Source organism: Xyrauchen texanus, chromosome 14 (genome assembly GCF_025860055.1).
Source record: "Xyrauchen texanus isolate HMW12.3.18 chromosome 14, RBS_HiC_50CHRs, whole genome shotgun sequence".
Lineage (NCBI taxonomy): Eukaryota > Metazoa > Chordata > Actinopteri > Cypriniformes > Catostomidae > Xyrauchen > Xyrauchen texanus.
This window is the reverse complement of record NC_068289.1, coordinates 14,935,989-15,196,788: the sequence shown is the minus strand read 5'-3', so window position 1 is coordinate 15,196,788 and position 260,800 is coordinate 14,935,989. Positions and strand designations below refer to the sequence as shown.

The 260,800-nt window shown below is 38.5% G+C and overlaps 4 protein-coding genes across 4 annotated transcripts in view; 2 read left to right on the top strand and 2 right to left on the bottom strand.

The window, feature by feature from the left end:
* Window positions 1-17,306: 17,306 nt before the first annotated feature.
* epsti1 (epithelial stromal interaction 1) lies at window positions 17,307-44,445 on the bottom strand. Its single transcript, XM_052142819.1, has 11 exons — window positions 44,130-44,445; window positions 37,597-37,655; window positions 36,867-36,950; window positions 36,687-36,760; window positions 36,518-36,601; window positions 31,979-32,052; window positions 31,141-31,222; window positions 26,597-26,680; window positions 24,383-24,456; window positions 24,053-24,237; window positions 17,307-19,899 (listed from the first exon to the last, which is right to left on the bottom strand). Exons 1-11 carry the CDS (start codon window positions 44,276-44,278, stop codon window positions 19,769-19,771), a joined length of 1,080 nt encoding a protein of 359 aa, XP_051998779.1. The 5' UTR covers window positions 44,279-44,445; the 3' UTR covers window positions 17,307-19,768.
* A 127-nt stretch (window positions 44,446-44,572) lies between these two features.
* On the top strand, window positions 44,573-72,508 carry dnajc15 (DnaJ (Hsp40) homolog, subfamily C, member 15). The gene is made up of 6 exons (XM_052142820.1): window positions 44,573-44,701; window positions 45,705-45,756; window positions 52,586-52,659; window positions 54,729-54,805; window positions 58,402-58,472; window positions 70,525-72,508. Exons 1-6 carry the CDS (start codon window positions 44,597-44,599, stop codon window positions 70,593-70,595), a joined length of 450 nt encoding a protein of 149 aa, XP_051998780.1. The 5' UTR covers window positions 44,573-44,596; the 3' UTR covers window positions 70,596-72,508.
* Window positions 72,509-89,420: 16,912 nt separating this feature from the next.
* On the bottom strand, window positions 89,421-253,028 carry enox1 (ecto-NOX disulfide-thiol exchanger 1). The gene is made up of 15 exons (XM_052142133.1): window positions 252,877-253,028; window positions 161,983-162,110; window positions 160,537-160,674; window positions 148,439-148,606; window positions 145,704-145,910; window positions 145,062-145,295; window positions 135,855-136,067; window positions 133,415-133,521; window positions 125,394-125,511; window positions 120,502-120,686; window positions 117,588-117,695; window positions 105,894-105,953; window positions 96,317-96,416; window positions 92,581-92,666; window positions 89,421-90,065 (listed from the first exon to the last, which is right to left on the bottom strand). The coding sequence occupies exons 2-15, from the start codon at window positions 161,990-161,992 to the stop codon at window positions 89,934-89,936; spliced, it is 1,866 nt and encodes a 621-aa protein (XP_051998093.1). The 5' UTR covers window positions 161,993-162,110; window positions 252,877-253,028; the 3' UTR covers window positions 89,421-89,933.
* A 4,169-nt stretch (window positions 253,029-257,197) lies between these two features.
* The window catches only part of lacc1 (laccase (multicopper oxidoreductase) domain containing 1), an 11,956-nt gene continuing 8,353 nt past the window's right edge, over window positions 257,198-260,800 (top strand). The window contains exons 1-3 of the mRNA XM_052142134.1: window positions 257,198-257,881; window positions 259,777-259,955; window positions 260,138-260,303. Coding sequence (XP_051998094.1) covers window positions 257,350-257,881; window positions 259,777-259,955; window positions 260,138-260,303 — 877 coding nt within the window. The 5' untranslated portion in view covers window positions 257,198-257,349. The remainder of the gene's footprint in view (window positions 257,882-259,776; window positions 259,956-260,137; window positions 260,304-260,800) is intronic.

Sequence of the window (260,800 nt, the reverse complement as noted above, 5' to 3'; positions counted from 1 at the left end):
ATATTTACACGTTATGTTTGCTGAATATAAAAGCAGTTGAAAATGAGAGGCTGTTTCTTTTTTTGCTGAGATTATAAAGTCTTATTGCACAAAACTTTCAAAGTAAAAAAAGTAAGAAACAAGAAAAGCTTCAATAAAGAGTGCACATTCAGCACATTCCAGACACAGAATGACGTGATTCAATGTAACCCAGAGCTCTTGGAATCCCAGGACAATCCTTGCTCCGCATTCAAGTGCATAGCTGTTAGATTGTAAATATTGCGGGGACACAACATGTTGTTCGCAGCATCCAACAGTTTGACAAGCCTTTTCTATTGCAAAAATATTTATTCAGAGTCCTGAAAATTATCTATACCACCTCACAAATAAACCTGTGGATTATGCATAATAACAGGAACATTACCAACAACAGAGGATATTTGACACTGAACAAGCAGCAATTTGATGGCTGAAGCAGCGGTGCATTAAAGAGAAAACTGTTTGTGTGGAACTCTGCACAAATATAGCTTCCCTTTTTAAATCTTAACTAGGACGAAAACCCCTGTTTGCTTTGGAACAAGTAAAATAGGTTGAGCAAAAGCCATCCCTTTGGATGTGAACTTTATCTATTGCTCTCTTCATCAGCAAGGAACAAACTTCTTGAGAGAGAGCCACCGAACCACCACAGTCGGGATGAGTCCCAAAAATGTTAATGGGTAATTTGAACCCTTTGGATAGAACCGCAAGAAGTGATTGCTTAATATGTAAAGGCAGCACTACATCCGGATGAACCACGAGGAGCAGAATAGTGGGAGAATAACAGTGCACTGGCCCAATAACACCCACAAGAACCTACCCTAATGGAGAAAAACAGAAAACATGGTTGCAAACCTAGACCAAAGTCACGATGAAGAAAAAATAAATCCAATCCAATGGAAAAACAGCACCTCTGGTGGTCATGAGGAATGATACAGAACCACTAATAATCTATAAAACCTCAGAATATGGAGTGGCAGAAACTGTATCCGTTTACATACCACCAATGTCTTCACCCAATTATTGTAATTCTTGTCAGTGTAGTACAGTGTTTGGGCAGATTTGTGGGTGATCTGTTTGACTGAATAAAATAAAGTAAAATGTATTTAGATTGCCTGATACTGGGAACCTCTCACTGTCCAACACACAACCCAGATAGCAAGCAACCACTGACACAACGCTAAGTCAATGTTTATGCATCAACATTAATGCCATTGAATTAACGTTACAAGATGATGTTGGTTCAGCATCACATTTGCACCCTCAGTTAATGTTGAAACGAGGTTGAAGTTTCAACAAAGATTCAAGACATTTGGTGAAAAACCATTCTATTTCACATAATTTGTAGTGTTTATTTATCTTCATCACAAAAGTGATAAAAGTGATTAAAAAAGGAAAGAAAATGATTGTTGCTGGAGGCACCAGAGGAAATGGTCCCACACTCAATTTGCTGAATCAAGGCATCTAAAACAGAATAGATCAAATAGAAAACAAATCAATGGAACAGAATGATTATCTTATTGTTCACAAGTGGAAATTTGGTTTTGACAAATCAATTATGTACTAGTCCAGTCCTGGGAACCCAAGATCCTGCACATTTTGGATACCTCCATTAGTTAAAGGGCACCTATTATGGAATTTTGAAAATTACCTTTCATGTAGTGTGTAACATAGATTTAAGTGAACAAAAACATCCTGCAAAGTTTTATATATGAAAGTTCACTGTAAAAGTTATTGTCTCTCAAAAGTAGGACTCTGAGTCAATTTAATGAATCGTTTTTCCAATGAGTTGTGACGTCAAGACGAAAAATTATCAAATTGGCCGCGCCCACTCATTGCGCTGCGCAGACACCAGGGAAAACTTGAAAACATCATGTCGACAACAAGACGCTGTGTTCTGAAGTGCATATCAAAAGCGACCTTTTTTTCACTGCCCAGGGACGAGCATGTGAAGAATCAGTGGCTAGAGTTTATATTTACAACTATACCACACAAGTATAGCCCGAACCTTGTGCTGTGTTCGCGTCATTTTAATGACGGTTGCTTTACGAACATGAATGCTTTCAAGTGTGGATTCGCGAGCCGGTTGATACTGAAGGAAGGTTCAGTACCAAGTTTATTTGGATCAGCTTCCTCCTCCGAATCACAACCTGTAAGTATTATTAATAATTGTTGCTTTTATGTGTTTTTTAGCATGCTTAATAAGTATTTGTGTGTGTTGTGTAAGTTACACTCAGCGCAGCTTCTAGGTCTCCAATGTCAATTTTTTTGAAATATGTGAAATGTTTGTCGATGTTATTGGAGTTGTCATAAAGAATAGAGCAATAACTTGTAGTAATGCAGCTCTTTATCAATATGTTTATGCGTTGGGCTAACGCAAACAATAACTGATTGGGTGTTTACCACCGAACTTTGGGCTATGATCGCTAGCATAAATCAACTCAAATTCCTTCTCTGATTTTGATTTTTTACTACAAAGCGGTGATGGGCGTTCTGTTTCCGACAATCTCTGCACAGAGTATACCAATCACAACTGACTGGGTCATCTGACCAATCACCGCAGATTAGCGTCACGCAAAGAAGGGGTTTGGAAAAATGAGTCGTTGAACAAATCATTTGGGAGTCGGTGAGCAAATCAGGTAAACATAAATGCATATTATTAGACAACAAAAGTGTTTTTTGTCATTGCATGCATGTAAAACTGTTGTTGGGGACTCCCAAAACAATATTAGGAACATTTTAAATGCCATAATAGGTGCCCTTTAACACACCTGATTCCACTCATCTCGCCTTGTAAAGGCTGCATGTGTTGTAGATAAAAAAAAAACACCAATGTGCAGTCTGTGGCAACAGTGAATTTCGACAAAAATCTTTAAGAAATCTATATATTGTCTGCCTCATTCTAGATTAACATTGCCAAAATAATCATTAGTTGCAGCTATACATGAAGATCAGGTGGTTAAATATTATGGGGATAAAAATAATGAGCAAAATGAAAATTAACTTAAAGTTGCAACTGGTCACCACGTAATGTTAGTATTTAATGTTAATTCACAAAATGCACTTATAATCAGTTTGCAACAATTCATCATTGAAAATTTGTAATAAAAATGAAATCCTTTCCATGTCTAATATGACTGCAGGGATATGAGGTATAGGCTGGACCTTTCCAGATCCGTAAACAACACATCAGTGTATTTTTTTAAATCGCTCCATCATGGGATGCTTCTCGTATCTTTAAATGTGTATCTTTATGTTTTTTCCTCCCTGGTAGGACAAAAGGAAAGAATGCAAAGATGCTGTTGCATGCATTTCAAAGAACTTAAATATATGAAGATAATTTAAAATGTTAAAGTAAAAGTTAATTAGATAAAAAAATATCTAGAGGTATTTTGGCCACATGGTCACATAAAGAAAGTGGAAGCGTGTGCGAAATTGTCCCCAAAATTATCCATGGGTTATAGAAATCCCCAATCAGCCCCAGCTAGATAAATCTGTAATTATAGAATACTTGAAGAGCCTCGATTTTCAGCATAGTTGCAAGTGCAACAGAAGCTATGCAAGTGCAAAATGAAATCACATAATGAAAACATGTGTACAATGGAATATCCTTGCTTTCTCAAGTGTCAATTCTAAGTGACATCAATCAGTGATGGTTTTGCACAGTATCTATTACCACTGCATTTTAAGGGATCTACCATAATGTTGTCTGAACATTTTTAAAGAAGACATTCCTGATAAATATTGATAAAACACGATACACTTTTGAAGTAGCCTATATGGAAATGTTACTGTCAGTTAAAGAATCCAACTCCCTGACAAAAAAAAAAAAAAGACAAAAAAATATATATATATTTTGCCAAGTAGAAAATCCTATTGCTCTAATTTAAACCCCACACACTGTCAAAAGCTGCAACTCATTGATGCAGATGAGTGAGTGATGATTTAAAAGTGAGTATGAGTGTGAGTGTGTGTGTTTTTTTTTATATGGCAGCAGCTCTTGTTCCTCCAGTTTGGGCCCTTTGTTATAGGTGCCTTGTGTGTAAATGATAAAATACTGTCACAACAACCACTTCAGTGACATTAACCATAATACAGTCTATTATAAAGTCTGCAATAATTAATTATAATATGGAGAATTTGGTGTATGTTGGCATTGATCATGTAATGAATTATGCAAATGGACATGTCTCATGATGTTATCACTGATACCCCATTGCGATAATTCCCTATGATCCAGAATTCCTTGATATCCCTTGGTAAAACAAAGGGATAGAATTATAATTTTTTTTAATTGTACCAGAGAATTAATGTGAGTACATCAGGTGGTTCAACAAACAAGACTTCTGTATAGGATGCACTGCATCTGTGTTTTTTTCACTTACGAAAATGCAACAATTAGAGTATTGAGATGTGCACGTGGCCTTGTGGTCAGCAACTACAAATCCAACCCAGTCTTCATGAAAAAGTTGGCTATTTCTTATGATTTTGTACGTGTTAGTTTGCATAAATTTGTATGACTGCAGTCATTCGATATCATACAAATTTAGAAAAGTCATATGAATCCTTACGATTTCATCGTGAGAGTGCTTATGTTAGTTCAATGTCACTGCCATCATCCGTGTTTGCTGTTGGCTTTCATCAAAATTTCAGTGTTGAATTAATATACTTTAAAATTTGAAATTTTAACTAAAATGGAAAATCAACATAACATCTTGCTATCTGGGTAAGACTTCTGGATAGGATGTACCTGTGTTTTTTCACTTACAAGGAAGCAACAATTACCCTTACAAATTATCTAAACTAGCCGCAAACTTGCCGCAAATTCGCAGCAACTTTGCCTCTCGTTATTTTCACATGCAAATTAGCTTTTGATTCACCACAAACTTCACTGACAGAAGTTTCCAGCTCTTCGCCAGTAGGGGTGAACCTCCAGCAAACCTTTGTCAACAATGGATAATTTGCCACAAGTTTCCTGCATAGCTTATTTGCATGAAAAAATTGTCAGTGGCGAGTTTGCAGCAAATTTGCAATGAACTCGTAAGTGTAGAGTATGGAGAAGCACATGTGGCCTTGTGGTCAGCAATTACAAATCAAAGTTAGTTCACTGTCACTTTCCCAAACCCCATGTGCTATTGGCTTTCATCCAAACATACTTAAAACATTTCAATCTCAATTCTCAACACTGTATCAGTCACCTTGCTATCTGGGAATGCCTCTGTTTAAAACCTCTGTGATGAAAAAAATTAAATTTCAAGTTAATGCTGGAATTTCTGCAACGCCAGTGTCAACAAACGGAATTGCAAAAATAATGACTGTTTTCAAGCAGGTTTCCAGAAACTCCCCCCATCTGCCATTGGTCGGAAAACAGATAGGCCCCATCTATACATTGTGTTAACATGCGTTTCAGTTGGATTGCATTTACACCTTGCAGTCAAATGCATCTCCAATATGACCGGATAGCGATCCGATCAAATTTAGCTGTGCAAAATTAAAACGCTACTTACATATTACATAAGAGGATGTGGTAACTGAAAATTCTCCATCTTTAAGTGAATTTTCTAAATACTGATGCACTGTATAATTCAAATGCTTGCCATTACATTGACAGTTAGGGTTTTTCTTCATTGAAAACATTTGCTGAATAATGTTAATCTCGCATTCGAGGCTTTGTAAATGCCAAATATGCTTCTTATCTGAAATGCGTGAGTGAAGCCTGGATGACGAAAACACATTTGCATTTACGCCTTCTTTGAATGTGGTCAGACTCCATCCCTGATCACATCTGAATGTGGTTTTAGTAAACCGTTTACAATGCGTCTTAGGTGCATTTACACCAGTGCCATCTGATAGCGATCCGATCACCAAACAAACGCATGTATTTTGATACAGAAAACTTATATACTTTTTGTAGTTTTGTAGTTAGATAAGACAGCAGTATAAGTATTGTTGTGCTGTTAAAATATATTTGTATATTTTGTTATACTGTTGAGTTATATAAAATTAATGGTGGCTGTTTAGTGGAATTGTTTTTCCTTATACAGTAGAGAGACCATTTTGGTCTTCAGAGACTTTCACTGGTAAAATACCACAATTGCTTCAAATTGGGTTTTAAGCATAGCTATACCAATATGGCAACACTGGAGTGTTGTGAAAGAGGCCTGACTGTCTGCTGGTCAAAGGCCTCCTCTCGGCTCTTCAACTGATTAAACTCTGAATAAACTGGGATACTGTTGGGATTTTAGATGCATCATTGAGGATATTACTGAGACAGAAGACCACAACATGGTCAGGGCTTTGTCCTATGCAACTTCTAAATTAAGTCTGAGTCTGACAGTGTTTAGTTTGTGGAATGTTTTTGGAAAACCGAAGAGACCTCTGTTTTCTGGTTAAATCTACTGTATTATGTGTATTATTCTCAACTCAGCTGCAACAATACAAGTAACCTACATGTTTTGGTGCAATATAGATTGTTTTAATTTAGTTATTATCGTTTTATAATCTACACAAATCTCATAATGTTAATTGCCATTTTTCATTACAGAGAATACGAATACGACTACATTTTACTTGCTTGTGTGATGCTATACCCTGCTGATAACAAAAAAACAGCATAGCTGGTCACCACCCACCAGCATTGTGTTTTAAATTCTGGTCCACAACTAGCAAGACTTCCTTGGTTTACTAATATTACTAGAAAAATATGACGGTGGATCAGTTTCACCAAACAGGAACAACATGGCTATGCCAGTCCACCTGCTAGACCAGCACTAAACCAAGGTTCCTCTGCAGCTGCTAAGGTCTTCTGAGTCGTGGTTAGAATGTTACCATGTGGTTGCTGGTCACAATGGTGGTGACAAAATTTTTATAATCTAGACGGTTGCTATGGTGTTGCTAGGTGGTTGTTTACTGTGACACGGTTTTGTCCTTTTCTCTCCCTCATGTCACTCATGCATGATTGTTCCAGGGGAACGCTGATCATGCCACTGATTCTCGTGCTGAGCAACACCTATTCTCCTCTAATTTACTCCCTTCTTAAGCCGATCGTGTACTCAGTATCTTTGCTAGATTGTTGTTTGTTGTTGAGATCTAGCCTCACTCTCTCTGCCTAGTTGGTCCTGTCTCATGTGTATATGTGTTGGTTGCCCGCATGTTGGGTGTGATTGCTTTCCAGTATTGCTATGTGTCAGCTGGTTTTCCACGGAGGATACCTCGTTCCTGCCCATGTGTCGGTAGTTAAGTTCGCTCTTCTCTGCTGGGCATTGTTCTGCATCTCACTAAGATTCAATGGAGAATTCTATAGTACTAATCTGTTCCTGACTTCCACAATGCACACACACATCCTACGAACACACTCTGCACAGATTGCCCCTTGCGCAACTAAGACGCGTATGCCATTGGAGATCGCTTCACGCTGCTGCAGCAGGTGTCAGGATTTTCTACATTCCTCAACTCAGTGACAGCTCATTATTACTGTTTATAAGTCCTTTGAACTGTTCCTCTACTCTTGGGTCTGTTTGTCCCACTATCATTTGTTACAACTGGCCCATTTACTGGCTTTTTTATGTTTCATTATGTTTCAAAACACTTAAAACAACAGTACAACCCATTGAAAACCTTATCTATCCATCACAGCCTCATTTAAATATGTTCCCTTTAAAAATGATATTTTGTGATACAGTGATTGAGGTCCATAAAGAAAGAAGAAAGGAACCAGTCCAATTTGGGTACCATTTCAAAAAAGGTACAGTTTGGATATGATTAAGAAACCGGTCAACTTTGTGTACTTTTAAAAATGGTCCAGTTTAGGTACTATTATGAAACTGGTCCACTTTGGTTAGGGTACAAGGGGGCTAAAGGTCCCCCTGGGGTAGAAGGCCATTTTGATTAATTTTTTTTTCCCAAAACACTAAACATCAAAAACTACCACAGTACTTTCCTTAACACCTGTTTGTCAGTATAAACTGCCAAATGTTCCTGATCAATGAGATCATTGCATGCCATGTCTAAAATACACCTCTTCACACCTCTTGAAGTTGAGGTAATTTGATGTGATATATATATATTATCTTTTAACATTTTGCAAATTTATGTAGCTAATGAAAATCCCTGAAACTATCATATTTATTTTGAGACTAAATACTTATTTATCATTTTCACTTTTGTTTAAGGTTATTCAATCAATAGTTTTTTCCAATAAGTTAAAGGATAGTATTTGGGGTAAAAAGCCCCCTTGTTGCAGGGGCTAAAGGCCCCCATTTTTTCCTTAAGTGGGACGAATAGATTAGTGGGCTCAAATTGACTGGTCCAATCACAATTGAGATTAATTTGTTTATATTTTATGAAATTCCAAATGTGAATGAATTGAATATTAATTTATAAAATATTATTTAATTGGTTAATTGTTGCTCCATTCTTATTTTATAAAAATACATACATTTTTGAAATCTTGATAGACTTTGTGACTAGAAAATTAATTTTCCTTAAGGTGTGCCTTTAGCCCCATTGTACCCTACTATTTAAATATACTATTAAAGCATCAATCCAAAACTGGCCATATTTATTTTTTTAATGCATGTAACAGGTCTTATTGTGAATGATTCATGCATATTTGTTTTTCTAAAAAAATGTCTTGACCTTGTAATTTTAGATAAAAATGTCATAACTTGCTCTTCTGCTAATATTACTGACTCTTCCCTGATGACGTATGTGAGACCACTCAGCAGTTCAGCTAATAGTCAAAAGTTGTAACCCTGACCCTTCAAGAGCCTGTCATTATGTTTACAAACCTGGCGTCGATAAAAACACTAAACGCAGAGATGATGAAGAGGTGTATTTTTAGCGGTGGTGAATTCTCAGGGTTAGCAAGGCCTTCTCTGCTGGCATAACATGCCTAACAAATAAATATTTTTCATTCTTTCATTCTCATTAACCTTTTTGCCTATGTATTTTTAATCGCTTTCCACTCCTAATTCATATACAAACGAATAGCAAAAAACAAAAAGAATCTGAGCTCCACCCAGTCAAGCCTTCAGAATTTCCACAGAATCCCTCAACACTGCAGTGAATAGGCATCTAAAGTCAGATTGTCAGATTCATCAGCCTATCAGATTGACTTATTTGTTCTTGGTGGATGTGGTCTTTAGAATACTTCCCAGTCCAGGCCTTCTAGCTGGCCTTGAGTGACGCAATCACACTTTAAGTGATGTATGTAATTTGAAAGCGAAGAGTGCAAGATCTTGCTGATGAGCTGTAATCGGCTGTAATCCTGCCACATCACCACTGAGAAAGAAATCCTTATGGATTTAAAAACATGAGATGTTCTGGATGATCATGCGATTGATTAATTAAACAGGAAAGCAGGGCTGATTTTCACTTTAAGCACATTGGTAAGTGCTTTTTGCATTGTTCTACAACATCAGGAGTATTCTAAGTGTAAATTATACTGCTTGAGCATTCAGTGTTGGATCAAGCTTTGAAAAGTGATTGTGTACCCTAACGAAACAAAATTTATTGCAAGTAAAATTTAAATCGCAAATATTATTAGAGAGATTTTTCTTGGTATTAGACCTCCTTGGTTCTGGCTTTCATGCATGGATGTGTTTTTAAAATGTCAGTTGGTATTATTAGTTGGCTGCGATGTTATGTATGATAGGCATATGGTGTCTTATTCATTGTGAGTTTTCTTAATGATATGAATCGCACTGAAGGCCTAGACTTAAAATGCATGGGCCGTGGCTGATATTTAGCCAAAACCCTGTATCGTACCCCAAACTACCTTGGTTATGGGGCCCACTGGCTTGAATTTGTGTATTTAGAAAAAGGAGGAATAACAGTGAATTCAAGTATGTGTTCAAGGCTGTAAAGCGTATAGTTGTAAATATAAACTCTAGCCACTGATTCTTCACATGCTCGTCCCTGGGCAGTGGAAAAAAAAAGGTCGCTTTTGATATGCACTTCAGAACACAGCGTCTTGTTGTCGACATGATGTTTTCAAGTTTTCCCTGGTGTCTGCGCGCGCAATGAGTGGGCGCGGCCAGTTTGATAATTTTTCGTCTTGACGTCACAACGAAATGGAAAATGACTCGTTGGACAAACGATTCATTACACTGACTCAGAGTCGACTCCTACTTTTGAGAGACAATAACTTTTTTTACGGTGAACTTTCATATATAAAACTTTGCAGGATGTTTTTGTTCACTTAAATCTATGTTACACACTACATGAAAGGTAATTTTCAAAATTCCATAATAGGTGCCCTTTAAAAGATGGTTCATTTTGGATACTACTAATAAACTGGGCCATGTGATGTGATTTAAATGTTTATGGCAGTAAGCTCCACTAGGAGGCGCTACTGGCTTTTGTATTCTTTAGCTCTGCTTGTTTTACAGCAGTTGGAAAGTTGTAATGTGGTTGACAAATACATGAACGACACTGTTCTCTGTTCTTGACAATATCCTGTTAATAAACCGTTGAAGACTACTTTCAGGAATCCGTGAATTCATGACATGGTGTCAGAAGTGAGATCTTTCGCCCTGTGAACAAGATTGAAGCAACGAGATGGCTAAGTTTCAGTCTCCCGAATCGTTTGACTTCACCCAGCCTTCGGCGTGGCCGATCTGGAGACAGCGTTTTTCCCGCTTTCGGATAGCAACTAAACTAAACTAAGAAGACGACGATATACAAGTGAATATGCTGTTATATGCAATGGGTAAAGAATCGGAACCTATCTTTAGCACCTTTACATTTCCGGACGATGTTCAACACTATTATGAAGAGGTTTTAAAAAAGTTTGATGAACATTTTGTGCAAAAGCGGAATATGACACATGAACGTGCCTGTTTTCATAGACGCTCACAGCTGCATGGGGAGAGCTTGGAGGCGTTTGTCAGAGAGCTTTATAAGCTTGCAGAGCACTGTGATTTTGGAGCAACTAAAGACGAACAGATAAGGGACCGCATTGTAATCGGCATCGCAGATGGAGAAGTGTCGCAAAAGTTACAACTCGAACCGGACTTGACATTGGAAAAGGCAATCAGTATTGCGCGACAGTCGGAGCTTATTAAAGCACAAAACGCCAGCGCCAGAGCAACAAATGTTGAGGTGAGTGCCGTTAATGCACGCAAGTACAAGCAGCCTAGGCAGTATGACAAAAGGTATGCCAAAAACAAAGATGAACATTACAAGAATGTGACACATCAAACAAGGAAAATGTGCACAAGATGTGGGAGACAGCATGATTACGGTGCATGTCCGGCTACAGGTAAACGCTGCCGCAAATGCAATAAAACGGGACATTTTGAAGCACTGCGTAAAACTAAGAATGTAAATGCAATTAAAACTACTGACGGTGACAGTGATGAGGGCAGTGCATGGTTTCTCGGGGCTGTTGCTGATGGCAGTGAAGGTGATGAGGACAAATGGTATGAAGACCTACAAATCAATGGCACAACTGTTATGTTCCGAATTGATACAGGTGCGGATGTAACGGTGATTCCCGAGGAAACATATTCATCCCTGCAACAGCGCCCTCTCCTGGTGATGACAAAATCAACCTTCACAAGCCCAGGTTGAAAGCTTGTGTGTAAAGGCAAGTTTATGACATTGTGAAAAACATGGACAGATTTTCCCATTTTGGATTTATGTAATGTCAGGCCCCTTCACAACAAACTTACTTGGACGGAAAACTGCAATCAAAATGGGACTAGTGCGCAGAGTAAATGGACTCGAGTCATACGATGATGTATTTGGGAACATTGGACTGTTAAATTGTGAGCCAGTCAAAATAGAGCTTAGGCCGGACACCAAGCCATACAGTATTGTAACCCCATGGCGCGTCCCATTTCCAATCCTACCTCAAGTGGAATAGGAACTGAAGCGAATGCAGTCTCTTGGCATCATAGAAGAAGTAAAGGAAGCCACAGACTGGTGTGCTCCTATGGTGCCAGTGATTAAAAAGAACAAGAAACCTCGGATCTGTGTGGATCTTACCAAACTGAATAAAGCTGTGAAAAGAGAAAGGTTCATCTTGCCCACGCTTGAGGATATTGCACCAAAACTGTCAGGCGCAACAGTGTTCTCTACAGTGGACACATCAAGTGGGTTTTGGCAGATCCCACTCGATGAGAGCAGCAGGAAACTTACAAACTTTATTACTCCAGTGGGCCACTTCTGTTTCCGTCACCTTCCTTTCGGCATTACATCTGCACCGGAAATATTTCAGCAGAAAATGAGCTCACTTCTGAGGGATCACACCGGCACAGAAGTTGTCATGGATGACATTCTGATCTTTGGCAAGGACAAGGAAGACCACGGCCAGAACATACAAGCTGTGATGAAAACAATTAAAGCTTCAGGACTGAAACTAAACAAGGACAAATGTCAATTCAGGAAACCTGAGATTCACTATTTTGGACACATCATTGGGAAGAATGGCATTAAACCAGACACCGAGAAAGTCAGAGCCATTGCTGAACTCCCCAGCCCAACGAACATAACGGAATTGCGTCAAAGGATTGGAATGATAAACTACTTGGGAAAATTCCTTCCTGATCTCTCCACTGTCATGCACCCTATAAACAGCCTATTGAAGAGCGACACAGTGTGGACATGGGGAGAAGCACAAGAGGAAGCCTTCAAAAAAGTAAAAGGCATGCTAACCTCAGCACCTGTACTGGCATATTACGACACAACAAAGTCAACAGTGGTAAGTGCAGATGCAAGTAGTTATGGCCTAGGCGGCGCACTTTACCAAGAACACAGTGATGGACTCCGACCGGTTGCCTTTTGTTCGAGGACACTGACAGAGACTGAGCGTAGGTACTCCCAGATTGAAAAGCAATGCCTTGCCAGTGTGTGGGCATGCAAGCGTTTCAGGAGGTACTTACAAGGTATGGACAGGTTTGTGCTTGAGACCGACCACAAACCTCTGGTTCCACTTATCAACAGCTACGACCTGGATAAAGCACCTGTTAGGTGTCAGAGGTTATTGATGCGTCTAATGAAGTTTAACGCAGAAGCTGTTCACGTACCAGGAAAACAGCTCGTTGTTGCTGACACCCTATCTCGCAACCCCCTGCTGGGCGGTACTGTGTCAGACACAGAGCATGATGTCAAAGCTGATGCATGATGCATGATGTTCAGGCAGTGATTGGAACTAGATCAATCACCAAAGATAGACTAAATGCAATAAGAGAAGCTACAAGCAATGACAACACTCTTCAAACGGTGATTCGTTACACAAGTAATGGCTGGCCCTCAGATTTATCCTGCCTGCCACACAACCTGCTCAAGTACCACGCCGCCAGAGCTCACCTGTCTGAAGTCAATGGACTCTTGCACGATGACCGCATTGTTGTTCCTCTTTCAATGCAAAAGACTGTGCTGTCACAAATACATGCGGGTCACCAGGGACTCACGAAGTGCCGGAAAAGGGCTAACATTTCAGTGTGGTGGCCAGGTGTCGGGAGAGACATTGCTGAGCTTATAAAAGCATGTGAGTTTTGCATCAAGAATAAAACAACTCAAAGAAAAGAGCCACTGATCACCACACCACTGCCAAGTCCGGTTCGCTACATTGAGATTTCTCATTTACCTTCCACAAGCAGCAATCAAGTCATCACTCGCCTGAAATGCATGTTCGCCAGGTGGGGGATCCCGTTTGAGCTAGTTACAGATAATGGCCCTCAGTTCGCTTCAGCGGAGTTTCGCCAATTCAGTGAGGACTACAACTTTGAGCACACAACGTCAAGCCCTCACTACCCTCAAGCGAATGGAGCTGCTGAGTAGAGTGTAGCCATTGCAAAGAGAATCCTTCAACAACCGGATCCACAACTAGCCTTGCTGAGTTACAGAGCCACAACTATCACCGCAACAGGCCAGAGCCCAGTTCAACTGATGATCGGACGAGAAATCAGAACCACAGTTCCTGTGTTGCCACAGCAGCTGAGCCCGACTGCAGTTGACCATCAGGCGGTAAGATCTAAGGACCAACAATCCAAAGCAGCCTACCGCTAATTCTACAACAAGCGCCACTCAACCCGACCTCTGCCTACACTGCAGCTTGGCCAGAGGGTTAATGTCAAATTGGATGGGGAGAAGGGCTGGAAAACCCCAGCAAAAGTTATCGCAAAAGCTCAAGAGCCCAGGTCCTATCTAATTCAAACCGACCATTGCAGGAACAGGAGGCATTTGCAAGAAGTGCCTGAGCCAGTATCTGAAAGTGCTGGACAAGAGACTAATAATGACTGTGACTTTGCCACCCAAGGTGACACAGCCATCCCTTTCACTGCTACTGAGTCACCTGTGTCCTGTGTTCCAACTATTTCCCTGAGTTTGGGCGCCTCTCCAAAGAGAACCTTAGCTGGGAGAGCTATTAGACCACCCGCCAGGTTTAAGGACTATGTTTAAGATGGAAATGTCCTTTTCTGGTCGTGTAGTGTGTTACAGTACTGACTTCTTGTTCTTATATTATTACGGAAGTTACAGTGACAGTTAAATTGCTAAAAATTTTATGTTCAAGACTTTGCTGATCTGAATATATTGATATACAGCTATGATAAAGGTACTTACAATATTTGGTATAAAGGCTTAATTGATTGTTAAAACAAAATTAATAGAAATGTAATACTGCTAATTGGAATTTACTTAAGAGGGGAGATGTGATGTGATTTAAATGTTTATGGCAGTAAGCTCCACTAGGAGGCGCTACTGGCTTTTGTATTCTTTAGCTCTGCTTGTTTTACGGCAGTTGGAAAGTTGTAGTGTGGTTGACAAATACATGAGCGACACTGTTCTCTGTTCTTGACAATATCCCGTTAATAAACCATTGAAGACTACTTTCAGGAATCCGTGAATTCATGACAGGCCAGTTTGGGTACTATTATATCGAAACAACTTTATGTACTTAAGCAAATGGGTTTTGGTATCCATTTCTTAAATTTGGATTGATTGAATTAGTGGAGAAATGTCCACAACAAATGAGTAAACATGTTCAGTTCATTTTGAATGAATATTCCCTGACATTCTACCATGACCTGGATGTTATTTTCCCAACCAAAACAAATATTCTCAAATACGTCATCCACCAAATCACAAACGACCACTGAATACTACTTATATCTAAAGTTTTTTGTTGATTCTCCATCTCCAGCTTTGTTGTGGCCTTTAATTAGGCAGCAAGCAGTTTATTCTGCCCCCAACAGTGTTGCCGCAAAACAGAGTGTTGGTGGTTTTCAGCATAGGGTGCTGCTCTATGGGCGGGAGGAGCGAATGTTGCCTCAAATCTCCTGGCAAAGGAGGTCAGACGAGATCAAGTGACACAAAGACCTGGGGCAGAGGAAGTTCATCTTGTGTTACCCGTCAGAAACCAGAGAGAGTTAGAGGAGCAAATATTTATAGAGTGGGCTGTTAGAACGCAAATTTGTGTGTATTAGCAGAGTTTGTAAGCTGACTTTTGCTTTATAGTCTTGGGTTTTGTGCCAGTGCCAGACCAGAGAAAACAAATATTTTGCAAGTTTTGCAGCTGTGCAGGTTCCATGTAGATTGACTTAAGTTTGGACAAGAGCCAAGCCTCAGCAGGGAAACAGTCAAGATAAAAACGCTTCAGCAAAACAGCATTGGCCATAATTAGTGTTAAATCAAACAGACTGTGAGGACTGTAATGTACTAAAGAGAAGTCATCACTGCTCAGTGTTTAATCAATTTCAGGGCAGGTAAACTAGCTTGGTGACAAATTTCGTACAAGTATGTATTTTGGTTTCACACCCCCAAGACATCTTAACCATGTGGAATAGATTCTGTCACATTATTACTACTAATGATGCTAATAAGCTTTTTTGCATATTAACTGGTTTGGCAGTTTTGATGCTCAGAGGTTGGTCATAGCTTAGGTGACTTAAAGAAGTTTTCAATGTGAATGCTGGTCCATCAGAAAGATCAGCACCATTTTATATATACTTGCTATGCAAAGCTAGCAAAAACCAGCCTGATCCTCCATGCAAATTCATGATGTTCTAGCTGATTTCTCCTAAATGTACAATTGAAATGTTTCCATATGGTATGAGTATAGAAATACATTTAATGTGGATGGCATAGCTCTGATGATTTGGTCTTGGAAGAACTAGATGAGAAAGGTTTAGGTTCATATTGATATATCTGACTTTTAAATGTAGACTTTGATATCTTGGTAAATCTGAGCACAGTTTATGTTGACAACTTCTGACAACTCTAGAAGAGGCACGTGAAAGATTACTGGGGTCTTTTTTCTCAGGAAAGAAATCTGAGATGGAGAAGATGCTCCATTTAATCTCAATACTGTCTAGGAAAAACTATTTAGATATTAATGAGATCTCATCTAACATGATTAAAAATGTTGATGCTGTAGCAAGTTTATTTGTTATTTGTTTGTTTGCATGTGTAAAAGTAAATGAGGATGGTCGGCCAAGGCAGTAAAGGCGTGCCTCAATATCCCGTCTCGTGGAGCCGATTTTCCCCAGGAAGCCCAGTGACTCAGTTGTTGTCGCCTGTTGAGATCTCTATATGTTACAGTCTGTGGCATGTTTTCCTAGTTCACTTTGAGGTCCTCTGCTGTCCTGAAGTATACTTCCCTTCCAACCAACAAGTTGGCTAATATTTCAATCAACACACAAACAAATGTTACACCCTGTATGTATTCTTTTCTATACAGCTAGGCTGCATTATGACTCATTCTCTCAGACAAGACTTTGAAAAAATAAAACTGTGAAAGGGTAACTCATTTGAGTCTTGAACTAAAACCTTTCTACTCATGCTCACAATGTTTGGAAAATGGTCAAACAGAAAAAAAAAGAGGGTAATTTAATCGAGAAACAATATATATGTCTTTTCGACACCATTGGATAATAGACCCCAGATCTGTTGGGTGTATGCTGTGGTTTATTGCTGTCTGTAGATTTTATTATTTTCTCCCCAGAATTCTTCAATGATATGGGTAATGCTGTGACCTAATTCAGAGGGGGAACCACCCACAGAAAATCCCCCTGACTGTTGCTGAGGTAATCGGGGTCTTGTGGGCCTATCAACGAATCGGATTTGTGGGTCGCCAGGGTTCTGTGATATGACGCTCTAGAATGATCCCCCTAGTTTCAATGAACAACACCTCTTAGAAAAATGTCTTTGTATCATCTGTCTGAAAAAGCACCATTTCCTTTGAGTTTGGGTTACCCTGGGAACCACTCTTTCTACAACTATCTCTCTGCTCAACACAAAGGAAATCACACATATGCACAAAAAACTCAGCAAAATACAGGGAAGCTGTCAAAGGAAACGGCATGTTTAATGCAGTGAACACTTTTACATGAGAAACGTTTCCTGTGAAGTAGCACGACTGATCATAGTTCAACAAAAACACAAGGTGGGTATGTTATTGCTAATCACACATGGGAGCCAGCAGGATATAATGCATTATTTTGTTCAGTGAACAGCATAAAACCTTTGAAGATCAAGAAAACTCCAGTACCACAATGTAATAATAGCTGATTTTCAGCTATATTTTTGGCCACACTCAAATCTACCTGAACTCACTGACAAAGTCAAAGTCATCAGCTCTTTCCATTACTTCATTACAGTAGGTAATCTGCTAAATTTCACATTACATCATTAAAGAAGGTAATCTGCTTAATTTCACATAAATAGATTTTTAAATTCATAAAAAGCTTTAGCAGGAACCTATACAGCATTCTGAAACCTAATGATCAGTATGCTGGTTTGGTTTTTCACTGTCTCCCCCAATGGAGGATGCAGTATTCTGCCAGTCATTTACCTCATTATAAATTAGCCTTTGGATTTTGTTAACACACATCATTTACCCTGTGAATTGTGCTTGTGGGATCCATAAACTTTCCTCACAGCAGACTCAACTCTTGATTTATTGTTTTGATTTCTTTTCTCTGTGGCTAAGTGTCAATCCATTTAGTGTCAGAATAAAAATAACTGACCAAGCAAAACAAGATAAATAGTTTCTGTTCAAAAAACACATTCTAAGCACATTACAAAACGTATTATTAATTAATTACAAGAACAGTTCACCCAAAAATGAAATTTCTGTTGTTATTTACTTGCGGTTTGCGCTGGCATGAAAATTGCACATAAAATTAGCGCACTCTCTCTCTCAAATAAAAATGGTTAAGACGTAACGCATGGTGCTTGAGCCCTAAAGCCCATTGTATACACTGGTCAGATGCGAACGCTGAGTGTCTGCATACAGGATGCGTGACACAAAATTCATCATCAGCAGAGTGCTCGAGCACTGAACACAAATAATTTACTCTGTGAACTGTGCTCGTGGGATCCATAAACTTTCTCCACAGCAGAATCAACACTTGATTTATTGTTTTGATTTCTTTTCTCTATGGATTAGTGTCAAATCATTTGGTGTCAGAAAATAACTGATCAAACAAAACAGGATAAAAAGTTTCAGCTCAAAAAACACATTCTAAGCACACTTCCTAATTCAATAATTACAAAAATAGTTCACCCAAAAATGAAAATTCTGTTGTTTTTTACTCAAAAAGTGAATTTCTGAAGAATATGCCAACTGCTCTTTTACAAAAAAAGTAACTGAATGGTTCAGAATTGTATTGCAGAATAAAAAAATGACAAGTTTGTGCTCTGTTCCTCACGAAATTGTTGTATGACTTCAGGAAACTGGAATGTAGCACACAAGTCATATGCACTTTTAGTTTTCTTCATTTTGGACCTTAAAAGACCCAGGGGGCTATTTTAAGAGCGCTATGCCTTAAGTGCAGTGTTAGGTGATACATCGTTTGTGCAAATTCAGTGGGCATGGCCATGAAGTTTTGATATTTTAGTGCAAGCATGCAAGTCTAGGCACAAGTGGGTTGGCGAAACAGCACGTGCAAAGTGCTAATGGGCTGGGTCAAGGGCAATTTAATTAGGAGGTTATTCTCCGGTTGTTGCACCGGCTACATCCTATTATATATTCCTTTTCATGTCAAGCAAAGACGATATAAATGAAGACAGCCCATTCAAGAATTTGGTAGTGTAAATCGCCTGTTTACAATGCATCCACTGCTCTGTGACTGTAATGTATGTATGTGTTGTATGTTCTCTATCGGCCTTTCTGGGACTGTTGGCCCTCATCCTGTTCGCCCGCGTCTCCCCTACTTTAAATATGTTTTTCTTCTCTCTTATTGTTAGTTTTTTTGTAATGTATTTTTGTTATATGTTTCATACTTAATTTCTGTACAGTGTCTTTGAGTTTTGGAAAGACGTTATACGAAATAAACATATTATTTATTTTATTATTATTATTAATCCATCATCAGCTGGTGAAACCTCCAAACTGCAAATGCAGGAACTGATTTTAGACATTGCACTGAGATTAGATGTGCTTCTCAGAAGTCTTAGCACAATGACCTATTTCTCTGGAAAATAGTAAATCAGCTTTGTACCACTTCATTAACATACAAAACACCCACAGTTTCTGCACATTCGCCCACAGGAAACTGAGTTTCAAAAATTGGGTAAGGCCTAGTGCATGATCGTAGAGCCCTAATTCCCCTTTCATTTTCATTATATTGAAAAGAGCAGCATGGCTATTCTTAAAAAAAATTACCTTTTGTGTTCTTCAGAAGAACTAGAAGTCATTTCAATTTCGAATGACATGATGGCGAGTAAATGATTACGGAATTGTCACTTTTGGGTAAACCTTTAATCCTTCATTACACAGGAAGATCACAATAATAAGGTGTGTTCACACATTTAGTAGCTCGAACGCTTCCAGGTAGTTGCCATTACACTGTTTGACGATGTCTTCCAGCATATCTCGCTCATAGTATGGAAAGTTGTGCTGCAGTTTCATCACGGCCCACATATGGTCACAATCTACAAGAAAAACACAAAGAAATTGTAAATGTTCAGTATTTTAGCTAATGTCTACATTACAATACAGCACAATCATTCTGCATTAGTGTTTCCATGCTCAAAACACTAAGAACATGTGGGAGGCTGTCAAAAAAATTATGAGGACTGTGGTAATTTCTTCCTAGAGAGGTATGTGGTAATTCGTTCCTAGAGACTTAAAATCCTGTGTAGTTATCCAGTGCTACAGTGCAGGATTGACCTCCCTACTGGTTCATCTGGTTCATGGAGCAGGACAGACAGGGTGGAAGAAGTCGTCTCCACCGCAGCGCATCTGCCAGCCTGTTCCGCAAGCAGCACCATCCTAATCCCACACTAAACCACACACTAATGGAAAGATGTCCCATATACACATATCCCAGGAATGCTAGATTGATGGGAAGGCCGTCCTTGTATACAAAAACCCCAAGAAGTGCCATAGAAAATACATTTCATTTGACAAAGAGTAAAGGATAGTAGGATACTCATGAAGGTAATTGCAATGGACAGAATGTGTGTCTTTTTATGTGTGTGTGTGTGTGTGTGTGTGTGTGTGTATATATATATATATATATATATATATATATATATATATTTTAGCAATATCACACAAGCAAGAGTGCCATATGGCCCTACATCAGCACTGCTTGTAATTACAGAAGTGCTGATGTATGGCAATATAGCACGATTGCGAGTGTGATATTGCTTATATACAACAGTTCAATGAACAACTACATTTTAATAAATTCGGAAAAACAGAGTACGGTCATAAAAATGCATTTTGTGCATGGAACTACTTTCTTACACGACGAATCAGAATCTGCCGTTGCTGGTTCAAAACAAATTATGCGTCCAAGACTCCATTAGTAATTAAAAAATGTCACTTCAGAAATAATATCACGGCTTGTGCTGTTTCTAACAAGTTATTGGATAAACAGGGAGAGACGGCTGGATGTGCGTGTTTGTGTGTGTGTGTCTGTCTGTCTGTGTGTGTGTGAGAGAGAGAGAGAGAGAGAGAGAGAGAGAGAGAGAGAGAGAGAGAGAGAGAGAGATTGAGTGAGAGAGATGGAGCATGTGCAATCACCTGTTGCAACACCCAATCAGAGATGCTGTCAGTTTTCTCAGTGGAAAATAGATGTCCAAGCGGGGGTATTCCTCTCTATTTTGTGGTAGCCGGTGCACAAGTGTCATTCACTATAGAAACAGCGATGTCCTCCGCCATTTTAAACAGTATGTATCCAATGTGGAAACTCCGATAAAAGGTAAGTACTTGAGTTCTGTAATAAATCAGTCTGTTGTGTCTCTCAGCATGAGCCTTAATCCTGAAGTTGTCCGTTTAAAGCTGTTTAAAGCTATTTCCTAGCTTTGGTAATGTATTAGTAATACAGCGATCATGGAGCGCAGTTCTAAGTAAACAATAACTAACAGATTAACTTTATGTCACCAACTGGCTCATATTACACTGCTGGCTAACATCATTTCAAAAATAAAGCCAGTAACTCCTAACAGATAGACTTTTGTTTAGAACAGCATGAAGGTGGAGTGATACACACACAAGTCCAAGTGCTGATGGTGTCACACCATCAGTGCTCATGGAACATCTCTTGTCCAATCAGATTCGAGGACCGGAACTAACTGTGGTATATATAGTATATACTGTATATTGCTTGAATCTCATATTGCCAGATTTGATGGTTTAGTTAAACAGTGATCCCTTCCAGTAACTCAAAGTAAGACTAAGTACTGACTTTGTGTTCATACAAGTCAAGTCAAGTCAAGTCAAGTTTATTTATAAAGCACACTTAAAAACAACAAATGTTGTAACCAAAGTGCTGTACAGCATCATTAGTCAGAGCAGGTCCTATCACTTTCATGAATAAGTTGAACCACAGCTGGGCAAGGGGCATTCTGAGACTCTTTTGATTTGGAAACATACACGTTTAGCATTTGTGGTAACCTGGCTGACCCCAAACTTCAGTGGAGGATAAAACACTTGCAGTGATTCAGATTCAAATTATGCTGAACATGCAAACATAATGTGTCATTAGGCATCTGAGAAGATATGTAGATGCTTTCGAGGTGAATGGCACATTAGTCCCACACCATCAACCAACAGTTCACAGGCTCTGCCCGCAGATGGAAAAAATAGACGTTACAGCCACACCTTGGCAAAAAAATGTGAAGAACTCCACATATGTACCATTCAGTCTGAATCGAACTACACCTAATTTACAAATCCCATTAAGGAGGCTATAACAATAGAGTATGTGTGTATCATGCTACTGTAGTTTTATGCCTGTTTGTCAGAATAAAATAATGGTTAATGATACATTGGCAGTACTTGGAATGGAACACTAACCCACTACTTACTGAATACTGTGCAGTATATACTTTATACTGCCTAATATTTTTTAGAAATAGAATTTGAATGTTTTATTTATGCAGCAAAAATGATTTTAAACTGTAGTACACTGCAATGTTGTCACATGACCACAAGACATGCATGTTTAATTCAGTGTAGTATCCTCTCTGAAATAAATATGGCTATTTAACAAGCTATTTTTTAAAATCCAGTTTTGTCTAAAAATGTCTTAAAGGAATATTCCGGGTCCAACAAAAGTTAAGCCTAATCGGCATCAATTGTGGCATGATGTTGATTACCACAAAAAATTATTTAGACCCGGCCATTCTTTTCTTTAAAAAAAAGCAAAAATCTGGGTTACAGTGAGACACTTACAATGGAAGTGAATGGGGCACATTTTTGGAGGGATTAAAGGCAGAAATGTGAAGCTTATCATTTTATAATAGCACTTACATTAGTATTTCTGTTAAAACTTGTGTATTATGTGAGCTGTAAAGTTGTTTAAATAGTAATTTTACAATATAACTTAGGTTAGTAAGTGATTTTGTCACACTAAAATCATGTTAACATGCATATTGTTTATGTCTTGAGGCTATACTTTTGAAAAAGTGAGAATTTTTATGTTTATTTTAAAGTTTATGTATGTGCCTCACTGTAACCATGATTTTTGCTTTTTTATTTGTCTAAATAAATGTTTGTGCTAATCAACAGTATGACACAAATGCAGTTAATTAAGCTTAACTTGTTTTGTACCAGGAATATTCCTTAAATATTTGGTAGCCTGATAAAATAATGAGTCAAGAAAAAATGCTAAAAACATGGGTCAATATCTCTTTTCGTTAATTTGTCACATGACTACCATAGTACTTTTACTATTTCTGTCATATAGTATAGAATTTTGTGCCATGCAGTATGTTAGTATGCCATTTTGAACTCAGCCATGGAAAGTAAAGTACAGTATTACACACAATGTGCTCTGTTGCATACTGTAAAATTTGGCAAAAGTAGCAGGAGGAAATCTGAATAATGTGCACAGGACATACTGGATATACAGGACATACAGACTGCATACTTCAGAAATACTAGCATCGTAGCATGCTATATCTGGACATAATTCTGAAATATTAAGTGCATTTAGTGAAGGACTACATTACTTTCATGTTTATTTTTGAAATTACAGTCAATTTATCGTGTCCATCATTAATCCACACTAAAGCAGTGTAATTTTAAAGACAGCATGGCATGGATCCAAGTAATGACAATGAAGCCAGACTGGATCTCAAAGTGGTAACCAATGTTTTTGTAGCAGTGACTCCTAGAAACATTCAGACATGAGATTAATCAGTTGTCAGAGAGGCATGCCAATAATTTAAACTTCTCTAGACCACAGGAGTTTACTCTTCAGCAGGCAATTTGAACCTCAAAACAATCTAGAGTTGAAAACATATCAAGCACGCAGCTCGCTGCTAGTGAATTTGTCTCTAAATGGCACATAATCGATGTTAACTTCTTAGCACAGGCAGTTTGTATATACAAGGGCATCTAAGCGCATCTCATGTCTGGCATGCCGGTACGGTTTTATTTACACAATGTGCTATGCTGTCCGACAATGGAAAGATGCATGAATGAGAGATCTGTGCAATTTCATACACACATGGAAGCTTTGTGACTCAAGACGTTGGCGTAATGGAGACATTTCGGGAGGTGTTTTGAAATAAAACAGACCTAAACACACAGTGTCGTGGCTGATGCATATAAATCTTGGTTAAGACTCACCATTCTCCTCCTCCTCTGCACTGTCTGTATTGAGCTGCGCTGGGTTGGGTACTGGTGATGAGTCTGGACTGTGAGGTTCTTGATAATCTAGCCAGATGTTACTGCTCTCTGGGGTTTGGGCCACAGGATTAGACACTCTGCCTGAGCTACTCGCCTCCAGACGATCTAGGAAAGCCATATTCACCCTGAAGAGAGCAATACCACATCAGAAATTTCATGACTTGTTTTCATACCAAGCAATGGAATACTTAGCACATATTTCTCTGGGCATCTGATTAACTCTGACAGTCATGGATTTATAAGTGGTCAATCAGGATTAGGTATCCATACCGCTGATGGTCACCTTCAGTCCTCCTCTTTCTGTCCTCCACCTGTTGTTTTTGTTTCGCCTCCAAAATTTCGGACTGGAAATAATGAGTTAATAAAGAATTAAACTCTAAAATAAATGACTCTTCTACTTTCAGTGTGGATCAAAAGTCCACCAAAACTCTGCTATTAAAAACCAGGTGGCAGGATTTTAAAAATATTCAAAGAAAGAAACATAATTTACATAATTTTCGGTTTGACAGGTGACTTTTTTCATGGCTGATATTTAAACACACTGACAGTGCTATTTGTAATCTCATTACAAATAATTTTGTCAATCTGTAATCTAATTCCTTTTTTTAGTCACATGCATTACATTAAAACATTTGTTTGTCAGATTACAGTTATTGACTTTCAATTAAGTGTTAATTACACTTAATTGAAAGTCAATAACTGTAATCTGACTAAAAAAAACATAACATTTAAAACAATTAAATGTTCAAACAGGCTAATTTAATCATACATGTTTTCAACATTTACTTGATGCATTTTTGTCCTGAAGATGTGTGTTCCATGTCATAATTCAAGTTCATTGAGTTCACACTATCTGTCTTGTTTGTTTAGGTTATGTTTAGGTTAAACTAATCCGTTTTAGTTTGAAAACTCTGTTTTCAGTTTCCTAACGTCACCGTTTTAAAATGTATGGGTACTGGAGAGCTTTTTTGAAATGGTGAAATAGAGGTGAAAAAGCTAAATTAATGCGTTTTAAATTATAACATATTAGTGGGGACATGGCATAACTAAACGTTAATTAATGATAAGTACATGGGTTACACAACACTGTGTTGTACTGTTATTTAAAACATAAATTATGTTGCGTTTCTGTAACAGCTGAAGGCTGTGCGCCCTATAATATGTCATTGTAAGAAAGAAATGCGTTGTGCTGAGTGTACAACATGCCTATGTTAATGGACGAAGAAGAAATAGACATTATTTTGAATTTGTTGAGCGGAAAACCAAAAACTTTTCTGTGAAAGGTGTTTTAGAAAGTAAATGAAAAGTCAAATAAATACTAATGTGATTACTTTTCTGATGAAGTAATCTGTAAAGTCAGTAATCTGATTACAATTTACAGAAGTAATTAGTTATTTGTAGTTAATTACTTTTTTAAAAAGTAATTTACCCAACACTGTTCACTGTGAATTACATTTTCAGATGCAGGAAAATATCGATCAAATGAAATATGTACAGACATGATCAAAGGATCAAAATATCACATTGATTATTGATCAAATTAGTAGAGTCATTCTAAATATTTGAGAATAATTAATAAATTAAGATAAAAAAGTTAAGCCTTCGCGATCCTTTAGTAAATCAGGAGCTAAACAAGTGCAGACTCAGATAATTCATCCTACAGTATCAGAGACAATCAATCAATGCTTTGCTTCTTTTTCAATTCTCTCCAAACTCACGAGGAAACTCCTCATCCTCTCTGTCAAGTTTAAACTAGGTTACTATACAAAACCCGTGGTGGGGGGCCCCTGGTGGTTGCGCGGGCCTATGCTTATGTTGCTTATTATATAGGGCTGGCAGAGCATGCACCAATTCTCAGAGCATGCTGGGATAACATGGATCATCAGGTTTTGCACAAAGCCATGTCAGCTCAATTTCATGCTGTCATTAAAGAAAAAGAGGGACATATAGTACCAAATACTGAGACATTTGGAAATTCATGTTTTCAGTTAAACTATTTAATAAAATTGCTTTGCTGATAATATATTTTGAAATGAAAGTAGTGTATTAAATTAGAAAAATGCTAAATAGAAGCATTTCCAAAAGTGGACTTTTGAACCCCACTGCATTTGATGTGATTTAAGGTCTGTTGTTTTAATAATTGAATTACACATTAACATAAATAAACAACAAAATCAACATAATAGGACACACTGACCTCTCTGTCCTTGATTATTATCAATGAGTTAAGTTCATGTTTGACAGAGAGAGAAGCATTCAAAGCCACAAAAATACCACTATAAGGCCAGCTGGAAAACACCTACAATATTCCATCCATGACTACCTCCTATAACCTAGAACATGGTAATGAAGAGCATATGCTAGGGTGAGTTAGTTCTTTTTCTTGGCAAAGCCCAGATATTTAGCTCTTGTGTTGCTATGAACCGAAAGTAGAGGTGATGTTCAAAAGTTCAGGCGATGTGTTTCACTTCACTTGTTCTCTACCTTTCTCCTCTGGTCCTCTTTGTTCTTCATCAGAGCTGTGTTCTCCTCCTCTCGTCTGGATTCTTTGTACTCATGACATTTAGCCTGACAAGAGAAATTTGACACACTGTAACAAAATTGTTTTGCAGTGGTTCTCAACTGGTTGTGCTTTAAGACCCAGATTTTATATTCAATATCAACTGGTGACCAAACACTGTATCAAAATTGTGGTGATCATACAAAATTGTTCTGGGTTCCATACAAGTTAACCCTTAAGCTCTGAGGGTGTTTTTAACGATTTCCTGTTACAGTGGCATCCCCAAAATTAAAGGTTTATAACTCGACAAAAAAGACAAGGAGGGTGTGTTTGGTATTATTTTAAAGAAACATTTTCACATTTTGATAATGATAATTCATAATGATATAGATTATTATAAATTCTGACACTCTCTGCCTAAGAACATTTTTACATTATATATCTCAGGGTGCAAATAAGGTAGCTCCAAAAAACTGCTTTTGTTTTGTTCCCAATCATGTCACCTGTAACTGAGTAAATTTTGTTGCTCTCCAAAGCATGCAGGCATGAGTAACAAGATCTCATTCAGTTCCATTCTGTGTAATTTGAGTCATCACTGAGTCTGTGTCATGTATTTAGCAGCATATCCTGGTGGCCATATGCAATCCGAGTGAACGATCCTCTCTGCCCATATTTGGATGACTTTCTTGTCTGGAGGCAGCAATCTGAAATCTAATACGTTTGTTTCAGCTTTCCATAACGCTCGACAATGTACTATATAATATCTAATGAAGTCATCTGATCCAGGAAAGCTAATGTGTTTTTAGCCAGATAGCACATTATGTGCTGAGCACATTGTACTTTGTGTGGATTATCTAATGAACAATGCATCCGATTATGTAGGGTGTGGGCTTGTTTTAAATACAATTGACTCCTCTAAGTAATGGTATGTGCTATTTTATGTTCTGTTTATTTTTATAAGCGAAAATGTGGCTTATAAGCAACACCTGTTTACTTTTAACATGTATGTCAAAGAAATGCTCTTAGCTATTACTTGCTATATTTTGTCTGTGAGTAAAACAAATAGGCTGGTGCTATTTTACTCTATGAGAGCTTTCCAATGACACATGACACATGGCTATTTGATAAATTTGATGTTTTTACAGATTATAATAACATGTGCAGAGTAAAATTATTAATAAATTATCAAAGCTAAACACTTCTGATTTGTCGGCAAATATCAAATGCATTGAAAAGCAAAGCTTCTAAGCTTGTTACCTATTTCAATACCTATTTTGTGTTTGTCAATACTGTAGTTATTAATATTTTGATAATAATTTTTTAACTAAAATCATATTAACATGAATAATGTTTACGTCTTGTGGCTATACCTTTTGAAATGGTGTGCATTTTAACATTTATGGACTGGCCCTATTCCCTTCAATTGTAAAAGCCTTACTGTAATGGTGAATTTTGGTAATCGTCATTATGTCTCAAATGCTTTCGATTAAACTTAACTTGTTTTGAACCTGGAACATTTCTTTAAAATAAAACATTGGAATTTATTATTATTATTTATTTATTATATTTATTAAGCCAATAATTTCCCACACAAAGCACATTGTGTTCAGCAGAAACCATATTTATCTTGCAAGTAAACCTGTATTTAATGTAGTCATGGTTTTATTGCTATTTACCTTGTTTATAATTTTGTTCATTGTCTTTGAAGATAAGTAAATGTCAAACAACATTTCATCTTGGTATCTGTCTACATTAGCATCTGCCAAATTTAGCTGGATAGCTTCAACCAAGTGATAGATAAATTTGTACCAAAATACTGTCAAGTTTAATCTGGATGCAGAGCCACTGATACAAACAACAAAAGATATGGTAAGTATTTTCTCCTCCCTTTTAAAAGTTGAAAAGTTAATTTATTTTGCTATCATATATGCTTAGCTGCACTTTATTATTTGCTTTTAACATTGTTTTCCCCCCTGTTGTACTTAAACCTATCATAACAGATCTGCAAACCATTTTTGGGTGAAACCCACTAGTTGAGAACCACTTCCGTTTTGGACCCCAGACATTGACGTTACAGTTTTAGCCCCACTGAGGGTGAGCCCACCACACACTTCAGCAAAAAAACTGGACTCTAAAATTTGCATTAGCTGTACTTTTGTAATGTTTCTCTAAGATTCTCATGGTACTGTACAGAAAAGACACTGTAAGGAGGGGCATCCTTTGTGTGTTTGGCCAGACAGCCCAGGGACAGCAGACCGGGGCTGCTCTGTTTAGAATGGCCAGAGAGTAAGGGGAATAGGTGGGACGACCTGGGCCTGGCATCCTGGGAAGCCAATACAAAGGATCCTTTGGACAAACAGAGAATATGCAGGAGATTAATCTGTCTTGTGGAAGCATCGCTGAAAGCATAACAATACTCGGTGGCCACAAAACCACATCAAGAACCCGTCTTTCCACAAACGCTTTGATCGGCGGGCCTACGACATTTAGATTGGAGCATTTCAATAGTTGGCCTGGAAGCCCTCCAGCCACTTAAGTCAATACACCCAAGAAAAAGTACAATCAAACGGTCTCTTCTCCCAGTAAACTGAGAGAACCAGGGCTCTACACAGAAATGCAGTTGCTTAAGCTGTGTATCATCACAGCCCTGCAGTCTTATCGAATGACCTGTGAATTAGAGGGATTTTCCCTGTTAGTCATCCAGAGGGAAGTCCTTGGGTTCAGCATGATCGAAAGTCTCAAACACGGAACAATTGCGGAACTAACTTAGAAAGCTGTAAAACAAAACAGTCATTGCTAGAAATTGGAGATCGCCGTTATAACAATGCTGTCAAATGCACTTTTCTCAAACTTCTTATGGTCAGCCCTGGCCTCCTGTCTACATCATTAACACAAGCCAGTGTCAGAAATTAAGTAGGGCTTGTGGCAAATTGCCAAAGTGACTAAAATGCCACTGAATTCCCTGTTATCTAACATATGCTATATTTCTGAATAGTCTAATCTAAGACTGTCTAGTGATGGGTTTAGTGCCTCTGCAGACACTGTAGCAAAATGTCTTTCTTGGGAAGTAAATCTTTGTAATGCCTCAGGGCAGTCTGCGGGACGCTATTTTCTATGGATACACGTACAGCTCTTACTGTATATCTACTTGAATGGGGAAATACAGATATCTTTTAAAAAGTTGGTCAAGATTACAATAAAAAAACATCAGCAATAAATTCTGACAACAATTGCATCAAATTAATTTATTTTTTTAATGCTCAAATCAATTAAAAAATGGAATTATCAGGCTCGTCCAGCTAAAACAAATGCCCATTCTGTAAGGCGGGAACATCCATTCCTGCAGCACCCATCTTCAGCATTACAATTCCTCCAACTTATAAATATACCAGTGACCTGTCTCTTCTGACCAGTAGCTTTAATATATCTGTATTTTATTAATTGTTTTAGGCATGAGTGTAAATGAGAAAATGTGTATGATCAAATTAAAATCATCCCCACAACTCCAAAAATTCAAGCAACGAGTATTCTGTGTTTGCTGAGTACTTTTACATCTATTTTTGTTTTATTTTATTTTATTTTAGGTACCAGAAATAATTGCACCAACAGAGTATTTGTTTCAATTAATTGATTTACGCATGCCATAAATGGGTGCATGCTGTGTTTTAAATATGGTTAAAAATGCTCATGTAAAGGTCAAATGATCTCACATATTGCTCCTTAATAACAAAGTGAATTTCCAACACTGCCACCAGTAAACTGAGGCATGAGATAAAAAAAATAAAAAAGCAACCAAAATGTACACTGTAATCTAGTGATTTTTCAAGCAGACTTCCCTGACAAAGTTAGTTACAAGGTGAGAAGAAACAATGGCAAAAACTAAAAGCACAGCATGACACGCAACCACAATAGCATTCTGAGGCATACCAAAGCTGATTGAAATTCAAGAGAAACCCAGGAGGCGAGACAGTAGTTAACACCTCTACATGCATCCTGTCAGATTGCTTGTGTCATGGACTAAGACTGGCTCCTTTCCAGGTACTTTCAATCAAACAATACAGGTTATTCCACACCGCAGTCTCACAGACCCATCTGTGCTCTCTGAGAAGCGCGCTTGCTGTGAACCCTGGGAAGTTCCCTGAACTCTGCTTGCCTCACCATTCAGAAGCAAAGCTCATGTCTTTGCAGTGGCTGACCATGAAGAGAAAGACTTCAAATGTAAAAAATGTTACAACTGAGAAAGCTCCATCATGGTGTCAGATGGCTCTCTCTGGTGTGAGGGTAATGAGGAGATAATTGGGGGGACCAAGCCCAGCAGTAGGCTGACTCTGTGCTGTAGTCGAATGTGCTATGTTGATGAAAGCTCCAGAGTGATGCGTGTTTGCTTTGAAAACATGTATGAAAGACAGATCAATTGGTGTGAATTACTCCAGTGCCTTGGGCTCTAACCTCAGCACCACAGCTATGCAGAAAAGACTTGAACTCAGGCTCATGGAGCAAACAGTGCATTCTTTGGCCGCTGTCTTACCCAAGGTGATACCGGTATGGATTTGCTTGCTGCCATGGAAACTGTACTGCTCTCAATTCTTTGAAGGAACTTCTCGGTACTCCTGCAAGAAGAAGGGGAGTAACAGTAATTCAAATTAAAACTCTTTCATTGCTTATTCAAAAAGGTGTTGATCCAAACCTATATGAATATTTTCTACCGTGGAACACAAAAGGAGATGTTATGCAGAATGTGAGTCTCAGTCACCATTCACCTTCATTGTATGGAAAAAAGAAAAGCATCAACATTCTTCAAAATGTCTGGGAACCTGAATCACCACCCTATTTTATTGTTTCCCCACCTCCAAAATCCTAATTTAACCCCTGTATAATACCAGCTACAACCGACTTGCAAGAGGTGGTTCATTGTTCATGATTGTGGCATAAACTAAATACTATTGTCTAATTAAAAAGGGACATGCCCTTTGATATGTTAAACAAAAACGTACTCTTTAATTAGGAAATACGTCAACACAGGAATAAAAACTGTGCTGGGGTATTTTCACGAGGTCTTAAAGTGAACATCTTGTGACCACCATGGTGTTTATATAGAGCGCTTCTGGCCAACAGCATTAGCAAGATGGGAGTTTCACTAACACAGAGGATTGCTTGCATTTGTTTTTAATAATTTCTTGATAACAATCTCTATACAGATGCCATTCATCAGTTGTTAATATTTCTACTAAACTCGGGTCTAAGGTAAATCTGTGCTTCCAATTGTCTATTGTCTATTGTTTTTGAAAGAAGGCGCTTATAGTAACACCCAATTTCCTCAGAACGCAGCACACTTCAAATGGTGTAGGGAAAGAATGTGGACATACATTTGCTGATCATGTTGGTAGAGCTCCTTTCTCTGCTGCTCTTCTTGCTTTCTCCTCATCTCCAGTTTATTGGCCTGCAATGTAAATGTTTTTGTTATTGTGCGTGTTTCCATTTTCACTGATTCTCTTCAAGTAGCCCTTCCAACACACCCTTTTAATGTTATTCATTTCCAGTATTCCAAGCTTATCTACAATTTCAAATTCCCTAATGTTAACCATTATTACTACTAGAACAACCAAGCAATGACCGGAGCATGTTTTAGCAAATGAACTTTGCTGTCTGTGGCTGCTGGAATAATTAGTCTCATCAATCACGCAAACCTCAGTGCAGAAGCATTGATGGTTGAACTCTGATTTCTCATTTCATTTCATAGCAGCTGATGACTGGTATGTGCCTGTTGCCTGCAGTGACATCTGGAGTTATAAAGTCATAATTACAAAAGCATCATAAAAAAGGAAAGCACTGAATCTAAGCACAACTCAGATAACCATGTTTTTGCTTATGTAGCAGGGTCATGCAAACAAATTATTGGGTTGTAAACGTCTTAATTCAGGATTCCCACATCTTTTGAGCAATGATTTCTATGACTTTTCTGTTCTGTTTTTTTTTAGTCAGCCAGACTTACAGAAGAAGGAAAATCCAATCATATCAAAACATCCTTAAAAGAAGATTTTTATAGCATTTAATAATTTTATTAATAATAATTTATTTATCAAAATACTTCTGATCACTTGTTCGTTTTGATTTTATATTGTATAATTAACTAATTATAATATATACAACTTTTATGACAAAAATTGATTAATAATAAATACATATTTGTAAGTTAACATTAACCAAGATTAATAAATGGTGTAAAAGTATTGTTCATTGTTAGTTCATGTTAACTGGTGCATTAAATAATGTTAACAAATACAACCTTAAGTGTTACCAATCAATTTACTTGAGATTGAAAATTGTGTAAGATAATAAGACTTGATCATACTGTATATACATTTTTTTAATCTTATTCCACTTGAATTTGCTTTAAAAAAAACTTTTATTTATTTATTTATGATTTTATATTTATGCTTAAAAAAAGAAAAAAAAAATGATTTGCCAATTAGTTAAGAAAAAAACACTTAAAGGTGCTGTGATTATAAATTTATAATTTTCTGAATAAAGGCTTTAAATGTGTTAAGTTTTTTAAATGCGACAAACATTTGATAATTTTTGGTTTTACAAGATATGTACAAGACACTGTCTGCATTGCTAGCAATATGCCTGTTTTAGTCATCTTTTGTTTATTTTTTTATGCTGCATCAAAGAAAAGACAAATATAATTTGAATTTCTTTTCATCACTAATGTATCACAGTAGAATCTTTTCTATTTGTCCTTTTTGAAGCTTGACAGCTCCTGCTCAATATAAACTGTTATTCTATGGAATAGAGCTGCTTAAAAGTTTTTATGTTCCAAGAAAAACAGAATATGGGTTTTGAACAACATATGGGTGAGTAAATGAGTGAGTGAAAGTAAATTTCCATTTTTAGATGAACTAAAACCTGACAAGATATACTCAAAAAAAAAGAAGAGTCTTAGGAGATGCTGTACAAAATTCTGAATGAATTAAAAACATAAAGAAATGATTTAGAAAACCTTAAATTGATTTTATAATATTACCTAATAATATTTGCATTGAGACTATATCACACTATCCTTAATAGAATCCCAATAGAAGTTACAGGTCACAGGTCTTACCATGTTCTAGATCTGATCTGGGTGATAATAATGCTCTACTTTGTATAGATCATTTTCTTAGACAATGTCAAGTGAATTTTGTAAAAAGCTACTTCAAAAGCCTGCCAGATTATCACATTTATTCAATTCGTTAGCAATATACACGCATTCGCTCTTTGTCTCAAGTCTGATTCGCTGAAAACTGCTCCGTTAATTTTTTCACATTCACAGATATGAATGACACAAATCACATAAGGATATCAATTATTGGGGGGACAATCTGGCCATATCTGATTATTGGAGGGTACTTGTCCCCCTAAAAGTATATTGCAGTTACGGCCCTCTTCCAAAGATACTAAATGAGCTTTATTGAGACTGACATCGAGCAGAAGTGGTTGTCAAAAACAACAGAAGCAAAATAGCGTCCTCAACTGACAACTGTTATGGACAACATGGCATACAAATTTCATTAAAGGAATAGTTCACCCCAATATTACAATTCTCACTCATCATTTACTCACCATAATCCCAGTTTTCTGCTAAACACAAACAAAGATTTTTAGAAGAATATCTCAGCTGTGTAGATCCATACAATGCAAGTGAATGGGTACCAACATTACATAATGTCCAAAAGCAAATAAAGGCAGCATAAAAGTATACCATTACACTCCAGTGGTGAAATACATTTGAAAAGAGAAGAGATATGATAGATGTGGATGAGATCAGATTAACATTTAAGTCATTTTTACTATAACTCTCCACTTTCACATTCGTCTTCTTTTGTTTTAGGCGATTCGCATTATTCGTTCATATCACCACCTACTGGACAGGGAGGAGATTTTAAGCTAAAAATTTACTTAAAGAGGGTCATGACATGAGGAAACAAATTTCCCTTGATCTATTGACAAATAGGAGGTCATTGCACTATAAAAACATACTGTAAGTTTCAGAACTGAAAACGTCCTCCTTAATAGAAAAATAGCATTTATTTAAACCAAGCTACAAAAACGGCTTGTTTAGAATTCGTGTAACTTGTGATACATATGCAATGCCTATTTTTCAGTCATTGCACCCTTGGCCCCGCCCACTAATGCTCAGTCAGTCACACAGGTGAAGAGGAAAGATATGGGCCTGTCATGCGAGTGGACTTAGACAAGACATCTTCATGTGCTTGTCTGGATATAAATGTTTTTCTACATAAACATGCAGTAGACGAACAGCTTTGACTATTATCATACATCTTGCACCACTTTTAAAAAAGCAATGTCAAGTTATAACTATACAAAGGATCCCCCACTGTGCTTAATTCAGCTGCGCTGCCTTGCTATTGTGCTATTTGGAAACCATTTCTGCTTTGGCCTGTTGAAGCTGGTTGAAGCACACAAAATCACTTTGTCTTGTAATACGTTGTGTACTCATAAGATTTCAGTGTGAATTGCTTGTGAAATAGTCACAATATGATTCAGGCTTTGCAAAGGAACTGTTTTTGGACCAAATTGGACCAATAGATGAAAAAAACAATTTTGTTCATGAATATTTCATATGTCATGACTGTTTGATAGTTTATGCTGTGCTTGAGTGAACAGTTTGATACATTCAGATGAAATGTGTTGGGTGTAGGTAATTTGTTAACCCTGAAATGTTCATTTTCATCAGATTGTGTTTCAAATATGGCTGTATTGGAAAGGCTGCATGATGTTAGCTAGTCACAACAGTGGGCATTTACATTGATGTCTTAAAGGGCCAGGCAGCTTAAAACCAAGGGTTTAATTTACATTTACATTTACATTTATGCATTTGGCAGACGCTTTTATCCAAAGGGACTTACAGAGGCCTTATTACAGGGACAATCCCCCCAGAGCAACCTGGAGATAAGTGCCTTGCTCAAGGACACAATGGTGGTGGCTGTGGGGATCGAACCAGCGTCCTTCTGAATACCAGTTTACCAGTTATGTGGTTTAGACCACTACACCACCACCACGCCACTGAGTTTCAGACAGAGGGCCAGAGACAGGAACAATTAAGTCTGTTTGGTGCAAAAAACTTTACTAACATTCTAAGTGGACCTCAGGAAAGATACAATTATTAAAAAAAGAATATGTCATGACCCCTTTAAATATTGATCTGTTTCTCACCCACACTTATCATATCACTTCTGAAGACATGGATTAAACCACTGGAAATGTATGGATTACTTTTATGCTGCATTTATGTGCATTTTGGAGCTTTTTTTTTTTTTTTTTTTACCCATTCACTTGCAATGTATGGACCTACAGAGTGGAAATATTCTTCTAACAATCTTTTTTTTGTTTAGCAGAAGAAAAAAGTTAGTCACATCTGAGATGGCACGAGGGTGAGTAAATGATGAGATAATTTTCATTTTTGGGTGAACTATCCCTTTAAGCCTCAAATATTCACTGCAACTGCAATCCAATGAGAACACACAAATTGACTGAGAGGCAGAAAGCGTCAGAGACCGCAGCCCATGGACACATTTTTGTTTGCTAGAGTGTATAGAGACCGGTGAGATATTTCATGACACTTATTTCATTAATATCTTTTAGGGAGTAGGATTTGTTTTTTTGCATACCTTTCCATGATAAAAATAAATAATCACTTGCAGCACCTTTAAGTTATGTTATCTTGCACAAATTTGCTTCTAATGCAAATGCATTTTAATTTATGGATTTTCTTTTTGGATGGAGGGGGTTCTAGCCAATATTTTAGAGCTAAAATTGTATTAATTTCACTACCTTTTTCAGGCCTGGTAATCCCAATTTGAAAATTCCCAGATTGTTCTATGTTTTACAGTTGATTATACCTGCTCTCTCTGTTTGACCTTCATCTTCTCATATTCCTCTTCTTCTGCCTGTCTCTTCATTCGTTCCATGTCCTCTTTTCGAAGCTGTAGAGTTATTCACATTTAAGTATGCAATACACCGCATATATTTTACAAGTGAATCAGTAATGGCAAACAGGTACTTCTGAACCTTTTTTCTTAGTTTTGACTGTCTTGCTTCCTCCTGCTGTCTCTGTCTAACTTCAGCTACTGATGCTGCACCACCTGTGAGAAAGAATACATTTGCAGGTTATGAACTTCATTTACTTTTGTGACTGTTTCACATCAAGAAATACTTATACTGTATACTTATACTGTATTTACACATTACCTAGTCTTTCTGGAGCAAGTTGAATGGGGCCAGGACGATTCTCCTCCTTCCATCTCCTCAGATCTTCTTCTTCTTTCTGAGCAACTGCAGAAACAGGAGAAACAGAAATGCTTGTAATTTGTTTGTGCAAAAATGAGGTCACACAGTGACCAAAGTTTCGGGCTTGTAACTGAAAGGTTGCTGGATCAAGTTCTGCGAGAAATGAGCTATGAGTAATCACCACTGTACCCTAGAAGCAATACACTTAACCCCAGGTTGCTCCAGGGGACTGTTCCTGTAATACACCCAGGGGCGAACGTAACAATTCTCAAGAGCAATTTTTTAAGGGGACACCAAGGGGTTTTTTGTTTTTGACCTGTTTGCATTTGTAGTATTTTATATCTTAAACAATTATTTTAAGAATATATCATTATATTATTTACAATACACATATTTTAATGATATTTTAGGGGGGGACAACCCTCAGATAGTCCTGACCCTATGAATACACCACATGGTATTCTTACAGATCAAACACAAACACACACTTTTTAAAGATACAGACAAGTTAACAGACTCAGATCATAATTACTTACTTTGACAAAAAAAACAACAAAAACAAAACAGTCTGTCTTCCATGGCAGTTGTAAATAAACATGCTGAAATTGCACCTGATGGAAACAATTATGAAGAAGACACATCTGGATCACATGGAGATGGAAAACACAACAACATTCATGTCATGACTTACTCCTCTGTAGTTTGCTCCGTCTTGATTCATTTGGTGGTATCATGCTGTAGCCATCAGTACTGTGTGGGCAATGGCAAAAATTGACAAATTAGGTACATTTCAAACTCATCCATGTTGTGAACTTATCAATTAGCATGTCTCAAAACCAAGGTGGAGCAGGAGTCATCCTTTCTTACGTAAACTCAAAATATATCTTCACAGTGGGGGGCCTGGGTAGCTCAGCGAGAATTGACGCTGACTACCACCCCTGGAGTCACGAGTTCGAATCCAGGGTGTGCTGAGTAACTCCAGCCAGGTCTCCTAAGCAACCAAATTGGCCTGATTGCTAGGGAGGGTAGAGTCACATGGTGTAACCTCCTCGTGGTCGTTCTAATGTGGTTCGCTCCCAGCGGGGCACGTGGTGAGTTGTGCGTGGATGCCGCGGAGAATAGCGTGAGCCTCCATATGTGCTACATCACATTGGCTGTCCTTTTCTGCATATCACCGGCACCATTTTGTACTCTGTCTGAGACCGCCAATCCGCGTATCTTATCACCTGGCTTGCTGACGTTCAGGTGATAAGAGACGTTCAGCAAGCCAGGTGATAAGATACGCGGATTGGCGGTCTCAGACGCAGAGGCAACTCAGAGGCGAGTCACTACATCACCACGAGGAATTAGAGTGCATTGGGAATTGGGCATTCCAAATTGGGTTGAAAAATAAAATAAAAAATAAAAAAATTACAAATAAATATATATATATATATATATATATATATATATATACATATATGTATAATTTTTTCTCACAAACAACCCTTGGGAACTCTATTTCATCCATATTTGATACACATCCGCCTGCCCCAATAACACAGCTGTCATTATGCACACTCCTACAAACACATCTGTATCGCATCTGATCCCCTGACACAGGCTAACAAATGAACCCAGATGTGGTATAAATAAAAAAATAAATAAATAAAAAAAGATCAGAAATAAAGGGCCCTTGTTCTCCAACCAAAAGCATGATGATCTTTAAATAATGAGAACACCAATAGTAGAAAGTGTACTCAGGGTTTGGCAACAGTTCAGTGATTTACAGTGAATACATTGATCAGAACTGTGTAAACTAACCAATGAAATTCATGTGAATTATTGGAATTATTTTATTTCTCTCACAAAAATTTTGCCAAATATTTTCTGCCAAAATTACATAAAATCACACTTTATTTTACAGTGTTCATGTTAATGTGTATTTACATAGGTAATTACTGGTTTATACTAATCAACTACATGCAGTTGCTATGTAATTATTTTTTAGAGCTGCTTATACTCATATTATTAATGTTATTAATTTAGTAATAAATAATTGTAACATGCAATAAGTGTAACATGTAAAATAAAGTGTTACCCCAAAAACTTCACATACTGTGTAAATGAAATCACATATTCATTTTGATAGTATTAAATGTGCTGTAAGCAATTTTTCGTGGAAATGTATGCATTCTTTTTCCTACTCCCTGAAAGATATTATTGAATTAAGCATCGTGAGATATTTTAACGGTCTCTATGACAGCTCTAGACTCTGTAAACAGCAAACAAAAATGTGTCCGCGGGCTACGGTCTCTGGCGCTTTCGACCTGTCAATCTTTTTGCACGTTCTGATAGTGTTGTAGTTGCAGCAAATTATTGAGGATTACTACCATTTTTAAGCCAACTTGTTCATAATAGCTGTCAGTTGAGGGCGCTATTTTGTTGCTGTTGTTTTTAACAACCATTTCTGCATGATGTTGGCCTCAATAAAGCTCATTTGGTATCTATGGAGTGCGGGTCTTGGAGAGAGGGTGTGTGGTTAATCCAACGGCTCAGTCTTGTGTACGCAGAACAACTGAAATGGCTTCCAGTGCCTTTAATAACTATGCTATGTGATTGGAAACTTTAGCAACTTGCAATTGTATCCACCTTATTCCTATTCCCTGTAATGCTTTGCGTGACATGCGGGTGATCCGATCACATGTGGTCAGACAAGACACAACGCTGTTGGTCACAAAAATGTCCTGTGAGCACTTGTGACATATAGCATCACTATATCATAAATTAATAATTGCTATTATAAAAGACACTGAAGAAGATCCGTAAAGATCTCATACATATATATGTAAGCTATTTTTTTATTTTTCCCAATCGCACAGTTATTTCCTTTTAAAGCCATGTGTCACCAGAGCAGGGCTGGACTGGCAATCTGGCATACTGGGCATTTTCCCAGTGGGTCGATGCACTTTGGGGCCAATCAGGGGCAGACTGGCCAGTGGGAGAACCGAGCGGGCCGGTGGGTCTGCCGTGAAACGTGCCGAATGGGCCGTGATAAACAAAAATTAACCGCCACGTTATGCAGAAAGGAGCACAAAATGGTGCCGGCGATATGCAGAAAAGGAACACACAGTCAACCACCTCAGCCCCCCTCAACAACATTTGGGCCAGTTGCCATGTAAAATCCAGGGCCGATTTCTCTTCCCAATCCAGTGCTGCATCAGAGTCATGAACAGTTTAAACTCTTGATTAAGCGCAGCGGTTGATTGACAGATAAGGAGTGGCACTTTGCTGCATCACAGACGGTGTTTACAGCATTTAAAATGTGTTTTTGATTACTTCCATAAGTGTTTTTTGTGATTCGATCACAAAAGGTTTTGCACCCCATTTACACCTGTATATACAGTATTGCTTATCACATGTCATCAGATCATCTGAATAAATGGTAAAAGGTCTGCCCTAATATACTGCCTTTTCAACATTAGTGGTATTCAATGCGCTTTACACTGCGTCTCATTCGCCCATTCACACACACATTTACACACCAATGATGGCAGAGCTGCCATGCAAGGCGCTAACCTGCCATTGGGAGAAATTTGGGGTTCAGTGTCTTGTCCAAGGACACTTCGGCATGTGGGCCGGGAATTGAACCACCAACCCTGCAATTAGTGGACAACCGCTCTACCACCTGAGCCACAGCCACGCCACAATCACATCCTAATACCAGCAGAAAATGGGTCTATATCACTGCTTCCTACATTAGTGAATATTACAGAATGACTACTGGTGGAAGTTCATCCCACATACTTTTCCCCAGTAAGACCCTCAGGAATAAGGTGGATACGACTGGTTTTTGTTTAAGGGTCTGATCTCAGGGTAGCACTATTTTCAGATCCATCACATACTCTATGTACTGAGTTGTTGCCATCTAGATGGCAGTAAAGGGTGCCTGTATAGTATAAATGTTTTAATAAATACATTTATGTAAAATACTAAGTAATACGGTTTAGAGGTAGAATTCATTTGTTGTAGGGTTTACATATGGTTATTTTATTAATCTCTATAATGTCATTTTATTGTAACTGTTAGCATTTTATTAAGTCTAACTAAGCGTTTTATTGACTTAAGTTATTTTCTTTTTAAAATGTGTTAGTTATTATACAGTAATATGTGTTTCAATTTCAATTTCCATGTTATGGTTACTCAATTCTCTACATTATATTATATTCTAAAGCGGTTGACGATGGATGGATGGATGGATATTATATTCTACAGTATTTTGTCTACATTATATTTTATTCTATTCTACATTCTATTATATTTTATTTTATTCTACAGTGTATTATAATATATTATATTATACAGTATATTATATTATTGTCATGTGTATTTTGTTGGTTCATGTTTTTCATGTCTTTTTGTTTTAATTCTAGTTCCTGTTACATGTCATGTGGTTCCCTTGTCATGTGATGTCATGTTTTCCCTCCATGTTCATGTGTCTTGTTTTCATTTGTTGATTGTCTTGTTGACTTGTTTAGAGTTCTTTGTTTTCCATGGTCCATTGTCAGGTATTGATTGTTGTAACTTTGGTGGTTAGTTCAAGTTTATGTCTTGTCATGTTTAGGTTAAGCCCAGTTATTGTCAAATCGAAGCCATGTTCATGTTTTATTTATGATTGCTGTTAGGGTTTATGGATTTACACGTTGGAATAAATTTGCACTTGGGTTCTTTACACTTTCGTCATTGTCTTTGTCATTGCCAGTGCCAGCAACATCGTTACAGGACGTTAAAGAGAGAACATTACAGATACCTGACCACAATATGACCCAGTAATCAAGCTTCTCCGACTTCACCGGGGGAATCGTCCGCTGGAGGATTATGTGGAGGACTTTTGCACTCTGGAATGCCAGGTGGACTTTATTTAGGTTGCCCTCAAAGACATTTTTAGTTTTGGACTGATTGAGTCTATCTCTTTGCTGATGCCAGGCGGTCAGAGTACCCACAGCCTGGCTCAATGTATCGACCTTGTCCTGCAGATTATTGGTTCCATGTTCACTGTGCTGGAGGCAGATGCTGAGCCAGAGTTCCACATCCTGGCCGCCGATCTAGAATTCCACGTCATGGCTGCTGAGCTAGCACCATCTTTTGCCCCGGATCCTGAGTCTGCTCCATGTCATGTCACAGCAATGCCTCAGCATGCTCCATGCCACATCACAGCAATACCTCAGCCTGCTCTATGCCACGTCACAGCCATGCCTGAGTCTGTTCCATGCCACGTCACAGCCACATCTGAGCTATTGGACCTGGATTTGGTTCCCACCCTTGTACCCACCCTATGGATGCTTCCTCATGATCAGACAAGGGGAACTTCCGACCCTCCGAATTCGCCTAGACCCTTCGAGCCCTGGATTCCGACTTGGTTCTCCAAGCCCTCAGTTACACCTTGGCTCTATGTCCCTTCAGCTCCACTGTGGTCCTTCGGCCAATCAGATTCTCTGGGGTCCCTCGTCTCTCCAGCTCCGCTTTGGTCAGTCAGTCACCTGGCTCTGCCTGAGCTCTCCAATACCACGGCTACGCTTTGTCAATCCGAGCCAGCGGCTTCACCGGGGACCTCCTTCCATACAGTTGCACCTTGGTCCTCAGTCCCACCGGCTCTGCCTCTGTCCTCCAATCCCCCAGCTCCACCTCGGTCCTCCAAGCCCGTCGGCTACTCTCTGGGCACCAAGTTCCCTGGTGTTGCCCCTCAATTCAGCCTTCAATGGCTACACCCCTCGAACCTCTCAGGGCCTCACTTTCCATTGACTCTGCCAGGCCATACCCCACTTCAAGGACCCACCTCCCCACCAGCTCCATACAGAACATTGAGTTTATGCCATGTTTTTTGTGTTTTGTACATGCGTTGGAAACCGCCCCTTAGTGGGGGGGATTTGCCATGTGTATTTTGTTGGTTCATGTTTTTCATGTCTTTTATTTTGAAATTCTAGTTAATATTTCATGTCCTGTGGTTCCCTTGACATGTGATTTCATGTTTGACCTAAATGTTCATGGGTCTTGTTTTCATTGGTTGATTGTTTTTTATCTCGTTTAGAGTTCTTAGTGTTAATTGTTTTTTTTTGTCATGTGTTCTCCCTTGTTCGTGTATTTAACCCTCATGTTTTCCATGGTCCATTGTCAGGTATTGATGTTTATTGTTGTAACTTTGGTGGTTAGTTCAAGTTTATGTCAAGTCAAGCTTGTCAAGCCAAGGTCATTTTCATGTTTTATTTATTTTAGTTTATAGATTGTAGTTAGGGTTAAAGGATTTACATGTGGGCTAAATTTGCACTTTGGTTTTTAAACTTTACACTTTTGCCAGTGCCAGCAAAATCGTTACAGGATGTTACAGAGAGAATGTTACAATTATTCTACTTGATTCTATTCTACAGTATATTATATTATTCTATTTTATTCTATTCTATGGTATATTATATTATTCGGTTTTATTCTATTCTATTCTACAGTATATTATATTATTCTATTTTATTCTATTCTATTCTACAGTATATTATATTATTCTATTTTATTCTATTCTATGGTATATTATATTATTCTATTTTATTCTATTCTATTCTATTCTACAGTATATTATATTATTCTATTTTATTCTATTCTACAGTATATTCTATTATTCTATTTTATTCTATTCTATTCTACATTATATTATTTTATTCTCTTCTCTGAGAATAATATACTGAATATAATACAGTATATTATATTCTATTTTATTCTATTCTATTCTACAGTATAGTATATTATAAAATGTTATTCTATTCTACAGTATATTATATATTATTTATATTATATATTGTATTGTAGTATTCTATAATATTACATTATTACTACGTGAAATCGCAATGCTTACAGGATTCTAGAGTTTTGTTTGTGTAGGCTGGTACGCCCATGAAAAGGTTTCGCTTTGTGAGAAACGAAAGTCAAACTATAACAGATGTAAACAGGATAGACACTGTGGAAATTAAAATACAATAAAATCATCGGACTGAAATGACTGATTGTTTGTACAAAACACACTAATTACATAACTAAAAATTATTTATTTAAAATGTATTTTATATTTTATATTATTTAACATTTTATTTAAGTAAACAATTTACAAAATATATATACATTTTTAAAATATTGATCTAATGTGAACACTGGTGATCGTGAAAGCCTCTTTTTTTTCCTCTGATAAATGTTTCTACTCACTGTGTTGGCTGATCTTGAGCTTGAATATTTGGCGTGCCTGTTGAGATATTATTTTGTTCATACTGATTATTTTGATCGCTGTCAGTCATATTCCTACTTTGGTTTATTCCATTTCCCCTTTCAGAATTTATATTTTGAGATCGATTCATGGCGGTTTGTGCTGTCGTGTGTCTGCTCTGACTGCTGCTGGATCATAAGTGTGACAGCCTGTATGAGTATAGCATTTCCTTGACTAAAGTCCAGTATGCGCGTGCAACACAGTGCGCGTTTAAGCTTTTAGCTCATAATGATAAATATGATACTTTGGGTGAAAGGATTACGGTACAGTTTAGCAGTTTATGTACATAAAGCGTAGGGTCTCAGATTCTATATTGCTCTATTTTTGGAGTCGCGTGACCCCGTGCCTTTGCGAAGTATCGTACAGTTTGTCCCTCTTGACTCTCCGTAGTTTAATCTCTTGCACAAGCATGGCGCGCTCCAGTGGAGTTGTTATGAATACGGACACTATGAGACATGCCGAATATACACCGAAATCAACCATGCCGAGTGAGACAGATATAGACAAACGACTTGTGAGTAAAGCTTGTTCTGGACAGTACGGTCATTTTAACTGATTTAAATGAACTGTTTGATAAACTGAAGGGCTGAGCATGTGACAAGTGTTGTTGCATGAGACTGTCTGTGGTCATGATTGTGTTGACCTTGCTGCTCAGATCTCACACTCAAGCATTTGTCTTAAGACGTGTTACTACTGCTACTACTACTACTACTACTACTACTACTACTACTCACTCGTTACGATACAGCGGCAAGCACTGTATTAAAATTCCCCTGATGTTCTGAACACCTAACCCTAAGTATGATTATTTCATTGTATTTATTACACTCAAACTTAACGTACAGACTCCATTCAAACTTTAATTTGTAGACAGTTACATTTGATTGCATATGTACGTTCTGGGGTGTTATGTATAACCTTACACTTTTTAAGAAATGTCACATTAATGTTTTGAAAATCTCATTGATTAACAAAGCACGTTTGACATTTAAAACTAATGTGCAGTGATGATGACGTCATCAACATATTTGCAGAGTAAATTAGGAACAATGGTCTTGTGATTGTTTTTTTATTTATTGCACCTGTTTAACTAAATGAGCCTTTATACTAACTGCACAGTAGGGATACTACTTAGACCAGTATCTGAAAAATCGATAGTGCCCTAATATTATAGAGGATATTATAAATATTGCACACGTTATTATTATTGCAGTGAGCAATATATGATACACATTAGTTTTATGCTAAATAAATAATTAAATCACTAGTAAAAAAAAAAGGTATGATCAATTTAAGTGAGGATTGATACTTTCGATCAACATCAGTATTGAAAGTATCTATACTGCTCGTCCCTACTGCATAGCAGCATGTGTCGATTTTCATGGCCTGCTCAGCTGACAAAAAACAAGACAAGGGAGTGTCATGACAATTACAAAGCCAAGCAATTGGCCTTTTGTTCTTTGTCAGTCATATATGTTCCTATGATGTGATGTCTTTATTTGTCATGTGTGTTTTAGGGTGGTACTCTGATAGCAGTGGGACTGGGGGTTGCTGCTGCAGGGTTTGCAGGTGAGCACAACTACTACTTTAACCCCAGAAAATTGCAAAAAGTCTGTAATAATAAGTAAGGACACTTCCAGGCAAGTTAAAGGGCCTAAAACATACTCTATGCAAGCTCGTTCATGCATTGTTGCATTCCGAAATGTGTAAAAGTGCAAGTCAAATCACTACACATGTGCATTCTCAGGGTTGCTAAAAGGGTCGCTATAGTGGGCATTAGCATAAACTGTCTTCTACAGCAGTGTTTCCCAACTCTGTTCCTGGAGGTACATCAACAGTAGGCTACACATTTAGGATTTTTTCCTAGTCAACCTAATTTCAGGTCTTGGTGTCTCTTCTAATGAGTTGAATCAGTTTTGTGTGACTCTAGGAACAGAGTTGTGAAACACTGTTCTACAGGGAGTTTGCTTTTTTTCAGTCAACTTCTGTCATGACAGAGCAACAATTTGAAGGCCTTATGAAATTTGTTTGATTTTTTTTTTCTTCCAAATTCCATCCTTTCTGTTTTTGTTTTTCCCGAATACTGTGTTGTAAATTTTATAATCAAAAAATGTCTATTTAAATTTAATTAATATAATTTTGATTAAGGATAAACAAACAAACAAAAAAACATTATCTTTAGCAAATTAAGTGCTTTATATACTGATCCTCACAGCACAATACAAAACACAATATTGAAGTAATTTTGTATTTTTTGTCAAATAATGGTGCTGCACAGCAGAGGATAACATTATTAATGAAAGCATTGATGAAAACTTTTTAGTTCATTTCAGTTCAACATTCTTGCTTGTGAGATATTGCTTTAGTATAATGTAATAGTATTATATATTTGAGTATTAAATTTGACTATACAATAGTAGTATATTTCTGTCGCAATTTCTTCAGTTTCACACATCTAGTTAAATTAAGCTTTTATTTTTGCAGACATTTTAGTATGTTTTTGCCGGCAGCCTAACACCTCCTGAAAAGCAGTTTGCTATATGGCTTTAATGTGCTTATTAAACCGCAAAAGATTGTGATTTAAATATATAAAATCTATTGCAATGCCAGAGCGCACATGATGCTTATGTTAAGGTGTTATAAGTGTAGGCACGGCTGATTTCACACATTCCTTTTGAAAAGCGCAGCACATTCATGTACATTCATTTAATTAAATATCCGATTTATGTGGTTTAATTATCACACTGGAACATATCACTATTTTGATTAACTGAGCATTAAAGGGATAGTTCACCCAAAAGTTTAAATGTTCTTATCATTTTCTCCCTAATGCCATCCCAGATATGTATGAATTTCTTCTGCTGAACATAAATTAAGATATTTAAAATAATATTTCAGCTCTGTAGGTGAATGTGTACCAAAACTTTGAAGGTTCGGAAAGCACATAATGGCAGCATAACAGTAATCCATAAGACTCCAATGGTTAAATCCATGTCTTCAGAAGTGATATGATAGGTGTGGGTCAGAAACAGATCAATATTTAAGTCCTTTTCTCCACTTTCACTTCAAAATTCTTCTTTTGTTTTTGGCAATGCACATTCCTTCATATTGCCACCTACTGGGCAGGGAGGAGAATTTATAGTAAAAAAAATATTTTTATTTGTTTCTCACAACACCACACACACACCACCACATTATATCACTTCTGAAGGCATGGATTTAACCACTGGAGTCTTATGGTTACTTTTATGCTGCCTTAATGTGCATTTTGGACCTCCAAAGTCCTGGCCATCATTCACTTGCATTGTATGGATCTACAGAGCTGAAATATTCTTTTTAAATATATTTTTTTGTATGTTCAGCAGAAGAAAGTAAGTCATACACATCTGGGATAACATGCGTGTGAATAACTTATGAGATCATTTACATTTTTGGGTGCAATATTCCTTTAATACATAAATTGTATCCCATTCGCATTTAGTAATTAATTCATTCAGTTTCTATGACTGGATTTCGCAATTCCGTTCTTGTTTTCCGCATCGCTGAAATCATAGGGACCTAAAGGCCAGAAACATCATTCAGGTAGCTAGCTATAAACATGTCGACTTTAACTAACTTGCACAGAAAAATGATCTTCTAACTGTTGCTCTGCAATTCAGTTGTTGAACTGAAAGAGAAAACAAACCATGAGAAGACAATTCATGTTAATGTCTGCTACAGCGCCTTTGTAGCATCTTTGAGAATGCAGTTTGTTCATGCATAAAAGCAGCAATGCACAAAATCGAGCTTGTGTAGCTTGAAGCGTTTATATTCAAGCAATTCCATAGAGAATGTTTCATGTTTAAAGTTAGCTACCTGAATTGAAATACATCTGTTTAATTGCACAGATATTTGAAGGTAACTATGTCGGCCTCTTGAGGACTGAGATTTGTTACCACCACAGTAACGCAAGAATTCACTACGCCTATATATATGCGCTTGCAGTGCGTCATCCAAACATATCACTAATTTATGTTTCTGGCCTAATACAGCAGTCAGGTTGTTTGTAAGCAAAATCCCTGTTATGGTTCACAGTGGGATAGAGTAGCCATTGTATAACATTCTCATTTCTCAATTTTTTCCTAATTTGTCCTCTGAAAATATGTAGCTCAACTTTCCTTAATTATGGTAAAGCTGGCCACAAATATTTGTGATGTGACTCTTAAGGGTTGGAAGCACTTGAGTTGATGGTGCTGTTGTGGAGAGAGATGGTTAAGACCCTTTATTGTGAGTGCTTGTTCAAACCCCCAGATGATCCTCTTTCAGGTGAAAGAGGTCAACCCAGCCACTACCATCAGAAAAGAAAATCAAAGAGTAATTTAATGTGCTACATGGGGCTAAATAATTTAAGCCGACTTTGTCATCAGGCTGTTTACATTTGATTCTTTTCTGGCAGGTGTCTCTGCCCTCCTCCCCACTGCAGCTTAGCAGTTCATCATTGTTAATTGCCAAGTCTTCCACCCATAGCTGTGTGAGGTCAGGATGGAATAGCGCTTGCGGTCGCTTTGAGGAAGGGAGCAAATTCGCATTTCAGTACACAGAGGGGGCAGCTCTCCTGCCAAAAACTAAAGCAGTGTGTGGTCTGCGCTGCTCAGTGGCAGGGCTTTGGATTACAGTGGTGGGAGCCTTCAACTTTTTTTGCTGAAAAGTAAAATAAAGTGTGCCTCTCAACAATATGCCTTTCACAATTGATGAAATAAAAATCAAAAATGTTCCCATAAATTATTATGGTAACGATTTTATGAATTCTTCACCTACAATTTGGTTACTTTTAATGAGTCACTTTACAGCTTTTTATGACTTTTTGTTGAATGCTATATATTTTGAGGCATTATACAGTGGCCACACAAAGTATTTGGACACTCAAGCCATAAAAAAATGTCTGTATGTCATTTCATTAGACATAAAATATAAAGCCAAGTGCCATATGCAAACAAATGATGTTGTAGCTTTAACTATTTTCACGGATGCAAACTACTCCCCTTTCATCTAAAGTCACCTTTTCTGAAGCTAATTGTCCGAAATTGTCTGGTAGAATTTTCTACATTTTACTTGAATCATTTGAAGGGGTACTTTAAGCTTAAACACTTTAAAAAAGCTTTAAAATTCAACTAAATGCTTTAAATACAACAAACAAATAAACTTAAAAGATACATCTGGAACATCTGCTATGACTTTCTCACTTTTTTTGCCTCTCATGACTTTGCATCCGTGCATTTTTTAGTCCCAAGGTCATTTTTAGAGGATGAAAATATGAAATGTATTCCCTTCAAGTTCACACAAATGTCCAAGCACAAGTTTCATGATGTTTGACAATAAAGAGTGTCAAAAATAATTGTATTTTTAATCTGAACAATAGTTGGGTGTTGCTTAAATTTCAGGCAATTGCTCTATGGACTACTAGAAAGGTAAAATTGTAAAAATGCTTTTTACACATTTTGTTTTTTAACTAGTCTAACTAGCATTGTCCAGCAGTGTATGTACGTATATGAATCACAGGAGATTTGTGTAATTTTTTACAGAAAATTCTCACCTGTGTCATTTCAAGCACATATAACAGAAGTTCAGGCATACTCTATAGCCTACGCTGATAGGTTCTTTGAACTTGTTATTTGTTAGCCAGTCAGCTTGCTCACATGTAACATTAAGCCAGTCAGCTCACATGATGTAAGCTGTATGTCCTTTGACGTGTAATGGGGTAGTCAATTAAATTGCATACTCTCTCTTTACTAAATCTGCTCAATATGCAAGTAAGCGGATTTCCCTGCAGCAAGCACTGAGAGTTTTCTCTGAAACCCTCCACCTCCCCAGCTCCACAGTCTAGCTCTGCTACATGGGGATTGTTTTTTGCGTGCAACAAGATTTTGTTTTCCATCATGAGTGTATGTTCACATGCTCACGAAAAAGATGTAGCTTTAGCCGTTTTTTTGAAGACAGAGAGGGAGTCATTCCACCAACGAGGTACGGTGAAGCCAAAAATCCAGGAAAGTTATTTGGTGCCACTTTGTGTTGGTACTACAAGGCGCTGCTCATTTGCAGACTGCAGCCTTCTAGTGGGAATGTTGCTCTGCATGAATGATTGAAGGTAAGCTTGAGCAGATCCAGTGACTGTTCTTGATACCAGCATCAGAGCCTTGAACTTGATACGTACAACAACTGGCAGACAGCGTAGAGAGACAAGGAGGGGTGTAACATGTGCTCTCTTGGGTTAGTTGAAGACCAGTCGTGCTTATGCTTTCTGGATCATTTGCCTGATTGTGCATGCGTTAAGGCTGGCAATAAAAGCATTACAATAATCCAATTTAGATATGACAAGTGATTGAACAAGCAGTAGTGTGGCATGAACAGAGAGGAAGGGTCTTATTTTACGGATGTTGTAGTGTGCAAATCTACGTGATATGGCTGTTTTTGAGATGTGGTCGGTGATATTGAGTTGGTTGTCAATGGTTACCTCTGGATTTCTGACCGTTTTGGATGGTGTTAATGTAGATGAACCCAGCTGAATGGTGATGCTGTGCTCAACAGCAGGGTTGGCTGGAAAGACGAAGAGCTCAGTCTTCGCTAGGTTTAGTTGCAGGTGATGATCCTTCATTCAGGCTGAGATATCTGCCTAACAGGCCAAGATTCGAGCAGTCACTGTGGGGTCATTGGGGTGGAAAAATAAGTAGAGCTGTGTGTCATCGGCATAGCAGTTGGAAGAGGGACCCATATGTTTAAATGTTGGGTCCCAGTGATTTTGTATATATACAGGGCCCTATAAAATCTGTTTTATTTTTTCCCAAATTCCGTTTTAATTTTTGCGAATTCAGTTTTTTTACCCTTTACTGTTATTTCAGTCGTAAAAAGAGTGTGCTTTTAATGTTAATGATTAAAATGTACACAAATAAAAAAGGAATGACCTTAAATTTATTGAGGTAACAAACATCACATTTACTCAGTACTTTTACTGCATGATGCAACATAACACTGCACTCTAAGTACTAACAAAATATTAATGGTTATGAACCAATGGTTATAAATAATGGCTTTTGGATGACAGGTGGTCAGTGCATGTATTTTTGCGCTTCCAGTCAACAGAATGTTGACAAAACTTGCAAAACAATAGTTCACCTGACACGTAAAAGTCACGAGGGAACTGCTCGTCTCTGTACTCAGGGCTTAGCGTCGTGTTTCTCAACTTTTTTGCCGAAAGCCTTGCTGTGGAGAGCCGCTTCGCCATTTTTGACGCTGAAATGACGGAGCGGGAGGGGTTGTGTCGCCCAGATTTGCGTCCCCCGGTGTGCATTTCCCCCAGACGTACGTTCTTCTCCCACACAAAAACAGAAATTCCGCGTTTACACCAGATTCCACGATTCCGTCCACGATTCCGTGATCGCGGAAATTATAGGGCCCTATATATAGAGAAGAGAAATGGGCCAGGCACTGAGCCCTGAGGTACCCCAGAAAGTACCCCAGTGTTACAGCTTGATTGCTAAAGATGCCCAATTAGAGTTTTCCTTAAAAGTAAAATTTAACTTGAAATTTCAGTTTTCTTAAAAGATCACTTCTCTTATTTCATCCCAAGCATGCTCTTCACTGACACTGTTATCAACTTGATTAACAAGTACACTAACGTTTGAAAAAACTTTTATTAGGGATAAAATAGTTTAATGCCGCAACTGTCATTTTCACACAATAAATATTTAAATAATTTGATTATTTCACTAATAATTTATTAAATTGTCACTGTGTACATGTAATAATTAGTATTTTTGTAATGGATTTTCATAGTTTAGTATTGAAAGTCTGGGTCTGGGACAAGGCTAAAACAATAAAAGCTATAAATAAAATGAACGATGAAGGCCTAGTAAAAATCTTTTACTGTGACCTTCAAAAACAAAAAAAATTAAAATCTGTGTGTTTTAATAAAAATCAACCTGGTACATGAAATTGACAAAGTTGTTCTTTTTGTGAAATGTTTTGCTTAAAGTGTGCTATATTTTAGATCTCTGAAATACCTATTGGTTTGATATTTTGTTATATAACGCTAAGACATAAATATTTTTTTAAGTGGCTTAATACTTACTGGGTCCACTGCATGTTGATTTCTGTGAGTGCTGACTTGCAGTGTCTTGCTTCAGAGTTGAACCACAAATTCTGGCAGTACACCAACACCCTAACCAAATAAATATCAAGGGAAGTTGAAAAGAGTCCTTACCTTTAACACATATTGAATGAGACTAAATGTGGTTTTGTCTTTGGTTTCATCCTTAAACCAACTTTGTTAACCCTGGAAATTAAGTCTGTAAATTGTCAGCTGTCCAGTGTTACACTTTTCAACCTATTAACCCTTTTTTACCTTAATTTCATTCATTTTTAGGTCGGTACGCTTTCCATTTATGGAGACCTCTAGGTCAGGTTATTACGGAAGTTGCTAAGAAAATGCCGTCTGCGGTAAGTTTCACTGAAACATCAAAACAACCCTCTATAAACAACATTTTTTATGTGAATGATTTTGTGAACATTGTGATTCTGGAAAGTTCCTTTTTATCATCTTGTCCATTTATCATATGCAGGTTCTGCTTCAGAACACGATGATTTGTGGGAAAGAAGTTTGAATTTTTCCATGTTCATTTCCACATCTTGAGCAGCTTGGTTGCGTGTGGTGTTGGCATGTTAAAACCTCCATTGTAGGGTTGAAACACTGATTCATTGGCATCTTACTGGTCCTGGCCATAGTTCACTGAGTTCCTGGGATTTGTTGAAGTTTGTAAACATGTTTTGTCCAGGTTTATCCAAAGCTATGAGTGGTTTGAGAAGTTTCACTCTGAAACTTCCAGAATTTCAGCAGCTTCACCTAAACTGGATTGATGACTGAGCAATTGTGTAATATACAGTACGATGAGTTATTAATATGAATCATTCTGTCAGTCACAGTGACACGTTTTGGGCTGAGAATGAATTTAACATTCTAGTCTTCCTCAACCTCTGATTGTATACACATTTTAATTCTGTAAATGTAATCATGAGCTTTCTACTGCCGATTCTGTCCAACAATAATCTTATTTACGATTTTTGAGGGAGCCACAGACCAATATTATACTTTTTATGGCAGTTTAATTAAAGTGGTAATTCACCCGCAAATGGAAATTCTGTCATCATTTATTCACCATTATGTTATTCTAAATGCATATATGGCTTTTTTCCCCCTTTGTCCATGGAGCACATAAGGAAAAAAATCTGAAGAATTTCCTGACAGCTCTTTCCCATACAATAAAATTGCATCAATTCAAGTTTGTTTACCTTCTCATTTGGCGTAGTGGTTACATGTTACGTCAGCAGTGTACAGAGAACGTGGGTTTTGTCCCACGTTGAATCCAGGAAGTAATTATGTTCACATAACCAATAACGAGTACGATTTAGTGGTTCTGTTTCCCCTCCAACATTGTATTTTTACTCCACTCATGGTTAGGTTTAGGGTTGTGTTTGGGGGTAGATTTAACAAAATATGCATTCCTCTTCACTGTATTATAGCATGTACAACTAAAACCAACTCACTTTTGGCACCCTCTGTGGACATTTCACACAGAAACTGGAGCTCACACGTAGCCACATGTTCAAAAATACTTTCCGCTTTGGCCACCGGGGGCAGTAGTTCGGTTTTTGGTAAGCAGAAACCTAGCTTGTCTGAAGAACTGTCTACCTACTGTCCCAGAATTTGATAGTGAGATCAGCCTGTTTACCTTAATTTTATGGAAGAGCGGGCTGTATTTTCTTCAACATTTTTCCTTTGTGTACCACTTAAGAAAGAAGTCATTTTGAAATAACAGTAGTTTGGAACAACATGAGGGTGAGTAAATGATGACAGAATTTTATATGTTGAAAGATATATTCTTTTAAATCTATGTGCTGAAAATGCAGAATGTGTGTTAACGGGGAACTTGTTGAACTGAATAGGCCTTTGGAAAATTCCCAAGCATTTGACATACTGTAACCAATTGTCTTTAAAAAATTACTGTTGACTTAAGAATCCAAGCTAAACTTCCTTGAAACTCCTGAAGTTCATCTGGTACTTTCATGGTCTTTTCGAATTTGGACAATTGTCGGGTAAACGGTCAAATTTTTCACATGGAAAAGTAAAAATGCCAGTCTTGACACAACTTGGTTGCCATCGGTATTGAGGGTGTACATGTATTTTTGCACATTAGTCATCTTGTGCTGTGATGGATTGTTCTGTGTTCCAGTCAGTTAGGGTTAATGGGATTAAACTCCTTTTGTGGTTCACATAAAAATGTAATTTGTGTTTTTAGGGTGAACTATTCCTTTAAATCCTGTGTATATACTTAAATGTATTTAATCCTGTGTATATAATTAAATGTATTTTAATGTTTATGGCCAGTGCGTTATTCGAAATTGTTTTCTATGGCAATCATCATTATGCTGTTGATGGAGCTTAACTTGTATTGAACCTGGAACATTCCTTTAAATAGTTGCTAGTGTAATATGTGTGTTTTCTTTTCTAGTCATTCTCTGCATACTACAAAGGTGGATTTGAGCTGGAGATGACCAAACGGGAAGCCAGTCTTATCCTTGGGATCAGGTGATTGTGGGACGTGGGCTAAAAAAAATGCCATAAATCACAGCAATCTGTCTCTATGTGAATTCTCTCATTATGAGTTGTCCTGCAAGACATCAAATGTTTGTTTTTTACAGTATTCTGTATACACAATGCATCACTAAACTTCCCAGAAGAGCTTGCGGTTAAGTCTTGGGTTAATCCTTTTGATTTGAAGTCAGTTGTCATCTCCCGTCATCACAGCTTTGATCTGTAACATCTAATGATAGAAAGTCTCAGCTATGTCTTCAATTTTGTAATCTGGATGACCACCCTCAACCAGGGAGGGCATATTGATGTAAAAATTTCCCTTACTGTGACAGAAGTTCATAGGGTCCAACACCAGGTGTGACTCACGCCGTGCAAGCATCACATCCTGCATGGTGCAGCTCGAATTATACACAAATGTCTCATTTCTTTGTGTTGTCAATCAGAATGGACTAATGTTTTCATAGAATTAAACCAAACTATAACCAATATTCCTTGGATGTGAACAGTATGAACTTGGTCAACCACATGCATGCTCATAAAATCCTTAAAACGTAGTGATTTGGGTTAATAGTTCTCATTTGTCTTTAGCTTAACTTTGGTGTCTGTCACTCACAGATGAAATAACTGGTCTCAGCAGTGTTAATATTTGTCTTTATCTTTTAAAACCCCTTTAAAATTCACAATTAATTTAAAGGCTCATTTGTAACACTCTTAAATAAATATTTCACCATAAAATAAATATTCTGTGGAACATTTTGGAATTTTTAAAGAATCTTTACTCTTCCTTTCAATGACATTTCATAGTGAGAACATCTGTCAAGCTCCAAAAAGACTTAAAACAAAACATAAGTCATCTAAATAACTGCGGTACTAGATTTAAAGTTTTCTGAGGCCATACGATAGCTTTGTTTTATAAACAGACTGAAATTCTTTAGCTCTCAAGTGTCATTCTATGTTCTCAAACTAGTGTTTCTGTGTCCATGTATTTTTGTGCTTTTTGAAGCTTGACATGTCATCACTATGAACTGTGGTTCTTTGTAAATGTGCAGCATGAAGAATTCAAAATTCTCCTTTTGTGCTCCACAGCAAAAAAGCATACACATTTAGAACTACCTTAGGTTCAGATTTCTTTTCTCAGAACTATGTCTGTAATTTTTGTTCATATTTTGTCTCTTTCCCCCTTTTTTAATGTCTTCCTTAATCCTTTAAGCTCTGAAGGTGTTTTAAAAGATGTTTCAGTGGCATGCCCAAAATTAAAGGCTTATAACTCTACAAAAAAAATAAAAAAGATGGTCAGTTTTTTTGGTATAATTTGTAGTTTTATAGTAATTTATAAATGTTTTTTTATTTAATATTATATAGATTGTAACTCTCAGCTTAACAAACTGCTGAAAAAGTTGATTTGAAAATATATCTCACGGGGTGTAAATAAGGTAGCTCAGAAAAACTGCTTTTGCAATCAAAAGTTGTAACATTACAAAAATAATTTACCCTAGTATCCAAAAATGTCACCAAGTGTCCAAAAGCCTCTCCAAACAAATGAGACATAATAATTGTCTTATCAATGCAGGTGCGAGTAACAAGATCTCATTCAGTTCCATTCCGTGTAATTTGAGTCATCATTGAGTCTTTGTCATGTATTTAGTGGCATTTCCTGGTGGCCATATTTAATTAGTGTAAACAATTCTCTCTGCCCATATTTGGATGACTTTCACCTCTGGTTGCAGCGATCTGAATTCTAATATGATTGTTTAAGTATTCCCTTGATTCTGGAAAATGTGCTACATCATTTCTAATGAAGTCATCTGATCCATGAATGGTAAATATATATCTGTAGTTATATATCGCTTTTATTTAACCTTAGCGGTTACCAAAACATTTTACACTGCGTCTCATTCACCCATTCACACATCAATGACCAATTTGGGGTTCAGTGTCTTGCCCAAGGACACTTCGGTATGTGGTGTTATGTGGGTCGGGAATCGAACCACCAGCCCTGTGATCAGTGGCAAACCCGCTCTACCACCTGAGCCACAGCCACCCCAACATGTTTTTAGCCAGATCTATGCATCCAATTACCTTGTGTGTGGGCTCGTTTTAATGGGAATCCTCTCCAAGTAATGGTATTTTATATTTTATGTTCTGTTTATTGTTTGTGAAGTTACAAGTGAAAACGTGGCTTATAAGCAACACCTGTTTACATGTCAAATTTATGTCAAAGACATATTTTTGAATGTGAGTAAAAATAGGCTGGTTGTATACTACTCTTCCAATTATATATGACACATATGACAAACTATTCGATCAGTTTGATTTTTGTACCGATTACAATAATATTTACAGTGCAAAATTATTAATAAATTATAAAAAAAAGGGAACACTTATGATTTGTTTGCAAATTTCAAAACACTTGTTAAATTTTTGGTCATAGTGCTTCTGAGCTTTAAAACTATACATTTTGTGTCAGTCAAGATTCTAGTGATTTATATTTTGATAATTATTTTTTTTTGGCAGTCCAATCCGAGCTAAAAGGGTTAAATTCAGTGCTATTATTGCTTTAAAAGAGTCTGAGAATAGTTTAATGAAGTTTAGACTCCCAGCCAGCACACATCTGATGTAGATACTGACTCTCCAGACAAAGGCAGATTCATCATCACATTCTGGAATCATCCACACCGCACAATGTTTTAATTAGTCGCTCTGGCCCCTCTCAGACGCCCACTGTTGCAGATGGGTTGAGACTTTAGAGGGTTTTTAGGGCTGAATGGTTATGTGTGTTAGCACTATTGTGTATCTTCTAATCATCACTTCTGGCTGTTCGGCTATGACTCAGACTCAAGCCCTGCTTAAAAGAAAGCTGTAGACTGGAAAAAAATTATTAATCTTTCTATAAGAATACAGTGTGAAGGCGAGTAGCCTAAAACAACCTCAGATAGTAATTCCATGATTCATATACAATTAAATATACATTAAAATTAAAATGTCTATCTTTAACATAAACATTGAACTGACCTAAGGAAGCGGTTAATCAAAAAAAAATGTTTAATGTGCAAAATATAGTTATTTGGTCAAACCTGTCAGATTTTCTGTTAGTGGTGACAATTCAATGATAGCTAATATTCAGTTTGAAACCATCTTGGATCATTAATGCTAGTTTTCTCTAAATTTATAATAAATATTTGACAAATTGTTTTATCTGACTGTTTGGACACATTGAGTGCTAGTCAAGAGGTAGAAAAACAAAAAATCAAGAAATTGCACACAAAAGTAGGCAAATGCCTCATTAAACATTTTACAGATTACACTAAAATAATTCCTTTAGACTCTTCAGTTCTGTTGACTGTTTTGTCCCATGTCTCAAGAATCAGTGATAGACAGATATTTCAGTTTTTTTTATTTCTGGGAATTTAGAAAGAATATATTCCCAGTTGAGGTCATGATGTGTGCATGAAGATCGACAACACATGTTGATGTCTGATGCAAAATCACCAGTGTGCAGACCTGTAATTAGATGCATACGGTAGTTCACTCTATGGCCACTAGATGGTGGTGTACTCCTTTCTAAAATTCTGTTTCTCTGTTTTGCGCAGTCCGAATAGCACAAAGGCAAAGGTGCAAGAAGCCCACAGGAGGATCATGGTCCTAAATCATCCAGATAAAGGTCAGTGGTTCTGGTTGTCTTGGCTGTGTTTTAATCTGAAACTCTCTATCTCATCTCTCCATATGCAGTCAGAGCTAATGGTATTGTCTGATCAGATTACATTATTGATTTAAACAAAATTTGTCAGAACACACTCTTTAAGGCTCATACTGCAGTGCTGACTTAGTTTAATGCAAGTCTTTAGAACATTAGAGCAGCACAAAGCTGTACACTAAAGATTACAGCTATCACAGAAAGGGCTGTGTAATAGCTAAACAATATAACTCACTATTTAACAGCCATTGAAGATATTCAGTATGTATCTCTGTACAGTATTTGCTCTGAAATAGCTTAAATTAATGTTAAATGAATTGTATTTGAATCAAGTAATTGAAACTTGAGTCTGAGCTGGTTTGACTTGAAACATACCAACTGACAAAGTTTTACTACTGTTTAAATCAGAGACCCAACATCAGAGGCTAAAACATCTCACATGCTCTCATACCATTCCAAGAATGTTAAATAAAAAAGAAAATATTGGATTATATCAAATTTTTTGTTTGAGGATTTCTTTTAGGATATATTTACATTTCTTAAAGGGATAGTTCACCAAAAAAAGAAAATTCTCTCTTCATTTACTCACCCTTTTGCCTTCCCAGATGTTTCCTCATCCTGCTAGAAACAAACAAAGATTTCTAAAAGAATACTTCAGCTCTGTTGGTTCATTGCATGCAAGTGAATTTTGAAGCTCCAAAAAGCAAATAAAAGTCAGCATAAAAGTCATCCGTAAATCTCAAGTGATTTAATCCATGTCTTCAAAAGTAATCCAGTTGCTTTTGGGTGAGAACAGACCAAAATATTAAAAAAATTCACTGTACATCTTCTCATTGCAGTCTCTATGCACCATTATGCTTTCAAGCTCGATTATACTTTCTAGTGCTAGATGCATGTGCTTGATGCTACTAGAAGTGTTATCGAGCTTGAAACCTTGATCGCTAAAGATACTGTTACACCTTGTCCTAACCGGACGCGATATGATAAGATTCCAGCGACAAGTGATCTGTCATGCCACACCACGCAACACTGTGATATTAATACACTAAAATGAGGATTATTAACAATAACATGTAGAAAACAGAGCAGTTACAGATGGAACAGTCTGTTTATTGAACGCAACTAATTTTCTCACATAATCTCTGTAACGCTTTCTACAGCAAGCCCAGAGGAGGTAAATACACAATCACACACATACACAGGGCAAAGTTACATAATGAATCGCATCCTTATTTAGCCTATTAAAATGTTTTACGTTAATGCTGTACTTGTGTTGTTATTTCGCCGAGCTCCACGTGACAGGGAAGTGGAGAGAAAGTCAGAATGAGCCGGTGTGTGTGTGTGACAGAGCTTCAGCTGAAGAGAATGAGACCTCAAGCACAACATTCAGCGAATGTGTGACACCCTCAGCCAAAATCAAGTTGATGTGAACCGGCTAGTGAGAACATACTGTAATAAGAATAATTCAGACCCATTTCTTGTCTGCGCTGCCTGGTGAGACATCGCAGAAATAGAAACCTTTCCAATAATAAGTTGCTGTCACTCATCATGTGTCACAGGTGGTTAGGACAAAAATTCTGATTAACATGGAAAATATTCCTTTTATCGTGCGTTGCAACATTATGTCTGGTTAGGATATGGTGTTACATTTTGGTCTGTTCTCACCCAAAACCGATTGGATTACTTCAAAAGACATGGATTAAATCACTGGAGTTTTATGGAGTACTTTTATGCTGCCTTAATATGCTTTTTAGAGCTTCAAAGTTTTGGTCACCATTCACTTGCATTTTATGGACAGAGCTGAGATATTCTTCTAAAAATCTTAATTTGTGTTCAGCAGAAGAAAAAAGTCATTCACATTTGGGATTGCATGAGGGTGAGAAAATGATGAGAGCATTTTTGGGTGAACTATCCCTTTAAGAGTTACATCTGTATTTACAAGACTTAATGGCCATATAAAGACTATTTTGAATCATTGCGGTATTCCCGATGTTGCTTAATTTTATATCGCCATCAAAAACATTACAAATATATCATAAACATTTTAATATCGCCCAGCCCTTGTCACAATAGTGACAAAGCACAAGGTGGAAATGAATTTAGATCTGATAAGAGTTTGTTCACATGGATTTATGCGACACAGCCTATAACGCACTGTCCACAGAATTGCTTTTTGCCGTGGTCTTTTTAAGTGTGAGGTCTCACCTAATAAACTCTGAAAGCAGAAGTCTTTATTCTCCCCTGGTCACCATGCTCAACCTGTTTTTCTGCTCAAGGTTAATGGCCTCACCCAGCCTTTCTCTGTTTTTTCTTTCTTCAAATGCATTTCTCACAGTGCTGTGTGTGCGCTTGAGTGTGTGTGTGTGTGTGTGTGTGTGTGAGCCCTGTTTACTCCTCCAGACCACTATTACTCTGTGTGAAATAAGCGATGGGCTCTGTGATTGTATCTGTGGTAGAGCGATAAGGCCTCTGACTGCAGAGAGGACGTCCTGCATAGAAAGCGTGCCAGATTTGTCCCATCTAGAAATCCTTTTTTTATAATGCCTTTAATAATGGAGTGCAAGTTGTCCATTTGTTACACTAGTGGACGGGGCTGATGTGTTGAAGACCACATGAAAGGATTTGACAAGAGCCGTTTTCTTTTCTGTGTGTTCTCTCTGACATATTTCCTATTGAAACAGGATGTTTGAGGTGGGACACATCAAAAGGACTTCTGCATTTTTAATAGCCAATAGGCTTTAGTTTACATCATAGCCATGTATACACCCCAGAGTGCAAGAGGAGTCATCAATATTTTAGGTCTGTTTTCCTGGAAGAGAAAGAAGAGAGAGTGTATTTTAAATGCATTAATCTGCTAAAAGATGATTTTGTCTTCTAAGAGTACACTAGCATATACTATACTGCAGATGGCATCGTACTAATAGACATAGATTAAAAGCCAAAGTTATTTTGATTTACTAGTTTTTTTAACAATATTGTTCTATATCAGGATGGGTCTACTCTAGACAATTTACTCCTAGTGTGTCACCTTGAAGTAACGCACAGTTCAAATCAAGAAAACATGTTGTAGCCCAACAGAGATTGAGTTATTTTCTATGTATATTCCATGTAGCCCCTTTGCATGTTCAAGCCCCTGCGGCAAGGTTTCACATCAACATAAGGATTGTCGTTATTTGCTCCGAGTCACCGCTTTTGACCATAATGACATGATTAGCTTTGAGTGGTCAGAGTAATGACATGGAATGATTGTTGAATTGCCTTTTAATTAGTTTGCTAGCAAAAAGCAAATGGTTACAATGAGAAACCGTCATACATGTTTTAACTTTAAGGAAGCCAACTATATGATGTAAAGCAGTTGATGGATATTGATTAATGCCCAATAAGATGCTGCCATTTAATGCTGAAACTGTGCTTTATTCGTACTGGAGCTTGGCTAATAGGGCTGAAACGATTAGGCAATATTATCGACAATGTCAACAATAAAAAATTGGCAACACATTTATTTGTTGTTGAATAGACATTTGATGTAATTTAACATAACATGAGATCATTTGAAACTCTAATGATGATGCGTGAGAGCAGCACTGCAGTTCACGACCGTCTGAGGAGATGAAGAATTACACAGATCCCAGTCCAGATGCACTCTAAACTTTCACAGCTTCAGGTGATGTAGATCACAAAGTATGAGGAAATTATACAAAAATACCAATCAAGTAAATATGGAAGCACTCTCATTGTGTAATGTAGCGGAGCTAGAGTTGCCGTTCTGCTCAAGCAAAACACCACGTTGTTACATCTTAAATTCTATTATATTTAATGCATTATTGCTTTATTAAAGTTTAAATAATAAGGAAGCAGATCATGTAAATAACTTCAAACTCCGAAACTGGCATTTCTAAGCAATACTGCAGAAGAAAATGTGTTATCTGAGAATGTTGAATATATTATTAAAACTACAAATATTCGGGGGCCTGGGTAGCTTAGCAAGTAAAGATGCTGACTACCACACCTGAAGTCGTGAGTTCGAATCCAGGGTGTGCTGAGTGACTCCAGACAGGCTTCCTAAGCAACCAATTGGCCGGTTGCTAGGGTGGGTAGAGTCACATGGAGTAACCACCTCATGGTCGCTATAATGTGGTTCTCGCTCTTGGTGAAGAGTTGTGTGTGAATGCCGCGGGCAATAGCGTGAGCCTCCACACGAGTTAGGTCTCAGTGGTAATTTGCTCAACAAGCCACGTGATAAAATGCACGGATTGACGGTCTCAGACGCAGAGGCAACTAAGATTTGTAATCCACCACCCGGATTGAGGCGAGTCACCACAACAAAAGTACAAAGTAGCTTGTTTTGAATTCAGCTTGTTTTGGATGTTTTAGACATAGAAAAAATATTGAACTTCTCATTTCACAGACCATCGTCATTGTTATCGCATCTGCTCAAATAAATGGCTATTTGACCCACAACCGCTGTTGGTAGATTCAAATTTTAACAAACCACAAAATCGCAAACAAGCTGATCTTACTTTCCAAAGTGCAACCACTGTGACAGATTTGAGGCCAAATATGATTTAACGATTATCTCATGCAATCAAGATCACAATATGGGATTTTAAATGCAATAAGGAAGTTTAGTCTAAATCGGCTGTTCAGTTTGACTATTGAATATGTCAAGTATTATTATTTACTCTGAGGATCAATAATTTAAGCAATAAAGACACATATTGCATGTCTGACAGTAGTTTTGTTTTTTATACCACATTTTCAGGCTTTAGAAGTGTGTTAAATGTGTGAGGATGTGTATACATCAACCTGTTACATGACACGGGCATATTTACTGAAGTTAAAACTGGTTTTGTCAATAGTTCAGAAAGTACCTACATACATTTCTTCACTGTAAACTATGGATAAACTGTACCTTTTTTAATAACCTTTAGCAACATTAACAAACATTATTACAGTATGTAATGCTTAAAATAAACTGCAGCCCATAACCACCTTATGTTCTGAAGAACCTGCAAGCACGGTTGCCTGCTTAGTGACATCACAGTAATTTCATCTACTGTATTAATCGTCATTAATAATCGGGATTACAATATCAAGGGCAATAATCGACAATTATGATTTTGGTCCTAATCGTGCAGCCCTATTTTGTCCTCTTTATTGTTAGCAAACATGTTTAATACAATCTAAGATGAGCTGAATAGTCGGTTAAAAGCTAATGATTAATCGTTGCAATAATCTAGAGAATAGTCGAATAATCGTTCTAATAATTGTTATATTAACAAAATAATCCTTAGTTGCACCCCTATTGGTGATAGAGCTAAAAAGTGATATCGGAGTATTTTTCTGTCCCTTTTCATCCTTAAAACTTCACACACTTTTAGCACTGTAGAGTTCTAGGAAGGAAAGTCTCTTATTTTTATTTGTTTACTAACAATGTCCAGCAGTGTAAGTACATGCATCACTGGAGATTTGTCTTTTTTTTTATTTTATTTTTTATTTATTTTTCCTCTAAAAGTTATAAAAAATTCTCACCACAGTGTCATTTCCAGCACATCTCTAATTCTGTATTTTGTTTAGTAGAGATCTGTGTTGGAAATGACGCTTGTGTAAATAATTTTTTTTATGTTTTAAAAGTAATAATATGATCCTTTGTCTTGCTAAGGCTAATTTCATAGCTAAAATTTAATGTATCCTAAATACACACAATGAAATAATATTTTCACCCTTTTTGCGATTTTGGCAAAATTACAGTTTGATTGGAAATGATGCTGTAAATGGAGCAATGGAAAGGAGGTGAGAACCAGCTTGACAATAAAAATAATAGTTTAATGGTTAACTGAACCAAACGACAAAAACATCAACACACGACGGTCAGATGCCCGTAAACATTCTCTCTCTGTATCGCACCACCATCCGCAGTTGTCCTTTATCCCTCTCGGAGGCTTAATCAGCCTGATAAGGGACGGGGTGTGTAAAATCACAATCTCAAGCATGCTCTTTATTGACACTTTTGTGGACACTAACTTTTGAAGGAAAGAAGAATTTTTTTTTGGTTTTGGTGTGGTGAAAATTATGCCACAATTGTGGGACAGCCATAATTTTGGAAAGATTAATAAAAAAAACATTTTCACACAATCAATATTGAAATGGATTATTTAACTTGGTTTAGATTATCGTAATTTTAACCATGCAATTATTTCTATTTTTTATAATGGATTTTAAAGTCTAATACTATAAAATCTATACATGCATTTAAATATATTAGTTTAAATATAAATCAGCCCCTGGGATGTGAAATTGCTAAAAAAAAATCATAACAGATGTAGATATGTATATTTATATAATTTTAATTTAAATGCACTTTATATTATCAAAATTATATTATAAATGTAACAATAAATGGAAATTAACAGCAATATTTACCTATATAACCTTTGAGTGATGACTCAAACGTACAATTTGAACTGATTGATTACAACTTCATTTTTACTACTGAAGTTTAGATCTGTTTTGACATTTTCATACTCACAAGTCACAAGACATCATAAAACTAGTCCATTAAAACACTCTATAGGAACCTTAATAACCACATAAAAAGCACAATGTCGCAGACTAAATCATTGCAAATATGTGTAGAATTTTGGATATATTGCCCAGCCCTATTTGTGACCTGTGTTTAATTAAGTCTATAACTGCAGGCTGTGTCGAAGTGTATAGAGACAGATTAGTAGCCTCCACAGGTCCTGCAATTTGTACAATTTGTTATTGTTGTCTATTGTGATAGTCTTGTGAAAGCAGGAAGAGAGAGAGAGCGAGAGAGAGCGAGCAGCACACACACACACACACACACACACACACACACACACACACACACAATGGATGCTTTTAGGATCCTGAAAGGGGGCGGTATGTGTTTATCCTGTGAGTCCTTCAGCCAGAGCAAGGTCATTGTTGTCATAGTGTTATTAGATGACTCTTCAGAAAACATGCTAGGCCACATTAAATAGATATAAGAAATTGTATTTTTCATAAAGAAAACCAAGCCTATTTTAGAACCATTTTTATTTTTAGGACAATTTAGCACATTACACCCTCAGTTTCTTTTTACCGTAATGTGTATGGACTTATCTTTTTGTAATTCTCATTATTTTTAGTGGTGTATTCTCATTACTGTAGTACAGTAATTTCTACTTTATTACAATAATAATATAATCCAATAGATTTTTAGAATTATTTTTTTTTTATTGATTTTTTGGGGGGTTTGTTTGACTGGTGAAGTGTTCGAAAAATCTATTTGAAAATAGCGTTAATTTTTGTAATTCTATATATGTCGCTAGTTTCACGGAAATTACACACTTCAGCTTTGATGCATTGTCCTGTAATATCAAACTACACTATACCAAATCTTCATTGTTTTACAAAGATGTTGAATGTCCTTAGTTCAATAGATTTTTAGATTTTTTAAGAAGTTATAAAATATGTAAAAATATCAAAAATAGATTGACCTTTGAAAAAAAAATTATTACTGCAAGAAAATTAACATTTCCTTAACTGGCCCATTTGTAAAATCTATGATTGTGAATCAGCAGCCATATCATAGCAAAGCAGGGTTGAGCCTGCCTAGTTCCACGATGGGAGACCTCCTGGGGAAAACTAAGGTTGCTGCTGGAAGAGGTATTATGGAGGCCAGCAGGGGTGCTGACCATGTGGTCTGTGTGGGTCCTAATGCTCCAGGATGGTGATGGAGACACTATACGGTAAAAAGGCACAGTCCTTTGGTTGAGAAGTTAAACTATGGTCCTGACTCTCTGTGGTCATTAAAAATCCCTGGGCACTTCTTGAAGAGTAGGGGCATAACCCTGGTGTCATGGCCAGATTCCCCCCATTGACTCTTATCTATCATGACCTCCTAATAACGCCCATCCTTGAATTGGTTACATCACTCTCCTCTCCATCAATAGCTGGTGTGTTGTGAGTGTACTGGCGCACTATGGCTGCCGTCGCATCATCTAGGTGGATGCTGCACACTGATGGTGGTTGAGGAGAACCCTATACTATTTAAAGCACTTTGAGTGCCTAGAAAAGTGCTATATAAATGTAAGGAATTATTATTATTAATTATGTAAGGATACTGAAAGAGCTTCATTTAAAAACACAAAAACCACAAGAATAACATTTAGAAAGGATTATAATGCAATTACATTAATATAAAACTACTAGTCAAAAGTTTGGACACACTTGATTGAATTAGTTTCTCATGATCTTAAATTAGTAGTTCACCCAAAAATGAAAAGAATGTCGTAATTTATGTCGTCATTGTCTTCTCGAAACAATGGCATTTGATAGTGACTCACTTTAAAGCTTAAAAAAAGCACTCGAAAGCATTGTTTGAACACTCATGGTGCTGATGAACATGCAGCTAACATCAAGGTAAAACATTTCTTACATTTCAGGTTGTTTTTTTACCATAGAGTGCCTATAGAAAATACTCATACCCCTTTGTAATTGTCACTTTTTGTCTTACAGTCTGAAATCAAAATTTACAAATTTTTCCTTACAACTTTCAAGTATCTAAATAACAGTTCCAAAACTGTATAAAAGGTGAAAAACTAAAATAACAGGGTGTAAAAATACCAGGTGAAACTCAGAGGCAATTTTATTTGAAATAATTACTCTAACTCGGCCTGACACCCTACGGTTACAGACCTCTATTGCACATAAAGAATAACCGAATAATAAAATTTTTTTGACTAGAGGCGTGCCGAATGGTTAACAGAGTGACCAACTATCCGTCCTATTCCCTACTATCAACTGCCATTGTTTTCAGTAGATGGATTGAGGAATGGTCCATTCAAAAACCCTTATGATCAATATCTCTAGGTCCCTATTTTAAAAGTGCAAGCATTAAGCCCAACACAATGCCTTAAGTCGTAAGCGCAAAGTCAATTGGCATGGCCATGAAGTTTTGGTATTTTCGTGCAAGCATACACTAAGGCTAGGCACAGGTGGGTTGGGCAATGCTCTAAAATGCTAGACCAGTTGCAATTTAATTCTGAGGTTCTTCTCCGGTTATTCCAGCATCTGTGTCCTATTATATAGTTCACTAACGATTTAAACAAAGACAGCACATTCATAAGAAGTTGGTTGTGTAAATGGACTATGCAGTGAATGAAAAGAATAGAAATATGGACTAACTTTCTTTAGTGAATTAACGGTGTCCTTTGACAGTGATTGTCAGGGACTTCATATTAGGGTTGGGCGATGTCCCCTAAATTGGCAGTTGACGATGTTGACAGTAAAACATCGCGATGGACGATGATATCGTCGGTGGGGTGGGGTGGGGCGGGGGAATTATATAATTTCACATAATTTTCAAAAATTATATGAAAAATTATAATTTCGTTATTTTACTAACCCAACTAATGACTCGTCGGCGCTTTATCAGTAGGTTGCACGACACGTGAAGCATTTTTTTAGCTTTCACTTAAGAAGAGTTGTGCACTTTTTATTTTAATATATCTCTTTACATAAATACTATTTTCCACTTAAAAACTATAATTTCGTTATTTTACTCACTGATGAGCAAAAGGTCGAGGCAGAAATGACCATGTACCTGCAGGAAATGGCCATTGATGGGGAAGAGGACCCACTGACTTGGTGAAAACGAACGACAAAAGGTTTCCCGTTCATGGCAAGATTAGCACGGAAATATCTGTGCATATGTGCTACCAGTACTCCATCAGAGCGGGTCTTCAGCACAGCGAGTAGTGTAGTTACTCCAATCCGCAGCTTATTAAAACCAGATAAAGTGAATATGTTGGTATTTCTGGCCAGAAACATCGAAATTTAAACATGGTCTATGGTGAAAGATATTAGACTTCTTTACGCATATTTCGCCATCCGTTGTGGAGCTATTCGATTTTGCATATAATTTTTTAAACTTTCATTTGTGTAGTTCATATGACCACTTTACAATATTTCAATAACATAATTTATTTTGTAGCCTGTGCTGAAGTTAATTGTGCTGCTAATTATAAGTGAAATGTTAATGCCGAGTTTCGGTCTGAGTGTTGTTCCCGTTTTCTTGTTTTATTTGTTGTTCTTCTATGTTTTAATAAATGTGTGTTATTCATATTCACCTTGTTTCTTTCATTGGATTTGACATTATGGATTTATGGCCAAGGAAATTTTTCTTTAAAAGTATTAACCAGACAGAAGTTATTTGACGTTACGCTGGTCTGGGTTTATCTTAAACTGCCGCTTCAGTGTATACAAGAGCTATGTGACAATGAGCAAGATTTTCTGAGACACTACAACTACTAATAATTAATTAATAAAGGCTATTTTCTTGTAGCCTACAACATAACATATTTTAATCTAAATGTACAGTGTAAGACATGTAAAAAAGACAAGAAGCTAACAATGTCAAGATCAATATTTGTGTAGCCTGCCTGACACGGTATTTTCACGAGACTAACACGTCACGTCTCTGGCATATACTACAGTATTTAAAATAGCATATATGCATTAGTTATATTCTCAATTTAATTTACAGAGCAATCCCTGCAAAGTTTTTAGGTTAACTATAGAAGAGACTAGGATTAGTGAGTCACACTAGCAAGACTCGCAAAAGGGGGTGTGGCATCACGATGGTGGCTCTACATCGTGATGTTGGTCAGCCATCACGATGGACGATGATATCGTCCATCGGCACAACCCTACTTCATATTATGTTCCACTATATTTTAAGAGTTTGGACATTAACTTTATTACCACCTGATGGTGGAATCTCCAAACTGCAAATGCAAGAACTGAATTTGGACTTCGCATTGAGACAGGAGGTGGCATTGAAACGCCTTGGCATTTCAAAATGACCAAATTCTTAGGAAAATAGCAAATTACACTTTGCACCACTTCATTAACATACAGTACACCCACAGCTTGTGCGAATACACCCACAGTAGTGTAGACACTCCCACCCATGCATGCGCTGGCACGAAAATTGCGCATAGAATGAACCCTCTCATGAAAATTGGATAAGACTTTGCGCAAGGTCATAGCGCTGCACTTTGCACACTCACAAAAATAGAGCCCTATTCTATATCGCCCTCAGTGTCTGGCGGTTATGGCCCTGTTGTAAATACATAAAATATTAAACATTGTAAGATAAATATTCTAAGATAATATACATCCACCACTGTCTATGAGTGAAGTATAATGAATAGTAAAATTAAATAAACAATTAAAATTAATAAAAAATTCTTAATATTATATTAAGTTTATAATAATAATATGAATATTATATTAATTAGAAGTTTAATATATAATATATAGGGGATAAGGGGTTGTAAAAAAATCTAGGGTATGCAGAATGGGCCATGGTATCATTGGGCAATGAGTGTGGGAATGGTAAGTACAGATAAAGGGTGTCTAGCTTTCATCAGGTAAAAGCTGACATTGCTTTGTTACTGTGTTCTGACGTCCAAAACACCTTGCGCATGGATTAATGGAACGTGATTCACTGAAGTAAAGCATGCAACGGAAATGTATGGCAGTGTGACTAGGCTCAACAGGCACCAGGTGTGCCTCATCACACTCTGCCATCAATAAGTGTTTGCCCCCTCTCAGTCACACATTTCCATTATATGCCTGTACATGGGCTGGAAGATAAGGAATTGTCAAAATCCGTTTTGCCACCATCAGACTGAATGATAACAGTTGCTGAATCATGCCCTTCAGTACTGATCCGTACGTACTCCACGTCACTAAAGCTGTTCCACCATTATGGTTCTCTGTCCTGAGTATGGTTAACTAACTTCACTAAGAAAACCCGTGCAGGGAACAGTTTGTAATTTATTAAACCAAACCGTGTTGAAGTGGAAATGCTACTACAGTTACTCACCATGTTCAGATCCATTCAGCCTGATGTTGGAAAAGTGTTTCTAGTTTTTCAGATTCTAAATAGTGAGAATAGAACAAATCATGAATGTACTTATGTAAACTGCTATTTCTCCTTCAGGTGGATCCCCGTATTTGGCAGCAAAGATCAATGAAGCAAAAGATTTGCTTGACTCTGGCTCTCGGCGCTGACCCAGCTGCCTGTGCTACCCAAACACACAGTTACATCTTCCATGCCGCCAACTCACCCAAGAACCTCCTCAAGTCACTGATCTTCTTATGTTTTTCTGCTATAAATCAGCAAACTCTCAGCATATTGCACTCTGTGTTATCTGTCATTGATTCTTACCTCCACTTTAATGCAACTCGGCAAAGGTAGATCATTCATGTTAAAAGGTATTTGCACTGTAGATGCAGAATATCTTACAATAGTCTTTATTATTTATTGAGGTGACTTGTTATATGGTGGACGTATGCTGAAAAACAACATGGTAGACATCATTTTCTATAGTGTAATGGCTTGATGTAGAGGAAAAGCAATTATATAATGCTAAATTTCTTTTTGATGGCAGTTACTCATTTTATCTAAAAATGGTTTTGAATAATTTAACCTTGTGAGAAATTGTAAACCAGAAACTATTTGTGGTGTGAAAGCGTTTTTTGTTGTTGTTTAGTTTTTTTATTTTATTTTGCTATCTAAAGTTTTAATGCCTGTGAATTTAACTTCTATCTATTTTATCTCTGGGTTGTTGGTTAAAAGTTATCATGAATTATATGATAGATGCAACACTTTTACGCTACTGTGTAAGATTGTGTAGTTGCTGTGATGTTGTGGGCAATTATAACACCTGTTAACTTACAATACATTTTTATTTGTAATATTTACATTTGAATGAACATTATTCAATTAAATTGACTGTAGGTTATTATTGACACCTTGGCTTGTCAATATATTGTATGGTATATAATATATATCATATGTATAGCATTTAAAGATTTAATTAATTTTGAAATAATTGAAATGTTATTTCAAATTGCTTTCCAAGGAAAAAAACTATTCAAATATAAAATAAATATAACAACATTGGCATAATAATGGAATTCCTTTGAGGTGTGCACTTAAATAGAGAGGGTAAAAATGACTTGCCCCCAGTTACTATCGCCATAAGGGGGGCAATTGTAATACTCTTTTTGTATTAAAGGTATAGTTCACCCAAAAATTTAAATTCTGTCATCATTCACTGACCCTTGTGTTGTTCTAAACGTACGGTTTATGACTTTCTTTCATAGAAAGCAATATATTATCCTCACCATTCACTTTTATTGCATCATTCACTTTCATTGTATGGAAAAAAGGTGATTGATAAGGTGATTGTTCTGCCTAACATCTCCTTTTGTTTTCCATGAAAGAAAGTCATATATGTTTGGAACAACATTAGGGTCAGTTATTAAAAACAGACTTCTTGGATTTAATTCAACATTATAGCCTAGTCTTTATCAATATAAATATATTAATGGTACTGCTACACTAGACAAATATGTTCCTTATTTCAAAAGATGGCATTTAGATTTGTAGTAGTTATTAGGGCAAATGTAAAAAATTGCTCCCCAACTTCCCACAGGGACCAGTCCATGTAAATGGTAAGCTGTTTTAGTCTGCTAAACAAACTGTTTTACAAATCTGGAATGACTAACTCATTAAAAGCATTTCAGTGTTTGTATGCATGCTACCATTTCCCCCCTGCCGTTGTGCTATTGCTTATGTGTGCAGTACAGATGTCTGTATGGTCTCCAGAATTATCCATGCAGCTGTGGAGCAGTTGGGATTTGGTAGAGGGGTGTTCTGTACGCCTTACATCAGGCACCTAAAAGATAGCCATTTACTGTTTGTCAGACCTCTGGAGATTTTTGTGAAGGTCAGGGTACTACAACACAAGCTGTTCAAACCAGTAACACATTACTGCAAAAGAAAAAGACATGAAATGGGAAAAAACTTGCTTCTGGGTTGCATTTTTTATATCTGAGAAACAGGCTGTGTTCAGAATAAAATACTTCTAACTGAATATGGTGCAGTTTTTTTATTAACTAAAACAGTAGGCCCATTTTGGGGTCACATCCTACCAGCTGGGAACCACTGACCTAAATAAAACCAAACATGCAATTATGTGTGGAAGTTTTCAAGTTGTTGCCTACCAGACTCCGCAAGTGATTTTGTGCTTCAAAAAAGGACGTCATTTTGGATCATTTGATATACCAGATGGAACAAAATGAAAATGAATCCAAACCATCACAGAATGAACGAGGGAACGATGTCATGGATATTCATTTTCCAAATGTTCCACTTATTATTGCAGCCATGAGATCTTTGTAGGTGAAAGTTTGAGTCTACAAATATAATCCAATTGAGTGTTTGGCATGCTTTTAAAATGCCACAGTGATAGTTGCCTGCTTGGTCTCACTAGTTTTGCTTTATTAAGTGCTGCAGCTTCCTTGATGCCTGACCCCATTAAGGTGCTGTAGTTGATATGGATTGCGTGTGAACGGTATAACAAAGGCAAAAGCTAAGCCCCGATTCTGGCTAAAGTTGCATTGCGGTCAGGCTACTCTCTTGTTATACTGTGTAGTTCTGACCCCCCTTGTGACTGTGGCTATTTTAGGCCTCCACGCTCACTGTGAAACCGGCATGTAGTTCCTGAGCAAGTCTGTTCTCTGCAGGTTTCTCTCCATAAGGGTGGATTTCCATTTCACAGTGTTTAATTATTTATTTATAAATAGCGGTGTACACAAAAAGAAATCTAAACTTTGCAAAAATAATTTGCCTAACCAGTATTTGTCATGTTTTCTAGTAAAAATAAAACATCCTTAAAACAAGATACATTTACTTCTGCATAACATATTAAGGGGTGAATTCAGCTTAAAGGAATAGTTCACCCAAATATTGATGGCAAATTTTATGAAAAATTATAATTCTGTCATAATTTACTCAATGTCATCCCAAACCTGTTTGACTTTCTTTAAGCGGAACTCAAAAGGTCAGACTTTTCAATACAATGGCAGTGGATAGTAGTAGCACTTTAAAGCTAAAAAGCACCTTTTTTCAGTGAAAATCTTCACATCTGATGTGATTCATGAGCGCTATGAGAGACGTTTGTTCATGTGAGAATTTGCCCTGTTTAGTTTTAAAACGACTTAAGTTCACATGAATGTGTGCCACTGTGAAAAGGCTTCTCTCATGCACTTATGAATTGCATCATACAAATTTATTGTGGCATGCAAACCTTGTGGCTTGTTACGTCAAACAACAATGCTGACAGTGTGTGTAAATAAACAAAGTTAGCATCGCCCAATTTACCATCCCCTCTCTAAGACTTGTTTTCAGTCACTCTTTTGGGGTTTTCTAACCCAATCTTTGTGTTTAGCAAAAGTCTTACAACATTTTTTAAAGTTTATCCTTTAAACAAGACAAATTTGCTAAAGAGGAGAGAAAAGGATAGTTAATTAGTTAATTCAAGATATTCTCAAGATATAAGCTTATTATCTCCCACATTCTTGCTTTTTCTTGTTTATCTATTTCGTTTTAAGGATGTGCAGATTTTTTTACTGGAAAACATGACATAAATACTGCAATAAAAGGATTTTCAGCAGTGCAGGGCTTCATTCCAGCCATATGTAATGCACTGGCCAGAGAAGCCATTTCCTTCAGAAAGTTTGATGCAAGCAACAAATAAATACCTCATAAAACTCATATAAACAGCTTGTACGTTTGACATACTGTATGTAAAGAGACCCATAGTCTCCTAAACCTTCAGTTTAACTTTTTTAGACATTTCAGACATTTTTTAAATATGTTACATTCATGGATAATAGGATGTCAAAAGTAATACAAAAGTGTTCTTTCCTGGCATGAGGTCTGCTGGAGTCAGTCTTCAAGCTATATATAATTGTTATGAAAGCCCATAGCTGCCATCCATATTCTTTGGTGGCTCTTTGATGCTTTGATTCTATTCCTGTTATCAGAACTCTTTTTTATTATTATTATTCTGTTCATTTGAAGAAAAGAAAGTCATTTCAGCAATTTGTTCTCAGTTACTTCAATGATTGAATCCCACCTCCCACTTCTTGAATTATATAGATTTTGGAACAAATTCTTTAGCTTGATGTATGCAATAAATAGCATCACACAAAGATAAGCATGTAGCATTACCTCACTATGTGTGAACTATTCTTTTGAGACCACACATTTTTAAATAGTTAATCCTCCTTTAAAGCTACGGCAACCAAACTCTGCACAGACCTTCAGCCTGTTCTGATTCTTCAGTCTAGTTCCTTTTCTCAACGATTCGACTAACGGTTTTCCCATGTAGCAGACAATCAATAATCCCCAATATGATCACACCAGAAATCAAAATGCTGCTTCCAAATGTTCATGTATCCTGAAATTGATGCCATTCTGCTGAATTACTGACAAGCACCATCCCCCATTAGGCATTTTTACATAAATTCAAAAGTGTTCACCTTTCCTGTGTCACTACTGATAGAATGTTGTGCGAGAAAACTCCAAGATAGATTCTGGTCCCGTGGAAACCAGGAAGTAAGCGTGTTCACATGACCAATAGTAAGCTTGATTTGGAGGTTGCAGTAAACAGTAAATCTTAGATCTTTTCAAGCCAAACTCCGTTTGACTGTTTAGCAACCAAGCAGAGCACCTTATCAATAACTTAGCAGAATCTTTGTCACGTGTAGCCAGACCTATGACTGCAGCATAGGTCTGGGGTCTATAGCCGCTTCAATAGGTCATGAACCGGCCATTTAGTCAGGAAATAACATCTAACTGACATGTAAAGCAACCAATCACAGTCAGTTTTAGAGGGTTATCAGAGAAGAACCATACCATAATTAAAGACAGATATATTTAATTGACATAATGGCAGATGTGTCTCAATGAAGGATTGCACAGAAAACCCACAGGAGAAGAGCAGAAAATGTGTAAAGAGTCTCAGCATAGAAATCCTCATTATAGAGAATTTCACAGACATAACTAATGCAGCTCTGCTCGTGGATATCCACTTCACTTTCTGCAACGTGCCTCAAACGAAACTGAATATCTTTAAAAGATTTTATGTCAGTAACCTGGCAGACTTGGGCAAATTCTTTGATTATTTTGTCCTAATAAGTGCTCATTCTCTCAGTGTGGAACCTCCAGGTGGACTAATAATGTCCTGTGTGTGTCTCCTCAAGGACGTTCCATCAAACCAGCCGATCAGATTTGCTCTGATTGTTCAAGAAAGCATTTTTCAGTTTTGTGTGCTATAAGCAACAGACATTTAGTACACAGACTGTGGGCATGCAGTCTAAGGCTGAGACTAGCAACATCTTAGCAACCACTTATCAACCTTAATAACTGCCTAGCAACGACTCAGAACACATTATTATCTGCACAGCAATTCCCTGGAAACCAGCCAGAACATCCTAGCAACTACCTAGCAGCCACCTATAAACTACCATGAACACCTTAGCAACCACTTAGCAAAGCCCAAGCAACTACCCAGAATAGCCGATCAAATGCTTAGCAACCCCTGATTTTTAATGTTGTTTTAACGTCTTATATGATAATACATCTATAAGACATTTCCTCACAGATTTCAAAAAGACATTCATCAGATATCTTTGAGACATTTATGATTTAGAATGTTTGTAAATCTGATCTTTTTAACATGTAAAGCAGTTGCTAATTAAATTTTGATGCTTTCCAGATAGATCTAAACAGATAGCACACATACATCTTATAGATGTATGTGTGCTATCTGGGACGTTGTAGTAAACGTACACAAGGTTTGTATAACTTTAAACTTAAAACAAAAATGTCTTAAAGGGTTTTACATTTTCAGGCAAGGCTTTGTCAAGGCAACATCAAAGTTTGTCTGCACGAAGCTTCCTTTTTCTAGTCTTCAAGTTACCGTAAAATGTATTATTGCACGTTCCATCACACTGTCAAGAATGAGAGATATCTAGCAGCACCAAACTGACTTTTTAACCTGTATATCCAACCATGCTCAGTGGGAGATTTTGCACAGATTGTTTGAAGTTTAGAAAGCAAGAGATGTTTTAGGCATCTCGAGGAAAGATCTACTGAAAACCAGACTTAAGAGAAAACTGCTTTCTGCTGCTCCACCTGAATGTACTATGTATAACAGCCTTACATTATTGTCAGCTCAAGTTAAGTCTAATTAGTATCACACAGAGAAGCTGCAATGTTTTCCAGTTTGGTGATTTAATAAGATCACCATGTCCCAACATCATCACAAACGATTGAAACGATTTTCATATGAAATATGAAATGTATTTCACATTTCATATGTAAAATGTCATACAGTAAAATGCATGCCATTTGGAGCTATGTAAATGACTTTAAGGTTGAAATTCTAATCATTATAAACAAAGCACATAAAGGCCGAAGCTAATTAGAGCTGCCAAGCAGCTTCATTAGCAGAAATCCACACATCTAATGCTGCTCTATTCCCACTCCTACCAGGTTTATTTATAGGCGATGTCAATAAATCTCATTAACAAAGCAAGCTATTTCACGTAGGCTTGCTTGGAGAGCCCCACTAGTTCATTTTTTGTTTTCGGCTAAAACCATTTCCTTGGTAAATCGCTCATCTTAATGCAAAAATATGCAGCTCATTGACGATAGGAATGTGTTTCTCAGTGAAATGAGGAAAACTCTTTCTAGCAAATTACGAGCTATGGAAGCCATTAAGTATGACTCTGGGCTCCTGCAATGCAGTGCAATCTCTCTGTGCTTCAGCAGTCAGACAGGTTCCCCTTGACCAATCAGAGTGAAGAGCTGCCTATATCACGTCACCTGGATTTCATTAATATGGAGACAATGGACATGTTGATGGCACCCACAGGACAAATACGACATCTCTGTCTCTTCACCGGTGATGTAAGCAGCAGACAGATGGGAACAATAGAACAAGCTCTGGCTAACGGTTTTAGAAAGGGATCCAAAATGGGAGCGAAAGACAGCCGTTCAATCTGAGCATGTAAACAGCGCACTGTGTGTGTTGCTGTCATACTGGTCATCCATCAAGGACATTCAATACATTACAGTCCTCATGGATGAGAAACACAAAGGCCCAGAAATGAAACCTAAAAAAAGGGATGTTCTTACAGGGACAGTTCACCCAAAATGAATAGTTTGTCATCATTTATTCACCCCATGTATGTCTTTTTTTCCATCTGTGGATCACAAAATGTAATTTTAAAAGAATATCCTTGCCACACATTTCCATATAATGAAAGTAAATGGGAACTGAAGCTTATGGGGAAGATTATCAGTGATTAAGAATTTAAATGTTGATTTGTTCCTCACATAAATATATTATATGTCTTCAGAAGACTTGGAACATAGTCTACAAGTTGTTTGGTCTACTTTAATGATACTTTTGTGGTACTTTTTTGTTTCTTTCAATATATGGAAATGAGCAGCCTGGATATTCATAATAAATTCAACTTAAGTGTTCCATGGAAAAAAAGAATGAGTAAACGATGAGAGAATTTTCATTGTAGTGAATAATATGAACACATTTAGTGAACTCACAGGTGAGCTGTCACTTTAATGTATTCATTGATTGATACCAAAACAAGAGGGCCTCATTCATTCTTATTAGCTACGGGAGCAATGAAAACAAAGAAACACGCCAAATAGGCGGCATTAAAAAGTGCTGTTTTGGCAGACCTTAGTGGCCTGCATTATTGCAGCAGCACTATTTTTGCTCATTCCCTTGGTCAGTAAAAATATCTTGGCCAGGCAATATATCTGTCTCTTGGAGCTGTCAACATCAACGACAACAAAATACTTTTATAATTTTCGTGCAGGCACAAAATAAATCATCTCTGGAGAGTTAATTTTTTTAAACGGTCTTGCTTGGCAATTCAGAGTGCTGATATGCTCACACGTTTACTTTCATGCATTAATACATCTTTTCTTTTTCCTTTGTTATTAATTGCAATGTTGGCTATGTTTTGTTCATTAGAGATGATTAATTATAATCAGCTAGGTCCAGTTTCTTAACAGAACCCAAAGATATCATAAATTATATTCATTATTTAATATTTCTTCATATCACTTTTTTTTTTTATAAATACTTTGAGTAAATTAGCCACTGGACTACCTGTATGATCATGTTGGCCACTACAATTGTGGAGAAAAGAATGCATGGCACTGAAATCATCCAAAATTATATTTTTCATAGCGCAATCCTCCTAATATTAATCTTTCAATGATTCTTGAGACATGGGAGAACCTTTTTTCTGCAATTAATTTGGAAATTAACATTTCCACTTTGAAATGAATCAGAGATGATCACTAGAATGTTCTGAACATAAATGTAAACAACCCAATACTTCATATACAAGGTAACATAAACAAAATACAAATATGGTAGATTATAGCTTGTTGTCACACAGGGAAGTTGTCATTAGTGCTAAATCTGCTCAAATTGCACAAATGCATGTTTTCTCTAGCTAGGTTATGCATTTTTGTTTTTAGAAGAGTTCACAACCCTTTTAAATTTTAATTGTAAATTTAAATTTCATAAATATAGACAATTTATCACAATGTTTTAATATTTTGCTACATTATCATTATCATTATCATTTTCCTTTTTTGTTTTTGTTTCATGAATCCTCTCTGTTATGTGAAGTGTAACCCTGGTTCCCTGAGTGGAAACGAAACACTGCGTAATCACATCGGGACACGGCCTTAATGTCACGTGGTCTGAAGCCTCGCTTCATGCCATCAAGTCAGATTTTCAGCATGAAGGCACGAGCCTGTGCAGCTGAACTGGGGTTATGCTTAACGTAACCGAGACGTTCCCTTTAGTTGGAACTCGAGATGCTTGATCACATTGAAAACAATATACATTCACGCCATGCGAACAGTAGTTTCCAACTGTCTATGCCCATGTGGGAAGCATATAGCGACACACAAGGGAGCTAAAGCGTCTGAATAAAACAGAGGGATTTACGAGTTTATTCCTGTTCTAACAGAGAGAACCTGAGAAGCAGGAGTCAAACCCTTATCCAGATTAAAAAAATCTAACAAATGTATGCTAAAGACCATTCTGCTGCCATGCAAAAGTCCTCCAAGGATGCACCTCTAGCCAAAGCCCATGAGGATGCCATGCTTTTCGTAGAATGAATTTGAATACCTTAAGGCAAAGGTAAACACGCACGCTTCATAAGCACTGGAAATTGCATCAACTAAGGGGCACCTGGGTAGCTCAGCAAGTTAAGACGCTGACTACCACCCCTGGAGTCACGAGTTCGACTTCAGCCAGGTCTCCTAAGCAACCAAATTGGCCTGGTTGCTAGGGAGGGTAGAGTCACATGGGGTAACCTCCTCGTAGTTGCTATAATGTGGTTCGCTCTCAGTGGGGGACATGGTAAGTTGTGCGTGGATGCCGAGGAGAATAGCGTGAAGCCTCCACACACACTAGGTATCCATGGTAACACTCTATTGGGGAATGTTCTCTTATTCCAGCGTCTTCATTCTGCAGCCAGGCTCATTCATGATCCCTTCTGCTGCGAGCAGTTTGCTTTGAATGGGGAGGGGAGAGAGGGAAAGGTAGAGGCCTCTCCTCCACTGCCTTATTTATATGTGACACAGAAAAAGACAATATGGACAAAGGGGCTAATTTGTTTCCTTACCTCCAAATGACAAATTCTCTCATCCAGAATTTCCAATTTTTTTATTTTTTTCAAGATGCGCATGGTAACTCCTTCACATGCTTGTTCATCAGAAAATGGCCACCGAGCTAGGCTTCAAAGCATGTCTGATGAGACTCATGCTTTTGCTCAAGGGGAGGGCAGCAAACACGAGGAAGAATCCGATGTCCGTTCACGCTGCAATCTTCTCAGACACAAAGCCGAAATCCCAAACTGCCCCCGCATATGGAGCTCCAATCTGGAATCTGGAACTGGAAAAAGTGGGGATAAAGCCTCATGGTGAGAAATTGCGAGCCTCAAACAGTGCTGCTGTCCCCATCGGACACTTGAAATGTTTGGAAAAAAAACACATTAAAATTGCTCCGAAATTACACTGTATAAAATGATGTGAGTTGCTTCTTAAACTGTGTAAACACTCAAAAGGAAGAATAATAATGATCATCACTTCGGCGTGAGTCATTGGTACAACACTGGCCAGATGAGATTGTGCAATGAAGAACAGAGAATCTGACTCAACGACGCGAAGCAAGTGCCTTTATGGAGCCCATGTTGTAGCTTCCTAAGGGTGTCGCTTAAGCACCATCAGCCAATAAACTGGATATTGTCTTCAGACCACGTGACACTCAGGGCATGTCCCAATGTGATTAAGCATCTCGAGCTCCTACGAAAGAGAAACTGATCAGAAACTGATGAATATAACTCTGCTGTGCTTCCTATGTCACCATCTAGTGCTCTGCACATACGTCAAGCACTAGGAAGTGTAATTGAGCTTGAAATCATGATCGTGCATAGAGTCTGCAATGACAAGTTGTACAGTGAATATGGAGTTATATTTTGGTTTGTTCTCACCCAAAACCCAAAAGTGGATCACTTCAGAAGACATGGATTAAACAACTGGAGTCTGATTGATTATTTTTATGTTGACTTTATCTACTTTTTGGAGGGTTTGGAGTTCTGGTCACCATTCACTTGCATTGTAAGGACCTATAGAGCTGAGATATTCTTTTAAAATATTTGTGTTCTGCAGAAGAATATTTTTTTTTTACTATAAATATAATTTGTCAAGTTCTTGTACACAAATTGTAAAGAAATGGTTATATTTTCCCTAATTTTAAGCAGGTTCCATTAATGGTGACACCAGTCAAACAAAATGGTCTCTGCATTTACATGTGTAATAATAATCTAACATGATGTTTTTATTATTATTTATTTTATTTTGTTACACTGTTAGCTGTCAACACAGGAAGATTATCTTTGGTAACAATTAACTGAGCTAACAATCCAACCTGTATTCTACATTGAACTGAATGCTAAATTTGCCATTTAATAAACATTTCACTTTTCTTTTGTATCTTTTGTATTTTGTGAGAAAATGGAAGAAGCAGGAGGTTGCTCCAAAACAAATGTTAATACATCTGAACATGTTTAATACAGTAGATTATTCATAATTCTTCCTTGATATGTAAACTTGTATTTTTCTGAACAGTTATGAAGCCTGTTTTTCCTCCAGAATTTAAGAATCAGTGCTCTAAAAGTCCATGTAATGGTGCTTTCAGTATACAGTAAAGTGGTGAGTTAATAAAAACTATAGAGCGAGTTGGGTGCCATTTGTTTTCTCTCATATTTGTATCCATTCAGATGTGGACTAATTTCTAAAGTGAAATTATATGGGCAAGATCTCCACAGTGTAGTATACATTCCCTCTTCTGAAACAGCACTTTTCAGCATACCATGAAATACTACCTGCTGTGAGGAATCTACAATCTGTAATTCATGGCATATTCATGACATATTGCTTAAAAATAAGTGGTTTCGATTCAGAAGAGAAATGTTCAAAATCTGTTTTGAGAGCTCAACTGGGCCTCATTCTTAGTTTGATCTGATACAGGAATTTTAAACATACTCCAGGAGGTAATACTGTCTTGTTTGTTTGTTGTCTGTATAGTTCTGATTTCACTTCATTCCACTGCGCTCTTGAAAACAACTGCACTATGTCTCAGAGTTGGATTAAATAGGCCCTGTTTCAAAACTGAATATTGAACTCTGCTGCTTTCCCTCAAAGCTTATTAACATTTCTTTGCACTTCTAAGACTGTTTGATCTTTTTCTCAGAGAAAAGTGCAGTAAATGCAGATATCCTGTGCATCAAATGGGATCTCTTCAGGTACAACCTACATTCTGAATGCTAAATTCTTAAGATTAAGTTCAGAACAAAAACAGCACCATTAAACAGAGCAGAGTAAACCAGTTCTAATACCTTTTAAATTACAGAGCACAACAGTCTGGTTCTGTAAGTAAAAAATATATATATATATTTTCTCCATAGGAAACTGATTTTCAACAATAATTTTTTTAACCTTTAAAGATTGACCTACTGTGATCTCGGAGTTTGAATTTTTTTACCTCACTGTAAAAAGTTGTTAAAAACCCAGCATCTGTGGTTGCCAGAAATGGTTGTGTCATATTCCCTGTTGTCTTTTGGTTTTGGGCTTTTATTTTGGAATTCTTGTTTAGTTTCCTGTTTCCTGTGTTAGTTTTTTAGTCCTTGTAGTTTTATTCCTTGATTGATTCTCCCTGATTGTTTTCTCATTCCCTGATTGTTTCCCCAGGTGTTCCTTGTTTTCCCTTATGCATTTAAGCCCTTGTTTTCCCAGTTTTTGCATGTTTTGTCATGTTCTGTGTCTAGTTTCCTGAGTTACTTTGTTCATCTTTTGTTTGCATTAAAGCTGCACTTAGATCCTCATTCTTTGCCTGCCTCGTCACAGAAAAACTGACCAAAGATGGACCTAGCAGCCATCAGAATTCTCCTCCTCAAGCAAGGGGACCAGTTGAGGATCACGTCCATGAGTTTTTAGATCTGGCAAATTTAGTGCACTATCCAGACTACTCTTTGGTGGTTTTCTTCAGGGTGGGTCTTAGTAGTGCACTAAAGGAGCTATTGCCTCCAGCGGATCCTCACTGGACGCTCCTTGAGTTCGTGGAGGAGGCTCTGCGAGTTAGCGGCTTGCCTTTCACTGTAAGTGTAGAGGAAGAGGGCTTTAAATCTCCTCCCATAGTGGTCGCCCCCCACCCTTCCATGGCTCGTCCCGCCACGGCCAACGAGACAACGCCCACGCCTGCCACGGCCAATGAGCTGGAAGTCTCGTCCGTCCCAGAGCCAGCGTTGCCAACTTGGACTATCCGGAGGAGGAAAAGAAGAAAGGATTCTGTTCCCCAGTTTCTGCCTGTGCTCTCTTCCGTGGCTCCGCCCTCCGAGTCTTCCGCGGCTCCGCCCTTCTCGGTTCCGCCCTCAGATCCTTCCATGGCTCCGCCTTCCACGGCTCTGCCCCCAGAGACTATTCATCCCGCTGCTCCGCCCGCTCCCCCAGAGACTATTTCCCCCAAAGCTCCGCCCACTCTCCCAGAGACTATTCCTCCCGTGGCAGTTTTTCTGCGACTATTCCTCCCCAGAGACTCCTCCCTCAGCTGTTACGTCTGCCTTATTAGCGGCGACTCCTACAGCTGCTCCACCTCCTGACCCAATGGAATTCTTGTTTAGTTTCCTATGTTAGTTTTGTAGTCCTTGTAGTTTTATTCCTTGATTGATTCTCCATGATTGTTTTCTCATTCCCTGACTGTTTCCCCAGGTGTTCCTTGTTTTCCCTTGTATATTTAAGCCCTTGTTTTCCCTGTTGCCTTTGTCAGTTTTGTCATGTTCTGTGCCTGGTTTCTTGCGTTTCGTTATATTCTGAGTTACTTTGTTCATCTTTTGTTTGCATTAAAGCTGCACTTTGATCCTCATTCTTTTCCTGCCTCGTCACAGCTTGACCATATTTAAGGCTTTATGGTATGTAAGTTTGATGCCAGTATATTTTATGATTCACTACCATTTATATTATTAAATTAGAACTTTATATACTAACCTCCTGTAAGGCCCCATAATGATTTAAAATTCCATTAACAAAAATTTAGAGACAGTGCACAGTGTTATTCACACAAAACACCATCATGGTAACGCATATGACACTAAAATGTAATAAACATTACATACTAAACTACATACAATGTAATGTACATAACAAATATTAAAGGTGCGCTCAGTATTTTTTTTTAATATGTCAAATTATGGCTTACACTGACACCTAGTGGCCTGGATGCTGCATCATTCAAATACAGTAGTTTTCAGTTACCATTGTCATTGTAGAAATTCACTATGCTCAGTAAACCAGGATTAATTTAATCCATGAGTAGAAGTGTCCAGTAACAGAGCAGTGACTGAGATTAAGTAAATAGTATTCAGCTGGTCATGTAATGCTAACAGGGCTGACCCCATGAGGCATCCCTGCCCCATGTAGTATAAAAGAGCTTTTATAAGGTTACTGATGTAACTGAACTCTTCATCTCACATGAGTGGTCATGCTTTTATAAACACAGCAAAAAAAGAAACATCCTCTCACATTCAACTGCTTTTATTTTCAGCAAACTTAACATGTGCAAATATATATATATATATATATATATATATATATATATATATATATATATATATATATATATAAAATAGGGCATTAACACATTAATTCAGTGCGATTAGTTTTATAAAAAATAATGCGTTACACAAATTTACACAATTAATCGCAATGCCCCTGGACCATAATAAGGAAGATTCCTGAGAAATGCAAGCTTTTTTATTATGAGGGCAGTAAGTGAAACTTCAGCTCAAGGGATCTCAAGATGTGATCTAAGCACTGATCTATATATATATATATATATAGATCTGTACATATAGATCAGTGGAACTAATTATTAAACTATATTTAACTTTACACAGTGACCTAAAAATGTATGTTTATGACCCAAAGCACCCAAGACACTACACAAGCATATCTGACGCAGGTGCAAATTTACAGGTCCTTAAACAAGCCCTCATAATAAATCTCGAACTGATTGACAAATTCATTTGTGAAATAGATTGCTGTGAACTGTATGCCAATGATTGGCTTATGTTCAATATTATGGTAGTAAACAATACATTGTATTCTAAAGCCGCTTTTTGTAATGTCTTAACAATGATTAACTCTTCTGGACTCCACAAGAATGTAATGCACTTTAATTATCTGAATATTTTCTATTTATATATATATATATATATATATATATATATATATATATATATATATATATATATATATATATATATATAAAATTGGCAAATATTTAAAGATAACTATGTATAATTATTTCATCATTATATATTGTATTATTGTTATATGAGGGGCTTTCTCAGCAAATATTTGTATATGCGATTAAATGCAATTAATTTGGATTAATTAATCAGGACACCATGTTATTAATTTGATTACAAATTAATTGATTTTAATTTAGTTTGATTTGATTGACAGCCCTAGTACAGTATAAACATAAAAAGACTCAACATCTAAGACATAAATGGGGGGGGGGGTTAAAAGTAACAGTGTGGATCTGGTGTGGCCACCATCTGCATTAAGTACTGCAGTGCATCTCCTCCTCATGGACTGCACCAGATTTCTCAGTTCTTGCTTTGAAATGTTACCCCAATCTTCCACCAAGACATTTGCAAGTTCCTGGACATTTCTGGGGGGAATGGCCCTCACCCTCACCCTCCAATCCAACAGGTCCCGGATGTGCTCAATGGGATTGAGATCTGGACTCTTTGCTAGCCATGGCAGAACACTGACATTCCTGTCTTGCAGGAAATCATGCACAGAACAAGCAGTATGGCTGGTGGCATTGTCATGCTGGAGGATCATGTCAGGATGAGCCTGCAGGAAGGGTACCACATGAGGGAGGAGGATGTCTTCCCTGTAACGCACAGTGTTGAGATTGCCAGCAATGACAACAAACTCAGTCCGATGATGATGTGACACACCGCCCCAGACCATGACGGACCCTCCACCTCCAAAATCGATCCCGCTCCAGAGTACAGGCCTCTGTGTAACGCTCATTCCTTCGATGATAAACGCGAGTCCATAAACCTTCACCCCTGGTGAGACAAAACCACGACTCGTCAGTGAAGAGCCCTTTTTGCCAGTCCTGTCTGATCCAGCAAAGGTGGGTTTGTGCCCATAGGTGACTTTGTTGCTGGTGATGTCTGATAAGGACCTGCCTTACAACAGGCCAACAAGCCCTCAGTCCAGCCTCTCTGAGCCTATTGCGGACAGTCTGAACACCGATGTAGTGATTGTGTGTTCCTGGTGTAACTCGGGCAGTTGTTGTTTCCATCCTGTACCTGTCCCGCAGGTGTGATATTCGGATGTACTGATTCTGTACAGGTGTTGTTACACGTGGTCTGCCACTGCAAGGATGATCAGCTGCCCTTCCTGTCTCCCTGTAGTGCTGTCTTAGACGTCTCACAGTACGGACATTGCATTTTATTGCCCTGGCCACATCTGCAGTCCTCATGCCTCCATGCGGCATGCCAAAGGCACGTTCACGCTGATGTGAACTCCCCTGTGTTAGCCTCACCAGTTTTTCTATGAACTGTTCTGGATATACATCACAAGTTACTGAGAATACGCCGTTTCTACTCACCTGTGCTTGTCCTTCCTTTTTGTCTATGATCTGCTCCAGCCGTGAAAGATAAGTGACTTTGTGAAAACCGTGTTTACTGCACATCTGCTTGCCTGTTTGAAATGTACCTGTTATACCTCGAGCCGATCTGAACGCTCAGGAAACGTGACTTTGAAAACTCTGAAAATACTTTGTGTTTTGATATACTAACCTACTCTGTTCATGCACGTGACTTACCTGTGATCCCGTCTGATGTTTAAGTTACCTGTTTGAGCACATGTTGTTCTGGAAATGTACTTTTATGGATTTGTACCTTCTGCCTTGGCTCTCTGATTGAATATACTGTAGACTGTCTCTAAAAACTGTGTACCACACCTGAATACTAACCTTGCTTGCTTACCTGCTTTTCCAGTGTCCTGTGTAATAAACTCCCGCATTTGGGTTCATCTCAAGATTCTAGAGTCAGCATGTCATTACATTAGTGTCTTAACGACCGTTCCACAGGTGCATGTTCATTAATTGTTTATGGTTCATTGAACAAGCATGATAAACATTGTTTGAACCCTTTAAAATAAAGATCTGTAAAGTTATTTGGATTCTTACAAAATTATCTTTAAAATACAGTGTCCTGAAAAAGAGACGTTTCTTTTTTTGCCGAGTTTAAATATGTTTCAAAATTACTATTCATTTCTTTAGAACTAAAACTTTTTAAATGAGAAAAAATATTACTGAGTGCACCTTTAAAAATTAGAACATAACTTTTCTAATAAAATATAATGAAATGTAATGGATCATATGGGAACATCTTGGAATGCCTGATTATTGTTTTTCACCATATTGTAACAATAGTTTATCGTAAAAAGATCATGCATTCTATTGTTAAACATAAAATACATTTTTACCTTTAATTTTACTTTAAATTCATACTTTTTATATAACAAAAACAAAATTACATAAACTATATGCAAATTTCTTACCATATATGTTATGTAACTACCCATTAACCAATTACCTTTTTTTACTGTAGCATTTTTATGATTTTGAAATCCTGTTTTGCTTCAAATCAAAGTTTGTAGTGTTGTGAGTCACCTCAGAGCTGGTTATTTTGTTGCATGGCTTAGACATTTTTTATGAAGGATTTTATTAAAACCCTAAAACAATGAATGGGAAAAATACGACTGAAAAAGTGGGCGGGCATTGTAGCGCTCTGTTGTTGAACTACTTATTAAAGTTTTGTAAAACTATATGGCTATAAAGTAGTTCAAGGTTGATCACATTACAGTTTCATTTCACATTGTTGAAAGTTTTAAATTAAAGGGGTCATGACATGAGAAACCAAATTTGCCTTGATCTTTTGGTATATAAGAGGTCTTTGTATCATTAAAACGTCCTGCAAGTTTAATATTTTAAGACGTCCTCCCCATTCTAAACGAATCATTTATTAAATCAAGCTCAAAATACAGCTCGTTCTGGATTCATGGTTAGAAGTGACGTGTCGGTTAGAAGTGACGTAACAGCGTTTGCATATGACCGCCTCCAGCACAAGATAACTACGCTTTAAGCGCAAGACAACTACGCTCATTTCAGTATCGCCGTGCGCCTCACAAGTGTTCAGTCGATGGACAGCGAGCTCTGACAGAGACTACTTGTGCACAGGAAAATTACGATGCCACACAGATGTGCTGTTCCTGGCTGTGGTCAAACAAAACCTCTGAATAAGCTGCCGAAAGATCCAGACGTCAGGGAAAAATGGATGCAGTTTATTTTTTGCGGACGTCCCAGTCACGGCAGTGTTAACTTAAGCGTTTGTTCTGTACATTTTAAGGATGACTGTTTTGAGAACAAATCTCAATATGATGCTGGCTTTGCCAGAAAACTGTTGCTCAAAGATAAGTCCGTGCCGACTATTCTGGGAACAACGACGACGCAAACTGTAAGTAATCTATTTTAAACTTTAAACTACTTTTTAAAGCGCAATTTCATTCATTATGAATAATCACAGTGTTTTTACTTAGTTTACTTGCATATTGTTCTGGCTGGGGGCGTCAATAATTGATACATAGGCACTGACGTTAGCCAATCATAACAGTGGGCGTTAACACTGAAGTCTTAAATGGAAACGCCCCCAAAACAGACTGTTTGAATCAGAGGATGAGAAACAGGGTGGGAAAAGGTCATAAATCACTAGATTTTAAAAGTTTTTCTTAAAAAAAATATATATTAATACTATAATTGCACCTAAGGGAACATAATAATACAATAAAAAAACCCATGTCATGACCCCTTTAACTTCAAAGAGACAAACAGTGTACCACAGCAAAAGAATCAGGAAAGGACAAAAGCATAGGACAAGCAAATTGGATGACAAACTATTTTCTTCAATATTCCTTTCTAATATTTTTTTTTTTTTTAACATAATAATATTAATATTGTAATAACTTGTTCTAATATGACAGTCATGCATGTCATCTAACTGAACTTATAATGGCAGCATTTTATAGTCATAAGAAATGCTGGGTGGCATAAGAAAGTATTTTTTACATACAAGAGCATTTTATGGACGAAACCCTGAAAAATGCTTGAAAAAACACTTCAGAACTGAATTAGAATCTCAAAGGTCTTCATAATTTAACTCTGAATGCACAACCCTGTACGGGAAAGACATTGATTTCTCAAAGAACAACATGCAGCATAAGATTTTGGATAAAAAGTTTTTTAATAGATTTTTAGAAAATCATAATTTACATATGCAGATTGTTAACAACAGTGCATCAAGACACAAAGAGCACATTACATACATCATCTACATAAATGGACGGTCTGATACACAGCCAAATGTCCTTAGAGCTTTAGCTGTGCAACTTTTGTCTATCACCCCAGCACTTTGGCCATGTATTTAATTAATTTTCAGAATAGAAATAATCTTCACACACATTGGTTTTGATGGGCGCAGAGGGCCGCTATTACACATCTGTGTGCCATATTCAACATTCCATTATTTTTAAACGAGTAGCACTTGTTTTCCTGGATATCTCCCCAGTCTTCAGGGACGCCGCCACTGACAGATAAGTTACGTAATCGGCACAGAAGTCTGGAAAGAGCTTTTTCAAGTAAATACATCTGAGTCAGAGTCTGTAATCGAGACTGGCAGAGCATTTGATCTGAAAGCAGTGTAGGGTTCTTTGTGCCTATGAGACTCGGGCCCAATTCACTGACTCTAGATCTGTCCTCCAGAGGTCCTCGGTGTCAGTGAATGTGTTTCTGTGAGTCACGCTGACTTGAGAGCCTCAAAACCACAGAACTTCCAGCGTTTCTCCAACGTTGCACCAACGCCGCTAAACTCCTGCTTGAACATATTGGGCAGCCGAAGCATAAGGCTCTCCAATTCACTGGCCGAAATCTGAGGAAAGGAACACGTGACAAGCTTACCCTCTGAAAAAACATCCTAAACTAGCCTTAGCCAGTTTAAGCTGATTTAGCTGTTCTCCCAGCCTGGCAAAGCTGGTCTAGCTCTTCTCCTAGCCTGAACAGCAGGCAAGTGCCCAAGATTTCAGAAAAACCAGAGAACTAAGACCAGTAAACCAGCATGGTGGGACAATTGCTCTCAACAAGACAGAAGTTCATCGCTAGTTCACATTTAAAGACTCACAATTTCATATAATCTGTTGTGCTAGTGTGCATATAAATAACAGAGGAAGGAGCTTGAAGTAGTGTTTAAACCTGTTCTGGAATAAAGCCTTGACGTTCCGTATTTTGGCCAAAATGTTCGAGGGTAAAACTGCTTGTTTTCTCTACTCTTATTTGAAGTAAATTAATGTTTCGATTAGGAAGAGATAAGGGGAAAAAGTGAATGTTGATGTTATAGTCTTTAAAACATTTCTTCAAACTGTATCTATAGTCAACTGTTCTTATCAAAAAGACCCCATGAAATGGCTTGACAAGCACAGTTTTCCTATTCTATTCTATGCTGATGCTTTTCCTTTTGAAACAGGAATTTGGGATGAGATAAATCAAAGGGTGTGTACCTTATTTTTAAATAGCCAATTGCCTTTAGTTTTTGTTACAGTGCAGCAAAATCGGACATGACAACTCAAATCACGTGAAAGCAAATAAGACATTTTTAAAATTAATTAATTCTACACACTTTTTATAATTCAGCTAGAGGGGACCTGTTTATTCTAGAGAGTTTTTTTTAAATACAAACCTGAGTATTCCCATGCACACAAGTAAGCAATACTTTTGGTCTGTTTTACTGGAAGAGAAAGACTTTGGTACTTTAAAAAGTACATTTGGTCAACTCATGCAAACGAGCATATACAGTGTCAAGAAAAAGTATGTAGACCCTTTGGAATTACCTGCATTTATGCATACATTTGTCTCAAAATCTGGTTTGATCTTCATCTAAGTTACAATAATGAACAAAAACAATCTGTTTTAACTAATAACACTAATTATTGTATTGTTCTTGTACATATTGAACACATAATTTAAACATTCACAGTGTAGGTTGGAAAAATATGTGAACTTCTAGGCTAATGACAAAAGCTTATTAGAGTCAGGAGTTAGCAAACCTGGCATCCAATTAATGAAACGAGATTGGAGTGTGGGTTAGAGCTACTAGAGTTGAGCTACTCTCCCTAGAAGTGGCCGTCCAGCCAAGATGACTCAAAGGGCACACCACAGAATGCTCAATGAGGTAAAAATGATCCTTAGAGTGTCAGTTAAAGACATGAAGGAACCATTGGAACTGGTTAACATCTATTTTCACTGGTCTACTATATGGCAAACATTGGCATGGTGTTAACATGAAAACATTGCTACTTGCCAAAGACCACCTTGACACTCCACAACACTACTGGGAATATGTTTTGTGGACTTATGATTAATGTTGACTTGTTTGGGAAGAACTACATATGTCGTAAAAATAGTGCCACATACCAACATGAAAAAATCATGCTGCTGCTTTGGGGCCTGGACTGCTTGCCATAGTCGAGAGAAAATTAATTTCCAAATTTATCAAGATTATCCTACAGGATAATGTCAGGGTAGCTGTGCGCCAGCTGAAGCTCAGTAGACCCTAAACATCAAAGTAAATCCACTTCAGAATGGCTTTAAAAGAAAAGAAAATCCACCTTTTGGAGTGGCCCAGTCAGAGCCCAGACCTCAACCCAATAGAGATACTGTGGAATGCCCTTAAGAGAGCCGTTCAAACCAGACATCCTAAGAATATGGTTGAGTTGAAGCAGTTATGTAAGGAAGTATTGCCCAAAATTCCTTCTGAAAGTTGTACAGGTCTTATCCGTTGTTAATGGAAATGCTTGGTTGAGGTTATTCCTGCCAAAGGAGGATCGACCAGTTATGAAATCCAAGGGTTCACTTACATTTTCCACAGCACTGTGAATATTTAATGGGATATGTTCAAGAAACACATGAAAAATTACAATTGTTTGTGTATTGTTAGCATAAGCACATTGTTTTTGTCTATACTTGTGACTTTCATGAAGATGAGATCACATTTTATGACTAATTAATGCAGAAAACCAGCTTAATCCAAAGGTTTCACATACTTTTTGTTGCCACTGCAGATGGCTTCAAAGCTAACAGAGATGGACTAAAAGCTACAAACTTCAATATTTTTTGCAGCCTAGTGTAAATAACACATACTATTGTCTATTTGCATTATGCAGTGGCTTTGTTCATGGGACTATTGAAATTAAAATAGCTACGCTGTGTGGCCACTGTTGTTTGCAAAATAGTCAAGTTTTTTCATGGGGTCAAAATGAGGTTATTTTTAATTAAAATTATGCATGACAAATACAGTATATGACAATTGTTTTAAGTCCAATTTATTTTTCATTATGACTGTAAACTCATTGTCATTACACCTCGATTCATTAAATAACACAAACAATCACCTTTGTATCAAGTCTCTGGATGTAAGACCACAGATATTCAATGTTGGCTCCAAATGGATGAACATGGAGGAAGGTGGATATAATTCCTGTGTAGAGAGACAGACAATAGAACAGGCTTGTGACTGAACATATGTGGCCACATTTGCCACTGAATAGTAGGCAAGGCAGAAGATGCAGCCTGCACAGTCATAAATATGCCGCTTGGAGCAAAAAAAGCATACCTCCCCCTCTTAAGCTGATTACTTCTGGAGAGGTCCTGCAAAGGTAAAGCACTGATGCAGAGACAGAGAAATAAGTGCCTTGCCTGAAGGGCCTGGGCCAATATTTATTTCCTTGATTTATAGGTCGTAACACTGCCAATTACGAAGGAGCCTAATTCAATTGCCTCTGCTAGAACTACTTTCACAAAGCCAAATTTGAGGAGAGAAGAGGATTTTTCAAGATGTCCACTTTGATTTTGAAATTCAGTGCATAATAGCTGAGACTGCACTGCAAGAAGGCTTGCTTTCCAGTTAAATATCGAAACATCCTTAAAGTAAGATACATTTACTCAAGAAGTAAAACTGTGTACTATAAGACTGGTATAATCTGTGTACTATAAGACTGGTGTAATATATGTTTTCAGAGAAATTAATTCTACTTTACTTACTTTTAAGCAGAAATCCAGTTTTGTGAGGTTTATTCTTTAAAATAAGGATACTGTGTGTTCTTTTATAACAAGTCTTATTGTGTATAAAAATCTTGCTTCTCAAGTAAATTTATTGTGTTTTAAGGATATGTTCTATATTTTGCCTGGCAGACAAGACAAAACTGATTAAAAATGTATGTGCACTATTACCTCTCTGTTCTGCTACAGTGCATTGCTATGATGGAGATAAACATATCTCTGTTTTTAAATACTCTCAGAAGTAAATCAACCAAACCGTTATAATGATTTTAAAGAAAACCTATTTCAATGGCATGCTCAAAAAAGTGACAAAAATATCTGGAGGCATTTGAAATGATGTTTATAAGGCAAGCTAATCCAAATAAGAAAATTAAACTTCTTTCTCAGCTCTAACAGTCTAATGTAGAAAGTTGAGAGGAGAAACTTAAACGATTTGTGTTCTACAGTCCGTCCATTCAAATCATTCTACTAAAATGAGTTTGGCTTTTCTGCTGTTCTGGTTGAGAGCCTCTGAGTTTGTCTGATGTTTCCTGTTCCACCAATGCAGCAAATTGCAGTGTTGGGGAGTAACTACCTAAAGGTAGCAATGCTACTAACTTAAATACATTTTGAGCAGAATATCAGTAGCTGTTTTCAAAATAATGAAGCTTTTCCAGCAGTCAGCTACTTTTTCCAACAAGTAGCAGTGGAACATAACAACACTACATCACTGTCCGCCTTACAATTGAGCAAGTAAACACATTCTCCAAGAATGTACCCTCTTTCTCGAGTAGCATTGAGCTGTCCAATGACTCAGATTCATTTTAGCGAACTGATATTCTGTATTGCTTAAAGGTGCTTTAAGCGATTTCAGACATTCTACTTCCACAAGACTGAGCCGTTGGATTAGCCTCGCCCCCTCTCTCCAAAATCCGAACTCCAAAGATACCCAAATGCGATTTATTAAAAGCAGTTAATGTTGTTAAAAACAACAGTAGTAATATTGCACCCTCAACTGACAACTGTTATGAACAACATGGCATAAAATTGCATAATGCCTCAATAATTTGCCGCAAATACCACACTAAGAGAACACGCAAAATAATTGACAGGCAGAAAGTTGCATTGTCCGTGGACAGTGGACACATTGTTTGCTGTTAACAGAGTCTAGATTTGTGACAGAGACCAGTGAGATATCTCAGGACAATTTTTTTATTAATATCTTTGAGGGAGTAGGAATATTTTTTGCATACCTTTCCATGAAAAAATGGCTTACAGCACCTTTAAGCTTCAATGTAGTTAGCAACTTTTTTGTCTTATTTTCTGGAAAAACATCTGATCATACTTAAACATTCAATAATTAAATAATAATAATAATTACTTGACAAGCAAATGATCTTGTTTTCAGACAAATCTAGCAAATTTTGTAGGGTTCATGCTTGGAACAAGACAAAACTATTTGCCAATAGGGTTTGAAACATAGGGTGTGTTTGAATGATGTGTTCAATGTGTACAGGAACAATACAATATTTGTTTTCCCTTTTGAATCAAGCTTTACTCGTACCCCATAGTTTTTAAATCATAAACCCCACAAAATGTTTTAAGATTTCTCTGAAAACAATATTTTCATTTTGCTTCTCAAGTAAATGTATCTTGTAGGAGTTGTTAGACTTGTTAGACATATTTTACCGGAAAATAAGACGTAATACAGTTCAGCATATAAGTAAATTCACATATTACTTGCAGCATCCGCAAGATGTTTCTCTTTTTTTTTTTTTACAAAAGGAATCATAAAAATAGCTTTCTATTTTGTATTTATTATTATTATTTACCAGCAGTACTGTAATGCCTTGATGAAGCCATTTCAAATCTTAATAGATAAATTAATTCAGAAAAAAATAAGAGCTGAATTAGCACAAATATCAATTAAACGATTGCATTCCCTTTGACAATTGACATGCACTTCTACCACAAAAACGTGTGAGCAGCCATTGATGCTTAAAGAGGTAACACACATGTTAAATATAATTGTTCACCCAAAAATGTAAACTCTCTCATCATAAGGCCCTTTCCTACTGGTGGTACTAAAGCCTATTTTAGGTACTTTTCCCAATGACTACTTTACGTCACCTTCTCACCTAAGGAACTATATAGTTCCTCGGAACCATTTAGGGGGATTTTTATCTCCTACCCCAGAGTAGATACTTTCGGGGCGTATAGGGACAGTAGAAGACTGTGGGAGGTGCTGCAGGCTGTGATTGGTCAAAAATCTTTGACACAAAGCATTGAGAAAGTAGAGGAGTCCACAGCTGCCATTTGTAAACAACTAGCTGCTAGCCTGCTACTCAGAGGATTGCACTAAAGTGTGTGTGTGTGTGAGGGGTGAGCAGAGCTGCTGCGTGATTTTAATGGGAGACACGCTTTGAGTTTTCATTGCATCTGTACTGTTGTGGGATTGTATTTCTGGGTTACTACATCGAATTATTCCTGGGATGACGGATATAATAAGTTTATTGAGATTGAGTAATTAAACTATTGAACACTAAACCATCATGAAATCTAGTTTATATGTTTTTCAGCTTCTTTGAGGAGACTAAATAAAATAATGATTTTATTTTAGGATTTTATCTCTCTAATTTCTTTAATGCTAAACAACTAACAGATTCTGCAAGGGGTTTTTAATGTTATGAGCCCAACTGCACATGCCCTCTCTGTGAGCACCAGTGTTGTGCAACCATTAGAGTGAAGGCTGTGTGGTCTTCTCTGGGTTAGAGCAAATGAAGCGCCTGGCAAAGAGAAGAACAGCTCCCCCGTGTCCTTTCCAATAGATCATCATCCTAAAACATGACAGAGAGTGTTGACTTCTTCCCCACTGCACAGCTGTCGCAGTATCCACCTTTCCCCAGTGTTATCGTACCGGTTCAAACATGGCCTGGACAGCCTTGTGTTCAACTGCTTGGCTGATCCTGCACCTCATTGCCCTCATGTGTTTTAAAGCAAGGACTCAATCCTCCAAGCACATCTGCTATTCCAACCCCTCAGCACACAGCTCAAAATGTTTTATAGATCAAGTGGAGTTGGAATAATTACCAAGCAAGAGAGCCTCTTTCTCTGATCTCAAAGGACCCCGAATGACCGCCTCATTATTCTTCTCTCGATGGTGGTAGAGTGACGTGGTGCCATTAACACCCTGTACACATGCATACAAAGAGAAAACACAACATCAGGATGCAGCACTTTTCATGAATAGGGCATAAAATAGGGCCTGAAACTTATAAAAAAATCTGTGTGAAAGTATGTTTAAAAAAGTCAAGGAAAGGAGGTGCTTTACCATCAGAAAACATTGATCATCAACTTCAGGATGTCAAGCTATATTATTTGAGCTTGACCAGCCATTTAATTGTGGCTATATTATACGAGTCGTTTTATTTTCTATAATTTTTTTTAGCAGGTTTGAAAATGTTGTTACCAACAAAGGTAACAAGTTACCGTTACCAAGATTTTGGCATACAGTTTAATAATGATATTTATAATGATAGCATCCACTTGGGAGAGCATTTTAGAAAAGCTACATTTTTGAAAAATTTTTATTTTCGAAAATTCTCTCCCAAGGGGATACATTTGAAAACACTGTCTTTGTGTTGTAGTGAGGGCACGGAAAACAGACATAAAAAAAACAAACAAAACATGACATATATGTTGTCATGTGACACAGTCATGTGATCCATTTACCCAAAACGATCAAGATGGCGGCACATGTTGTAGCGGCATTGTTGTGTCTGATATTCACTTTGATAGCATTGTAAAAGATAAATGTTACTTTGTATTAGTGTGGATGTGGCCTAAAACTAGCTACTTATCGTGCTAGGTTAATTGTACGTTAGATAATAGTTTATATAAAATATGTTTATATAAAATCTTTCAAAAAACAAAACAAAGTATTTGTGGCTATATTCATGGAAAGTGTAATCATGTCATGCAGTGTAATCTCCACAATGAAGATAAATGAGTGATGAGATCATGCAAACTGATCTTTGAGTAGGTCATACTGCTAAACTTTACTCAAAATGCACAGCTGTCTGGTGTGTTCAGAGAAATCAATGCCTATTGACATTTAACAGCCTCTCCTTCTAAGACGCTGCTCAGATGGCAAGTCATAAGTCACATAGAGGCTGAATCAAAGCATGCTTCATAGCAAATGGTCTTGCCTACACATTGTGCACTGTCAGATACCCTCAGGGATGACCTCAAAAGGACACAGTAGTGCATATAGCATGGGTCTAAAAGCTATATACAGTTGAAGTCAGAAGTGTATATACAACTTAGCCAAATACATTTAAACACAAAAATATGTTTTTCACAATTCCTGACATTTTGGGTCATCTTAGATCAGTTAGGATCACTCATTTATTTTAAGAATGTGAAATGTCATAATAATAGTAGAGAGAAATATTTATTTCAGCTTTTATTTATTTTGTCACATTCCCAGTGGCTCAGAAGTTTACATACACTTTGTTAGTATTTGGTAGCAGTACCTTTAAATTGTTTAACTTAGGTCAAATGTTTTGGGTAGCCTTCCACAAGCTTCTCACAATAAGTTGATGGAATTTTGGCCCATTCCTCCAGACAGAACTGCCCACACATCGGATTGAGGTCAGGGCTTTGTGATGGCCACTGAAATACTTTAACTTTGTTGTCCTTAAGCAATTTTCCCATAACATTGGAGGTATGCTTAGGGTCATTGTCCATTTGAAAGACCCATTTGCGACCGAGCTTTACGGTTGATGTCTTGAGGTGTTGCTTCAATATATCCACATAGTTTTCTTTCCTCATGATGCCATCTATTTTGTGAAGTGCACCAGTCCATCCTGCAGCAAAGCACCCCCACAATATGATGCTGTCACCCTCATGCTTCACGGTTGGGATGGTGTTCTTCAGCTTGCAAGACCCTTTTCCCTCCAAACATAACAATTGTCATTATGGCCAAACAGTTCAATATTTGTTTCATTAGACTAGAGGACATTCCTCCATAAAGTTAGATCTTTGTCCCCATGTGCACTTGCAAACTTTTTTATGGCAGTTTTGGAGCAATGGATTCTTCCTTGCTGAGCAGACTTACAGGTTATATCGACATAGGACTCGTTTTATTGTGGATATAGATACTCGTCTACCTGTTTCCTCCAGCATCTTCACTAGGTCCTTTGCTGTTGTTCTGGGATTAATGGCACCTTTCGCTCAAAAACACGCTCATCTCTAGGAGACAGAATGCGTCTCCTTCCTGAGCGTATGATGGCTGTGTGTTCCCATGGAATTTATACTTGCGTACTATTGTTTGTACAGATGAACGTGGTACCTTCAGGCATTTGGAAATTGATCCCAAGTATGATCCACAATTCAGCAGAGTAGGATTTTTAATTGAATTGGACACAACCCAACAGGATGTTCAATTGGAATTGGAATTTGCCATACAGCAGCACACAATGTACACTATATTGTTCATATATAACTTTATAAAAATAAGTACTTTCATCAATCTTTGGGGCCAATTCAAGCATTTTGTGAAATTAATGCTCTTTCACGATGGTCCATAAGACTTATATACTGTCAGTTGCCTTTCAAACATTTATTCCCCTTCTGTCGCTCTCTCCACGTTGTGTCAGAGAAGCGACACTAGGGGTCTCTCTTGAGCGCCGATATTCACCTCTGGACTATGAAAAAAGGCCAATGACATACGGGTATTTAAGCGGCGCAAATACTGGAGTTCATTCAGAAAATTTCTTCGGAGCCGATGGTCGTGTCTGCAACTGCTGCGTGTACACACCGAGTTCCTGTTATCCCTCTGCTGCATGCTGTTGGATTCTATGGCGCACAACAGCGGCTTTCTCCTGTTTGCACGGCTGTGCATTCCTGCCCCTAGGGCATCGACAGTGCAGATTTAAAAACTCTCACAAGTTTTTTCCCTAAAAGAGTGATTTTATTTAAAAGAGTAATTTCCTCTAAAAGAGCAAAACACAGCGGCGTTGAATGTCCTTTTAAGGACGCGTCTTTATAAAGATGCCCTTCCGCCCCTGTGTTGTTTTTGGATGCGGTAGAGTGCTCTCCGCTTCCGACGGCCACAGACGCTGTCTCGTGTGTCTGGGTAGTGATCACACCGAGGCTGCGTTTGTGGATGGTTCATGTTCTCACTGCGAGAACATGACCATGACAACGTTGCGGTCGCGGCTTGCTTACAACCGTGAGCAAGCCACTCCAGCCGCCCCGTGTCGCTCCTTCTTCCCACGGGATCGAGGACGATGCGGCTGGCGATGGAGGCGATTCGGGGATGGCAGCGGGTGCAGCTCCACCGGGTACGCCCCCTCGGACTACCCGCGCCCCGACACGCTCGTTGATTCCCGTCCGTGCTCGAGGTAGCGGTGACTCGCCTCACAGCCAGTCGGCCGACCCTCTTGCGATGGAAGCCGATGAGCTCGCCGCGGCATCGGAGAGCGGGTTATCTGATGCTGAGGACTCCCCTGGGCTGCCGCTTTCGGGCCTGCACGCCCAGGCTGAGGCCGACGCACAGATGACGAACATGCTTTCCCGGGCAGCCGACAGCGTGGGTTTGGACTGGAACCCTCCATCCTCCCCACAACCATCACGGCTCGACGACTGGTTCCTGGGGTCTGGGTGCCACTCGCAGCCTCGCCCCCGGTCCCGTTTTTCCCGGAAGTGCATTACAAGCTGATGTCTTTGTGGAGAGCACCCCTCTCCACTCGTCACATCGCCACAGGCTCGTCCGCCCTCGCCACCCTCGACTGCGGAGCGCGCCATGGGTACGAGGCGATTCCCCAGGTGGATAGGGCGGTTGCGATCCATCTATGCCCCGGTACCCCTACCACCTGGCGAGGTCGCCCCGTACTCCCTTCCCGGACCTGTAGAGCAACCTCCTCACTGACAGCGAAGGCCTACAGCGCCACCGGACGCGCCGCTTCCGCCCTGCATGCCATGGCTCTCCTGCAGGTCCACCAAGCCAAGGCACTACGCGACATGCACGGGGGTGGCCCTGATCCCGACACGCTGCAGGAACTGCGCTCAGCGACCGACCTCGCCCTGAGAGCGATGAAGGTCACAGCGCAAGCACTCGGGCAGGCAATGGCCACGCTAGTGGTCCAGGAACGTCAACTGTGGCTGAACATGGTCGAGATGCGTGAAGCTGACAAGACTCGCTTCCTCAACGCCCCTGTCTCCCAGTTCGGCCTCTTCGGCGACACCGTCGAGGACTTTTCCCAGCAGTTCTCCATGGTGAAGAAGCAGACGGAGGCCATCTCTCACATCATGCCTCGCCGCAAGCCTGCCGCCACGGCCCATGCCCCGTCTGCTCGCCGAGGGCGTCCTCCCGTGGCCAGAAGGCAAGCCCCTGCTCCGCCTCAACCCGGGCCCAGCTCTCAGCCCCAGCATCGAGCAAACCGCGGGAAGCGCACGCCCCCTGTCTCACGGACCCCCTCGAGGACCCGGAAGGCTCCCAGGCGCTCCTGAGACAACGCACCCAGAGCCCAAGACGTTAGCTCCGGAGGTGGTAAGACCGCTCCGTCCCCCGGTGGAGGGCCGGGGGGAGAATCCTTTGTTTTTTCATTTGCCACACCCCCTAACACGGGCTGCGGTACCCAAATTCTCAATAAAAGAGCTATTTCCTTTGTCTCTGGGGCACATGGCCTGCAAATGCCATTCTCACGGCACTCTGCTTTCAGGCCTCAACAGTCCCAGGTCCACGGACGCGGTGTCCCCGCCTTCAGCGCCATGACTGTTCCCCGGCCGGCCGGTTCAGACGAGTCCAGAGGACGCCAGCATCAGACCTCCTCCTCAGTCACGAACCCGCCCCCTGCCGGGTGCGCGGAGCAAGGTAAGTGCTTTGAGTTCATTCTCAGCACCAGAGCCTCGGGACACCACGTTGCCTCCCGATGCCACGTTACCTGTTCCGCACCGCTACGAAGCCCCGCCGGGTACGTCCAAAAATCCCGTCCCCTTGGTGCCCCTAGCACGGAGTTTAGAGGCGTGGCTTTCACTGCCCAACCCGTCACGCTGGCTGCACCGGACCATTCGACTCGGTTACGCAATTCAGTTTGCCAGGTCTCCGCCCCCCTTCGTGGGCGTACATTTTTCCGCAGTACACGGCCAACATGCCCTCTCCCTGCACGAAGAAATCACCTCCCTTCTATTAAAGGACGCGATAGAGCCTGTCCCTCCAACCGAAACGAAGAAGGGTTTCTACAGCCCTTACTTCGTTGTACCCAAGAAAGGTGGCGGCTTACGACCGATCTTGGACCTGCGAGTTTTCAATTGGACCTTGTCCAAACTCCCGTTCAAAATGCTCACCCAGAAACAAATTCTATCTGGCGTCCGGCATCTAGATTGGTTCACAGCAGTAGACCTGAAGGACGCGTACTTCCACGTCTCAATTCGCCCTCGACACCGCCCCTTCCTAAGGTTCGCGTTCGACGGCCAGGTGTATCAGTACAAAGTCCTCCCCTTCGGCCTGTCTCTGTCCCCTCGCGTCTTCACAAAAGTCACAGAGGCAGCTCTTGCTCCGCTCCGAGAAGCCGGCATACGCATACTCAATTACCTCGACGACTGGCTCATACTGGCCCACTCCCGAGAGTTACTATGCGCACACAGAGACCAGGTGCTCAGCCACCTCAGCCGTTTGGGGTTTCAGGTCAACTGGGAAAAGAGCAAGCTCTCCCCGGTCCAGAGCATCTCTTTTCTCGGTCTGGAGTTAGACTCAGTCCCAATGACAGCACGTCTCTCCAACGAGCGTGCTCAGTCAGTGCTGAAATGCCTCGCTTCCTTCAAGCCGGGTGCCATGGTCCCGCTAAAACGTTTCCAACAGCTCCTGGGGCATATGGCATCCTCCGCGGTGTCCGCGCCGCTGGGGTTGATGCATATGAGACCACTTCAGCACTGGCTCCGGACTCGAGTCCCGAGACGAGCATGGCGCCGCGGCACGCACAACATAAAAGTTACCTCTGCCTGCCGCCAAACCTTCAAACCCTGGACAGACCTCTGCTTCCTAAGGGCAGGAGTACCCTTGCAGCAGGTGTCCCGACGCGTTCTGGTCACAACGACGCCTCCAAATTGGGTTGGGGCGCCGTATGCAATGGGCGCGTAGCCGCAGGCCGGTGGAACCAAGGCCTGTTGCGCTGGCACATCAACTGCCTAGAGCTGCTGGCTGTTTTTCTGGCCCTGAAGAAGTTTCTCCCGTTAATTCGGAACAAACACGTCCTAGTCAGGACAGACAGCACCACGGTCGTAGCCTACATAAACCGCCAAGGCGGAGTACGCTCCCTCCACATGTCACAGCTCGCCCGTCGTCTCCTCCTTTGGAGTCAGCAGTGACTCAAGTCACTGCGCGCCACTCACATCCCCGGCAACCTCAATGTGATAGCGGACACGCTGTCAAGACAAAGCTTGCCCGGCTGAGAGTGGAGGCTCCACCCCCAGTCGGTCCAGCTGATTTGGGACCGGTTCGGCAAGGCTCAGGTAGACCTGTTTGCCTCCCAAGAAACCTCCCACTGCCCGCTCTGGTATGCCCGGACAGAGGCTCCCCTCGGGGCAGACGCGTTGGCACACAGCTGGCCTGCGGGGCTGCGCAAGTACACATTTAACCCAGTGAGCCTTCTTGCACAGGTGCTATGCAAGGTCAGGGAGGACGAGGAGCAAGTCATTCTGGTAGCCCCTTACTGGCCTACCCGGACTTGGGTAGCCCCTTACTGGCGGATTCCCCTGAGGAATGACCTTCTTTCTCAGGGACGGGGCATGCTCTGGCACCCGCACCCAGACCTCTGGAACCTCCACGTCTGGCCCTTGGACGGGATGTGGAAGATCTAGCCAGCCTACCACCACCGTCATAGATACAATCAATCAAGCCAGAGCCCCCTCTACCAGGCATCTCTACGCTCTAAAGTGGCGTCTGTTCGCGGACTGGTGTTCTTCCGAGCCGAAGACCACGCAGAAGTCGTGAGTTAGGTCAGTGCTCGTGTTTCTTCAGGAGAGGCTGGAGAGGAGGCTGTCCCCCTCCACCCTCAAGGTGTATGTCGCCTTCTCAGCGACCCACCATGACTACGGTAGATGGCAAGTCTCTTGGTAAGCACGACTTAATCGTCAGGTTCCTAAAAGGTGCCCGGAGGATAACTCCCTCCCGGCCTAACCTGTTCCCCTCCTGGGATCTCTCGATCGTCCTTACGGGCCTCCAGAGACCCCCCTTCGAGCCGCTTGACTCAGCTGGACTCAGGGCCCTCTCTCTCAAGACTGCCCTGCTGATCGCACTCGCTTCCATCAAGAGGGTCGGGGACCTGCATGCGTTCTCTGTTAGCGACGCTTGCCTGGAGTTCGGTCCGGCAGATACTTTCGTGATCCTAAGACTGCGACCGGGCTATGTGCCCAAGGTTCCTACCACGCCCTTCAGGGATCAGGTAGTGAACCTGCAAGTGCTGCCCCGGGAGGAGGCAGACCCAGCCCTTTCACTGCTGTGTCCAGTACGTGCTTTACGTATTTATCTGGACCGCACACAGAGCACTAGGCGCTCTAAGCAGCTCTTCGTCTGCTTTGGGGGACAGCAGAAAGGGAATGCTGTCTCCAAGCAGAGACTCGCCCACTGGGTTGTCGACGCCATTTCCCTGGCTTATCACACCCAGGCCGTGCCCCCCCCCCCTGCAGGTCCGAGCTCACTCCACCAGGAGTGTTGCGTCCTCATGGGCACTGGCTAGGGGCACTGCCCTAGCAGACATTTGTAGAGCAGCGGGCTGGGCAACACCTAATATTTTTGCAAAATTCTACAATCTCCGAGTTGAGTCAGTATCGTCCCGTGTTCTCTCAGGTACCGAGCCCGTAGACCTCGGTGGCACGCCCACGATCTGACCAGGTGAATCGCTTGCACCTAGCGCCCTTCCCCCTAACCAGGGGAAACAGTGCGCCTTCATTCCCAGGAGATCTCAGGTTTGGGACACTGGTCGATTCCTCCCTAGCCCTCGTGGGTCGCAGTTCAGCGGAGGAACTCGCTGACCCAAGCCACTCGCGGTACCGGAAGCTACCCTGTACTGGTATAGGTGCTCCACAGGTAAGGCCTCCTTCGGACTCCCCCTGTGTGTAACACCACGGTTCTGTCCCCTCTGGCGAGCTGACTCCCGTGTTCCCTTAGGCAGTCATGGCTGCCTCGGCTGCCATGCTGTATGTTCCCCCCTCTACAGGCTGGATCCACCACCACACCGACTTTTCCACAGAGGCCCTAAGCAGGCCTCTGATGGTTTTGCCACTTAAACTTGCCTCCCCTCTCAGGTAGGCGTGGCCTCCGCAGGGTCTTCTCCGCCCTGGATAAGGGCTAAGACCCCCTTCCCTCAATGCGTGTAAGGGCCCCGGCCTAAGTTGCTCTATGCGAGAAACATAGAGAGAAAAGAGGCCCGGCCAGGCTTGGCCCGTTCCCAGGTTGGACGGCCAGCACCTTGTTCCCCTTCAGGGTAACGATAAGGAATCCTGATGGCTTAAATGGGGCATTGGGGAAGGGTACGTGCAGCCTGATACAGTTGGTCGTCCTGCACGTAAGAATACCTGCTCGCTCCTGTATCAGCAGTTCACGTACACGGCTCAGCGCATGGCTTTTATAAGTGGACTCCTAGTGTCGCTTCTCTAACACAACGTGGAGAGAGCGACAGAAGAGGAACGTCTAGGTTACGTATGTAACCTCCGTTCCCCTGATGGAGGGAACGAGATGTTGTGTCTCCCCTGCAACGTCGCTGAGCCGAGCCTCTGTTGTGGCCGGACCATTTCCGGCTCCTCAGAAAAATCCTGAATGAACTCCCGTATTTGCGCCGCTTAAATACCCGTATGTACGGGGGCGGGACATGCAAATACTGGTTGCCAACTCTCATTGTCCTTTTTTCATAGTCCAGAGGTGAATATCGGCGCTCAAGAGAGACCCCTAGTGTCGCTTCTCTGACACAACGTCTCGTTCCCTCCATCAGGGAACGGAGGTTACATACGTAACCTAGATGTTTTTAATATAATTTTATGTTTCTGGAAATATATTGTGTGTACGTTAACATTTATGGGTGTACATTAACAATATATCTCAGGCCTAACACTGCATTTTCCATTTCTTTATGTCTTGGTTTATCAAAGAATGCTGCTCTAGAGAGCTAGAACAGAAATTGCTGTTCCAGTGTAGATGAGTGGTTACTTATTTGTGTAGACATGGGCTATTACTGAAAAATGAAATGAATTACTATATTTAAAATTACACTTACAGCAGTTATATGAATTTCATTCCATTGTAATTCTAGTTCCTTAAATTCAAATCTGAATAAAAATTATGCATCCTGTTTTATAAGGAGTTCTCAATTCATTTCTAAATGATGAACAACCTGATGGGGGCTGCTTACCCTCTCTGCTTTAGATCAACACTGAGCGGTTCTGACTTTTGCCCACTGGGAGTCTTTATACCCATGCAAAAAAGCAGGCCATGCTCTCTCTTGAACATACAGATCAGTGGGCTAAAATTAACTTCTGCCAAATAACACATGGTGTGAAGAGAAATGAAGGCTGATACAATGTTAGTGATTCACACGCCTCTTATGAAGTGTGCTGGTATTTTAGACAAATCATACTAATAATCAAACTTAACATCAGCGTGACTTACCTTTTCATGGCTGTCAGGGCTGTGGTTTGTAAAATCTACGGACTCCATGTCGTTCAAAAGCTGCCAAGAAATAACATTTATGTTTACTTTAAATTTAAATTAAGTTTTATTTAGATTCATCAATGTTTTTTGTTAGTTTGAGTTTAGCTTTTATGTCATGGCCTTTATTTGTTTGTTTTGATATTTTTTAGGTTTTAAGTAATTATAGTGAAGACATTGTTGAGGAATCAACAGAAATTTACATCCAAATTAGTTACAACTTGAACTTAACATTGTTCAAAACCTGCTAGAGGATCTTTTAATAGACCTAAAATGCAAGATAAATCAGTTGAACATACAGAAATCTTATTAGTTGACTTTTGATTTTTCAAGGCAATTGGTTTTCATGCTTTTTTGCAAGTAAATGTACTTCTTTGTCTCAAGTAAACTGAACTTAATTTTCGCTAGAGTTTCATTAATATGTGCCCAGTTATGCAGGTTGTTTTGCCTGTATTTTTCTAACACTACATGTTTGCTCATTATCAAAGTTTTAAAGTTATTGCATGGATGCTTTGTGGAGAGATATGTTGTCCCTTTATTATGCTGTGTCTGTTACGAGTGGCCCTCTATATCAATATGTCAGTCTCTTTAAATATGCAAGCCGTGTTGATAAATGATATCAATAGGAGAGAAAACAATTAAGGTATATAACCATATAAACTGATGTACAACATCTTATTTAGAGCTCTAACATACACTATGCATCTCAGCCATGGTGACCACTATTTAAATTATAAAAATGATAGTTATTGAACCTAACATCTTAATATTATCTTGAAATTCATTAACATATCGAAATTACAAATTGTAATCAATATATTGAATTATCATGTGAATGTTTGGTAGGGATCATACGTGTGTCTGACATAGTTATTCAGTTCAAATGCAGTAAATGGTTGCCAGCATTTTTCTGCCACCCCAAACTCTTTTCTCTAACCGTGATACCATCATCTTTCCCTGCATTAATGTTATTAATACATTAGTGTTGCTGAGTGCCAGTGCAGTGACATGATCAGAGTTGTAGTAATGAACATACTGTATTACAGACCAGAGACAACGTAGCAAGTTTCATAGAGAATTGAGCTGAGAAAGAAAATGAGGGAACAGTGAAACATCTCCAGCATAAAAGCTCAACTGAATCAGGTAAACAATGTTTGTGGTCATCAGGTAAACATGTGATGCCCTGTCATTTTGTAAGAAAAACCCAAGAGGAAGAAGATACCATATATCTGTGATTTAAGATCTATGATTATTAGCTGGATTAATGTTGTAACTGGGTTAAGGGGAACCCCGAGAGCTCTAACTCAATTTGAACACTGAATTTAATTATAGCACGTTTACAGTATAAGGGAAATTATGACTGGAATCAGTTACCCAAATGGTACATTGGATTTCCTCATTACTTCTTAGTGCACATAAATCTGCACATATGTAAAATACAATTGATTAAAGAGGAATGGCTTAAATGTAACAGGCTCCAAGTTCACCAGAGGAAACACTAATCACCCTAATGTTGACTTCACACAAATCACAACCATCAACCAGCAACAACAAAACAACAACAATAGTCATAATATTTTTAAATAACAACTATTATTTTTCTAAATAAGTTCCCTTGTTTTGAACAAAAACATAATTTTTTCAAGCACAAGCGCTTGATGTTATTCCACACAGCAGCAAATTTGTACTTGATAATGTTGAGTCAGTAGTACTTGAAGCCAAAGTTTAAAGAAGTATACTGTATATTTGAGTTATTTTTCCAAAATGTGACATTTAAAGTACTGTTTAATTAGGACCATTTAAATGTTTTTATTAATGACAACTTTAGGATTTAGAGATTAACCGTAACTTAAGTAATACTAGTAAGAAAACTTCAAACTTAATCTTAAATTGATTTAAGATTATTTTTAAGCTATGATTTTTACAATTTCAGATAACTATTAGAATGTTCAGTCAGTCATATTTACTCTGACATGCTATTCATGCTATATACACATACCTATGCTTGCAGTGTAGACAGTTTCATTGATAATAATGAGTTATTTCATTTAGTTTTGTCACATCGCATGGCTTGCTTGCAGTTGAGATAAGTGACTGCAACTTTGAAAACAGCTATTTTTGTTTTAGTTACTTTTAAATGAATAGTTCCATTCAATGCTGTTACCTCTAGGAAAACTCTGTATGACCTCAAGTTCACCTGGCACATAGTGCACCAAGTACATACTAAATTGTTAATGGATGCTTTTGAGAAATGGGGTTTTAGACAACCATTTTGCATTTTGATCTTTGTTTACATACATTAAACCCAGGGGGTCTCTTGAAGGTCAATGCAGTTTCATATTTATGATATGTGTAAAGAGGCCCCCTCTGATTCTAAAAATGCGCACTTCATTCATATTCATATGGGCTTTACAGGACCACCACAGCTATTGGCATTCCCATTATCTCAGTCAAATAACATTCATGCAAACCAATGTCTGCTGTTAGGAAAATTGAGTAAACAAGGCTGGTCATTATTCCCTGTACTTGGACAAACCACTGTACTGGCACAAATGATAAGGTATCATGTTGCGCTGTTCAGAAACAGAGGAGAACCTATAATCTGTATTCATATTTAATTGGACATGAATGGAAAAGATGCTGTATGCTGGTGATCGAATAATTAAATTAAAATTCCATCATTATTTACTCACCCTCACATGTATGCTTTTATTTTTTCAGCAGAACACTAAAAGAGTATTTTTGAAAAATCTTTACATGCAGTAGCTCTTTTGCAAACAAAGACATTTCATAGTGGCAGTGTGCTGTCAAGTTCCAAAAAGGACAAAATAAAGTAACAAATTATAAATAATTAGTTACTGCACTTAAGTATTTTTTTTTTAATTTGTACTTTGAGTATTTCAATTTGCAACTTTTACTTTTACTTTGCTATATTTTTTAGCCAAACAAATACTTTCCTCCGATACATAGCCTCTCGTTACACGTTACCCAAATGAAAAAAGGTTTGTTTCATAATTTGCGAAAAGAGAGCAGAGAACAGAGCGCGGTGTTCCCCTTCTGTCACTCACTCGACGTTGTGTTGATTGTAGTGACACTCTTCTTAGAGTCTCGCGTACCTCTGAACTTGAGAAAAGGCCAATGTCAAGTTGGCAGACAGAATTTGCATGCCCCACCCCCGGACATACGGGTATAAAGGGGAGCGGGTGAGTGACTGTCAGACAGATTTTTCTTCGGAGCCGAGCGGTTGTGTGATTAGCGAGCTGTGTGTCACAACTGCTTCACCCACATCTGCAAGAGAGCTTTCTGTTGGATCTGACGGCGCATTCCAGCGGCTTTCTCCTCTCTGCACGCTGTGCAGACTCTGCCCCTGGGCGCTTCGACAGCGCTTTTCTCCTAAAAGAGTTTGATTTCTTTAAAAGAGTTTATTCTCCTCTAAAAGAGTTTTTTTTTCTAGTAAAAGAGCAACAGACACAAGAGAGCGTTGAATGTCCTATTCAGGACGCGTCTTTTTAAAGATGCCCTTCTGCCGCTGTGCAGTTCCTGGATGTGGCCGGAATCTCTCCAGATCCGATGGTCATAGATGCTGCCTCGTGTGCCTGGGTAGCGATCACATCGTTTGTGGATGGTTCATGTTCTTACTGCGAAGACATGGCCATGGCAATGTTGTTTATTTCTCAAAACGAACACCACTCCAGCCACCCCCCGCGTCGCTCCTACTTCCCACAGGATTGAGGACAACCTGGCTGGCGATGGAGGCGATTTGGGGCTCGGTTTGGCCGGGCACAGCCCCACGAACCACCCGCCCCCAGCACGCTCGTTTGCTTCCGTCTGCGCTCAGGACGACAGCGGCTTTCTTCAAGGCCAGTTTGCCTCATCCCTGGAACCACGTCTGGATGATGACATCGCCGCTGCATCGGAGAGCATTCAGGCGTCTGACGCTGAAGAACTGACCGGACACCCGTCCTCGGGCCAGCCCGCCCAGTCAGAGTCTGACGCGCAGATAGCCGACATGCTTTCCCATGCTTTTCCGTCCCCTGGTGGAGGGTTCGAATTAGGTATTTACCCCGTTTTGTAGCAGTTAATTTTGCCTGTGTTCAACTTACACAGCTCAAGCGGAGAAATCCCCAATTATTAATGAGGTACATGAACCTATATCTAGTATCGTCTCATATACACAGATTCTATGGATGTTTCTTCTCCTTTTCATATTTTGCACTGTTAATATCTTGCAGTAGAATTTGTATCTCAACATATTTTCGTCATATTCTCGTCTTCATTATCATTGGCAAAATAAAAAAAAACGTTGTAAACACTGGTTAATAGCTTGTAGTAAAGTAAAAAAAAAATGTAAAGGGTGGCTTTAGCTCAAAATTGCTTAGGGACAGAATAAGTAAATATGCAACACGTTCTCACTACCAAGGCGTTACTGTGCGTTCAGACCAGAGGCGGCGAGAGCGTCAAAATTTGCTCTGGCTGCACTGCCAACAACGCTATCGAAAATTCGTGGACGCTCTGACGTATTTGAAATAGGCGGCAACTTTCGTTGAGAATGCTTGGTTTTGTGAACTATATTTAATGGGGCCACAAAACATCCAGACATGTCGATCGGTATCTTTTTGATGACATATCACAAGTAGCGTATATCCTCATGAAATATTTTAATATATTATTAGATATTATTATATAAACCATAATATCCACTTCATCAACTCACCTGGCACACCAACAATTTCAGACACCTTTGTCCACACATCATTATTTTATTTTATTTATATCCCTGTAAGCAAACAGGGACAGATCAAATATTACAGGAAAACCCGCCACGGCAATAATCAGTTTCTCCTCCATTTTGTCTTCGGAACTAATGTTTGGTGGGAACCAAAGTTTACACGGTTGTGTTCTCTAGACTTCGTTAGAGCGGAGCACTTCTATACTCCAATAGGTTGCCGCCGAACCAGATCAGAGCTCATTACCATAATGTTGGTTTCACACATACTCCGTTTGCAGTGCGGATGCGGTACAGGAGCAGCACGCGCTATAGTGCTTTCACATATGCTGCATTTGCAGTGCGCTACTGATCCCCAGTTTCTGTGTGCCACAAAATCAAAAATGTTTAAGTAATTTTGATTTTAAATCCAAACGTTAACTTTGGCATTGTTTAAGACATTGAAACAGTATGAAAATTAATTTTAATCATTGTGATTCTTTGTTTTACATGTAGTTCGAGTTGTTGACAGAAGAAAAGCTGTCGCGCTATATCTGTTGCTAAGAAGGAGAAGAATGAGACGCATTTGGGTTCACTCTGTCTTTTTAGGGTAAAAAAAATCATATATGATGGCATTTTGCAACTTTTGGGACTATAATCATACTTTTTTGTTTTTCTTGACCCTGTAATTTAGTAACTGTAGAACACATTAACTGAAATTATGCGTATATGATGAAATTATTACAGTTTCTTGTCAATCTATGTCTATTTTAATGTGAACAATGCGCTGCCACTTTAATTCAGTGCGGTGTAGCACAGCAAAAATAGACTCGGCGCGGAAACGATCGCTGCACTGCTGTATACCCACCGCAACTGGAACGGATCGATGGACTGCATCCGCGTGCAGTGTAAAAGCTCTAACCTGTTAACATGGGTACGGGAAAAAAAATACGAACCGCATACACACTGCACACGGAGTATGTGTGAAACGGGCGTGAAACGGGCGTTAGGGTTAGCTCAGTGCATCAATCTACAGATGCCAAAAGCACCCTCTGGTGTCAGTTTACAACACATCCGGCAAGTGCGTTCTTTTCAATGAGAAACCTTTGACGTCAACTGTCTGACGCAATGGGCATTCGAATTTTAGCATTTTAGTACAACTGGGGTACAAGTTTGTCATCGTGGCACATGTTGGGGGAATGATTTTCATTTCATTTGAAATCAGCAAGATTTATTCAAAGTGGTTCATATTTAATCTGTTATTTATCTTTCTATTTAATCTGTCAGTATGTTTCATTCCGGGTGTATTCCGAGTCTTACAATAATGTGAAGAACAAACCTAAATTAAGGTTTATATTCACCAATCATGTTCACCCGGCATCCACTGTAACACATCCTGCTCAAGTTTCGTTATAACACAAAATTGCCGGCTCAAGCGTAATGACATGGGTTTGATGTCAGAGACTCAGCGATTGTGTTATTGGCTCTCGTGTGGACCTCAAGTTTGGATGTACATGTATTTTTTTAATCAGACGTGCCGGTTGAATCAGGATGACAGAGGATCTGGATGCCTTCATGGAGAGGGAATATTTTTACTGATTAAAACCTTCAGTTTCACTCTGCTACTCACATAATGCCATTGTATGGTTTTGAATATTATTATAATGCATTTAAAAAAAAAATTATCGTGACTGCACCTTATCTACTTGTTATGTGTTTTCTATTGTTGAAAACTGGTTAGGTTCAGGCGTAACTGTGCAGCTGGGTGCTTAAATATATCTATAAATAATGTAATGTATATCAAATTATGTATATCAAAGTGTCTCTTTCATGTTTTCTATAGTTGATTATCGGTTAGGTTCAGAATTTTTTTTTTTTAATGAATGTATAATGTAATATCATACTAATATATTTATAAGTATAATTCAATATTCAGGATAAACACCTAAAATAATATTAAAAGTTTGATAAATGACGACAAATTTTTCTCGTTGAAAACCGTTTCTCACCACGTCAATGGGAGGACAACAGGGGCACCTTTGCCGTCATCATGCAGATGTGGACGGCTTCTGCACAAGCATCAAAATCGGATGCTTCGGGAATGAGAACCGGTTACAATGTGTTTTATTTATACATAATAAGATTATTGATATTATTGTTTGAATTAATTCAATTCTGTTCATGTTCTTTCCATGAACTATAGCTTATTTTCTGAATAAAATGCCCAATCCTTAACCACCTGCAACTTACTTTCTTTATGTGTATAGCGACAGTACGAGAACAAAATTTCAGCAAAAAAGAAAAGAAAAAAGATGCACTGTACATAGAGATTAAAGCACATGCTAATTTGCATCTTGTCCCAAGATTTTTCCCCTAGAAAAAATGTAATAAAAATAAATGTAATACATAACACTAAACAAAGCTAAACAAGCATTTGGAAATTTAAGAGAAAACATTAGTTAATATTTACTTTATCCAATATTATCTATATAAGACTGGATTATATGGCTTTAAAAATAACAGCACGAATGGGTCGGATTTGAATTTGTAGTACTTTTGCTTCTTGATAATTAAGTATTTTTAAACCAGGTACTTTTTACTTTTACTTAAGTAGTATTTTATTGGATTAATTTGACTTAAGTACTAAGTAAAAGGCTTCTTTACTTAACATTTGTGTGGTATCTGTACTTTTACTGAAGTATGTGAATAGAATACTTTTTCCACCACTGAAAATAAAGTGTTAAAAAAATACCATAAAGTAGTCCATGTGACACATGAGCTATATTTCTAAGGGGGACAAATAATGTTATTCAATGATAATCTTCCCCTCTGCCTATGTGCCAAAATCAAATTAAAGTTCAGATGCAAAAATCACGTCAGATTTTACGTCTTTGATCCCAAATGTCATTGGTTCCAGCATAGATCATAACCGAACTGTCGTTTTATGTGGCATGACATGAGAGTGAGTAAATAATGACAGTGTTTTATTTTTGGTGAACTACACCTTTAAGGTTTATTAGGTCTAATTTTCACAACTCATGCTTTCTAGGGTTTCACTGGAAATTGTTCAAAAAAAGTGGAAGTTATTTTAAATGTTTTTTTCAGCTGAATGATCGACACTCAGCAAATCTATTGAATGGATTCTCCTTCTATCACTCATAGCCTCGCCTTCATTTACATCAAATGAAAAACATAATCTACCTTGACTAAGGTCTATTAGAGCTCTGAAAGAATGTACTGTCCAGAAATACATGTTGTCTGCATGTACAGGTGTTGTGTTGCTTCTATAAACTTTTCATTTATTGTATAGACACTGTGTGTTTTTGTATGTATAGTGTAGAAATAAGAAGAACCCAGCTCTCAAGTGTCCTTGTGCAGCCTTTTACTTCTCCAGAGCAACAAATCATATTAATTTTTCATATTATTTTCCTGACAGATTTCAGGAAAAACTGTCCTGTCTCTTTAGGTGTGCTGATGTTAATGTGTCTCTGTTTGCGTGCGCACGCGCATGTGTGTGTGCTCTTGCTGCCATGTTGTGTTGTGTTTCTCGCTGCATGCACAGGGGGAGTGAGGACAGAGGGAAAGACCCCAGGCTGCAGAGCTTCCCCCACAGTAACACATGAGGAGGCAGAGACTGCCAAAATGCAGTATATCTCAAGTGAACAGTTCTCTTCTGCTCCTTTTCAAACTACCCCACAAGTTTTGGGGAGTAACTAATTACAAGGAGCAATGAAAAAAAAACTGTATTTCTGTTATCTGTCAAATTGTATCCCATGTGCATCTGACTAATCAGAGATCTAGAATATTTTCTCTCACTCTCTCTCTCTCTCTCTCTCTCTCTCTCTCTCTCTCTCAGCATGACTGTGTAACACAATGTTGCCAAAGCATCAACATATTATATATAACTAATAAAAATATAAATCATGTCACATGTAGCATTGTAAATAGATGGATAAATAAATATACACACACTGCATAAATAAATACATTATAAATATCTCTCTCTCTCTCTCTCTCTCTCTCTCTCTCTCTCTCTCTCTCTCTCATATGTAGCATTGGGAAGCCTGATAGAGTGAATTGTTCATTCAAACAGTTTATTTTAACGAGCTGGTTTAAAAAAAAAAAATCACTGATTCAATTCCCTACATAGAAACATAGATATACAGCATTTTATGTCTTCTTTTTTGTAGTGATATACAAAAAAAAAAAAACATTTATTACCACAATAAAATATACGGTAGGGGTGTAACAGTTCTCTGTAAAAAAATGAACCTTACGGTTCACCACCCACTGTTCGTCACCGCACATGAGCCGAAACTACACACACTCCCTTCCATTTTTAAGCAGGCACTCGGACAAGCATAAAACAATACTAAAGCGATTGGGGTGTTCATTGTCAACTAGGATTCGCTACTCCGCTGATGAATATGTGTGATTTCCACGCTTCCGATTATTGAATATATAGTATGTGCAGAAGAGTTTAAAATGTATTTTATGTCGATGCATGTAGCGTAATAGTGAGGGTATTAAGTTTAAATGATGATTTAGTAATTAGAGAAAAGGGGTTTTTCAACGAAAATTAACCATGGTTTTACTATAGTAATACTGTAGTAACCATGGTTTTCTTTGCAGAAATCATGGTTTTGATATTTGTAATGCTGTAGTTTCCATATAGTAACCATGATTATACTATATACAGTAAACATGACAGTAACCATGTTGATTTTGTGGTTACTATGTTTTACTACAAATACCATCCATACCATTAAACATTGATTTTTACTGAGGGCAAACCTGTTGAAGTGTTTGTTACCAAACAGAGGATTCTTACTTTGGATAATATTTTTACCGAAATGTACCAAAACCGTGACCCTAAAACCGTGATACAAAACGAATCGTGAGAAATTTTAACCGTTACACCACTATTATATAGGTATATACGAAGGTTACTTTTAAAATGTATTCCACTACAGATTACAGAATACATGCTGTAAAATGTAATTTGTAAAGTATTCCGTTGGATTCCTCAATGTCATTAATGTAATATAAATACTTTGGATTACTTCTTCAGCCCTGGTAAATTTTTTCACTTGTTTTGGCTATAAACATGTAAATAAAAAAAATACACTACACTGTAAAAATACATTCTTTTAAAAAAAAACTTAAATATCTTATGCAGTTTTGCTACTCATGTTAATTTATCTTATTTTTAGGATTTATTTCTATATTTTATTTTACATGAAAACAGTATTTAAATTTTCATTAAGAATACATTTTTTGCAGTACAGAAAACAGAAAACATCCTTTTCTGATCGTATGTGGATTCTGTTCATAGACTGAGGCAGAACATCTTTTATTTGTAGCTTTGTACACAATGTTGAAGACTACATTGGTTAGCTTTTCTTATAAAATTACCCTGACCGCATAAAAAACATTGACAGATGAAACATAAATGCAATAAATACAAGATGACATGTCTTGTCAAAGCATTTCTAACTGTTTTTTGTTAAGCTGCAGAGGCATGATGTAGCTACTCTATTAAGATCCCAAGGGAAATTTCCTCAATGACTCCTCAATCCACCTTTTCACTCATAACTGTGTAAAAGCACTCGTATGAATGTAACACATCATAAGAGAGTGTTTCACTACTGTCCAAAACCTTCTCTGATCGCATCATTTATTTAGTCTATTCAGTTTTCCAACTGAATAGACTAAATATATATATACAAAAAAAATTACAATAAAAGGCAATGTAATCTCTTCAGTACTTTTTGAATGTAACTGTATTCTGATTACAAACAATTTAAATTGTAACTGTAGTGGAATACAGTTACTCATATTTAGTATTTTAAATACGTAATCCCATTGCACTTATTCCATAACTCCCCAACCCTGTATATACAGCACATATTTAATATGATACATGAATATATAATATTGAATATTAGATATAATAATATAATATTAAATGTTGCTGTTCATCATTATGTTTTCTACTCAGTTACAGTACCTGTTTTACGATATCTGAAGATAAAATAGGTAATTTTAGCCATTTAAATTTTATATTAAAAAGCAATTTTGTATTAGTTTTTTATATATAGGTCTAAATTGCAATTGATTATGATTAACAACAACAACAGAACAATTGTGATCTTTGGTAACACTTTACAATATGGTTCTATTCATTAGCATTAGTTAATGCATTATGAACTTACATGAACTAAAAATTAACAATCATGTTTTCATAAATAAAATTAACCAAGATTAATAAATGCTTTAAAAATATACATTGTTCATTATTACGTCATAATACCAAATGCATTTACTAATGTTACAGTAACAAATACAACCTTATTGTAAAGTGTTAGCCAATCTTTTAACAGATTTTAATTTAAATACATTTATGACAAAATGAGTCATCGTGAGTGACTACTTGTGTCTTTCAGCATTTCTGTGCTTTAAAATGAGCAGAAGAAGAAATAGATCCAATCATACACAATTATTTGCTTATATTGTTCACATTTTTATTTTGAACCTATGCAATAGCAAAATATAAACTGTGTTATTTTCTAGTTTTATATGTGGTACATATTGTGTGTATATGTGATATTTCATGCAAGTAAAGGTCCCAATGCTGTTTTATACTCACTCTAATTGAGATTCTCATTGTTTAGTGTTAGATAAATACTTCTCTGATTGCAAATAATAATAATAATACATTATACCATCTATTAGATAGTTAAAAGATATTGATAAGTAGTGTAGCTACTGTAAACTACTTGTAAAAGGGTAGCTTGTCTGTAGTTTAACTGCTGTAAATAATGAATAACTTGTAACTTGACAAGTTTCTAAGTAGCTTCCAAACAATCACTGTTTATAGCCTCTAATATCACTATAACGCATTTGAATATTCACATTATTCAGCAATATGGCTAAGAAATCTGTCTAACCTTTTCCCTGAGGCTAATGACCTCTCCCTCCAGGAAGCGCTGCTCATCTTTGGCCTGCTCCAGTTCCAGCTCTTTCCCCTTCAGCTCCTCCTGCAGCCGAAGCAGTTGCTGTGGAGACAAACAGCATCATGAGTAACACGAAGCAGATGGTTTCAACAATGAACTGTGTGCGGGGCTGTGTGCTGCCCCCATAAACAAGAGAATATTATTGAACAGCATACAAGAACTCTTGGTGAAAGATAATAAACAGGTGGAGAAGACGGAGAGGGTTTGACTTAAATCAGACACTGCTGGTCTGTTATTAATTAAAATTGTCTTTTCTTGAGGAATCAAATTTTCCTTTTTATATACTTTGAGGTTGGATGGATATTTGTGCATATATATATATATATATATATATATATATATATATATATATATATATATATATATAATCCTGATAGATAAAATGAATATTTCTGCCCTACATTTTGTCTGCTTCATTTCTATTTTCATTCAGAAATAATAAATGGATTGCATCACTTCTGAAGGCATATATTAAACCACTAGAGCCATATGGATTACTATTATGCTGCCGTTATGTGCTATTTGGGCTTCAAAGTTCTGGCATTCACTGGCATTATATGGACCTACAGAGCTGAAATATTCCTCTAAAAATCGTAATTTGTGTTCATCAGAAGAAAGAAAGTCATACACATCTGGGATTGCATGTAAGTGAGTGAATGGAGAGAATGTTCATTTTTAGGAGAACTATCTCTTTTAGTTTGTATTTTCCAAGAGAAACTAAAACTTTAAGTTAGTGTCATAAAAAATTACTCACCATTTTATAATATTTTAATCAAGTAAACTACAGTCTACTGTAAACTGAATATCATATTTCTCTTTCCACAAAAGGACATATTTCTGACATCAGAAGTGATCCTGTACATACAACCCTGCATGACTGCACAATGTAAAATGAGAATAAGAGGGAGATAGAGTGAGATAACTATAACAGTGCTGCACTATTACAGTATGCGTCAAGAAGAACATTATGTCCAATCCAATCATCATTTAAGATGAAATGACAGCTCATTAATGTAGGTGTGTGTATGTATGTGTGTGTTCATACTCCAGATGGAGTGCTGACGTGTGAGCATACTGAAGACTTAAACAGAATTGTTCTATCACATACGTTTGAATGAGTGTGATTCTAGACTCTATTTAAGACCCTGTCTTTCATCTCAGTTTCCCTAAATTATGTGATTAACTCCCCAAATCTGTGATTGCAACTGCAGCTGTGTACAGTCACTGGTTCCAAAAACGCATCATTAGAGATCAAGTGGACTGTGCATGGTGTAATACTAGTTAAACTGGGACGGAGTTCAACCAAAATAGGTCTATAATACCTGGAGAGAGAGCTAACCATTAGCCTTCCCATTCATCCCAGAGGCAGTTTATCAGGTAACAAAGGCCCCCCATTTTTACTTGAACTCTGCCATCTTGGACATTCAAGGTTTTTTTGAGCAAATCACTTGAGCTTTAAATGCGTGAAAGTGTCGTCATGACAAGCTGACAATGCTGATGGCACCACAAGAATGTGAACAGTCCCAAATTTTTAAGTACACGTCTTGTACCTTTGTCTTAAAGGCTTCTATAATTCACCCAAAAATGAAAGTACTCATCATTTACTTGCCCTTATGCCATCCCAGTCCCAGATATGTGTGACTTTCTTATTCTGCTGAACACAAACAAAGATTTTATAAGAATATCTCAGCTCTGCAGGTCTATACAATGCAAGTGAATGGTGGCTGGAATTTTGAAGCTGCAAAAAGCATATAAAGGCAGCTTAAAAGTAATCAATACAACTCTAGTAGTTAAATCCATATAGTCAGAAGTGATTTTATTGATGTGTATAAGAAACAGATACATTTTTAAGTCCTTTTTTTACTATAAATTCTCCTCCTTGGCCAGTAGGTGGCAATATGTACAAAGAATGCAAATCACAAAAAAATTAAAATAGAATGTTGAAATTTGAGATTTATAGTAAAAAAGAACTATTTCTCATCATATTGCTTCTGAAGACATGGATTTAACCACTGGAGTCTTATGGATAACTTTTATGCTGCCATTATGTGCTTTTTGGAGCTTCAAAGTTCTGGTCACCATTCCCTTGCATTGTATAGACCTACAGAGCTGAGATATTCTTCTAAAAATCTTCATTTGTGTTCTGCAGAAAATAGAAAGTCATACACATCTGGGATGGCATGAACGTGAGTAAATGATGAGATAATATATGTATACGTTAAGTATATGTTACTTAACATACTTGAAAAACTAATAATTTTCTCAGAATACTTGGCTTCTGTTGTTTTGCCTTCAATGGAAAAATATGTATTTAGCCCACAGACTGGTTTAGTAACAACATTTTCCAGAGGGGCATTATTGGACCATGGTTACCTGCTAAACCAAAAGACACACTTCCTGTCCCCATGAGATCGAAGGATGTCCCATATGTAATTTTATGATTCAAAAGCTTTGTGGCTGCTATGATGCACTCTGAGCTTCATCACAGACTACTATCTGACAGTATGCAGATTTATGTCACCAAAGTATGGACAAACTATGAAAGACCACAAGGGCTGAGGGGGGCATTTGGGACCGGGCCTTAGTCATTTGCTAGAGCATCAAAGCTCTATTTTTCTATCAATTTTCTGAGACGCATTTTCAGTTCTAATGAAATAACCTAGAAAAAAATCTACAAAATACACCCCCATTCCTGTCCTACAATTTTGGGGCAGATATTGAACCCACAACTTCTCACACTCAAAGCAAAACACATCTTACCATCATACACACTACTAGACAACACATCTCGCACACTTGCTTATCCCCCATTACGCTGCAAAGGAATCAGCCCAGATGTGTGCATTACCTGCTGCATGTTCTGCATGGTCTGCTGCAGGAAATGCTGCTGTTGTTCTTGGGTGTGATCCTCCTCTGTGCGGTAGGCCTTGCCCTGCTCCTTTTTCAACAGCTCCACCTCGTTCCTATAGGCGTCCAGCTGCCAGCGCAGACTGTCATTCTCTTCCCGTAGAGCACACGACTGCGCAGATAGCACTGCTCTCAGACAAGGAGAATCATAGTGAGGAAATTAGTATGGAAGAATGTATCTTTTCTCATTAAAACAAATGTGCATTCTCTATGTAAACATGTGCATGTATTATATGCATTTTATTGTCTTCCAAAGGTTTTGGTTCAAATTCAGCTTAATAAATTAATAAACTCCAGCATAATAGGTGGTTTTACATGGTTTCTTGCTGGTTGATCAGCTGGACTACTGCTGAAGGGGTAATGGTTGATCCGGTAGACCATCTTGGTCTATCTGCTGAAAACAGCCAGATCTCATGAAAATTACATGACTGTGGCAACACGAAATGTCGTGCTGTATTACACATTTTGCTGCAGTTTCCAGTGAATTGTCCAGCGAGGGGCACCAAAAGTGAGTGAAAAGGTGTCATAATCAGACAAGATTTTTAAGGTGAATATTAGATGAATGTTTTAATGAGTAAAACATACCTCCCAAACCTAAAACTTGAACCTACTCCTCACTAAGTGTCCTAAAAACAAATGTGACATGAAAAGCAAATTTGCTGAAGCAACCACATAATTTCATTTTACTTCTATGAAAATTTTGCTTCACTTTAATTTCAAGCGTTCTTGGCTTAGATCAAGCCTCAGCCCTCTGAGTCCCAAGTCCAACACTCTATCTGGTGAGCTAATCACTTTGGAATAAGTGTGTAAATGTAGGTGGGTCTGTAATACAAGTGGTAAAATGTGTCGCTTTTCAAAAGACGTGTTAGAGTAAAAGTGTTTTGATATCATAACATAGCAGTGTGTGAGTGATAGAGCGAAAAATAAGTGTTTATAAAGTCATGATCAGCCGTTGTAGTCGTGATTTCTGTGAAAGTGAATAAAACCCACAATTGTTGTAGCCCCCTTCTGTTAATTCCACCAGAAAACATAGAATGCGGCATGTAACTCAGCGTTCATTCTATGAGACTAGGTAGGCTTAAAAATAGTAGATCAGCTTTGCTTAACTGGTGTGGATCTGACTGAATTGCCAAGTCTATAACTAAGTCTGCTGTCATGAAAATTATGTAATTGTGGGAAAGCTGTAGCTCAGGTGGTAAAGTGGGTTGTCCACTAATTACAGGGTTGGTGGTTTGATTCCTGGCCCACATGACCCCACATGCCGAAGTGTCCTTGGGCAAGACACTGAACCCCAAGTCGCTCCCAATGGCAGGCTAGCGCCTTGCATGATAGCTCTGCTGTCATTATTGTGTGAATGGGTGAATGAGTCAAAAGTGTAAAGCGCTTTGAAAACTGCTAAGGTTAAAAAAGCGCTATATAAGTGCAGACCGTTTTTGTGGTGACATTTTTGCAAAATAATATTCTGTGAGTCCTTACGGGTATCAAGGCAGTTCCAAGGTGAAATGTCCACTGTGTGGCATTAAAAGCAAGTTATATGTTCTCCTAATGTAACCAAAAGGTCATAAAAAGCAAACGTAAGATGAAAAACACCATTGCAAAAGCATCTAAGTTATCTTGTGGTGCTTCTATAACACTTTCAGCTCACATATCGACTTGCATGCTCTCCAGGACTCATACCCTGGTCCTTTACGTTACAAGGTCCAACGCTCGATCAGCTACTATGTAATGTCATCCTTGCAGGATTTTCAGTAAGTAAGTGTTTGCAATCAGAACTGAAATTAATGGTGAAGTTTGTTGAATAACTTGGTCACTGTGCTGTGTCAACAGAGAATCTCAACTATTAGATACTCCTTCCTGCCATCCAAAATACTTTTTTATTGAGCCAGAGCTAGTTTACTGTGACAGGTCATAAAATATCGCTGAGCTTAGACTCCCCTGACACTTTCTGCTGCTGTTCTCTGCTGAAGCAATATCATTCATAATCAAATTTGCTGTGGGATATGCACAAGAAGGAGAGTATAATCATTCATGTTGATATCTCAGCACAAATGTTTTCCTCAAGGTTATGTGAAGGATGCAATCACTCAGTTTGTAGTAAAACTAACAGAATATAGAAATACATACAAGTAGTGGTCATGGTTGAGCTGATATGTTTAGAATAGTAAAGTCACTATGTTTGACATTAAACCAAATGTATATCTTTCATTAAATACAGGTGAAACTCGAAAAATTAGAATATCGTGCAAAAGTTCATTAATTTCAGTAATTCAACTTAAAAGGTGAAACTAATATATTATATAGACTCATTACAAGCAAAGTAAGATATTTCAAGCCTTTATTTGATATAATTTTGATGATTATGGCTTACAGCTTATGAAAACCCCAAATTCAGAATCTCAGAAAATTCGAATATTGTGAAAAGGTTCAGTATTGTAGGCTCAAAGTGTCACACTCTAATCAGCTAAACACCTGCAAAGGGTTCCTGAGCCTTTAAATGGTCTCTCAGTCTGGTTCAGTTGAATTCACAATCATGGGGAAGACTGCTGACCTGACAGTTGTGCAGAAAACCATCATTGACATCCTCCACAAGGAGGGAAAGCCTCAAAAGGTAATTGCAAAAGAAGTTGGATGTTCTCAAAGTGCTGTATCAAAGCACATTAATAGAAAGTTAAGTGGAAGGGATAAGTGTGGAAGAAAAAGGTGCACAAGCAGCAGGGATGACCGTAGCCTGGAGAGGATTGTCAGGAAAAGGCCATTCAAATGTGTGGGGAGCTTCACAAGGAGTGGACTGAGGCTGGAGTTACTGCATCAAGAGCCACCACACACAGACGGGGTCCTGGACATGGGCTTCAAATGTCAAATGTCTTACCTGGGCTAAAGAAAAAAGAACTGGTCTGTTGCTCAGTGGTCCAAAGTCCTCTTTTCTGATGAGAGCAAATTTTGCATCTTATTTGGAAACCAAGGTCCCAGAGTCTGGAGGAAGAATGGAGAGGCACACAGTCCAAGATGCTTGAAGTCTAGTGTGAAGTTTCCACAGTCTGTGTTGGTTTGGGGAGCCATGTCATCGGCTGGTGTTGGTCCACTGTGCTTTATTAAGTCCAGAGTCAACGCAGCCGTCTACCAGGACATTTTAGAGCACTTCATGCTTCCTTCAGCAGACAAGCTTTATGGAGATGCTGACTTCATTTTCCAGCAGGACTTGGCACCTGCCCACACTGCCAAAAGTACCAAAACCTGGTTCAATGACCATGGTATTACTGTGCTTGATTGGCCAGCAAACTCGCCTGACCTGAACCCCATAGAGAATCTATGGGGCATTGCCAAGAGAAAGATGAGAGACATGAGACCAAACAATGCAGAAGAGCTGAAGGCCGCTATTGAAGCATCTTGGTCTTCCATAACACCTCAGCAGTGCCACAGGCTGATAGCATCCATGCCACGCCGCATTGAGGCAGTAATTAATGCAAAAGGGGCCCAAACCAAGTACTGAGTACATATGCATGATTATACTTTTCAGAGGGCCGACATTTCTGTATTTAAAATCCTTTTTTTTATTGATTTCATGTAATATTCTAATTTTCTGAGATTCTGAATTTGGGGTTTTCATAAGCTGTAAGCCATAATCATAAAAATTATATCAAATAAAGGCTTGAAATATCTTACTTTGCTTGTAATGAGTTTATATAATATATTAGTTTCACCTTTTAAGTTGAATTACTGAAATTAATGAACTTTTGCACGATATTCTAATTTTTCGAGTTTCACCTGTAAATGAATAATTGTGTTGGCTTGACAAAGCCAATATAGAATATTGTTTGTTTAAACTATTTATTATGTTGGCTTTCCAAAGCCTACAGAATATTTCTTTACATAATTAGGTTATTTATTGATTTATTTTTTGAATTCCTAACCTAAGGCTAGCTAGCTATCTATCTATCTATCTATCAACTACATAGCACAACTTAGCAAGCAACCTTAACAGCTTACCTTAACTGTGTTGGGTAAGTTACTTAAAAATAGTATTCCACTTCAAATAACTAATTATTTATCTAAAATTGCAATCTAATTGCTTTACTAACTGCTTTATTGAAAAAGTAATCACATTGCTAGTTACTTTACTTTTAAGTTATTTTCTAAAACACTTAGCACCTCACTTTTCTCCTTTACAATGACTTTTAACTTGGCCATAATTCATGTATTCTACATAAATTATAGATTAGAAATAATCATAACCCTATAATGTACTTAAAATTAATTGAAAGTCAGTAACTGTAATCTGATTACAATAATTTTACATGTAATGCATTACAAAACTTTTTTTAATAAAAAAAGTAATTCGATTACAGTAAATAATTACTTTGTAATTGGATTATACCCAACAATGCTTATCAATCACCCAAAATACCCTAACAACCACTAAGCAATGCCCTAGCAACCATTGAGAACACCTTAATAATGCCCAGCAACCACCTGTAATCCTTAAGCAGTCATGTAGCAAGACATAACTGTCTCCAAACTACACAAGGCCTATATAACCTTCAAACTATCATTCAACATGTTTTAAAATGTCAGCCAACCTTCAAAGTTTGTATTGACAAACTTTTCTTTACAAGTTGTCTCTTTAGCTCAAACTGCAAAAGCATGGTGCTAGAAACATGAAGGTCATGGGTTTAATTCCTAGGAAACACACATTGCCTAAAAAATTTATATCCTGAATGTAATTAGAATAAATGTAAATAGCTAATTATCATCAGCCTGCTACAAAAGAGCATCTCCCCCTGTCTCTTAATAAATAACAATTTTCATAATTATGGGCTGAGCAGAGCACAATACCAGAGTCCTCCATTCGGATCTTCTTGCAGGGGTTTTCCTCCAACTCTTCATCCGACATCTCCATCTCATCTTCTCTTCGTATTCCCATAATCTCTTCACTATGAGCATTTCTCAATTCCTAATAGAGCAAAATACAGACATAAAACACACAAAACACACAAATCACATTACTGGCCTCAGTCCAAGACCTTGACTGGTTAAAGATTACATTTTTTCACATTAAAAATTTCCTCAAGGGCATAATTTGTTAGTTCAATTTGTTGTACAAATGTGGCAATAACACATGGCAATCACAAATACCATGTAATGCATTCAGATACAGTACACTACATGGCCAAAAGTGTGTAGACCCCAGACCCCAAATATATGCAAGAACAAGAGCTTACACTCTTCTAGGAAGGAACATGGCTGTGAGGATTTGCTCCCATTCAGCCACAAAAGCAGTGAGGTCAGGCGCTGATGTTAGGCATTGGGGTCTGGTTCGTAGTCAATGTTCCAATTCATCCCAAAGGTGTTCAGTGGGGTTCAGATGTGGGCTTTGTGCTGGCCAGTCAAGTTCTTCCACACCAGACAGGACTGTGCTTTGTGTAAAGGGGTATTGTCATACTGGAACAGACAAGGTACAACCCAAGGTACTAAAACTATTGTATTTGTCTCAGGAGACTGCATGGCTGTACGCTGGATTTGATGCATCTGCTAGAAATGGGTGTAACTTCAATTGCCAAACCCATTCATTTGAAGGGGGTGTCAACATAATTTTGGCCCTGTAGAGTACAATATGTAATACAGCAGTTGAATGTGTATTCACACATACATTAATATATATATATATATATATATATATATATATATATATATATATATATATATATATATACACAGTGAGGAAAATAAGTATTTGAACACCCTGCTATTTTGCAAGTTCTCCCACTTCGAAATCATGGAGGGGTCTGAAATTGTCATCGTAGGTGCATGTCCACTGTGAGAGACATAATCTAAAAAAAAAATCCAGAAATCACAATGTATGATTTTTTAACTATTTATTTGTATGATACAGCTGCAAATAAGTATTTGAACACCTGAGAAAATCAATGTTAATATTTGGTACAGTAGCCTTTGTTTGCAATTACAGAGGTCAAACGTTTCCTGTAGTTTTTCACCAGGTTTGCACACACTGCAGGAGGGATTTTGGCCCACTCCTCCACACAGATCTTCTCTAGATCAGTAAGGTTTCTGGGCTGTCACTGAGAAACACGGAGTTTGAGCTCCCTCCAAAGATTCTCTATTGGGTTTAGGTCTGGAGACTGGCTAGGCCACGCCAGGACCTTGATATGCTTCTTACAGAGCCACTCCTTGGTTATCCTGGCTGTGTGCTTCGGGTCATTGTCATGTTGGAAGACCCAGCCTCGACCCATCTTCAATGCTCTAACTGAGGGAAGGAGGTTGTTCCCCAAAATCTCGCAATACATGGCCCCGGTCATCCTCTCCTTAATACAGTGCAGTCGCCCTGTCCCATGTGCAGAAAAACACCCCCAAAGCATGATGCTACCACCCCCATGCTTCACAGTAGGGATGGTGTTCTTGGGATGTACTCATCATTCTTCTTCCTCCAAACACGTTTAGTGGAATTATGACCAAAAAGTTCTATTTTGGTCTCATCTGACCACATGACTTTCTCCCATGACTCCTCTGGATCATCCAAATGGTCATTGGCAAACTTAAGACGGCCTTGACATGTGCTGGTTTAAGCAGGGGAACCTTCCGTGCCATGCATGATTTCAAACCATGACGTCTTAGTGTATTACCAACAGTAACCTTGGAAACGGTGGTCCCAGCTCTTTTCAGGTCATTGACCAGCTCCTCCCGTGTAGTTCTGGGCTGATTTCTCACCTTTCTTAGGATCATTGAGACCCCACGAGGTGAGATCTTGCATGGAGCCCCAGTCCGAGGGAGATTGACAGTCATGTTTAGCTTCTTCCATTTTCTAATGATTGCTCCAACAGTGGACCTTTTTTCACCAAGCTGCTTGGCAATTTCCCGTAGCCCTTTCCAGCCTTGTGGAGGTGTACAATTTTGTCTCTAGTGTCTTTGGACAGCTCTTTGGTCTTGGCCATGTTAGTAGTTGGATTCTTACTGATAGTATGGGGTGGACAGGTGTCTTTATGCAGCTAATGACCTCAAACAGGTGCATCTAATTTAGGATAATAAATGGAGTGGAGGTGGACATTTTAAAGGCAGACTAACAGGTCTTTGAGGGTCAGAATTCTAGCTGATAGACAGGTGTTCAAATACTTATTTGCAGCTGTATCATACAAATAAATTGTTAAAAAAATCATACATTGTGATTTCTGGATTTTTTTTTTTTAGATTATGTCTCTCACAGTGGACATGCACCTACGATGACAATTTCAGACCCCTCCATGATTTCCAAGTGGGAGAACTTGCAAAATAGCAGGGTGTTCAAATACTTATTTTCCTCACTGTATATATATATATTTTTAGGATCTATATTTAACATCTTCTAGAATCTAACATGGAAACGTATCTAAAAAATAAAAACAGGCAGTGATTTGGCAAGCACAAGGTCTGGTGATTGATTTTCTTACTTAAAAACACAACCCCCAGGGTAAACCAAGGCTCTGCCATCTCAGTGCTGTGCAATAGTTAAAGTTCATTTGTCTAGGTCTGAAAATGAAGTGTAAAATCACATTACACAAACTTCCAAGCCCACTGATCCTCTGATAGCCATTAGGGATGAGCACAAATGATGTTTTACGCCACGATTGTGAAATCTTGCAGATCTGACTCTATAAATGTGCTTAGTGATGCCACAGTCAAGAGAAGGGGAACACATTTGAGTTTTACTTTGCCTGTAAGTGAACACATTTTGTTCTAGCTCTGTGTTGCTTAAACTTTTATCTGTTTCTTGAAAGCTCTAGTATCAGTGGAATACACATGGAGGTCTGGATTGTTTCTGATAAATCATACATGTCTAAATTCTACAATTTATATGACAATATCATATTTACAGGGTCCCCACACCTTTGGACCAATGCATTTCCATGATTTTTCCATTTGTTTGTGATTAATGGATAAGGATTTTCAAAAATAATTTGATAAAGATTGCATTCATTAAGTGGAATTTATAGGCAACAACATTAGGAGAGATTGGGGCTAGCTGTCACACGGGGAACTTGTCACAAGGCCCATATTTAAATAACTACAAGGGTTTCAGTCTAAAGTCTAATTAAAATGATGTTAAAACATGTTTGTTTTAAATATCTAGCTCAAAACCCTCATAAATTAATATACAATTTGTGAATTATATTCTCCAAACTAAAATTCTGATACCGTTATTTTTCTGTAATAGCTGTTGGGTAACAAATGAACAATGAAACCACACTGGCATGCAAAGTTTCAACTATATCTATATATAACTATATATGAATGTAGATTTTAGGGTAATAAATGTCAAATAATTTGTCAATGAATAGTTAAAAGTCAACTAATTGTTATATACTATTTCTGCTGGCCACAGTATTTTTATATATTATTGTTTGTTAAATGAGCTGCTTTTGTGGCAACAATATTGAAAACATTCAATAGCTTTTTGTAGTCAAGAGTTTTAAAGTATATGTCGAAAATAAAACTTTCATGGCAGAGTGAAGTGAAAGTGTGCATTGGGTGGGAGTGTTTGCCCTCTCTGTGGGTGTATGCACACAAACTGTGCGTGTATTGTATGTTAATAAAGTTGCCAAAGCATAATTTGCTATTTTCCTGAGAAACAGGTAATTGAGCTAAGACGTTTCAAAAGCATGTATTATCTCAGGGCAAAGTCAAAATTCAATTCCTGCATTTGTAATTTGGAGATTTTATCAGCAGGTGTTAATAAAGCTATCTATAATTTAACGGAGCCTATGTCCATATCTTGAACAACATTTTCCATGCATACTGTATATATAAGCAGTGTGTCACATTCAACAAGGACACAGTTAATGCACAAAATAATGTAAGTCCATACATTTCTATTCATCTAATTCATTGCATACAGTCCATTAACACTACCAACTTTGTATGAATGTGCTGACTATATCACTTGTGCTTTAGGGAATGGACTATATAATTGAATGCAGATTTCTGCAATAATTTAAGAAGAACCTTAGAATTCAACTGCACTTGCCCCAGACCATTAACGCTTTGTGCGGGATTTCGCCAAACCCACTTGTGCCTAGACACAAAAATACCAAAACATGACCATGCTCACTGACTTTGTGCTTGTGAGTTATGGCATAGCATTGCACTTAGCACTGGCCCTAAAATAGGGCCTGGATTCTCAAAAATAAACCTACCTGAGCAACATTCACTGATGTAAATAGTGACATCTAGCCCCGTTTTCCCACTTTTTTCTTCTTTTTTCTTAGAGATGAGCAAATCTAGAGTACTTTACACTATAGAAATGTAAATTACTTGCCCATGCCTTTTTATGATTTTATTAATTTCCATGCCATTTTTCCATACCTGGAATTCACAATTTTTCCAGGTCCATAATGGGAACCCTGTAACTTTGATTATGGATAAAAAGATCACATCTATTTAAATCTGCAAACAGCGACACTTTATTATTATTATTATTGTTTTTGTAATTTATTTTTTGAAACGTGTTTTTATTCACTAAAATACTTTTCACAGAGGTGGTATCCCAACAGCTTGTCACTTCTCTTCCACAACAGCGATGCCTTACCTCTTGGCGACTGTGAACTGAAATGGAATCCTTTCATAGACTTGACTTATAGCAATTAATCAATATAGTCAATGTATTTCTGGGGTTAAATGAATGGTTCACCTAAGAATGAAAATGCTGTAATTATTTACTCTCCTTATGTCATTCTAATCCCACATTACTTTCTTTCTTCAGTAGAAAACAAACAGTGAATTTTTAAAGAATATCCTGGTCTCTCATTTTCATATTATAAAAGAGAAAGGGGACTTGGTCCCTTTGATTTTAAAGGTTATGAAATCTGGAAGAAGAAAAGTCATACAAGTTTGGAACGACATGAGGGTGAGAAATTATTATTTGCTTTTGGGTGAACTGTTTCTTTAAGTTTGTCCTCACATCATTGCTCACGTTATAGCCATGGAGAAAGAAAGATGGCTGTAGGAAACATTGCAGCTACATTCTATCACCAGTGTGAGATTTCAATATTTCAAGGTTCATTGATTATTCTGTTTGCACTGACAGGAATTCTGCATACTGGTGAGGTGGGGCATATATGCATATAGAAATGCAGTATTGTGCATTACAGAGAAAATAGCTATATTTGTACAGGCATATTACAGGTTAACATCCGCCTCCTCATTCCTTCCTCATAGAGACCTAATTCAAATTGGATGAGTTATTAACAAATAATTCAGGCAAATCACTGATGAGAATCTCTATAATCCTGCCAGCATTGGTTGCCATGGCAGCAATGGAGGCTTTTTCTAGGGGGCAATATCAAGGAGAATTCTGCTGCATGAATGAGCACAGGCTACGATTCAGGGATATTTGGTTTGTGAGGGTCCACAACTTTTCACAATGAAAAGCCACAAGATACACTGCAATATAAACAGCTGCCATGTCAGTGTACCATGTAGAGCAGGGGTCTCAAACTTAGATTACTTAGGGGCCACTAGCTAGGTGGTGAACAGTTACAACAAACCGGAATTGTTTTTACAACCATGAATTTTAACTATAGAGTTATTTGCGCAGTTATACCATAATGGTATAACTTAGCGCACATGTGTAACCAAAAATGTTGGACGGATAGAAGTAGGCAAGCTTGTTAGTTAATTCACCAAGGCTATAATTACGCATTTGCATTTGTGTTTTTATAGTGTTATATAAAGTGGTCCTAAAAAGTATTTTGACACTTAAGCAACGCTTCAAATGTATAGTTATTTTTGCCTTATATAACAAAATGTCAAACAAATGGCATTTATTTGAAGAAATACACTGCCAAGCAAAGGCAAAACACAATTAAAGGAATAGTTCACACAAAAATTAATATTCTCTCATCATTTACTCACCCTCATGCAATCCCAGATGTGTATGACTTTCTTTCTTCTGATGAACACTGTTCATGTAGTGAACCATTCACCATTCACCATTCTTTACAATGCAAGTGAATGGTGACCAAAACTTTGAAGCTCAAAAAGCAAATAAAGAAAGCATTAATGTAATTCATTAGACTCCAGTGGCTTAATCCATGTCTTCAGACGTGATATGATATATGTGATGTATGACTTTAATATTGATCTATTACTCACCTACACCTATAACATAACTTCTGAAGATATATATTAAACCCCTGGAGTCATATAGATTGCTTTTATGCTGCCTTTATGTGCTTTATGAAGATTCAAAGCCATTATTCACTTGCATTGTATAAACCTACAGAGCTGAGATATTCTCCTAAAAATCTTCATTTTACTTCTGAAGAAGAAAGAAAGTCATACACATCTGGGATGGCATGAGGGTAAATGATGAACTTTCATTTTTGGTTAACTATCCCTTTAAATTGAGTCCATGGTAAAAGATGACCAAAATCACTATGATCTGTAGTCATACAGATGTGACAAACAGGTTTGACACAATTATGCTCAGATTCAGAAAAAAATAGTGTGTAATTTACTGTTCCAACAAAATCTGTTTCAGTGTTGGCCTAGTTACTGCGCTTTGCCATGGTATAACAGTACATTACAGCTCAAACACACCTTCTAAGTAAACACATTTATCAAACAGCAGTTTGTAAGATTCCAAATGATAAAACAATACATATATTGTTCAAAATAAAATAAAATAAAAAAAACACTGATTTGAAAAGATTGTTGTTGTCAAACTTACTGTAGTGCCACATTTCCATTGTTAAAGGAATAGTTCACCCAAACATTAAAGTTGTCTCATAATTTACTCACCCTCATGCCATCCCAGATGTATATGTCTTTCTTTCTTCTGATGAACACTGTTCATGTTGGTCTTTACAATGCAAGTGAATGGTGACCAAAACTTTGAAGCTCAAAAAGCAAATAAAGAAAGCATTAACGTAATCATTAGACTCCAGTGGCTTAATCCATGTCTTCAGACGTGATATGATATATGTGGGTGAGAATTTTTTTTACAATCAATTCTCCTCCATGCTATATGCACAAATAATTTGAATCACCAAAAACATATATACAAGAATATGGAAGTGAAATTGGGGAGATTTATAGTAAAAAAGGACTTAAATATTGAACTTTTTCTCACCCACACCTATCAGATCACTTCTGAAGATATAGATTAAACCACTGGAGTCTTATGGATTACTTATATACTGCATTTATGTGATTTTGGAGTTTCAAAATGTTGGTACCCATTCACTTGCATTGTATGGACCTACAGAGCTGAAATATTCTTCTAAAAATTTTCATTTGAGTTTTTGGGTTCTTTGGTTTTTCTGGAGAAGAAAGAAAGGCATACGCATCTGAGATGGCATAAGTGTGAGTAAATGATGAGGGAATTTTCATTTTGGGGAATTTTTAATTTTCATTTCATTTTCAACTATCCCTTTAATGTGATGAACTACACTGTGGTTAATGACTTCATCAAGGTGTTGTTTCAAGAGTGATTTGCTCCTATAGTAGACAAATTCTTTTCATAATTAACTGTGATTTTATTTTTTATTTTTTTACTGCACTAAAATAACATGTTTCATTCAAAATCCTAATGTGTTGTGTCTAATGCAAGGACTTTTTAATGTACGACTTAAGTTTCCAAAAGTGTCAAAATAATGTTTGGGGTCACTGTATATATTAGAATACTGTTCAACAGCCAATAAATAACATTACAGGATAACATCAAGGCCAAACTGAAATGCAGAATGTTAGAATTGATTTGTGGGCCAGATTTGTATGAAGCTATTGTGCTGAATTTGCCCATGGGATCATAGTTTGAGACCTCTGATGAAGAGTCGGCATGATAAGAGGGGAGGAGAAATACCAACCTCGCACTGCTTTCGCCAAATGTCTATGTTCTTGCGCTGTGCTTTTGAGAAATGGTCCCATGCCTTTTGCCTGGTGGCAGCGGTGAACACAGCCGTAATCTGCTCAACTTTGGTGGGTAAGGAAGTCAGACAAGACAAGCCATTTATGTAGAGCTCCGCATCTGCGCCAGCTAGAGTCAGACGCATCAGGAACCTCACAACACTTCACTGAGAGGCTCCTGATAGTGTCTGGTGTACTTACATCTCATAAGCTGCTCATGCAATTCCTTACGACTGAGGAAGGCAACAGTCTACAGATGTGGATTTGCTTGATAATTACTAACAAATAGAGCATTTGATTTCAAACGCTGATTGTGGGTTTAGCTCAAAATGTATAAGTGTGCATTTTTTATTTTTGCATTAGATTGTAAGTAGTGATGGGTGATATATAGAATATTTATTACATGTGTGTATATATATATATATATATATATATATATATATATATATATATATATATGACATTTTTCAAAAGGTTGAAAAATAGAGCTATATTTTCATCTATACTTATATCGACCAGCACTAATCCATTTGTAAACTGTTGCCTGCTAGTTATTAACTGACCAAAGATGTCTTTTGTTTAGTAAAGAATCATACTACTATATTTTTTACTACAACTATGATAACTGTAGAAAAATTGTTTCTCATAGTATTTCATGCACATACTATATGCTGAAGTAAGCAATCATTAATTATTAATTTGTTTAACTTTGTTTAAAATAAAGTTGACAATTACAAATCAGATCACATTCTTTATCCAAGCAAACAGCATTTTTTGGCACTCTTGTGAAATAATTTCTTCTTGCCTTTCCTGGCAATGAAAACATGAGGGAATCTGATGTTGGCCTACCTTTAAGTTAAGTTGAACACCTCCACATCTGTTATAAGGTCAGAGTGCTTCCACTGAGACTGTACTTACCCAGGGCCCTTCTATGGGCTATGACTACAGTCACACTGACTTAGGCAGCTAGGTCTGAATACTGTTCAAGCACACATTTTATTTCCTAGTGTGCATTTATATATTGTCTTTTTTTGCATTTGATATTCATTATTTAGAGGACAAATGAAGAGCTTGTGAACAATACATGTAAAGGAAACAGTAGCTCATGATCCAAAACCTAGTGAGCTGCATTGTATTCTAGCAACATAGCATGCAACCTCATAAGTGACTGATTGGTAACACTCTACATAGACAACAACACTGTGCATAATACAAATGGTGCCCCTCAAGAGAATGAACTATAATTCATTATTAACTATATTGGTAACACTTTAATTTACAGTAATGTTCAACATTGACTTACTATATAATTACAACAACTATAGTAATTACTTGGTACTAACCCTAAACCTAACCCTAATCTTAACCTTAACCCACATTAAGTACATGTAGTTACCTAATATTACTCAGTACTTTCTTGGGTAAGTACACTGTAAGTATACTGAAAGTGCACGTACTTTAAAATAAAGTGCAACCACTATATTTATAATTGACATTTTTCATGGTTTGTCCACAAACTTGGATGGATTTTTTTTTCACTCATCACAATGTATTAGTGAAGGATTCATGAAATGCTGCTTTAGAATTCCATCAAAAGAATGCGTCAATCCACTAGGCGTCTGCGCACAGTACGTGAGACGCAAAATGTCATCATCAGCATAGTGCTGAAGCACTGGAGCGTGCGGAACGAATTTCCTAATCATGCATACGTTCAACGCATGCGCCTGGAATTATTTGCACTAATTTTGTCTCCACAAGTTGGCAACACTCACATTTGAGCCGTTACTGTAACAGAAAAATGCTAGAAGATGATATAATCGCCGCTAAACAACATATGACGGTGGAAACAACAGCAGTGGGTGTGAGGAGGCATTTGTAAAACTCCAGTCTGAAGGAATATAAAGACATCTTTATGGGTCGAAACTCTTGAAGATAAATAGTTAATTCTCTCATAGCAGTTGTAACACACATGCGCCACCCGCCTGCGTATGCACGCACAGTGAAGTATACTTTGAAAGGCTAGTGTTCAACTGTACACAGACACTAAGCATTCACGTCAAAACCAATGTATAATTTGGCTTTAGAAGGCAGCATAATTATCTTATATCATAATTACCTTTTGGAACAGCCTTTGTGTCTGAAGTGTGGCTTTGATGCCCTAAAATGGCAGCTCACTAGATTTTGAAACAGAGCATGTGTCTTCCTGTTAAATTAGGGGAAGTGCAGCATAACAATTGTCACTTTTGGACAATTGGACATTTACAAATCACTCCTACTGGCAGTACAGTCATATCAAGATGAAAATCTTTACCAAGGATGTGCTGTTGTCATGGCAACACTAGATGAAAATCTCATAATAACCAGTGGGAATAAAAACAGTGAAGGCAGGAGGAATCTTACATTGTGTGAGGATAGCGAGCAGAGAGTTTTTAAAGTGTTCTTTGGCCAGCTCCATCTCCTCCTCGTGCTGGGCTTTCTCGTTCATGAGGCGTCGCACGTGGCTGTTGGCCGACTGGATCATGGAGTAGAAATGATTGCCTGTCCGGCGGTTTACCTCACCCCTGTCAATCCACGTAAAGAGCACTGTTGTTGCTTCACTGAACTTGTTGTCATCTGCAAGAATGAATAAGGAAAACTGTCATTTTCACTTTTATAGAGTTATTGTACATTTGCTATGTTGGCTTAACAAAGCCAATACACTGTTATTGTACAAAGTTTGGTTAAGGTTTGTAAAATTTGTAAATTTGATCCTGCCCTGTATTATTCATGCCCCTGTGAATGCTGGGAAGAGGGTGAATGGGACTGAACCACATTAATCTGCTATACTTGCTGGTTTGACTTAAAAAATCAGAGTATCCACTTTATTTTGCAATGCTAAAGCAAGCAAGCCGTAGTACATACTGTGAGTTCCTTTTTTCTCAACGTTTTAAGTTACTAGAACTTTAGAATTTTAAGTTCGACCTAGAACATCTGGAACTACGAAGCTTTCAAAATTCAAATCTCTCTTCAAAGCGCCCAAGGATTCCAACAACATCAGGTCTACATACACTTCACACCTCAAAATCTCTTCAAACTGCCAAAGTTAGCCAAAGTCTCATAACGTTCAAACTTCAAATCTCTTTTCAAACTGCTCAAGTATTCAAACCCCACATGGCTTATTCTGTAACCTTCAGACTTCAAGGCTTTTTCAAACTTTTAAGGCCAGGCTTAGTCAAGCCAACATTGAAAGTTTGTCTTGACAAACCACCCATCTCTAGTTACTAAATGTCATTTTAAGAGCAGTTTTTTAGCTTTTAAAATTACATTTAATATCAAGAAACGTTTATTAATTCAATCATTATTATTATTATTTTTTTAGCTTTGCCCTTTTTTCAAAGGGCAGTATAATGTAATGACAAGGAGAGTGGGATTTGGAAATGTCAGGAGTTGGACTTAAGTCCATATTTTAACCCTTAAACGCATAACTCAAGTCTTTAGTGACCCGGGTGGATTCCACCCACTGTACCTCATCCATTTTTTGGAGTTATTCCCACACCTCTTTAGTATTCCTCAACATTTCTCTTCTGAATAATGTAACAAAAAGAAAATGGCAAAAAAAAGTTACTATAACTGCTTAATTACCAAAAGTGAATAAGGACATTAAAGACACTAGATATGTAACAGTGTCATTTTTTTCCTTCTTTTTTTGCACTTCCATAAATCAAATGTTTATGATTATTTCCTATCGATATACTGTACGTTTACTCTCACAGGATTTCTATTTGTTTGTTTATTACAAGACAAATGAGTACTATATTCATACAGATTACTACTATATCACATTGATTTTCTGTGTGACAATGAATTATCCGTATGCGTGTACACATACATATTATACATGCTATTTTTACTGAAAGTGGCGCTAATGTGCCAGTGACTGACTTGATTTACATTTGACATTGTTATTTGACGAGGCACCAACATCTAGCTTCAAGTACAACACATGAAGAGTATGATATGACTATTGTCATTTGGGTGTACTACTGAAATTATGTATGTTGTGCATCTATTTAGTATTTTACTATTCAATAAGTGTCTGAGAAAATACATATGTGTAGCTTATGTGTAGATTATGTGTTGTGTAGCCCAATATGTGTTTGTCAGCCAGTTGCGTCTCATGAAATTTTGTGTGAGAGAGTAATGAATCCTGTTCTAGATTTAGCATTATATCATTGATATATGTACAATAAAATATCAAAATATATATTAAGATTTTAAAACTTTTACACTATCAGGGCATTTTGTGATAGATATATGTGCTGGGTCTCCAAGGACCCAAATATTTAAGAGTTTTTGAAATTACCATGCATGGAATGTTTCATCCATACATGTAAATTATTTAATAATTTACTCAACCTCATGTCATTCCAAACCTGTACAACTTTCTTAAGTGGAAAATAAAATGATATATCCAGGTTTGAGTCCATTTACAGCTTAAAAAAGGACAGTAATGTATCATAAAAGCAGTCCATGCAACTTGTGCTTCATATTTCAAGTCTTCTGAAGACATACAATAGGTGAAAATCACCCTGAAAATTAAGCCACTTTTTTAGTGAAAATCTTTAAGACTGTTGTGCTTTCATGAGTGCTTTTAAAGAAGCTTGTTGGCAGTGGCATGTGTGTTCGCTCATGAAATCGCTTTGTTTTTTAGCATTAAACATGTTCTTGCATATGGTATTGAAAAGACAAATAAAAAAGAATATCATACATGAGGGTGAGGCAATTATCCCAGAATTTTCATTTGCTGGTGAACTACTTCCTAAAAGGAAGCACACTAACCGAAAGACGAGGCTGCGACATTACATAATAGCTAATTTCATGTCAAATAAAGTCTCTTTCCCTGCATTGTCTTTTTCTATTTGACAAGAACATTATCTCATCAGAGTGTTCAGTCACGGTTCGAGAATCAGTAACCTACCCTGCATTTTTCCCATCTAAACATGAAGTGTAATTCCAGGCTGAGTGGCTGAGACATGAGACATTCGGTGTGGCCTCTCCCAGGCTTTAGCAATCTGCTCCCTGTGGACGTGTGTGAAATACATTACTGAAATTGAAGAATAATTGAATTGTGCCGCAAATTCAGTGCTGTAGTGCTGGCAGTAATTTTGATCCCTTCCTAAATGAGATCCTGTACAGAGCAACAACATCATTCCCTGTATCTGTGCCCACCAGACTGTTATTTCCTTATATCACCAGAGGAATAAAACCAATTTCAAGCCAATGATATCACAAGAGATGCATCAATGCATAGTGATCTCAGTCGTATTTGTAGGTACAATAATGCAGTGTTTCCCAACCACTGTGCTGCGGCACACTAGTGTGCCGTGAAAGATTGTCAGGTGTGCTGTGGAAAATTATCAAATTCAACAAAATAAATAAATGCATGAAAAGAATGTGAATAATAATTTCAGGGATCCAAACTCCTCACCTTTTGGAGAAATTTGGCGTTTTGAAACCATAATCGGTCACTTTTGTGAGCGAAGAGCAATGATTGATGTGCAAAAGTGAGTGATATTTATAGTGTTAAGGGTCCTTCACATGACTCGTGTCAGCACTGCAGAATACATTGAAGTCTATGAAGTGATGTCACTTTACACCAAAGTGTTTTTCACAAAGAAAGACCAAAACTGTCCAAATATTTTTCATAGCCAAATTTAAAACATTACAAGTAAACACGCTACTTAGAAGCACAGAAAAAATTGACAAGTTCTTGAAAAGGAAAAATATTGACCATGGTTAGCCTGTGTGGGATAGTGGTGTGCCGTAGAATTTTTTAGCTGTAAAAAGGTTGGGAAACACTGCAATAATGTGCACATACAAGGTTGTTTGATTATGACAAAAGTTATTATTGTTTAGTTTATTTGCCTTGACTTTGTAATTTACATTAAAATGCTTATTTTGTTTGGGGCATCTGCACGCCTTATTGTTTGTGTAGGATCTTTGTCCAAAAAAAGCTAAAACTGTTTATAAATTCATTTATTGCTGTTTAATATCATGTGTTTAAGGTCAGCTTTCAATTGGTTCTATTAGCAATAAAATAAAAGTATTTCGAAAAAATTATACACAGAAATTTAACAATGGTGATTTGCTACAGTGCTCAACCTCAGGACTCTCATTTAACAGTACATATGGAGAAACTTCCAGAAAACCCTTTTTAACCACAAATTTGTCTCTACTTTTATCAGCCCCATCTGGATTTCATATGTATGCCAAAATTTAATTTGTGTTAAAGCAGAATTCGTTTCAAATATATGAAAATCAAAATGTCAAATTTGGTATATGCATTAACTGTGTTAAATAAATGTGATGGAGTTTGACATATTTCATCTCATATATTGCAAATATAATAAAATCAACCATGAATTTCATGAATTCAATATCCTATTAACCATAATAGAGGCTGCGTAAATATTTATACATCTCTAAAATTGTACACATGTAAAAGTATTAACTTTTTAGATGCTTTCAGTGTCTATTCACACATACTAGAACCAAACATTACATATGAATAACTTTGAATTTAAATGAGATCACTCTGATCAGTTATACCAAATGTCCACTTCAGGCCCTAAAAATATGTGCTTAACTCAATTCATTTAAACTATTTTAGTTCTTTTATCAGTTAAATAAATATTATTCCTATCTATGATTGGCAAAAGGCCCATGGGACTCTGGGCGTGTGACATGAAGAGTAGGTATGTTATTAAGGTGGCTTTCCAACATCCCAGCTAATTAAGGGAAATTGAATTTTCCTGGCCCTGAGGCAAAAATGCCATCTAACAAGAATAAAAAAAGAATTTCCACAGTCAAATGAGCCTGCACTGCCAATCTCACCTCTAATGAGAGAACCTCCACAAGAAATGCTAATTTGAAATCAGCACAGTCTCCCTCAAGATTCCCAGCATTCCCTCATCTGACCTCTCTTTAACTTGGACACCTGCTGAAATTTATAGTTCTCAAAGACAGGAAAAAGCCTATAAAAACTGTCAGCAGAAATCAAGACTTCAGAAAACAAGACTCTTTCGAGAAAAACAATAACCAGAAGGTTATCTAACGCAGGTTTCGTGTGTAAAAGATGTGTTAAAGAGCCAATGCTGATTCAGAGCGGTTCAGCAGAGTTCTGTGGAGTGATTAATCACTTTGAGTTGCATGGTGATACTCCAGAGAGGTGTCTTTAAACATCTGGTGAGAAATACAATAGAGAATACATCTCTACCACAGTGAAGCATGGAGGAAGAGGTGTAACGGTGTGGGGAGCCTTTTCAGCTGCTGGTACTGGTAAGCTGCTTCACTGTGAAAAGTCAATTAATGTTTTGGAATACAGGAGAATTTTGCAGAAAGTGTTGCTTCCCACAATTGAAAAGTTGTTTTCTAAATAGGAATGATCAGATGTTATTTTTCAACAAGACAATTCTCCAGCCCACAATGCAAAGACATTCAAGATGTGGCTTTAGAACAAGTCCATCACGCTCATATTTTGGCCTGGTCAGAGTCTAGGGCCTCATTTCCCAAAAGCATCGTAAGCCAAAATAGATTGTGGAATCCATCTTATGATTCATTTTAGTTTTGCGGCCCATTTCCCAAAAGCATTGTAACTTAAGTAGTACTTCAAAATGCTTGTAGATGTACGAGTGCTCTAGAGTAATCGTACAGTGCTAAGAGCATCATAATCACATAGACTCATGCAGACACCTGCAGGACAATAACCAAATTACACATCAAACTTTTTAAATACCAATAGCTACACTTTATGCAGAGACTTTAATATCAGGATAGAATATGTTTTATTTATTTTTATTTTAACAGACAAGTCTAAAAATATTATTAATAATAGTAATAATAATACTAATAATAATGGAATGCATAAAATAGATATCCTAAATAAATGGATGAATAGATTAATTATGAAACAAATAAAGTTATTTGTGTGGACTAGTTGGTAACAACAAAGAGGCAGGATTATTGATGCAGACAACTATATAAATGAAAATCGGAGAGAGAAGAAAAAGTAAATAACTGCATGAAAATCATTAGGATATTGGCTTATCCTTGTCTCCTCTTCCTCCCTGGCACCAAAGGTGCTCTCACCAGCACTAAAAGTTGTGTAGCACCGCACATGAAGCATTGCTGTCACTGTTATCACTTTTGGGAGTAAAGATCAGACCTCCACTTTATTGGTGAATTTCCCTAAAGCGCATCTTCTAAACGTCTCCTTATTTTGCGCTGCGTGTTAACACAGTGAACCTCGTAATATTTAACAAATGCTTGTAATTAGCAGGATAATACACAGGGCCTCTACTGTCTTCAAGAGTAATTTATGAAAATTAAATATTACATATGCACACCTGATTATGGAAGCAGATTGTGTAAAAGAAAAAGATAATTCTGCACATAATAATTGTACAACAATATCTAGATATGTAGTTAATTAGGTCGAATATTTAAGAAAAATTTTTCAAACAGAAGTTATTGAGGTAAATTACACTTGATAGTAAAGTTACTCACAAATATAATGAAGTTACAATGCACTATACAGTCAAATTTCAGCTCTGTCACTAGGACAGCGACTATCTTAAGTAGCACTTAAAGTGCATCCTAGTACGTTCATGTTAAGTGCAGTTTTGGGAAACGCACTTAAATAATAATGAACGTTCGTAGAATCGCTCGTAGAAAATACTCTTAACAGCTAAGATAAATAGTTATTGGGGAAAAAAGTCAGATTTGAATTAGAATTTTTTTTTAACTAGTTATCAATATTGAGTCGAACAACACTGACTCTATTAACTGGTCTAAAAAATCTTTTTATTTCTTACCAAAAGTAAGTCATAGGCAAACATGCTCTTCTGCCAATAGAAATACTATTTAAGAAAGGGTGTTCACGTTTGAGTCCAGACTAAAAATAAAACAATACAAATTAAACAAAAATACAGTGAAACACAGAGTGGATTCAAATCACCTTTACACTGTATCTCTATACTGTGTACCCATTTTTGTCCACTCTGTGATAGACCACCTTTTGGAACCAAATTATTAATAAAGTTATTATTAAGAAATGATGATGGAAATGTACACTTGCGTGCAGCATTGCTTTGCGGTCCAGTTAAACTCTTAAGCCATTATTTTGCCATAGCTTTTATTTTGAAGGAATATGAAGGAAGAAATTTGTTTGTAGTTGAATTCACAATGGCCTCTTATTACAGAAAAATGCTCTCATCCACTCTTCTGTCCAAAAACCTGGTGTTATTGGGTTGCTTTAGATTTGGACACTAACTTTTTGCAGCCAAGCATGGAAACATGGAAAATGTGCAATTATTGAATCTAGAGCGATGTAAATTTAACATGCTCAGCTCATTAGCCTCATGCGTGCTTTAAGTCTATGAACAGAGAACAGAGCTGCGCACATACAGTAATTCATATTTAATTTTTCGATTAATCATTAAGCCCTAGTCTACACTAAAAGCGAGTTGTATTTTTAGTTGTAAATTATGTAATACAGTCAACAGGAATGCATGTTTCATTAACAATGAAACATGTATTCCCTCACACTAACCCCAACACTTAACATAACCATCAAAGGGGTAAGAAAATTATTTTAGAGAGAAAACACAACTTTTTAATTGTGCTTATTAAATATACAGACACGATTACTTTCTGATATCTATGGGACCAAAACCGATGTCTCAGAGGATGCTGGATCAATGTGCTATCACTAGCGCCACAGGGGAAGATGAACACATTGCAATTCATGCAGAAATGTCTGATGGGTGATGCCGCTTGATGGGTGATGGGTAATGCCGCTTGGCAGTACATCTGCAAAATGGGATCGATGTCAGGGTACTGGAACATTCTGTAGCAAAATGTGGATTTCCTGAGTGATTATGTTGGATTTTTGCCCACAGAATGGTTACAGAATCTACCATCTGGGGCTAAGAAATCCACGTTATCCAGCCAAACCTTGACCACAACAAGGAGTTTAAACCAAGGTTTCGTTCAAGAGGCAACTGGTTGTCAAGGACAAGCAGAACTGATTTGCAGAAGATCTGCAGAATCCACAGAGTCTCAGACCTCTTATTTCACTCAGATTGCATGACTTCAATATATTTTGTTTTACCATAAAAAATATTTAACTATATATAATATAGATTCATGTGTTTCGTATGGAATACTACATTGGTAATGCCTTTTTATTTAATGTAATTGTTTTATTATTTAATTTGTATGTAATTACATATTAGCTATGTTAAAGGAATATTCTGGGTTCAATTTCAATCTGGTTCAAACCTTGACCTCAACGAGGAGTTTAAACAAAGGTTTCAGTCAAGAGGCAACTGGTTGTCAAGGACAAGCAGAACTGTGCCAGACGCTGGAATGTCTAGACCCATCAGAGATGATTTTCTGATGCCCTTTGGGCTCAATAAACTTGAGAGTGTACAAAGCTTGAGATACACCATGCAGGGAGAATAGGAAGTGCTCGAAAGTGTGCTGTGATTGCTGATGAGCTGGAGGCTGCAGTCAAGTCCCCATCATCTAAATGAAAGCAGTCTCTGCAGAGAGACGAGAGGCATGGAAATGACACCAGCCAACATTACTCGACCGGCACTACCTTCCTGGAGACACTAGCTGTAATCAAATCACATCATGGTGAAACAGCAGCTGTCAGCCAGGAAATGGTTTTGAAATTACAGTAAAATGTAAAAGGGGACATTGCTAATATGTGTGAATGTCAAATGGTGTGATGGATTGGTGGAATGCCATGACAGAAACTGAACATTCAAACCTCCTGACTCACTAGATTAAATGGATAGCAGTTGGAGACCTTTCCTTATGGCCAATTTTGCTTATTCTGGATGGCTGGGATTCTCAAACAAACAGAGTAAAGTTTTGATAGAGCCACTGTTTAACAGTTTTCAAGGAAATCAACCTAACAATGGGATACTTATAGTTGTCTCTGCACATTAAATTGCAATATGAGAAAGCATTTTTACACCAAAAAACGTACACATATCTCATTTAAATAAAACACAACTGAGAACTGCATTAAGTCTTCTGTGTTATGAAAGAGCCACTGCTGAGCAAAAAGAGCTTTCTCTGGGAATTTATCCATTTATAAACTAGAAACAAACAAATTTTAAGCCCATTGAAGCAATCTAACAGCAAATGAAAACCATTTAACCAACACAAACCCTTTGGTTTTCCAGAAGTATGGTATTGAGTTTTCACTTTATTGGCAATCTTTGGTCTCATTGAAGCTGATGAATGGAACAAGGCGATCATATAAGCACACCAGTCCCACAGAATAAACAGCAGCTGATGCTGTGAGACACAAAACTATGCAGCCGCTCATTAATGTCTGTCACATCATCAGAACAGCTGCAGAATGTCTAAAGAAAAGCAGGTCTAGCTGTGTGGGTCATCTTACCCCATTTTGCCTTTATTGCAGGCAAAAAAGTTCTGCCTTGAAGCTCTTCCAGCAAACCCAAATTTGTCTCGACACTACACTAATGATGACAAATCTGTGCTTTCAAGGAGAGATGAGATCATGGCACCACAGTCTGGGGGGAACCTTACCTTTCAATTTCTCAGCCAAAAGAGCCGCCTCATGCTCAGAGTAGTGCATTATGGGAGGAGGTGAAGGAGGTCTGAAGCGCTCCTCATGGACTTTCCGTCGGTGCCGCTCCTCGCGTGCCAGTAATCTTTGTTTGCACTCCCACTCATACAAGTCATCTCTTGCCTGGGCAAAATCCACATGTATACGGCCCGAATCCTTTTTATCTGTGCTAGAGCCAATGCGCATCCGATAGCCTAGGACAACAAACATTATTCACCAAACAGAGATTTCATTCAGGCAGCTGTGTATCCACAAAGGCATCAAACACCAGAAAACTGAGACAAAGTCAGTTCACGGGAACAAACATTCAGTAATAAATGCAAAATAGGATTTGCTTAGAGTTTTAGAGATATTTCTGCTTCTGCTATGATACGATCGAGCCAAACAATCGTAATGCATTGATTGTTGAACTTACAGCACCCACATGGAAAAGGGAATGTAATTTTTTTTGTTTGTGGGGTGAGGAATTTTGGCTAGTGGAAAGGCTGTGTGGCTAGTGACTTTGTAAAACCATTATCCACAGTGTTCAGTGAGCCAAAAATTTAATGTCACACCTTGAATTCAATCATTTTATATGTTTAAATATGAAAACAAAGGCACACCAGAGAGGTAGAGGGCCTTGTCAACCATGAACTCCTCAATGAAGCGAATGTGGCAGAAGTTTTTCTTGCTCTTCCGGATGGCCACAATCTCTCCACACTGGTCAAACACTTCTCTGATGATCTCCTCAGTTGCATTCTCTGGAAGCCCACCAACAAAGACCGTCTTGCAGCCTGGCGGCCTCTCTCTGGTCGAGGGTGGAGGAAGATCTGCAGAATCCACAAAGAATCTCAAACCTCTTATTGCACTCAGATTGCATGACTTCTATAAAAAGAAATACTATAAAAAATATTTAACTATATATAATATTGTTTCATGTGTTTCCTATGGAATATTACATTGGTAATGCCTTTTTTATTTTGTGTAATTTTTGTATTATTTAATTTGCATTTAGCTACGTTAAAGGAATTCAATACAAGTTAAGCTCAATCGACTGCATTTGTGGCATAATGTTGATTACCACACATATTTATTTCGACTCGTCCCTCCTTTTCATTAAAAAAGCAAAAATCTGGGTTACAGTGTGGCACTTGCAATGGAAGTGAATGGGGGCCAATTCGCAAACATTAAAATACTCACTGTTTAAAAAGTATAGCCATGGACGTAAACAATACTATGTGTAAACATGATTTTAGTCTGATAAAATCACTTAATAACCTTTTCTGTGTAAAGTTATGTCCAATTTGGTGATGGTTATCATGCATATTATTATTTTTATTTAATTACATAAACATTACATTACTAGTAGTAGTGACAATAGTATCTCCCCTCTGAATAACAAGTTTGCTACATGGCCCAGAGTAATTATTAAACCCCTAAAAGCTGTGATTTAATTAAATAAATATTTAGTTAGTATGTGTATGTTTTAGTCTGTCATCTACAACACACATGCATTTATATGCAAATTTATGACTGCATTCAGTGATTCTGTCTGCGTTTTTCACATTATGGAAATCATAGGGCCCTTCGTGTCGTAACCTTGGTATAAGCGGTCATTGATCTTTGAATTATTGAAAAATAATTCACATTCAGAGGTTTAAAGGCCGAATCACCACGCTACCACCTTGGGGTGTAAATCATTAAAACAAAAATCAGTGGTCCTTCATATTTTCAAGTGTGAAATCATATTTCACACTATATGAATATTTAGACACTTCATATTTATTGAAGTGGAAATAAACACTTAATATTTACCCATATGGGGGGGTACAGTGTTTTTACAGATGTGTAAACTGTGTTATGTGTAAGTCAGATGTTTATTGTAATTGTCATACTGTTATGTTGGTCGGAACTGCACCCAAGACTTTCACCCACTGTTGAACTTATATGGTTGAGTGACAATAAAGGGATTTGATTTGATTTAAACTATTTAGTTGGTCCAAAGCAGAGATAACAGAAGACTAGCAGAGAATGTACAGTACATGACAGTGCTTCGTTCATGACAGACAACTGTTGATGTTGTTTACAATGCGCAGCTGCTGGCAATGATAAAACTATACAAATTTGTGTCTATGACACCTATCCCAAGACCCGCTCATTACCATATTTTTTAAAATGTACCAAAAACCTTGTTACACTTAAAAAATATTTTATTTTAAACAATACATAATTTAACTTATTTTTAAGATTTACTAATTAAAATTTCATAAACAATTTGAATTGTTTAAGGTTTAAAAAAAATAGATTACTAAAACTTTAAATATTTAGTATTTATTTAATAACATTTTATTAAAGATTACACAATTACATCTGATGCAGTTTTGTTATGAAATTGAAAAGCGTAAATTTTAAAATTATTATTTTAAGTGTACCGACACAGTCAACACGATAACTGTTTAGATCTGCTTAAATATTTTCCAGAACAAATAATTATTTTACAGGACATTTAGGTATTTTTCTCATTTTACTTGACTATTTCATGACTGGAAAACTGCATTGCAAAATTGCAAAAAAGAAAAGGAGAAATAGTTTGTTTGTGGTAATCAACATTATGCCAAAAATGCTGTTGATTGAGCTTACAGTGACTTGTATTGAACCCGGAATATTCCTTTAAATTCCATGTTTCTGCTCAGATTTACATTTAGGAAGTACTGTAAATATCAAATTCTCATTGAGTATAGATATTTGCTGTTAACAGTTTATTACTAAGTTATTATTAAGAAACATTAAATTCCAGCTATTTCTATGTCTATGTGTGTTTGAGTGGTGGAGGTCATAGAGACATTACATCTATAACACCCAGACATTGAGATTCTATGCCACAACAGGGATTGTTGAAACTCATGTTGTGAAATAAATGATATCTCAACCAATTCAACCAATTTATGTTTATTGTCAAAACAAGTAATATTTGCATCTAATAGTAACCCACATGTGTATTCCTTAGTTAGCTAGGGTTCATTTTTATTTAAAGTATTTAAAACACAATCTCTACACAAATAACAATTCATCTTTCTAATTTCCACATTAGAGGATTTAATAAACTCTGCCATGTGGTCAATGTAATCTCTATAACCATAAAACATTTGGCATAAATTTACAGGTCTTTCAGTGGAACATATTACCAAATAATTCTCACACAACTGTAGGTCATTCAAAATAGCACAGCTTGTACTTTATATATATTTACCATTACATCACTAGAAGTAAATAAGGGTAGACTATGTTCATCGGTGTCCCTGCAGTTATGCAAAAATGTTGCTTAGGCAGGGTCTTATAAAAATGCTGTGACTCTTACTTGGGTTCTGTGGAAACAGTGTGCAGCTCTTAGAGTGAATGATTTCTTTAATAACAGGAAGCTCTGCTGCCACTGGATGGGGAGGTACCAGACTGATCCCAGCCATCATGGGGTTGATTGGGGTGATGATCCCTAGGTTGGGGTCAAATCCCTGTATACAGATGGAGTCTGGAAAGGGAACATACAGTTGAGAGAGTTGAAGGTTATGAATGCAGCCTTTGGATTTGTACTTGAACCCCTGAACCATTCGAACAGAACCACAAAAGGGCCAGAGAAATAAGGGAGCCAATCTGGTAGGAGACTTTAGGCCAGGCCACCAAGCAACCAGACAAACCACTTAAGATTAGTTTCTACATCACTGAGCTTTCATCAAACTAAGCCATAAAGTTCTTGGGATTGGAAAGCATTGGGATTATCTAAAGGAAAACAGTGTGCTTTGTTAACCAATAGGGGAAGGCAGAGCCCAGATTTTAGATTGGATATCAATTGGCGACCCAACACAACACCAGAATAGTTTATCGTATAAATGTAAACAAAAATGTCTTTAAAAAAACAAACATTGAAATAACCATGAACTGCACAGGCCAAACATTATGCAAAATTACCAACACGACATAGGCTGAATAGGCAAATTTGCCATTTTTGTTACTAAATGGCTCTTGAATTTCATAGCTAATAATACATAGTACAAAAAAACATGTTTATCCTCGCTGCCTGCAATTGAACCTGTTTTATTTGTATTTTATTTTAGTTTGGTTCATTGTGTTCATGTATGGCGAAAAGGGCACGTCATGTAACCTGTCCATGTTGGTATCTGGCAAATTTGGCTTGCTTTTATCAAGTGATGGATGAATTTGGAACAAAATATTAAGTGTTTGATTTCACCTTCTCACTTTGACATCAAGCCTATTTATTTTGCTATCCTAACTATGCACAATTATAAAGTTAGTTTAATTATATTATTTGCATTTAGCATTGCTTTGCGAAACAAACATGCAATCCACCACCAATTCAGAACCACTGTGGTAGAGTAAACTATTCCTGCATGCACACTTTATACAACCATGTATGATGACAGTGTTATATGATAAAGACTGAGCATGCGTGCTTACTGTCATTAATATTATCTTCTTAAGCTAAGACTTAAAATAGCATAACACTAAAGAGTGCAGGTGGTGACAACTTGTGCTGTCAACATCCTACACATTTTATGTTTAAAATAGAAACACTACTGAAGGCTATATACAAGTTGCTTTCCCAATGTTATGAATATCTAGAGAGTGCCAAGTGTTCTTGTTATTACAATGGTTGGGCAAAATTCTGAATTTAAGAATTGGTTCCCTTTCAGTACACGAGCTGGACACACAAAAAGGACTTTCAATAGTCCAACAGAAAAACTAAATGAGCAAGAATAGGGTGAAGTAGGGTAAAGTGGGACACTTTTTGCCTTTATTCTCAACGAAAAAAACTGTCTCACTTCTCCCTGTTTCAACCTAACTTCTGAGTTCTTCTGTTTAAAGTTTCGATTTTGTAAAACTGTTTTGCGTTTAAAGTTGTTTGGCTCCATTTTAAAGACTAGGTAAATGCAGTAAGTGCATTCTAGGAAATTCTGTGTTCTTCCACCATGGTACAATTAATGAAAGCTAATTTATTACATATAATGACATATATATATATAAATACAAGTTTATTTTGGAAGCATTTCAATCATTGATTATTCATTATCAACTAATGTTTCTGTAAATAACCCATATGTTGTATGTGCCGTTCTCAATTTAATTCAGTATGGTGCACAACCTGTCCTTGTTTATTAGGAGTTCTGGAGTGTGTTTCCTGTACAATGACATAACTCACTGCTTAACCAACATAGTATGATGCATCGTAAATGCTGTAGTAACTATGTCGCACATCCAAAACTGTAGTAACTATGTTGCACATCCATCATTCGAACCACGTTGGTTCAACAACATAGAGCTGTCGTTAATGATGTTACTCAGGGGGTGGAGTAATTCCTTCTGCGAATATTAAATTATAAAAGCTTATTTATACATACAAAAGCTGTTTAATGTGAGAACGCTGCTGAAGACGTGAAAGCTGCATGCACTATGTAAATAGGACAGATATATTGCACTGCAATATATGGGATTTCCCTTTACATCATACTTCGCGGTTCCCAGGTGTATTGAAGAAATATGTGCACATGCACACTCTTCAAAAACATATAAACACCATTTATGTTAACTTAAATACATAAAAGCTGTGTTCTCCAACAGAAACCGTTGTAATAAAGTGCTTTCTCTTAAAAGCCTTTAACCCCTAAAACAGTTAAAGTTTACTTAACGTTTCAGAACGCCGCTTTCTGCAAAACCCTGCAAGAAGCTGTTTTCTTAAGAGCATGTAAACGTGGTCAAAGTGTTGACCGAATGAAAGATATATATGGAATATAAAATATATGGAAGCCTTAGCGAAGTGAAATGATGTTCACACAGCGAACTAACAAGGAACTATGCTTCTAACCAAAGGTAAGAACACCAAATTGTTGAACTATGTTGGTATCGATGTAATTTCTGACAATAGTTGTCCAATAATGCTTTTGGGAAATGCACCCCTGGCAGATTATGGCTATGGCTGCAAATTGTTTGACCTTAATCTGAGAGCAATCCTCCTGACTCTGTCCTGTAGTGGCACAATACAATGGACAAAAACAGACCGAACACATGAATTGTGTGTTTAACTGAAAGTCTCAAAATTCCTTGCTGGGGAAGGAGAAAATTCTAATAATGACCAATAAATCCATGAGAGATCCATGCAAAACTCATCAAAATGTAAACAGGTAATTTACACACACGGATTTACATTTATCACTTTTTAATGTCGTTTTTCTTCACTCAGAATGATTCAAGGATGGAATCCTTTGGCTCACAGCTCTTGTTTCTTTTCCAGATGCCTGTTTGAGGTTTATTTGTCATTATTATCTTTTTTGAATAAAACTTGGATTCACCATGAAGACTGAAGCTTCCAAAATATTTAGTTCCTATAGGACACAGCCTCTCATCATTACAGAAGTGAGACGCCATTAATCAGAACCCATCAAAAACACCATTACCAAATCCAAAGCGCCAACCCCTCTACCAAGGAAATTTGTCTCGCCTGTTTTTTATAGTCTTCATTTTTCAGGGCTTGAAAGATTTCCAGTCACTGCTCACCACAGCAAATGTGTGATTCATAATTATCCAGCGCAGCCAACAGGACAGTGTACAAGTCTGACACTAGCACAGCCCAGAATCACACAACATACGTACATTTATATTTCTCTGCTCAGGTTCTGTTAAAAGTGATAAAGCTTTCCATGTTAACATATGAAATCTATAAATTTTTAACCTTTGTAAATAAATTCAAAGACAATGTCAGTTTATAACTTCTAACTGTATTAGGCACATTTGAAGCTGTTAAAAATGCTGATAATCACACATCTGTGAATGCACATTCTATATAAATGTATTTAGTTGCTACCTTGGCAAACTTAAACAGCCTATGGTTGAGATAATGAACTTGGTAGAAATAACTCCTTATTCTGGCAATTAATATTAGTAAAATTGAAAGTATTGAAAATGTTGTCTTATGTCTTTTATCATATTGCTTTTTCTGCTTTTAATAAATGCATAAATCTACTAGCATGCATTAAATTAATTCTACCAGGTTTAAGACTTTACTACTTAATTGGTTAGCAGTTCTCTAATATGGGTTGTGAAAGATCTCTTGCTACTTTCTTTAAAGGAGGAAGCAGGAGCTGGATAAACTATCCAATATCAGTCTTTATTTTTCCTTTTTTTTTGGTGTGACATCAACATTTGCTTTGCATCTCTCTCCCTCCTTCCGGCGGCCTGGACTGCCATCTTATATCTCTCCAGCTCTCACTGTAACAGAACAGCTGTTTGAGATCATTTCCCACAGGTGTAAATCCTTACCATTCTTCCTCTCCCGGCCTCACTCTCCACAGACGTCGCTCGGCCATGCCCACATCACCACATAATCCCACCACTCGACTCAGGTCGGTGAGCCATCCGGTCTGTCACTTACTGCCCCCTCCCATTTCTAGAGAGGAAATCTGCCACAGCCATCTGCGCTCCCGACCTGTGGACCACTTCGAACTTAAAAGGCTGGAGAGCCAGATACCAATGGGTGATCCACGCGTTGGCATCCTTCATATGATGGAGCCACTGGAGCGGGGTGTGGTAAGAACAGAGGGTGAATGCATGTCCCAACAGATAGTACTGGAGGGTGAGAACAACACACTATCACTGCTGCGTGCATCTCTCTCCCTCCCTTCCAGCGGAATCACTTGTGGTATCACTTGATGACCAAACACTCCTTTTCTATCATGGTGCACTTAGACTCTCTCAGCGAAAGCTTGCTGCTAATATACAGCACTTGGCACTCCTCCCCGTCCCCCATCTGGGACAGTACCGCTCCCAACCCCCTGTCCGATTTGTCTGTCTGCAAGACAAAAGGGAGACTGAAGTTAGTAGAGTACAATATCTGCCCACCGCAATGTGCAGCTTACACCTATGTGAACACCTGCTGACACGGCTCCATCCACTGGACCGATCTGGTGCCCCATTTTTAGTGAAACCAGTCAGTGGCTGGTGACAGTTTCGCTAATAATTAGGCACAAACCTGTTGTCCAGATAGGCAGTGACATAAGCAACGTGTAGTCTGAGGATTCTGTCCATGAGCCGCTAAAACATAGCTGGGGCCCCAAATAAACAGAACAGAAGCGTCACAAATTGGTGTAATCCTAACCGTGTGTAAAATGGCATCTTTTCACGATCTGCCAATATCCCTTCATTAAATACAGTGTCGAATAAAAGTGAGCTGCAGCTAACCGATCGAGTAGATCATCAATCCGAGGCATTGGGTACCCATCAAATTCAGACATGGCATTGACTTTTCTATAATCCACACAGAACCGGACAGAGCCGTCACTCTTCGGAACCAGCACCACCAGGCTGGACCAGTCACTGTGGGATTCTTCTATTACCCTCATATCTAGCATGGCCTTTAATTATTCCTGAACCACTTTTTTTTGTGCTCAGGTAATCGGTAGGGATGACTACGTACCACAACCCTTGGTGTTGTTTTGACATGGTGCTTCATGAGATTTGTATGGCAGGGAAGAGGTGAGAACATGTCGGAAATTTCTCCTTGCAACCTGGAAACATCCGTGAGTTGTGCTGGTGAGAGGTAGTCTCCGCAAGTGACCGTGGCGACACGATCGGTAGCTTTTCAGTTCACCCACCGGACCGAGCTCCTCCCTCTCCGAAACTACCATCGCCAAAGACACGGGGACCACCTTTCTCCACAGTTTTAGGAGATTGTGTTGGTAAATCTGACGTGCTCCGCCTCTATCCATTTGTTTAACCTCATAATCGACTTCCCCAACTTGCCGTGTGACTTCAAATAGTCCTTGCTACTTGGCGAGTAATTTAGAGCTCAATGTGGGGAGCAATACAAGGACTTTATCTCCCGGTGTAAATTCCTGTAGCCGAGTACCCCTATTATAGAGCTGGCTTTGACGTTCTTGAGCCTGAAGCAAATTCTCATGTGTTAATTTCCCCAGTGTGTGGAGTTTTACTCTCAGGTCAAGAACATATTGAATTTAGTTTTTAACTGTTTGAAGGTCCCTCTTCCCAATTTTCCTTTAGGACATTGAGCACAGTGCGCGGTCAATGCCCATACGATAATTAAAATGGGGAGAACACTGTGGAGGCTTGTGGGAGGCTCGTCTCATACTGCAAATAATAGGGGCTCGAGTCACTTATCACAATTTCAAGCATTTACGTGCACAAACTTACAAATCATATTCTTTAGGGTCTGATTAAATCACTCAACCAAGCCGTCTGTTTGGGGGTGGTAAACACTGGTCTGAATCAATTTAATCCCCAATAATTTGTACACTTTGCATAGTGTATGTGAAATAAATGTAGTGCCATGGTTTGTGAGGAATTCTTCTGAATCGTGCTGAAATGTTGCACAGAGGCACTGCTTCCGGATATCGTGTTGCGTAGTCCACCAGAACCAACAGAAAGCGATGTCTGCATTCCGTCCGCTCTAATGGCCCGACAAGGTCAATGCGAATTCTTTCAAAGGGGACCTCAATCAATGGAAGGGGGTGCAATGGTGCTTTTTGGGGTGGCCTCCAGATTCCCCAACTGACATTCAAGTAATGACGCACACCACTCGCAAAGATCCCCGCGAATGCCCGACCAATAGAAATGGGCCATCAGATGGTTTAGTGTTTTTTCCAGCACTAAGTGACTGACGGCTCTTCTGTATTAACAATTGTGTGTATCCAGCAGACCAGCCCAGACTTCACGCCCACACCCGCGGCAGAGGATTCACCAGCCTGAGGGGGAGAGTGGATCTTGCGGCCCCATTTTCATGAGCATGATGTGGGGTATGGCCGTGGCTGCAGTTGGTGTCACTGATGGAGCACTCCCCTGAGCCATCAGGCCCCGTAATACCTGTCAGTCCTCTGCCTGGGCTTGCAGCAGGACATGGAAACGCTGTTCCTGCACTGCACTTAGGTCCAGGAGCACTTGATGCCACATCTGGTGGATGCGGCAAGAGTCTTGATGACTTGCTAATGGTGAGGACTCCATGATGATGTTATCTTCCTACTAATCGTGGTTTTGGCACCACTATGACAGATCTCTTGCAGGTATCTTTAAAGAAAGAAGTGGGAGCCAGATAAATGATCCAACGTGAATCTTTATTCTTTCCACTTTTCAGTGTGACATCATTATTTTCTTTTCAGAATAACATAAATAATGGCACACACACAATCACTGCTGTGATGTAAACTCTCTCCCTCCCCTCAAAAATATAATCAGTTAAATACATTTTTTTAAGTTAATACAAACTGAATTCAGTAGAACTTTCAGATTTTGATTTTGTACTACACATACTTATTAATTGCTCTTAACTTGAAAAAATTTATAAGATAACACATTTTGATGGCAGTTAATTTTAAATGTAACTCTTTGGTTGAACATTAAACTTTAACTTTTAATCATGGACAGTGGTTCCTCATGTTTGAAATTAGTTTTATTAAATTAAAGTTAACATGTAATCTCAATTAAAATACTTTAAGTATAGTGAACCTTGTTCAATTGAATAAACCCCACTAAATTAGACATGTTAAATTAGCTTAAATTAATTTATTTTCATTATTAACTAGCTAGTACAGTGAATGCTAGCATGCTGAATCGATGTTAATGGGAAACACTATGCTTTGATTAGCATAGCAATTGCTCAAAGTGTAAATCAATGTAAAGCATTATTGACTTGTACCTGTCCTCATCATTAGCGCAGGCTTCACCATAATGGTGACCCCCCTAAAGCTCCAACATAACAGAAACTCTTTTAAATCTCAACACAACAAAAAATTAAACACTAACAAGTATCCCCCTTTACATTCATCTTGCACAAAAACACTATATAACACTTAATTTTAACAATTACTCTCCCTATAAAAAAAACATTAATGTTGTCCCAAAACAAATAGATTAAGTAAAGCTTTAAAGCATTGAATTTAAGGTCAACTTTAAGCTGAATTTTAAGATCACTTGTGCAAAGGTTCATGTTAATTTAAAGAGAAAGGTTTATTAAACTCAAAACAATAAAACAAAGTTCTAAATATTCATCAATGTAAATTTATTTGAACTAATTTGTATAATTTATCTTTCATTACTCAATACAATTAATTCATTCAAGCAATAGGATTTGCAGTGTAGCTTTAAAATAAATGCACAATCAAATTAAAACAGGTAGATTGTCTGTTCAGTGATATGTTAATGGGGTGAAGTTTTATATTCACATCTTTTTTTTTGGTTCTGTTGCTTCCATAAACAGCATTCAGAAGATTTTTCTTTGTAAAAATAGAGCAGTGTTTAAAGATGCACTCAGTACATTTTTTTCTCATGAATAGCTTAACCCCTAAAGACATGAAATATAATTCTGCAATACATTTAGGAAATCATGAGCACTCACATTAAAATGAAGACTCCAGTCATATCAGTAACCTTATAAAAGCTGCTTTGTTCTACATGGAGAGGGTCCGCTCATGGGTGGTGCCATGTTAGAATCACATGACCAGCTGACTATTACTCAGTCTCAGTACTTTCACTCATTGATTAAAGTAATCATGGCTGACTGTGAATACTGAATTTCTTCAATGACATCTGAAACTGAAAACTACTGATTTTAAATTGTGCTGCATCCAAGCTGCTATGTGTCAGTGTAAGTCCAAGATGACACAAAGACAAAAGTTACTGAGTACACCTTAAACAGATAATCTAGAATTAACTCAACTGTTTCTGGTAGAGCCTGATGTAGTTTTTATTCTTCCTTTCTTCTTTTTGAAACCATTTAACGCAGTGTTTATGAATATTGTGTAAATCTGTGCATTCATACATTCAGGGCTTACAGCAATTCTGAACCCAATTCTCCCAGCATGCTCAGTCTAAAACCTTCACAATGGAGCCCTAACAAAAGCGACTTGTAACTGCAGGTAAATCGTCTATATTTAGAGTCGGAATCACTTGTGTGCCTCACCAATCCAGCAGGATAAGAGCTGTCTTTAAAAAAATGAAATGGTGCAAATAAACATTTATAATCAATAGAAAACACTGAGAATGAATCTGCCTGCAAAGAAAAACTGTGCAAGTGGCATCTGCTTTGAGCAACAAATTTATGAGCAGAAATGGGGCAAAACAGAAGCTGTGTGTCACAAGCAATATGTGTGATGTTCAAGTGTGCCTGGAAACATGCTGAGAGTAATTAAAACAAAACATCTCTAGATATTTCAGCATAATCTATCATATTCAACATAAACCAGATTAACCTTTTCCAAATGTTCCTTTGAAGCAAGTAAGATATTTTGTCTTAAAGGCAGTGTGACAAAATCATCTTTCAGGTAAAAAGTGATATCCTGCAATTGTTACATTTCTACTTGTCTTGAGGCTTAAAAATGTGTTTATTTTGGAGTAACCTACATTTTTTACTGTGTACCTGATCTGTCATTTCATTGGTGTAACCTAATGTATTCCGGTTGATTTTGCCATATTGAAGTATATTTTGAGTTGAATAAAATCAGGTAATTTATTTGCTATCACATGAAACACCACAAAACAACAGTGAATCATTTCAAACACATGACCTAGAGGCATATCGCCGGAAGCATACATGTACTATGTGTGTGTGAAAGAGGCATAGAAAGAAAGAGGATACTAGATAAAAACGGTATGAAAATCCTCATGTGAATAGCAGGAAGTGTCTCTTTCAGCTGTGGCATTTTACCAAAGGCTTTACGCAAGAAGCTCAGGACAATAGTTTTAATATTCATTCTAAGAAGATTTATGAAATCACCCAAGAAAAAAAGAAAGAACTCCTATATGTAATTCAAATGACTTGTGCCACCATAACGTCTCATAAATCATGCATTTTAATCTGAGACTAATTTGCCTCAATCCATGGCTTCCCTGGGGTGATAGTAATTATAATGGGTTCAAAACCAAGGAGAGACTTTATTTGTATGGAAAACTGATACAAGAGCTGGCATAGCACTAAAGATAAATTGGCAGTGTATGACGAAAGAAAATTGCCAAGCAATCCTCTCACTGTGTCCATTGCTTGTTAAGGAGAAAATATAAACATCTCTGATTATAAGAGACAATAGCTGGCACATGTTTTTAAAAATTTTGTCTGTGTGTATATATTGTGTAATGGTGTCACCGAACAAACATCCTAAGACAACGTTGCTCATACTCATTTCTAAAACTTTCAGTAGACTACACAACACAGCCATGGCTCATTGCTGGTAATCTACAGATTTCTTTATTTATAACAAATATTGCAAAGCATTAAGTCCAACAGAAGGTACACATTTCGTTTCAATTTTTTCTTTAATTACACTTTTCCATACACAGATTTCAAGAATGCATTACATAACACACATTCTGGGTCTTATTGTGTACAGGTTGTCAGTGTACATTATATAAAAAAATCGTTTTAATCTTTGATCAAAGTATAATGACTTCACCTCTGAAACAATTTTCCTTTTCTGCTGATATTATAAATTCCTCTTATTTTTCCCTCCCTCCCCTTCAAATGCCTTGGTATGTAGTGCCAACACTTCACAATTTAAGTCCTGCCCTACATTTATTTCTTGTTGAATATCTTGTTTCACCTAGAAATGTGTCACATTACAGAAGTATAATAGGTTGTGATCTGTTGTCTATTCACTGTTACAGGTACATAGTAAAAACTGTGAACTGTGTTGATTATGAAATACTGTAAAAGTCTTTGAACTGATGAAGTTATTGGTTGATTGTGATTATACTGTTCTTTTCACTGGATTGTTTGAATTTGAGGGGAGGAGCCTATATTATAACAGGGCATTTAGTGGGATAAGGCCTGATAAAACTGGACTTTTAACAGAGAAATAGTAGCCTCTGAAAACAAGTGCATTTTTTTTTTAGGAAAACAAAAGTGAGGTTTTTCTTCTTTCGTGTTTTTTTGTTTTGTTTTGTTTTGCTTTGCTTTGTTTTTGTCTTGCTTTGCTTTGCTTTGCTTTGCTTTGCTTTGCTTTGCTTTGCTTTGCTTTGCTTTGCTTTGCTTTGCTTTGCTTTGCTTTGCTTTGCTTTGCTTTGCTTTGCTTTGCTTTGCTTTGGAGTGGTGGTGGTGTAGTGGTCTAAACACATAACTGGTAATCTGATAATTAGAAGGATGCTGGTTCAAGCCCCACAGGCACCACCATTGTGTCCTTGAGCAAGGCACTTTACTCCAGGTTGCTCCAGGGGGGTTTTCCCTGTAATAAGTGCACTGTAAGTCGCTTTGGATAAAAGCGTCTGCCAAATGCGTAAATGTAAATGCTTTGCTTTGGTTTTTGTTTTGTTTTGCTTTGTTTTTGTTTGCTTTGTTTTGATTTGCTTAGTTTTTTTGTCTTGTTTGCTTTGCTTTGCTTTGTTATTTTGTCTTGTTTTGCTTTGCTTAGTTTTTTTGTCTTGTTTGTTTTGCTTTGCTTTGTTTTCTTGTCTTGTTTTGCTTTGCTTTGCTTTGTTTTGCTTTGTGTTGGTTAGCATTTCTTTGTTATGCTTTGCTTTGGTTTGCTTTGTTTTGTTTTGCTTTGCTTTGTTTTTTTTGTCTTGTTTTGCTTTGCTTTGTTTTGCTTTGTGTTGGTTAGCATTTCTTTGTTATGCTTTGCTTTGGTTTGCTTTGTTTTGTTTTGCTTTGTTTTATTGTCTTGCTTTGCTTTGCTTTGCTTTGTTTTGCTTTGCTTTGTGTTGGTTTGCATTTCTTTGTTATGCTTTGCTTTGGTTTGCTTTGTTTTGTTTTGGTTTGCTTTACTTTGCTTTGTTTTTTATGTCTTGTTTTGCTTCCCTTTGCTTTGCTTTGCTTTGGTTTGCTTTACAGAGAGACTTCTTTAATTTGAATGCCGGCAATTAAAATCAATCCCTCATTTTTTTTAATTATTATTAATTTTTCCCTAAATTATTTGATTAAAAATGTGCTGACCAGTGAATTCTCTGCAGTTTTTTGTATTTGTTACTCTCAATTAATACATTACAGCCTGGTATTTGAAATAATGACTGACTGCAGATGTCTGTCTGGTGATGATTAGTGGCCAATCAGAAGAGAGCGCTACAGCTCTCAGACAAACATCAACACAGAGCTTCAGTCAGCTGTGAGGATTGAGACTGAGTGCTCTCAGGGCTTCAGGCAAGTAAGCGGTGTGTGTGCCACCATAACTTCAGGGCTTGATCTTTTCAGAGCCACTACAATCCAGAATCTCAGCAGAAGAATAAAGCTCAACTAACTGGAACGAGCTTTAATGTAAAATCCAATGTGTAGTATTGCTTCTAAAGGTCACATATTTGGCTTGGGTGGCTGGAGCCTGTGCAGCTTGCCAGAGGGGGAATATGGGAACCCTGGTTTAATAAATGCTTTTTATTCCCCCTGCAGTGTAAGGGAAGAGCACAAAAGCTGTGGATGGAACAAGAGTATTAGTACACTGGAGGGAGGGTGCAGGGCTTTACCTGATACCAGCTGCTGCCCAGTCAGGCCCATTGGCACAATGCCTAGGTTGTTCATGGCGGTGGCCCAGGCGCCTGGATCGGCTACTGGCACATTGATGTGGCTCTGCTCGGTTCCCAAACCGGCGATACCGTCAGCTGCTGCAGAAAGAACACAGACTCCATCAGACCCTCGTGCAAAATGACAAGACTCTCTGTCAATAGTAAAGACAACATTAAATGAGTCAAATCATGAGAAATCAGATTGTCCTTGATCTTTTGAGATAGAAGAGATTGATTTATTATGAAAACATACTGTAACATACAGAACTCAAAATGTTCTCCCCAGTTCCAAAAAATAATCTATTGAAACCAACCTGCAAAAATGACTTGTTCTAAACGTCTGCAAATTTCTAACGCCATAGAGTTAAATGCATCTACCGCACACATTTACATGTACATGAAACATAGTTATGTTTCCATCCAAGATACATATTTAATAGAAATGCAAAAGTAAGTTAAAGCCACTGTGGCTCTTTTATTAAAGTTAATACATTACTTGAGGTTTAGAGCATGCAGACAAAATACTCTACAATACTCACTACATCTTTGCTAGCATTCAGCGGCAGATGCCTATAGTAATATTTTGGAGCAAAAGTGTGTCAGAGAGTTTTGGGAGGTAATATTAGCCAATCTTTTTGATGGCAAGTTTTGGCTCCAGCATTTCAGAATATTCAGAGCTACACTTGAAATGCTATGCAAGGATATTGATAGTGAATAATATATTCACATGACTTGTTGAGGCAAAGTCACAATACATTTTGAAGCACAATTGTATTTCATAAAACTCTAAGAATAAATTCAGAAAAGTTTTCCAACATAGTTTATGCAAATGTCATCTTATTGAATAAAAAAACAATTCCAACCCAAGTGCGTGTATACTCTACATTTTATTCCCATCAAGCATTTTTCAAGCGATATCCAAAAATTTGCATAAAAATATGTGGATGGAAACCCAGCTAATGATTCCTATGGTCAGAATGAAAATGAGGCTGTAAGAGATAGACATGTAGTCTTTTCAACTGGTTGCACAGTTGTTGTTTTTTGTTTTGTTTTGTGTGGTTTTGTTATTTATTTATTTTTTCACAATTTTTCCAGATTTATTTTCCACTGGAATGTTTTGGCGGGTGTACAACCAATTAAACAGAGTGCATCTAACCCTCACCGAGTCATTTTCATTTGCTTCAAATTAAATATAGTTTGTACCCTGATGGGTGATTAGAAACAGTCACAATGAGGTAATAAGGAGGATGTAGAATCAAACTATTATTCCCAAACACCAGGAGAACTAGGGCTAACAATAATACTGTATGTGTGGAAGTTCATCAAAATTAAGTTTTGGAACAAAGGCAGTATAAATGGAGTCATTAAAAGAAAATGTGTTGTTCATAATTAGAGCAGGTTATTTACCACTAGCCATGGCCAGTCTGTGTTTGTTCGTCTAAGTGTCACTGCTGTCCGCAGAGTCCTTGCTCTTCCAAGAGAGCTGATCAGGGAGAACGCAGCGCTCAGGAACTCATCACAGCATTCAGCAAAGCCTGCAGCACACAAATGGCACAAACATATGAGCACTGAGAGAGAACTTTTAAATACTATAGGACAACTTCTCCAAAGAGGCAATTTTTTGACTGTCCAACATAATTAGGATTATATGTTGTAAGTATCACTCTGTTTTGTCTGGATTTGAACATAGTTCAGCCAAACCCCTCTGTCACAGGACACATCATTGTCTAAGAGACTCGACTTTAATCATAACTCAGTTTTGTGAGTATAAAATATGTGATTCCTTTGGAATAAACTGGTTTTCTGCATTACTTGGTCATAAAATGTGATCTCATATTCATCAAAGTCACAAGTATAGACAAACACAATGTGCTTACACTAACAACACACAAACAATTATAATCTTTCATGTCTGTATTGATCACATCCCATTAAACATTCGCAGTGCTTTAAAAAAAGGAAGTGAACCCTTGGATTTCAAAACTGGTCAATCCTCCATTGGCAGGAATAACCTCAACCAAGAGTTTCCGGTTGCTGCAGATAAAACCTGCACAATGTTCTGAAGGAAATTTGGACCACCCTTACAGAACTGCTTCAGCTCAGCCATATTCTTAGGATATCTGGTGTGAACGGCTCTCTTAAGGTCATTCCACAGCATCTCTATTGGGTTGAGGTCTGGGCTCTGACTGGGCCACTCCAAAAGGTGGATTTTCTTTTTTAAACTATTCTGTAGTGGATTAGCATTGATGTTTAGGGTCATTATACTGCTGCATCACCCAACTTCTACTGAGCTTCAGGTGGCACACAGCCACCCTGACATTATCCTGTAAGATATCTTGATAAATTTGGGAAACATTTTCCCCTCGATGATGACAAGCGGTCCAGGCCCCAAAGCAGCCCCATATCATGAAGCTCCATTCACCATTCTTCATCGTTGTGATGATGTTTTCACTTTGGTATGCATTGCCCTTTTTATGCTATATGTAGTGCTGGGTGTTCTTCATAAACAATTCAACCTTAGTTTTATCAGTCCACAAAGCATTTTCCCAGTAGTGTTTACGATTTTCAAGGTGGTCTTTGACAAACTTCAGGTGCTCAACAGTGGCTTCTTTCGTGGTGTCCTGCCATAAAAACCATGCCTGTTTAATGTTTTCTGTATAGTAGATTTATGAACAGAGATGTTAAACATTTCCTATGATTCCTTCAAGTCTTCAGCTGTCACTCTAGTCTAGAGATATTCTTTAGGTCACTGAGTATTATGTGGTGTGTCATTTGAATCATTTTGGCTGGTCGGACACTTCTAGGGAGAGTAGCCACAGTACTTAAACATCTCCACTTATAGACAATTTGTCTAACTGTGGACAGATGAATATCAAAGCTCTTAGAGATAACTTTGTAACCCTTTCCAGCTTTATGCAAATCAACAATTCTATATTGTAGGTCTTCTGAGATCTATTTTTTGCAAGGCATGGTCCACGTCAATAGTTTGCTTCTTGTTAATAGCAAACTCAAAATGTTTGAGAGCTTTTTATAAGTCAATGTAGCTCTAAACCATTTTTGTTCATTATTGTAACTTAGATGAAGATCTAACCAGATTTTAAGACAAATTTATACATAAATGCAGGTAATTCCAAAGGGTTAACATACATTTCCTTGCCACTGTAGTAGATTAATATTATCATAAAACTATAACATGGTTTGTTTTTGATAGCATAAGGTAAATGTTGTTCCATATGAAATGCACTCAATTCACTGAAACGGTCACACCATGGCCTCACATTAATCAGACCTATATAATGCAGCTAAGGCAGTTCTGTTCCCAATGGTCCAAACGCACAGCTACAAATCCCTCTTCAAATAGACCCAGGTTATAAATAGTAATGATAATCACTAGAGGAGAAATATCAGGCTATCTCTCATTATAAGCTGATAATGTGTTACCTCTTACTGTCATACAGGGTCCAATATTTTCAACATCTGCAGGAAAAGCCTTAAAGGACATGCAGGTCCTTAAAGCCTCTTTGAGACATTCTGTCAGTGCACACGCTCTAAATGACTTACAGCTGTCCCATCATGCTTCTGTCGAACTGACACGTCATCCTGTGAACCATCAGATATCCTGTGTGTGTGTGTGTGTGTGTGTGTGTGTGTGTGTGTGTGTGTGTGTGGTGTGTGTGAGCGTGTATTTATCACTTTGTGGGGACCAAATGTCCCCATAAGGATAGTAAAACCCGAAATGTTTGACCTTGTGGGGACATTTTGTCGGTCCCCATGAGGAAAACAGCTTATAAATCATACTAAATTATGTTTTTTGAAAATGTAAAAATGCAGAAAGTTTTCTGTGAGGGTTAGGTTTAGGGGTAGGGTTAGGTTTAGGGGATAGAATATAAAGTTTGTACAGTATAAAAACCATTATGTCTATGGAAAGTCCCCATAAAACATGGAAACACAACATGTGTGTGTGTGTGTGTGTGTGTGTGTGTGTGTGTGTGTGTGTGTGTGTGTGTGTGTGTGTGTGTGTGTGTGTGTGAAAATGAGAGACAGGAAGAGACTAGTCTGTGTCAAAATTGTCCTCAAAAGTGAGCAAAATCTGACAAAACATCCCTTTGGTGGCATTCGGGGATGTCCTCGATTGGTAAGTTAATTCAGACATAAATAAATGGTATTAATGAAGTAAATGTTTTATTAAACTGCAAATAGAGTCAAAAATAAAGCAAATTATATAAATGCAGAAGCTTTTTCTTAAGGATGTGGGTTAGGATTAGACTAGTATTATAATTTAATTATAAATTATAAACTAATTATAATTAGCTTTGCTGTAAAAGAATACAACAAAAGTCTATGCTCCTTTTTGATAGCATAAGGTATGCTATCATAGGTATGCAAGGTCCCCATTTAGATAGCTAATTAAGCATGTTTGAGTGGGTCAGGTTTTGCCTAAATAATGATAGCGTAACCTGAAATCATATATACCGTATTGTGGGAACAGAAGGAAAAACTGTATAAAAATATTTTAAATAAATAAAATAAAAAATATGTGCGTTTGTGTGTGTATGTGTGAGATCAGATCCTCCTGACAGAACAGTTCCCCTCCTCCACCACTCTCCATCATCAAGCATTATATCATCCTGGAAATCAAAGTCTGGGAGATGAGGCCATTAAGCTGTTTAATATGGGTTGGAATAATGGATCCCATACGCCTCAAGAGCACAATGATGCTTCCCCAGCCATGCCGTCAGTGCGGCTGTGAGAGTGAAGCCATCATCAGTATGCCAAGCGGGTTCCTCAATGCCACTCTAAACTACACCGCATTATTCAAATCTGACACAAGGATATCAACTTAGAAATGCAACACAATTTTATTTAATGGAGCAACAATCATATCTCAACTTTGATTAGGCAAAGTGTTAATGGAAATTTCATTTTCTTTTGAGGGGATATGGGTATATATATTAAAGAAGTGAGTCAATTTGAACTCTTTTTGGACAATGGATTGCATCTCCAGCGGAAAAACACAGACAGTGTAGCACTCAACGCATTTATAGTCAACATAAAATCAAAACCAACCCTATTTCCTTTCTTAACCCTGTAAAGCCTGACATAATAGAATAGTAAGAATAGTATAGAAAATTCTAGACTTTTTCATTAAACTGTTTTAAGCACCTGTAGACAAACAATAAAAAGAAATCGTCAAAAAAAATTGCATGATTTTGTTTTATTATTTAAAAAAGAAATTATGTATACTATTTGATACATTTGGCTCATACACAGGTCATTATCCTACTGAGGTCCAGCAATTAATTTTTGTGTAGTACATTTGTTAGTTAAGTTTTTCTTAGCCCATACATGCTACAGTGGTAAATCTTTGGGTATTATCAAAGAATTATCAAAGCCCCTGGACTTTTCAGAGATACCAAATGTTTGGCCATGACAACTTCCTCTCCTTGGTGTATAAATATAAATTGAAATGTATCACAGTTCAATTCAGCAAATCAAATACAATATGAATAAAAACAATTTTTTTCAATAGACAATTTTTATCATATGTATTTTATGCACCAAACACTATATTGGCATTTAAAAAAGGGAAATTGTAAAACGTTTTTCGCTGGGTCTCAGGAACTTATGGTAAAATGACATGATAATTGATTGTAATGTAAAATAACGAGATCTTTGTAATGACCGAGCAGGCTGCATATTTGAAAATACAGAATTATTATTTCACACTTCAAATATATCTTATAAAATGTACATGTCAGAATTTCAAAGCTCTGTGTGATTGTTTTTTTTTTTTTGGTGGGAATCAGGGCTGGAACGGTAATCTGGCATACTGGACATTTTCCAGGTGGGCAGATGCACTTTGGGGCCGATCAGGGGCGGACTGGCCATCGGGAGAACCGAGCGGTCCGGTGGGTCGGCCGCAAAACATGCCGAATGGGCCGCGATAAGCTAAAACGAGCCACGTTATGTAGAACGGACCACAAAACTGCGCCGCAATATGCAGAAATGGACAGAGAAACGAAATCGGGAGTAAATAATGAAAAGAATATTCATTTTTGGGTGATCTATTCCTTAATCTCATCACTGTCTAATAGAAACAACAGAGATATTAAAGAGATCTAATTTATTTTTCCTTTCGGGTGTTTGATGATCTTAATGAGCCAAAACATGCATACTAAACATGTGCAAAGCATGTTGTGGACAAGATGAGAGAGTATCTGTCCCCAATCTCCCTCTCACTGCGGTTAATATGTGCTTAAGGCAATGCAGCATCACAAACACGGCTCAATTTAGCAGCTTCTCCTCCCTTCAGAATGTCCCTAGCACAGCATGGGGTACAGTATGGTCGACTGGAGCTCAACAGAACTGCTCCAGTTTCTCAACACCCCTCTTCCTATCAGTCTGAGCTTCACTCACACTGGTCATTGCTAGTAAACCCCACAGAGCGTCCGACTCACTTTCACATACTATGAAATATTTACTCCACAATCCATGTTGCCTTTATAATTTATGGGCTCATTTCACATATCTAAATCTTTTAGGTGGCATTTTGCTCCAAACCCACTTAAAATTTGTAGTCAATCATGATGTAAAAAAGAAAGAGCTTAAAGATCTTAAAAGGTGTGTAAAATCTGTGCCACTAGCGTCACCAAATGGAATTATACAGATGCCCGAAACTCATTGATTAAGCAATGGTATTGTCGATTAAACAAACTCATTGATTAAGCAATGGTACTGCCGATTAAACAAACTCATTGAATAAGCAATGGGTATTGCCGATTAAACAAACTCATTGATTAAGCAATAGGTATTGCTGATTAAACAAACTCATTGATTAAGCAATAGGTATTGCTGATTAAACAAACTCATTGATTAAGCAATAGGTATTGCCGATTAAACAAACTCATTGATTAAGCAATAGGTATTGCTGATTAAACAAACTCATTGATTAAGCAATAGGTATTGCTGATTAAACAAACTCATTGATTAAGCAATAGGTATTGCTGATTAAACAAACTCATTGATTAAGCAATAGCTATTGCCGATTAAACAAACTCATTGATTAAGCAATAGCTATTGCCGATTAAACAACTCATTGATTAAGCAATAGCTATTGCCGATTAAACAAACTCATTGATTAAGCAATAGCTATTGCCGATTAAACAACTCATTGATTAAGCAATGGGTATTGCCGATTAAACAAACTCATTGATTAAGCAATGGTATTGCCGATTAAACAAACTCATTGATTAAGCAATAGGTATTGCCGATTAAACAAACTCATTGATTAAGCAATAGGTATTGCCGATTAAACAAACTCATTGATTAAGCAATAGGTATTGACGATTAAACAAACTCATTGATTAAGCAATGGGTATTGCCGATTAAACAAACTCATTGATTAAGCAATAGGTATTGACGATTAAACAAACTCATTGATTAAGCAATAGGTATTGCCGATTAAACAAACTCATTGATTAAGCAATAGGTATTGCCGATTAAACAAACTCATTGATTAAGCAATGGGTATTGCCGATTAAACAAACTCATTGATTAAGCAATAGGTATTGACGATTAAACAAACTCATTGATTAAGCAATGGGTATTGACGATTAAACAAACTCATTGATTAAGCAATAGGTATTGACGATTAAACAAACTCATTGATTAAGCAATGGGTATTGACGATTAAACAAACTCATTGATTAAGCAATGGGTATTGACGATTAAACAAACTCATTGATTAAGCAATGGGTATTGACGATTAAACAAACTCATTGATTAAGCAATGGGTATTGACGATTAAACAAACTCATTGATTAAGCAATAGGTATTGACGATTAAACAAACTCATTGATTAAGCAATGGGTATTGACGATTAAACAAACTCATTGATTAAGCAATAGGTATTGACGATTAAACAAACTCATTGATTAAGCAATAGGTATTGACGATTAAACAAACTCATTGATTAAGCAATAGGTATTGACGATTAAACAAACTCATTGATTAAGCAATAGGTATTGACGATTAAACAAACTCATTGATTAAGCAATGGGTATTGACGATTAAACAAACTCATTGATTAAGCAATAGGTATTGACGATTAAACAAACTCATTGATTAAGCAATGGGTATTGACGATTAAACAAACTCATTGATTAAGCAATAGGTATTGACGATTAAACAAACTCATTGATTAAGCAATGGGTATTGCCGATTAAACAAACTCATTGATTAAGCAATAGGTATTGACGATTAAACAAACTCATTGATTAAGCAATGGGTATTGCCGATTAAACAACTCATTGATTAAGCAATAGGTATTGCCGATTAAACAAACTCATTGATTAAGCAATAGGTATTGACGATTAAACAAACTCATTGATTAAGCAATAGGTATTGCCGATTAAACAAACTCATTGATTAAGCAATGGGTATTGCTGATTAAATGTTGCTTCTCAAAACAAATAACAAATTTAAATGCTAACATTTTTCAGGAAAATAAACTAAATGGCTTACTTACAGTTGTGTCTGCATGTTAAGCTGGGACAAGCAAAAGAACTTTACAACGAAAAAAGTTTTAAATGCTGTAAGCATGTGCAAGAGGCTTGATGGTTCCCAAATGCTCCTCAGGAAGTTAATGACAAGAGAAGAAAAACTGATAAATCAAAATGTAAATTGGAATAGCTTTTGTTCTTTCAGAGAACACAGATTTATGCAAACATTGATTTGATTAGCTAGATATTTGGTTAGGAACATGATGCATTTCTTGGTGAGTAAAGAGGACAACATTCAGTGGTCACAAATTTAATTTAGTTGTCTATGAGGAATATTAATGAAAAATGACTCAACCTCCTGAGACCCGAGCATGACTGCTGTGTGCATTTTTTATTTGTAAATAGTAGCACCAAATAAACATGCAAAGAAAAAAAAATCTAGAGCAAATAGGATCCTAAATGTTAGTTTTCCTCAAATTTGTTGACAACATATATGGACAGCAGGCAAAAGTTGTGAAATTCATATTTTAAAAATGGTATATCCAATGAAATCAGAGACTCCAGTCTTTTGACTCAAACAGGTTTTAATTTAAAAACGTAATTATGTTTCTTACCAGACGTAGTTTTGTTGGCATTTCTCCCAAACTCCGCTGTGATCAGCACCATGCTGTTTTGTCACATGACTACGTACGTCGAAAGTTCACCCCTTTAATGACAGGTCAGAGTCTCCTGACAGAGATCAGTCGGTTTAAATGCGTTGCGTATAGCGAAGCCAAAATTCAAAGGGAAATTTTATTTACTTATTTTGTTCCAAACCCATATGCTATTATTTTGAACTTGGAACACAAAGGAGAATCTTTGAAGAAGTTTGGTTGTGACCCGAGCAAAATTCTGAATTTATTAATTAGGTCCCTTGCGATTTATACGTTTGGATTTGCAATGAATTGGCCTTTCCCCAGAGGATGCTGAATTTGATTTTGAACTGGAATAATATAAAAAACATAGGAATTTCCGGAAATAATGAGTTCCGTATAGTATGACTTTCAAAAGACTTGGAATATAGTGCACAATGTTATATTTGTATTGTTTTTGGAGCTTGACATTATGGAAAAGAGCTGAAATAAGATTCTTCAAAGGTTCTATTTTTGTGTTACAAAGAAGCTATAAGAGCATATGGTTTTGAAACTAAATGAGGGGTGAGTAAATAGTGACAGAAATTTTATTTGTGGGTGAATTATTTTTAACAAATTCTCAAATGAAATAATAAAGAATTCCACTGAAAAACTGACAGCAAGAGAACTCGTGAACAGTTTTTTCCAAAGCATGTCTCGTAGTCTTATTCCATTGTTGTGTTCTTTGTCTGGATCCTTCTAATGGATCCAAAATGCTGAACATTCCACCTCTGAGAATATCATGAGTATGTGATTGCAGTCATCCAGAGTAAAGGTGATCTATTTATTCACCTGAGCCCATGGAACAAATGATACACATAATCACATGCCTCTCGTGGTAAGAACAAACATTCAAACATATGATGCTCTGCAAAGCATGCTGTACATCAGCAAATATTCAAACCTATGCAGTCCTTCATGAAATATTATAACTATATCAATAATCCATAGTAACCAATCCTTATTGTACTGTATCTAATGTTACGGGGCAAATAGTATGCTCAGCCTGCGCCCTGCATACAACATCAGGTAAATAGCAGAATCAAATGGCACTTGCAGATTGACTCCAGGCATCAACCCCAGTGGAGGGATACACATAGCAGTATTCTTTCTTATATATATATATATATATATATATATATATATATATATATATATATATATATATATATATATATATATATATATATATATATATTTAACCATCTGGGGTCTGAGGGTGTTTTGGGCCCTGGAGAAGTTTTGACATGCCTTGACATTTGTGCTTTTTTAGTTGCTTAAAAACATAAGTCTGATAACACTGTATTCAGCACAAACTGGGCTACAATAATATGTGAGCAACATATGTGTGCATGTTTGTATTTTAGAGAAAATAACGTTTATGTGTGGTTTTTGAAAATAACAAAAATTTAAGTCATTAAAATAAGGCCACACATACTAAACATTTGTCCACAAGCCTTTTGAGAACTTGATCTTGTAGCCTAGAGTTTTTGCTACAAAATTATGTGAAAATCATCCTGATCACTCATTCATACAAAACAATGTAGTTATTTAACTTTTGTAAGACACTTTTAGTGTTAGAAATGTCATATGCGAGAAGACGTGAACCATCATGAATATTGATTGTAAATCACACCTGAGGAGACAAAGACCCCACCCCTGGGCCTATCAATGAGGAATGTGACAGAAATAGAATGAATGTGAGGAGACTTAATAATCAAAATCAAGTTTTAAGTTAAAATAATTAATCTGACTATACATTTTCTTTACATAAAGACTTTACTTAATTTTAGACCTACACTACCGTTTAAAAGAAGTCTCTTCTGCTCACCAAGACTGCATTAATTTGATACAAAATACAGTAAAAACAATGATATTGTGAACTCTTTTTACAATTTAAAAGAACAGTTTTCTATTTGAATATATTGTAAAATGTAATTTGTGATCAAAGCTGAATTTTCAGCATCATTACTGCAGTCTTCGGTGTCACATGATCCTTCAGACATCACTATAATATGCTGATTAACTAATATGGGCATATTTAAAGTTAATTTTACTAATTTAATCTCAATCTAAAATGTAACTAAAACTTGCTTATTAGGACATATTTCAAATTGCAATACTCTGAATCCTGGCTGGCAAGTCTGGAAACAGTCCCACTAGTGAAATATGTACATGTTTATATAAAATAGCATGTCAACTAATTTGTAAGTAAAACTAATGACTTACTCATCCGAAATTGTATCCTCGGCTGGAACAAGTCTCTCTTCAAAATGCAAATGTTCATTGGAGTCCTGCTATTCTTCTGAGAAAAATGTTAACTCTTCATCACAATCCAGGAGCTTTCTTGCCTGTGTATCATGCGTCTTCCAAAGGTGAGAAAAGTGAATGAACTAGATGTTTTTAAGGCACAGTCGGGGCATTTACCATTTGCATTGATCGTCTCAGAACAATAGCGTATGAATAGCGCCCTCTGCCTGTGAGTGTGATCACATTAGGGATAATTAGCTGAGCCAGGAGAAACTGTACATCACTTTGTTTCATACTGATTACATTGCAGGAGAATATTTGTTTTAAATTTGAATTGTTTTATTTAAAAGAAGACATTTTAAGTTTTCTTTAGACATATGTTTCATGTTTGTGTGATAAGTATTCGCAGAGTTTCAGTAAATTTTTTTGACGTGTTTCAGAAATATGCTCGCAAATACAGAAACAGCTGAAAGCTCACCCTTTTTATTTTCTTTGTTTTACAAAAGCACAATGTTTTGTTGTTATTGTGAGTGTACACAAATAAAAGTATACCCTTTATTAGACTACACCCTTTATAGTCTCTTATGATGTCTTACAATTATTTGTATGCCCCAAAATTACAGAGAATTTTATGCTGTTTCCGCAGTAATGATGAAAAAAATCCAGCAGGACGTGCCAGCGTGTCCGTCGACCCCAGAGAGTTAAAACAAAGCAAACAGTGATGAACTACACCGTTGGTTACACTGCTAGGACAACTGTGTGAAATTCAGTGACTTCATAAAGCCAGTTGGGTAAAGGAATGGCTACTAGAGTGAAATGGCTCAGAAAATTTAAGTTAGTTCTGAGAAAAGGTCTAGCATAATTTGTTAGCAGATCCAACTTGCTTTGATATTTTGTTATCTTATGCAATGCAATTAATTCATTTTTGGCTTGGCTTAACCAAATAAATTTTAAGCCACTGTAAAGGCCCGGATATACTTCGTTTTTCTGTGTTCCAGATTGGATCACACCAGGTCATTTGCGTTGCCTTTCAAAGTCTACTCTACTGACCATGAGCTAAAAGAAATATGTTATACACATGAGCCACGAAAATCTGGGCCGTATGCAAACAGTTCATTCAGACTGTGCTGATGACAAAATTTGCATCATGCATACTGAGTGTGGAGCAATCAGCAATGCGGACAACAGAAGTAAACTTTGACCATATTGGGGGTCAACTTTCTCGACAAACGGGCCACATATCTAACCTCACTCCAGACCTGGACTTTCGGGGATTTAGCCATATGAGAGTAGATACTTGGGCATCAGGCTCTGGGCTAGAGAAGATAGGGAGTGAACGGAAGACAGACTTTTTTCCCTTGTGTTTTCTGGCAAATCGGTATGCGAGAAACACACATTTGGAGGACATTTGAATGACAGCAGGTTGTGCCAGTTCCTGATGCTGTGTCACTTTATGCTTGCCACTTATGCATGATACAATAGGCAGATACTGGTTGTATGTACGCAGCGTCGAAGTGAACTACGAATGGGAACGTCTCGGTTACGTATATAACCCTGGTTTCTTCAGTAGGAAATGACACGCTCTGTAGCTGACTATCCCAAAATCTTTCTAGCAAGTGAGTCCACTGGCGGCTACCTTTGGAACACTTTAAATAAGCAGCATGCCTTTCTACTTGAATGGGGAAAGACAGAAATCTCCAAAACGGTTGGTCAAGATCATGATCAAAGAACATATTTCAAATCAGCAGTAAAATCTGACAACACTGGAATTATAAATTTTGCTTGACAACAAATACATCATCATTTTCAGATATCTTAATTTTTCCAGTCCACACAAGATCGTAAAGATACAGTCAGGTCCATAAATATTGGGACATCGACACAATTCTAATCTTTTTGGCTCTATACACCAATGTCAATCATTTCAATGGATTTGAAATGAAACAAACAATATGTGCTTTAACTGCAGACTTTCAGCTTTAATTTGAGGGTATTTACATCCAAATCAGGTGAATGGTGTAGGAATTACAACAGTTTGTATATGTGCCTCCCACTTTTTAAGGGACCAAAAGTAATGGGACAATTGGCTGCTCAGCTGTTCCATGGCCAGGTGTGTGTTATTCCCTCATTATCCCATTTACAAGGAGCAGATAAAAGGACCAGAGTTCATTTCAAGTGTGCTATTTGCATTTGGAATCTGTTGCTGTCAACTCTCAATATGAGATCCAAAGAGCTGTCACTATCAGTGAAGCAAGCCATCATTAGGCTGAAAAATCAAAACAAACCCATAAGAGAGATAGCAAAAACATTAGGTGTGGCCAAATCAACTGTTTGGAACATTCTTAAAAAGAAAGAACGCACCGGTGAGGTCAGCAACACCAAAAGACCACGGAAAACCACTGTGGTGGATGACCGAAGAATTCTTTCCCTGGTGAAGAAAACACCCTTCGCAACAGTTGGCCAGATCAAGAACACTCTCCAGGAAGTAGGTGTATGTGTGTCAAAGTCAACAATCAAGAGAAGACTTCACCAGAGTGAATACAGAGGGTTCACCACAAGATGTAAACCATTGGTGAGCCTTAAAAAACAGGAAGGCCAGATTAGAGTTTGCCGAACAACATCTAAAAAAGCCTTCACAGTTCTGGAACAACATCCTATGGACAGATGAGACAAAGATCAACTTGTACCAGAGTGATGGGAAGAGAAGAGTATGGAGAAGGAAAGGAACTGCTCATGATCCAAAGCATACCACCTCATTCAGTGAAGCATGGTGGTGGTAGTGTCATGGCGTGGGCATGTATGGCTGCCAATGGAACTGGTTCTCTTGTATTTATTGATGATGTGACTGCTGACAAAAGCAGCAGGATGACTTCTGAAGTGTTTCGGGCAATATTATCTGCTCATATTCCGCCAAATGCTTCAGAACTCATTGGACGGCGCTTCACAGTACAGATGGACAATGACCCGAAGCATACTGCGAAAGCAACCAAAGAGTTTTTTAAGGGAAAGAAGTGGAATGTTATGCAATGGCCAAGTCAATCACCTGACCTGAATCCGATTGAGCATGCATTTCACTTGCTGAAGACAAAACTGAAGGGAAAATTCCCCAAGAACAAGCAGGAACTGAAGACAGTTGCAGTAGAGGCCTGGCAGAGCATCACCAGGGATGAAACCCAGCATCTGGTGATGTCTATGCGTTCCAGACTTCAGGCTGTAATTGACTGCAAAGGATTTGCAACCAAGTATTAAAAAGTGAAAGTTTGATTTATGATTGTTAATCTGTCCCATTACTTTTGGTCCCTTAAAAAGTGGGAGGCACATATACAAACTGTTGTAATTCCTACACCGTTCACCTGATTTGGATGTAAATACCCTCAAATTAAAGCTGAAAGTCTGCAGTTAAAGCACATCTTGTTCGTTTCATTTCAAATCCATTGTGGTGGTGTATAGAGCCAAAAGGACTAAAATTATGTCGATGTCCCAATATTTATGGACCTGACTGTAGCATTCAAATTGATCCACTTCGAAATGCTCAGTTTTCACTGTCAAAAACACTGTTTCAGTGTAATCGTGAGGCCAAAACGTAGAGAAAAAGATGTGTTTTCGTACTAGTGAAAAAAAGGTATGCCCGAACTGGTCATTAAACGATATAGTAAGGAATCTCTTATGTCTTGGGAAATCCCTGGAGGGAGGGAGAGTGGAGTTACCAGCCGTTATATATTATGTTTAAATATCAGAATATGTGGAATATGATGCATAAGTTATGTACATAGACTATTTTTATGATACTTTAAAATGAGGCACTATCCACTGCCTTTGTATTGACAAGATGGAGAGGGACTTTCACTTAACATCTGTGTTCTGCAGAAGAAAGAAAGTCATACAGGTTTGGAATGACATGAGGGTGAGGAAATGGTGACAAATTTAGGTTTTGTTTTGCTTTCTCAACATTGCTACACTGACAGCAGGTTCTTTAAAAGATGGTATTTAAAAACTAAGGCAACTGTGCTCAAGCTTTTACCACAATTTCACTATCAGGAATAAACATCCAGAATGCAACAGAGTTTGGCCTCGAGCCAAGTAAAAGTAGCTCAGAATCTGTAGCTTGTGCTGAATACAGCTACTTAATTTGAATGACATGCCGAATGTAGCACTGTCTGCATCCGGACAAATGGAAGCACTTCTCCATCTGTTCGTCCTGAACAGAGGCTGAAGAGCACAAATGGAGCTCCAAAGAACACTCAGCGTATGACTAGACCTCACTCAGCCGACTGACGGTAGAGAACACGCAGTGCTTGCACTCTTAAGCACGCTGGCAACACACAAAGCAAAGACACTGCCACCACATCCAAGAGGAAGCATGTGTCCTTAAACTAAGCATCAACAGTAGCGTTTGAAGAAAGACAGATGTTTATGCTAAAGAACTGAGTTGACGAACAAGCAGTGCTTTTGATTGTGGTTTCTACAGCCTCTGTCTCTCCCACACTGGTCCTCGGAGGCATGCACACCTTTGCATTATCCTAATCCCATTAGTGAGATGAAAAAGCTGGAGAATCCCTGGGTATGTATTACAGAAATGTAATTTCTGCAGAAGTAGCTGGAGCATTGGTTAAGGCACAGTGAAGCATGGCTCTGATGGTTACTTTCTAATATTTTTAGTGCTGTTGGGGGTCATTAAGATGTGGGCCAGGGGGATACAAATCCATATTAAATTTTTAGCACATATGAGACCCTTATAGCTGCTGACCAATAAATTCTCCATGAAATGTGTTGAAGGAATATTTATGCACTGCTGCAATTTCAACCTGGTCAAATAGAATCATGATATTATAGCAACATTTTTTGCAAAATGATTTTTACATGGCTTGTTGTACATATCAGGAAAGTTTCCTGATAAAATTAACATTCGACGCTAAACAAAAACAATGAATTTTAGCCAATCAGAAACAGAAACGTTTCTGATTGGCTAATCTTTTGATTAGCTTAAAAAGCACTGTCACAGAGACAAGTGATACCAATCGGATAGTAGGGACATTGTATATGTGGTACTGGTATACCACAAAAAATCCCTTTAATCAGACTGATCTCACCTCACATTTTGCGGCAGTATACTGAAAGTTCTTTAGTTGAAATCAGTTTGTTTAGAAAAATTCTAACAACTGTCCCCAGTAGTCTCGTGTATCCAGACCTATGACTAGGTCTGGGGTCTTCAGCCGCTTTAATTGGCCAAGAACCGCCCTTTTAGACAGGAAAAGCTATCAAACTGACATGTCAAGCGACCAATCACAGTTGGTTTTGTCATTAAAGGGTGTTTAGGGGTGGGGTTATCGGAGATGTATTGTACCATAATAAAATATATAAAAGACAGACATAACAGACATTATTTATTTTTATTTTATGTATACATTCAACAAGAATGCATATTTTATTAACCATACAACCTAAGCCAAACCTGAACAACCTAACTGCTAGTGGAGTAGAAATTTAGAGCAAAAAAGCAACCTCTGAATGACACTGACCATTTAGTACGTGAACGTGCATACTTCCTGGTTTCCAGGAAAACATAAACACATTTGAATTGATACAAAGATGTCTGATGAGAGATGGTGCTTGTTAGTAACTGTGCAAAATGGGGTCAATGTCAGGGTACTGAAGCATGATACATAATTGTAAATGTTAATGTAAATAAATAAATAAGAACGCCACAGAGGTCAAAACATGTAGGATGAGCTAAAAAATTAAAGACTACAAAAGTTCAGAGACAAAAGGCGAACAATTGTCTTTGTACAGCACATTTGTAGCTAAGCAGGCAAGAAAAACGAACAGCCTTTGACAGTGAGGACAAATGGGGCAGTGCCGAAATTGCTGTAGAGATGTCTCCCCTTTTATTTTCCTTTGTGTAAAAATGAAATAGTGGGCTGTGACTGGCAGTCGATGCCGTGCCACTGGCAGAGCAGAAGCCAAGAGCCATGCCTGATCCTCCCTGACTGGCCATTTTATCTCAACTTCCTCCAAATTAGTTTTCGCTATGAAGCATTGCCACGTCTTTCAGCTGCCCTCTATCCACTCTGTTGCACCAAGGTAAGATCTGTATCTGTATTTCAAAGCAAAACAGAGATTAATTTCTGGCTCATTTCTCTTTATTCTTTCTCTGGGTGTTGCTGGGCATGTCGCACACTGCTAAGTTCAGTGGTTATGTTCAGAATGCAATACTAGTTTTAGGGATGCACCAATACCACGTTTTCTCTTCCAGTCAGATTCCGATATCGGAAATCTCAGTATCGGCTGATATAGATCTCGATCCGATACCAGTGTTAATTTTTTGCATAATCAGTTTAGAATATCTTCACATTATTGTGTGGAACTAATTGGGAGTACTCTTTAATATGTAAAGACATTGTAAACAAATTATAATAATAATAATAATATCTTATAATAGTAATATATTATAATAGTAAAATATCTCAATCGTGCACCTTTTGTCACAGATCCACCGCTCTCTCTCTCTCTCTCTCTCTCTCTCTCTCTCTCTCTCTCTCTCCTCACTGACATCACAGCGTTCAATCTCCCCTGAGTTCTGATTACAGGCACCTGCATATCATTAGTGGCTAATCAAGGACTGCATATATACACACACACCCTATCCAAATTCTCAGAACTTTCTACTATGTCAAACATACCTGTGTCTTCATTATTACCTGCAAGTATCATAAGACCGTTGCAAGTTATCTGTTCATCGTGTTTATACCCTGTCTGGGTATTACTCACCTGCTATTTGCCACTCTGCTCAACTGGATTTACTCACATGATTACATCACTGTTTCAATCATCTGTTCAATAAACACTGCTACTGAGTTCATATCTCTGCCTCCATGAGTCTCTCCGTGACACCTTTAACTTTTAAACCCTCACGCTTTTATTTTGACATTCTGAACTCTCCAGGAAGTCCTGTATGTGTCTGTTTGTAGGCAAGTTCACAGTAATTTAATTCACTGCTTATTTCAATTCTGGTAAAATGCACCTCCGGTGCCGTTCTAAATGCATATTATAAGTGAACCGAACTATTGAGCATCTACATCTGAGATGCTGTTTCTGTGTAGCGCTCAAATATTGCATACCGCTATGAAGGCTAAAAATAGCCACGGGTGTGTTTGTCAACAGAGCAGCATCATTCAATAACACACACTGCATTTTATATATTTAGTAATTAAACACAGCCTTTTGTGATATACAGAGCTATCCCAAGTCTTCAAGTGGCTTTGAATAAAATGCACGAGTCTTATTAACTTCTTTAAATGTGTTTTAATGGTTCTTTTATGTCATTTTTGGAGCTTGACAGTAACGGATTTGGGTCGGACCGATACCCAATCCGTTTAAAAACGTCAGTATCGGAGCCGATACCGATCCAGGTATCGGATCGGTGCATCCCTAACTAGTTTACAACTTGCTTAATACTAGTGGTCAACCGATATGGGTTTTTCAGAGGCATCCCATATTCCATATCTATAGAGCACAGCGGGCATTATAATGGCAAAATACATAATACAATTGAATGATTGCAAATATGATGTATACAGAATTTCAGTAATTACATTTGAACACTTATTTCACACAGTATTTAATATTTATCCAAGCGTGTACAGTTATTGGCAGATGCTGATAATTTTGAAAACTGCAAAAATTGGCAGATTATTCAACCTGGCTGATATTTTGGTCTATCACTGCTGAATACTGAGCAGTTTACACTGAATAGTGCCTACTATTTTTGAAAAAATAAAGTGAAACATTATAGGCTTTATTCTATGATAAAAAGTAGCATGGTAATATGTTATTCCAAGCATCACCAATATTATATGACAGGAAACCAAGCCTGTGAGTTTCTGTCATCAGCCCCCTGCATGAGGACAAAGTCATTAGTTTGGCCATTACAGAATGCAAAACTAATTAGCTTGCCTGTAGCAGCCTGCGGAAGTGTTCTGGAGGAATTGGAAAGCCCGTGGACAGCCGGCCTGCCACTGTCAGAACAGAACCCTCTCAACCAGTAATGAAGACAAATGTGAGCGATTGTTTTTGCAGACATCCAACACAAAGAAGCATGCAACGGAAGTCAACTCCTCATGTCTTCTCGCTCCCCTCCTCCACCATTTCAGCCACGATCCCTCACTTTTTTCTTTTCCCTTCTCCAGCAGCCATCCTAAATCTTGCAAACTCTTTTTCTTTCTCTGACCCTGTCATGGTTTGGAGGGAGTTCAATAAAAATGAAATGCGCCCCCTGAGAGTGTTGTTTATGTGGATGTGCTGTCTTTGCCCAACTCACTAAAGGAATTATGCAAATCAGGTAACGGCACAAACACGTCTGCAAAATTAGTGCTGATCATAGCTGGCATGCCGCAATTCCCCATCTTGCAGATTGGTTCTGAGTGCAAGGCCATGGAGGATGCAGCAGACCTTTCTTGTGAGTGTTGACACTGGCCTGCTTAATAAACACTCGAATGGTTCTTACTATTCTTACAGGATTCTTTACATTTATTGCTGTGTCTTTGCTGTTGTAGAACAGTTTTCAATCATGAATCTCAAGACAGGTTCTTATTAATAATGCTGACATTAGACAGAGAATCTTGAACTTGCAGATGTTTGCCTTTTGTGCTGCAACAAAAAAAAAGGCTGTGAAAGAGCCTTAACATGCATGTTTAATACATTTGCCCTTTTATCTTTCTCTAACAAATTTCTGGCCAATTTCCAGTCATGGGCTTTATGTACATAGTCATTTGAGAATCACACCCGTGTCTCTCTGCAGTAAAGGGATAGTTCACCCAAAAATGAAAATTCTCTTATCATTTACTCACCCTTAGGCCATCCCAGATGTGTATGACTTTCTTTATTCTGCAGAATAAAAATCAAGATGACTTACAGAAATCATATTTCACTTTGATTCTCTCGAAAAACTTTTAAACTGTAGTATTATGGCAAAAAAATAAAGTCACATTCCTGAGAATGAGAGCTTTCAATTGATATATGACTTTTAAGTGCTATTTGAAAGACTTTTATATTCATTTGAAAATTTCTAACCCATTAGTTCTAGGGGGCGCTAATTTGCGACTCAAAGGTTTGCAAATCTTATTTTGTTATTTTATGTAACATAAATCCAATCATGGTATTCTCTGAAAATTTCAGATTCTAACGGTTCAAATGATATGCCTGATTTATTTGTATGGGCATTTTAACAATATTAACATATTTTCTCACTGAAGCTGTGCATGTATAGACAGTACCAGGGACGTACTGGGACTGAAATTCAGCCCGGGACTTTAAGATGGAGAGGCCTTTTACGCGAGTGCCCTTGGTGCACGAGCAGAAGGATTTTTTGCAGTTATTTTAATTCTAATAGTGTTTTTATGGTATAAAGAGAATCAGATTACACTGAAGACCTTCAAGAAATTTTAGGATGACACCTGCCTCTTCAGGTTGTATAAGCAAGTCACCACTGCACTGAACACAACCAGGTCAGCAAAACCTAATCTCGAACACATAAGTCACAGTATAGTTAGTATACTGCTAACTACCAGCATGTCATGTTTACAGTCAGTCGGAGTGATAAAATGGTTACAAATACTAACAAATACCCACTCAGATACTCAAAAACCACAATGCAGTCCCATAAAATAGAGATTTGTGTGTGTGTGTGTGTGTGTGTCCTCACTTTCAACTCTCCCTGGCTCAGTTTCCCCTGTGCTGGACCCTGCCTCTGCTTACTGATTGTACAGCTGAGAAGAACATGAGAAGAACATCAGTAATAAATATGACTAAGAATAATACATTTTCTAATTCAATCTGTGCTTCAGTCAGGTTATTATCTAGTATGTGGAACTATTGGCATTTTATCCTATATGTAAATATGTAATATTGTGCTGTATTTTTCTATTTTGTGTGTGTGTGTCCTTAATAAAGCTTTGATTGATTGATTGATTGATTGATTGATTGATTGATTGATTGATATGCCTAATATGATTGCCTACCCAGCCTTGCACACTGCCCCTCTACCTGTCTGTTTCCTGGTTTCTGCTGCTCCTCCGCCGCCTCCTCCTCCTCCTCTCTCCTCCTCTCTTCTCCTGCTCCTCCTCTTCTCTCTTCCTACCATGTAATAAATGCCTATATTTAAATGCAAATATAAACAATTTCAGTGTATAATAAATCACTAATATATCCCTAATCGTGCACCTGTCCTGTCCATGCTGCTGGGTCCTTCCTCATCTGCACCTCCGGCTGCCACAGCACTCTTTCCACTACGGAAAAGGTCCGTTAATTTGGCGCATTTAGCTGCCTCTTGTGCCAATTTTTTTTTCTTTTTAATTCTTATTTTTTCGGCCCCACCCATTTCTTTCTCTTCTATCCTTCTTTTTGCCATTTTTACCGTTCGTATCTGTTGCATTCACACAAACCCGCCAAACATGACCAAAAGTAAACTCCTTTGATCGGCGCCTAGTTTGAGCCAATCGGATGTCAGGAAAAACGAGGATCAGTCCAAGTTGGGAGGGGCCGCTCGTATCCCCCCTCAGATTGAAAGTATTGGTCTGGCCCGGTCTGAATCACACACACACAGCGTTCCGCTGCAGCTGAGAGGCCGGTTAGGCCGGTTGCGTATCATTAAAAAAAAAAAAAACTCTTTGACCACCGGCCGGTCTTCGGTCTGAAATGGACCAGCCGTTCGGGATTGTTCCCGGTATTCCCGATGGCCAGTCCGCCCCTGGACAGTACTGTGTTTTAGGCACTTGTGAAAAATGTTGCATAGTGAGGATGTCTTCAAAAATAATGCCATAAATAGTTTTCATTTATCAGTTAACATCATGCAAATTCCAGTAAAAAATTTTAAAAATCTAAATCAATATTTGGTGTGACCACATTTGCCTTTAAAACAGCCCCAATTCTCCTATAGGTACACCTGGTCACCGTTTTTCTTGGTTGCTGGCAGATAGGATGTTTCAAGCTTCTTGAAGAATTCACAGCAGTTCTTAAATCTATTTAAGCTGTCTCAATTGCTTCTGTCTATTTATGTAATCTCAGACTGACACGATGTTCAGTGGGGGGCTCTGTGGGGTCAATGACATGTTTTGCAGGGCTCCCTGTTCTTGAATCCCATTCAATTAGCAAAAGGAATGGTTGGGAGTCTAATATGTATATTTCCTATTGACACACTAAAATTTAAGAAATAAATAACCATCTTAAGACAAATGTTTTTGTAAAACATCTTATGTGCATAAGACTTTTGCACAGTACTGTATACTTCTACGGTAAGCCCCAAAGGGACAAATACACAATTGCACACATTCACAGGGTAATGTTACTTATACAGATTTTGCTGCCAAAATGCAAGTAGGTATAGCTGCAGGCCGGAGATCTCCAAATGAGGGGCGGAATCTCCAAAAGAGGTTGGTGTTACTCCAGAAAGATGTTGCACCAACTCCAAAAGGGGGAGTCACTTCCACAAAAGGTTAAGGTTAGATAAAGGGTTAGGTTAAGAGCTCAGTATATCTTTACTGGCAGTTTGGAGCTCCCACCCCTTTTTGAAGCTCTATCTGCAGCAATATCCTTCTCCCAAAATGGGGCATGGCAATCTGTGACAGGGAATCAAAGAGAAATGTCGAGGCAGTTGTCTCTGTCTGTCACCCCCCTACATTCTTAATTGGCAAGCGTGACAGACCTCCAACAGAAAAGGGCAATATTTCAGCAAAAACAGTGGGTTGGTGTGACATCCCCTATCCAAATCGACTTTGATTTCAAGTCTAGTGGGGTGCCTGCTTTAAGCTAAACTCATTAATCTCCCAATACTAAACATGCTAGATCTAGATCTTGTGTTTGTGTAGTCTATTGTGACAATAAAGTCAGGATCCTACCAGATTCAGGCACGTTGTACTGCAGGTCACCAACTTTATGCTTTGCTGCATTGCAAAATTATGACACGTTCTCTCCTTTCCCTCTTCCCTTTTCTCTCCTCTCATCTGTCTGTTCGCTCCATCTGTTGCCCCTGTCCGTTGGCACTCACTGCAGAGTGGGCCTTGGCCGAAGGTACAGTAAACTATCGCATGTCAAATCTACCCAAACCCAACACTTGGGCTCTCATGCACCATGCAGACTCCTAAGCGACCTTTGGGATTTAGCACTGCATATACAAGCTATAATAAATCTGAAAGCATGTTAATCTATGTGCACATGAATGTAATGCATGATTAATCAATATTTATGGATTAACAGACTCAGCGTGCATTAACACACTTGCAGATTTTTTCCCTTTGCTTTTCATATTATGTTCACATTTTACATTGTAAGATGCCACTAAACAATATATTGTTTTTGTTGAAGAACCATATAGAGATACTCTAGTGGCTCACTGTATACATGAATGTATACCAAACTCATATGAAAAGTGTGCTTTTAATTTTGTGGCTAATGCAATATAATTCTAACTGACAATGTGAAAGTTAACTATGTATATATTTTATATCTTAATTGAGGGTCCTTGATTGCTTTGGGAACAACTTAGCACCTTTTGAGAAAATGATTAATTGGTACTTTTATGTCATGCCCAACACAGCTTGTGACACGTCAATGGAATTCACTTTGCACTAGTCACAAAAAGGAATCAAAATAAAAAAAGTATGTTTTCATCTACGTTTCCCGAACACACAAACTGACAGTTAAAAAAAACTTTAAAAATAAATAAATAAATGACAATTTATCTTAAATAATTTCAAGGTTAATTTTCACCCACCCATGTTCCCCCATATACAGATGCAAGTTGAATACTCTTTGTTAGAGTATGTGTTCTCACTGCTAGTCTCAAACAGAGATGACATCAGTAACTCTTCATTATATTGAGTCTAATTATAGGTGTAGTTTGAGGTATCTGAAGAAAAAAAAGGATGGATTCTTTCAAATCTCCTCTTTCTGCACCTTCCTCATCTCTATTATTTACTTCTGTTTCTCTCTCTTGTCTTTTTTTATTTATTTCTGGAATAAGCCAGATGGATGAAGACTCACATTTAAATACAGGTGAAACTCGAAAAATTAGAATATCGTGCAAAAGTTCATTAATTTCAGTAATTCAACTTAAAAGGTGAAACTAATATATTATATAAACTCATTACTAGCAAAGTAAGATATTTCAAGCCTTTATTTGATATAATTTTGATGATTATGGCTTACAGCTTATGAAAACCCCAAATTAAGAATCTCAGAAAATTAGAATATTACATGAAATCAATAAAAAAAGGATTTTAAATACAGAAATGTCGGCCCTCTGAAAAGTATAATCATGCATATGTACTCAGTACTTGGTTTGGGCCCCTTTTGCATTAATTACTGCCTCAATGCGGCGTGGCATGGATGCTATCAGCCTGTGGCACTGCTGAGGTGTTATGGAAGACCAAGATGCTTCAATAGCGGCCTTCAGCTCTTCTGCATTGTTTGGTCTCATGTCTCTCATCTTTCTCTTGGCAATGCCCCATAGATTCTCTATGGGGTTCAGGTCAGGCGAGTTTGCTGGCCAATCAAGCACAGTAATACCATGGTCATTGAACCAGGTTTTGGCAGTGTGGGCAGGTGCCAAGTCCTGCTGGAAAATGAAGTCAGCATCTCCATAAAGCTTGTCTGCTGAAGGAAGCATGAAGTGCTCTAAAATGTCCTGGTGGACGGCTGCGTTGACTCTGGACTTAATAAAGCACAGTGGACCAACACCAGCCAATGACATGGCTCCCCAAACCAACACAGACTGTGGAAACTTCACACTAGACTTCAAGCATCTTGGACTGTGTGCCTCTCCATTCTTCCTCCAGACTCTGGGACCTTGGTTTCCAAATGAGATGCAAAATTTGCTCTCATCAGAAAAGAGGACTTTGGACCACTGAGCAACAGACCAGTTCTTTTTTTCTTTAGCCCAGGTAAGACGTTTGACATTTGAAGCCCATGTCCAGGACCCCCGTCTGTGTGTGGTGGCTCTTGATGCAGTAACTCCAGCCTCAGTCCACTCCTTGTGAAGCTCCCCCACACATTTGAATGGCCTTTTCCTGACAATCCTCTCCAGGCTACGGTCATCCCTGCTGCTTGTGCACCTTTTTCTTCCACACTTTTCCCTTCCACTTAACTTTCTATTAATGTGCTTTGATACAGCACTTTGAGAACATCCAACTTCTTTTGCAATTACCTTTTGAGGCTTTCTCTCCTTGTGGAGGGTGTCAATGATGGTTTTCTGCACAACTGTCAGGTCAGCAGTCTTCCCCATGATTGTGAATTCAACTGAACCAGACTGAGAGACCATTTAAAGGCTCAGGAACCCTTTGCAGGTGTTTAGCTGATTAGAGTGTGACACTTTGAGCCTACAATACTGAACCTTTTCACAATATTCTAATTTTCTGAGATTCTGAATTTGGGGTTTTCATAAGCTGTAAGCCATAATCATCAAAATTATATCAAATAAAGGCTTAAAATATCTTACTTTGCTTGTAATGAGTCTATATAATATATTAGTTTCACCTTTTAAGTTGAATTACTGAAATTAATGAACTTTTGCACGATATTCTAATTTTTTGAGTTTCACCTGTATATCTGATCTCCAAACAAACTAATCACCTCCTCTCACCCTGTGTATTCTTTATTCACAGCAGTCTGAGCACCAGTCACCATTTTATCCATCGCTGGCCACACAACCCATTTGTGAAGTTGTAATCACATCTCAGTGGTTAGCAGAGTGAGTGTATTAACCCTGTATAAAGCGCAGCGAGGAAATCGAAGTTAGGATACAGTGCAGACCAAGGTTATTATCATAAATGAATACTAAATGTAAAAAAATAAAAAAATATTCAAAATTAAAGATGAATGGAATTGTAAAAATTGAAACTGAATACATTTTCATGGCTCTGAAAAAAATTAAATAAAATAAAAATAATTGTAAAAAATTTTTAGTTTTCGTTTTTGTTTGCGATAGCAGGTTTAACGGTTTAAAAACCTATCACCTTAAAATGAAGATGCCACTAGGTGGGGGCCTGGTGTGCGTTGCTGCTGCCTCCTCGTTGGTGCCCCCCCAGCAATAGGCACCCTAAGCGACCGCCTTGTTTGCCTATGCCTAGAAACGGTCCTGGCAGGTAATATATAATAATGCAGAATATGAAATATAACATATATTACCATAGGCTATTACTATTATCATAATGATAATTTTGCAACATACAAAAGAAGGCTAAAGAGTACACTTGTTCAAGAACCATTTCTGGGGCTTTACTGAATTATGACACATATGACAGTGGAGTGGAGTGGTTGTGGCATTGTGGGCTAAAGCAATGAACTGGTAAGCAGAAGGTTGTTGGTTCCATCCCCACAGCCACCACCATTGTGTCCTTGAGCAAGGCACTTAACTCCAGGTTGCTCCGGGGGGATTGTCCCTGTAATAAGGGCACTGTAAGTTGCTTTGGATAAAAGCATCTGCCAAATGCATAAATGTAAATGTAAAATGACAATTCACCTGTAGTCCCAAAGTTGTTGCATGTTATTTGCATATGCATCCTGAGATAGTCTGAGCTCCTATGCGGCAATCTCATAGACAAAACTACTTACAAACTGCTCCAAGATTACAGACAGAGAGAACTCACAATTAGCGAGTGTTCTATGAGACACGATCAAGCTGCGTGTTGGCGCCAAAGCGCAAATTAACTTCTGAACAAAAAAGCAACTCAGACACGCTTTCATCTGTTCTTCAAAATATAATCAGGTAAACCATTTATTAAAGCAGTGTCAGACAGAATCTGCTAAATGACTTCTGACAAATACTCTCCACAACACCTCTCAAATAAACTTTTGGATTATGCATAATAACAGGATTCTGGTATCAAAGCATGAGCAAACAGCACTTTGATGGCTGTAGCAGCGGTGCATTAACGTAAAGAAATAAAGAGACAAAACTTCTCAAAGATAACCTGTTAATGTGGAACTCTGCTCAATTATAGCTTCCTATATTTATTTATTTATTTATTAATCATTGTAGCATTAAGATAAATATATATATATTTGTATATGCGATTAATCGCCATTAATTAATCGAGACACCATGTATTTAATTTGATTAAACATTTTAATCGATTGACAGCCTGCTTAAATTTTATATATATATATATATATATATATATATATATATATATATGTATGTGTATATATATATATATATATATATATGTATGTGTGTATATATATATATATATAAAATTTAAGCAGGCTGTCAATCGATTAAAATGTTTAATCAAATTAAATACATGGTGTCTCGATTAATTAATGGCGATTAATCGCATATACAAATATTTGCTGAAAGCCCCTCATATAACAATAATTCAATACATAATTAAATAATTATACATAGATATCTTTAAATATATATAATATTTTTTTATTATATATATATATATATATATATATATATATATATATATATATATATAAAATAAAAAATATTCAATACATGAGACAATACAAAATGCGGCTTTAGAATACAATGTATTGTCGACTACTATATTATTGAACCTAAGCATACAGTTCACAGCAATCCATTTCACAAGCGAATTTGTCAATCTGTTGGAGATTTATTATGAGGGCTTGTTTAAGGGCCCATCAATGTACACCTGCATCAGACATGCTTGTGTAGATTGTTCCTTATTGGTCACTTAAGAAGTTCAATTTGAAAATCGTTTGAATAGCGAGGGGTAGGTAGTTGCCTATGCAGGCAGTGTAGTACTAGACAGCAAAACAGTTCACTAGGTTGCAACAGAGCGTGCATGTGTATGGAGGTTAGCCGTGAGTAGCATGGGTGATAGTTCTGAGTCACATGAAAGTGACCAGATGGCGAGAACGGACTAAAGCATTCCTCGAGCCGTAACTGCTCTGCATTTTAAACAGCCTGCCACACCACGTTCCCACATCATACACACACACACAAACACGCAGGCAGGCAGAGCCAATTAACACTGTGCTGCATTTCACACATTGCCTGTAAACCTGAGCCATGAATATTTAGACATAGTGGTCCACAGAGACATGTTGAAATAGCACAGTATGAAAAGCTTCCTTGAAAAGAGCCGCTACAGCCACTGTGTATCCAACCAACTACAATGTGTATGGGTTCAGAAATGTGGCTAAATGTGAAGTGTTTCTACTTCTGTTTAATGTGCAGTCAACTAAATAGTCCATTGGTACATATTTTACTGTAGGCTGGTTGTCCTGAAAATTAAACACTTTTGTTAGTCTGTGGTGCTATCAAAACATTACTCTGTTTGCTTGAGCATCCTGACAAGCACAGCACACTAATACTGGCTCAACCGATGTTGTGAGTTTGAGGTATTTTTGTCTGAAAAATACAGCATATCCTCCTGAGACCCAACCGTGACTGCTGTGTGCATTTTTCATTTCCCTTTTTGAAATGTAACTAGTAGCACCTTATAAACAAGCATAAAAAATGGGAGCATGGCTGTTCTAGAGCAAATAGTTTTACTAAAAATGTATGTCCTCATACGTGGACAGCAGTACTAAGTTGAGACATTTTAAATAAATCTCTCCTATAGAGAGTAAAAAAAAATGTCATCAAATTGTTTATTATGTTTGAGACGTTACAGACATTGCATCCGAAATTAGCATAATTAAATCTGATTTAAAGTAATAGCCAGAATCAACCAATCACTGCCAACAATGTTAAAATAAAATTATACATTATAAATTCAGAATCTATGTACTGATTACCATTGTCTCATGTCTGCCAAACATGTTGAGTGGTCCAAACATCATATGCTACATAGAGATATTGGATGCTCCCTTGCTCCCTATTTAGTGTATGACTTAACTTCCAGTGTGCTGTCTGCCTGCACTGGTCTCAGAAGGGTTCAAATTAACTTTATTTTTACCCTAACTCCATATAAACTCTTTTTTGATAATGCACAGTAAATATAGGCATGCATTTATGAATAGAAACATATTGTACAGGGATAACGACAATAAAAATGTATATTAAAATGAAGCAATATGACCCACAGATGTATTCAAGCTTTTTCTGCTTTTGAGGGAACAATGTCCCAAAATCCACACGCTTATCAGTGTGTAGACGCATGAAAAATGACAAAAGCGGCATATTAAACAAAACTAGAGCCACTCTTTACACCAAACAGGTTTCAATAGAAAAACTTAAAGGTTTCTTACCAGAGGCAATTTTGTTGGCTCAGTGCCCATCATGTTGTGGATGCATCCAGACGTCTTGTGAACAGTTAAATTCATTTAAATTATGCGTTGCGTATAGCGAAGCCAAAATACAACGTCCACGCATGTGGATGCGGGGTCTCACAAGGTTAAACTAGCCCTAGCTGGTCTCTTAGCCTGGTCAAGCTGGTCTGTTGGCTGGTTTTAGAGGGTTTATTTATTTTTTGGCACTTTTCAGGTGGTGAGACTGGGAGACCATCTTGGTCAGACCAGTTTCAACCAACTAAGACCATCTTAAAACAACTAAGACTAGCAAACCATCTTAGGCTGGTTTAAACTTTTTTTTGCACACCAACAGCAGACGGGTGGGGTGGGGGTTGAGTGTTTGAGAAACATACTTTTTCAATTCCGTTTGGTGCCACAAGTGGCACAGAAATTACACACTTGACTTCACCTTTAACCAAATTACAGTTTGCTATGATGCATTACATAAACTGTAATGGGATAAGATTGTGATCATGGGATTTTTTTCCAAGGTTTCACTACTCTGATGCATTTTGTTAATACAATAATATGCACAAGGGAGGTCGGAGACTCGCAATTGACCATGATATAATCCCCATAAAGAGGAGTAACAGAGATTTGTTTGTATATAATGTTTAAGTGGAATTTTCTCCATAGTTGCTAATGAATCTCACAGCTGTGCTGACTTAACACTCAGAGAGGCCAACGTGATGATAAAGTGTGTCTCTCCTCACCATGCAGTTAGAGAATATATGCACACGTCAGCATCAACACAAACCACATACTGGCTCACATCCAGACTGCCCAGTGCCTGTCAAACTCTGTTTGTTATAAACAGCCAAACCCAATTCCTTAAGGTGCTGAGGTACTGCAGTGACCCCAATGTCCCACGCACAGATGCTCCTCAGTGGGGGGTTCTTTAAGGCAAGAAACATGTACACAAATATACAAATGCGAATGCATGGAAAATGCATTGCAAGTGTGTGGTACCTACGGTGGCCCAGTAGTACACAACACAACAAATTCAAAAAGCAAACATAAGTTCACAACACAACGGAAACAAGCCACAACACAACGAAATAGCCACAACACAACGGAATAGCCACAACACAACGGAAATGATCCCGACCACTAGGGGGCAGTGTCGGCACTAAAAAGCCGATATTTCCTCAGGAGATTTTATTTTAAAATGATTATATAGGCCTAAAGGCGCACACATTCATTTTGACTGTCTGATCAGCCTCACGTTCTGTTCCTGTCAATCATACACAAGGTGTCAACCAATTATACGGCATGAGGGAGGGGCCGAGCCATCACGCTCTCACACACACACACACACACACACACACACACACACACACACGTTGTGTTTCCATGTTTTATGGGGACTTTCCATAGACATAATGGTTTTTATACTGTACAAACTTTATATTCTATCCCCTAAACCTAACCCTACCCCTAAACCTAACCCTCACAGAAAACTTTCTGCATTTTTACATTTTCAAAAAACATCATTTAGTATGATTTATAAGCTGTTTTCCTCATGGGGACCGACAAAATGTCCCCACAAGGTCAAAAATTTCGGGTTTTACTATCCTTATGGGGACATTTGGTCCCCACAAAGTGATAAATACACGCTCACACACACACACACACACACACACACACACACACACACACACACACACACACACAGCATCAAACTCGGAGGAGAGGAGAGGAGAGGAAAAACACATGTGAAAACAAAGCAAAAGCAGGAAAATGAGTCGGAAGCACAGCAGCATTTGGAACCACTTTAATGATGTGGACAATGTTAAAGCACAGTGTAGAATGTGCCAAAAAAAAATATCGCATAAAGCCGGTTCTACGCACAACCTACACCGGCATATGCGAACTGTGCACCCAACTGTGAAGCTAGCGGAGCTTCGAGAAACAGCTTTTTCTTTAATATGGGTTCTATTATGTTCAGATTGTATTTGTTTTGAATGTTGTTTCTATACGTTAAAAAGTTCTAATGCAAATGCTTAATAGTATTATTTTTTCATAACAAATCAATGCATTTTTAAAGAAATTGTGAGACATTGCGAGTATGATTTCATTTAATAATTGAATTAGAATTGTTTTCACACCTATCATAGAGAAAACATTTTTTTTTTAAAGAGCCGTTTGTGAGCCAAAAGAGCCGGCTCTTTTCAGTGAGCTGAGTCAAACGAGCCGACTCATGAAAAAGAGCCGGATTGCCCATCACTAATCCAGACCGCCAGCGATAACGCATGGGAGATTGAGAGCAATTTACTGTTTCCGGAGACCACCTGTCCCCCTAGTGGTCGGGAGCATTTCCGTTGTGTTGTGGCTATTCCGTTGTGTTGTGGCTATTTCGTTGTGTTGTGGCTTGTTTCCGTTGCGTTGCGGCTTTTTTGCGTTGTGTTGTGGCTTGTTTCCGTTGTGTTGCGGCTTTTTTGCATTGTGTTGTGGCTTGTTTCCGTTGTGTTGTGAACTTATGTTTGCTTTTTGAATTTCGTTGTGTTGTGCACTACTGGGCCACCGTAGGTACCAGTGTTCATACACAATGTGGATTCTTGCATCACACCGACTCCTAACCAGATATGTTGCAATATAAGCTATCTATATGTTGTTTTTTTCCTAACAAAAGGTCATGGCCATGACAAGCAAAAGCAACAGAACTTTTGGGTTCTATCTCCATTCAGCCCTGCCCACCATAGAAATCTCATTGGTTCAAAATTCTGCTTCTCAATACTGTGTTTTTATTGACTGTGAATGTGCCACATGACAAAGAAATTTAACTTTTAGTCTCAAAGTGCTTGTCAGGACTCACTAGAAACGTACTGCATTATTCCTGGCTATGACACAAGGGGGCGATAGAGTTACCTTCAAATGACTGTGCCTTTAAAGGCGACGCATTAATGTTTTGATAGCTAGCTATAAACATGTTTAAAAGATCACATTTCAGAATGCAAATACAAATCAAGCTTTGATTAACTAGAAGCATCTTGTTCACGTACTTGCATAGAGTACATTTCTGGCCTAACACTACAACTGCTCTCCATGCTCCAGGCTTCTCCTTCCACACTCATCTTTTTTAAATCCACTCAGCCATCAGGGCTTTATTACAGGCCATTATGTTAGGATGTGGGGAAAGCCAAGCTTGACTGCAATTGATTCCCACTCCTGCCAGTCAGTCCGCCCCTGAAACGTTACAAATGGAAGACGAAGAATCGCTTTTGTAAGGCAGCAGATCAGAGAGAGAACAAGCTTTTATCTCAAAGTTCGAGACCTTCTGCAGAAAACTCTCTGTATTGGTGAAAGTGTTTTGCAGCCTTGACCCTCAATCCATACGGCTGTTTATTGTAGGAGTGGTTAGCTCACAACCCTAAAAGAGCGCTGCTGTTCCTGGACTAGAGCCAATCGCCTCACACCCTGTGGATAGATGCCATTGAAGCCCAACAAAACAGAACTGGGGAGGAATCCAATAAAGGAGGTGAGGAACGATGTCTGTTTCAAAGTACTGTTTACATCTCAAAATAAATCTTCTCTGTTGTCTTAATGAACTAGCAAAAGAGGCAACTATTGCTTTCCAAAATGGCTTCTACTGCATGGTTCGTCTCAGGCCTGCTCAAAACTCCTCTCTTTTATTTGCATATAGCAGTGTCCTGCAGACTTTACCCTATGATGGAAAATGCTCATGCCAAGTGTCACCAGATGCAGTGGAATACTACTGAAGCATTTGTTGCTGTTTATCAAGACATTATACCCAAGGTCATAAGAGATATATTAGCTGACAAACATCCAGCAGAAAGCATGTTCACCACAACAGACAGTATCCAGGGTGTAATATTCCATGACGGTGTCTTTTTTCTCGATCTGTCTTTTTTGCAACACCATTGACAGCCATTGCAATGGCTGCCCTGCAAACAAGTGAAAAGTCCCAGTGTGTGATAATGTGTACTTCCGTGCTGCACAGTATGCATAAAGCAGTACGTCAAATGAGCAGGATGTCTGAAAAAACTTGTGTATTCATAATACAGTAGGCAAAATACATTAGAATGCTGTACTGCATCTGCTGAAATTCTGAAGTGTGCAACCAGTGGACACTTTGCTGTCCCTCAAGGGAATCTGAAAAAAGACTTGCAAAGGTTGCATGCAACATTCATACAATGTGTTTGGGTTTATTTGGACTCTCACATAAAATCTTACATCTACCCCTAACCCTGACCCTGATCTTAACCCTACTCCTTAACCTAACCCTAACCCTACTCCTTAGTAGAGGAAAATGTGACTCTCGTACTATTTTCGCGGATCAAGGCATGCCTTCTAGACACAAAGCAGTATTTCCAGAAAAGTATTTATAATACACACTGCCTACCTACAGAACATACTTAATCAACTGTCGAGATGTAAGTTCTTCATCAAATTCAATACATACTATGAAACTGAAAATTCGGACACAACCTGTACTTCGACGCTAAGAGTTTTTAAACTGTAAGTCAACCTGTTCTACACATTCGTGTTTGTTTTTGAGCAATGTTTGTTAGAGGGATGCACGTCTGCACTAAGCAGCATGATTGACGGAGTCACTGAGCTATAGCAACACAATATGTTGCCTTCCCTTCCAATTAATTTCAGACTTAAGCATTAATTGGTGAGCCTCAGAGGTGTGCACACTAGAGTAAACACATGTTTACTATCAAATCTAGGAATAATATCCAGATGCGGGCCCGCCCTTGGCTAATGACAGCCAGGCAAGTAAAACTCCAAGGCGGACCTGATTTAGAAGCAGTAGAGACCCAAAACTATCCAGGTGTGTCTCATTTTCCTTGTATTCTGGAGAGTCGGCTAGGTTTCAGTTTCAATGGTTTGATGAGAGACCCATATGTTTTGGCTCAGCACACCCCTGGTTGAGCTGCAGGTCCAGTTCCCTAACAAGTCAAAAGACTGAATGTACCAAGTTAAATGCAGGTTATCCTTTATTATTCTCCAAGAAACTTAAGAGCACTTGGCAAATGGTTTAGGCAAAGGCACTCAAGATTTTCCACAGTCTAGCTACCACAATCCAGTGTGCTTACCCAGTCATTATAAAAGGACACAATCAAGGTCTTTACAATGTTTCTTATGGAAAACTCATTTTAATTTAGTTTTGGTGAGGGTTCTTGATTGTAATCACTCTGTAAATTTAATAATGTTTTTTTGAATTGTGATTATATTTCCAGATAGATAGGTATCTGGACCGAGACCTATTTCAATTGACCATCAATGAAAGTTTAAAAGTCATTTTCCTACCTGGTTAAACTTATCTGGTAATAATATTTCCACTTTTCATTGTTTTGTTAATCACAATGTCAAAGAAAGGTGGTGCAACAATATTCCAAACGTCTGTATTTTCTCCACCTTCAAGTCACCATGAAACCAAAATTTAACCTATTTTCAACACATTCCTGATCTTTTTATAACCATTAGACAAACAGTCCCATGAAGCCAACGCAGTTATCTCTGGCTGGTCAGGATGCTCAAACAAACTGAGCAATATTCTAATAGCACCACAGAGTGTACAAATGGCTTACTTATAGTTGTCTGGCCACATTAAGCAGGGATGGAGTAGGTATTTTAAAATGGCATTATAAACTTCACCTTGAAGACTGTCCCAAAATTAGACATGTCTTCAAGTACTCCCAGTCTACACAAACAAGTTTGAAATATTGTTTGAAACATTTCCATCCATAGAACTACCACTCACGAGATGTTTTTTTTTTGTTTTTGGCACCATTCTGAGTATATTTTAGAGACTGTTGTGTGTGAAAATCCCAGGAGATCAGCAGTTACAGAAATACTCAAACCAGTCCGTCTGGCACCAACAATCATTGCACAATCAAAATCCCTGATATCACATTTTTCCCCATTATGATGGTTGATGTGAACATTAACTGAAGATCCTGAGCTGTAGCTGAATGATTTTATGCATTACACTGCTGCCACACGATTGGCTGTTTAGATAATTGCATGAATAAGGAGGTGTACAGGCATTCTTTATAAAGTGCTCATTGAGTGTATATTCTTAGCTTTCACTACAATGATGTAAACTTGTGTACAGCATGAAAAAAGCCTCCTATGACTCAGGTTTGTGTGTTCTTCTGCATCTAATGAATATCATAAAATAAATCAGCTCACAGTCACACTGTTTTCTGTCGCACGGCTAGATTTAATAAATAGATATGTTATGACGCAACTCACAATGCTGTTTATTCAGTTCCAATGTATAAATGCTTGATAGACCAGCAAGAAAGCATCCTTCTTAACATCTGAAATACACTGGCACCCTTTACAGAGAACCGCTCTTTGCTGGGTTAAATAGAACTACTGTTGCATGGAGGATTTACAAAGAATCTGTAGAAAAAAACACATCTGATATGCAAGCAGTTAATACAGAGAAAGCCAGAGAGAGGAGAGAATAATTCTATTTTTCAGAGAATTCAGTTCCAGATAGACAGTCTTATTCACCCCACTGTTAAAAAAGCAGATACATGCTTTAAATTATCTCAACAACTCTCAGGTATCAAGCGTTTCAATGAGAGGACAGCATTGAATCTGTATTTATGTCATAACCAACAGATCTGAATTGTTATTGATTACAGAAAAGAAAATCTTATCAAGTATGCATTTGACATGAATAACCAATAATCCACCATAGAAACCTAAGCAATGTTCTCTTACGTAAGTGATAATTGCTTCAACACATGATTAACACACAAATTTCACAACATAATCAGTAACATGCTACAAGCCTGGAGATGGATCCACATTTATTTTTCTCTTTCTTTGTTGACCTCAATTTAACCAGACCAACCCCTGACAAGATGCTGCCATGGGTGCCTGGATGAAGCAAATAAGCCAGAGACTAAGAATTCGTGAATTTGCTATTGTGCTCTCCCTGGGCGTAGGAACTATTTGAAAAGTGTGTGTGTGAATATAATTGTGTCATCATGCACTCTAATCTGTAATTCAAATATCAGTCCAAATCACCTGAAGTATACTTTTTCTCAGGTCTAAAACAATGTCAAATATGACCTTACCAGAATTGTTTCAGAAGATTGTGTCAACTTTCTCTCTACACTGGTGGTGACTTAGACACTGATTTTGTTTTCTATAACCTCTTGAGAACCCAGTGTGGCTGCTGTGTGCATTTTCCATTCCCTTTTTGTAACTGTTAGCGCCTAAGAAACATGCTAATATACACACATATATATATATATATATATATATATATATATATTATTTTTATTTTTTTATATATATATTATTTTTTTATTTTTTTAGACTAAATAATACCAAGCTATAGAAAGTCAGCTTTATTATCAAATTGTTTTTTATATTTCCGGGAGTGTTTGTTATTCATGTTTTTATGAAACTGAACTTTTGATAGAAAAATTTTGATTGAATGCACTTAGCTGCATAGAGAGCTATAGTTTGCTCTCTATTTAGGGAATGACTTAACCTCCAGTGTGCTGTCTGTCTGCACTGGTCTCAGAAAAGTTTGCACCTTATTTTCATCCTAACTCTGTATACAGCCTCTGAAAGCAAAATTTTCCAGATTTTGGATGCATCCATTGATTCTCGGTGTGATAATGCACAGTGAATTGGATATTTTAAATGAAACTGAGCATACAGTCCACGAAGGTGGTCATTGTGTTTAACAGCATGACATTTTGCATTAAATTGCTGACATTTTAAAAATGGCTTATTGGATGAAACTAGAGACTCTAATCTTTTGTTTCAAACAGGTTTCAATGTAAAAACGTAATAAAGTTTCTTTTACTGACAAACACAGTGTCTCCTGAACTGGGATCAGTCAGTTTAAATGTAATTAAATTATGCGTTGTGTATCGCGAAGCCAAAATACAATATAATGGCCAAACAAAGAAATAAAAATAACAATAGCATTGTTTATTAAATAAGACATGATATGTAATTATTGTTGTCACACACATGACCCTGATGAAAATAGCCCTGAATGTGTGGCCACGTCAGTGTTTTTTTCTTTTTTTTTTTGGATGGTAGTTGTGCTTGAGAAAATATTGTTCATTTAGTGTTTCTGTGCAGTAAAAAGAGTAACAATAATAAGGTCAGAGATTAAAATTTAAAAAAAAAAAATTGTTATCTAATTTACTAAACTTACTGACTTAAGTTACTAAAATGTTAAATGTTTACAATAGTCAAAGACGACTTCTATTTTTGCTTATGTTTTCCCTAAGGTACATTGCATGATGTAAGCAGCTTATTGTATGTCACATTAATGCCTGGCAGGCTGTTGGGCTGAATATTAATAACGTTGTCTGTGTTTGATATGCAGAAAATCAAATTGAGGACATTGATAGATGAGCGCTAGCCAATGGGATTAAAGCTTGCGCAAAATTCCGCATTCTACCGAAGCAGCCAACTTGCAGAGGCTTCTGATTGGTCTTTTAGAATTTGCTTTACAGAAAAGGTAAAAAATAAATAAAAAAAATCCCTTGCACTACAATTAGGCAAAATAAAACTTTTAAAATGTATTTCTCAAAAAGTAGCTTCTTTATGTCCAGCCCCCCAGATATAACAAAGTCCCTATCAAGGCAAGTCAGTTGGCAGCCATCTTTGGACCACTCCCGGGGAGCTAATTTCTATGGATAGAAGCAGCATAAAAGTACAGCTCCTATCTACTTGAATGTGGAAAGACCGACATCTCCAAAACAGTTGGTCAAGATAATGAACAAAGAGCATATTTCAAATCAGTATTAAAATCTGACAACAAAGGTATCATAAATTGTGCATCTTCTAAGATCACGTTAAAAAAACTTTATTATTCAGGCTGGTCCAGCTAATGCATATACATGTTTTTGAGATGATTGACAGGCGATGTCTTTATCTAAAAGGTGATTGGGACTTTTACCTGCAAAGCAGCACTTCCTTTCCTACAACCCCCATCTTGGGCTAAACAGTCTTTGGTTATAATGGATGCTACGCCCCTGGTGCTCTTGCATGGAGTGCACTGGATCCTTAGGGCTGTTAATGAACATGATCAAAATAGCAACATAAGCTTTCAGCCGTAGATATTTTAGCCTCATAATGTGATTTTAAGCCTTGAGGTATTACTGAGTTGTGCTCGTCCTTCAAATGCAGCTGTAACTGTGAAGATAAACCCATGCAATTAAAATTCTATATTTTGAATGCAGAAATCTTTTAAACTTTTCAAGCTCCAAAGATGGCTGATCAGACGAAGGAAAAAATAAAAGGAACAAATATATAGCTGAAGGGCACAGAATAATGTGCTGCATTGTAGAAGCCTGTAAAGAGAAAAAATATTGCTTAAAGGAATAAATAGCTCATCCAAAAATGAAATTTCTGTCACCAAACTCTTTTGACTTTGATTCTTTCATGAACACAAAAGGAGATGGTAGGCAAAATGTTATCCTCAGTCACCATTCATCTTTTTTTCCATTTAATGAAAGTCAATGGTGACTGAGGCTAACAATCTGCCTAACTTCTCCTTTTTGGATGCACTATTCTCTTTAAATGTAGGTGGCAATCCAGTACACTTAACACAGTGTGTGTGTGTGTGTGGGTGGGGGGTGTGTATATATTTATTTATTTATTTATATATATGTGTGTTACATGCCCCTTGAGATTCAAAATGTATGGTACAGGAATTGAGCTTCAAAATGCATCCTGCTTGAATCACAGTTGCACATTTATTGTGCAATACCACAGCGGGCGGTGAAGGGCAAGCTTTGAGTATCTCCATAATCCTTCTGTGATGTACACAGTGATGTTCCTCTCTGTGCTTGTTCTTGTATTTCTGTCAGACTAGCTCAGGGTTAGCCATCAAACCCTAAAAAACCTGAACACGATCCTGAATGGAATCTCATTTCTGACTGACCTTTCTGACATTTCGACGTGTCAGAGAGTAAATGTTTAACTAAAACTTTGCACTCAGTTTACAATATATAATTTCAACCCATCTGACCTAACATGTTTCAAAGTGAAGATTCAAATGAATCTTTTATTATTAAGTAATTATTATTACTAAGGTATTACCCATTTGTATTGCTCAGAGTGTGCTCTTTCAGAGCTCAGGAGACTTAATGGATCTTTCAGTTTCATTTAAGTATCAACTTTTTCTCAGATGTTTCTCCTGAAATTAATTAGGAGAAATGAATGAGCCAATTGTTGACATACATGGTAAAATTATAGAGCTACAAAATAAATCTAGATGTGAGCTTATGCAGTCTTTTTCTCATATAAAAATCTGAGAAGCAGAAGACTTAAACAAACATCTTATTTTCTCTCCATTTAGTCTCAGAGAGACAATTGAGTTATTAAAAACATATTGTTTGTGATTTTTCTGTCCTCTGTATCTATCAATAGGAGGGTGTATAGTATCATTGGGGTATCATAGGGGGGTTAAGGTACAGCAACTCTGCAAACTAACATTAAGTAGACATCAAAAGTATTATGTTCTTTGTAGTTGGTGTGAATCATTTTAGGAAGGGAAGGAAGCTTCATGAGATGGATGTTGTGTCATTTGTGTGTATAGAGTTTTAATTAAAAGGGAAAGATGATTAATTGCCATTGCAACCCTTTTCTCATAGCCAGATTTCAATTTAAGAGCTGAACAAAAAAAATTGCAGGTGACGTGTTTAATTTCAGTGTATGAGCAACTTGACTGGGATGGACATTTAAGCATTAACTCAACTTACACTTTAAATATTTCTTTAACAGTATTTTTAAACTTTATTTCCAGTAACAAATCGAAACATCCTTAAAACAAAACATCCCAAATTCCAAATTTCAGAAAATATATCTTGAAAAAAAAAATTTCTTCTTTTCTAACATTTAGTTTTTGTTTTTCTTGTTTTAAACATAAACCTAACTAGATTTTGTTAGGTACTGTACATGCTTAAAAAATGAAAAACATTTTGCCAAAGGGAGAAGAAAAAAGCACGACTTTGAAGCGTGACTATATTTGTCTGAACAACAGAAAATGGGAGTGTTTGAAATGGATTAAAAACCAGCTTGATCTCTTAAAATTATGTGACAGTGGTGTCATGTGGTTACACGTATCATGGTAGTTCACTGTGTGGTGGTAAAGTGAGATAAATGACACTGACATTTCATGGAGCTTCTATGACACTTTTCACTCACGTGTAGAGACACAAGGACTCGTCCTCTGGTCCTTTGCATCATAAGTGCAAAAGCTCTATCAGTTGAGATACAACATAATTTAATCACACTTTGAACAAGCTTGTAAATGAAGTTGGTTATGTAATACAAACATTAAAATATCTAGGATTTTGTTGGGAAATTGCTTAAAATTAAGTAATTCTGAACTGATAATCTCCTATTTAAATGAAAGGGGATGAAATTAATTGTTGTTGTACCGCCTAGGTAACTGCCATGTTTAAAAATTGTAGATATAGTAACGTGATTCTATAAGACCATGTTGTCAAAAAAATTTGCATTTCTGTTTTATGCAACTAGTGGGACAGAATTAAACACGTCACCTTTCATTTGTTTTGTTCAGCTCTTAAATCAAACTCCAGCTATGAGACAAGTATTGCAGTGGCAATGAATCATCTTTCCCTTTTAATTAATACTCTCTGCACACAAATGACACAACATCAATTTCATGAAGCTTGTCTCATGTATAAATATGACGGACTCTAATGGAGTATCCTTAAAATGTGAAGTGTGTAATAATTCAATATTCTTTCTCCTTTTCCAGCTTAATAAGCAGAGCCAACTATAAGGAAAAAGTATAAACACTGTGTCACTGAAATCAAAACATTGCTCTGTTTGTTTTAGCACCCCAACTAGCCTGACATACAACACTGGGTCAAAAAATGGTGTGAATTTGCGAGACTATCTGCCATCTGACCAATGGCAGATGGGGAGATAATTTGGTAAAGCATTCTTTTTGCAATTCCGTCTACTGACGCTAGTGGCAAATTAACAGTCGTTCTTGCCACGGGTGATGAATTTACAGTCAACATCACCGAAAAGGGAAGAGGACTTTAACATTAAACAGACTCACAGACCGATGACTTCATGCCAGTGGAGTACAAATATACACCAATTCTGCTGGAGTCTGGGATTTCACCCACATGCAAAACTAATCTGAATTTCACTTCTAAGAGACCTATGTCTTCACAGATTAGGCAGCTCACATTGAAGGATTCATTTTGGACCATATGTCTAATTTGACAGGACAGACCTAACAGACATTATTTTGTCAGGTAGCAAAAACAGTAGGCCTAACTGCCTTGAGATCAGAATCAGAACGTGAATAAAAAAAGTGTATCACCATAGAAAAGTAAAAAATACAGAGGCAAATACACTAAACAGTTGTACCATTTTGAATGCGGTGTTTCCAGGAGCGTAGATTTCAGGGGGGATGGGAGGGAGGTAACCCCTTCAATAATCAAAACAAGCAAGTAACCCAAACCCCCCCACACACACACACACACACACATTTTCAAGCCAAATCTACACCCTTGGGTATTTCAGTGCAAAAACGTGCAACGCATTCATTAACCACCCACAATTCAGATGTGCAATGCATATTTAAATTAAGTCATTTTCATTTTCCCCGCAAATGTGCCTCCATTACACACATACACAAAAAAAGAAATCTGAATTCCCCCGTGTTCATTAGCTTGAATTTCTATCATGTGATTGGTTATAGATGAAATAAAAGGAGAACATGTTTGAATCATTGTTCACTGGAATATTCTCAATTCATCAGTTAAAGGAATATTCTGAGTTCAATCGACAGCATTTGTGGTATAATGTGGATTGCCACATAAATTAATTTCAATTTGTCCCTTTTCTTTCAAAAAAAGCAAACATTTGGGTTCCAGTGCAGCACTTTTAATGGAAGTGAATGGGGCCAATCAGTAATTGTTAAAATATTCACTGTTTTAAAAGTATAGCAACAAGACATGAACAATATGTGTTAACATGATTTAAGTGTGATAAAATCACTTACTAAACTTTTGTGTTTAAAGTTATAGCCAATTTTATAACTTCATTGCCATGACAACGTATAATGATTTAAATAACTTTAAAATGCTTTTATAAAATCATTTGCTTCACATTTCTGCCTTTAAACCCTCCAGAAATTGGCCCCATTCACTTCCCTTGTAAGTGCCTCACTGTAACTTTTTTTTTCTTTTTCCAAAGAAAAGGAGGGACCAGTCAAAATATTTTTTTGTTGTAATCACCATTATGCCACAAATGCTGTCGATTGAGCTTAACTTGTATTGAACACGGAAAATTCCTTCACGGTGGCCATCGGGAAAACTCCTTAAAATGAATACCTTTTAAATGAAAGACATGAGTGTCAGATTTTCCCTGGACTAAGAGCTGAGTCTGATGGCACTAAAGGAGTTGAGCTAAAAGTGCTGGCAGCTGACAGCTGGACTGGATGTGAGATCATGGACACTTCAGTTCTCAATAGCAGATCCCTGAGGGCTAAGAGTTTGCCATTCTCTGGGGAATCATCGACAATGAACTCTTTAAACTACTCCTAATTACAGTTGTGGCCAAAAATATTTTGGCACCCTTGGTAAATATGAGCACAGATGGCTGTGAAAAAAATCTGCATTGTTTATCCTTTTGATCTTTCATTAAAAAAATCACAAAAACCTAACCTTTAATTGAAGTAAAACACTTGAAAGAGGGGAAATATCTCATTATCAATTAAAATAAAATAAAAAATCCAAAACATGTTGGCCAAAATTATTGGCACCCCTAGAAATTCTTAGGAGTAAAATATATCTGAAGTATGTTTCCATTCATATTTAAAAGAAATTGTGTGCACCTGGGTGACTAGGAACATGAAATTGTTCAGCCATGACTTCTTGTTTCACAGGGGTATAAATATGAAGTAACACACAGGCCAAATTCCCTTAATCATCAATCACAGTGGGTTAGACTAAAGAATATATTTCTGATGTGCGGCAAACGGATGTTGAGCTTCACAAAATGAGAAGTGGCTATAAAAAAAAAGCCAAAGCATTGAAAATGCTCATTTCCACCATCATGGCATAAATTATCAAGTTTCAAACAACTGGAGATCTTAAGAATCAGCCTGGAAAAGAACGTGTGTCTATATTGTCTCCACGCACAGTGAGGAGGTCCTGTCACTCTGTCAGTCTGGGTTTTTGTCTGACAGGATCGTGGCATCATTGTCCCATGTCTGTCTTGTGTTTCAGTGTCTGTCTTTGTGTAAGGGGATGGTTTCGGTTGTATTCCCTGCCGTGCACTCTTCAGTCTGTCTTTTTTCATGTCTGGAGCACGGTGTCTGGATCCTGACTTCCTGTCTGGTTCGGATTCAGTCTGTATTGGGATCCAAACACTTGTGCTCCATGTCTGTCTGTTATTGACGTGGGTGCATCGCGCATATGTCATCTTAGCAGCATGCACACACATCAACATTTTGTCTGTCTCCGCCTCCGCCTCGCATCGCGCTCGTGTTGTGCGCCCGGGTCACGAGCTGTCTTCTTGTTGTGCTGAGGTTCGGTTACTTCAGTCTAAGGTGTCAGGTGTGTGTGTGTGGCTGAACTCTCACACAGGTATCATGTCTTGCGTTTGACTCGTGATGTACGCTTAGGCATCGTTTATTGTGAGAATTCATGGCACAGCTTTGTTTGCCATTGCTACGCGTTCTCTAGTCTTGTTTGTCTATTGGCATGCCTTTCGGGTGTTTTGTTGTCTTGCTTTGTTTTGTTTCTGTATCACCACTTGTCTATCTGTCTTACGTCATAACCCACCTCCTTGTTTGCTTATTATTAGTTAATTTGCCTCACCTGTCCCCTGTTAACCCGTTTGATTTATTTCCCTATTTTAATCTCCTCGTGCTGTCCAGTGCCAGTTCGTCTTGTGATCTTGTTGGTCCTTTATGTGTTTTTGGTCATTCCTTGTCAGTCTTGTTCCCTGCCCTTGTTCCTGTTCGGTCTGGTTGGTCCTGTGCCCCATTTACCTTCTTCCTCAGCCCGGATTACTTCCTTTGTTTATGTTTATTTTCCCCCTTGTGGAGCTTTGGTTTGATTTTTGCCCATTTTGTTTGTATTAATAAATACATTTATTTTAACTCTGCATTTGGGTCTTGAGCCTCTGCCTTTCTGACCAAGGCTCACAGCAGGAAAATTGCAGAAATTAGTTGGGTCTTGTGGTCAGAAAGTCTCAAAAAATATCAGACATCCTCTAACTAACCACAAGTTGTTTGGGAGGGTTTCAAGAAAAAAAGCCTCTGTTCTCATCCAACAACAAACTCAAGTGTCTTCAGTTTGCCAGACACTACTGGAACTTCAAATGCGACCGGGTACTATGGTCAGATGAAACAAAAAAATTGCTTTTGGCCAGCAAACACCAGAGATGGGCTTGGCACACACAGAGATAAAGTACCCAATGGATCTTTAATGTTTTGGGGCTGTTTTAATGCCAGAGATCCTGGACATCTTGTTCGGATACATGGCATCATGGACTCTATCAAATACCAAAAGATAAAACAAATCAAAACCTGACTGCCTCTGCCAGAAAGCTTAAAATGGGCCCTGGTTGGATCTTCCAGCATGACAATGATCCAAAACACACAAAAATCAACACAAAAATAGTTAACTGACCACAAAATCAAGGTTCTGCCATGGTCATCCCAGTCCCCTGACATGAACCCCATAGGTGAACTGAAGAGGAGAGTCCACCAACATAGACCTCTGAATTTGAAGGATCTGTAGAGATTCTGTATGGATGAATGGTCTCAGATCCCTTGCTAGGTGTTCTCCAACCTCATTAGGCATTATAAAAGAAGACTCAGAGCTGTTATCTTGGCAAAGGGAGGTTGCAGAGAGTATGAGTTGGGACTCACTGATGGCTGATTCTCTCTATAATGAGTCATTTGTTCGCAAATCAGACATCACGGCTTGCAAGGTGTTTGTTGTTAGGTGCAGAGAGCTTAGCTCAACAGAAATGGTGAAGAGTGGCACGCATGCTCTAAAGATGCCATTCAATAACTCACAAGATGATATCTGGCAAAACTGCATATGAACGCACCTACTGTTGCCTGTGGCGATTAAATTATAAATTATTGTTGAAATTATGTATTTTGTTTCATTTTTGACCATCTTAGTCACAGTCTGGAGCACTGCATTGGCTCACATTTTTGCAATTCAGTTTGGTGACGCTATCTGGTTGAAAAGACATTGAAAAAACAGTGTGAATCGGTGTGAACAGCCCCTTTATGGCACAGCACTCACTGAAGTTTCTCAAAGTTACTTATTAAAAACGTAGCGTTTTGTTTCAGTTTTTTCTAGGTAAATATCCACTTTATCCAGCACTGTTTGTTCTCTGTGTTCGTAAATATCCAGATACTGTTTTAATGAGAAAACACTCCAAATGATTCCATGAGAGGGTGGTCTGAACTAATTGTACTGAATCACAAATCGATTCAGGCTGTTTTGTAAGCTCGTTTGGCCAAATTACTGAAAAGAACCGACTCAAACTAATTATTAATTCACAAATCTGGCATCGCTAGTTCTTTTTAACAGCCACCAGAAAGATGGAACCCATGTCATTATTGCTGAAGTATTTGGAGAGAAAATGTTTCTCAGGTCAGATGGAGCATTCATAAGCTGCAGGTGCCACTAAAACAGCATCCCATACTAGGACCAGCATCCAAAACTTAATATATGCCTAGCGGTGCAGTAATTGGACACTGCAGCTTTAAAAAAGAGGAACAATTCCTGTTAACTGTCTAGGAGAGACTGCAACTTCTTGAGCTTACTTGACAAACTGCAAGCCACAATAAAAACTCTCTGTCATGCACACACACACACATTTACACAAACACAGCAAGACAGGGAACAGAGCATGCATCTAAACAACCTATCTCACTCACAGCCTTGGGCTTTGTGTTGTTCAATAAAATCCACTCAAAACATCTCTGTCTTTCTCTCTGATTCCCCCCTGTTTCACTCTCTCTCCTATTTTCTTATACTGTTTTGGATGTGGTCACTGTGGTGTGACGCCTTTTAGGGCTTTATGTCACTCTCTGGACCATTGAATCATGGAAATGATATTCATGCCCAGACTTTTGCGCCAACTGAATTAGTTAGATACAGCAACCTGGCAAAATATGGCATGAGCTTGTGGCGTCATTCTGCCCCTCCACATCACACTGTATCTCTGCAGACTGTCTTGGAAACTCTTGTGGAAATCTTTAACTCCCATTTCATCGAGATGCAGATGTGTGTTACTTCACACAAACATGTCGGCACCCAGGGCAGGGAGGTTTGCAGTCAGTGACAAACATTCACTTTTATCAAATGATGTTCATTAACGAGTCAAAGTTCTTACATTAAATGATAATAAAACGTGTTAAGCAAACGTTTTGAAGAGACAGATGTTCAAAACATGGCTAATTACACTCTTTTGATGGTCGTAATGATAGCATTGCAGCATCGTATATCAGATTGTTACAGATCTCTAACAATCAATGTACCCCTCAAAATCACAACATAATCAAACTAAAACTAAAAATAAGCTCCCTCTTTGACTCTTGTTTGTGTTTAGTTGTCAGGAAATTTTCACAGAATTTCGAATTAAGTGACCAGTCACATCATGCAGGTGTAACAGAGTTAGAAATGTAAGTTAGTGTTTGTATGTGATTTTCACCGTAATTAAACAGCTGTATTGAGTTTGGTGTTTTGGAGCCCCCCTTTGGAGAAATGGTGTACTGCAGCTCTGCTGCGTTTTGTCCTTGTGTTGTTGCCGTACCTGATCAGAAGTGGTATGCTTTACATTGGGAATAAATGTGAGAAAAGCCAGTTTTGGTCTCAGTCCCTTCACCGCCTGACCACCGTTACACGTTCACCATCGATCAACGTTTTCATGATCGATCAGTACTGTACAAGTACCGAGTACTCGAGTACTCGTGCCCATCCCTACACTAGACTCTGTAAAAAGCAACAAAAATCTATGTGTCCGCGTGCCAGAGTCTCTGACACTTTTTGCCGGTCAATCATTTTGCGCGTTCTCATAGTTTTGTAGTTGCAAGTTGAGGCTTGAAGTCGGCATGTAATCAAAAAGGACCCTATTTCGTTTTTTAAAGCATGTTACTGGTCTTTTTGTGAATGATCCATCCATGCATTTCTGCTATTTTATAAAAAACATTTCACCTCATAATCTTTAATCAAAATGTCATAACTTGCTGTTCTGGTGATCTGACTGACTCTTCTTTGCTGACATATGCAAGTGGTAGTCAGTTTTAATCCCTCCTCTTCAAGAGTCCATCGTGTAAATAAACCTGACTTCGGAGCAGCTAATACAGAAGAGTTGTTTCTTGGGCTGTTTCCCTTACAAAACCCTGCTCCCTACCCTACAACAACTTTTAGAGGTATCTTGGGATGTACAGCACGAGTAAGTGTTCTTGTTTCAATTTATTTAGTGTATTTAGTGTATTGTGATTTAAACGATGCAATATTGTTTTCTTTTACTTGCTCATTTCTCAATGGCTACATTGTTGTCGTAAGTAAAGACCGCAATGTGTTGTGTGCATTTATGCACTGGTTATTTATTAATGTTGTCAGTTAAATCATTAGCATGTTGAGGGTTTTTTGTGTCTGTGTGTCGACTGCAACTTGCTTTCAGATCTGCCTCCTTCATTCTGGTAAGCAACAACCACTTTTCACAATCCAGTCAGCAACCAACGGATAAACTCAAGACCCTGCCCAACATATTTTTCTTGTACGATATTGGTTGCACTCGGAAATACGTCACAATGTGTCGACTTTAATGACATTTTTATCCCATGTTGTTCATAACAGTTGTCAGTTGATGGTGCTATTTTGCTGCTGTTGTATTTGACAACCGTTTCTGCTCAGTGTCGGTCTCAATAAAGCTCAATTGTTTTCTTTGGAATGCAGAGATTTGGAAAGAGGGGGCATGGCTAATCCAACGCCTCATCTTGTGGAAATTCCAGAAGAGTTTACAGCAGTTTTAAGCGCTTTACTTTATTAATTTAATTTGATTGAATAACGAATTTTGTGTGGTTTATCGCACAAAGTGAATGTATCACTTCAGAAAACTTAGTGGATGAATCACATCGATTACTTTGCCTTTGGTTTGGCAAATAAAGAATGTAAAAATCCTGTTTGAGTTCCATGTAAAAAGAAAGTCATATGGATTTGGAGCAACATTGGGGTGAGTATATAATGGTAGACAATTTTTTCTTTTGGGTGAACTATCTTTAAAGCAGCATTGAACAACAAAGACTTCTGATGCAGCATACCATTTTGTGAGTGCTAGTTGCTTATTTTTCTGTGCGACTAGTTGACTAGTAAAAATGAGTAGCTACTGCAAGCCCTAATCTCCTGCGAGATAAAAATCTGAACAAAGCGGTCCTTGACAGCAGCAGGAAAAAAAGTCATCAGCCCTTAGCTTGGGCATGGAGCAACCTTAACACTCTGTACACAGTGCTTCCTCAGTGTCTACTGCCACATGCATTCACCCCTCTCTGTTTTTCTACTTTTTTGTGTCCCTATCTCTCTCTCTCCTGCTACACATCAACAAGATGAAGTGGCCTTATAGTGACCATCTCAGCCTTTAATAGCCTCCGTAAATCACCACAGGTTTAGCACAGCACAATAGCAGCAGTGACCCATTCATCACCCCCACACTACAAGTGTCCTCTGACATATCAAGATGTTAATTCTTACACTATTACTATTGCAGCTTTCTCTTCTTGTTTGCCTGAGTGAATTTGTGTGCGTATGGGTCAGGTTTTGCCTTTGATAAGGGAACCAAATGTCCCCACAAGATTAGTAGAACCTGAAAGCTGATCCCTATGAAATGTAAACATGCAAAAATGTCTCTGTGAGGTTTAGGTTTAGGTGTTAGCCCTGTTGGAAGGAACCGCTTACATCAACATGAATTTCTGGTCCAGCCTGGTTTTTGATGATAAGTTCTAGCCTGGTGTTTGTCTAACTAGTGGACCAGCATTGAATTATTGCTGATGCTAGTTGACCAAGTAAGTCTAAGAACAGCAGCACACCAGCATCCCATGTTGGGGACCAGCAAATAAAAAACAACATATGCTAGTGGCCATCTGCTGGTCTTTTTAGCATGGAGGAGAGAACGTCATTAGCTCAGTATAAAAACAACAGACTTCAAGCAAAGTCTCCACCATGATAGAAAAACAAACTTATTTGTGTGTGTGTTTTTCCTGTATAAATGTATTTTCTGTAAGTGTGTGTAGGGGTGAAAACGCAGAGCTAAGTGACAGTCACCTAATCCATCGCTAATCTACTTTTATTGCTTCCGCTCTCCCGTGGCCAGCAGCAGTTGGGGGTGTCACACACCTGATGCACTCTCTCACTCTCAAGTGTTTTCATCAATATCTCCATGATCAGCTGCCTCAGCTGGACTTAAATCTTAGCCCCAGATGGCACACCCACAGTCCATTCACTGATCATCTGATAGATTTCTGAGAGAAATATATAAGATGTGGTCATGGGGCGATCACTAACATAAAAGATTAAGAACCTAACATTTTAAAAGAGATGTGAACCTCTTAAAGAAATAATGATATAATATTAAATGATGATTATTTGTCTTTGACTTTTCTGGTTAGCTGTTTAAATGGAACTGCAATTAGCACAAAATGCACAAAAATGACTGAAATCAGCTCTTTAGTTTGGCTCATATGCTAAAATTCTGAGAAAACTTGATGTGAAAAGTCAGTCAATACAAAATCAAAATAATAATTAAAAAAAAAAAATCAATCTCAGTGTTATTTACAGATTTTGGCCTTTGTTGGGTAATAAAGTGTATTTATACAGTATTTTTACCAGTGAAACTAAACAAGTGAAAAGTAATATACACATGAATATGAATATACACATGAATGTAGATGGATGGACAGATGGACGGATGTATGGATGGATGGACAGACGGATGGATGGATGGACGGATGGATGGATGGATGGATGGATATGATTGATGGATGGATGGAAAGTATTGGCATGTTAGCAACAAGATTTATATTCATGACAAAAACAGAGTACTTTAAAAGTGCAATGGAAAAAAATTAACTTCCACAGCACTGTAAAACGAAAGATGTAAATAAAAAAGACGAAAGAATCAAGGTGAAGACAGCATCTTTCAACAACACCGAACTTTCAACAGGGGAAACAGAAGCACGTGTCCTGCAAAACACTACTGCATTCAAGCCATGATCGTGAATGGTACCATTAGCTAACTTTGTCTGGGATGGGTCTTTACAATTCAGGTCCAGTATTTCGCTAACAACTGCAGCATGATTTTGGGGAGCTGAGGTGGAGGGCAGTGGCGGCTGCTGGTCTTTCAAAGAGGGGAAGCTCATTTTCGGCCTACATTATAAACTTATTTAAAAGTAAATTCTGCCCTACGTTCCTTTTCGAGAAAATGCACTGTGACTCTGTCGTACCAACTAGGCGTCTTTTCCAGTGACTTGACCAGTGTCTTCTCAATGGCCAGCAGAGCTAGGCTGCTTAAACGACCTTGGCCCATTGTGTTACTTGGCCCTTGTTGGATGATTCACTTATCTCATCATGAACCCCTAAATGACAGCTCTGTCGGCCAAGCAAGGATGTTACATCAATAAGGCGGTTTAGGAAGGCCCTGTTTTGTTTGACTGTTTCATTATGTTTAGTCACTTGAATGCGAGCACCTTCATTGACTGCATGCTCAACCCTGATCCTGCCCATGCAACTTAATCTTGCACATGCACTCACATGTTCATTGCTCTTTTCATGTCTTTTATATGCCCTGTCAAAGTTAGACAGATCTCCAAACCCCAATTTTGACCAAACAACACATCTGTGAGATGGTTTCATCAAGAGGCATGGCCAGCAGTACATTTTATTTGTCACAGCACTTCCAGTCAGCCAGCTAACTTTGTCATACCAGGAGAGCTGAAAAGACCTGTTATTTTTCCCTATTTTTTGCACTAAATCAATCTTAGGTGTTGATCTGCCCTGCTGTTTAATTCTAATTTTTTCCTCGTAAGGAAGACTTTCAAATGGCTTCGCCAAAATCAGGTCGACAATATTAGCACCGTCTGCCATCGTGCGCAGTTTCACCCGTACGACGCTAGCCTAGCCTACTGTATGAATGAATGAACGAACGAACGAACGAACGAACGAAAGAACGAACGAATGAACGAACGAACGAACGAACGAACGCTCTAAAAAAAAATATATTAAACTTGGTAAAACTGAAACAAGGAATGTGGTGTATAATTGTGTGAAATGTATTATGCAAATTGACTAGCAATTTCGCCAAACAAATATAAAGAAATAGGTTGCAGCAGTTTGTCTTTCGACTACACTTGAGAAATCCGCGATGGGACTGAGCGCGAAATAGCTTCACTGACTTCTTATAGTACAGATTCGCTGTCAATCAAAAGGAGATGCAGTCTTTCGACAGATCCTCCAATCATCACGCGGAAGCCCGGAGTCCGGGCCAGCCCACTCCTCATTCACCCCCAGAGACGCTGAGCGTCCGTGGGCGGGACATCATCGCAGCATTTATCCAATGACCGTCTATTTTCGGAGCACTGAAAAAAACGTATCGGTTACCTAACGTAACCTCGGTTCTCTCTAGATGAGGGAATGAGTATTGCGTAAGCTAGCTTAAGCTACGGGAAAATTCATCTTTTCTGAGATATTGAAGCCAAAAAATTATCCTTAATTTTTGTATCCATTGTCAACGCAGTGCGGCAGCTGCAGACCTTGAGCGGGCTATCTAGCGAGCTCATAGGTTGCTCTGCGGCAACTGTTGCAGCCTATAGACGAGCTTGGGCGAACTCGCATCCAATGAGAGGCGTCCGCACGCTCACTGCATCAAAGCCCGCCAAAATGGGCGTGACTAGAGTGCATATAAGCGTAGTTCGTAGGCTGGAACCCTGGTTTTCATTGACTGAAGCGAAAAGTCGCTCGTGGCGCGAGCACGGCCGGCTACGCAATACTCGTTCCCTCATCTAGAGAGAACCGAGGTTATGTTAGGTAACCTATACATTCTCTTACGAGAGGTTCTCTCGTATTGCGTAAGCTAGCTTACGCTATGGGAACCCATTGTCAACGCCGTGTGCGCCAAGCATCCACTGTATGAGCCCCAGGTAATTAAGGGGGGACCCGGGGGAGCCCTTATGAGTGGGGAAATAATATTTGGCCGGCAATAATGCGGGTCATTGATTGTGTAATACATAAGCACATAGTGGGAAGGGAACGACAGAGCGCCGGTGCCGGTCTGTGTGGAATGTGACCCATCAGTGCAGCTCACCAGGGGAGCTGTAGCGTAATAAACTGCTAGTAGTTTTGCCTGCAGAGCGGGAACTTCCATATTGTAAAATCTGACAAAGGTGGAGGGGGAAGTCCATCCCGCTGCCACACATATGTCGTGAATGGAAATCCCGCTGGACCATGCCCACGAGGATGCCATGCTTCTAGTGGAGTGAGCCCTAATGCCCAACGGGCATGGCAGGTCTTTTGACGCGTATGCAGTAGCAATAGCATCCACTATCCATCTAGATAGTGTCTGTTTCGAGGCGGCGAGACCTTTGGTGCTCCCTCCGAACGAAACAAAAAGCTGCTCAGAGTGTCTGAAAGTGGCGGAGCGCGCAGTATACAATCTCAGTGCTCTGACCGGGCAAAGGAGATTGGCATCGCGTTCGCTATCGGGCGCTGGCAGCGCCGATAGGGAAATGACCTGTGCTCTGAAAGGAGTACCGATCACCTTGGGAACATAGCCGTGTCTAGGCTTTAAAATGACCTTGGAGTCACTTGGTCCAAACTCAAGACACGCAGCGCTGACAGACAGCGCGTGAAGGTCTCCCACACGTTTGACTGATGACAGGGCAGTCAGAAAAACAGTTTTGAGTGAAAGGTATTTCAAATCCACGGATTGAAGTGGTTCGAAAGGGGAGGCTTTCATAGTTTCGAGAACTATAGAAAGATCCCAGATAGGAACCGATGGGGGCGCGGGGGTTCATCCTTCTAGCTCCCCTGAGGAAGCGGATGACCAGCTCGTTTTACCCCATGACTGGCCGTGCAGGGTTCAGCGAACGCCGCAACGGCCACCACATACACTTTGAGCGTGGATGGGGATCTGCCCTTATCCAGCAGCTCTTGTAGGAATATGAGCAGCGACGACACCCCACATGTCCGCGGGTCCAGGTCTCTGTCGGTGCACCATTTTGAGAACACAGACCATTTTGACGCATAGAGTCTTCTCGTGGAAGGGGCTCTAGCGTGTATGATGGTGTTTATTACTCCTTCTGGCAGAGCGACGGGTAGTCGTTGATCACCCGCGCATGCAGCGCCCAGCGCTCTGGGTGGGGATGCCAGATTGTGCCGCGAGCTTGAGAGAGGAGATCTGCTCTCACTGGGATGGGCCATGGCGCTGTCAGTGACAGCTGCGTAAGCTCCGGGAACCATGTCTGATTCTCCCAATGCGGGGCTATGAGGAGCACCGAGTGACGCGTTTCCCTGATCTTCTACATTACCTGTGGCAATAGTGAGACGGGAGGGAAGGCATAAAGCGGGCGTCTGGGCCAGTCCTGGGCCAGCGCGTCCTCGCTTTTCGAGAAAAATATTGGGCAGTGAGAGTTCTCTTTGGACGCAAAGAGGTCTATCTCTGCTCTGCCGAATAGGTGCCATAACGTCTGGACTGTTTGAGCGTGCAGGGACCATTCCCTGGGGAATATTGTCTCTGGACAGTCTGTCCGGGCCGTCGTTCAGGTGGCCTGGCATGTGCGTCGCCCTCAGCGAGCGCAGGTGGCACTGGGACCAACTCAGTATGCGTTTCGTCAGATGGAAGAGGTTCCTGGATCTGACACCGCCCTGACGGTTTAGGTAGGATACCACAGATCTGTTGTCCGAATGGACCAGGACGTGGTGACCCTGAATGACCGGGAGAAAGCGCGCAGCGCGTACTCGACCGCTATCATTTCCAGACAATTTATGTAAAGGAGCTTTTCCTGAACTGACCATAGGCAGAAAACCGGAGAGCCCTCGCGAGACCGCGCCCCAACCCGTGTTGGGCGCGTCTGTCGAGATGACTTTTCGGCGTGATACAGCTCCCATTGTCACTCCCCGCTGATACCATTCGGCCACTGTCCAGGGCTGCAGAGCTGATATACAGGTCTGAGTCACCTTGATGGGCTGGCGGCCTGTGGCCCAAGCCCGGCGAGGCAGCTGGTGTTTAGCCAATGCTGAAGCGGGTGCATGTGCAGTAAACCCAGCAGAAGTACTGCTGCGGCTGAGGCCATGTAACCTAGCACTCTCTGGAATTTCTTCAGAGGCGTGAGGCTGTTCATCTGAAAAGATGCGGCTAGTCAGCTGAACACGGCGCTGCTGTGTAGATAAGTGAGCCGTCATTGCCACGGAGTCTAGTTCTATTCCAAGAAAGGAAATTGTCTGACTGGGCTGTAGTGAGCTCTTGGTCCAATTGACTGCAAGACCCAAACTGTTCAGATGGCTGAGGAGAACTGCTCTGTGAGACAGAAGCTCCATATGTGACTGTGCCATAATCAGCCAGTCGTCCAAATAGTTCAAAATTCGCAAACCCTGACTCCACAGGGGTGCGAGCGCCAGCATCCATGCACTTCGTGAAAGTACGAGGTGCTAAGGACTGGCCGAGCGGGAGGACGGTGTATTGATAAACCTGGCCGTCGAGGCGAATCTCAAGAATGGCCTGTGACGGGGATTTATCTGAATCTGAAAGTATGCATCTTTCAGATCGAGAGAAATAAACCAGTCCCCTGGCGCACATGCGTGAGGAGTTTCCTGATTGTGAGCATTTTGAGCGGTCTTTTTGCAAGCACCTTGTTCAAAACCCTGAGATCTAATATGGGTCTGAGGCCGCCGTCTTTCTTGGGAACAAGAAAATAACGGCTGTAAAGCCCGACTCACTCAGAGAGGGTGGCACTTTCTCTATGGCCCTTTGCACAGAAGGCTTGCTATTTCTGAACGAAGCATGCACGCTGCTTCCGTGTTCACAGTGGTTTCGAGCCGCGCTCTGAAGCGAGGAGGGCGGCGATCGAACTGTAGCAAATAGCCCTGTTGTATTGTGCTTAACACCCACTTGGATAGCTTCCCACGCTTTGAAGCGTAACGCTAGTGGGTGAATGGCCAATTCGCTCTGATTGCCGCACACAGAGCGCTGAACAAAATGTTTGACAGCATGAACAAGCTGTTTTGTGAGTGACTTCCCGATTGGAATGAATGGGAAAAGAGTCACATCTGTTACATGATGCGCAAGCATAGTCATGGGCACGGGACTTACACACAGAGGAATGTTTGCTGGCCGTGTAACAGAGTGGGCAGAGAATGGGCGCGCGCACGTATTCGTGGGCGCATTTATTGACTCTAGCGCTCGAGCGGTTCTTAACCGCTTTATGTGAGCGTGCTCTGGTAGGGACACGAGACATGCAGTGCTTGTGTGCAGAAGTGAACACTGGATTGTGGGCACATTTTCTACACATAGGGCTGGTCGTGTGACAGAGCGGCCAGAGAATGGAGCTGCCTGCACGCATTTGTGAGCGCCTTCATTGACTCTGGCGCTTCGGCGGTTCAGTAACCGCTTTATGAGAGCGTGCTCTGATAGGGGCACGGGATGTGTTATGCTTGTGTGTAGGGGCGAACACAGGGTTGTGGGCACATTTTCTACACATAAGACATGTTTGCTCTTTACAAGATTTATTTGGGTCGCCGTGAAAGCGGCGTTTGAGTGCTGAGCATGCGGGCAGTGTCACCGGCTGGTTGGCTGCTAAATTCACCACTGTAGTAGCCTGAGAGAAGGGGACTGACAGGGGGCAAAGCTTTGACGGTGGTCCGGCCGCGGTGGGACTGAGCCGTCGTTTGTTCAACAAAGTTAGGAAGACTTCGGTTGCTCTGGTTTCAGCGTTACCTTAAATCGAGGCCCGCGGGGGGGCGGCGGTCTGCGGCGGCTGTCTGAGCGCGATCGAGGGCGGCCGCCCTGTCGACGCTGAGAAGTCTGAGATTGTTGAGCTGGGCGCTGTGAAGAGGCTCGTGCAGGAGGCTGATCACGTGAGCGGCCTGCAGAGGAGCTAGCGCGACGCGGCAGGAAGAGGTTCATGGCTTGAGTGGCTTTCTGGACTTCTGAGAAGCGGTCAACAATGCCACTCACCGCGGAGCCGAAGAGGCCAGTCGGAGAGAGCGGTGCGTTGAGGAACGTGGAGCGCTCTGCTTCTCCCATGTCGGCTAGCGTTAGCCACAGGTGTCTCTCGGTCACAGTCAGCGAGGCCATGCACTTCCCTAGGGCTTGAGCTGCAGCTTTGGTAGCGCGAAGGGCGAGGTCTGTCGCGCTTCGTAGATCAGTAACAGCCTCTGGGTGCCTGCCTTTCTCAACCCACTCCCGAAGAAGGTCCGCTTGTAGGATCTGTAAAACGGCCATGGAGTGCAGAGCAGATGCGGCTTGGCCGGCGGCGGAATAGGCGCGGCCAACATAGGCGGAAGTCGCTCTGCAGGCCTTAGACGGGAGCACAGGCTTAGACCGCCATCTCGCGGAGGGCGGGCAAAGGTGTGCTGCCACCGAGTCCTCGACCGGAGGGATGGAGGAGTAGCCTCTCTCGGTGGTGCCGTCCACCAACGCGAGAGAGGTGGAGACATGGGAACGGGTCCTGGCCGAAAAAGGAGCGTTCCACGACTTTGCAAGCTCCATGTGTAGTTCCGGCAGGAAGGGAGCGGCCTGGGCCGCAGGTGTAGAGCGGCGATGGCTTTGAAGAAAGCAGCCGTCGAGTCTGTTGGGTGCCTGCTCAGGGGGCGGTGACCACTCGAGCCCGAGGCGGTCGACGGCCTGTGTGAGGAGGCGTGTTAACTCCCCTTGGACTCCGGCGCGGGTCCTGCTGGATTCCTGGGCCGAGGAGGAGGCTTGGGAGCCTGACCACTCCTCGCTGTCCGAAGCCATGATGGAACAGCAGGCCTTATCCTCCGCCTCGTCATCCGAGATGGCAGCAGTGCGGCCGCTCGGCGGCAACTGCGCGTCCCGGGGGGGCGGGGAGGGTGAAAACGATGCTCGAGGGAGAGGCTCCGGCGAGGCAGTCGCTTCAACCACAGTTTCCGGCAGCCTTTGGGAGCGGCGCTTCTTTCTGCGCGGCGGAATGTAAGGCGGCGCGGCGTCTTCTGCTTTGAGCACTTCGAGTAGAGCCCGCAGGTTCGACATCGGTAGCTCCTCGCAGAAATCGCATCCGCCCTCAGCGAGGGCGAGCTCTGCGTGCCCCAGTCCCAGGCAGAGAGCGCAGATGATGTGGCGGTCTCCGGTGCTGAGAAGGGCGCGACATGAGGCGCAAGTGGAACGAGGCATCTTGAAAAAGACGCTCGTACTCTTTTGTGAGTAGTTCGTAAGAACTAGCTTGCTGAATAAAAAGGATACGTCGTCGGATGGCGTAGCTCGCAGGATGGCTGAAGGTGGCTGAGACGGCCGGCTTCTTCTAGCGCTGTCCACGCTTGCTTGATGCCCCTCGAACGGCGACGCGGCTTCCAGGTCAGCGATGCAAAGAGCTTCGCTGAAGAGATGAAAATCAGAGTTCCAGCCTACGAACTAAGCTTATATGCACTCTAGTCAATGGATACAAAAATTAAGGATAATTTATTGGCTTCAATATCTCAGAAAAGATTAATCTTTCCCGTAGCGTAAGCTAGCTTACGCAATACGAGAGAACCTCTCGTAAGAGAACTATTCAGTGCAGCCCCATTGAAGTCAATGGACGCTCGGCTTCAACAGGGAAATGCACTGACGCTACGGGAATGTATGAGAAGTAAATCGAGTCAGCCGACCTGCTATATGTAATGTAGCTGATTCTGAACGAACTCGTCTTCGAGATGAACGTGTTCTAACGCATTTTTAGTCAATAAATTGTTTACACAATAGTACATATTTGACCATTATTTTTTTGACATTATAGGGGAAGCTGAGCTTCCCTTGCAGTCTTAAAGAAATCCCCACTGGTGGAGGGAGATATTTGATGAGAGGGAAGCGGGAGCCTGTGGTGGCACATTAACAGAAGCCACATGGTCACTGCAAGAGACACTATCAGGCTTTTTTATTGGCACTAAAAACCTATGCATTGCACAAAAATATATCTTATTACCGTTGTTGCTCACATGACCGTCTTTGGTCCATTGCAGAGTGAAGCCAGTCGCCATTTAAATGGAAATGTGTCATTGCTTTCAACCAATGGCAAAAACAGAAAAATACAATACATTTCCGGTGCTATTTTGTGATTGGTTTGGGAGGTCTTTACAGCCCAACATCAATATTTTCAAATCTTTGAAATGCAGAGATTTGTTTAAAGTGCTTAGTGGCAAGTAAACTAGAGACCAACAAGCATAACTGTGTATTTTTACATTGCTTTTGATTTATGTATGTGAAATAATCTATATTTATAACTTTTGTACATCATCACAAAGCCTTTGTTATATATACAACATGTGATCATGAACAGACACTGTTTGAATGAGTTTTCCATGGTGGTCTAAACCAAATGGACATAAAAACAAAATTAACTGTGGTTGGTTGCTTTACATACCCATCAGACAGTCCCTTTCTTCCTAAGTGGGCAGATCTTGTCCAGAGTAAGCTGCAATGTCAACCAGACTTTATGCTGTTAGTCAAAAGTCTGGCTATATGGACTTCCGTTCTTCCGTTGTAAATCTTAGCTTGCGAAGCAGGAACATAATTATGATCTTTCTGATGCTGTATTGATACAGATTTCCAGATTCAATTTGATTTCAATTCACAAGCTCTCAATTTGATCTGATTTGATTTGATTAAGATTTTGATTTGATATCGATTCATATGGATCTACAGTGCATCCGGAAAGTATTCACAGCGCTTCACTTTTTCCACATTTTGTTATTTTATGACCTTATTCCAAAATGGATTAAATTAATTATTTTCCTCAAAATTCTACAAACAATACACCATGACAACGTGAAAGAAGTTTGTTTGAAATCTTTGAAAATGTATTAAAAATAAAAAAGTTTTCACAGCCTTTGCCATGACACTCAAAATTGAGCTCAGGTGCATCCTGTTTCCACTGATCATCCTTGAGATGTTTCTACAACTTGATTGGAGTCCACCTGTGGTAAATTCAGTTGATTGGACATGATTTAGAAAGGCACACACCTGTCTATATAAGGTCCCACAGTTAACAGTGCATGTCAGAGCACAAACCAAGCCATGAAGTCCAAGGAATTGACTGTAGAAATCCAAGACAAGATTGTATCGAGGCACAGATCTGGGGAAGGGTACAGAAAAACTTCTGCAGCATTGAAGGTCCCAATGAGCACAGTCCCCTCCATCATCCATAAATGGAGGAATTTTGGAACCACCAGGACTCTTCCTAGAGCCAAACTGAGCGATCAGGGGAGAAGGGCCTTAGTCAGGGAGGTGACCAAGAACCCGATGGTCACTCTGACAGAGCTCCAGCGTTTCTCTGTGGAGAGAGGAGAAACTTCCAATCAGACCTGTATGGTAGAGTGGCCAGACAGAAGCCACTCCTCAGTAAAAGGTACATGACAGCCCGCCTGGAGTTAGCCAAAAGGCACATGAAGGACTCTAAGACCATGAGAAACTAAATCTGAACTCTTTGGCCTGAATGGCAAGTGTCATGTCTGGAGGAAATCAGGCACCGCTCATCACCTGGCCAATACCATCCCTACAGTGAAGCATGGTGGTGGCAGCATCATGCTGTGGGGATGTTTTTCAGCGGCAGGAACTGGGAGACTAGTCAGGATCGAGGGAAAGATGAATGCAGCAATGTACAGAGACATCCTTGATGAAAACCTGCTTCAGAGCACTCTGGACCTCAGACTGGGGCGAAGGTTCATCTTCCAACAGGACAACGACCCTAAGCACACAGTCAAGATAACAAAGGAGTGGCTACAGGACAACTCTGTGAATGTCCTTGAGTGGCCCAGCCAGAGCCAGACTTGAACCCGAATGAACATCTCTGGAGAGATCTGAAAATGGCTGTGCACTGACGCTCCCCATCCAACCTGATGGAGCTTGAGAGGTCCTGCAAAGAAGAATGGGAGAAACTGCCAAAAATAGGTGTGCCAAACTTGTAGCATCATACTCAAAAAGACTTAAAAAGGCTGTAATTGGTGCAAAAGGTGCTTCAACAAAGTATTGAGCAAAGGCTGTGAATACTTATGCACATGTGATTTGTTTTCATTATTTATTTTTAATAAATTTGCAAAGATTTCAATCAAACTTCCTTTCATGTTGTCATTATGAGGTATTGTTTGTAGAATTTTGAGGATAATAATGAATTTAATCAATTTTGGAATAAGGCTGTAACATAACACATACAAATTTGGAAAAAGTGAAGCACTGTGAATACTTTCCCAATGCACTTCTATGTCAGCTTAACATGTGAAAGAAATTCTCTCCCAGCTAATTGTGTTAATTGTACAGGGGGCTTTCTTACTAGGTTTAATTTGACTAATTATATTTTATTAGTTTTTCATCGTTTTGGCTTTTTAAGAATGAACAAACCCATGTATTCAATCAATAAATAAAATATTCTATTTCATTTGTATTATTTAATTGCATAATTTGTACTATTTACATGTATTTGTTGAACACGTCTTAAAATCGGTACTGTCTCTTTAATAAAAGCGGCATTTCTGTAAAAAGTGTCTGTAAACCCTAAAGCGCATGTTAACAAGAGATATCACATTTTTGCCATGCATGATTACAGTTACATTTATTAACTATTTATTCTCAATGATTCCAACACAATCCACCCTCACATGGTTTAAATCTCTAGATTCAGTCATTACCAAATTCTACTGGAAAAATAAGACCCCAAGAATAAAATTGACTACCCTACTGGAACCGAAAACACAAGGAGGAATAGTAGCACCTCATTTTTACCATTACTTTCTGGCCAATCAGCTTCAAAATATATTCAAATGGATTCATCCTAACCCATCAGAAAACACATGGTTAGATGTTGAACAAAAAATGGGTGAGGACATTCACATTTCAGACTTACCATTCTACAGTCAGACAATCAAAAAACACTCCTGTTTTAAAATGCCAACAATTGCAGCAGCTCTGACATCCTGGTGGAAATTTAATCAAATCTCTTGCACCATCTAAATAAACCCTCATTTGGAATAACCCAGATTTTACACTTAACGAAACGCCACTTAACTTACGCACATGGGCAGAAAAGTTCATCACACAACTTCAACATATCCTTCATAATAATAACCTGGCCTCATTTTCCCACTTGGTTCAAATATTTTTGAATACCTACAAATCAAATCATCTATCCAATCAAAAATCAACACTCTGACCATTAACTTAGACCTTTCTCCTTTAATCTCTAATTAGAGCTAATTGATATATGCTCCTAAAAAAAACTACTCTCCAAAATATATAGAATAATATAAAAATCAGAAAACACATTAAGCTAACAAAATGCTAAATGGGAATCAGACTTATCCAATACTCCTGATGGCAATTTCTGGACACAAATCTGAAAAAATATCTACTTCATGACAAAAAAATGCCAACCTACAACTTGTACAGTATAAGGCACTTCATAGATTTCACCTAACTGGACGGAAACAGAAACCTGCTCACATTGTACACAAAATAACCCAGACACCTATGTTCATGCCATTTGGCATTGCACCCCAATTACATTTTTTGGGAAATCATCACTGAATCACTATCTGTCCTTATGGGATGTCACATCCCAATGTCTCCCTTCCTCTGTATATTTAGTGACATATCCGTAATCAATTTTAACAACACAAACAGTCAATTAATCCTAGTGGCACTAACTATCGCCAAGAAAACTATTCTCATGAACTGGAAATCAAGGAACATCATACATATTGCATCTTGGAAAAACTTACTAATAGATTACATCTCCATGGAAAACCTGTCCACAATACACTAGAATTACACCCCTCTTGGTCATATCTCATTACCTTTCAACAGTCATGAATCTGCTGACCTTCTTTGTCTGAAACCAACCACAATGATACACCTCCATCTACATCCACATATGATTGTGTGTGGGGATTAGGAAGAGGTAACAACACTGATTAATATTGAACCTAGTTAAATACATATAAAGATAAGATAATTGATACGTTTTCCTCCGCTTCTTCGGGAACCCAGTCGGCCGTGGCATCCCAGTTCATGTCCAGTGCAGAGGGGATTAGTTGTGGGTGGGTGTGGTGTGGGGCCTGGGGCTTGTACCTTCCCGCCATCCCCCGCACTTTTTCCCCTGGATTTCTTTTTTTTAAATCATCACATATTAGCTGAGATACACACATCTATGTAGAGCTTAACAAGGAATGCATCAGAAAAAGGAGAAAAGATAAGGGAGAAAAAGAGAAAAAAAAGAAAAAGAGAACACATCAACACAGGGTAAGTGTGGCATGTGTGTGGTGGCCTGGGATTTGCCCTGGGCTGGTTCTACGCTGCACGCCTCGCTTTTTAAATGCATCACACACTAGTTGACACACATACACACCTATTGAAGGAGGAGGAGAAAAAGGGAAAAAAAGAAGAAGAAAAAACAACACAGGCATGTGGGAAATGTCCTGGGGGGTGGGGGTGTGGGTCTTGGGCCCTTGGGAGGCGGCATCTCTCCCCGATGGCCCGTTGTGGCGTGACATGTGCGGCGGACTAACTTATGATGTGGCCAAGGAGGGCTCAGAGTCATCCTTATAATAATTTATTATTATTATTATTATTATTATTACTAGTACTACTATTATTCTTAATTAAGGCTGTCGATTTAACACGTTAATAACGTGCGATTAATTTTACAAAAATAACGCGGTAAAAAAATGTACGCATTTAATCGCAATGCTTTCCTGAGAAATTCCTGAGAAATGCAAGCTTGTAGTACCACCTGTTTACTCCAGAGGGCAGTAAGTGAAATTTCAGCTGTGTGAGCAACACATAGTTTATTACAGTGAACAAAACATTAACAACCCGTCAGCGGACACACAACACAAACGTGCGTTACGTTCTTGCATTCAAAACACTTTAAGGAGCACAAATGCGAACCAAGGGATCTCAAGATGTATTTAAAGATTGAGTATTAAACTATATTTAACTTGACACAGTGACCTAAACATTTTACTTTTATGACGCAACACACCCGAGACGCGACACAAGCATGTCTGACGCAGGTCGTATGGTCTTTACCTCACAAATATTAAATTACCAACAAGGTTAAGGAGGTGTCCTTTAAACTGTTACACAGTTTTTACTCAGTCAATCTTTATTTAAGAAACATGCTCCCTGAAATAGATCCACTTTGCTCATTCTGTAATGCTGTTGATGAATCTGCCCCTCACCTTTTTTGGGAATGTGCCCACACTGTAGTATTTTGGAGAACATTTTGTTTGTTTGTACGTACCTACAATTTAACTAGTTTTTCTTTGCTTTAAAAAGACGTTTTATTTGGTTTTCACAGTTTCGATAACTTAAGTTAATATTTTCTGATTAATCTGTTTCTTTTTCTTGCCAAGTTTTTTTATACATAAGTGTAAATGTATGTCTATAAAGCCCCCTATTTGCACTTTTTTGTAAAGACTTAAAATATGATTTAAATACTCTTTGTACCTCCAACAACTCCAAAGCATTGAAAACCATTGCACTATGTAATAAATATAATGTCTTGGCATTATTGTAAAATATATCTGTAGTATTGTGTACTATGTATACCCCTGGCTTGTTTCTAAATATATATATATAGATCTGATGCAGGTGTACATTGACGGGTCCTTAAACAAGCCCTCATAATAAATGTCCAACTGATTGACAAATTCGCTTGTGAAATGGATTGCTGTGAACTGTATGCCAATGATTGAGTTATGATCAATAATATGTTAGTAAACAATACATTGTATTCTCAAGCCGCTTTTTGAATGTTCTTATCAATGATTAACTCTTCTGCCACAAGAATTTAATGCATTTTAATTATCTGAATATTCTTTTATTATATATATATATATATATATATATATATATATATATATATTTTTTAATATTTAAAGATAACTATGTATAATTATTTCATCATTATATATTTAATTATTGTTATATGAGGGGCTTTCTCAGCAAATATTTGTATATGCAATTAATCGCGATTGATCAATCGGGACACCATGTAATTAATTTGATTTAAAAAATTTAGCGATTGACAGCCCTATTCTTAATGAATTGAGTTTATTATTATTATCATTATTATTTGTTGTTTTTACTATTGTTATATCTGTTATACATTTCTAGATTTCTTTTGTTTATATGATTCCACCCCACCTAGATACACTTACACACACACACACACACACACACACACACACAAACACACACACAAATATATATACATACAGTAGATAGAACATGACAAATGTTGGCCATTGGTATGTATGTTAGTTTTCCTTGGTTATTTTGTATTTGTTACAAGTAAATACCGTCACAATATATATATATATATATATATATATATATAATAATAATAATTAAAAAGAAAGAAATTGCATTTTATATATATATATATATATATATATATATATAGGCCTATATATTATTATTTTTTTTTTTTTTAATCAACAACTGACCGTAGAGAACCGAAAGGGTATTAAAAGAGACATTACCCAATGACAAATCAGTTTCGTCGATCTCGTCTTTGGACACGTATTGCACAGAACAACTTTTACTCTCTACACACAGTGAAAGGATCTCACTGCTGAATGCTCAACCCCTGCATTAAAAAATTACTGGTGACTTAAATGGGAACATTTATCAGCCAGTTGTCAAGATTATACTTTTTATTCAGGAAATTTGATTGCAAATGCAAATGATTTCCTCTCATTCTAGTGGAGGGCTGCGCATAGAGTAAACGATAGATTTTGGGATTTAAGAATCGATATCGTTCAAATGAAGATTGCGATGCATCGGAAAATCTATATTTTTACCCACAGCTGCTGGTCAACCAATTAAGTCTTGCTGGTTAAGCTAATTAGCCAACCTCTTGGGGACACCAGCATCCCATGTTTTAGGAGCAGAATGTTTTGAAAAATAAAAAATCTGAATTAATATCATATTCAAGCACAATGGTGGACTTTATACAAAACAGAAGGGAACATGAAGTTAACTGCAGCCAAGCTGATGACTACAACTGAAAAGCTTTCAGAAAGAGATGATGAATATTTCTCCAGCTGCCTTGAGTAATATTGATCTTTCTAAGAGAAGAGTTCCTGGCACTAAGCAAGGCTTAATGCTGCAGGGACACTTGGCTCTACCTCGGTTATGTCTGGCCTTTACTCTCCCAGATGTGTTCTTCTGTCAGTGTCAGCCTGCAAGCAGTGCACACCCATCCTCAGGCACCAATTAAAAAGCCTAGATATACACCAGACCTGCAAGCTCCGCAGAAGGTTTTGGGTGAAGCAATACATCTCAGCAGGGTGGGATCCAGGCTTGTTATGATGCATCATTGCATTACATCAGATGTACAATACATCAGAAGACCAGACAAAATTCATGACTTGCATAGAGAAATACTAGTGACATCGACTAGTGAGTTATTGTTTTTAGGAGTGGTGATGTTAAATGAAAATAAACTTCTCAAATAATTGAGAGACGCAACTTCCCTGAGAAATAATGTGTGTGCTGATAGCATACTAACAGTCAGTCTTACTTTAAAGGACTGCTGCTACATAGATCAAAGCAGTGTCTTAATGACAAATTTACGACTTAATAAATTATGGCACCCTTAAAGCAATTTGCCTTACACAAGTCTTCCTTAATGAGGACTAGAAGACTAGTCATTCAGAAGACTCACCAACTAGTCAATTATTGTATGAAAATTAGCAATTTTGCACTTCCTTAATCAGACTTACCATTTGAGACAGTAACAGACCTGTACCAAACAAATCTGAAAGCAGACCTGCTGGACGTGGCAGCCAGAAATCAAGTACAAATGTGACAAGTTGCAAAATGTAGGACAGAAAAGCACTGAACCTCATGGAAAGCAGATCAGAAAACACTGCTGAAAAGCAGAAACAAGTGTTGACTGAGTGTGGGATATGGTTGCCAAAAATGCACATATGGTGGAGAGCGGTCCTGGTCAGATAACCCACAGCTAGATGAGTGAAAACTGCGTAGCATGGCTGTACATATGGTGGAGAACAGTGGGTACTCTCTGACTCTGAAAGGGAATGGCTCATTAGCAAGAGGACTTTTTGGGTGAGATGTGCATTCTTTAGACGTGACTCGTGACTGCATTCATATGGGCAATGAAATTCGTAAACACAAATAAATGCAAGGGAGATGGCAAACATAAAAAAGTGAAAAATCATTACAATTTTGTCTTAAATAACTTTATCAAGCTACCATCAAAAGTCCCAATATAACCCGTGCACTTAAATCATACTTAAAAATATATTAAATGTAGCATAAACGCACTTTTTGCAAAGAAGTTTCTTAAGTTAATTTGGTTTCAAATGTATATGTATTTACAGTGGCGTCTCTAAATTAGGGGCAGGTGAAGCTGCAGCCCACCAGATGTGGCACATTTTGAGCAAAATGCATTGCATAATCATACATTTTTAAATGAATAATACATTTAATTTAATTTTAATATATAATATAATAAACTTTTGTTACTGTATGTCCAATATACAAGACAAAAGAAGATATTCTTTATAGAAATTCTATATTGAGGTCTGTTGCGCTAAAGTCATTTAATCCTTCTTATTTGCTATGCATGGGGCTAGCCCATCGTCTTTAGTGTTAATTAAGGGAGTTCTGGAGAACGCCATGCATATGTGAAATTATTAGGGATGTGCCTGATATAAACATAAGGTGTCAAAGATGAGAAGAACACACATCTCTGAAGCTCATTTAATACATTTAATAAGTATTATTGGCAGAAACAATGTGCCTCTTTTCCGCACTTTCTTTTTATTTCACTTTTTTGCACTTTATTATCATGTATTAACACACTAATGTAATGATTATTGTATGCAGTCTTGAAATCAGAGACCCTCTCTGTGAAATCATATTGCCATGTGTAAATGGAGATGGTGCCTATTAAATCTACAACTTAATGCAACTTAACACCGAATAAACAGGGCACACAGCATGAGTGTATATGAGAGAGAGATATAGTAGAGTAAAAACTGAAGCACTAGTTTAAAATAATTTTCTTGTTTTATCCTTCAATATGATGGATAACATTTGGAATAATCTGTCAATGTTTAAAAAAATTGGTAAAAAGTTTATGCAACACCTGAAATGTTGGGTTAAGTGATTGTTTGTGTCCCACCAGAAATAATGCACCTGAGATGCCACTGTGTATATCTATATACATACAGTATATTTACATTATTAATATATACCTATATAAAGTTAATTCTGGGAAAATCACTAACATCGCTTTGCAATTGCCACTTGGTTTGATATTGTGTATCTAATGCAATGACATTGAACCATTATTAAGTGTGACTTGGGTATCTAAAAGTGGAGGATAGTGCAAACCTGGGCAGTTTTTTAATGGCAGGCAAGACAGGCAGATTGGCTGAGCTTAGTATGAGGCATCAAGTGAATAGACTTTTGAAATAGCAGAAGAGCCTTGTGATGGCAGGCTCAGGGCAGAGAAAATGTTCACAGATAAACAGCTGTCAGACTGAGGTGCTGTGTCCTCCATTCATCATGATGTCCATGAACAGAGACACCGCCTCTAATGAGCACCTCTTGTGGCAGGGCTGACTTCATTTTGCAGGCTGCTGGATGGAGTGTCTCTCAGATATGTGATGTAGGGATGAAGCATTTGTTGTGATCAATCACCTTCAGTCAGCAGGATTCTACAGCTCACTCTTACTCTAATTCTGGTTAATGGAAACAAGCCCCCATCGGGAACCAATTTTTCACCAAATACATAGATCAGTCGTTCGAAATGGTGAGGTTTGTAATGTTTTTGATGCTAAAATATGTTTTCTATCCTAGCTTAATATGCAGAGACAACTGTAAGTAAACCCTTCGTAGGTTGTTTTCCCTGAAAAGTGTAACACTGTGGCTCTGTTGGCCTATCAAAATATTGCTGTATTTGTTTAAGCAGCATGACTAGCCTGACACAGCAACATTGTCTCAATCACTCAAGAGTGTAGATTTAGTTTGAACATTGGGGGGAGGTTGTATTGTAAGTCTTGATTATTGGGGGGTTACCGTCCCCCCCCAGAATCCTCGCCCCTGCAACCATTCACAGAATTTTGGCTGTGACTATATGTTTGTTTGCCCAATTGAAGACTGGGAGTATTTGGGAAACCGGCTTGAAACAGTGACTTTTACAAATTCTGTTTGCCGATGCTAGTGTTGCAAAAATTACTATAATTATGTAAACGTGAGGCAAATCAACCTTCTGAAGACAATACAGATCGCTGATTTTCTGTAAGCAGATTCAGCTAAGAGGGGTCTGGCTTATTTTTTATTATCAATTCCAACATAAGAAATGTTATAAAAGTGTTTTCACTGTGAGCTGTTAATATTGATGTAGCTTTACCTGGCTAAGCTATTTTCTCATACTCACCAGTTGTATCCCAAATGATGCACTATACATAGTGCACTTACACTATACATTATGCTCTCTGCCATCTAGTGTTTGAAATTTCAAAGTGTAATATCATCTCAAATGTAATGTTATGTTTTTTCACTTCAGTAAAGCATTCACCATTTTTCAGCTTAAGGAAGTGATGATTGAAACGCACATGATGTATTTTCGTTAGCTTTAGCATATTAGCCAAGCTCAGTCCAACACTAATATGTGAAATAATGTATATATTCACACAGCATGAGTGATGGTAAAGTATTCAACATCACATTTGTATGGTGCTTTATTCACAGAAGGTTTTGCTAGTTGCCACATCAGTTGCCACAATTGTTTTGTTAATCAAGCATTGCAGTGAGGTAACTCTGCGCATAGGGCAAGCCAGAACTGCGGAGTACATGAAGTGGCTAACATTTCCATTTTGTTGGTTGAAGAAGTACATTATCTGGGTACTTGTAGTCAACATTTTTTTCTTTGCATTTTCAGTGTGAACACTCAACTCACACTACATAATGTACACTACAAAATGGCAATGAATAGTGCAGAAGTATGCAATTTGTGATGCAGATACTACAGTATGATGTATCACATGACCTGTTTTGAATATATGTATGTTGCTCCACTCCTAAAACATGTTTCTTTTCTACAAACATTGAAAATAACATTAGCCTGTTCCTATTAAAATATCTATCTATCTATCTATCTATCTATCTATCTATCTATCTATCTATCTATCTATCTATCTATCTATATATATATATATATATATATATATATATATATATATATATATATATATATATAAATGCCAGATGGGCATATTTTCATTCCAAGCACACAGCAAAATGTTGGCTCAGATTAGTACCATATCGTCCAAATGAAAGCAACATTGGCTGATTGCATCACATATTTAGAATGGAAATTAGCTGGTTCCAATCTATATTTGACCGATCCTTCCATTCCAAGCATAAATACCACAACCAACTCCTAGCTTTAATTAACAAATGTATCATTGTATGTATATATATAAATGTATATAGAATTGACAAATGCTTTTATCCAAAGTGACTTACAGTGCATTCAAGCTGTACATTTTACCAGTATATGTGTTAACTGGGAATTTAACCCATTCCAGCACAATGCTTTAAGGGTTGTGCTACAGGAACCTTATCTTCTTGGTTTTAACAATCAAAGTTGACATCACTTTGCAAAGATTGACAACATATACATTTTCTAATTATGTTTATGGAAACGCAGTGCTATAATTGTTTTCAGGCAACGCTATCATACTTGGATTCCTCTCAAGTCTCCAAGAGTACTGTGAGTTAAGCTGTGGGAGTTTCCTTAGCGTGGGAAGCTACCCAGATCAAGATATACATCTCAGTCAAAACAGCAACACACAGCTTAAGAAGAAATCATGTTGAAATCTCTCTGAAACTTCAATCGCAATGTTTGCATATCAAAAGACATCTATAGTCAAATCAAAATGGCCACCAATTTCACCAGTCATTACTTGAGTAAGCTCAGTGAGCTGGACACCTGCTAAGTACAGGGGAATTTGTTACCATTTCCAGAGGCATATGATCATCCAAAAGTAAGGTTAACAAAGAGAAATGTACTGCATTATAGCGTTTAAACTTTTCCATCCAATTCCACTCAGTTATTTCAAAACAAAAAACAGATGGAGTATGTGATGAGGAGGAGACCGGGCCAGGCCATGACTACGCACGCCCGGTCCCCAATCCTCAGCAGAGGAGAGGGATAAATGCATTCGGATGCGGCAGTTCCTGAGAGAGAGAGACACACAGCAGCTACGTGCCTGATTGGGGGCTGGGCCCTGCCCTCCTCCTCATCACATAGTAGTTTGTGTCCATGCAGGGTAACTGGCGAGAGAATCCTTAGATTATACATTGTTTACTGTAAACACTAGCTAGGTCGTAACGTTAATTCAAATGCATGAGCCAATTCTATATATTTAATGTCTCCAATCTGGGAAATCAATCTTGGAAATGAGTGCTGAAAAGAATATGTGAAACTATCCCCAATTTCTCTCACTTACTCAGGAGGTGATATTGATTTTCATGTCTCCAGAGTCCTGAACATAGAATAAATAGAGCAGAATACTTCACAGAGCTTTCAAAGAGCATTTACATCTTATGGCACAAAGGCAGCCTTGAAGATGCACTCAGCTGCTTCTTTATTATCTTTTCATGCATGGAAGATCCTTTTTGAATTGCCACGGATATGCATGCCGCTCAGACCTCATTAAAGACTTCAGAGATCTTTCGGACCCATGTGCTTTGCATATTTATATCTCGCATCACGACTGCAATCAGAAATATAAAAGCAGAAATATTGGCTATGATATGCTTGTCTGCCCAATTGAAGATGGGGAGTATTTGGGAAACCGGTTTGAAACAGTGACTTTCACAAATTCTGTGTGGTGACGCTAGTGTTGCAGAAATTACTCTAATAAACGTGAGACCAATTAACATTCTGAAGACTATACAGATCGCTGATTTTCTGTAAGCAGTTTCAGCTAAGAGGGGTCTGGCTTAATTTTTACAATCAATTCCAACCTAAGAAACAACAAATGGCTAAAAGCTAAAAGTGTTTTCACTGCGAGCTGTTAATATTGGTGTAGCTTTACCTGGCTAAGCTACTTTCTCATACTCACCAGTTGTATCCCAAATGATGCACTATACATAGTGCACTTACAATATACACTATGCTTTCTGCCATCTATTGACATTTCTATGTGTAATATTGTCTCAAATGTAATGCTTATGTTTTTTCACTACACAAAATCATTCACCATTGTTCAGCTGAAGGAAGTGATGATTCAAATGCACATGAAGTGTTGTCACTAGATTTAGCATATTAGCCAACCCAATCAAAATATTAGGACAGAGGTCATTCCAACCTGCTTTCCAAGGTAGAGTTGCAGTATTGGATCTTAAAAGGCCTGTTGTATCAACACATTTTGCTGGTTTGAAATTAACCCTTTCGCATGTACGACCAAACTGGTGTGATTAAACTAGGCTGGGCTCAAAGTTGTACACTCAAACCGCTGTTATATGCATTCATGCTGCTGTTTACCAGCAAAGAGGTACTGAAGTGGTTGTCATAATGAACCAGCTGCTCAAATAGTCTTTTCAACATCACAATATCTAAAAAATTTTGTTACATACACTCAGACAATCACTAAATACAATTTTAAAGCCATTACTGACTAAGCTGACTGTTTTGATGCAGCGGTGTGGCCATGTTTTCTGACATCAAAGAATGTATAAACTAGTCAGTGCAATTGAGCCTTCTCCAATTCTGTCTGTCACTCATTCTCACCACTTCTAATGTTAAAATGTGGAAGGGGCTAAAGTTTTAGAACTTTCTATGCTTGACGAATGCCTAATCCCATGCTGCATTGCAATGTAAACAATATGGCAGCGCGCATAGCCAGTATGTACATTTGCGATTGCATCTTATCATAAGCAGTCATCATAAACATCTAAAAATCACATGATATGTTTTATAATTTATAATCTGTCCTCCAGTGCATCTGCTATGACGTGTAAGATAATATATTTTTTTTATTAAAAAGGGCATTAAAGAACTCACGGTGGGGGGATCTCTTAGTACAGGAAAAATGTATGCGCTAAAGTGCTAAAGACAACATTAAAATTGGAGTTTTATGGCTTTTAGTCCATGTCTGATAGCTTTGAAGCCAACTTTATACTAGTGCACTCCATTAAAGTTGACAAAACTATCCTTAAGCTCATATATGCAGTAACAATTTACAGACAAATAATATTGATGACTCATCTTGCACTACACAGTGTTTGTCCATTCAAATCCTCTCTAGAACAAGAATGTCCCTCCCCTAATACCACTCGCAACTGAAAAGCAAGTAGCAAACCATGGTTCATGTCTGTGACGTAACTTAACCCTGCTTTTTTTTTTTAAAGGAGCGAGCTCCACCCAATCTTCTTGTTTCAAAAGAAAATAAGCTAGCACAGGAAAGAAAACTGCCTTCGTCAAGCATTTTCATGGGGTCTTTGATATTATGAGAATAATTGCCATGGCATTCTTCAGAATAACATTTATAATTTATGTAATGCACTTATTTAGGATAGATTAGATAACAACAGTCAGAATATATCCAACATAGAAATCCTTTAGACAACCCCCATCACAATCCCAAGCACGGAGCAGCATTATGGAGGTGGACGCCCCGTGGGAATATAGAGACGCCATCCAATAAAGAGGATTATAGATTCTACTCTGTTCACCCAAGTGTTTCCAATGAAATAACCACCTCCTGCAAAAGTCATTAAAATTTAAACCATCCTTTCTTAGGGATATCACCATACAGCACGCATTAACCTCAGAATGAGAGGAAAACAATCTGTGCCTTGACACTGTGCAGTACGCTGCCACTAGAGTAAAAAGTGTGCCTGACCGCAGAGGATTGTGTGTCCTGGGTCAGTGGAGTGAGAGTGTGAAAGTGTGTTTGTAGGGTAGAGAGAGAGAGAGAGAGAGAGAGAGAGAGAGAGAGAGAGAATGCATTTCTGGGTACACATTTCACACAATGACTCTGCTGTGAGAGGATGTGGGATAATGTTACATATATATATTTTTCTAGGCTCTATTTTTTATGGCTGACACTGGATGGTTGATGAAACATTAATGGGGAAACACCGGTGGCTAATGAAAGGGAATCTGTGACGAAGCCCTCTGGGTCTGTATAGAGTCTGATGCTTTCTCATGTTTCAAAGGACAACTATTATCATATGCATAAAATACATTTAATTTTTTTATCAAGATGTTTCTTTGAAAATCACAAAGCGTGTCAACAGTAGGGTTTCTTATTCAGAACTGATTCCATTAAGAATATATATATATATATATATATACTGGAACCAAATTATTTCCACCCAAAAATAAAAATTCTCATAATTTTCTCACCCTCATGCCATCCCAGATGTGTATAACTTCTTTTCTTCTAAGGAACACAAATGCAGATTTTTATAAGAATATTTCAGCTCTGTTATTCCTCACAATACAAGGGAATTGTGACCAGAACTTTGAATCTCCAAAAAGCCCATAAAGGAAGTATAAAAGTAATCCATACGACTCCAGTGGTTAAATCCATATCTTCAGAAGCGATTTGATGGGTGAGAAACATATCAATATTTTAGTCCTGTTTTACTATCAATCTCCCCTTTCACTTTCACATCCGCATTCTTCTTTTGTTTTTGGTGATTAGCATTCTTTGTGCATATTGCCACCTACTGGGCAGGGAGGAGAATTTATAGTAAAAAATAACTTAAATATTGATCTGTTTCTCAGCCACACGTATCATAAACACTGATGAGCCAAAACATTATGACCACCTGCCTAATATGCTGTTGGTCCTCCGTGTGTAGACCTTCTGTCGGTTCGGACCAGATGGGATTGCCTTCGTTGCCCTTGCGCATTGATGAGCCTTGGGCGCCCAACACCCTGTCACGGGTGTATGGTTTGCCCCTCCTCAGACAACTGTTAGTAGGTACTCACACCTGCTGACCAGGAGCACCCCACAAGCCTTGCCATTTCAGAGATGCTCTGACCTAGTCATCTGGCCATTACAATCTGGCCCTTGTCAAAGTCACTATGGTCTTTACTCCTGCACATTTCTCCTGCATTCAACACGTTGATTACAAGAACTGATTATTCACTTACCATCTAATCTACCCAGACCTTTACATGTGGCCTTGTTAGGAGATGAGCAACATTATTCGCTTCACCTGTGAGTGGTCATAATGTTTTGGTTCATCCGTGTAGCTTCTGAAGCCATGTATTAATCGTATCGAGTCGTATCGATTAATTTTATGCTGCCTTTAAATGCTTTTTTGATAATTATTTTGGTGACCTTTCACTTGCATTGTAAGGACCCACAGAGCTGAGATATTTTTCTAAAAATCTTAATTTTTGTTCAGCAGAAGAAAGTCATGCACATCTGGGATGGCATGAGGGTGAGTAAATAATGACAGAATTTTCATTTTTGGGTGAACTATCCTTTAAGTGCATCTAACACAGTAATTATTTTAGGTAAGACATTTGTCAGTGAGTATTTCAAGAAATCCTCTGATGATAAAGTGAGTTAAAACAATAAATGATTTTGAAAATGAATGTTGAGTTTTATTGATTCACAAAAAGAACTGGCACATAATAATCTTTGCAAAATGTTTTGGCATGCAACTAGTGAGGGCATCGCAATAGGAACATGTGTTTTCTATTTATTGTCAAGGCACCCTGTCTTTCTCTCTCATCACACTACTGGCGTTCCATTCAACAAGCTGAAGCGCAACAAAAGAAATAACATTTATTTCATATTTATCAATCATTCAGATCCTGTATTTTTCATATGTTTCATCAGGGGACATTTTCATAGATACTACAGAGAATACCATTTCCATCTGTGGAAATCCATTGTAAAATTGAAGAGCATTTAGGCTATGGCCCTATATTCTGCTGAACATACACGGGGAAGTGTCATTGAAATTACAATGGCAGTAAGGTCTGCACATCAAGCCTTGTGACAGAGCTCAGCCTAAACCCTCTGAAAGCCTGAGAACTTATTTCATTGGAAAAGCACACTTTGCCATCCTCAGGTGCTGCTGCTCTTTCATGCTTGAGGGAAAACTGAGTGAGTCGTCCACATAAATTGTTCGAGCTCGATTGGACAGGGAGGGAGCTTTCCTCATGATTCATTTATGAAGCTCCAACATATTTTCCTCTGCTGGCATTCCTACCTGTGTCCTTGTCATCCAAAATATAAAATATGATAAGGGTTGACCAGTCGGGCTAATTAAGATTCAGGCCTTCTAAGGAGGCTTGTGCTTGTTGCTAAGCAACCTGTTCATTCCCAGTTGAAAAGGTGTCAAATTCGTGGCAGGTACATGTGTACATCAGCCTGTGCTTGCTGATCCATTTCTTTCATTGATGTTGTCTGACTGAGCTCACATGACACTGATCTGCCAAAATCAAAGCTTATTTAATCCATCCGTCATCAACATACCACACAACTACATCTAATGAATCATAAAAAGGGATTTTAAGATGTTAATGTGGATGCAAAGTTTGTGTTCTTTTTATTAATTATGATAAGGAGAATGATTTACTTATGCATTGTTTATGTATTAAGCATTTATTGCCCATCATTATCTCCATACCAATTCTGTTTCCATTTAACTATTCCGGTTCCTTAACTATTATTTTGGTATTTTTAATTATGTAATTGGTCCTAACTACAATATATACAAACTAAATCATTTAGCAACATATACTATTTTGTGTACCATCTTAATTTAATTGAGTAAACAAAACTCTGTTCTGAATGTGTTCAGAAGTTGCCATAATTACACTGATTTCAGTCTCATGATCCAAATAAATTACTTGAGGTTCACTGATTAAATCAAGAACTGCTCTGAATAGTTCAAGCTCAAGACTGATATGAAGAAAAAAAATTACCTGCTGTTTGTTGCTGTGCAACCAGCGAGAACAATGCAACATTGTCTTTCTCCCTCATACATTCAATTCAGACTGCACGCTCACAACTCAGCTAAAACAATTTATTTCACCATATTATTTGAGACACTGTAGGAAATTTCTAGTACTGTGCTCTATCCACATCAGTCGAAGAATGCTGAAGTGCAAGAATCTCTAACATAACTGAATGTCACAAAAAAGAAAAGATAAATGGGGCCGATTCTAGATTTCCAACCCTACTTTTGTATATATGTCATTAGGGATAAGGTAATGACATGGGCTGACTGAAGTGAAGCAAATTTGTGTAAAAGTTTTGTGTGTGCCAAACTCCAGCTCCAGCCTTCAGGTCTTTTTTTTTCCTCTCAGTAATGGAGAAACAAACACAAGGGCTTGTCTACTGGTGACTCACTTTGTTTTCTTTTAGTTATTCTTCTGGCCCCTTCGAATTACATCTATTCCCAAAGTAATCTAAGTAAGAGAAATGGCACGGAGATGAGATTTTGACCATGAGGTGTCACCTGCTCATACACAAGCTGTGCTGACTCTATCTTTTTTATTAGAGAGTTAAATGCAAAATGCTTTCTCTGTTTACAGAGGACAAACCTACAGATTCTCCTCTGATCATTCGGCTGGAAGAGAAAGGCAGGCCAGTACATCCTTTCTGCTTGCTGGCCATTCATGTCTAGACAAATCCTATCATCCAACATGCAGCTCAGTGATTTGGAGCTGTGGGCTATTCACAGACCTGTCTTCATCATCTCCCCATCAACTGCAGCAGCTAAATGGATGATGGTGTGGGGTTGTAGACCAGAAACATGGGTCTCAACTGGTTTTGCATCAGGATCCAGATTTTACAATACAAAACAAAATTAAAATCTTGTTTTTTGAAGATGGGGGCTTGTCATGCAACTGGTCAATGTTGTCGTCTGCCTAATTTTGCTAGTTTCTACCAAGTAAATGAATTTAAATATGCCAATATTCAATTTGATTGGACACACAGCTTTTGATGTCAACAAAAGATTGCTTTAATAATAATAGGCCTATTTATTTTTCAATCCTAACACCCTGTCTACAAAGGATGCAACCAATGTTAATTTACTTTATGCCATGACGGCTTTAGGCCGCATAGAAGTAGACTTTCTAAAAAGATGACATGCATTGGTCGCATCCTATGTAAACAGGGTGCAACTATTGACAATTATGTGAAATTTTAATTAATTTACAAAATTCAACCATTTCAGAACAAACCTGAGACCCACCAACTGTGAACCAATGCTCTACGAAAGTATGCAAATGCAGACAGTGATGTACACCTACTTATTAATGTGATTATCTAATCAGCCAATCATGTGGCAGCAGTGCAGTGCATACAATCATGCAGATACACTTCAGGAGCTTCAGTTAATGTTCACATCAACCATCAGAATGAGGAAACAATTTGATCTCAGTGATTTCGACCATGGCATGATTGTTGGTGCCAGATGGGCTGGTTTGAGTATTTCTGTAACTGTTGATTCTTTCAGTGCCCCTATCCTGGAAAAGCATTCCTGCTAATTTGCATACTTGTGTCACTTGGCGAAGCATGAATGTCCATGCAACATCATGTCTGCAGGTACAGCATCCTGTTTTGACAGAAACATTTGCGTGAATTACAGTAGATCTCACGCCAGGAGTGCTACTTTAAAGTTATAAAGTTATAAAGTTCAACTTATATGTCTCAAAATACGTCTCGAGACCCCTGTGTATTGCCTGTTTTTCACCGCAAGCAAAAGCATCAACATGCAGTGACACAGAAGAGAAGCACACATCTGAAGCACAGTTAAACAGGTACTGCACTAAAATTTTGCTTTTGTGCTTAGATTAATTATCAACTGTATCTGTGAGAAACATTTTTATCATGCAGTAACACACTAGCTTGCGGTGAAATTCCCCTCGAAATCCAAACACAAGTGGTTAGAGGAGAAGCATTTGAGCAACCAGGCTTCACAGACCCATCGGACACAGCGCAGTTAGTTAACTACGTGGGGCTGCCTGCGTCTTTGATGCACGCAACACGCTGAACACAACAAAAGCACACTTTTAAATGCACTCGAAGCTGTAACCCGCACACACACACACAAGATGAGACAGTCACAATGTCAGAGGAAACTGCTTTTATTAATAGCAGTGCAGGCAAAAGTACAAACAGGGTAAATCCAGAGAAGAGTTGTTGAGGGAAGCGTAGGGTCAAAAGCCAGGGAATCAAAGTGGAGTAAAGGGGCAAATCCGGGAGAGAGTGGTCAACGAGAGTGGGGGGGTCGAAGCCGGGAAACAGGATCAGAGTAACTAGACGGGACTAGTGGGGAGCAAAAGACAGGGGAACAAGGGGAGCTGACAAGCTAAGAGGGAGGACAAGAGGAGTTCAAAACTAGACGAGACTAGAGGGGGGCAAAGACACGGGAAACTAAATACAATAACCAACAGGCGTGAGACGAAAGGGTTGTGATATATATAGGGGCGAGTGCAGGTGTAAACATTGATAGGTGATGAGACGAGTACAGGTGAAACTAATGATCTAGTGATAGGGACGAGTGCGGGTGAAACTAATACTGGTGATAGGAGAGCGGGCATGCGAGCCCGAGGAGGGAGACCTGCTAACGAGCATGAGAGCTCGTAGGAGCAAAACGAGCGTGGAAGCTCGAGGGAGCAAAACGAGCGTGCGAGCTCGAGGGAGCAAAACGAGCGTGCAAGCTCGAGGGAGCAAAACGAGCGTGCAAGCTCGAGGGGGCGGAACGAGCGTGGAAGCTCGAGGGGGCGGTGCGAGGGAGCGGGTTCGTGACAGTACTCCCCCCTCTAAAACGGACGGCTCCTGACGGCCGCGCTCTGTTGCGAGGAGCGCGACCTCTGGGAAGTGGTGCTGGACGATCCCAACAAACAAAAAACCCTGAACAGACAACCCACAAAACACACAAACAAAATTGAGGGCAGTCCAAGGGGCACAGAGGGAAATGAGACAGTCCATGGGGTCAATGGGCAGTTTCAAGGCAAGGTCAGGGGGAACATAGCGGACAGGTGGGTGGTCGGGAGATCTAGGGGGCATCCAAAGGGCAGAGACTGGGTCAGGGGGTCTGGAAGGCGACTGGAGGACAGGGACTGGGTCCGGGGGTCTGGAAGGTGACCACCGGACAGGAATAGGGTCCGGAGGACAGGGAAGAGGCCACAGGACAGGAAGGGGGTCAGGAAGTCCGGGCTGAGCCGTGAAAGGCGTCCGTGGCTCTGGAGGTGGGGTTCTGGAAGGCTCTGGAGGTGGAGCCGAAGGAGGCTTTAGGGGCGAAGGCCTGGAAGGCTCTGGAGGTGGAGCCGAAGGAGGCTTTAGGAGCGAAGGCCTGGAAGGCTCTGGAGGTGGAGCCAAGGGAGGCTTTAGGGGGGTAGGTCTGGAAGGCTCGAGAGGCTTGGGGGGGCGGAGCCTGAGAGGCTCGAGAGGAGGAGGAGCCCTAAGAGACTCGAGAGACGAAGCCGTGAGAGGCTTGAGGGGTGGAGCCATGAAAGACTTGAGGGGCGGAGCCCTGAGAGGCTCAAGGGGAGGAGGAGCCCTGAGAGGCTCGAGGGGAGGAGGAGCCCTGAGAGGCTCGAGGGGAGGAGGAGCCCTGAAAGACTCGAGAGGGGAAGCCCTGAGAGGCTTGAGAGGGGGAGGGGCCCTGAGAGACTCGAGAGGCAAAGCCGTGAGAGGCTTGAGGGGTGGAGCCCTGAAAGACACGAGAGGAGAAGCCCTGAGAGGCTTGGAAGGAGGGGGAGCCCTGAAAGACTCGAGAGGAGAAGCCCTGGGAGGCTTGAGAGGCGGAGCTCTGGGAGGCTCGAGGGATAGAGCTCTGGGAGGCTCGAGAGACTTGAAAGGCAGAACCCTGGGGGGCTTGGGAGGTAGAGCTCTGGGAGGCTTGGGAGGAGGAGCCTTGAAAGACTCGGGAGGAGAAGCCCTGAGAGGCTTGGAAGGAGGGGGAGCCCTGAAAGACTCGAGAGGAGAAGCCCTGGGAGGCTTGAGAGGCAGAGCTCTGGGAGGCTCGAGGGGTAGAGCTCTGGGAGGCTCGAAAGACTTGAAAGGCAGAACCCTGGGGGGCTTGGGAGGTAGAGCTCTGGGAGGCTCGAGGGGTAGAGCTCTGGGAGGCTCGAGAGACTTGAAAGGCAGAACCCTGGGGGGCTTGGGAGGTAGAGCTCTGGGAGTCTCGAGAAACGGAGCCCTAGGAGGCTCGAGAGGAGGAGCCCTGGGAGGCTCGAGAGGAGGAGCCCTGGGAGGCTTGGGAGGAGGAGCAGAGGCGGAGGCCGCGAGGGCTCTGAGGGGCGAGCAGAGGCTGCCAGAGCCGTGGAAGACTCTGAGGGCGGAGCAGAGGCTGGCAGAGTCGTGGAAGACTCTGAGGGCGGAGCAGAGCCCGGCAGAGCCGTGGAAGACTCTGAGGGCGGAGCAGAGTTCGGCAGAGCCGTGGAAGACTCTGAGGGCAGAGTAGAGGTCGGCAGAGTCGTGGAAGACTCTGAGGGCGGAGTAGAGCCCGGCAGAACTGTGGAAGACTCTGAGGGAACCTCTGCGGTCTTGAGCACAAGACGAGACTGGGGAGAAGGGGCCCTCTTCCTTCTCTTACATCTTCGGCCAACAGAGGACGTGGCCATGGGGGCGGTCAAGGCTACAGGCACTGGCTCTGGGGCGGTCGAGGCTACAGGCGCTGGCTCGCTGACCGTGGCAGACATGGGCGCTGGCTCACCGGCCGTGGCGGGCATGGGCGCTGGCTCGTTGGCCGTGGCAGACCTGGGCGCTGGCTCGTTGGCCGTGGCGGGCATGGGCGCTGGCTCGTTGGCCGTGGCGGGCATGGGCGCTGGCTCGTTGGCCGTGGCGGGCATGGGCGCTGGCTCTCTGGCCGTGGCAGGCATGGGTGTTGATTCGCTGGCCGTGTCAGGCTTCACGACTGGGGCAGTGACAGGCTTCTGGACTGGGGCCGTGTCAGGCTTCGGGACTAGGGCCGTGTCAGGCTTCGGGACTAGGGCCGTGACAGGCTTCGGGACTGGGGCCGTGACAGGCTTCGGGACTAGGGCCGTGACAGGCTTCGGGACTAGGGCCGTGACAGGCTTCGGGACTGGGGCCGTGACAGGCCTCGGGACTGGGGCCGTGTCAGGCTTCGGGGCTAGGGCTGTGTAAGGCTTCGGGACTAGGGCCGTGTCAGGCTTCGGGACTAGGGCCGTGTAAGGCTTCGAGACGGGGGCCGTGGTAGGCTTCGAGACGGGGGCCGTGGTATGGAACGCTGGTTCAGTTTCTGCCTCCCCCACAGTAAACGAGGAACCAGCGTACAGTAGGGCGAGGTCAATAAACTGAGCCAGGTTGAGAGAGCAGCGACCACCAGGCATGAATGATGAGGCTGGCTCATTCAATCCATATTGAAAAATGTCTTTCAGAGCCACCTCATCAAAATTCACCTGGTTAGCCAGGGCACAAAAATCCACAACATAAACCTCTAAGGGTTGGCTCCCCTGGCGCAAAACCAAGAGTCGGGCTGCTGGCTCCATAATGTCAAGGGTGGGGTTATGAGTTACATAACCGCTGCCTTGCATGAAAAACCCTTGGTTAGCATCAGAAGAGCCATAAAACCTCTCCGGGGATGGAGAGCATACGGCGCTCGCGGATGCATGGAGAGCATCAACGGGCTCAGGGGCAGACACAGGTGAAACAGGGTGAAATAAATCAGACATAGCACATACCTGCTGCCCCTGGGCCGCGAGCACTTGGTCAAGCTTCCAAACAGTAGCTTCTCGCGCTGAATGTGACGTGTACCTCAGCTCTAGTGAGCTGCGTGAATCCTCAGCGCGGGGCATTGTGACTGTCTTCGGTAAGGGTTGGTTATTTTGTAACCCGCACACACACACACACACACACAAGATGAGACAGTCACAATGTCGGAGTGGAACGAGCGTGGAAGCTCGAGGGGGCGGAGCGAGGGAGCGGGGTTCGTGACAGAAGCCTATTTATCAACACAACTGTTTGCAAAATAGGCATTAATAAAGCAATGCAAAACAATGTAGTTAAGTAGATGTCTTTCGGATATTTGGAAGTTCCACATGCAGTCATTTGTTTGCGAATTTAATTTATGCGAAAAATTTGAAGATCTCAAAACAACAGTGCGTCACACAGTTCTTGGAAAGCTATGTGTGCGCGTTCCTTCTTTTGCCGTGCGGATCTATAAGATATTTTTCAAAACTGTCAATTAACCTGCTCTTCTACACAGTTCAAGTTTGTGATCAACATATTTTATCTGCAAACTCTACACAGGCCAGAGCAATGCTTTGGGCTGTCGGTTAGTCCAGTTATGAATTAATTATTTAGTTAATTGCATCTTGTATTACTTTTTAAATGATAAGAGTTTATTTGGTAAATGTGTTTTATCCTAGTCAAGTGTGCGTAAAAGTTGTTGATGCACATTTTGGAGATTTTATTAGCATATTGGTGTTTCCATCAGCAGTTTTTATGCGATATACCAAAATGTGCATAAAAATATGTTAATGGAAACCCAGCTGACAGACACACAAACACTATTTCTGTTCAGTAAATCTGACTGAATCCAGACAATATAAGAAATGTATAGACTGCAAATTGTGGTTTGGGTTCTTTTCTATAGTATGTTGTGCCTTTTGAATGTGATATTCCTCCTCATCTAATAGACTTTCTGACAGTTATGTTTGACATAGTCCACAATGCCTCACTCCCTTTTATAATGTATGGCCATTATCACAGGAAAAACTTGTATAGTTTCTTTAAATGTACAGAACTGCAGCTCTGTTATGCTACTGGTCTACATGACTTTAATGATGGAGTAGCCAATGTCTGTCAGCTGGAATTATTTTTTATTTTTTACAATATAGATATCAGCTTTGGGTATCTGATAGCTTAAGTCTAATGAACTCCTTTAACCAAACGTGACTAGAACACAGGCTGCCAGTCTCTACTCAGTAAATCTGAAGGAATCCATGCAGACAATTTATATTTAGTTTAAGTTAGCTTTGTTTAAATAGATTGATATTAAGTTTATATTTATCAATTTGAGGTTTGGGTTCTGTTCCTTGTAAATGTACTATAATTTTGATGTAAATGTGATCCTCCTCATGTAAATTCAATTTCATGATAACTATGTTTTCAATTGTTGTCAAAGAATTGATGGTTATTAAATGAATTAATCAGAATATGTAAAAGATATAACAAAATTTGCATGTATTGATAAGTTTGTTTTTACATTCCTTGTGTATTATGTCATGTGTTCAGATTTCATGAGCATATACTCGTGTTAAAGCATTATTAATTTGGCCCTCTCTGCACACTGTGGCCCCTCTGTGAACCCCTCCTTTAAAATGTCTAGATCCGCCCCTGACAATAAGGCTACAATAACTCGGACAACCAGTCTGTACAATTGTATTGAGCAGAACAGCATCTCAGAATGCGCAACACGTCAAACCTTGAGGCGGATTTGAGGCGGCCCATTGTACATACTTAACGTGTGTTCTTGTGTTTTTGTTGCGGTATCAAACATTAATGCTTAAGGGGGCGATAGTTACCTACAAATGTCTGTGCAATTATCTGGATGTGTTATCATTTAGGTAGCCAACTATAAACATATTTAAAACAGTCTCTTCAGTCTGTTGCTACACTATGACAGTCAATAACCTGAAAGAGTTTACGTTAATTACCACAAAGCACACTTTACAGCAACACTGAGAATGCACAAGGATTTGTGTTGCTTTATGGATTGTGATCTGAAACATTACAAAACGCAACACATGAAATCAAGCTTGCCTAGACAGAAGCATTTGCATTCATGTATGAGAACGTTTCGAGCCTTAGGTGTGCACATAACTGTGTTCTAGTGCTTCCTTTCTCTCCATTGTCTTCCCTCCCCCGCCTTTACTAGCCTTTGTCCTTGAACAGGACAGAGGCAGAGGAGATGAATGCCATCTTTGAAGGGATGTTCAGTTTCTCAGGATGTCAGTACAATCATCCCGTTACTGTCCACTGATCCACCATATGTGAATTAATTCATTGTTGAACATACAAGAGGAGGATGATACATGGTAAAAAAAAATTTGGAATAATTTCTGGATCTGAGAGATTTACAGACAGTAACTGTAAATTGGAAACCGCTTACACTATTATTTGAACATCCTATCTTAAAATCTGTTCAAATATTTGTTTTTACAATGGGAAATGCAGAATGAAACTGTTCTTCTCTTAGTTCACCAAAAGGATAGAAAAACACTGAAGTAATCAACAGAGCAATCAATATCATTCTATTGAGACTCTTGGCTTTAGAAACACTCGGTCCAGCTGTGTTAGACTGAAACACTGTACTTGACCCCATGACACATTTGAGAGGGTCTTTCACAGCTGAGACAAGTCAAGGCATATCCAGATACTGTATCGGCTTTCAAAGGTTGCTTTCACAGCCAAGATATAGTAACCTCACATACATTAGTGATGGGTCATTCGCCAACGAGTTGGCTCTAAGAGACTCCCTCTTGTAGGTGAACGTTGGGAGCCGGCTCACATATCAGAAGAGCCGAATCTATTTATAAAAATAGAAAATAATTACTGAGAGAAGAAACCGCTTCAGCCCCTCGAAAGTGAGGCAGCTTGCATTTCTGAATGCAAATCTCTCATAAAAGCAAAATATTGTCAGCATTGCTGTGTGCTACTGGTTATAACATGGCAATAAAGAAGAGAGTAAAGAGGGACCAGTTTAATGTTTTAAGTGGGATGCTGCAGTTTTGCACATTGTTATTTATTTTTCTTTGATATGGTGCAATATTCTATTATAATGTTCAGATTGTATTAGTTTTGAATGGTTAGATTTATATGCACTTTGTTTACATACTATAAAAAGTTATACTTTAAATGCAAATGTTTAATAGCATTCATTTTTATAACAAACCAATACATTTTCAAAAACACTGTGGTTAAGGTAGTGTATGATTTCATTTAATAATTTAATTAGAATTGTTTCTAAAGAGTCAGGTCTTTTTGGTGAGCTGAGCCAAATGAGCTGGCTCACTGAAAAGAGCCAAAATGACCATCACTAACATATATGCATATCAGGGTTTTGTGCAGTAATTAATAAATTTAATTAGGAACAAAAAACAACAAGAGTTCAAAACAATAAATAGAATTTAAGCAATAAAATCTGAGAATTTTAGATTTTCTTTAACTGAAATCAGGCAAAAATCTGTACTGTTGAGCAAGAATGGGCATTCTCAAAAACAATAAAAACAGGCAATGCTTCTATCATAAAGGTGTTTTAATTGAAAGTCGGGATTCCATATATACATATGCCATATTGAGTGTAACAATGTCTCTTATTTATTTTTCTATGGCAAACCATCTCCTTAAACTGTCTCTTTCTTCTGACTCCACAGTAACAAAGACAAGAAGCTACATTTCACTTTGCTGTGTAAACCCAAGAACGAATGTAAAACAAGGCAATAGAACAATCTGATCCTCTCTGCCTGGGAGATATACTTATTTTATTCAATCTATCTCCAATGATGCAATGCAAGGTCAGGACAGTTGCTGCCATAACAAAAGTGAGGAAGAATTTGTATTGCAAACGAAGCTGGAAAAATAGAATATGTAACAAAAACTGAATAACAATGATATCCAAAAATGGATTAAAAACTTTTTTCTCAGCATTGTAGGAGCAGATCCACACTGAGAATTTTTTTTTTCTGTTGCATTCTGCAAAGTGGGAAACTACATATTTTCTGGAGCTGTGCCAATACAATCACATATCAATATTTTGCCATAATAAGCACAAACCCTGATATCTGTATTTCACAGTATGTTCAGAACCAATTCTATGAGGTGCAACCAGAGTTGCACTGGCCATCGGTAGAACCGGTCAACAACTTCACATTGGTTGGTTGTCGGATGTGTTTCTTATGGGCTGTTTAGAAAACACAAATTCTTATGGAACTATTTCGTTTTTTCATTCCACCTCCACCTCCACACTAATCATTTTCATTTGAAAACACATCTTTTTCTCTACACGTTCTCGCCTTCCGTCCACACTGAGACAGAGGTTTTGACAGAGAAAGATAAATGTTACTTTGTACAACCTTCACATTACATTCCTTCAAAGGTGATGGGAAGTTTACTCGGAATTGGTGTCCTGCGATGGAATACGTGGACAATTACCTTTCAGACTGTACAACAGTCATTTTTTGCATGCGCAGTAAGGGGATTTATGAGTTTTCATATGTTTCAGTGAGGACGAGAAACTTTTGGAAAACCCCTGAAACCAGTGTGGTGGAGAATGTTTTGAAAATGAAAACACAGTTTTCAAATGTATCCGAATTAATGTGGTTGCATTTTTAAAAGTTGAACTATTTTGAATATCACGCTTAAAACACAAGACAAATGGTGGAACACTCAAGAAACAGCACAAGACACAACACAATGGCCTGATCTATCTATCTGTCTATATTTCTTTTTATCTATCTACGTATATAACCAAATAAAAGACATACTAAACAGAGACAATTAACCCCCATTCCTGCTTGTGTGTTTGGAGGCAGAGATTTGTTTATGAATGATAATCTCTTTCTATATCTATCTCTCTGAGAAGACAGAGGGTTTGTTCCTTATCACTAGCACCACTGTCAATGAAAGACTAAGCAAATACACCACTCAAGGCAAAGTAACATGAAAAGTGAAGTTATACAGCACTCTGAAAAACATTATTCCACTAGAGTCACCAAAAAACCTTTTTTTCTGACATGAAAACACAAGGAAGAAGGTGAAAATAATCATCTACTTTAAAAGCCAGACCCTTTCCATTCTACAATCAACAGGGAAATGTCAGGAATTAAATAACACTGTAAAAGCTACCCATGGATGGACAATTAACTTTAGCACTTACAAAGTGTAATTACCACAAAAGCTAGTTAAATAGTTGCTAAATACAGTCATTCACAGTTCATTATTGTAAACAAGTCTCTTTAAAAAAACTAAACAATCCTTACCATATTGATCACTATTGATGACAGATCAAATGATCTCTAGAACGAGAATGTTCCTCCCTCTAATACTACCTACAACCAAAAAAGTAAAGTCTATTGGCTATGTAAAATTGTATGTATTGGCTTGTACACTGTATGAGTACTTTAGTATGTCCTGCCCAAATGTCCTGTTTCAATTGGACATTTGTCAACACAGGAGAGAAAACTGCACTGTTATGATATGTGTTATGATATGCCCTGGAGTGCATGTATGTTTGTGAGACAACACTTTCATTTGTATATTTGTCTACGACCCTTGCTGAAGGGGTCCCTTATGTCTTGTACTAACCCAGCCATGTTTATTCAGATAGCTGAGAGGCAGCAAATTGCATTTCCTGCTCTTTTTTCTTCCATGGATTGCCATATAATTTAAATTATAACTTGATATGAAGCCAAGCTTTACTTCAAGCTTTACTTACCTCCCTCCATAGGATAATGAAGCTTATTGTGGCAGAAAAAGCCATCCCAGAAAAACATATCCCAACATCAAAGAATGCTTTTGCTGCTTTCAGATGCAGTGAGATACAGTGGCTTCAGACAGCAAAACTGTGACCAAAGCCTTTCTCTCACAGCAAATTGGGCCAATTACAGCTTCCTCCACAGCAGTCATGATCATGTGTTCAAATAAAGAGGAACTAGAATGTGATAATTTGACTAATGGCAAGCATCTCTAAACTGAGGAGACAGCTGGTATGGGTGTCAGACAAGGAAAAGTGTGCCATCATCATAACAGTGTCCTATATCTTTAAGAGAAAGTATGACCTAAAACATGAGTGGAGGAACGATTTAGCAGTTCGTTTCTAAACGCACATACAAAGAGATGTGCTTCCAGTTTGTCTTTGCATCCGCAGTGGACCTATTAAGAATAGATCAGCTGCATGCAGCACAGAGAGCCGGTAACTGTAATAATCTGCAATTGATCTTTACAATTTATGTTCTATTTGCCAGTTCGTGCAGAGCTACCAGTAACAGAAAATGAGAAAACAGGCTGTTAAAGAAACTTTGTCATATATCGGCAAAGCGCCAAGTAAGTCTAATCAGATATTCTTTTCGATCAATGGAAAGCACGACTGTTTTTTTTAAATAAGTGCTAGCCAGCGGTGAGACCTTTCATTCTTGCCAATGATTCAACAATTTCAAAACAGAACTCATGGAAAATACCATTATGATTATTGAGACTAATTTAATTTGAAAGGAGGAAATTAGTAAGGCATTCTTTTGCAGTATGTCTGAATTTGTAAACAATATCAGTGTGTCTTTATAGGACTCCCCTAAGCTCTGTAATGGCTTTCAAATCAAAACTGTAATATTGGCATAAAGCAATTAAAATTGATGCTTTGTTTTATTGCATTAATACATCTGCCATGAATTCAAAACAGATGGGAATGCTTATTTCTGATTACCATGAATTAAACAATGAAATGTACAATGCAGCATCAGGGGTGCAAATACACAGTATAGAGAATATGCAGTGCATATGGGCCCACGATCAATCATGGATCCTCTGAGAGTTAGATTCAGGTAAATACATTTATAAAATTATTAAAAATAAATAAGATAAAAGTGAAAAAGTGGATAGAATAAAGTACAGGATTGCAGGTATTGCATTGCATACAATTCTAGTAAGTCCTGCATGACACTCAAGTATATTGTCACAGTTAAGGAAGCACCTTTTTTGCCACATTTGCTGAAACATAAACAGTTGTCGTACAAAATTAAATAAACTATATGTACACATGGATCAATATAATTATTGAGTTACTTTGCAAAATAGTATAGTAACGTATAGGCTACATTTAACAACTAATGATGCGAAACATAAACATTCATTTGTCATACAAATTGTGTTTATTATGGAGCACATTTGAAAAGAAAGGTTTGGCTAATGTTGACAGAGTAGCAGACTGAAGGAGAACACTTAAACAGCATACTCCATCATCCTTATAAACATGGGCATCACTTTTTTTCTAAAGTCTTTGCATCACTAACATAATCATGGCATAACATAACATAATACAAACCTGTTGTAAGCAATGAACTAGATGTCTATTGCCACGTACTGATTCCTTGAATTTGTTAAAGTAGATGTATTTTTTATTCATTAAAAAATGTCTGCAGTAGTATTGCGAAGTATCATCTTTTGATGTCAAATCTTTGCTGATTTTGAATTAGCCTAGTAAAAGTGACAATAACGTTATATTGTTACGGATATTTTAAAATGAGTTTTTGCTGAATATAAGAACTCGTGCTTGGTTAAAATTTGTACATTATTTTATTGAAAAAGCACATCGAAATTCATGTATAAAAAATTATACAACAGGCTTTTGAGGTATATCTCTCATTACATTACATTCATGCCCACCAAAAAAATAAATAAATAAATAAATAAATAAAAAACTCACAGAGCTAATTCTGGCATATCATTTTTATAAGATATATTTAAATTTTAAACTAATGTTTATATGTATTTTATATATGAAGCCTGCTCTGTCATTATAAAGATCTCATTGTGTAACATTACAAGCTATCATCTTACTATAAACTTCTGAGAACCAGCAACAAATGTTTTACAATTTCCCTTTTTAAATGTGTTTGGTTTATAAAATATACATAATAGTTATAATAATAATAATATATATATATATATATATATATATATATATATATATATATATATATATATATATATATATATATATATATATATATATAATGTCTTAACTAATTAAGCAGCAATCAGCTCGGAAATAAATCATAAATATCAAAAAAGGTTTTTGCACATTTATGTCCAGTAGTTGAAACAATCATGCAAATGCCATATGAACAGTTGTCATTACTCTTACAACTAGTTTATTATTAATACATTATAATAAATTGCTGGCTAATCATGTCGTCTTTTTTTCTTTTTTGTATAGTGCTTTTCACAACACATCATTTCAGAGTAGCTTTACAGAAAATTATGCTTCAACAGAAAAAGCTGAAATATTGTAATGTCTTCGAGTCATAAAACTAATCATTCATTTAATTTGTCCTGACAGCGCTTTACAATAGTGCTTACTGCCAGCTGTGTCTGATTCAAGTGTGGATTGAGTTATTTTACTGAACCATCTGTAGCCATGCTTTCCAAAATAATACTTGTACTACTAATAAAACACAAACCAAGTTGTGCGCTTCATAAAAACTGTAGTCTCTAAAGATATCTAGAGCAATTTCGTTCACTTCCAATTTATTCTATCTTTCATTGTAAATAATACCTAGCTTTAGATCAAATTTTGCAGTTGTACAAGTTGACTTTATATTTATATTTTGATCTGAAAGAAATCAAAGCATTTATAATGAGTTGACAAAAGACTGTACTGTCATCTGTTACATGCTGTTGTACAGCAGCATGCGTTGTGTTGATTGTTTAGAGGGGAAATGCCTTTTATGCTATTTGGATTTTAGAAAAGACAGGGAAAAGTTTGTTATGTAGTCGTTGGATAGTCCAAAAAAACATGTCACAGTTCAAATGTTAAATTACTTTAAACGTGTTGCTTTTGTATAAGCTTAGTGTAACAGAAAACTGAAACAATGGTGCCACAGCAAAAAAAAAAGAAAAAAAGAAAAAGCTACTCAACCTGAAAAATGAAACAGAGTCATCTTTTAAACTTTGGTTTACTCTGAATGTGGACCTTGTAGCAGAACTCTCTCCATGGTGCTGAAGCGGTTGCCCAGGTGACGTGTTATCGAGGGCATCAGCCAAGAAGCAGTTTCTAAAGAGCAACTGAACCATCTTACGCACATGAAATCCCAATGAACCATAAAACTGGCGGGTAACATAGAAATGAAACGACATTCAACAGTCACGTTCTCAAAAGAGGATTTGAAAAAATGGTATAGCCTTCGTCTCTTGTCTTCAGCCTGTATCAAAACATCGTCCAGCTGAGAAACTAGTTGTTTGCGACCGTCTGTCGCTTTTGAACTCGCTAAAACACGAAATAAGCTTTTCGGTGTGCAATTTGAATCCACAACAACAGTTCAGTGTTAAACTTTCAAAAGCTAATATAACATTCAACACTATATATCGGCGAAATCTTCTTTCAGTCTCAACAAGTATTTCAACAAGCACACTATTAATACCGTCACGCGCACACAGTGTATTCTGTTTGGAATATTATTATATTTAAATAGCGTCAATCAAATGTGTTACAGCGCTCATAGATGTTATTGATGCTTCGATAGGGGGAAACATTCTGATGCTCAGTCTGATGAAATGATGAAGAATGGGAACTAGCAGGCGCTGTAAGGACAGGGACGTACAAAAGGAGCGAATGCACACAACAGCAACACTAAAGAATGGATGAAGGGCTCTTACCGTTTTGATTTAAGCCTGTCCCGAGCTGCGATGAGAAGCTGCGCTGTGATCCTGTACAATAAGCGTGAACAGAGCTGAATGGCGAAACGCTGGACGTCGTTGCTCCTCGGTGACTGTCCTGGTGCATCTGACGGCACAGCAGCTGCTGTTTCCAAGCGCTAAGGACGAGACTGAAGGAGCGCGCGCGACACGGATCAGCGTGCACGAGTCCACAGCGAACTGCCTCCAAATGAGCGAGGACAAATTGGGTGCAAAACACACTTATGTGCATTCTAATAAACCCGATGTGCAAACACATTTGACACTGGCAAAAAAAAAATCTGTAATCATTATTAAGTTTAATATAGGCTATGAAATGTGTTATGGGACATGATGTAGGAACATTTACGCATATTGCTTAACGCACCGCATGATGAGATCAATTCTTGATTAGAAAAAGAACATTTTAATTACATACAAACATGACAAAAAGTGTAGGTCTTAGCAGAAAATCTGAAATGTGATTTATGAAGGAAGACTTTTAAAGGTCTCTGATTTTGGTCATATGCATGTAAAAACTAGTAACTACTTAAATCTTGTTAAACTAATATTTGATCATGTTAGTTATTGTGTATGTAGAATTAGTGAAAAGACAAATAGGCCAATTAAGTCAGATTAGATCGTGTACAATTTTGTGTTGCGTGATTATTGTGCATATATCAGAGCAGAGTAATGCATCAGAGTGTAGGGGAAATTATCTGGTAATTGTACTCCCTCTGTTGGCCACTGGACACTAAGCTACTGTAAGATGGCTTGTAAAATGTAAGTTATAAAATGATCAGCTCGTCACTTAGTCATACCATCTGGAAGGGTGTAAAGAAGAACATAAGTGGTCTGAAGATTTGAAGTAATATTAACATTATTATTACTATTATTAATGTAAAGAGGTGCATTCAAAGAGGTTATATTGTTGTGCAATCACAGAGAGCTGCCATCACCTACACTATCAAATGGCAACACATTTTATAACGCATTTAAGTGAATATTTCTCTGGGTGGGGTTATTTTTTTTTAAGATTATTGAATAATTATTAATTATTACATTATTATTGAACATTGCCTATATAGGGAAAAAGACATAGTTAATGTTGTTACACTTTTTTGTATTCTATCTAAAGAAATAATAATATCATCTTACAAAATATACAGTATTTGTATGAGTTTCAGAAAATATAAACAGTAACAACTGAAACACAAAATAGTATGTGAGTTGCAAAGCATTTAAATTCCTGAAACAGCAAAAAGGCAACATACACAATACATTTCGAAGCATTGTTTTGGCCAAAAGACATTTTAATTAATTAATTGTATAATATTATATTACAATATACAACGTGTGACAACTTGCCCCAACCTAACAAAAATGTCCCTAGTCCTATCCACTCTCATTCAATCTTTTGTTAAAATACATTTACATTTATACATTTGGCAGACGCTTTTATCCAAACCGACTTACAGTGCACTTATTACAGGGACAATCCCTCCCCCCCAACCTGGAGTTAAGTGCCTTGCTCAAGGACACAATGGTGGTGGCCATGGGGATCGAACCAGCAACCTTCTGGTTACCAGTTATGTGCTTTAGCCCACTACGCCACCTCCACTCTGTTAAAATACTAAAAATCCATAAAAATCTAACTTCATTATATAGTTGAACCATGCCTTAATGTATGCCACTGTTTTATTGTTTTCACATATTTACCCAACAGCCATTACAAAAAAGGATAGAATCCTTTAGAGGAGAAATTTCTCAGACATTTTCCTCATTCAAGACATTTTTGAACCAAGTTTTTGAAACCTACATAAATAACGACTAAAATACAAAACAAGTATTTATGCAATTGCACAACTTTGGATACAGCCCTTGTGACAACTTCCTTGTGTGACAACTACCCTAAGTGACATTCCATTCAAATTATACATTACAGGAATAATACACTGATCAGCCACAACATTAAAACCACTGCCAGGTGAAGTGAATAAAATGTATTATCTTGTTACAATGGCACCTGTCAAGGGGTGTGATATATTAGGCAGCAAGTGAACAGCCAGTTCTTGAATTTCATGTTTTGGAAGCAGGAAAAAATGGGCAAGAGTATCTGAGTGACTTTGACAAGGGCCAAATTGTGATGGCTAGATGACTGAGAGAATCTCCAAAACAGCAGGTCTTGTGGGGTGTTCCCGGTATGCCGTGGTTAGTACCTACCAAAAGCTGTCCAAGAAAGGACAACTGGTGAACCGGTGACAGGGTCTTGGGAGCCCAAGTCTCACTGATATGCCTGGGGAGCGAAGGCTAGCCCATCTGGTCAGAGTGCCCATGCTGACCCCTGTTCACCACCGAAAGTGCCTACAATGGGCACGTGAGCATCAGAACTCGACCATGGAGCAATGGAAGAATTTGGCCTGGTCTGATAATCATGTTTTCTCTTTTATCATGTGGATGGCCGAGTGCGTTTGCGTCATTTACCTGGGGAAGAGATGGCAGCAGGATGCACCATGGGAAGAAGTTAGGCCAGCGGAGGCAGGGTGATGATCTGAGCAATGTTCTGCTGGGAAACCTTGGGTCCTGACATTCATGAGGATGTTACTTTGTCATGTACCACCTACCTAAAGATTGTTGCCCCTTCATGGCAACGGTATTCCCTGATGGCAGTGGCCTCTTTCAGCAGGATAATGCGCCTTGCCACACTGCTAAAATTGTTCAGGAATGGATTGAGGAACATGACAAAGAGTTCAAGGTGTTGACTTGGCCTCCAAATTCCCCAGATCTCAATCCGATTGAGCATCTTTGGGATGTGCTGGACCAACAAGTCTGATTCATGGAGGCCCCACCTCACAACTTACGTCCTTAAAGGATCTGCTGCTAACGTCTTGGTGCCAGATACCACAGGACACCTTAAGAGATCTTGTGGAGTCCATGCCTTGACGAGTCAGAGCTGTTTTGGTGGCACAAGGGGGACCTACATGACATTAGGCAGGTGGTTTTAATGTTGTGGCTGATTGGTGTAAGAATACTGATTTCTTTGGTGTTTGGGATCGGTAGGCTGCTACAGTTCTCTACAAGAAAATGATAACGTATAACCATTATAATAACAATTAAATACTATTAATAACAATGCATGCATTCATTAGATTCACATCTTCAAATATGCGCACCCGCCGGTGGGTCCAAAAGAGAGCACTGTGTCACAAAAAAGTTATACGCTTAAAATGCTCAAGTCTCTGAATACATGAGTCAGTCATATGGGTATCGTTTGAAAGCTTAGAATAAGAACTGTTTGATCACTTCTGCATTTATGTTATATAAAATAAAAAAATAAGGCCGGAAAAATTTTGCATCACAAATCAGCGCCACCTAGAGGTCATGTGATAGAAATATGAATTTGAATCTAAAAATCTTTCAAATAGCACTTAAATAGACAAATCATATATCAAATGAAAGCTCTTATTCTCATGTATTCTATGTTGTTGCCCTAATACCACTATTTTTAAGATTTTCAAAAGAATCACAAAGTGAAATATGATATCTGTAAGACATCAAATGCAAACTTCTCTTTTATGCGCTAATCACTGCTGCCGTATGCCTTAAATGGCTAAAAACTTTATATCTGCTTTTACATTTACCATTTTTTACTTGTCTGTTAGCTTACTTGGCTGAATAATCCAATGTTACATCTTGAGTCCAGAACAAAATATGCAGTCCACTAGGAAAAGCATGCTAAACAAATTTTCTGCAATATACAGGTGCATCTAAAAAAAATTGAATATCGTGGAAAAGGTTTTTGTTTTTTTCGTAATTTAATTCAAAAAGTGGAACTTTCATATATTCTAGATTCATTACACATAAAGTGAAACATTTCAAGACTCTTTTTTGTTGTTGTTGTTGTAATCTTAATTTCATGGAAATCAAAAATACAGTATCTCAAAATATTAGAATAAAGAATTTATTGAGACCAATGTTTGCCAGTTAGTCCACAGTGAATGCAAATGGTGAGATTTGTGCTCACAGCATGGTCGACTTTTCTATGGGGAAGTCAATGAGGAACTTCTTTGTCTGTAATTTATCAGATAATACTATTATCAAATTAAATAGCAACTTATCACTGCAAGTATAGACTGGAAATTCTGTCGCAAAGGAACCTTAATGTCACATGCTATATGTTTTAAAACAAATAAATCTGCTGTCTGCAACACCTGGGAGCAATAGTGCATGCAAAGCGCAACTTGTCTGGTCAGGAGTTTCCACAGTGGGCGGTCCGATAAACTTTTCAGGAAGTACTGCGAGAGAGGAATTTTTATTTGCGTTGTAAATGAACGAGTTCCTCGTTTGCAACCCTTATATTCAGGTGTGGTGTGACAGCACTTCCACAGATCCTCTGTCCCACGCAAAGTGACCAAACCGTGCTGCGCGCAACACATTATTACGTCACTATCAGAGATGGGCACAGTTACACTTGTGGATCTAACACATCTCAATTGTCCTGAATATGACATTTGTCTGAAAAAGCGCATCAGCAAGTTTTGTGCAATGACTAGGAATGGGTCACAGGGACGTGTCTTCATCATAACAGACCAGCATGCAGAGAAATCCGTGGGGACGGACCGCTTTCCCAGAACCGCTATTCTGGAGATGTTTGTCGGTATAAGAGGCAAGTCCCCAGAGGTTCTGTGCAAAAGCTCTCTTTCAGCCTCGTTATTCTCATTCAAACAGGCTATAGACAAAGAGGACATCAGTGATGTAAAGATCATTACTTCGAGCCACGGAAGAGATCTGTTTCGAGTTTACGAGGGGCTCCTCTTCACTTCTGCCTTTAGTTTTGAGTACATAATCATGTTTGAAGGTCTGTCCTGTCCGCTGGGTGATCTCACAGTCATCTGCGCTGATGTTCAACATGAGGTCACCACGTTTTTACAGCACCTACCAGCGGTAAAAGGAGATATTACAATTCTTAGGTCCTCTATCATTTCAGGTTTGTTGTCTTCTTATAAAAACCTTTAAAGGTGCACTCAGTAATTGTTTTTCTCATTTAAAAATGTATACTTGTAAAGAAATGAATAATAATATTGAAATGTATGTATAAAAGCATGACCACTCATGTGAGATGAAGAGTTCAGTCACATCATTAGCCTTATAAAAGCTCTTTTATTCTACATGTATAGAATAAAAGGGGCTCCTCATGGGGGATGCCATGTTTGGATCACATGACCATCTGAATACTACTTAATCTCAGTCACTGCCCTGTTAATGGACACTTTCATTCATAGATTAAATTAATCCTGGTTTACTGAGCATAGTGAATTTCTACAATGGCATTGGTAACTGAATAAACTGTGTTTGAATGATACAGCATCCAGGCCACTAGGTGTCAGTGTAAGCAATTCAACATACTTAAGAAAATTACTGAGTGCACCTTAAAAGCTGATGTAATTTCTGTGACACTAGTGCAACCAAACAAAATTGCAAAAATGTCAAAACAGTTTTCTGAATATGCCTCTCGTCTGCAGTTGTTCAAACTAGTTTAAATGGTTCAAATTCAGTTTCTGGTGGCACATATTTCAGCCCATATAGATCACCCTGTCCCAAACTCACGCCATTGGTTGAGTCGGGGCGGGTCAAAGCTGGTCACTCAAAAAAAACACAGGAATTTTATAGTGCCACAGAGACACCGTGTTTACAGTTTTGAGAAAATTAACCTATGAATTGTTTACTAATAGTTGCCTTTGCATATTGAGCTGGGATAGAAGAAAGTATTTGAACACTGAAAGGGTTACATACTTAAGCTTTAAACATGCATACACATTTATTTATTTATTTTTTACTATATGCAGTAAGAAAGGTATGTTAATTGCCTACAGAACAGGAATCATATGAAAAAAATGGGGTATAAATTTCATTCAAAATGTTATGACATGCAAAATGTTAAATTTAACAACTTTTCTGTTCTGAAAAAAAAAAAAGCACAGAGTACAGTAGATAGACAAGCACACCCATGGTAAACAAACTGGTAAACATCAGCATTAACATTTTGCTTTTCACCCTAAACGTAACCTTTTATAGTAGGGTTTCATCTGGAAAGAGTGCCACCTATATGTCAGCGGTGGTACTATTCCTTTTACAGTAGATACAGTAACCTTTAATTTTGAGTGAAAAAAATTATAGTTGGAATACTTTTTCATTGTACCTGTTTTAAATGAATACAGAATCATGGTTTATATTCTTAAAGCTTTTTAGTTCAGAATATACATTTCCGGCCGGCAGTCGAAAAATAATTGAAAAATCCCATAGACTTCTATTATAAAGGTCCCCACACATATGATCAGGATGCTATAGAGACTTGGGGGTGGTCTCTTGTGACTTGGGCCAGTAAGAAACCATCTAGAAACCATTTATTAATGCCCAAGAGCCCACCTATAGTAGTCAAAACACTTAGACATTGCATAAATACAAACAAGTATCATAAATATGTAATACCATTTTTATTTGAATTATATATTCATTATTGTGGAGGAATTTTGACCAAATACAAGATTAAGATTCGTTTTGTACTATTTTTAAATCTTAAGTGGGTCAAAACGGACCAGTGCAGGAAGAGAAGTGAACAAGTGGCCAGCATACATGGGAACAGTAATCTAGTACAAGGGTAGCTCTTTAAAGAAGATACAATTTAAGATAGTTACGATTCGTTTAAAAAACTGTGTGTGAGTGTTATTTCATACATTAACAATAAAGAATATGTAGGTGTGTCCAAACTGGTAGTTTACTTTTAAATGATGCCAGGATGATAGATTCAGCTCACATTAAATTGAGGCGAAATAGATTGCCCTCCTGACAATCTATTGCTCTATATTTCCTTCATATTTAAAGATTGTTTTGCTCATGGCTTCACCACTCGTACCGGAGGTATATCTTACATCAGTACCCTGAGCTCACTCAACCTCTTTTGCAACCCTCGGCGCAAAGACTCCAGAGCTGTGGTGGCCGAGAACCTCCGCCGGCTCGGCCTGAAGGCTGGATTTCAACCACTTCAGTTCAACCTCATAAAGGTATTTTACCACAGGAAATTAGTCTTCTAAATCTGCTAGTTGATTCTTCTGCCATTGATGCTTATGGCACTTACAACTGAAAAGGTTCCTTTCCAGGCGCATTCATTGATGTTTCATTTCATTAAACATTTTCTACATAAGTAGTTTTCATTGATTGCAGGTACATTTGTCATTTATTGCAGTGTAATCATGCCAGTGATGTGTGGGTGATGGGAAAACCTGCACCAGACAGTTATGATGGATTGGTGACCAATCAAGTAGGTGTTGTTATAGCAGCACCAGGGGCTGACTGCATGCCGCTGCTCTTCACTGACCCTGTGGCAAAGGTCATTGGAGTAGCACATGCAGGTGAGATTTATTTATCTGACATGAAAACATTTCCAGGTCACAATTCTAAACACATAACATAACATAACATTATAGAAATGATATTATGCCATATTTCAGGATTCTTACTAGCATAATACATAACTTTTACAATTTCCTGTTATTATTAATGGTGATTCTCAATTATTTTCAATTTGGAAAAAAAAAGAAATTAAGGTTAAAATAAATACTACCATTTATCAATACTTCACAATTTAAAACAATATAGTGTATCACTTTTCTTTTCTTTATGATAAAGAGAACATTGGGAATGTGTTTAAATGTCATAATAATTGACAAATAATGTCACAATGTGAAAAAAATCTTTATACAGTAGATCTAAACATAGGCCAAATTTGTACTTTCTTTCATTATATTTTCAAACAAATATTTTCACAGTGCTTTCCCAGCAAGTTTATGTGCTGAGGCCAAGGAAGTATTTTATTATTTAGCAGTAGAGGTCTTAAAAACTAGCTTTT

Bases quoted from the DNA above. Each gene is read 5' to 3' on its own strand.
- epsti1 (XM_052142819.1), bottom strand. From the start codon at position 44,278: ATGAATCGATCTCAAAATATAAATTCTGAAAGGGGAAATGGAATAAAC. The intron at 32,053-36,517 runs GTATAATCAACT...TTTACATTGCAG, and splicing joins AGGTCAAACAGAGAGAGCAG to GCCAATAAACTGGAGATGAG. The intron at 24,238-24,382 runs GTATGGATACCT...TGCTCTCTTCAG, and splicing joins ACTGAAGGTGACCATCAGCG to GGTGAATATGGCTTTCCTAG.
- dnajc15 (XM_052142820.1), top strand. From the start codon at position 44,597: ATGGCGCGCTCCAGTGGAGTTGTTATGAATACGGACACTATGAGACAT. The intron at 45,757-52,585 runs GTGAGCACAACT...ATTCATTTTTAG, and splicing joins TGCTGCTGCAGGGTTTGCAG to GTCGGTACGCTTTCCATTTA. The intron at 58,473-70,524 runs GTCAGTGGTTCT...TTTCTCCTTCAG, and splicing joins CCTAAATCATCCAGATAAAG to GTGGATCCCCGTATTTGGCA.
- enox1 (XM_052142133.1), bottom strand. The intron at 96,417-105,893 runs GTAAGTCACGCT...GCATGTGTACAG, and splicing joins GCCCTGACAGCCATGAAAAG to GGTGTTAATGGCACCACGTC. The intron at 92,667-96,316 runs GTAATTATTCCA...CTCTCTACACAG, and splicing joins GAAAGAGGCTCTCTTGCTTG to GAATTATATCCACCTTCCTC.